At 55.0% G+C, this 283,392-nt stretch overlaps 3 protein-coding genes and 2 non-coding genes across 12 annotated transcripts in view; 3 read left to right on the top strand and 2 right to left on the bottom strand.

The window, feature by feature from the left end:
* Positions 1–15,156: 15,156 nt before the first annotated feature.
* On the bottom strand, positions 15,157–74,856 carry NR5A2 (nuclear receptor subfamily 5 group A member 2). 4 transcript variants are annotated; one of them, XM_036355161.1, is made up of 8 exons: positions 74,662–74,856; positions 66,510–66,649; positions 62,875–62,993; positions 61,109–61,250; positions 57,411–58,063; positions 35,645–35,764; positions 31,750–31,897; positions 15,157–16,847 (listed from the first exon to the last, which is right to left on the bottom strand). In XM_036355161.1, exons 1-8 carry the CDS (start codon positions 74,721–74,723, stop codon positions 16,600–16,602), a joined length of 1,632 nt encoding a protein of 543 aa, XP_036211054.1. In that variant the 5' UTR covers positions 74,724–74,856; the 3' UTR covers positions 15,157–16,599. The 4 variants fall into 4 exon arrangements, with proteins under 4 accessions (XP_036211054.1, XP_036211051.1, XP_036211050.1 ...); XM_036355158.1 differs by lacking the exon at positions 66,510–66,649 and having other exon boundaries at positions 74,660–74,856; XM_036355157.1 differs by lacking the exon at positions 74,662–74,856 and having other exon boundaries at positions 66,510–67,243.
* On the top strand, positions 21,537–21,672 carry LOC118678994. Its single transcript, XR_004975088.1, has one exon. It is a non-coding gene; the product is annotated as a small nucleolar RNA SNORA2/SNORA34 family (small nucleolar RNA).
* Positions 36,129–36,207, top strand: TRNAH-GUG. The gene has a single exon. It is a non-coding gene; the product is annotated as a tRNA-His (tRNA).
* A 10,834-nt stretch (positions 74,857–85,690) lies between the features above and the next one.
* LOC118678950 lies at positions 85,691–237,695 on the top strand. The gene is made up of 5 exons (XM_036355192.1): positions 85,691–85,797; positions 128,228–128,406; positions 208,075–208,274; positions 233,300–233,448; positions 237,394–237,695. Exons 1-5 carry the CDS (start codon positions 85,691–85,693, stop codon positions 237,434–237,436), a joined length of 678 nt encoding a protein of 225 aa, XP_036211085.1. The 3' UTR covers positions 237,437–237,695.
* A 20,625-nt stretch (positions 237,696–258,320) lies between these two features.
* Positions 258,321–283,392, bottom strand: part of PTPRC (protein tyrosine phosphatase receptor type C) — a 77,230-nt gene continuing 52,158 nt past the window's right edge. For all 5 annotated transcript variants that reach the window (XM_036354690.1, XM_036354692.1, XM_036354691.1 and 2 more), the window contains 26 exons: positions 282,720–282,746; positions 281,405–281,626; positions 279,754–279,885; positions 278,218–278,355; positions 276,511–276,633; positions 275,797–275,958; positions 274,326–274,537; positions 273,327–273,387; positions 272,319–272,427; positions 271,631–271,665; positions 271,085–271,194; positions 270,880–270,970; positions 270,471–270,547; positions 270,091–270,127; positions 269,900–269,997; positions 268,982–269,107; positions 268,265–268,422; positions 267,952–268,087; positions 267,427–267,576; positions 266,493–266,583; positions 265,032–265,165; positions 263,734–263,868; positions 262,439–262,561; positions 261,801–261,979; positions 260,625–260,760; positions 258,321–259,904 (listed from right to left, as the gene is read on the bottom strand). In XM_036354690.1, coding sequence (XP_036210583.1) covers positions 259,629–259,904; positions 260,625–260,760; positions 261,801–261,979; positions 262,439–262,561; positions 263,734–263,868; positions 265,032–265,165; positions 266,493–266,583; positions 267,427–267,576; positions 267,952–268,087; positions 268,265–268,422; positions 268,982–269,107; positions 269,900–269,997; positions 270,091–270,127; positions 270,471–270,547; positions 270,880–270,970; positions 271,085–271,194; positions 271,631–271,665; positions 272,319–272,427; positions 273,327–273,387; positions 274,326–274,537; positions 275,797–275,958; positions 276,511–276,633; positions 278,218–278,355; positions 279,754–279,885; positions 281,405–281,626; positions 282,720–282,746 — 3,278 coding nt within the window. In that variant the 3' untranslated portion in view covers positions 258,321–259,628. The remainder of the gene's footprint in view (positions 259,905–260,624; positions 260,761–261,800; positions 261,980–262,438; positions 262,562–263,733; positions 263,869–265,031; positions 265,166–266,492; positions 266,584–267,426; positions 267,577–267,951; positions 268,088–268,264; positions 268,423–268,981; positions 269,108–269,899; positions 269,998–270,090; positions 270,128–270,470; positions 270,548–270,879; positions 270,971–271,084; positions 271,195–271,630; positions 271,666–272,318; positions 272,428–273,326; positions 273,388–274,325; positions 274,538–275,796; positions 275,959–276,510; positions 276,634–278,217; positions 278,356–279,753; positions 279,886–281,404; positions 281,627–282,719; positions 282,747–283,392) is intronic.

Raw genomic sequence — 283,392 nt, forward strand, 5'->3', positions numbered from 1 at the left:
ACAGCACAGGGAGGAAAGGAAAGGAAAGCAGCTCTAGGCTCAGCGTCTGAGCGTCTGAGCCTTTTACTCTGGGGTGGGGGGTGGGGCGTGGGGGGCTCTTGTATCCAAACGACCATTTTCTAATTTCAAATTCCCCCCAGGACGGAACCCAGGGTTCAGAGAGGAGAGTTGCCTTCGGTTTCTGGTTTGCTCTTTTTTTTTTAAAAAAAAAAATCTATTTTCATGGCTTTCAGAGAGGAAGGGGGAGGGAGAGAGAGAGGAACATCAGAGATGAGAGAGAATGCTTTGCCGGGGGGGAGGTGTGGGGGGGTCCCTGGCTCGGGCCTCAGCCCCAGGTAGAGGGAGCGGGTGCTTCATTTGCAGCCACTGAGCCCGTTTTTATAAACAGCTTATCTTGGTCACAAAGGCGCTGCAGCGTCCGGAAGGAAGGTGGGGGGGGGGGGCGCGCTGGGGAGTGTGGCAGCCCCACCACGCTTTCTTCCGCCCGGGGCAGGAGTGTTTGGCCTCAGACAAGGGTCACGTGACTCCGTGGCACCCCCCCCCCGCCCCATGCCCAGGGTTCGGGAGGACGGAGCCGGTGCGTTTAGAAAGGGGACAAAGGTAGTAAGTAGCGAGTCCCGTGTGCGTGAACCGAAAACGCGACCTCCTGGCCGGACGGGAGGTGATCTCTGTGCGGCTCTTGGTGGGCATCTGAGTCAGCAGAGACGGGGCGGGCGGGCGGCGAGCCCGGGGACCCGTCCACGTAAAGAAACAACCGCCATTCAAACCTGTAAAGCGTTTCTGTGGGTTGATTTGAGCCAAACCGTCATCGCCAGGACAGTGCTCCGGAGAACGGTGGTTGTTCACCTCGCTTTATACTTTACGACCAGAGGAGGGGAGCCCCGGCCAGGGTGGCCCCGTGGATAGAGCACCGGGCTGCGGACTAAAGGGTCCCGGGTTCGATTCCCGTCAAGGGCACGTACCCGGGTTGCAGGCTCCGGCCCTGGTCGGGGGGGGGGGGGGGCACACGCGGAGGCAGCCCATCGATGTGCCTCTCTCACATCGGTGCCTCTCTCCCTCTCCCTCTCCCTCTCCCTGCCACTCTCTCTAAAAACCAGTGGAAACAATATAACCTTGGATGAGGATTAAAGAAAAAAAAGACGAAAGGGGAGACGTCAGGGGGTCCCAGGAAAGGCACTGGTGATAGAGGAGGGAGGCGGGAGGAAGCACAGCGGGAAACTCTGGGATTGGATGAAAAGTCAGGTGACGGACACCTGCTTCTGCTCAGGCGGGCGCGGGACAGTTAACCGTCAGCAACGAACCGATAGCCGTCACCGGGGGGGCACTGTGGTCTCTGCCCTGGTCCCGCGGCTGCAGCCTGAGGGTCCGGGAAAAGGGAAGTCCCCGTGACCCTGACACTTTGCAGGCGCGCTATCTGAGATGCCAACAGGCCGCGGGCTCAGTGAGGGTCGAAGTTGGTCTTTGTCGGGGAAGGTACCGGCCCCGGACGGGACGAGCCCCCGGACCCCGCTCCTTAACGAGGGCCTCCCCCGAGCCGGCCAGGTGAGCGCGTGGCCCCTTCCCGTCCACGGGGCCCACCGGCCGGCGGCCTCGCTCGACGGGCGGCCTGTCCTCTGAGAACAGGCGGCCGCTTTGCGTGGACTTGCTGGCCCGTCGTCCTGCCGCTGCCTCACGGGCACGTTCTGTGCGTTTAGAGAGGGCTGCTCTGCCCGGAGCGCGCCTTTCCTTACCGACGGGGCTGCGGGGCTGTCGGGGGTCTCGGGGCTGTCGGGGGTCTCGGGGCTGTCGGGGGTCTCGGGGCTCTCGGGGCTCTCGGGGCGCTCGGGGCGCTCGGGGCTCTCGGGGCTCTCGGGGGTCTCGGGGCGCTCGGGGCGCTCGGGGCTCTCGGGGCTGTCGGGGCGCTCGGGGCTCTCGGGGCTCTCGGGGCTGTCGGGGGTCTCGGGGCTGTCGGGGCTCTCGGGGCTCCCGGGGGTCTCGGGGCTGTCGGGGCTCTCGGGGCTCTCGGGGGTCTCGGGGCTGTCGGGGCGCTCGGGGCTCTCGGGGCTCTCGGGGCTCTCGGGGGTCTCGGGGCTCTCGGGGCGCTCGGGGCTGTCGGGGCGCTCGGGGCTCTCGGGGCTCTCGGGGCTCTCGGGGCTCTCGGGGCTCTCGGGGCGCTCGGGGCTGTCGGGGCGCTCGGGGCTGTCGGGGCGCTCGGGGCTCTCGGGGCTCTCGGGGCTGTCGGGGGTCTCGGGGCTCTTGGGGGTCTCGGGGCTCTCGGGGCTGTCGGGGCGCTCGGGGCTCTCGGGGGTCTCGGGGCGCTCGGGGCTCTCGGGGGTCTCGGGGCGCTCGGGGCTCTCGGGGCTCTCGGGGGTCTCGGGGCTCTCGGGGCTGTCGGGGCGCTCGGGGCTCTCGGGGGTCTCGGGGCGCTCGGGGCTCTCGGGGGTCTCGGGGCTCTCGGGGCGCTCGGGGCTCTCGGGGCTGTCGGGGCGCTCGGGGCTCTCGGGGCTCTCGGGGGTCTCGGGGCTCTCGGGGCTGTCGGGGCGCTCGGGGCTCTCGGGGGTCTCGGGGCGCTCGGGGCTCTCGGGGCTCTCGGGGCGCTCGGGGCTCTCGGGGGTCTCGGGGCGCTCGGGGCTCTCGGGGGTCTCGGGGCTCTCGGGGCTCTCGGGGGTCTCGGGGCTCTCGGGGCTGTCGGGGCTCTCGGGGCTCTCGGGGCTGTCGGGGCGCTCGGGGCTCTCGGGGCTCTCGGGGGTCTCGGGGCTCTCGGGGCTGTCGGGGTTCTCGGGGCTCTCGGGGGTCTCGGGGCGCTCGGGGCTCTCGGGGCTCTCGGGGCGCTCGGGGCTCTCGGGGGTCTCGGGGGTCTCGGGGGTCTCGGGGGTCTCGGGGCTCTCGGGGGTCTCGGGGGGCTCGGGGCTCTCGGGGGTCTCGGGGGTCTCGGGGGTCTCGGGGGTCTCGGGGCTCTCGGGGCTCTCGGGGGTCTCGGGGGTCTCGGGGGTCTCGGGGCTCTCGGGGCTCTCGGGGCGCTCGGGGGTCTCGGGGGTCTCGGGGGTCTCGGGGGTCTCGGGGCGCTCGGGGCTCTCGGGGGTCTCGGGGGTCTCGGGGGGCTCGGGGCGCTCGGACGGGCTGCGGGGAAGGCGGCGGGGGTCCCGCTCGGGTGGGTGCGTGCGAGCGGCTGTTTGTTTGAAGTCCGTCGCGGGCGTGTGTTCAAAAGGACCAGACTCCGCAGGAAACGGCGCGATGGCGGCTGCTTCCTCGTGCGGATTCTGATAAAGCCGCCCGTTTCCAATTTTCTCGGACGAATCCGGGCAAAAAGGCCTTCACACACGTGGCGTCTCAGAGTCTTCTCTGCGGCCAGAACCAAGCAAACAGGAACCGCCCGGAGAGGCAGGTGTCGCTACGCGTCCACCGTGTCTTCGGGCCGCTGGCCTCCTGCAGGAATGATTCTGCGCCAGCTCGACGTGAGACTCTAGAAGGAGCCGGCCGGCGGGGCTCAGGGGCTGAGCGTCGACCTGAGAACCAGGAGGTCAGGGTTCGGTTCCCGGTCGGGGCACAGGCCCGGGTTGAGGGCTCCATCCCCAGTGCGGGGCGTGCAGGAGGCGGCCGATCCGTGTTCTCTCTCATCATGGATGTTTCTCTCTCTCTCTTTCCCTTCCTCTCTGACATCAATTACAAAGCACACACACACACAGACACGAACACACACAGACACACACAGACACACACAGACATGCACACACACACACACGCACACACAGACACACACACACAGACACACACAGACACACACAGACACACACAGACAGACAGACACACACAGACACACACACAGACACATACAGACACACACAGACACACACACACAGACACACACAGACACACACAGACACACACAGACACACACAGACACGCACAGACACGCACACGCACACACACGCACACACAGACACACACAGACACACACAGACACACACAGACAGACAGACACACACAGACACACACACAGACACACACAGACACACACAGACACACACAGACAGACAGACACACACAGACACACACACAGACACATACAGACACACACAGACACACACACACACAGACAGACACACACAGACACACACACACACACAGACACACACAGACAGACAGACACACACAGACACACACACACACAGACACACACAGACACACACAGACACACACAGACAGACAGACACACACAGACACACACACAGACACATACAGACACACACAGACACACACACACACACAGACAGACAGACACACACAGACACACACACACAGACACACACAGACAGACACACAGAGACACACACAGACACACACACAGACACATACAGACACACACAGACACACACACACACAGACAGACACACAGAGACACACACAGACACACACACAGACACACACACACAGACACACAGACACACACACACACAGACACACACACACAGACACACACAGACACACAGACAGACAGACACACACAGACACACACACAGACACATACAGACACACACAGACACACACAGACAGACACACAGACACACACAGACACACACACACACAGACACACACAGACAGACACACAGACACACACACAGACACACACACAGACACACACAGACACACACAGACACACACAGACAGACACACAGAGACACACACAGACACACACACACAGACACACACAGACACACACAGACACAAACACACGCACACACGGCTGGATCCAATGGGCTGAGGTGGTCAGAAGGTCAGGGTCTTTTTATACGAAGGCCTGGTTGGGGGTCAGCTCCTTGGATGTAGTGCCGTGGTCCCTGTGTGTGTGCATGTGCGTGTGTGTGCGTGTGTGTGCGTGTGCGTGTGTGTGCGTGTGCGTGTGCATGTGTGTGTGTGTGCATGTGCATGCACGCGCAGCCCATTCCCAAGTGTGGGAACCCTCGTGAGACAGATGGGATTCTCCATGAGGATCTGGACTAGAGGTCATTATTGATACAGTTATTGCTGCCACTGGTACAGTCATACCTCCCTCCCTCTCGCCCCCTCTTTTTCTTTCTCCCCCCCCCCCTTTTTTTTTTTTTCGGATTCTCCTTGTTCTGCAAATAGCAGAGAGTTGAGAGTTGGATTTAAATCCCTCTGACGTATTGGGGGAACCTTCATCTTGCGCACACGCATGTACACACATGCACACATGTACACACGCACACGCACACTCATGTGGCCGCAGGGCAGGGCAGGGCTGCAGGCGGCCCAGGCGTCAGGCACCTGAAGCCGACGCACCCGTCCGTCTCCTGAAGGCCTTTCTGCCCGGATCCGGCCGGGCCCCGCGGGAAGTTGTGTAGAAAGCGCCGGAAGCAGCGCTGGCAGAACAGCGGCCTCGCTCGGCCCCGGGCACCCCGCAGGATCCCGCGTTCAGCACGAGGCCGCGTCCCCTGCGGCTCAGGGTTCGGGTGAGTTACCTGAGGACGCACCTCGGGGCGGGGCACCCGGGCGCCGTGGGAAGGCCCTCCCGCCCCCCATGGAACCGCCTGGCTGCCCCGGGGACTGCGCCCCGCCTTCCCCGCGCACACACGCTCACTGTGGAGACTCCCCGCACCGCACGGGCCCAGGTGCGTCTCACAAACACAGGACTGATCTTGATCGTTGTGGCTGTGGCGACGGTTGGGGGCCATCCGTCACGGGGGCCCTGGCACCCTGACGACGGATGGGGGTCGTCGATCATCCCCGGGCTGCAGCCCCGGTGATATATGGACGTCCCCCGTCGGCCCGGCGCCGGCGGCCTCCTGATGGATTCCCCCAGCACTGCCGATCGGTGGGACCCACACACAGGGACCTGTGTGTCCGGGATGGGCAGCGGCCGCGGTCTCGGCCCCCAAACACAGCTGAGCTCCTCAGAGCTGGTCACCCACAGACGCAGTGCTGGGCGCGGGGCGGTTTCAACAGCTCCGCACACCGGCCCGTGGAATCGCAGGCGACAGGCGTCGCCCATGTCCGTGCCCGTGGCCACATGTGCCCGCGGGGGTCCCCCAGCACCAGGCCGTGCCCGCCACTGCAGGGACCCCCTTGGGAGAGGGAGAAAAGGAGAAGCGTTTGGCCGCCCCCGAATTCAGGGCTAATGCGGGAACGGAGGGCACCCACGGTGGCCGGGCCCCTTCCCTGGGCTGCGTGTTGGGGCCGCCGTGGTCACCCAGATTGGGAACCATCTCTGTCCTTGCAGAGCGGGACGTGTAAGTTATCCCCTAAAGGAAGGGCCAGAAGCGGGGGGTTGGAGGCTGACGGAGGGGGCTCGGCCGGCAGGACCAGCCCGTGCAGGGCTGTGGGCTCTGCCCACCTCGGCCGCCGAGCCAGGCACAGGGGTGGCCTTTCTGTTGTTGTTGCTGCTCATCCTCACGCGAGGGTATCTTTCTGTTGATTTTCAGAGAGAGAAGGGCCCGAGCCAGTTTGGCTCAGTGGTTAGAGCGCCGACTCGTAGACTGAAGGGTCCCGGGTTCGATTCCGGTCAAGGGCACGTGCCTCGGTTGCAGGCTGGATCCCTGGCCCTGGTCTGGGCGGGGGGCGGTCTCTCTCTGTTTAGAAAATCGACAGAGAAAATATCAACTGGTGAGGATTAGAGCGGGTGGAAGGGAGGGGGAGAGACAGAGAGAGACATCGATGCGAGGGAGACGGAGCCTGCACCCCAGCTCCTGGCCACCAAGCCGGGCACACGGTGTGACCCTGTTGGGAGACTCCGGGATGGAGCCTGCACCCCAGGCACGTGCCCGTGGCTGGAGTCGAACCCGGGACCCTTCAGCCCTGGGCTGAGCTCTCTCTCCACGGCCCAGCCCAGCAGTGTTTTCCTTCCGGGTTCCCGTGTCCCTCGCCTGGCACCTGCCTCCGAGGTGACTGAGACCAGAAGGTCCGACTGTGACGCACACGGCCTGGGCCCCGAGTCCCCGGGGGTCCCCGGTCCTGACAGGCAGACGTGTCGGGAGCCTGGGCCCCGAGTCCCTGGGGGTCCCCGGTCCTGACAGGCAGACGCGTCGGGAGCCGCTCCCGGAGCTGCCGCGGGTCACGGCCGGCCTGTCCCTCTGCGGGTGACGTGACGGGCGTGCTCGAGCTGACAGGTGCCTCCCAGTGGCTGCCTCTGACCCCGCCCCCCCCCCCCCCAGGGCCTCGCTGCCTGGGCTGTCACTCCCTTTGGCAGGCCTGGCCACGGGTCTGTGGGGGTGTGGCCAGGGACCCTGGCGTCTCCGCCCCTGGAATCTCCCCAGATCCGCGAGGGGTTGTAGGAGCCGGGCAGGCGGTGAGAGAGGGAGGGGGCCGCCCGTCCTGGCCATGCGGTGTGAGCCTGTCGGGAGAGACATGTGGGCATCTTCCCGAGGCCAGCGGTGTTTCCTTCCGCCAGCGTCTGGAAGGAATGGTTTCCTCTTCACCCCCTCCCCGCGAGTCCGGAGCCCCCAGAGGGACCCAAATGGCAGAGTTCTGGACAGCGTCTCTCTAGACCAGGGTTCTCAACCTTCTGGCCCTTTAAATACAGCTCCTCACGCTGTGACCCAACCATCACATTATTTCCGTGGCGACGTCATCACTGTCGTGTGGCTACTGTGATGAGTCGTCATGTAAATATCTGATCTGCAGGATGGCCTCAGGCGACCCCTGTGAAAGGGCCGTTCGACCGCCAAAGGGGTCGCGACCCACGGGTTGAGAACCGACGGTCTCTACAGATGCTTTCCAACCTACGATGGTTCAATTTAGGATTTTTTTTTTGACTCTATGAGCATCTGTATACAAATATCTATGTATCTATGTATCTACCTATGTATCCATCTATGTACCCACCTATGTATCTACCTATTTATCCATCTATGTATCCATCTATGTATGTATCCATCTATGTCTCTATCTATGTATGTATCTATGTATCCATCTATCTATGTATCCATCTATGTATGTATCCATCTATGTATCTATCTATATATCCATCACCTTCCTTTTTTTAAAATATGTTTTTATTAATTTCAGAGAGGAAGGTAGAGAGAAAGAGAAACATCAATGATGAGAATCATCGATCGGCTGCCTCCTGCACACCCCCCACTGGGGGTCGAGCCCGCAACCCGGGCATGTGCCCTGACTGGGCGTCGAACGTGACCTCCTGGTTCATGGGTCAATGCTCAACCACTGAGCCATGCCAGCCAGGGCTCACCTTTTCTTTTTTTAATTTATTTTTTCACAAGTTCTACCGTATTATGCATATGGCTCTGGGCGCTGAGGAATAAGACTTCTTCATCCTTGTCATTTAGAGACATCTGGGTCTTCTTGTCTTCAACTCTGTGTTTACAAAACCCTGAAAGCCATGATAACCTATCAGCTATAAAATTACCAATACCGTCCCTGACCAGGTGGCTGAGTTGGTTAGAGCATCGTCCTGATCGATGTACCACAGGTGTGGGTTCGATCCCTGGTCGGGGCGCATGCAAGAAGCAGCCAATGAATGCACGAATGAGTGGAACAACAACGTGCTGTGTCTCCTTCTCAAATCGATCAATGAAATTTTTTTTAAAGATTATCGATATGATTTTCTGATTAATGAAAAGACAAGGCTTTGAAAAAACCGATCGAACAAAACAAAAATAAATGGCAATTTCATATGTAAGCTACATGCTTTCAGGCCATCCACGTGAGGGAGCAAAAAAAAAATAAAATAAAAATAAAGGAAGCTTCAAATACAGAAGAGAGAGGTGGGGGCGTGTGTTTTAAATGCCGTGATGAGTAGAAACGCCGGCCGCCGTGGCCTCCGACTGCTCCCTCTGCAGCCAAATGTTCGGTTCGGCTGGGGCCCCGGGGGCGACCCGGGGGCGGGCCCTGAGCCGCTGGTTCTGTTTTCCGAGAGCCGTTTCATTTCATTTCCCCTCCCTTTTCAATTCCAGGTTCCGTTCGGTTGGTTATTGGAACGCGGAACACTGTGTCCTGATACTTGGAAGTTCTTGACTTCTGAGTGGGCGGAGGGACGCGGAGGATCCGGGGAAACCCTCCCGCTTTAGGGCCCTTTTTGTCCAAGTTCAGTGAGAAGAGACCGCGTCTCCGTCGGCCGGACTGTACCCTCGGTTTCTGCGAAAGGCCGCTTGGAAGTCGCTGATTTGATTAAATGCTAATGGAAATGCTCTTGCTTTCCGAAGTTGACTTTTTTGTGTGAAAAATAATGGCAAATTGGGATCTTTTATTTTAGTTTTTTAAAAAATGTATTTTTATTGATGTCAGAGAGGAAGGGAGAAGGAGAGAGAAAAATCCACCACGAGAGAGAATCATGGATGGGCTGCCTCCTGCACGCCCCCCACTGGGGATCGAGCCCGCAACCCGGGCCTGTGCCCTGATGGGGAATCGAACCCTGACCTCCGGGTTCCTAGGTTGATGCCCAACCACCGGGCCACGCCGGCCGGGCTGATGCCCATTTCTTGTCCCTGGGCCTCAGTTTCCTTCTCTGTAAAATGGGTAGAGACGAGCCCGGCTGGCGTCGTGGCTCAGGAGTTGAGCTGGGAAGAAGGTGCGCATTTCAGGCCCCGAATCAGCGAGAGGGCGCGCCCCGTCCGGCCTTCCCCTCACCCCACGGCCCGGGACTAGAGGGAACTCTGCCACAGCCGAGCCGGCCTCGCCCACACCCTCCCTCACTCGTCCCGGCTGCCGCCCACCTCCGCCCCCCTCTCCCCCTCCCTGCAGGCACTTGGCTTCCAGTCACCCCGAACAGTTGGCCATTACGAGGGATTTATGGGCGATCGGGGCTGTCTGTGCCCCGCACGGCTCTCCCCTGGGACGTCTCTCCCTCCGTGACCTCTTCCTTAAGTGGATTTTAAGTGGAAACTCACATGTCACCCCCCCACAGCCCTCCCCCCCCCCCCGCCCCCGGGCCCCCTGAGAGCCTGTATGTGCAACTGTATCAAATGGAGACGATACATTATATTCTTCAGTATAAATGGCTTCTTCACCATGCAGACTAGAGTGTTAGTAAAAGCTTTTTTAAACATTTTTTATCTTTTGCTGCAAAAAGCTTTATTGTTTCATTTGGTCCAATGCATGGGAGAGGGCTTCGGGGTGGTTACAAGAATGGCCAGGGGCCCTGGCCGGTGTGGCTCAGTGGATAGAGCGTCGGCCTGCGGACTGAAAGGCCCCGGGTTCGATTCCCCATCAGGGCACCTGCCTGGGTTGTGGGCTCGATCCCCAGTGGGGGGCGTGCAGGAGGCAGCTGATCCATGGTTCTCTCTCATCATGGATGTTTCTCTCTCTCTCTCTCTCTCTCTCCCTGTCCCTTCCTCTCTGAAATCAATAAAAACATGTTTTGTTTTTTTAAAAAGAATGGCTAGTAATTTTGGGGAAGAAGCTCACGTAAACGCCAGACACCAGGCAGAGGCAACCCCCCCCCCCCCCCGCCCCCGGCAAAGGCCTCTGGGCCCCACAGGCTCCTGGTTGTGCCGAGGGGGAGCCTTTCGAAGAGACGCTCGCCCAGCCCAGCCTGGGGCCCCCTGCGGAGGTGAGGCAGGTGTGGCCCATCCTCCCGATGAGCTTCACCTGCAGGAGGTCACGGGGAGGCGGGTCTGTGTGGGCGGAACCTGGGGCTGCAGCTACCAAAGGGCCTGGGTCAGGCTCCTCTCCAAGGTCAAGGCCAGGGCGACTTCCCTGGCCCCGAGTTTCGCCCGCTCATCCCGGGAGGCCTCAGGGCGCTGGTTCGCGTCTCTAAGATGCCCAGGCCCTCGGGCTTCTTCTCCGCCCACTCGAGGGAGAGGTGGCCACCCCCGCCCTCCACAGCCGCACGGTCAAGGTCGAAACAGAAGCCCAGCGAGAGGTAGGTGGGCGGCCGGCGGGGCGGGTGGCCGGGCGGGGGACGGGGCCTCCACCTCCTGACGAACTGGGGAGAGCGTGGCTGTTCGCACTGAGTGAGGGCAGAGAGGAAGCCGGGGTGCTGGCCGTTCTCGGAGGTGGAGGCCAGGTGAGACGCCGGAGGGCGGCCGGAGGCGGGGGCAGGGCCATCCCTGGGTCTGTCCCGTCCAAACGCTGTCGGAGCAGGAGACCCACCGGGAGGCCCAGGGCCCTGCCGGAAACACGTTTTAAAACTGCTACAGACGAGCTAGCGATTCTGAAAGGAGCGAAACGCCGTCGCTCTGCCAACTGGAGGCATGTCCGTCACCTGGGGGTCTTGGTAAAACGCAGGTCCTGCCTGGCCGGCGTGGCTCAGTGGATAGCACGGCGGCCCGAGGACTGAAGGGTCCCGGGTTCGATTCCGGTCAAGGGCATGCACCTGGGTGGAGGGCTTGGTCCCCCATTAGGGGTGCATGCGGGCGGCCGCCGGTCGATGTCTCGCTCATGTCGATGTTTCTCTCTGTCTCTTCCCATCCCTTCCACTCTCTCTCTTTCAAAATAAAATAAAATAAAGTCACACGGCCGGTGTGGCTCAGTGGTTGAGCATCGACCTGCGAACCAGGAGGTCAGGGTTCGATTCCCGGTCAGGACACAGGCCCTGCTTTGGGGCTTGATCCCCAGTGTGGGGTGTGCAGGAGGCGGCCGGTCCACGATTCTCTCTCATCATGGATGTTTCTCTCTCTCTCCCTTCCTCTCTGAAATCAATACAAATATTTAAAAAAAAGCCAATGGGAAAATGCCCTCTGGTGAGGATTAACCACCACAAAGTGGGCCTTCAGTTTGCCTGTTGCCCCGCAATGACACTGGATTGTGTGCGAACATGTACCCCACGCGGGTCCCAGGTCCGCGCTGGCTGCCTGTGCCGGGCCCTCCCGGGTCCCTTGCGGCCGCTGGAGGCGTCGCTGAGCGCCGGGCTGTAGTGGGGCCGCTTCCTGCCACTGGGAAAACAGGACGTGGGCATCCCCGGGCCGTAAATCAGCGCTGGTGGAAAGCCCCTGATTCCGCCCCCCCGCCGGCCCCCCCCCGCCCTCCGGGCCATCGGAGCGGTCCCCACGCCGAGAGAAAGGCAGGAAGCTCCGAGGATGCGTACTTCGGGAGCTGAAACCCCTGTGCGCACAGATAACCCCCGCCACCCCCCGCCCCCAACACCCAGGCCTTATTTGGCCACAGTTTTGCACAGAATGAGGGAGTCTGGTGCCGCCTTCATGTTAGGGGGGAGTGCCCTTCTGGTGTGACCTGGTCTTACAGATCTTTTCTGTTTCTGTGTAACAACGCCCCCCCTTCCCACCGCCCCCTTCCCACCGTCCCCTTCTCACCACCCCCCTTCCCACCACCCCCCTTCTCCCCCTTTTTAAAAAATCCTTCCCTGTTTGGGGCTGCTGCCCCGGGGCCTTGTCTCCTGGCGTCTCCCCTCCCTGATCGTCTCCCCCTCGAGGGGCCCCTGTCCAGCCTCCTAGGCCTCCGTAAGCAGCATCCCCACCTATTTATATATTAATTTTTTGTTTTGGAAACGTGTTATTTTTATAGGCAATTAATTTTAAACGTTAGGAGAGGACCGCCAGGCCACCATCTAAACTGGCTAATGCCGGCTCAGTCGGCGCGGCTCAGGGGCTGAGCGTCGACCTACGAACCAGGAGGTCAGGGTTCGATTCCCCGTCAGGGCACAGGCCCGGGTGGCGGGCTCGATCCCCAGCGTGGGGCGTGCAGGAGGCGGCCGGTCCATGATTCTCTCTCATCCTTGATGGCTCCCTCTCCCTCTCCCTCTCCCTCTCCCTCTCCCTCTCCTCCCTCTCCCTCTCCCTCTCCCTCTCCCTCTCCTCTCCTCTCCCTCTCCCTTCCTCTCTGGAATCACTGAAATCAGATTAAATAAAGAAACAAACAGGCGAGGTCTCCTATTGGTTCTCAGCCTGTCTGCACACAAACCCATCCTCACAGCCCGATACCAGCCCCTGCGTGACGGACCCTCAGCTCAGCACAGAGCCGGTGCCCATGGGGGAGAAGGGCCCACAGGAAAGAAGGGCCGGGCATTTATTTCAAGGGGGGCTGGGCTGTGCAGCTCCTGCCGGACGCTGGGGAGCACCGGCCTTTGTTATTCCAGGGGGGTGTCGGGCCCACTCGGCCGCACAGCCTGTGACCCGTGTCGGGCTGGGGAGGGGGGCCCCTCTCCCCGGTTTTCACACAAACACACGTCAGTGACGGCTTCGGAGAGAACGTCAAACTCAGTTAGAGGGACGGACGGCGGCACCGTGGCTGCGAGGAGCGGATGTAACGATCAGGCCCCTGAGCTGAGCTGGGTCCCGTCTGGCGGCCTCGCGCTGACGGCTAAGCGACCGGGGGCATGTTGTTCCAGGCGACGGCGGCGGGCAGGCCCCCTCATCACAGGGACCTCGCTGGCTGCCGGCCGGGCTTCCAGGAGCTCCCTCTCCACCAGGATTTTAACAATGGCCGGCCGGTGTGGCTCAGGGGCTGAGCGTCGACCTAGGAACCAGGAGGTCAGGGTTCGATTCCCGGTCAGGGCACAGGCCCGGGTGGCGGGCTCGATCCCCAGTGGGGGGCGTGCAGGTGGCGGCCGATCCATGATTCTCTCTCATCGTTGATGTTTCTGTCTCTCTCTCTCGCTCTCCCTTCTTCTCTGACATCAATAAAAACATACTTTAAGAGAAAAAAACCCATCTATTTTTTTCAATGTTCAAGACCCTCCAAATAACTAACTCCCCCGCCCCCACCCCCAATCTCCTAATCTCCCGTTGGTCTCCTGGTTCTGGGACGGAACCCTTTCATTCACTGTGGACACCATGGCTCTGCACGGGGCTTCTGGCCGACTTGGCCTTTAATTTTTTTAAATCGATTTCAGGGAGGAAGGGGGAGAGAGAGAGAGAAACACCAATGATGAGAGAGAATCACGGATCGGCTGCCTCCTGCACGCCCCCTTCTGGGGATCCAGCCCGCGACCTGGGCATGTGCCCTTGACTGGGAATCAAACCTGGGACCCTTCAGGGCACAGACCGATGCTCTATCCACTGAGCTAGCTGGCTTGGCTTTGACCCGAGAGCCATGCTGCTGTCGGCCTAGCTTGCACTCTGGATGGGGGCTCGGGCCAGCTCCCCCCTGAGCCAGGAAGGGAACACAGGTGGCCGAGACCCCGCTCGGAGCCGTGGACACGCAGCTTAGCCACCGAGCACCCCTCACGTGGACGAAAGTGCGAGGAGACTCACATCAATCTACACTAATAAAAGAGAAGGATGCAAATTGACCGTACCTTCGTGACACCCACCAGCCAATCAGGAGCAAGTATGCAAATGAACCCAATAAAGCTGGCGGGTTAATTGCATATGCAGGTGCCGAGCAGCCAGGGGCAGGGTGGGACGCTTGTGTTGTTGCCATGGCGACGACGCAGGCGTTCCGCACCGCCCCAGCCACTCTGGGCAGCCTGGGAAGGCGGAAAGGCGGCTCCGGCAGGAGCCAAGGCGGTGCCGGCAGCCAGGGGAAGGAAGGCCCATTCCTGCACGAATCTTCGTGCGTCGGGCCTCTGGTAATAAGATAACCGTCTTCGCGCCCACGCACACCGCCACGCGTGTCTCTGGTCTGCGGCTCACAATGCCGGGAGAGCGCAGGCAGGCCGGGGCCCCCTCCTGTTCCGTCCGCTCGCACACGCAGGGGAGGTCCAGGCCTCGAAAGAAACCACAGAAATCCCGGTGGAGATTTACAGACATTTAATCAAGTGAATGGTTCTCAGTCCGTCACGACCCTTCTGCGTCCCGGAGGCCCGTGCCTCTAACTTGACATGCGACAGTACAGACGTATGTATTTGGTTTCTCCCCATCTGGGCTCTAGCGTATACAGAGGGGAAACGAAGGAACAATAAATTAGCATCATCATCGTCTACAGTCGAGAAACGAGGATATACAATATAAATAAACCTATTCCAAAGCCAGACACATTTATGGGGGGCGGGGAGAAGGGAGGGGGGAGAAATTAAGGGACTAGGGGATACTTTTTATTTTATTATCATCTTCTCTTTACAGTTTCTACAAGTGATTGTGCCGCCGATCATCTCAAAAAAAATAAAATTAAGCAACGTCTCAGCGCGATCCCCGATCTCTGATTTTAGTGTCTCACGACATCTCCAGTAATTGAGGGAGGTTGTTCAGGGGAATGACCGATCAGAAAACAATGACATCGAGGGAAGTCCTGCTTGAGCTACACGGTCTTTATCACGGTTCCCGGCCCCGCCCGCCCCGCCCCGCCCCGCCCCCCCAACACAGGACCTAAAGAATGTAAACACTGTACGTTCTTGGACTTTTCACGTAGTAATAATACTTTATTGTAAAGGTGATTCGCATCCGCACGGCGAACCTCTCAGAGTTGCGAGATAAGGCAAGACGATGGGACCCATGGCAATTGCGTGCTGGTAACACTGATGGCGATGTCGGGGGCGATCGCTTGGCACGTCCCCGCCCCCCGTCTTCCCCCCCCCCCAATATTTGTTCTGCAAACTTTGGCCCGTGACTCGGATGGTCAGCCACCCCTCTCTTCGTCTCCCTTTTGGGGAAGATCTCAATCCCTCGAATAGATTTCCAGCCACATGTAAAAAAAAAGAAAAAAAAAAAATCACGTCTCCATTCGGGGTTCGGTCCATTTATGGGCTTGTCCAGCCTTTCCCGTGTGCGTAGCTTTCGCTGCCCCCGTCTGCCTTCAACGTCTCCCGGCCACGACGAGGAGGCGCCCCGGGCGGGATGGTGGCGAGTTTAATTTTTAAATGGGCCGCAAGCGTGGAAGCTCACGCAGACGGACGTGTGCGGACGGGCCTTCGGGCCAGAATTTTTTTTTTTTTTTTTACATGAAACCGGACCGTTGCCGACGCCGCAGCGCAGTACCAGTACCGCCATGGGGTCCAGGCGACCTCGGCTTTGACACTTTGTAGCCACTTCCCTTCCTGGCCATTCGTGCGCCGATCGGCGCGGGAGAGAGAGCGGATACTGCCAGCTCTTTCTTTCTTTTCTCCTTTTTTGTAACATTGTGAGCACAAGACCAGACCAGCCAGAATGCGCGGGGCATGGCCGGCCGACCGGTTCACAGACGGTTCTCACGCGCTGCGGGCAGGTCTCAGACACGGAGGTCTGAGCGTTGTCAGGGTTCGGGGAGCGGCCAGTGGGCGTGGCTGGGGCCTTAGCATAGATTCCTCGATGGACGGGTGGATGGATGGATGGATGGATCGCAGGACAGAAGGTGCTGGGTTCTTGCCGGGGAGAGGAGGGACCGTCCAGGTGCAGCCGATAGGCTTTGGGGAGCTGTCTCAGGTGGGCGGGGCCGGCCGGGATGCTGTAGCCTCCGACCCCCGCCCAGCGCGCCCAGTGCCCGCCGCCGGGCAGTCCCTCCACCGCGGAGATCGGTGTGAAATACGAGAATCGTTCGGTCCGAGGTCGCTCTGCCGTGGGGCCCGCGTCCGAAGGGGAGTCCCGCCCGCGTCTCTCAGGCCGCGGAGCTCCGGGTTCACAGTTTCCAACACAAGGACCCCGATGCAGCCTTCAGCTGCCGTCCGGCCCGGGACGAGGGTGCCCTCTCCCAGACGCGGTCCCTTCCCCCCACGGCTCTCCTGGGGGGGGGGCGTGGAGCAGCTCTCCCTCCTCGTTCCCGTCCGCTCTCCCCTCCCCACACCCGCCTCGCTCCGTCCGGAAAGCGGGGGCCCCCGGCCGCGCCCCCCGGCCGCGCTCAGGCCCGCTTGGCGTGCAGCATCTCGATGAGCAGGTTGTTGTAGGGCACGTCGCCGTTGAGGTGCTTGTAGTACAGGTACTCCTCGGCCTGCAGGCTGAGCGCCCGGATCTCCGGCAGCCGCAGCAGCAGCTGGCCGAACTTCTCCGCCTGCTGCGGGTAGTTGCACACCGTGTAGTCCAGCAGCGCCGCGTGCACCTGCTCCTGCACCCCCTCCACCAGCTGCAAGTTCTCCAGGCTTTTCACATCTGGAGGGAGAGAGGGAGGGAGAGAGCGAGGAATATCGATGTGAGAGAAAGACATGAATGGGCTGCCTCCTGCGCGCGCCCCGGCTGGGGCGGGGGATCCAACCTGCAGCCTAGGTACGTGCCCTTGACTGGGAATCGAACCCGTGACCCTTCGATGCGCCGGCCCACGCTCTAACCACTGAGCACACCGGCCAGGGCTCAGCGCCCAGCGGCGTTCCCCTCCTCAGGGTGTGCCCCCCCTCTCCGCGGCCCGTGTCCCAGGAGCCCTGCGCAGCCAGCTTCCTGGGCGGGGGATGGGAAAGGGCGCGGGGAGAACGTCTTGTCAAAATCCCGCCCACATCGCCGCCCGTTAGACACTGCTGGCCCCGGAGCAAGGTCACCTCTGTCCCCATCGGACACCAGGACGAGGGGGGGGTCATTATACCGCCGGCAAGTGGGTCCCCAGTGGTGGGGCCGCTCCGAACCCCGCGACCCGCCCGAGCCTGAATCGCGGCATGAATTCCCGGCCCCAGGTAAGGTCGGCGGCCGGGTCTGATGGAGATCATTCCAATCAGAAGTGACAGGGCCCTTGTCCGGGTGACATTTTCTAAATGACTCTGAAGGCCCCACCTGCCTGCCCGTCCGCGATAATGGACCATCTGGCAACTCCAGCGGCTGCCAGGAGCCCAGAACCCGGGGCTCTGTGGCAAACGATCACCATCAGATAGAGGCCGGCCGGGGCCCTTCCGCCTGACGGTGGGGCCTGAGGTCCGAGACTTGTCTTGGCGTTTCGTCCTGGGTCCCTCAGAGAGAGAGGCGGGGACGCTGGCCGCCCGCTTGGCCTCCCTCCTGGGGGCCCCCCTGTTTTCTTTCTTTCTTGTTTGTGATTCATGATTTTCAATCTTTATTGTGGAAAGCGTTACCTAGGCCCTCCGTTTGCCCCGTTTAACCTCTCCCAGCCCGTTCCCGCCCCCCTCACCCCCCAGGCCCTCACCACCCCATTGTCTGTGTCCAGGGGTGATGCCCAAATGCACACAAGTTCATTGGTTCATCTCTGCCTCCCCCTCCCCTCCCTCCCTCCTTCCCTCCCTCCCCTCCCTCCCCTCTGAGGTGCCACAGCCTGTTCTGCTTCCTTGTCTCTCCTCCGTCCGCTGTTCCAAGACAGGAGTGGGGAACCTTTGTGTCTCTCTGCCCCAGGCCATTGGGATCTTGATGACATCATTTGCCAGCCACCCACAATCACCCGCTTAAACAGGACCCTGCTCTGTTGGGTCAGGCGTTTCACGAACGCGCCCCGGATGCCGTGGCAGGGCCAGGCCAGATGGTGTCATGGGCCTTATCCCATTCGGCCCGCGGGCCAGAGGTTCCCCACCCGCCAGGCACCTGCGGCCAGAGGGGCCTTTATAAATATTGATTGACGGGGAGACAGAGTCAAGAAAAAGACGGGCGGGCCCTCGCTGGTGTGGCTCAGCAGATAGAGCGTCGGCCCGCAGACGGAAGGGTCCCGGGTTCGATTCCGGTCAAGGGCACACGCCCGGGTTGCGGGCTCCCTCCGCCCCCAGTGGGGGGCGTGCTCCCCTGAAGTGCGGGTGACGCTTACACGGCGACAGACCTTACACACACGCGCTCACCAGCCCGTCGCTACCCATTCGGGGCCGCGGTCTGCACGCAGGCGTCCTCCTCCACGCCCTCTCCCTGCGGCCTTTCCATTTTGATGACTGGCCAAGCCTCCAAGTAGCCGCCTCTCATCTGTTCTCCCGGATGCACTCGGGGACTAATTACCGGCTCTTCCTCGAAGCCGCCTCGCGCTGAGCTCGCAGGGGGTGCGCGGGGGCCCTCCACCCTCCTCGCCAGGCCCCCCCTCAGGTCTCCCCGCATACATTACGGCCCCGCTCCCGGGCGCAGGGGGCGTCGGGCTGGGTCTGAGGATGCAGACAGATGCTGGTTGCCGCCGCCCCGGCACCTGCCACGCGGTGCGGCCGGCGAACCCTCCCGCTCAGCAGGCCTTTCGGTGGCGGGTCCTTTGCTGAGCAAGGGGTGGGGGCAGGGGTGGGGGCGGGGGCGGGGAGGCCCCGTGGGGTGCCCTGCTTCTGCTGAGAAGATGGTTATCTTTGTTAATTTTCTACACGTGCAGGGAGGGGGGTAAGGGGGGAGGGAGGAGAGGGGCAGGGAGGGGAATAAAATCTCATCTGGCCCTTTAAAAGATCTGAACGTGCCCTGGCTGGTGTGGCTCAGTGGATAGAGCGTCGGCCTGCAGACTGAAGGGTCCCGGGTTCGATTCCGGTCAAGGGCACAGGCCCGGGTTGTGGGCTCGATCCCCAGTGGGGAGCGTGCAGGAGGCAGACGATGCAATTTTCTCTCATCACTGATATTTTTATCTCCCTCTCCCTTCCTCTCTGAAATCAATAAAAATATATTAAAAAATAAAAGACGGAAAAGCGGGGACCCCCTCTCCCGGAGGTCTCTGGGGGGACGGCCACCGCGCGTGGGCACAGCGTGTCCTTAGGGACCCGGGGGCTGTGAGGAGCCGGAAACGGCCTCAGGAAATGAACGTTCGGTAAGGAATCCATTTCCACGATTATTTCGAAAGGGCGCCACTGAAATCGTTTGTCCAAATGACTGTGTAACAACGGTTGGAGATGGACTCGCTGACGAGGGCGAGGGGGTTGCTGGGGGGCTGGAGACGGGAGGGCGGCGGGTCTGCGATTTGCTATTTCCAGCAAAACGTGCAACTCGCGGTTTTTAAGTTCATCGCCGTTAAGTCCTTTATGCGCGTGCAGTGCACCTGCTTGCTAACCCGGGAGCCGCGCGTGGCCACCGGAACGTACACAGCGGTGGCTCAGAGGCAAGTTGCTAACAAGGAAACAGCGCTGGCCGGGAGCTGTGTGTAAGCGTGTGCGTGTAGCATGTGTTACTTACGGACACAGAAACAAATAGAAACGCGTGTCAGGTGCTTTGTAAGCGACAAACCACCCGTTGGGCGCAGGTCTGTGACTGCCACGCACATAAAGACCACGCACGCTCTAGGTCCACGTTTCCCACACAGCTCCCGCCCAACAGTTACCTTCTCATGATTTCATGCCTTCATGCAGAGGTAATAACTGTATCAACCCATTCACTCACTCAGGCATGCATTTACTCACTCACGCATTCATTCATTCACTCATCCATTCATGTGTTCATTCATTCGCTCATCCATTCATGCGTTTAGTCACTCATCACTCATCCATTCATGCGTTTATTCACACATCCATTCATGAGTTCACTCACGCATCCATTCATGCGTTCATTCATCCATTCATACGTTCATTCATTCTCTCATCCATTATGCGTTCATTCTCTCATCCATTCATTCACTCATCCATTCCTGAGTTCATTCATTCACCCATTCATGTGCTCACTCGTTCACTCACTCATGCATTCATTCATGTGTTCACTCACTCATTCATTCACTCATCCAGTCCTGCGTTCATTCATTCACCCATTCATGTGCTCACTCATGCATTCATTCAGAAAGTCCTGGGCCAGGTGTTGCAGGTACAAGAGCAGAAGGAGGAGCATCGGCCACGGGTCTCGGTGGAGTCCAGGTTGAGCTTAAGGAGCACGTGGTGCATCTGAGACCTGCAAGGAAACGGCTGGAAACCCAGGTCCAGACATCAGCAGCTGCCCAGCCGGGGCGGCCGCTCAGACCCGGTCCCGGGCCACACGCAGACGGTGGTGGGAACTCCATGGAGTGGCGGGGACCCCAGGGAATGGCCGGACGGTGGGGACATGCGGGGAGAAGAGGAGGTACAGCTACCCCGCTTGGGGACGGTCCGAGCCAGCTCCCCTGTGCAGGCGCTCCGGGGGCACGCATGTTTTACCAGCCTCTACCCACCAGAGGACAGAGAAACCGCCCGGAAATGCACCAAGATCCCAGGCTGGGGACCGGTGGAGCCTTTTAAGCCGGAAAACAGACAGTAAAGGGGCCCGGGAGCAGGCGCTTCCCTGGTTCCCCCCTAACCGTCCACGGCAGCGGCGGGTGGAGGAGGCCTCGCGCGGTGTCTGCTGAGGCAGGCGGCATTCGCGTGCCCGGGGGACGCCGAATCGCGGCCGCCCGGCCGGCTGGACATGGGGGTCTCAGCCCCGATGTCACGATAAAAGCCACCCGTCCCCAGGACACACACGTCCCCCCGGCACCAGGCGGCCCGCCCTCGGAGGAAGGGGTGTCCGCCGTCCCCGTGGTCACATCCACGCGGGTCCCAGTCCTGCGTGGGCATCGATCGCCACGTGGACCCTCGCGTGGCCTGGTCTTCGCCAAGTTTGCGTCTTCTCTGGCCGGAGCGAGGAGGGTCAGCCCGTGCAGGCGGCGCCCGGACCGGACCGTGAATGAAGCCACGTTAGCATATGAAAGAGAATTAAACAGGCCGATCCCCGTGGGGATACATTAAGCCAAATGTTCAGGCCGGCTGCCGGGGCGGCCGGCGCGAGAGGCCGGCTTTGCCTCGGGATAAATCGGCTGCCCGGCCAGTGGAAAGGCGAAAACCGCCGCAGGTGTGATGAAATTTACAAGAGAGGCCGCCGGCCGGACGGCTCTGGTTAAAAATATTAGCTCAAAGGCATTCTTAGCATCTTTGGCAGGAGCCTGTGTTTGCATTTAATTACTGGGTTTCCAACTTGTATGAGCCTGGATCAGATGTTGGCCCGGCCGATTAGAATATCACGGTGCGACTGGCCCCGAATGAAGGCCAGCGTTTGCCGGAGCTGCTGCTTTCAAGCAGGAGCCCAAAGAACTGTCTTTCTGCGGCCTGTTGGCCATCTCAGAACTTAGGAAATGTAATGGTCGGTTCATTAGAAAGAAACATCTAAAAAAAAAGAAGAATATTACAGTGTGAGTGTGTGTGTGTGTGAGTGTGTGTGTGTGAGAGAATGTATGTGTGTGTGCGTGTGTGTGCATGTGAGTGTATATATGTGTGTGAGTGTGTGTGACTGTGTGTATGTGTGTGCATGTGTGAGTGTATATATGTGTGTGAGAATGTGAGTCTGTATATGTGTGTGAGAATGTATGTGTGTGTGAGAATGTATGTGTGTGTGAGTGTATGTGTGTGTGAGTGTATATATGTGTGTGAGAGTGTGTGTGACTGTGTGTGTGTGTGTTTGTGTGTGCATGTGTGAGTGTATATATGTGTGTGAGAATGTGAGTCTGTATATGTGTGTGAGAGTGTGTGTGAGTGTGTGTGTGTGAGTGTGCGTGTGTGAGAATGTATGTGAGTCTGTCTATGTGTGTGTGCATGTGAGTGTATATATGTGTGTGAGTGTGTGTGACTGTGTGTATGTGTGTGCATGTGTGAGTGTATATATGTGTGTGAGAATGTGAGTCTGTATATGTGTGTGAGAGTGTGTGTGTGTGTGTGTGTGTGAGAATGTATGTGTGTGTGCGTGTATGTGTGTGTGAGTGTATATATGTGTGTGAGAGTGTGTGTGACTGTGTGTATGTGTGTATGTGTGTGCATGTGTGAGTGTATATATGTGTGTGAGAATGTGAGTCTGTATATGTGTGTGAGAGTGTGTGTGAATGTGTGTGTGTGAGTGTGCGTGTGTGAGAATGTATGTGAGTCTGTCTATGTGTGTGTGACTGTGTGTGTGTGAGTGCGGAGTGTGTGTGTGTGTGTGTGAGTGTGCGTGTATGTGTGTGAGAATGTATGTGAGTCTGTCTATGTGTGTGTGACTGTGTGTGTGTGAGTGTGAGTGTGAGTGGCGGAGCACCCAGGACTGCGTGCGGGGGCCACGGGCCTGCAACCTTCCTACTGCCTTTCTCTAAGAACAGAAAGGTGACGTTTGAGAGCATCCAGGCGCGTTTAGCAGACGAGGTCCGAGATTCGCACGGTTGAGCTGAAGCAGGTCTCGGCGTTACCCGGTTTGCCCGGGAGAGGGGCGCCCCAGGCCCCGGCACCCGCATGATCGACGCTGCCTCGTCTTTGAGCATCCGGGAGAAACCCCGTCCTCTAACCGTCCCGGGCGTCCGGGGCCACCCTGCAGGTGCAGCGCCCGGAGCAGCTGCCTGTCGGCTTCGACCCCACGGACGGCTGCCTTCATCTCGTTTTTCGAACCCGGACCTCCTGGCTCACAGGTCGACGCCCAACCACTGAGCCACCCTGGCCGGGCTCCCAACCCCTTTTAATTGTGCCTCCCTGTGCCCGCCACATGGCTTTAGGGAAAGCGTGGGGCTGAGGTCACTGAGATTGCATTTCTTTACGCCCACGTGGGTTCGGCTTTCGGTTGCCCGGCGGGCTGGGTCCCAATTAGCCAGGTGTGTTGTCCGTCACACGTTCTGCTCCCACCTGTGCTCAGAAGCACCATCACAGCCGGTAAGATTCCTGCCGCTGTGGCCGCTGCCACGTGCCCAGTCGGTTCCACAGAGCCCGGCCGGTGTGGTTCAGTGGTTGCACATCGACCCATGAACCGAAACGTCGCCTGTTCGATTCCCGGTCAGGGCACAGGCCGGGGTTGTGGGCTCGATCCCCAGTAGGGGGCGTGCGGGAGGCAGCCGATCGGTGATTCTGTCTCATCATGGATGTTTCTCTCTCACCCCCTCTCCCTGCCTCTCTCTCTAAAAATCAATAAATATATGTAAAGATGATAAGTCACGTATTTTTTCAGAAAAGAGTGACATTTGCCTGTACTTCTTATTCCATCGTTTCCCTTAGCTCAGTGGTTCTCAACCTGGGCTGCACGTTAGAATCCCCTGGGAACCTTTTTAAAATCCTGATTTCTGGGGGCCTCGTCCTCCGGAAATTCTGTCTCTTTGTGATGGGGTGGGGCCACCACATTAGTCACAGAGAAACGGAATTTCTGGAGGACGAGGCCCAGGAATCAGGATTTTAAAAAGATTCCCAGGTGATTCTAACGTGCAGCCCAGGTTGAGAACCGCTGCCTTCGCGTCTCACGGTTCTGCTCCGTAAGCTCAGAGGTTGGAAGGAAGGGGGAACTCTCGGAGCTGACTGATGCTGACTCTGAGCTGTTGGGATTGTGAAAAGGGAAAGGTCTTTGGAGTCAAGAAACTCGGGGAAGGAATCCGATCGCCGGACAAGATCATTACAGCCAGACGCGGACCGGCGGCGTTTGCATAACTGAAATTAATAATTCATCCCACAGCCCAGGGATAGGCTTTTTATGCGAAAGACAGAAAATCCATAGTCCCAATTTGTTTGGCATTTTTTTTTTTTTTTTTTTAACCACGTGGCAGAGAAAACGAACAGGTCAGGTTTGTTGAGAAGAAACATGTTGCAAAGGAAGCTGTCCCTTCACGGGGACCTTTCAGCGGGGGTCCCGGTGGTGCCGGAACACCTCCCGTCGGGCCGTAACTGCTTCACAAAACGCGACGCTCTGTTCCAAGCCCCCGTGGGACGGGGCCTGAGGATGGGGGGGGGGACCCCTACCGTCCACGCCCACGTGTGAATTCCGCGCGGGGCCAGGCCTCTGCTGTGGCAGACGGCACCGTGGCCAGCGCCCGGTTATTCGGGGACGTAGGGGTCTGAGCGTTCGCACAGCTGGGAAACGAGGCGGGTGATTTTAGACCTGTGGACCCAGGAGGAAGCTGGTCTCACTTCCAGTGCCCCCCCCCCCTTTTTTTTAAATACATTTTTATTGATTTGGGGGGAAGGGAGAGGGGGAGAGAGAGAGAGAGAGAGAGAGAGAGAGAGACAGACAGACAGACAGACATCAATGATGAGCGAGAACCATGGATTGGCTGCCGCCTGCACGTCCCCTACCCGGGCGTGTGCCCTGACCGGGAATCCAACCGTGACCTCCTGGTTCATAGGTCAGGGCTCAACCACTGAGCCACACCAGCCAGGCTGTGTTGGATTTTCTACGATCTCTCCCTCCCTCTCTCTTCACTCCCTCCCTCCCTCTCCTTTGTCTGCTCATTCTCCCGCGTTCTCAGCTCCGGCATAACACCCGTTCTTTCGCGGAACCTATTTTTAAAGCGCACGGAGCCCCTCCCTCAGGTGCGGATGCCTGACCGGTGGCCTCCCTGGCGGGGAGCCAGGTGGTGCTGGTGGCAAGTTCGCTGTCGTCTGGATTTCCCCGTCACATTCACGGGATGGGCGTGGAAAGCCCCTCCCAGGCGTAATATCCTGCCCCCGGGCTGGGCGGCCGGAGCTCGGGGCTGGGCGGCGGGGACACGGGGACACGGTGACACGGTGACACGCGGCTCAAACGCTCTCCTGCTGCTGGGGGTGAGGGTTCCTCTCTCACGGGAAGGATTCTTTTTAACCAGCGAGGGACCGTGGGTGGCAAGGCTGCACCCTGGCTGCCAGACGGCGGGCTTATTATAAAGGGCAGAGCGTGACCCAGCGGGAAGGGTCAGCGTCCATCACAGAGGTTCTGTTAGCCGCACCCACATGCTAATTGCCTGGACATCCCGTGACCCTCAGACCCCCACGTCCAGTGGGACAGCCCCATCTGAAGGAGGTTAAAAAGTAAAAAAAATAAAATAAATAGAATGAAAAGCCCTGGCCGGTGTGGCTCAGTGGGTAGAGTGTCGGCCTGCAGACCAAAGGGTCCTGGGTTCAATTCCGGTCAAGGGCACAGACCTCGGTTACAGGCTCCTCCCCGGCCTGGGCCCTGGTCGGGGCGCGTGCAGGAGGCAACCCATCTATGTCTCTCTCTGTCTCTACCTCTCTCTTCCACACTCCCTAAAAATCAACGGGAAAAATATCCTTGGGTGAGGATGAACAAAAAAATACATAAACACAATAAATAAATAAAACAAAAAAATTAAAACAAATACTGTGCGTCAATAATCAGCAAAATGGCAACCAGGAAACTAGCAAAAAAAAAAAAAAAAAAAAATCAGTGGAAGTTAAGATCACAATTAGCGATTGGATTACAGGAATTATTATGATGATTTTAAATATATTTTTACTGATTTCAGAGAGGAAGGGAGGGGGAGAGAGAGAAACATCAGTGACGAGAGAGAATCATGGACCGGCTGCCTCCTGCACGCCCCCCACTGGGGATCGAGCCCGCAACCCGGGCGGGTGCCCTTGACTGGAATCGAACCCGGGACTCTTCAGTCCTAGGCTCTAAGCACTGAGCCATCCGGCCAGGGACCCCTCTCAGCATTTTTAAATGGTGTTTGGGGAGGCGGGTCTGCTGAAGGTTCCTGTGGGTTTGCTGTTGGTTGATTGTTGCTCCAAAAAAGTATTTGAGGCTCTCCGGTGAATGCCAAAGGGCTCGCCCGGGGTCAGGCCTCCATGCCTTGCCAAACGCATCATCTCTACAGATAATTCCTACGCGGGCGCTTGGAGTCGGACCCTAATCATGAAATGGGACAACCCTTGGGGCAGATCATGCCTGTGGGCGAGGGGCGCTTGGCCGCGTCTCCCCGCACGTGGGCGCAGCGTGGGGCGCAGCAGGGTCTCCTGGGGAAATCGCTTCCGGGCACAGAGATGGGGGCTGGGGTGGTGCAGACCTAGGGAGGCCCCACCAGCCCCTCGGGCACCCATTCCACACGGCACCTGGCCCCGCATTCTCGTTTCCATGACAATTGGTGGCTAAGATGCCTCCCCCACCCCCCAGGCCAGGCCAGGCACTTGTTGCTTTAAAACCCGCCTCTGTCTTCTGTACTTGGAAAGGGAATTAGACTTCGCGCCTCCGTATGTCCCGGCGCCGAACCCCAAGGTTGAGACGTTGGCACCCGGAGACCCTTCTCGGGGTTCCCGGGGCCTTGGCTCGGCTGCGTGCTGCGCCCTCGGCCATGGCGCCGTTCGCTTTCAGGCGGTGGCCTCCTGCGCGTCGCCACCCCGAGTGAACATGAACGGGCACCACGCCCCGCCCGGTGGCCTTGAGGGGCCAGGTGCAGAAGCGAACGCGTCCGCCTGGCCACGGCTGCTTTCCTCCTGCAAGGGGATGGCGCCCCCCGTCCGAGGAGGCCCCAGGCTCTCCCTTCCCCCGTTTCCAATAGAGCCGCGTGTTTTACCTTCCCCACGGCCGATGGCGTCGATGCCACCGTTTCTGGTCTCGTCCTGAGAAACCCGGCCCCCGTGCCCCGCATCGCCGGCGCGCATCTCACCGCGCGCGCGTGTGCGTAATGCTCCGGCCTTGCGCGCGCGGGGCTTCCCACGGGCGGGCGGGCGTCTCAGGGAAGAAAGCGCGCTATTGATTTTCCTGTAGCTGCTTGTAACCATTAGAGTTGCTACATCAATGGACAAGGCAAGCACAATGTTTCACGGAGGCAGGAAATCGGAGGCTCTTGACGCCGGGCGGTAAATTACGGCGCCATCGGAGGCACGGAGGGGGTGGGGGTTCCCCTCAGAGCCGGTCCTGGCTTCGGCCGATGCATCCTAACAGAAGGGCGCACGGGTGGCGAGAAAACGTGTCACCCTCTGAAGGGGGTGGGGTGCCATCAGCAGTTCCCTCCCCCTCCTTTCTTTTCCTTTTTTTAAAAAAATATATTTTTTATTGATTTCAGAGAGGAAGGGAGAGGGAGAGGGAGAGAGAGGGATAGAAACCTCCATGATGAGAGAGAATCATGGATCGGCTGCCTCCTGCACGCCCCCCCCCTGGGGATGGAGCCCGCAACCCGGGCCTGTGCCCTTGACCCGGCAGGAATCGAACCCGGGACCCTTCAGTCCTGAGCCCAACCAGCGAGGGCGCCTCGTTGATGTTTCCATCTCTCTCTCCCTTGCTCTCTGGGATCAATAGAAATATACTTTTTAAAAAAACCCACAAAAAGAACGTTCCCTTCGCATTTTTTATTACGGCCGGTGAACGGTGGGCCCGTTAAATAATCAAAGGCGATGGGGTCAGCGGACTCGGCGACCCGGCCGCTGGGTGCGTGGAGATGTTTTGCATCCCGGCGGCCTGGCTTCGGGGAGATAAGAACCTGCCTTCGCAGCTACTTCTTGGGAAGAGGAAGTGCCTTGAAGTTATAATTAGAAGCGATACTGTTACAGTATCCAGGCCCCGGCCCCGTGGATGGATGTGGGTCGGGCTGGACGAGGGCCAGCGCGTGTGGTGAGGCCATTTGTCCCGTAGCCCCCGGGAGGGCCGGTGAGCACAACAATACCCTTTTGTAAAAAAAAAAAAAAAAAAAAGTTTCTTTTTTTTCTGGAAAGAAACTGCTAATCACTTGAACTCTATCCTGACTTTGAGTATCAGGGCTACACTGACGATTTTAGGACGAAACTTGGTCTTTCGGTGTCCGGAAAAGTACTTGAAAACGCACAGGAATTCGTCGTTTAAGCTCCATTTCCTACCGTCGTGCTCAACTCAGTCCAGTCCCTGTAGTTTGTAGCCATTTGGGGAGGGGAGAATCTGCTAATGTTATTATTATATACATGGTCCCCCCCCCCTCCCTGCAAAAAAAAGCAGATACAGAGAAGAAGGGAGAGGGAGAGAGAGAGACATCAATGATGAGAGAGAAGCATGGACCGGCTGCCTCCTGCACGCCCCCCACTGGGGATGGAGCCCGCAACCCGGGCCTGTGCCCTGACCGGGAATCGAACCCCGACCTCCTGGTTCATCGGCCGAGGCTCCACCACTGAGCCACACCGGCCGGGTGGGTCACAGTAGTTTTAAAGACTTGCAATGTGATGCTAACGGAAAAGAAATCTGGGTCTTACCAGGAAGTCTCCCATAAATGGCAGTAAGACGAACAGAAGAAGTGTGTTCTCTTAGGACCAACAAGCAGAGAGAAAGGCCTAGTTCAGAGAGGCTGTGCCCGGGACATGGCGCGGGTGGCGCGCACGCAGGGCACCGTCCTTCCCCCCCAGACGAGGCCCAGTCGGCCGATCGATGGGAGGTCAGCTTGTCACTCAGGTCACCCCGACCTGCACGGAGCTCGCTGTGCCCCGGGGAAGCCGGCGAGCCCAGGTATGCGAGACCGTGTGTGGCCGCGGGCGACAGGCCTCCCGCCACCACGGGGACAGTTTCGGATTCCGTTCGAGAGGACGGCCGAGCAGCAGCTGGGACTCATTTTGCAAATGACGCAGCGACGCGGGGAACCTGCATCCGGCTGCTTTCCTCTGGGGGGACCCCAAACGCTTCGGCTCGGACCCCGACTCTGCAGCCCCCTCGCTGTTCGTCTCATCCAGACACGACAGGGGGTTGGACTTGGGGACACGGCGGGTCCCTGTCTCAGGGACAAGCCTGGGATTCGCCGTGTTTTCAGGGCTGAGGCCAGAGTGTCTGGGAAAACCCAGGGAGCTCAGGGGTTGGGGGGACTGGGGACAGGGCCCCCCATGGAGGCTCCCAGAGGTGACCCCACGCCCAGCTCCCCAATTCCTGCCCCCCACTATTTTTTCCCCGGTGCGGTATTTAGCGAAATGACAACATGAAGAGCAACACCCGAAAAACAACAACCAGCGCTATTTCTCAGGCGGGAGCTACCCCGAAACGGCCCGAAAAGCCGCGATCCCGGCTCTGAGCCTCCTGCCGGCGGCGAACCAACGGCCGTGCCTGCTCCCGCGGCCGTAAATCACGTATTGATTAAGTCCAGGCTCAGAACCCCGCGTGAGTGATCGCTGGGCCTCGCTAAACTGCTTCGCTCACCGAAAGCAGCAGCAGAAAAAAACCCCGCACAACACCCATTACCGCGCGTTTAATTAAGACGCGCACCCGCTTTATGTGCCATTATCCGCGGCTGCGCTCTCCGCGCTGTAAATATCGAGCGGCCGCGTGGCCCGCATGCTAATCAGCGCTCCCGCCGCAGGGCCCAGGCCTCGCCTCGCCTCGGAGGGGAGGTACCTGCCGGCCGGGCGCCCTGTGAAGGCGTGAGGGGCCCGCTGACAAGCGGCCAGCGAGGGGCTTCCCTGAATTAGAATGTCACGCGTGCGGAGGCGACGACAGAGGGGGGTGGGAATTATAAGAAGAACGGGGTGGGGGGGGGGGACCTCCGTTACTTATGTGACTTCATGGGGAGCTGGGAACCAACACGCCTGGGGAAAGGGGCGGGCGGACATCTACCCAGGAGACTTCATGGGCCAGTGGTGTGTGTGCGTGTGCAAGTGCGTGTGTGTATGTGTGTGCATGTGATGTGTGTGCATGTGATCTAGTGTGTGCGTGTGATGTGTGCATGTGCATGTGATCTGGTGTGTGTGCACGTGATCTGGTGTGTGCGTGTGATGTGTGCGTGATCTGGTGTGTGCACATGTGTGTCCATGTGAGTGTGCGCGCGCGCGTGCACGCGAGCATGTGTGAGCCCACAACCCAGGCACGTGCCCTTGACCGGAATCGAACCCAGGACCCTTTGGTCTGCAGGCCGACGCTCTATCCACTGAGCCACACCGGCCAGGGCCATCTCTACTTCTTCCAACGTCAGGCCCTGAGTCAACGTGTCCTTCTTGCCACTGGAGCGAGAGAGCTCTACCACCCAGATGCCGGAAGGCCCCTCACCCACCCACCCCCGCATGTTGCGTTTCATCACCATGAGACGCGCGAGTCCCCAGGTGACCCTGGGAGGTGCCAGCAAGTGGGCCTACACTCACCGGGGTCCCCTCGCCTCCCCAAGGCTGTTCCGGGGCGAGAGACGGGGGCTTGCGTGCCTGGGACGTTCCTATGGATGGCGGTTAGTCCCGAAAGCGGCGGGGATCGGGCCCCGGCTCGGCCCAGCCTGGGAGCGCGGCCTCCCTGGAGTCCCGCTGTCGCCCTGCACTTTCGGCCCCGTTCCTTCCCGCGATATTGATCCCCGTTCTCCGCACGAGGGAAAAAACAACAACACACAGGCGTTCCCTCCCCGGGAAGCGCCGGCTCCATGTGAACGACTCCTGGCTCCATTGCTTCAGACGCCCGCTTGATGAGCACCAGTTGTGCGGGGACGTCGGGAGGCATTTGCAAACCCAGGGCCGGCACATCTGGCTCGCGCTCCGCGCTGTTATTTCATTTCTTAGGATGCGAGTGCGCGGCCGGCCTGCATAGAGCGGGAGACTAAAGGCAAAACATATGTTGGTCGATCTGATTCCTGCACTTTTTTTTTTTTTTCCTTCTCATCGGAGGAACGTGGCCTCGCTCGGCCGCCGCCTGCCAATACGTAATAAGTGGACTCGGCGAGAAGTTTATTTAAGTTTGTTTTATGAGGCCAACCCAATGCAGAAACCAAGGGCAGGACAGGCAGAAAAACCCGCTGCTTTGAAGTCAATAAAAATCCATCTCCTTAATCCCCTTTTTATTGCAAACCGTGCTGACTGCTCTGGGCGGGCTCTCGGGGAACCTTGGTTTCGCTAATCTGTCTTGTTAGTTATCTTTCTTCTGCAAAGCTCCCCGGACGCAGCCTCTTCCCCCCGGACAGTCAGCATCTTCTCCCCTGGGTACCGGCACCTCCTGGGGAACCCCAGGGAGACTTAAGACACACCTTGCCGGGCGGGTGTGGCTCAGCAGGTGAGCATCCACCCAGGGACCAGGAGGTCAGGGTTCGATTTCCGCTCAGGGCACAGGCCCGGGTTGCGGGCTCCATCCCCAGGGGGGGGCGTGCAGGAGGCAGCCGATCCGTGATTCTCTCGCATCGTGGATGTTTCTCCCTCTCCCTCTCCCTTCCTCTCTGACATCAATAGAAATATATATTTTCAAAAAGAAACAGGCTGTTAATTATTATGATTCATGTTTCGCAAGAATAAACACAGCCCAGGTAGCGAGCGGAAAGAAAAGACTCGCAGAAACGATCCACGGCAGAGAGACGGCTAAACCCTGACACCCTCCGTCCGGCCTAAATGATCTCCACTGAACGTCATGGGATGCTACCGCCTCATCATGGACACGAAGGAAGAAAACTCAGGATTTCAGACTCACACCGCCTCTTCCGCACCCAGCCTGTCCCAGAACCATGCGGACACACAGACACGTTCACGTGGGGGGAGGGGCGTGGCCTCGGCGAACGGAAACCACGCGTGGACGGGAGGACCCACCGAGCCGGGCACCGCGCGCAGGGGAGGCGAGCCCTTACCTAAACTGAAGAGAACCAGGAACTTCAGACACACGAACTCCCGCTGGTCGAACTGCAGGGAGCGCAGCTTGGCCACGAGGTCCTGGGCGTGGCCCATGAGGCTGCCCAGCGTGGCCCCGGCCTGCGCCGCGATGATGGAGTAGTCCACCTGCAACACAGAAGCCCGGGGTGGCGGTCAGGCCCGGCCACGCGCCCGCCGCCCGCGACCGTCACGCCCGGGGGGAGAACCAGGCGGCCGGCCCGGGGCAGTGGCCGCAGACGCCTGCCGGGATGACAGAACGGACCGTGATGGTTCTGATACATCGAAGTGCGTCGATGGCTTTGTAGGGAACGGGTTTTGACGGAATGTTAGATAGTTACTGTACACTTTCTAGATAAGGCGTCCCCCCAAAATGTAGACACACTTTAACCGCTGATAACGCACTTAATTTTGAAAATGAACAGTATGTCAAGCAACACTAATTTTATAATCGTTCAAAGTGTGTGTGTGTGTATATATGTATATATGTATATATATATATATGTATATATATATGTATATATATATATATATATACCTTTTTTCTATTGTGAAATTGCATTGTCACCTAAGATGAAGATTTTTTTTAAAAAAATACATGTTTTTAATTGATTTCAGAGAGAGAGAAACATCAATGATGAGAGAGAATCACTGGTCGGCTGCCTCCTGCACGCCCCCGCAAGCCCACAAGCCGGGCATGTGCCCTTGACTAGAATCGAACCCGGGACCCTTCTGTCCACAGGCTGACGCTCTAACCACTGAGCCAAACCAGCCAGGGCTCTGATTTGATTTATAAGAATAATAGTTTCTCGATTGAGGAAACAAAACAGAAGAAGGCCGATTTCCTTTTCCATTAAAAAAAAAAAAAATGGTGCGGCGATGCCCCAATCCTGGATTTATCGCGGGGACATGGGAAGTTCCATGAGAATAATGAGATGTCGGTGGCTGAGGGGGACCCGTTGCACCCCGATGGGGAGGCCCGGTGCGGCCCTGGCGCCCCGTCCTGTTTGACGGGCGGCCCTGGGCACACGGGTTCCCGCAGGCGCGTTAATATTGCAGCAGCAGCAGCCCTGCCTGGGAGGCCACGCGCTCTGCCCGTCGCCAGGCCGCGTGTATGAAATTTTTATATTTATCGACATTTCATTACCATAATTGACTGCGCTTGCTTCTGCGGGAGACAGACACGGGGCTGCCTCCCGGGCAGGGGAGCGGGTCCCTGGAGTGGAATTTGCAATTGAAAACAAGGCAGGATGGATTTTTTTTTATTGTGTAAATATGATGAGTTGGATTTTCAGCTTCCGCCGGAGAACGGCCGGGTGTCCGGGCACCTCCTTTGAGAGCGAGAAAAAGGGACGCGTCCGTGGGACCACGACCCCCCAAAGGTGTCAATCAGGTGGCGGGGAGTGGGGGGCGTGTCCCGCAGGACGGCCGTGGAGGCGGGGAGCTGGCCGCTGTCCCCTACGTCTGCCCATCAGGGGTCCTAAGAGTGGCCTTGGTTTCTGCCTCTGATGAACCAGGACACGGGCAACCGGCGCCGGAAGCGGACACACACCGCGGGGCCCGAAGCGACTGCCTGCCCAGCACACTGTCGGCCACGTGGCTCAGTGGTTGAGCCTCGACCTAGGAACCAGGAGGTCACGGTTCGATTCCCGGTCGGGGCACAGGCCCGGGTCGCGGGCTCCATCCCCAGTGTGGGGCGTGCAGGAGGCAGCCGATCAGTGATTCTCTCTCATCCTGGATGTTTCTATCTCTCTCCCTCTCCTCTCTTTAAGGATCAACGGAAAAAAGAATATTTCTAAGATGGGGCTCCTTCCATTCTGATCTGTGTGTCGTTCTAACAGGTGTGCAGTGAGTTCCAACACTAGACGGTCACCCTGGCCGGTGTGGCTCAGTGGATAGAGTGTCAGCCTGCGGACTGAAGGGTCCTGGGTTCGATTCCCGGTCAAGGGCACAGGCCTGGGTTGTGGGCCCCATCCCCAGTGGGGGCCGTGCAGGAGGCAGCCGATCCGTGATTCTCTCTCATCATGGATGTTTCTGCCTCTCTCTCCCTCTCCCTTCCTCTTTGAAATCAATAATAAAAATATATATACATATATATTTTTAAAAATGGGGGAAAGAAAGAGCTAGAAGCATCGGGCTGGGGGCCAGGTGTGGGGAAGCCACCCGCCCCCCCTCAGGGGGTCCCCTCCTTCCGCCTGTGATGCTGAAACGCCGGGCAGCCCGGCCCGATCCCCAGGCCCAGAGCGGCCACCACCTGCCCCTCGATGCTTCTCCCGGGCCCTGAGCATCCGCGAGACAAGATGCGCGGAGTGGCCGCTGCTCTTTAGCTGGTAATTACGTCTGCCCAGGGCAGCACTTAAGGGAAAATGAAATGTGAAGGAAGGACCGTTACCAAGGGGCCGGCCGGGGAGCGCCCGGAGGAAGCCGGGCACACACCGTTTCATTTCTGAGCCTCCGAAGGAAATGAAATCACATTAGTTTGTGGGCCGAGTCTTGCTCTTCTAATGCAGCTCCCGGCGGCCGGCAGGGAAGGGGGGAGGGAGGGGGGAGGGCGGGAGGCCAAGCCAGGGACTGGGCTCTGGAAATGGGTCCGTTCGCTGCAAAGACAGGGGTCCCGGGGTGGACACGCTAAACGAAGAATGTGAGCGTCCGGGAAGTCGGACCCACGGAGACGCGATTCCCTCAGGGGAGGGAGGCCGGGGACGCGGGGACGGGGAGCTGCTCGAAATGCGTCCGATTCGCACGAACTCTGAAAGGGGGCCGGCCTCTGGTTTGATGGGGGGGCGGGAGGGGGAATGCTGTTTATTTAAGGACACAGGCAGCGGGCTGGGAGGCGGCCTTTCACGGCAGGTCTGAGCTGCTGTGATTTCACATGAACATTTACGCCTGCAGAAGAAAATATTTCTAAGATGGGGCTCCTTCCATTCTGATCGGCGTGTCGTTCTGACAGGTGTGTCGTTCTAACAAGTGTGTCGTTCTGACAGGTGTGTAGTGAGTTCCAGCACTAGGAGGTCACCCTGGCCGGTGTGGCTCAGTGGGTGGAGCGTAGGCCTGAGGACTACAAGGTTCAGGGTTCGATTCAGGTCAAGGGCACCCAGCTGGGTTGCAAGGCCGATCCCAGGCCCTGGTTCAGGCAACCAATCGATGCTTCTCTCTCTGTGTCTCTCCCCCTCCCTTCCACGCTCTCTGAAAATCAACGGAAAAATATCCTCGGGTGAGGATTAGCAAAACAAACCAACACACACACAAACAAAACGCCATTTACGGCTGGACGCTGAGGGTCCTGGGTGCTGGCAGGGCCTGGCTGAGGCAGAGCTGTCCACCGACGGGGGTGATGCCCGAGTAGGAACAGTGCCGTCCACTCACCAGAACACGGAGTCCCGGCCTTTATTTCTTTTTATTTTTTTTAAAAAATATATTTTTTTTATTGATTTCAGAGAGGAAGGGAGAGGGAGGTAGAAACATCCATGATGAGAGAGAATCATGGATCGGCTGCCTCCTGCACGCCCCGCACTGGGGACGGAGCCCGCAACCCGGGCCTGTGCCCTGACCGGGAATCGAACCCTGATCTCCTGGTTCCTAGGTGGACGCTCAACCCCTGAGCCACACCCGCCAGACCGATGGCAAATTCTGACTCAGTGGTTGTTTGGACCCCTCCGAGCCCAGCAGGCCGGCCTCGGCCGGTGCCTGTGATCCCTGCCCGCAAGGACGGACAGGTCCCCGGTAACATCAGCCGGGGACACGGTGCGGCTGCGAGATTTCCTCCGTCTCCCGCCGCCGTCCGCCCTTTCCGAGCACGAGAGGGCTCCCGGCCCCGCGACGGCCCTGCCATGGGGAACGTGCTTCGTGCAAAGACGCCGCTGGGCGCCGCCTCACCTGCTGCCCGGTGACCAGGGCGATGCAGCCGTCCTTGCCGTGGACCACCTGCCGGAAGAGGTGGTCCAGGATGAGCAGCTCACTCCAGCAGTTCTGCAGCAGCTTCATCTGGTCGTCCACCTGCGGAGACAGGAGGCCGCCCCGTGAGTCAGTGCGCGCGGGTTCCTGCGTCGTCATCACAAAAAAGAATTTTTTTTTAAAAAAAAAAATGATTGATGCCAGAGGGGGAGCGAGGCCCTCGCCGGTTTGGCTCAGTGGGTAGGGCCGCGGACCGCGGAGTGAAGGGCCCCCCGGGTTCGATTCGGGCCGAGGGCGTGCACCTCGGTTGCAGGATCGACCCCTGGGCCTGATCGGGGCTCAAGTGCGAGGCAGCTAATCGATGTGTCTCTCTCTCCCCCTCTCCCTTCCACTCTCTCTCTCTCTCTCAAAAAAAAAGAGTTCATGGAAAAATATCCTTGGGTGAGGATTAACAAAACAACAACAAGCCCGGGCCGGTGTGGCTCAGTGGGTAGAGCGTTGGCCTGTGGACCAAAGGGTCCCGGGTTCGATTCCCGGTCAGGGCACAGGCCCGGGTTGCGGGCTCGATCCCCAGTCCGGGGCGTGCAGGAGGCAGCCGATCCATGATTCCCTCTCATCATGGATGTTTCTCTTTCTCTCTTCCTCCCCCTTCCTCTCTGAAATCAATTAAAAATCATATTTTAAAAAAACCAGACAGAGTTCTAATAGAAACAAAGAAACAACCACCACCACAAAAACAGGAAGAGACAGAGAAACATCCACGATGAGAGAGAATCAGGGACCGGCTGCCTCCTGCACGCCCCGCACTGGGGAGGGAGCCTGGTACTCGGGCCTGTGCCCCGACCGGGGATCGAACCGTGACCTCCTGGTTCGGCTGGTTCTGTGTCGTTTTTGCACAGAAGGCCACTCACTGCAGGCAGGCGGTCTAGGTCCACGGCGGCCAGAGCGGGACGTGCTCCCCTGACAGGCGTTCTTTTCATCTGGACAAATGCTCCTTCGTCCACAGAGAAGTCCTCGGGCTCGGGATTTACGATCAATGAGCTGCTAGGTCAGGAGGGGGCCCTCCATTAGCCCGTCTCCCCAGCGCTCATCGAGCTCTGAGAGTGGGCCTGTGGGGCCGGCGGGCGCCTGGGCCTGTCCTCCGTGGGCCCCGTCGGAATGACCCCAAATAGCCCGCGGGTCTTACGCATCTCGACCGACGCCAACTCATCGAACCCAGGCACCGCTGAGCTGCCTGGCTGGAGGGTTTAGAGCAGCGGTTCTCAACCTTCTGGCCCTTTCGATACAGCTCCTCACGCTGTGACCCAGCCATACAATTATTTCCGTGGCGACTGCATCACTGTCATGTGGCTACTGTGATGAATCGTCATGGAAACATCTGATAGGCAGGATGGTCTGAGGTGACCCCCGTGAGAGGGTCGTTCGACCGCCAAAGGGGCCGCGACCCACAGGTGAGAACCCCTGGTTTATAGGAAAGACAGTTCCCGTGACAGTCCAGAGACTTTCGGCGATGGGGGCGCCGCCATGGTTTGCTGTCGGTTTAAGAATATGTTTTTGTTGGTTTTTGTTTTAGAGAGAGAAAGAGAGGACGGGAACCACTGAGCCACATGGGCTGGGGCTGAAGATGGTTTTTCTTTGGGTAGAGGGGCAGGAGGAGAAAACCCACCTGGACTTTGGAGTGAATTTCCCGGGTGTTGGTGCCGTCCACCCGTGTTCAGGGGGGGCCACCGGGGAAGGGGGGGCCCATGGTGTGGAACTGCTCCGTCTCCCCAACCCTCTCCCCAGAACTAGCCCTCCCACCCCCGCAACCCCGTGTTATCAGCGGCAGTAAAAGCGAGGGCTGATCTCAGCAGCCGCGTCGTCCCCGGGAAACTATTTATCCCGACGGCGTGGACGGCGGACGCGCCAGCAAAGGAACACAGCCTGGCATTGTGTGTGGGCCCAGGACGGGGTTGGGGGTGGAGGTGGGAGGGGGGAGACGAATGTGTGGGTCTGTCTTGAGCCCACAGTCACCCCCTCGCTGTTCCTTTCCGCCATCCAGCCGCCCATCTGGGGTTCGCTCCTGCCGGGGGGCATTGAAAGTGGCCATGGAGCCCGGCCGGCGTGGCTCAGTGGTTGAGCGTCGACCTAGGAACCAGGAGGTCAGGGTTCGATTCACGGTCAGGGCACAGGCCCGGGTTGGGGGCTCGATCCCCAGTGCGGGGCGTGCAGGAGGCAGCCGGTCCGTGATTCTCATCATCCATGTTCCTCTCTCCTCCTCCCTCTCCCTTCCTCTCTGAAACCAATAAAAATACATATTTTTTTAAAAATCAGTGGCTTTGAGTTTGGTGGTGGTGGAATATTGCCAGGGTGGGGCCAACGTTGGTTGACGGCAGTTCGCCTGGGAAATAACTAATAAATAACTAATAAATAACTAATAAAGAACACGGCAGGAATCCCAGGTACAACTGTAAGCCTACGTCTGCCCCCCCGCCCCCCCCCATTAGCTAAACCATGGCCGCTCATGTCTTTACACTTTAAATGATGAGAAATGTGGCGGAAGCATCAAATGGGGATTGCTGAGAGGCGTATTTGAATTACAAATGAGAGTGTGCGTCACTTCAGAGGAGGCAGCTTTGGCATGCACCCCTCAGGACGAAATTCACGGCTTTACGGCTTTACGTTTCCGAAATGCAGTAAGTCGACTGCCGCCAAGGCCCAGCCCTCCCTCTCGGTAAACCTATAGGTAAACCCATGAAAGTTGCTTATGTGGCGACGAAAATACCATTTCATGTTGTCGACGGCCGATACCAAGGGACCACTAGAAGCCTGAGTTCTAAAAAAAATAAACAAAAAAAAACCTGGTAGAAAAATGGTGACTTTTCCCCCTTGAAATGAAAAAAAAAAAAATCAAAAAAAAAAATCAATGTTATTTAAAAAACAAAACGAAACAGAATCTCACAATCTCAAACCTTCTAGACTGCAAAGCTCAGAGGCACGTGTACGGCCTGAGTTTCGTTTCTTGGGTCAGAGCGGGCCTCCTAATTTCAGGAAAAAAACCCCAAAAAACCCCAGCGCGCGTTTCAGGCAGCTTGCATACCTTTTAGCACCCGATTAACGAACAGACAAGCTTTGTAGGCGCACAGCCCGTGCTCTGGCGGCTTCCGTCCGAAGGCTGACCGTGAATCGCTCACGCGGTCGCCACGGGCGCCGCCTGGACGCGCCGGCGCGGGAACTCTCTCTCCCTCACTCGATGCGCCGCCGTCGCGGGTCTGAGAGGCTCTGATGTGAAATCAGATGCTCTCAGCACAGTATTAAAACTCCTTCCGCAGCACGGACTGACTTTTCTGTGTATACGAGACACAACAAGGGCCTGTGTGGGTTTTTTTTTTTTTTTTTTTTTTCAGCTGAATTCCTATTTTTGCAGGTCATGGCTATTTTTTATTTTTATTATTATTTTTTAAATATATATGTATATGTGTGTGTGTGTGTATATATATATATTGATTTCAGAGGAAGAGATAGAAACACTAATGGTAAGAGAGAATCATGGACCAGCTGCCTCCTGCACGCCCCCCACTGGGGATCGAGCCCACAACCCGGGCCTGTGCCCTTGATTGGAGTCGAACCCGGGACCCTTCACTCCGCAGGCCGACGCTCTATCCACTGAGCCACACCGGCCAGGGCGTCACTTGCTATTTTTGTTTTGTTTTTTTATGGGAAACACATCACTAACTGATACAAAGTTTCCTGGTGGGAAGCATCTCGTCACAACAACAGAAAACAATCACTGTTTCGTTCTCAGGGGGCCTTGCCTGCACGGTAAACCCGGCCCTCGAGTCTCGAACGCACACACGTCCGTCCTTTACAAAGTGCGTCTCCCGCACACGCGCCTGCTCTCAGCCTCGGCCCCCGTAGCCAGAGCTTTTCCAAGACCAACGATGACAGACGTCCTCCCACAGACGGGCTTTGGGGAGGGGGGGGACTGGGGGAGCCGTCGCCTGTCACCCCGGTGCCGTCCCTTCCCCCGGGGGGCCCTCTCCGCTCTCTCTGGCATTTAGGCCGAAAGAAAGCTCTGGGACAGAGTCCGTCCACCGAGAAACCAGAAATCAATGCCACCCGCCACCTGCCGGGAACCAGGGGCCACTCCCTCGGCCCCCCGTCCCCTCCCGCCCCCCCCCCCCCCCGCCCGTGACCTCCAGCTCGTCAAGATTTAATTAAGGGCATAATTAAGTCAGCGGCACGGAACGCTAATGAGCGTGTTTCTGTAATGCGGGTAATTACACGCTCACATACATGAGCCCTGAGCAGGCTGGCCGGGGGTGACAGCGCCGGGAGCGTGCCTGGCGGGCGGGGGCCTGGGGCCGGAGAGTTTATGGGGCCTCATGCTGCCTGCATTTGTTATTCTAATTCTGCAACAATAAGCGGACCCCGTAGGATGGAGGCCCTGTTGCTCCCGGGGCTTTGAAGCGTCCCTGCCTCCGGACGGCCTTCTGTCCGGCTGCCGAGGAGCCAGCCCAGCCCAGCCTTGGGCTGCAGGGGCCCCGCCCCGTGGAGGTGGCCCTCGGAGCCGGCCGGGGCCTGGACAGATGTGCAGGCGGCTCCTCCGCGCTCACAATGAGCCTCTCTGCCGCCAGCAGAGCCTTTGATGGGGGCCCGGCTGTGTGAGGCGGGGACACAGCCCGCACCCCGGGGGAGGGTCAGCCCGCACCCCCGGGGGAGGGTCCGGATGACGGACGCGAAGTTGGTACCGTTTCCAACAGGAAAGCGAGGCATCTGGGCTCCAGGCAGCCAGAGGACGCCAACAGCCACAGGGATTCATTCCGCGATCGGGACCCAGCTGTGCGGGGTGGGGCCCGCCCTGTGCTGGGTGTGTGTGTGTGTGTGGGGGGGGTTGTGTGAGCTCTGGTCCCCCCCACGGGGAGCTGGGTGGGTGGGCAGCCTTTGTATCCATCTGTCGCTGCGGTCCCTCAGCGCTCCGAACGATGAGCGAGTCTGAGGCTTTAAGAAAGGTGTGGCTCAGTGGTGAGCGTCGACCTAGGAACCAGGAGGTCACGGGCCGATACCCGGGCGGGGCACCTGCCCAGGTTGCAGGCTCGATCCCCAGTGGGGGGCGTGCAGGAGGCAGCCGGTCCGTGATCCTCTCTCGTCACGGATGTTTCTCTCTCCCTCCCTCTTCAAGACCGATATATTTTTTTAAAGTTTAAGACAAACAAAAATTCAGTGCCTGTTGGCGGCCACGCAGGTTGAGGCTGGACTTCTCAGGGACACCCGCGCGTCTGCGCCCAGCCTGGGGCGTGTGTCCGTGGGGAGCATCCGCCGTGGACCGAGCCGCTCGGAATCACAACGCCCGCAGACGGGATTCCGACATTTCACGTGGCAGCCTGAGTGGCCGCCAGACCCCAGGGCATGGGGACGCGGAGGAAATGGAGAGAAAGGTCACCTTTTCTCAGATGGAGTCCAGAGTGACCGTTTTCTTCCTTCCGGTTTTACCATAAACTTTACAAACCAGCCCTGCCTCTCGGGAATGAGCGGGTCACGGTTTCGTGGCCGCAGGCCCCCACCGAGTTCCTGGTTAATGTCAGGCGCCTACGGCCGGGCCGTCCTAGAGGTGCCAGGGTTTGAGCGGGTTCTACCAGCTCCGTGGGCCTCGCAGGCAGGGGCCCGGCGACCCTGCGGCCTCGATGGCACGCGGCGAGGCAGAGGCCGCACGGGGTTAATTCCAGGGGCCGGAGCCGTTAATCCAGCGACCGGTGGGATTCACGTGTAACGTCCGAGCCATCGGGCGGAGCCTGTGGGAGCATCGCCCGGGGATGCCGGCAAATCCCTCTTCGGTTTCTCTGCAAACGCGTCTTTTCCCAACGGCCTCTCCTCTCCCCTCCCCCTCCCGGTGCCCACCCCACCCCAAAGCCATTCGTTAAACACTCAGGGGGGACGAGCCAAGCAGGAGGCCAGCACTATCTGGCCATGCCTGCCTTCCACGTCTGCAACGTGTGCGCGTTTTGTTGATGAAACTACATTTTTGTTGATTTCAGGGAGGAAGGGAGAGGGAGAGAGAGAGAGAGAAACATCAACGATGAGAGAGAATCATGGACCGGCCGCCGCCTGCACGCCCCGCGCTGGGGATCAAGCCCACAACCTGGACAAGTACCCTTGACCCTGAATTGAACCCTGACCTCCTGGTTCTTAGGTCGACGCTCAACCCCTGAGCCACGCCGGCCGGGCCACGTAAGCAACGTTTGAAACCCAAGGCCACTGCCACCCTGAGCCCCCCCCACCACTCCCTTCACGCCCTTCTTTGGGGCGAGGCTGTCCTTCTCTAGTGCCTCTAACCCCCCTTGGCTCCGGGTTCAAGAGGAACGGCTGAAATAGCAGCGGCCGCCCCAGCCGGTGTGGCTCATTGGCTAGCGCGCCTGCCTGCGGACCAGACGGTCCCGGGTTCGATTCCGGTCCAGGGCACATCCCTCGGTTGCAGGCTCCTTCCCGGCCCGGGCCCTGGACGAGGCCCGTGCAGGAGGCAACACAACCCATCGCTGTGCTTCTCACACATCGATGCTTCTCTCTGTCTCCCCCTCTCTCTGAAAGATCTCTGGAAAAGTACCCTCGAGGGAGGGTTAAAAAGATAATAATAATACAACAGCCGCCGCCAAGCCCGCCTCCACCCCCCTCCCCGCAGGCAGCCGGGCAGCCCGTCCATTCCTCGCGGCCGGTCAGCCAGCCAGGCAGCCAGCCGGCCGGCCGGCGGGAAAAGACCAGAGCTCAGCACAATTTTTATGTCCAGGAGCCAGGCCCGCGGCCCCGCCGCCCGCCCGCAGCCATTGTGGACGGAGGGTCATCGATCAGCGGGCGGACGCGGGAGCTGGGGAGCGTCGCTCCTCAAATGAAATAATATATCTTTGAAAGCCAATGCCCGTTTCGGGCCCGTGGCCCATACATCACGCCCGCGCGGCTGGCGGAATGGCTCCAGGGCCATTAACCTTCCACCTGTTCCCCTCGTCCTTCAGGATGGGGCCCTGCCCTTGGTTCCCAGCCCCGTCCCCCTGTTCATCTCCCGCCGCGTGGAAATGTAAAGCAGGCGGCCCCGGACATAACTCAGAGGCAATGGACCAGGGGCGGCTGACAAATGCCTGCCCCTGGCACGGTGACTTATGCCGGCAGTTTGTCACCCGGCAGCCAGGTGACCTCGGTGACACGGCGGAGAAAAGCAGCGCCGGGGATCAAAGGCGGATTTGGAGGGCTCCGGGCGGCCGGCCCCCCGGGATGGACAGCGACTAGGACAGGGCCAGGCCGGGGCCTCCTCGTTGAAACCCCCGCTGACCGGCTCTGAGGGCCGCCCCGCTGTGGCTCCGGGGCCGTGGGTCCGAATTTCCGCCTCCTCGGGCTGCGGATGCCGGGACCGGCGACCCCCGTGGGCGCTAACGGGGGACCGAGGCACGGGCAGGATCGGAACGACGCGAGAGGGAGCCCAGGATGGGCCGGACCGAGGACCGACACTGACAGGGAGGAAGGGAAAGAGGAAGTGGTACTCCAGCGTGTTTATCCATGTGCCGGGGGCGGGGGGCGGGGGAAGCGGGTGGTTAGGGTTTCTGGGGACTTGGCACCATTCAGGGAGACGCACGGCCGGGGTGAGCTATGTGTTATGCGCAAAAGGAAAAAAAAAAAGTGACAGTCCCGCAGGGGATCGAATTGAGATCGTGCGCGTGGGGTGCACAGCCCAGAGCGTCCTTTCCGAGGAGGCGAGAACTTAGGAGCAGGCGGGCTCACCTGTGCGTGGCTTCAACACACACACACACACACACACACACACACACCCCGCCAAACACACGGGTGGGTGCTGGCAGACACGACCAGCCTGCGTGTCCGGGTGTGTGACCGGACATGAGCGAGGAAGGCGCGTCCGGAACAGCGGCCCCGGGCCCCTTTGCTCTCGGATGAGGGGCGTTTAATTTTGGGGTCCTTCCCAAATTAGACACAACCGCCGCCGCCAGCCGTGGTTCACGGAGGGACAGGTGCAAGCGCACCTTAGCCGACTCACTTCCTGTCCCAAGCGGGGGGTGGGGGGGTGAGGGGAAGACCCCCTCTCTGGCTGGGATGTCGGCACCCCTGTCCCCCTGTTGTGCACACACAGTGTCTCTTTCCAGTGCACACCAGCCTTCATCCGCCCAGTAAAGTCTACTTTCTAACACGTGGAGATGTCAGGAAACTTAAAAAAAATATCGTGAGTCCGGTCGGCGTGGCTCAGGGGTTGAGCATCGACCTAGGAACCAGGAGGTCACGGTTCGATTCCTGGTCAGGGCACAGGCCCGGGTTGCGGGCTCCATCCTCAGTGGAGGGTGTGCAGGAGGCCGCCGGTCCATGATTCTCTCTCATCACGGATGCTTCTATCTCTCTCTCTCCTTTCCTCTCTGAAATGAATAAAAATATTTTAAAAAAACCCCCAAAACGCCTATGTGTTTAAAAGAACGTGTGTTCGAACGATGGTGTCAGGCATCTGTGGTTATGAATCAACATTCAAACACGGGACTAACACGGGTTTTTATAAAATGGGCACGAGGCTGAGGGCCAGGACGCCTGGAACCCGTGTCAGGTGAACTTCCTGGAAAAGATGGTCTATACACGGGCGTCCGGGGACGGGGCGGGTGGGAGGTTTGGGCAGCTCGGCTGTCCCCGGCCCGGCTCGTAGCGCGCGCCTCTCCAGCTTCCCCAGAGACGAGCGTGTCATGGGCCCAGGAGCCCGCGGCCTCGCACGGGAAGTGTCAGTGAGCGGTCACCCCTTTCCTGGAGTCACGGAAATGTCAAAGCCGGCCGCCCCGTGCCTCCCGCGACCAACACATCGCCCACTCACACGACCCACAAAATAAAATGAAAAAGATAACTGGGCTCTTAACAAAACCGCCAAGCGAGGCACCTCACCCTTCGCCTTGGCTGCTCCGCTACCACGAAGACATTCCGTGTTTCCAGCCGACCACGGGAAGACTCCCTCCTTGAAGAAGCAGATGCTGGGCCCCCGTCCCCCCCAAATGGCAAAGACAAGTCTCCTCTGAGCACGCTCCCCTAACGTCCTCTGATGGAAAACAAATAAAAGGTGGGCAGCCTGCAGCCAAAAAAAAAAAAAAAAAAAAAGCAAAAAGAGGCGAAGCAGCAGCATTCCTGGGCATGAATCATCGCCCGCATTCCTCTCCATCCGCAAACAATTTCGTTGGGGGAAGTTGCCACACGATATCGACAGTGACAACAAATGGCTTTGTCCGGGGACATCTGTTTCCGACTCCCACACTGATAGCGGCGGGCGCTTCGGGGAGCGGCCGGCCGGCGCTCACAGGGCCGCAGCGGCGAGCGGGCGGCGGGCCGGGAAGTCACCGGCCGGTTTATGATGGGAACCGGGGGAACCTGGCCGCCCTGCCGGGAAGCCGGTCCCGGGTCTTTGGAGATGTCGGGACCGGGGTTGTGTGGGCACATTCAGCCTCATGGAAGGCGACTGCGGAAGAAAAGGCAGCGGCAAAAAAAATAAAAAAAAAAAATAGAAAAAATAAAGGTGTTTCGTCTCTTCTGCCCTGGGGAGGAGGACGCCGCTGGCCCGCCCTCCGCTGAGAACGGCTTTGTTTTCCAGCTGGGACGGCCTGGCGTTATCGGTTCCCATCAACAGGACCGAGACATTCGACACCAGCAGAGCCTTTACATCCACGCATGTCAATTTCTTTCTAAATTCAAACTCCCAGCCTCCCCTCTTCCACAGCCCCAGCCGCTCATAGACTCCCAGATCCCCGGCCCCAGGGTCCCCCCTCGGCCTGGAGAGATGCTGGCAGGAAAGCCGGGGGCAGGCGGGCGGGGAGGGGGGCTGCCCCAGGACAGGGCCCTGCTGGGCCGCTCGCCTCAGCCCTTGACCCTGGGCTGTCAATCAGGAGCAGGTCAAGGTCACGGGGCAGCCTGCTGCCCCCGTGGGCACCTTTCCCGTGTGGGCGACGGTGGAAGCGAGAGGTACTCAGGATGCACAGCCTACGCCGAGGCCCCCGCCCCCCCATCACCCGCCCACGCTACGCGGATCTGCGTGTTGCTGGCGCCAAGAGGCGTCTTCTCTGATTTTGTGGCTAAAAATGCCATCACGTATATGAATGGAAATGCCGGGTATGGGGGGGGTGGGGTGACGCAGTCACCATTGACTTGCCTGTATATATTTTTTTGTTTTAAGGGAGATGACATGTGGGGGGGGGAAAGCAAGTCAGGCATTGGATTACAGGGTTGTTAAGATTAGGTGCTTTCTTGTTTTTAAAAAAACATTTTTATTGATTTCTAAGAGGAAGGGAGAAGGAGAGAGAGAGATAGAGACATCAACGATGAGAGAGAATCATGGATCGGCCGCCTCCTGCACGCTCCCCACTGGGGATCGAGCCCGAAACCCGGGCATATGCCCTGACGAGGAATCGAACCTGGGATCCTTCAGTCCGCAGGCCGATGTTCTTTCCACTGAGCCACGCCGGCCAGAGCTGTTTTGTTTTGTTTTGTTAACCCTCACCCTCCCCAACCAGGCACGTACTCCAACCAGGGCCCGGGATCAAGCCTGCAACCGAGGTCCATGCCCTCCCTTGCCCGGAATCGAACCCGGGGCCCTTGGGTCCGCGGGCTGACGCTCTATCCACTGAGCCAGACCGGCTGGGGCTGTATTTTTTTTTTTTTTTAAATGTTTCTAAAGGACCCGGGGACCCGGCGTCTAACGTATTGTTCGCCTTGTCTGACACTGCGCGCGGGAGGCACTCGGAAACGCCGTGAATAAATCACGAAATGAAATAATCACAGAGCTGTCGGCCCAAACAGGGGAGAGAATAAAATTCTAGCGGGGAGAGATCAGTCCAGCCCGGACGGGGCCCGGAGCGTGACCTCTTTCACCAGAATTCACAGGTGGTGGGCGAAGAAAAGTCCTGGGTGTTTTTAAAAAGGTGATCTTCCCACTAAACGTCACAGCTTCCCAGCCTCCTATCCTGAAAAGTCACCCCCCCCCCCCAGACATGACTGTTTTTTAAAATAACGACCACCTTTCCTACTCATGGGAAAATAGACCCGGATTTGGGGGAGCTATTATTTTCCCCCCTCCACTGGATTCTGCTCCACGCTGGTTAAAAACGCAACCACGCAAAAGCACCTGAGATTATGTTCCTCTGGCTTTATGCCTGCGGGTTGACAACCCCTCCTCACACGATCGCACTCCCAATTGTTATGAAGAAGAAAAGAAAAAAGAATGAGAACAGGGACCGTCGGAAATCAGAGGCCGTGTGACGGTCACGCAGCCGGAACCTTTTGCTGTAAAACTGAGAGCGAACAGAAGTGTGTCCCGTGTCCCGTAGGACCGCAGCGCAGACAGGGTCCCCCACGGAGGTGCACCCACGTTGCGTGGTTACAAAACCAGCGGTTACTAACACGCAGTTCCTTTTCGAGGTTAAGTGACCCATCAGCTGTTCAAGTGTGTCTACCGCAGCGGTTCTCAACCTGTGGGTCGCGCCCCCTTTGGCGGTTGCACGACCCTTTCACGGGGGTCGCCTAAGACCATCCTGCATGTCAGCTATTTCCACGACGATTCATCACAGTAGCCACATGACAGTGATGAAGTCTCCACGAAAATAATTTTGTGGTTGGTCACCACATGAGGAACGGTATTTAAAGGGCCAGAGGGTTGAGAACCGCTGGTCTACAGTTTTGGGGGACCCCTTCTGTTGCCCATCAGCTGTGCCGTCGACTCACTTTTACTAGGTCACTGGCTCCTCGTGCGATGAGCGAGTACTGGCATCGCCGCCCCTTGTTTAATCTGAGGCCTCTTTCAAGACTGAGTTGACTCCAGCCCTGGCTGGTGTGGCTCAGTGGATAGAGCGTCGACCCGGGGACTGAAGGGTCTCTAGTTCGATTCCCCGTCCGGGCACATGATGGGGTTGCGGGCTCGATCCCCAGTGTGGGACGTGCAGGAGGCCGCCGATCCATCATTCTCTCTCATCACTGATGTTTCTCTCTCTCTCCCTATCTCTTCCTCTCTGAGATCAATAACAAAATATATTAAGAAAAGAAAAGAAGGACGGAGTTGATTCCAATGGCATAGATCTCCCTGGTCCCGTACCCCCGCCTTGGACCGAGGAGCTCTGCCCTGGGGTTCTTATGTGGGTGTCGTCTCTACGATACATTCTCCGTACATTGTAACGATGCGTGCTGCCCCCCAACAGGAATTTTTATTTACTTCGTGTCCCTTCCGCTTAGCAGTGTGCGGGGTGGGGGGGGGGGGAAGACGGGGGCTCCCCGTTCCTGGCACACCGCATCCCTCCGTCAGCAAAGCGGGTGCAGGCATCTGTCCGAGGCTCTGCCCCGTGTCGTGAGCTCCCTGGCAGCCCAGGGGAAAAGGGGGCCCGGCTGGTGGCGGTCCGGGGGCCGTGCACTCGGCACCACACCCCCTTCTGCCTCCGGCCGCCTTCGCTGATCCTTTGCCAGTGCAACCTGCTCACAACCAAATAAGCTCACAGAAGCGCCAGCAATCAGGGCCGCCTTCCGGGAGGAAGTGCAGATAAAATCCCTCCTCACACCTCCCGCCCCCGCCCCCCGCCCGCCGGGGGGAAGCAGGGCCTGCCCGTGTGACAAACATGCCAGGAAAGGCATTTCCTCGGCAAAGACCCAGCACATGGCCGCGTCCTGGCCAAGGCCCATTAACCCCCGAAGCCCAGAGCTTGCGGGAAACTGTTTCCTACCCAGCCAGCGGCGTGCGCGGCTCCGGGGGGCGCTTCCCCTTCTATTTCTGGATCCTTCTTTTGTTCCCTGAGCTAAGAATAGCCCCGGGCCTGGGGGGGGGGGTTATTTATAGACGACCCTCCCCCCCCCCCCCCCCCCGCCATGACTCTGCCAACACGTTAGTCATTTAGAGTTCCTGTGTGTTTTTTTGTCGCCTTACCTTTTTGGTAGCGAGAAAGCGTTCCCCTCAGAATTTATTTAGTAACAAATTGCCCGTAAATAGCATTTCTTTTAATATATGAAGAAAAGCCTATATTTAGACCCCATAACATATCTGATTCCCTTTTCCCATGAACTAAGAACAGATTTCAATGGGCGGGGGGCGGGTAGGGGCGGAGGGGGGTATATAACTGGGTGTGTGTTTTTGTTCTGTTTTGTATTTTTTTCCTCCAAATATTATGTGAGACACTATCTGACCTTTAGCCGTTCTGCTGAAAAAGAGCCTCATTTCTGGGGCAGACCATGGTATTCTCCAGCCGTTCAGATTTATTTTGTCTTTTGATCCGGAAGCAAAATCGCCAGTAGAGCCAACCCAGGGGGAACGAATCAACGGACTCCCAGTTAAAAAGACACCGGATTGCTATAGGATATGGTCAGAAAACGTAACATTTAAGCACGACTCCTCGCCCTGGCTGGTGTGGCTCCACGGATAGAGCGTCGGCCTGCGGACTGCAGGGTCCCGGGTTCGATTCCCGGTCAGAGCACAGGCCCGGGTTGCGGGCTCCATCCCCGGTTGGGGACGTGCAGGAGGCAGCCGGTCTGTGATTCTCTCTCATCATGGATGTTTCTCTCTCTCTCCCTCTCCCTTCCTCTCTGACATCAATAAAAAAAACAAACATATGTATATTAGGGTGTCCCAAAATTCACGCAAGAATTGCAAATCTCGCATGAATTTTGGGACACCCTATATATTTAAAAAGTATCCATGTTTTAGCCCTTCAGGACGATGTGCTACGTGGTAGCACCGGCTGGGCCTGGGGACCGAGGTGCTGAGTGACACAGGTGGCCCCGGCCCCCGGGCCCCACCGGCCGCCAGCCCTGCTCCTCCTCACGGCCGCCACTTCCGCTAGAACGGAGATCATTAGGTTCCTTTCATCTGAACGTCTATGGAGATAAATCGCCATGAATGAGCGCTTCCATCTCAACGCCCTCTTGTCGCAGACGGGCATTTGCCTCTTCTGCTGGAACCCTATCAAACCGGGAGCCGGGAGCCGGGGACGTGGGAGCCACGATGGAGACATTACTCTCCGGCCTGGCCCGGCCCTCGTCGGGGACGCTCCCCCGGCTCCTGGCCGCCCGCTCCGAGCCCACGGGACGATGCGTTCTGCGTCCTCGCCGCGCGTTTCTCCCCACGGTTTTGTTTTCATACCGTCCACGCTGAACACAGGCTCCTCGCCTCAGAACCGACCGGAACACATTTCATCTGTGCGGCCGACTGCCCTCAGCTGTGGGCCGCCTGCTGAGATATTGGGGTACCCCCCCCCGCCTCCCGCTGGGCCGTGGGGTACGGCTCTGGGCCGTGGAAAAGCCGCAACTGGGAAAGCGGGGAAGCCCTGGTTTCTGGGGGTGTTTCCTCTCCGAGAGCTCCCGTTTGTGTAAAATGGGCAAAAGGAAAACGCACGTCTTTGCACCCCCTCTTGCCCGGCGCTGCCTGCAGGGGATACGCCTCGAGGCCCAGCTTCTGCCGTCAGGGACCAGGGACTCGGGGCGACAAGGGGACTGGCAAGGAGGGCTTTTGACGAGATAAGAGCCAAGAGCCGCCGTCCCCTCAGTGTCTGGGTCGGTTTTGTTTGGTTGCAGCGCCTGGAGGCAGGTGGGAGCGTGGGAGGCGAGGCCCCGGGGGAGGGGGAGGTTTACGCATCATCGCAGATAAAACACTCATTATTAGCAGAATCATCGATTCGGGTCCGCGTGACATGTGCGCGCTCAGCTATGAGTTTGTAGATAAATCCCCGGATTTGTCTTCTAATCCGAACGCCGCCCACGGCCCTGCGTCGATCGCAGGGAGAGAAACGCCGGAGAAAGCACAGCCCGGACTCCCCAAGGCCCCCTCGGGGACCGAGTGGGAACCGTTCTTAAAGGGGCAACAGGATGGCTGAGGGGTTGGGGACGGAGGGGAGAGGACGTGTTTAAAATAGGTAGCAATTTTTTAAAGTGTGTTTGTTTTGAGAGAGAGGAAGGGAGAGGGAGGGAGAGAGAGAGAGAGAGAGAGGACCATCCATGATGAGAGAGAATCAGGGACCGGCTGCCTCCTGCACGCCCCACACTGGGGATGGAGCCCGCAACCCAGACATGTGTCCTGACTGGGAATCGAACCCGGGACCCTTCGGTCCGCAGGCCGACGCTCTATCCACTGAGCCACACCGGCCGGGCTGGCTGTGTTGTCTTGAATAAAACCAGGCGTCAGGATGAGTCCGTGGTTCCCTCAGGGGCATCTCAGGACGAGCGCTGGCACCTGGGCCCGTCTGTCCGGGGGGCTCTGTGGGGACTCGCCGGCCGGACTAAGGGGATTCGGGGTCCCCTTCCCAGCACAAGGCTCTCGGGGGCTCACGCCAAACCCAGTCTTGCCTGTGCCATCTCTATGTCTCTGCCATTTTTCTTTAAAGCAAATCCCATTGGGTCTCTATGCACATCCATCCCGCTGCCTCCACGGCCACGCCCTGGTCTCAGCCACGGAGCCCCATGAACCACGAGGTTGCTGGTTGATTCCTGGTCAGGGCACATGCCCGGGTCGCGGGCTCGATCCCCAGTGCGGGGCGTGCAGGGGGCAGCCGACCAGAGTGTCTCTCTCTTATCATCTAATTCTCTCTCCCTCTCCCTTCCTCTCTGCAATCAATACAAATAGATTTAGAAATAAGAATATGCTTAGAAACGCGAACGAGAGCCTGTACCGATGGAGACGGGGAGGCAGAAGTGGCGGGGAGCGGAGAAAGCAAAGAAAAGGAGACAGAGGGTCAGAGTGTCTCCAGGCCCCTGGCCTCCCCAGAGCCGCTGTGGCTCTGCGAGCACGGAGGAGCCTCGGGAATTAGGTTGGAAGCGTCAGGCGGCGAAGACAGCCAGCCCGGCAGCTCCCGAGCCCGCGGGTGCCCTGCGTGTGCCGCTCTGAGTGTGGGCGGCGGCCTCGGGTCAGAGACGAACGTCTGTAACGCCAAGAGCGGCTGAGGCGCCTGGTTTCGGGGCCGCCATCCTGCAAATGGATGTGAGCCCCCCGAGACCTGCAAGATCGACTTCGCGAGAAGGAGGGCAAGTCGGGGCCGAGCCATCCGTCTCGCCCCCTGGGACCGAGAAGCCCCGCTTGACAAGTCCCGAGTCAGAGGGCAAAATCCTCCCCAAATGTGGTGAGCGAGGGGTCACGGTGAGTCATGTTTCTGGGTGGTTGGTTTTTTTTACCCGTGACTTGACGCTGCCTGACAGGGGCAGACTTTCCATATGATCTGGGGCCAATCTGCGGGCCCTGGTTCTTCTCACATCCAGGCAGCCACTGCTTGTAGTGACAGCTGAGGGACCCATTCATGGCTGGGCAGCAGGAGATGGGGCGGGGCCTGGGGCGATGGGGCGGGGCCTGGGGAGATGGGGAGGGGGCGGCTCGCCATGTGTTCCTCATTCTGTGCCCCTCCAATTACAGCCTAAGGCTGACAGGCCCTGGGACAGCCTCTCCCCATGGGGGTGGGGGTGGGGGTGGGGGGAGCACAGGGCTGACCCCCTTCAAGTGGGAACTGAGCTGTCCTGTGTGGTCCCCACAATGTCCTCCTCTGATTAAGAAAGGACTCCACATTTCCTGGGGCCAATTTAAAATAAACCGCTCTCACCCTTCCCGCCAGGCTCAGTGGCTGAGCATCGACCTAGGAACCAGGAGGTCTTGGGTTCGATTCCCGGTCAGGGCACAGGCCCGGGGCTGCGGGCTGGATCCCCAGTGGGAGGCGTGCAGGAGGCCGCCGGTCCATGGTTCTCTCTCCCCCTCTCCCTCTCCCTTCCTCTCTGAAATCAACACGCATATATTTTTAAAAAATACAGTGGAACCTCGTGTCTCGAACAATTCACTTCTCAACCTGATGGATCATCGCGTGTCTCTCAGGTGACGAAGGAGAGAAGGCGCGAATCTGAGCCAGTTACACAGTTAAAGTCGCAGGGACTGTGCTGGGAAGATTTTCCTGTGGGTTTTTTTTTTTTTTTTTGCGACTGCTTATAATTATTGTAAAATTTTCGGGTTTTTTTTTTTTTTTACTGTGCACCGCCTTTCCTTTTCTTACATTTTCCTTGACATTTCATCTCTTTGTTTTTAAAGTGTTTACTTCCAGATTAGACAGTAGGACAGACGGGCACCGTAGGGAAGAAAGGTTAAAACGGGGGATCAGGTGGGGGGTCTGGCCCTTCGATGGACATGATTTCTGATGGGGAAAAAAACGATTCGGTTTTCGAACAGCCTTCCGGGACGAATTCAGTTCGAGAAGCGAGGTCCCCCTGTATAGGAAACTCTGCTCGGAAAGCTTCTCTAAAGGACCAGGGAAAAGGGGGTTTCCTTGCCCCCCCCGCCCCCCATTCTTCCCCCCCCCCTCCCGACTTAGCGAGCCGGGCTGGGAGCCTGGCTGAATTCCTCGGGCACCACCTCCGCGCCTCAGACCTGCTTTCTACAGAAACGCGGGCCCGGCGTCTCAGACAGGATTAATCTCCTGGTTTTTATTTTGATTCCTCCACGTACCAGAACCGCTCACCCAGGGGAAGTTCTCCTCGCTCGGTTCCCAGAACCCTCCCAGGACCCCCGGACTCATTAGGAGATCAAACGGAAGCAGCAGGTTCATTAGTGGGGGGGTGGGGAGGGGTGTCTTGGAGGCCTGGCCAGGAGGAGGCGGCGGCCTCTTACAGGAGCTGGACTAGGGTGCGGGGGGGGGGGGGGGGGGCGGGGGGGGGGGATTCGTCAAATCAATTTAGTGGGTCAGAACCAGACATTTTTTTTAAAAAATGTGAAATAAATCAGACTCTAGCACAGTGGTTCTCAACCTTCCTCATGCCGAGGCCCTTTCATACGGTTCCTCATGTTGTGGGGACCCCCAACCATAACATTATTTTCGTGGCTACTTCATCACTGTCATGTTGCTACTGTTATGCATCATCATGTCAATACCTGATAGGCAGGATGTATTTTCATTGTGACAAATGGAACATCATGAAAGCATCGTGATTCATCACAAAAACAATATGTAATTATAGACGTGCTTTCCGATGGTCTTAGGCGACCCCTGTGAAAGGGTCGTTCGGCCCCCGAAGGGGTCGCGACCCACAGGTTGAGAACCGCTGCTCTAGCAGAATGTAATAGCAAGTGTCCAAGCGCATAACAGGGAGGAGAAGGTCATGTACCAGGAAACTGGCTGAGAGAGAGAGAGAGAGAGAGAGAGCCGTCCTGGTTCCCCAAGTTCTGGTGCAAAATCCTGTCCCCCCGGCAGGTCCCAGTAAAACCGCCCCCAAAGGCCCGGCCGCGGAGAAGGACCCCAGCCCCGAAGGCCCCGCTCTGCTTTCTGACAAAGTCACTTTATAAACAAAAGGAAAAGGAATTCCTCGGAGCCGGAAAGCCACCCCCTCGCTCTATATTTAACTCTAAGCTGTTCCGAATTCTCCGTTTCCTCCTCTGAAAAAAGGCCCCCGTGGAGTCCCTTCTTTCAAGGAGAGCCCACGGGACCAAGGTCAAGGTCACCTTCCTTGCCTGCCCGCCCTTACCCCCCCCCCCCCCCATAGGAGCCACCAATGGCTTGGCTTTACCTTGGCCTGTTATTTATTTATTACTCATTTATTTTAATTTTATGTCTTTATTGCTTTCAGAGAGGAAGGGAGAGGGAGAGGGGGAGAGAGAAACACCCACGATGAGAGAGAACCATGGATCGGCTGCCCCCCGCACGCCCCCCCCCCCCCCCCAAGTGAGGATGGAGCCCGCCACCCGGGCCTGTGCCCTTGACCGGAATCGAACCTGGCAGCCTTAGCGTTTCAAACCCCACGGAAGACAGGTCCAGGCACCACACAAGGGCACCGGTGATGAATGAGGCTTGACTACGTCCTTCCCAAAGGTGTTTACGTTTTAGCCAAAGATTAACCCGCGTGCCCTATAAACGCATCTCGGAGGCTCCAGCCACGGGGAGGCAGAGAACGCTGGAGAGAAAGAGCCGGCTCCCAGCTTTCCCACGGCACCCCCCCCCCCCCCGTGGCTCCGTGTGCACGCCCCTCCCCACAGCCCCGTTTTAAACAGAAAACCCAGATGCACGCTTTCTAACCCCGAGGATTTGTGAAATACAGTTTCAGCACCTGTATCTCTTTTTTTTAAAAAAATACATATATAGTTATTTATGAAACTGTCTTCTCAGACCATCCGTGAGAGGAAATACTTCGTCTTACTCAACTCCGCATTCATCTGACGCCCCTCTCCCCGCCGGGCAGCCCCTCTCCCTGCCGGGGAGCCCCTCTCCCTGCCTGGCAGCCCCTCTCCCTGCCGGGCAGCCCCTCTCCCTGCCTGGCAGCCCCTCTCCCTGCCTGGGAGCCCCTCTTCCTGCCTGGCAGCCCCTCTCCCTGCCGGGCAGCCCCTCTCCCTGCCTGGCAGCCCCTCTCCCTGCCTGGCAGCCCCACTCCCTGCCGGGCAGCCCCTCTCCCTGCCTGGCAGCCCCTCTCCCTGCCTGGGAGCCCCTCTCCCTGCCGGGCAGCCCTTCTCCATGCCTGGGAGCCCCTCTTCCTGCCGGGGAGCCCCTCTCCCTGCCTGGCAGCCCCTCTTCCTGCCTGGGAGCCCCTCTCCCCGCCTGGGAGCCCCTCTCCCTGCCTGGCAGCCCCTCTCCCTGCCTGGGAGCCCCTCTTCCTGGGGAGCCCCTCTCCCTGCCGGGCAGCCCTTCTCCCCGCCTGGGAGCCCCTCTCCCTGCCGGGCAGCCCTTCTCCATGCCTGGGAGCCCCTCTCCCTGCCGGGCAGCCCTTCTCCATGCCTGGGAGCCCCTCTCCCTGCCGGGCAGCCCTTCTCCCTGCCTGGGAGCCCCTCTCCCTGCCGGGGAGCCCCTCTCCCTGCCTGGCAGCCCCTCTCCATGCCTGGGAGCCCCTCTTCCTGCCGGGGAGCCCCTCTCCCTGCCTGGCAGCCCCTCTCCATGCCTGGGAGCCCCTCTTCCTGGGGAGCCCCTCTCCCTGCTGGGCAGCCCTTCTCCCCGCCTGGGAGCCCCTCTCCCTGCCGGGCTGTGCTCGGGAGCAGGGGTAGCGAGTGTTTGTTACATAGTCACACTCCCCAAAGCACGTGCAACATTGTTTCTCAGCGCCCAGCTGGGGACAGGGGCCTCGGGCATGGCTTTTCCTGGAGGCGAGCGTATTTCTGTGGCTCGGCTGGCGTGGCTCAGTGGCTGAGCGTCGACCGAGGCACCAGGAGGTCAGGGTTTGATCCTGGGTCCACACTCGCGATTCTACAGATGGAAAAAACCGCACCTTCCAGAGAGACGGACGCCCCCGCCCAGGCCCACGGGCATCGGGCATCGATCGGCGAAGATGCAATTCAAACCCAGGCCCATTCCCTGGCCTTTCTCTGCATCTGAAAGTGTCATTTCCCCTTTCACCGTCAGAGGCCTCGCCCGTCCTCCTAAAGGCGGAGGTGTAACCGTGAGGACACCAGGCGGGTGCCGTTGGCAAGGAAAACACCCCGTGAGGCCATGTTCCACTGATTTGTAGAGAGAGTGGAAGGGACGGGGAGAGACAGAGAGAGAGAGAGAGAGACATCTGTGTGAGAGAGACACGTCGATGGGTTGCCCCCCCCCGCCCCCCGCACGCACCCCACACCCAGGGCCAGGCATCGAGCCTGCACCGGAGGTCCCTGCCCTTGACCGGAATCGAACCCGGGACCCCTCAGTCCGTGGGCCGACGCTCTAACCACTGAGCAACACCGGCCAGGGCCAGACAACGCCTGTTTCCACGCACAAAGTCCAGAGGGGCGTGGGGCCGACGTGGAAACACTGTTTCCCACCGTGGGGTCCTCAGGGCCCCTCGTCCTTCTCCACGGACCATTTCTAACAGAAGAAACCCTTTCTCGGGAAGTCTGCTTTCTGCGGTCCCCTCGTGGGTGTGAAAATCCCCCCCCAACCCCCCCACGTCCCAGGTGACCTGCCACCCCCCCCCAGCAGGCGCGCCCCCGCCCAGGCCGGCGAAAGGAAGGCGATGTTGGTGTCACAGGCACACTCGGCCATCACAGCCAGGACCCGCTTTTGTGTTGCAAAACCCCAGAAGGAAGCCGGGTGGGGCTGGGTGGCCGTGGCCCACAGAACGCTCCCCTGTGAGCCCCGGCTTCAGCCGCAGGAAATAAAATAATTACGTCGTTACACAGAGATCCTTAGGCAAACAGGCCCCGTGTTTATAATGTAGCAATCCATTAGCCTCAGCGCAGACATAGGCTGGGAGGCCCGGGGGCCCCAGCCAAGTAGACGGGCCCTCGCGGCTGCCCCCCCCAACCCCCCTCCCCCCTGCAAACACAGCGAACCTCCCCGTGGGGTTTGCTCCAAAAGCAAAGTCCTCACCAGCCCCAAGTCCAGGTAAACAGGCCATAAATACCGACTGGGTCCTCCAGCCCCTGTGGCATCTGCATTCTTTAGGGTGTAAACAGCACGGGATGTTGGCTCCCCGCCCCCTCCCCTCCCCTCCCCCAATGTGGAGCTGGTCCTATTGTAAGAGCGCTCGACTTGGCAATTCTCTTTTGAAAAGTTGACCATGGCACCGTTTGAGTTGACCGCACGCGTCCAGCCACAAAACCTCTGAGTTAGAGAGGATCCCGAATAAAGACGAACCCCCGTTTCCTATGCGTGGCCTTAAACGCCATCCCCACCAACGAGGAGCCCCACAAAGTCACAGAAGCCCCCCGGCGGCTCCGTGCCCCGCGCAGAGCAGGCGGCGATAAGACAGAACCGGAACAGAGCAACCCCGCGTGCCAGGGCGGCAGGGCTGCGCCCATGCGGGGAGGGCCGGGGCTCCGGGAAGGAGCGGTCAGCCCGGACGGACGGACGGACGGACGTACCTTAAGCTCCCGGAAGAAGACGCTGCTCCGGGCCCACTCGACGATGGAGAAGAGCGTCTGGTCTGCCATCTTGCACATGAGCCCGAAGGTGCTCAGCTTTTCATGCTTGCCCCGGCTGGCCTGCTCCTGCTGCAGGTACGCCATGATCTTGGCCTGGACCTGCGGCTCGTCGGGCTCGCACTTGAGCAGTTCCAGGATCAGGTGCGGGACGCTGGCCGGGGAGCTGGTCTGGTAGCCGTCCATGTAGGGGTAGCCCATGAGGGACTCGGGCGAGCTGGTGTAGGGGTCGGGGTACTCAGATTTGATGGCCCGGCTGGGGAAGGGGCCGTAGGGCTGGTAGCCTGGCAGGCTGCTGCCGTGGGGCGGGGGCATGGCCATGCTGATGGGGGAGGTGACGAAGGGGCTCCGGTCGTAGTCCGTGGGCGGCAGGGCGGCGTGGCTCAGGGGGAGGCCCTTGGAGGCCGAGTGCATGTTCTGGATGGCGGAGGTGATGCTCAGCTCAGGGGGCATCGCCTGGATCACCTGGGACATGGCCTCCAGCTTCAGTCCGTTCGCGCGGATGAGGGCCTTCTTCTGCTGCTTCAGGGCGCGGTCCCGCTTGTACATGGGCCCGAATTTATTCCTCCCTCCGCGCATCCGGTCGGCCCTGACCGCTGGGGGAGAGGAAGTCGGGGTGTGAGTTAAGACGGAAGTGATCAGGCCCCCGGCATCGTCCCAACAGGTCAAGGCTGTGGGCTCGTCACCTCGCAGGCTGCTGCTGCCTTGCGGGGCACAGACAAGAATCAACCCGTGAGCCCCGGCCGGTGTGGCTCAGTGGGCAGAGCGTCGGCCTGCGGACTGAAGGGTCCCGGGTTCGATTCCGGTCAAGGGCACGTGCCCGGGTTGCAGGCTTGATCCCTGGTGTGGGGCCCGCAGGAGGCAGCCGATCCATGGTTCTCGTTCATCACTGATGCCTCTCTCTCCCCCTCTCCTCCTTCCTCTCTGAAATCAATGAAAATATATTTACAAAAGAAAAAAGAATCCACCAAACAATGCGTAAATAAGTGGAACTACAAATCAATGTCTCTCTCTCTTTCTCTCCCTCTCCCTCTCTCTCAAAACCCATAAATAAAAGAATTAAAAAAAAAATAAAGATGTAAGCTATTAGCACTCCCTAGATTGACAACTATTTAGAAATACGGGCAATGGACCAGAAGTAGTATGTGCGTTTCTGTTCTTACATTAGTCCTCAACTATTTCCCCAAAAAGCCCTGTCCTCATTATTCATGAATTGTTTCCTCCCCGTGTGTTTTTCATCAGAAAAATAAATAAATAAAAAAAATAAAAATCTCTCCCTTCGGTGGACGGGGGAGGTTTCCTAATTGTGGCCACACACACAGGACACTGTATCCCTCCAAGGAGCGTCCGTGTTTCTACTAAGAGGATCGGCGTCTCTCGTGCCGGTTACATTGTTGCTCTTTACAGAATCCCAAGCTGCCGATGGCAACAAAGTATCCGACGACCCACTTCTACATTAACCTGTGACTGTTTGCTTTTAGAGCATCGTCCTGCTCCTAAGCCACGCTGGCCCAAGTTGCTGCAAAAATGGTTGGGGACGTCCTTTCCTTAGGGAAAAAAAAAAAAAAAAAAAAATGATTTCCACCCGGACTCGATGAACGCACATCAGATCGCCACGGGCCATTGTTTCTTAGTTTTAGCAAAACTGGGCCGAATGGAAGCCGATTCGTTTCAGACGCTGTCCAGACAGCCTCCCTCCCCCCCAGTCCCGGCGCTGGGTGGAGTCTGGGGCCAGGTCGTCGTCGTCGAATAAGTGAGCCGTTCTCCCCAGGCCCCCGGCAGAAGCCAGCCACCCTGACAGCCTGGGACATGTGGCCGTGGCCGGAGGTTACGTTTTTTGAGCTTTTCATCCTAGGATTAGTCCAGCATTAAAAATGTATGGCGAACGCTGGGTGTCCGGACCACAACACGAGACAATAGAGGTTTTCATGGGGGTGAGAGTTGGCTCAATATTCAGCGGTTCCGTCGCCCTGGTAGGAAGGGACGGTGGGCGGCCGAGTGACTTACAGTGAAGAAAACAAACGCTTCCAGGGAAAGAAATGCAACCTGTTTCTTTTGTTAAGAAAAACAGCCAGCCGGCGTGGCTCAGGGGTTGAGTGCCGACCTCTGAACCAGGAGGTCACGGTTCGATTCCCGGTCGGGGCACAGGCCCAGGTTGCGGGGTCCGTCCCCAGTGGGGGGGCATGCAGGAGGCAGCCGGTGGATGCATGTTTCATTCTCACATGGATGCTTCTCTCTCTCTCTCCTTCTCCCTCTAAAAATCTATTTAAAAAAACCCATTTTCTTTTAAAAAAAAGCACAAAAACACTAGTGCTTGGCAGATGCCGGGGATACGGACGGCTCGTTGCTGCTTCACCTGAGAACGTCAGCAGGCGACCGTCTGAAGACCAGCGACAGGTCACCGCGTCCGTGAATTACACGTCATGAGTCGCGGCCTCAGGTTAACCCTGCCGCCTGCCAATGTGCGCACAGTCAGCCCGTCTCCGCTCTCTCTCGACGTAAAGTTTAACGTGGCTTTTAAGAAAGCAGGCTCCTGTCTCCTGTCTGTGAGCTCGTTCTTTTTCACGTTTCCTGCTTCTCAACTTCAAAAAAAAATTTCATCTTGCAGGCTCCTCATTCTCTTAATTTAAAAAAAATATATATTTTATTGATTTTTTACAGAGAGGAAGGGAGAGGGATAGTTAGAAACATCGATGAGAGAGAAGCATCGATCAGCTGCCTCCCTGCACACCCCCTACATGGGGATGTGCCCGCAACCAAGGTACATGCCCTTGACCGGAATCGAACCTGGGACCCTTGAGTCCGCAGGCCAAGGCTCCATCCACTGAGCCACACCGGCCAGGGCCATTCTCTTAATTTTAAAAAGTGCTTTCCCACACTATCCCAAACGACACCCTCCCGGAGAAAGCTCTTTTGACAAGTAAAGGGTTTAATCCCTGCTTGGGAATCATGTAATCAATTGTTACACTTATGACAAGCAAGACTATTAAAAAAAAAAATTCCATTCTGGCCGCCGTGGCTCAGTGGTTGAGAGCTGACCTATGAACCAGGAGGTCACGGCTGGCTTCCCGGTCAGGGCACATGCCCAGGTTGCGGGCTTGGTCCCCAGTGGGGGGCGTGCAGGACGCAGCTGATCCATGATTCTCTCTCATCATGGATGTTTCTCTCTCTCCTTCTCCCTTCCTCTCCGAAATCAATAAAAACATATTTAGAAAAAAAAATCCAATCAAACTTTGACTGGGGCATTCTGATTTGAAAACTTTAAAAAAAGGATTTTTTGTCCCACCTTATTTTTATTTGTTCTCAGTTGAATGGCTTGAGTCTCGCTTTCATCTACCCTGTTTTTATTTTGAGGGTCCAATGCAGCTACCCCCCAAACTGACAACAACAACAACAAAATGGCGAGGAGGGGCGAGGCCCACAACTCTGATATGAACATTTTTTCCCTTGGGGGACTTGACAAGGGCTGTAACGGAACACAGGCTGTCCGTAAAGCGGACGAAACGTAAAGTCGGACACCCCCGTCCGCGGCGCTAAAAGACCAGGAGAATCACGTTCCTCTGGTAGAAGCACAAGGTTGCGTTACACGCGAGGCCCCGCGGGCGTTCACGGGCAGCGGCGTGCGTGGCGAGGGGCCTTACCTTCCAGCTTCATCCCCACGCTAAGGCATTTCTGGAACCGACAGTAGGGACAGCGCTTCCTCTGGGTTTTGTCAATCTGACAGCTCTGGTTCTCGATACACGTGTACCTCTTGTTGTTCTGGACCGTCCGCTTAAAAAACCCCTGGAAGACAGAGGACACAGGGAGACACGTTATACACCCGCCGCCCACCCGTCTCTCCCGTGGCTTCTCGGGCAGGGACTCCACAGCCCATCCTCTCACTGTGCCACGAGAGCCCTTCTGAGGGGCTGTGGTTTTTCTTTGCCAGTTTCACGAGGCCCGTCCTCCCCACCAGGCCCAGGAGACCCCGCCGGCCCCACGGTCCTATTCCTGAAGCATGACAGCCAGTCTTGGGGGAGATTCGGCTCCATACACACCATTGCACCTCAACGTTTCAGAGAAAAACACCTCCTATAGAGACCTGTGCTTCTCTCCTCCCCCACACCCCACACCCCACACCCTTCAAGTCCAGAGAGAGGGTCTTCGGGCGTCTGATACAATTTCAGGGACAAACTACTGCAAAAAAAAAAAAAAAAAAAAAAAAGCCAGTGGAAAACCTGACTAGCAGAAGGTCTCAGATCTCCTGCGAATGTCAACATGAGGTCGTTAAAAGCAAAAGGATTTGAAGAGTAAAAATGGGGAAACGTTCCTAATTCCCCTGGAATGCGTTCCAGTATGAGAACTCTGTTAAAAAAAAAGAAAAGAAAAGAAAGAAAGAAAGGAAAAAAGTGAAACTAATGGGAAAGCGCACAGAGCAGAGACCCAAGGTTCCACACAAGAGTATGTGTTTCCCTGGGGTTTCACTCAAAAAGTTAATCGAACGGCCAAGTGCGGTGGCTCGATAACATAGCAACCGTGCGACCAGGTGGCTTTGGTCTCTCTGTTTATCCTCCCGGCCATAAAGTGAAACAATTTTTACTTTGTGACAGAGAAGCAAGGGTTTTTGTTTTTTTTTTTACTGGCAGGGGCTGAAGTCATTGTACCCAGCTTTCTGCTTTAAAAAAAAAAAAAAATAAAGAAAAGTTGGAAAACAGCGCCTACCATCACATTGACTGGGAACATAGAGAAAAGGTCTGCGACAAGCCCTCCCCTCTCACTGATATTAGCAACAACGTGATGCATGGGGCCTGCGCCTTCCTCCCATTTGAATGGGGCCCTATATTTATGAAAACAACTCTATCGGGAACGAGAAGACCTGGCCTGTGTTGTTCCTCGCGATATAAATTCCCAGGAATCCCCACAATTATTTCGGGAGTAAATCAGGCTGGGGATGTAGACTTTTATGTCGGTGGGTAATGAATGCCTGGCCCTGCAGGGCGGTGGGGGGGGACTCGAAAGTGGCAAGGTATTTGGGAGCCTCTTTGTCACGGCTCCTCCGGAGAACAGCGATGCCTTAAATATAGATAAGTCACGCGGAATCAATATTTGGGGGCTGTTAGAGATAGAAGGCTTCCTACCGCGACGTCATAAACTATCTGAAAGCCATGAGACTGGCAAAGTTTTCTAAACACCATCCATTTCTTTGCCCTTTGAATTAAAGGAGACACATATTTCTAAGAATCCTCTCCCTAGGACGGTCTCTCTCTCTCTCTTGTTTTTTTTTTTTTTAAATTGAGTCTTAAAATAAACATAAAAATATAAAAAAAGGCAGCCTGGCTCCAGGTCGCCTGAAGAAGTCACCCCGGGGCTGGTTTGGGCTCAGAAGGTCCCCGTTTCTCATCTCAGGTGACCGCCCCCGCGAACTCACCTTGCAGCTCTCACAGGTGAGCAGCCCGTAGTGGTAGCCGGACACTTTGTCTCCGCAGACGGGGCACAGCTCCTCCAGGTCCTCGTCGTAGGAGTAATTCACCATCTTAAACTGAGACACTGGGAAAGAAGAGGCAGAAAGAGACACACAGGCCCCCGGTGAGTTTCCCAGGCCGCCGCCTTCCATCCCCGCAGGGAAAGGCTCCGCGGGTGGGCAAAGTCCACCAGGAAAGAGAAAAAGTAAAAAATACTTGGGTTGTGCTCAGGAGTTCTTTAGAGCACTACCGCGAGAAAGCCAGGCATCTTTTTAAAAATATATGCATATATATATATTTTTTTTAAAATTTAAAAAATAGCTCCCAAGTCTTCTGTGAAACACACATGCACTGGCCCCCGGTGCACACAAGCCCGCAAAGCCACCGATCCCAGTGGGAGCGGGCGCCGCCAGCAGAAACCACGTCGGATTTCTTTGAAACTCCTTTCAAAGTCCCAAACAGGCCACCTTTGCCCGGGGGCCAGAGGCAAGCACACCCCACACACCCCCGCCTCTCGCTCTTGGAGGAAGTTTGCAGCCAGCACCTCGCGGGGTGGGGCGGCCACCGGGACCAGGCCCTTGGCCCAGACACTCCAGCCCCATCCCCGGGCTCCCCAGGGCTCCCCAAGGCTCCCCAGGCTCCAGGCTGGGCGAGGAAGCGAAAGAGATCTCTCTGTCTCTCTCGATCCGGATACTTGGTTTCATCTCCGCACTTTTGCAAACCCGCCCGCCTGTGAAAGTGAAAAAGGAAAAAAAAAAAAGGGAAGACGCCCGGGAGGAAACAATGTCACAAAAGAGGAAAAGAGACCCAGGACACGTTGGCGGCGTCGCCAAGTCCTGTAAGAACTTCGCAGGTTTTCCCATCATCGCCCCGAGATCGCCCCGGTTGAAGTTCAACCCCAATCGGGCCGCCCGGCGGAGATGGGGGCCCGCCTTCCCGGGACGCGGCCCCCGCCGAGCGAGCGAGCGTCCCGCGTGGAGCGAGGTCCGTGTGCGGAAGGGCAATGGCCCGAGGGGTCCCAGATGGTACCTGGTCCGGTCCCTTCCCGGGACTCCACGTCCACGCGGCCGGGGGACACGGACGGGTCGCGCAGCCCGGCCACTGCGCGCGCGCTCGGGCAGCGGCCTGTGAACCCCCGGGGCGCACTCGCCTTTCCTTTCGCCGGTTGCTCAACCTCCGCCGCCACCGGCACGCAAACACCCGCTCCGTTTGTTTTAAGTTAATCAGTGGCGTTTGCGGGGGGCGGGGAGGAGGGGGGATGGGGAGCCGGGGAGCGAGCAGAAGTTCCCTGATTTGTTTACCAAAAAGGAAGGAGGAGTAGGCGCCCCGCGTCCCAGAGAACTGGCCGCTCTGTCACCAGTGGCTTCCCGGCCGGGGACTTGCTCTTGGTGTGTGTTTTTTTCTCTCTCCCTTTTAAGTAAAGTTCTTTTCAAAATTCCTGTAAGGAGTCTGCGGGCTCAGGAAAGGGCCTCGGGGAGGGGGTGTCCCTGCGGCGCTGGTGGCGGGGCGCCCGGCACTGGGGCCAAACCCCGAGGCAGGCAGAGTTTGGGAGCGGATTGGGGGGAAGGGGTTCCCTCAGGGCCCCGCCTCGGTTTTGAGGGCCTGGGGGTTTGGGGAGGCTGGAGGCCTGTGGCCCCGTCTCTCCTGCAGCTCGTGCCCAGCTCGAGGCGTGTTTTGGGGACGGGAGGAGACGGTGCTGTCCCCAGTCTGTCCTTTCTAGCTCCCCAACCGCCAACAAAGTGAACTCCGACTTCGCGCCTCCGGGGTGCAGGGAGGCCGCGGGGTCCCGGGGACCCGGGGATCCTGCACCGAGGAGGCCGGGGCGGGGGCGGGGACCTCCTTAGGAAACGCAAACGTGGAGGCCGCACGGATGGAGCCGCCGCTGTGCCCGCGACGCGGGGCCGCCCGTGGGCGTCTCGGGTGCGGCCCCCGCCGGTTACTCGGGGAAGGGAGTCCGTCGGGGCCCCGGAGTCCCCATCGTGAACGAGCGGAGGCCACGGCGGGGCCTCGGACGCCCGTGGAGAAGGTCCCCGAGTTGAGCGCGAGCGCGGCGCTGGCTGGGGACCCGGCAGCCGGCTCTCCCCGCGGGTCGGGCTGTGGCGCATTCCCGGCCGAGACCAGAGATCGAACGTGGGGCTGGGGCTCCCCGTCCCCAAAGCTTCTCTCGGACGGAGCGGCGCGTCCCCGGCTGCTTCGGAGGAGCCCGGGGCTGAGCGCGCGCCCGGCGGCGCTTCCGGAGTCCCGGGCGCCGGGCAGCGAACTTTCTACCGAGGGCGCCCCTCTCGTTTCCCTCCGGTCTCTCCGCAGCCCCTTCCCCGCCTCCCGGGCCGCGGGCTCCGGCGTCTCCGCGGGTCCCCCGGGGACGCACCAGGCCGGGACCCGGAGCAGGAACTTCCCTTTGGGCCCCGAGAATGGCGCGGGCCCCGCGGGCGCCCAGAGGGTCCCCAGGTCGCCTTCGCCGCGCCCCTACTTCCCCACCCAGCGGGGACCCCAGAAACCAGCAGGAGAGGCCTCTTTGGGCCAAACGCGTCCCCCTGCAGCCCACCCATCAGCCGGTCTCAGAGTCCTCGCCCCGGGGAGCCCGCAGCGCTCCCTGGAGGGTCGGAGACACCCGGGTCGCGGGGCGTCCTCATCCCCAGGCCCGCCGCCCGCCTCGCCGCCACCCCGTCCCCCCCGCGCGGCCGGGCACCGTCAGGCCCCGAGGCCGAGCGCAGCGCCAACCCGCGCTGAACTCCGCTCCGGGTCCCGCCCGGCCCTTCCCGCCCGCTCAGCCCGGGCGGCAGGAAGCGCGCTGGGTCGCCGGCCCGCACATCCGCGCGCGGGAAGGGGCGAGGATGGAGGGGCGCCGCGGCTCTTCCTCGCATTGTTCCCTCCGCGCCCGGGGCCGCGGCAACTTCTCCCGGGCTCTGCGCGCCGGAGCGGCCTGGCGACTTGGGAGTCGGCCCGCGGGAGGCACTGTTTCTGTTGGCGCCCGGAGCCGGGGAGCCCCCGCAGGACCCCCTGTGCCCCGCTCCGGGCTGCGGCGAGGGGCGAAGCTATGCGGTCTCCCTCCCCCCGACCCCAATCCCAACCCCCCCCCCCACCAGCCCCCGTCCCGGGGCAGGACCCGCGCAGAGCATGGGGCTGCGGCTGCGTTGGCTCCCGCAGCTCTGCCCGCTCTTCTCCACGTGCCCAGTTCCCGGGGCGCGCACCTGGGCCTGGGGGCGCCCATCTGCATTCTACCCCCTAAGACAAGCCTCGCGGGGTCCCCTGCTCCTTCCGCGGGGCCTTTCCTGCGCACAGTGTTCTCCACCTGAGCGCGCGGGTTCCTCCCCACGGTCCCGGGGACTGGGAACCGGCTCGGCTTCCGATGGGACCCTCCTCCCCCCGCCGCCGCCGTCAGCCCGCAGCCGCCGCTCGTTGGCCGGAGAGCGCGAAGCTTCTCTCTTCTCCAGGAGAACCGAGCGGCCCGGGGGGCACAGCTTGGCCAGCGGCCGCCTCGCCTGGGTCCAGAGCCATAAACTTTGGCGGCTGGGGAGGCGGCCTGACGCCCGCGCGCGCCCGGGACCGGTCACCCCAGGCGCGGGGAGCCGGGGCGCCGTGGCCGCAGGAGCCCGCTTACCTTGCATGGCGTCCGGCATCTGCCCCTGGTCCCCATGCGACCGCGCCAGTCCCAGCGCCTCCGTCTCCACTTTGGGCAGCATGACCGGGCGGCCGCGCGCGGGGCTCGGCGCTGGGCGAGGGTCTGGCAGCCCCGCACCCGGGCGCCGCCGCGCAGGGCCGGGGCCGGCGGGCAGCGGGCGGGGGCGTCCGGAGGGGTCCGCTCGCCTCCGCCGCCTCCGGGGCTGCGAGTCCGGACCCCGGCGCCCCGGCTCCCCGCCGCCCGCAGCCGCCCCCGAGCCGCGAGGAGGAGGCAGAGGCGGGAGAGGCGGGGAGACGGCGGCCGGGCGCGCGCGGGCTCGGCTCCGCGAGGGCGGAGGCGGCGGCGGCGGCGAGGGCGCAGCGACCGGGGCGCGGATCCCGACCAGCCGAGCTCGGGGCGCCGGCGGCCGGGCACAGGAGCCTCCGCGGCGGCGGGGCGGCGGTCGCAGCGGCGGGACGGCTGGGCGACTCCCGCCTCCGTGCGCCGCGGGCTCCGGCTCGGCGGGGACTCCGGCGCTCGCCTCTCCGCTCCCCTCCGCCCCTCTCCGCCCTGCCCCTCCGGCTCCCGGGCGCGAGCGGTCACAAGTGAGGAGCGTGAAGTTGCAGCCCCGCTCGCCCGCCTCCTGCCCGCCTCCGGCGGGTCCCGGGGCCGCCCCGAGGCGGACGGTGCCGCAGGGGAGAGGGACCAGCGGACACGCGAGGTGAGTGGGGCCAGGGCCGGGCCGGCTGGGCTGAGGGCTGATGACAGCGACCAGGGACGCGGGTTCCGGACTCCGATCGGACCCCAGGCGCCAGCCAATGAGGAGGCGGCGCACACGCCCCGGTCCCCGCGCCCGCCCCCACCTCTGCCCCCCGCGCCTCGCCCCCTCCCGTCCCCCCGCGCCCTGGCCTGGGGCGGGGGACGCGGAGGCTTCCGGGTCTTACGCGGGCGAGCGGCGACCTCTGCCTGAGCGCGGCGGCGGCTGGAGCTGGGGCGGCGGCGTCCGCGAGCCCAGGGCAGGCGGCCGGGGAGAGGGGGTGGGAGGGGTGGGTGGGGGGGTGGCGGGTGCGCCCAGGCGTGTGCAGCCGGCGAGGGGCTGAGCCGGGCGGAGCCTACACGCCCATTGCCAGCACCTGGTGGAAGGGGTGGAAGTCAGTTACCCGCCCTTTTGGAAGCGGGGTCTGGCGGCTCCGCTCCCCGAGCCCCAGGCGCGCCCAGGCCCGGGGACGGCCTCCTCGCCGAGAGTTCACTCACTTGCGGGGAATTGGAGGAGCAGCTGCGCGCCTCTCCTCTCCTTCCAGTCCCTCCGTCGCTTAAAGACGCCCCTCTCCCCTCCCCAACCCCAGACGATCGTGGCGACGGGCGTCCTAAGTTTCGGGGAACTGGGTGCGTTCCAGGCGGAGCGCACTCCTCGGTCTGGACTTGACTTTTTCTTTAATTTTCTGAAAGTATTTTTTTTAAAAATTGATTTCAGAGAGGAAGGGAGAGAGAGAGATGGAAGCATCCATGATGAGAGAGGATTGTGGATCGGCTGCCTCCTGCGCGCCCCACGCTGGGGATGGAGCCTGCAACCCGGGCCTGTGCCCTGACCGGGAATCGAACCCTGACCTCTTGGTTCATGGGTGGACGCTGGACACTCAACCCCTGAGCCTCGCGGGCCAGGAGGGACTTTCCTTGTTCGTTCTGGTGTCTCTGGTGGGACCAGCGCACTAGGCCAGGAGGCCCCCCACTTGCTACAAAGTTGCAAAGACCCACCCCCCTAGGCCGTCTCCCTGGCCACGGGCCCAGCCGCTCCTTACAAGTTATCAAATCTCACCCCAAGGAGATGAAAGGCATTTTCCTCCTGTTTCCGACTCCGGGTGAGATGCCTCAATGGTGTCTGCACGGAGGCGAGGCCAGGTCGTCACCAGAGTCCAGGCAACAGGGGGCGGATTTGAGTTTCAAAAGACCTGAATGGATTCTAAACGAATGGCCATAGAGACCACCCATTCAAAGGGCTCCCCACCTGCCTGGGGGGGGGGGGGGCAGAAGGGGAGCTGAGGTCTACGCCACTCACTGCTCTGCACCATCTACTTTGATAGGAACAGGGTGCTCACCCCTACCCCACCCGGCCACCCAGATGCGTGGCTCTCTGCACTGACTTGTCCCTAAGCCATTGAAGTCTCAGGTTTCATAGAAACATGTAATCTGGGTGGTGGTGGAGGGGGGGGTGGTGGAGGGGGCCTGGCCACTAGTTTGCAAGGGGAATGGGCTGGAGTTGCCAAAATTCGGGACCATGAAGACGCTCAGATGTTCCTGGTGGTCTCAGGCGACCCTAGCAGCCCACTGTCAGCAGCAGTAGTGAGTGAAGAACGTGCCTAACCCCGCCAGGTGTGGCTCAGGGGTTGAACTTTGACCTAGGAACCTGAAGGTCACAGGGTGGTGGGCCGGGTCCCCAGTAGGGGGCGTGCAGGAGGAGGCAGCCGATCAAGGATTCTTTCTCATCGGGGTTGTTTCTCTCTCTCCCTCCCTCTCCCTTCCTCTCCGAAATCAATAGAAATATGTTAAAAAGACAAAGACTCCGGGGCAAGAAGGCGCAGGAGGGGCGCGGGGAGAAACTTGCTGTTCTGAGAACCACAGACTCCATCCCCTGCAGCCCCCCTCCCCCCAGGACCCCCAAATGGTGCGTCTCCCACTGGGTTGCTTCGCAGAGAAGAGGCGAGGGCGCACTCACCTTCTCCCAGTCCCGGGGCGCAAGCGGAGGAGGGCGCCCCCAGGAGTCCCTCTGCCCACCCCCCGTCCTGACTGCTCACGCCTGTCCCTCGACCCTGCAAAGCCGCTGCCTCCCCACCCTGCCTCCCCCGCCCCCGCCCCCGCCTGGCCTGGGAGGCGTCCGGCGTCTCCAGGACCCCCTCTCCAGGACAGCCGGTCACCTGCGGGGGCGGGGGTCCCCGGGGCGAAGGCCACAGTGGAACGGGGAGGCCGCCGAACCGAGAACCGGGCCCGTGCGGTCTGCGTGCCGAGGCTGGCGCGTTTGGGACTGACCCGCAGACGCACCGACTCCTTTGGAAAGACCAATGCCGGGGCGGGCAGAACCCCACCCCCCGCCGGGCCCCCGCCCACCGGCTCCGGGAACTGTCACCGCTTCTGCGTCTCCTCCCTGCGCTACCCCGGGCCTGGGGCGAACTCCCCTCCCTGCCCTCCCTGCCTCCCCATCCCCGCGCCCCCCGCATCTTTCCCGACGTGACGGGCCTCCGGGGCGCATCCTTGCGGGTCCCGCTGCCTGCGAGCGCTGATTGACGGTTGCAATTACAAAGGCTGATGGCTCGGGGAGGCCCCGCAGCCTTGAGGAGCGGGGAGGCGCGGTCCTGGCAGGCTTCCTCCCGCGCAGCTCAGCGCTGCGGGCCGCGTGCCCCGTGCACCCGCGCGCGCGGGCTGCAGCCCAGGGGTCAGGCACCCTCCTCACCTCCGCCGGGACCACCCCTGGCCTCCTCCCGCCCGCAGCGCCCCAAGCAACCTGCCCTTGACCCCAGCTCCACGCGGCCGGCTGCACAGGGACCCCACGCCAGGGCCCTCGGACTTAGTTCACGGTTCCTGGGTCTGACCAGCGCAGGTCCCGGAGGCCGGAGTGGGGGACGCACTGCCCGCCTCCCGCGCGCCTGGGGGCTCGGGGGTGGGGAGCCTGGCAAGGTCCCCCCTCCCCCCTCCACACTCGCAAATCTGCATCCTTGGAAACCATGTCTCAGGCCTCCTGCAGCCTGCGTTTTGGTGTTTTGAAGAAACCAGAAGAAGGAATTCCTTTCCTCCCGGCGCGGGCCTACTTCTCAGCCCCAGAGGGAACTTTCTTCTTCAGAAAAAATCTCTAGAAAGAGGCTCCAGAAGAGGTCGCCTACCAGCCCCATGGCCACGGGCCACCGTGACCCCGCCCCGTCCACTGGAAAAGCCCAGCAGAGGCGCTGGGCCTCGCTTGGAAAGTGAAGTTCAGCCCGAACCCGAGCCCGCCCCCCGCCCCCAGCCGCGCGCCCAGGCTCCGCGCCCCGAATCCTGAATCCCGGGCACTGGGTTTTAAGTAAAGACTTGGAAACATTGTATCAGCTGAGGCTTTGAAGGGATGAAGGTGGGTGGTGAGAACGGCCTTGTTTAGAAACAATGTATCTCTTTCTGCTCTTAGGGCACCAGGGGCTGTGGTGGTACCTGGGGGAGGGGGGGCTGGGGTGGGGCGGAACGCGAGGTGACCCCACCACCCAGGCTCCAGGAACCCCTCCCCCAGGCCACCTCCCACTCCTGCCCGGAGGGAAGGGTGAGGTTTGGGAGTTTGGCCCAAGCTGCGGCCTTCTGCAGCTCTCTTTCTCTCTCTCTTTCAAGGTTCACTGTCGCCCTGGCCGGTTTAGCTCAGTGGATAGAGTGTCGGCCTGCAGACTGCAGACTGAAGGGTCCCGGGTTCTAGTCAGGTCAGGGTCACAAGCCGGGCTTGCTGGCTCACTCCCCAGTGAGGGGCCTGCAGGAGGCAGCTGATCCTTGATTTTCCCTCATTGATGTTTCTCTCTCTCGCCCTCTCCCTCCTCCTCTCTGAAATCAATGAAAACATATAAAGGATAACTTCATCCAGACTCCATCCCCCCGGCCCCACCCTGGAGCCCGCCTGAGGTCTACCCAGATCTAAGTCTCACTTCCCATCGTCCCTAATCCCCAAATGCCGTTCTGAAGAAAGGCTGAAGCCACCCACTGGTTTACAGCCTCACTCCTTCATATCAGCCAGGGCGAGGAGTCCCTCCCTCCCTCCCCCCGGGATCCAGCGTGGGTTTCTGGGTTCGGAACCACGGTCCTGGCTTCGGTGTCCAGTTCACTCCCCCGACAAGCTGAGGGGCCGCGGGTAAGCCGCTGGGCCTCGCGGGCGCTATTTTCACCAGCAAAAGGGGGTTGACAAGTCAACTGTAGCGATGGGCCAGACGGAGCCAGGAAGGCAGCTCTGGGTACAGGCCAGCTCTCCTTTGCTTCTCTCCACCTCCCCCCTCATTGTCCCCCAAACTCATCTCTCTGTAAGGAAATCAGTCACCAAAGATGCCAAGGTCCCTGCTGAGGTGAGTGTTCCCACGCAGTCCTCACGGACCAATGGCGTCACCCGTAGCTGGGACTGTGGACCAATGACGTCAGCCGCAGCTGGAACTGTGGACCAATTACGTCAGCCGCAGCTGGAACTGTGGACCAATGACGTCAGCCGCAGCTGGAACTGTGGACCAATGACGTCAGCCGCAGCTGAAACTGTGGACCAATGACGTCAGCCGCAGCTGAAACTGTGGACCAATGACATCAGCCGCAGCTGAAACTGTGGACCAATGACATCAGCCGCAGCGGAAACTGTGGACCAATGACGTCAGCCGCAGCGGAAACTGGACCAATGACGTCACCCGCAGCTGAAAAGGTGGACCAATGACATCAGACGCAGCTGAAACTGCTCCTCAAACTGCTCTGTATCCAGATTATTTAAAGATGAAAAGTTCAGTGTTTCTTCTTATCAATCACACAAAAACACACCTAACAGCTTCCCGAAAGTCTAAGAAAGACGCAGCCTCCAGGAATGTGTCCGGTGACCTTCACCTTCATTCAGTGCGAAGGCCCTCCCAGGCTTACTCACGCTCCCCCAGCGCATTTCACCTCCTGGGAGGGGGGGCTCCCCAACCACAGTGCCCGCCCCCCAAACTCCTGAAGCTCCCTGAAGCTAACTGGATTTGTCGGAGAGGTTTTCTGTTGTCGTTAATCCTCACCGGAGGGTACTTTTCCCATTGAATTTTAGAGAGCGTGGAAGGGAGGGGGCGAGACCAAGAGAAACATGGATGTGAGAGAGACACTCCGCTCGCGACCCGACCAGGACCAGGGATCGAGCCTGCAACCTGGGCATGTGCTCTTGACCAGATTTGAACCCAGGACCCTGCAGCCCGCAGGCGCATGCTCTATCCACTGAGCCAAACGAGCCAGGGCTCAGAGAGACTTTTGTTCCAAGAAGGTGAAGGGTGAGGACGTGCAACCCAAAGAAGTGGCTTCATCCTGAGGTTGGCTCTGAGTTGGGGGAGCATCCCCGGCCCTGTTGGCAGGGGGGGGGGGGGGGGGGGGGGAGGGCTCGGCCTCCAGGTTGGAGCCTTCCCAGGCCCTTCTCCGGCTCAGCTCAAGTTCAACGCGGAACCCAAGGTTACCCTAGACTTGGAGTCTGGGCGGAGGGGGCAAGAGAGAAAGCATCGCCAAGCCTGTTCCACCTTCCTGCACAAACCTCTCCCGGCTTCTCAGGAGCAGGGACAGAAAAGTGACTGGTCCCAACTGTGGGTGGAGCCTTGGGGATGGGGTCAGCCCCTGGGACTCAGCTGTTCTGTCTGATGGCTCCACCCGGTTCCATCTTCCTCTCAGGCTGCCCTTTGGGTAAGATGCCGCCTTCAGGGGCGTGTCACGGCCAACCGTGGGGCTGTGACACCAGGGATGGGGGGGTGGGGGGGGGGGCTGGGCCGGATGGGCTGGTGGCTGTGCACAAGATCAGAAAGAGGTCTCCTTGACCCCAAAACTGCCTGGAATTTTGTCCCCACCCCGGGCCCCGGGTTCCGGCGCAGGGAGGCGCCTGGGCAGGTGGAAGGTTACGGAGGCTCAGTCCCAAGCCGTCCCTCCCGGTAGGCAGACATCCGGCAGGGTCCCAGCCCACGGGCAAGGGTTGCAGGCGCTCCGGACCGACCCCCACAGCCCCGCGCGGCCCGCGGGAGCAGAGGGCAATGCACGCGCGCCTGCTCCCACTCCTGGCCCTGTCTAATCCACGCGAGCTCCGAGCGCCGCGCGGGGCGATCGGCGGGTGCGGTGCCAGGTCCCACCCCGAGCGCGCGCGCGTCCCCGTGCGCCCTGGCCCGTGCGCGCGTCCCCGTGCGTCCCCCGCTGAGCGCGCCCCCGACGCCCAGTCCGCGCTGCGCCCCTGGCGGCTGCCGCCTCGAGGGACGTGTCGCCGGCAAAAAAAAAAAAAACCCCAAAACACAAACCCACAAAAACCGCTTCGGAATCATTTCGCGCCCCCGTCCTCCTGGCTCCGCAGGGCCGTCCACCCCCGTGCGCCCCGCGTGCCAGTCCCGGTGCCCTTTCTCGCCGGGGCAGGGCGCCTTGTGCTCGGGAACCATTTCCTCAATTGCCCCGCTTTAGGGTGTAGTGAGCCCATAAAAGAAGCAATCACTGCAGGCAGCGGGGTCAGCTGGTCACCTCGCCAGCCGGGGGCAGAGCCCAGCCGAGGCCCAGCCTTGAGGTTCCTCCTCGCCCCACGGGATCTGGGACTCCGCGCTCAGGACGGGCCTTGGCGTCCGCGGGGACACCCCCATCCCCCGCCCCCCCGACCCCGAAAGCCCAGCAAAGGGCTGCGGGAACGGCTCGGGCCTCACCATCTCGGGACAGGAAGGCAGACAGACTCCCAAGAAATCAGTCATGACAGACTCCGGACCCACCTCCCCCGGGCCCTTTTTCCCCCTTTTCTTTCAGGATTAATTGGCTGCATTCTTGCTGTGACATCAAGTTTGTGACTCTCTCTCTTTAAGTGAAAATGAGCTTTCTGCACTGACTCCTCGTTAGAAAAACAAGACAGCCCCCTTTCCCTTCTAATCCGTAACTAAGGATAATAGGATTTTTTTTTTTTTTTTGCATGAGTTTTATTTGCCAGAAAAACATTTTTTCTTTTTACAGTGTGGGCAATGAATGAGCGGCCCCACTGTGCTGTGGCTTGAAACCGCACAGGCGTTTGAAAGCTCTCGGGTCAGGTGCGGTGTGATCGCGGACGGATCACGCCATATGGTTACTTTGTTTCGAGTTGTTCCCATTTCACCTTGTTATTTCGGATGAAAAAAATGAAATGATCAGAAACGGTTAGGGGTGACATGGATACATTTCCTCCCCGGCTGGTTTGAGGCTAATAGAATGATCTCCAAAAAAAAACAGTGGATATAAAAATAAAATAATATTTGAAATATCCACTTGGTTTTTTTTGCACTTCGGGGAAGATAAATGGGTGGTAGATACACGGGCTGATGTGCCCTGGATGAAGACAACAGGAAAAAGCAGTGACTTATCACACCAACTACATCCGTGAGAGTAAGTGACGTGCGTTCCTCTAAGAGCGGAACCCTACACGGGTGACAGACAGAGCGAGGCCTACTCACCCACAGGCACACGTCCATGCTTCAGGGAGTCTTGCGAGTCCCCAGGGTCCGAGCTGGAAGACATCCTCAGGGAAATGACAGGCCGCCCTTTGGCTTAAAGCAGAAACCATTGAGCAGCAGAAAAGACACGCGTGTCCCACGGTGTAGCCTTGGGGGGAGAACACGGCGGGCCACGGCGACCCGGAGTGAAAGTGATGAAAAAGGCAAAAAAAAAAAAAAAAAATCAAATTAAAAAAAAAAAAATCCCAGAATTCAGAACATCCGGAGCCAGCCTTCCCCTGGACTCTGTACTTTTTCCATCATTCGTGACCTGCTGTAAACCAGGGAGCCAGTTTCAGGACGGGGTCTAATCAGAAGCAGGGGGACTTCTCATTGGCTCCGAGCGGCCACCTGACTCCGTGCCGGCTGATAAGAGGACCCTGTTATAAAGTGACAGGGAAAGAGATAAGAACTCCTGGTAGATAATGGCCGGGAAATGATTAACCCGGGAGAGGAGCGGTGCTATGCGGGACCCCGAGGGGAGGCTCAGGAGACCCCCGCGGGTAAAACTCCCCACCGGCTTCAACCCGCTCACTCAGCGGGGCTTCTGATGCTGGCCCTGGATGGCATCACCTCTGTGCGTGGGGGGCGTGGGGGTGGCGGGGTGGGTAGCTCTCTGACCCCGGCAGATGCATTGCGGACGATAACGCCGGCAGATATGCATGCCTGCAGTGAGACCTGGAGATATGATTGACACTTGGGCCCTGGGAGGCGTCCCGGGGCTGCAGGTGTCAGTCCTGAGTGTAGTGCACGGACTGACAGGCCCACTTAGCCCAGGGGTGAACCTGAACTTGTTCCTCTCCTGCTCGGGGGAGGGAAAGGCCCGCCTAGCGCTTTGCCCCCGGTCGAGGGACCCTTCTCCTCTGAGGTTCATGCTGGACGAGTGACTCAGGTTCCGTAATAGCCAAGCGAGGCCGGGCTTCCGTCCACCGGGCTCCTGTTCCGAGGTGAGCTGCATGCCTAGCATGGGAGCTGCCGGCTATTCGGTGGCTCGTATGGCTTTTCATCCCGTGACACAAATGTCAAGGTTGTTTAAAAATGGGCCTCCCTGGCCCGGCCGGCGTGGCTCAGTGGCTGAGCGTGGACCTAGGAACCAGGAAGTCATGGTTTGATTCCCGGTCAGGGCACAGGCCCAGGTTGGGGACTCCATCCCCAGTCGGGGGCGTGCAGGAGGCAGCCGATCCATGAGTCTCGCTCATCATGGATGTTTCTCTCTCTCTCCCTCTCTCCTCCTCTCTGAAATCAATAAAATATATACATTTTACGATAAAGTGTGAAATCTGAAACCAGAAAGTTATCGGCTCCTGTCCAGGCTCGGCCCCCACTCAGGGCAAAATCATGCTTGGCTTCTTTACGCCTTAACTTCTTTGTAATAAAAATGACAAAAATTATGGATTCCAATAGTGCTTTTTTAAAATAATATATTTTATTGATTTTTTTACAGAGAGGAAGGGAGAGGGATAGAGAGTTAGAAACATCAACGAGAGAGAAACATCGATCAGCTGCCTCCTGCGCATCTCCTACTGGGGATGTGCCCGCAACCAAGGCACATGCCCTTGACCGGAATCGAACCCGGGACCCTTCAGTCCGCAGGCCGGCGCTCTATCCACTGAGCCAAACCAGTTAGGGCCAGTGTTTTTTTGTTTTTGTTTTCTAATTTTTAGAAAGAAATGAGAAGATAGAGAGAGTGTGCCTCATGTTCTGACCGGAAGTGTTTACTACGCACATAGACGCCACTGAAAGCCCGCGTGGCCGTGCGCCGTGGGTCTGAGGGACACCCGCCCCCCCCCCCCCCGTGGGATTTTGAGTCTCCTTTTCTATATTTTGTCTCCGTCACCGACACTGCCTGGCTCCCCACGGCAGGTCTCGGATGAGAGAGCGGTTCGCACCGACCCTCTTCCTCTTCGTAGATGAGTGAAAAACGACCGCATGTCATGCTTTCTTCTGATGACGCGGGGTTATGGTACAGAACGTGCCAAAGCCACCCAGGGCTGACGGGGAGCATCACGGGGTGCTGATCACCCCCCACTCCCAGCCCCCTGCCGGAACCTGTGAGGCGCTTGAGCGGCTGCAGGTCCCTCGCTCGCTGGCCCATTAATGAGTGACTCCGGCCTTTTGAAGCTTATCTGCCCGGCTCCTGGAAGCAGATACCCGGCGCTTGTGAGAAATGAACATATTTTTGTGAAAGGGGCTGAGGGACCGTCCACGTGACACAGGGAACAGGTGCTCAGAACCCAGCGGGCGGCGGGCGGCTGGCAGTAAGGAATGCGCGTTCCCTCTCAGCTGGGGAGAGACACAAAACACAACAGCCCAGACTCCCCTTCGAGTCATCGTTTTTCTCCATCAAGACAGTCTGACCACTGCCAAGGGGCGAAGGTGGGCCACTTCCAGGCCCCCCGCCTTCTGTTTTAAACACCACCATGAAAAAAAGGACACATGTACATGCATGCACACATATACACGCATGCACACGTGCACACACGCACGCAGACACAACAAGACCCAGAGCAGTAGTTATCGACCCTGGGGGCAAACTAGAATCACCTGGGGAAATCTGAAACGACACGCACACTTCATCATCCTGCACTTTGCTTTATCGTGAGAAATAAACCCATAGAATAAAAGCCTAAATGACCATTAAGGTGGAACCAGCAGAATGACCAGTCGCTATGACAAGCACTGACCACCGGGGGGCAGACGCTCAACACAGGAGCTGCCCCCTGGCAGTCAGTGCGCTCCCACAGGGCGCAGGCCAGGCTGAGGGACTCCCCTCCCCCAGTGCTCGAATTTCATGCACCAGGCCTCTAGTACCGTGGTCGGCAAACCACGGCTCGAGAGCCACATGCGGCTCTTTGGCCCCTTGAGTGTGGCTCTTCCACAAAATACCACGTGCGGGCGCCCACGTACAGTGCGAAGTTGAATTAACACTTTAAGTAAAGTTTATTAAGTTAATTTTAGGGAACGTTGTGGAGTGAAAGAAGATGTAGTGTTGAGATTGAGAAAGGTATGTTGAGATGGTTTGGACGTACAGAGAGGATGAACGGAAGGAGACGGACGAAACAAGTCTACAAGGCGAGTGTGGATGGGAGAGTTGGAAGGGGTCGACCTCAGTGAACGTACCTCCATCAGATTGAGGACGCTTTTAGCAAAGGCCAGCTTAGGAGCACCCTCATTAAGTTCATAACAATGTACCTACCTATACAGTTTCAGTTAAAAAAATGTGGCTCTCAAAAGAGATTTCAATCGTTGTCCTGTTGGTATCTGGCTCTGTGGACTGATGAGTTTGCCGACCACTGCCCTTGGTGCAGCTGCTGCCACCGCAGAGCGCGCCTACGGCGACCCACGCCTACGGGGACCCGTGTGGGCACGGCGGCGGCAGTCTTCGCTAGCTGGCTTCAGAAAGGACTCGTCAATGATTGACAGGTTAGCCAGTGACTCCAAGTCATCCCTGCCAACCCCCCGAAAGGCCTTTGGCAGCGTCGCCTGAGCCCGCGGGGTGCGAGGATATCCGCTAAAGGTCGGTTAATGAGTTACAGTCGCTGTCCACTTCCTGAAGACGCGCGTCCAAGCCACTGTGGCGGTCTGGTGACCCTGGGTTTCTCTGGTGGGCACAGCACCGGGGCGTGCACCAGAGCGGCCCCCCGAGTAGGCACAGCATTGGGGTGGATGAAGAACAGGCGCCCGATGACTCACCGTGAAGCGGGCTGATCGCACCAGGTCCTGGGCAGTTTGCAGAAAACGTATAAAGACGGAGCCAATCGCTTCCTGCCAACCCATTGCCTCACGGCGCGTTCTCGCTTGGACCCTCACCTAACGGGCGTTGGTCAGTGAGTGTACGCAGGACCCGGGCTCGTTGGCACTTTAATCAAAGCAAAATCAGCTCTGGCCGGTGTGGCTCGATGGGTAGAGCGTCAGCCTGCGGACTGAAGGGTCTTGGGTTCGATTCCTGGTTAAGGACACCTGCCGGGGTTGCGGGCTCGATCCCCAGTGGGGGGCGTGCAGGAGGCAGCCGATCTATGATTCTCTCTCATCATTGATGTTTCTCCCTCTCTCTCTATCTCTCTCTCCCTTCCTCTCTGAAATCAATAAAAATATATTTTAAAAAAACCACCACAAAATAAAATCAGTTTCCTCAACATCCGCCCAACCCCCAAAGTACGGAAGGTGTTGGAATGGCGTGCTCGGGCGAGGAGTAACGAGCCAAGCTTCCTCTCTTTCTCTGGAATCCCTGTGAGAACGGGGCCACCTGGCCGGGGAGATAAGTCGCTCTGACACCGGACTGGCCAGGTAGCGGTGACTCACCGTTTGCCGCTCTAATCATTAAACAGCCTCGGTCGATGTTCCGGTGATGCCAATGGCCAGGTCCCGGCTCCTCCACCTTCCACCTGCGTAGGGTCATTTTATTTTCATTGAAGGCCTTATTTTTTGTTTGTTTTGTACATCCTCACCCAAGGATATGTTTTTCCATTGGTTTTTAGAGAGCGTGGAAGGGAGGGGGCGAGGAGAGAGAGAGAGAGAGAGAGAGAGGCATCGATGTGAGAGAGACACATCGCCTGGTTGCCCTCCGCAGCTGAGGGTGCGAGAGCGAAGATGGGTCTCCCGGATGTGACCACAGTGATTGCCCCAGAGGGAGCCGGTCCTGGGGCGTTGAGACTGGGAATCTGTGCTTCATTGTCTCCACTTTTTTATTTATTTTTAAAATATATTTTTTATAGATTTCAGAGAGGAAGGGAGAGAGAGAACCATCAGTGATGAGAGAGAATCATGGACCGGCCGCCTCCTGCACGCCCCCCGCTGGGAATCGAGCCCGCAACCCCGGGCATGTGCCCTTGACTGGAATCGAACCCGGGACCCTTCCGTCCGCAGGCGGATGCTCTATCCGCTGAGCCACACCGGCCAGGGCTCGGCGTCTCCAGCTTTAACTCGGGGCAGGGTTTGGGGCTCATGGCCCCGCGAGCGCTGTCTGCCAGCTTTCCTTTTTCTTTCCTTTTTCTTTTAAAATCAATCAGACGCGTTGTTTGCTCCTCCGGGCCTGACAGACGTGTTGTAATACGGCCCCGAGCGGCGCCCGCTCCTCTATGTACCTTCTGTCTAAAGGCCCATTCGAGCTGTGACCCGCATTCATGGGACCACAAACACCGGGTTTAACCATTAACTCTGGCGCCGCCTTGAAACGGATGCTTTCATAAGGTGAGGGTGACAGGGGCTCCCACTGGGTGCTGGGAGGGGGCAGAGAGAGAAGGCTTCGGGCGGACGGAGGTTGTGAAGGGGCCGAGAGTTGGTGGCCGGGATGCCCCGGGCTGGACCCAGCAGAGAACGTGCCTTGACCCCTGCCACATCAGAGAACAGTTTCGCTGACATCCCACTGTCCCTGCAGAAGATGGGCTCCGTAAAGCGGGCCTGGCTGCGAATAACTTTAAATTGTGGCGATGTCTTGTGTCCATTGGATCACAATTGGATACAATGTCTTGTGTCCATTGGATCACAATTGGATACAATGTCTTGTGTCCATTGGATCACAATTGTATACAATGTCTTGTGTCCATTGAATCACAATTGGATACAATGTCTTGTGTCCATTGGATCATAATTGGATACAATGTATCGTGTCCATTGGGTCACAATTGGATACAATGTATCATGTCCATTGGATCACAATTGGATACAATGTCTTGTGTCCATTGGATCACAATTGGATACAATGTATCGTGTCCATTGGATCACAATTGGATACAATGTATCGTGTCCATTGGATACAATGTATCGTGCCCATTGGATCACAATTGGATACAATGTCTTGTGTCCATTGGACGTGTCCATTGGATCACAATTGGATACAATGTCTCGTGTCCATTGGATCGCAATTGGATACAATGTATCGTGTCCATTGGATCACAATTGGATACAATGTCTTGTGTCCATTGAATCACAATTGGATACAATGTCTTGTATCCAATCTGTGCTAATACTTAGGGCCCATTAAGGTGTCATTTGATGTTAGGTAGCTATTTTCACCGTCGCCTTCCTGGTGGGCCTTGGGGAAGTTACAGACTGAAACAAGACACATTGTGCTTTTTTTTAAAAAAAAAAAATAGATATTTTTATTGATGTCAGAGAGGAAGGGAGAGGGAGAGAGAGATAGAAACATCCATGATGAGCGAGAATCATGGACCGGCTGCCTCCTGCACGCCCCCTACTGGGGATGGGGCCTGCAACCCAGGCCAGTGCCCTGACCGGGAATTGAACCCTGACCTCCTGTTTGATAGACCGACGCTCAACCACTGAGCCACGCGGGCTGGGTAGCCCCTGCTTTTCGACGAAGTGTCTTACCTCCCCTTTCCCGTCCGGTTATCTAGTTATCCCACCAGCCTTTAAAAAACAGATTTCCCTTTTCCTTAGGTTAACTTGTTTTTCGCATACCACCTTCCGAGACTGTTCTAATCAACAATGAGCTGTGATCGGGCCGTTTCGCGAGGTCACGGGGGGCGAGTGGCGGCCAGGAATTGCCCCATCTCCGGAGAGCCCCGCATTTACAAGGAAACCTGGCTCAGTGTCGCAGCCAATCGAGGCGGGGGGTGGGGTGGGGGTGGGGGGGTGGGGAGGGGGGCGGGGGGGGGGGCACACAGAGCCCGTCCTTACTGGGAAGCTGTAAATCTTATCTTAGTAAATAACATAAAACTGGCTAATGATCACCGGCCATATTTTCTTTGCTTCTAAGGGATGGGCTTAAAAAGAGAAACAAGAAAAAGAGGGTGTGTGCGGGGCGGCGATTTCTTACAACAACATAAAACAGCTTTTAGGCAGAAAGTAGTCAGAGGTCCCCCAAGGCGGACTATGTCCGGGACACAGACACGCCTTGGGGGGGTGGGGGCAGGGGGCAGGCCTGCAGTATTATCACTGTTTCCACGCGCAGAGAACTCCGTGAGGATCTTGCTGAGAACATGTGTGTTTGTACAGAAATATCTTTTTTAAAAAACATATTTTTATTGCTTTCACAGAGGAAGGAAGAGAGAGAGAGATAGAAACATCCATGATGAGAGAGGATCATGGACCGGCTGCCTCCTGCACGCCCCGCACTGGGGATCCAGCCCACAACCCGGGCCTGTGCCCCGTTCGGGAATCGCACCGTGACCTCCTGGTTCCTAGGTCGACGCTCCACCCACTGAGCCGCACCGGCCGGGCTTTTCTGTATGTAGTTTTGCTCCATCTCCGCCCTCTCCCTGTTTGAGCCAAACGGGGGCCTCCATTTGGGGGGAGTTCAGAGATCTGGAAGGAAACCCAGGAGGTGGCAGAGGACTGACCCTGTTTATTTTGTCTCTCCGTTCGGCATCCCCCAATTCTCCCCTCTCGTATTTCTTATAAACATTTGGACGTCCTGGTGCGTTTCCCCCAAATGTCTTCCATCTGGAGACGGCGCGAACTTGCCAGCCATCTCGTCCACCTTCCAAATCCCGGCCTGAGAAAAAGCAGCCTCTCCTTGCCGAGGAGGGTCCCACCGGCTATTCCGAACGCACCTCCAACACACAGACGACCAGCGTGGAAACGGATGCGCAGGAAAGACAGGGAGGGGCGAGTATTTCTGTCGTCGGCTTATCTTTGTGGTTGACAAAGTCTCCGTCTTGCAGAGAGCGGGCTGATCGTCATGGGTTAAACGCCAGGGGAATGCCGCCTGCCGTTAGCCCCACCTTGTCATTCAGAACACGGGGGACCACGAGAGGCAGCGCGGAGGGGACCGGACGGCGGGGAAGCCGCTGAGTGGAGTCTGGAACCGCATTCTCGGCCCGACTCTTTCCTAGGGAGCCCATGGAGAACGGCATGGGCACCCCCGGTTCTCTGGCGCTGCGTTCATTCGGAACGCCCTCCCTGTGGGGAGAGCAGAGGCCCAGCACCCACTGTCAGCAGACAGGAGGGTGTTTGTCGCCAGATGTTCACACGGACGTCAAGTCCAGACCGAAGGAGCGAGGACGAGTCACGGTCTCTTGAAATGGGTATTTGAAGTCAATGTGGATTTTCTTTCTTTTTTTTACTGAGTTCAGGGAGGAAGGGAGAGGGAGAGAGAGAGAAACATCCATGGTGAGAGAGAGTCATGGATCAGCTGCCTCCTGCACGCCCCCCACTGGGGATGGAGCCCACAACCCGGGCATGGGCCCTGACGGGGAATCGAACGGTGACCTCCTGGTTCATGGGTCGATGCTCAACCACTGAGCCACGCCGGCTGGAGCTACTATTTTTTGCATCTGAATTCTCCAGATAATTGTCGCAACCCTTGCGTTTGACCTGCTTAAGGGGGTTTAACCCATGGAAATGGAGCGACGGTACAAATGATGCTCAGACTGGAGGCGCTGGGACGCCCCCCTCCCTCCCTCCGGGGTCAAACCTTGGCCCGGCAGAGTCTATGTTTCTCGTGAGCCCCGTCCTGGGCCCTGGCCCTGCTGTGGGGAACCGGACAGGCCGGGAGCTGCTGCAGGTGGGAGAGGATGGTGTCAGGGCGGCTGTGCGGCTGCCTCAGGGGGGAGGGGGTGGAGGCGTGGAGGGGGGGGGGGGAGGGGGTGGAGGGCGGTGGAACCGTGTCACCAGTGGAGGTGAGAGCTTCCCGGCTCCGGTGAGAAGCAGGCAGCTAAGTAAACACGGGGCTGGGGTGGGGGCCGGGGTGCAGGCAGCGGGAACACCAGGTCCTGAGCCCAAGGGGTTGGCTGTGGAAGCTGCCGGTTTCCTCCGGCTCATGACCCTCCCGTGTGTTCACGGGGCAGGTGGGCCGGGGACGGTGGAGTGTCTGCCGGGGCCCTTGTCAGTGAACAAGGCCTTCGCCTCCCCTGCCACCACCTGCCCCTCTGTCATTCTCGTCAGAGATGCTGGGCGGGGGTGGGGGGCTCTCAGGGGCCGGGCAGCCCCAAAGGTCGCCTCCCGGTCTCCCCGAGGGTGGGAATGTCAGTGTAGGCGCCGCCCCTCTGGCATTTCCTCCCTGAGGGCGGCCTCCTCGGCCCAGCCCTGGGCAGTGGCCACAGCCGCCTGTGAGCTCTCCGTGGGTGACACGTCCGGGGCCGCCTCCTTGGTAGCGTCTGATGGCCTCACGGAGCAGACGGACACGGTGACTGAAGCAGGGACGGCATCTGTCCCCCGATGACGAGTGGGCCCCGCGGTTTGGACGGGGCCTCGGAAAATTCCGCCGATTCGGGGGGGCGGGTACTGACGGCCTGTTATTACGGATCATCTACACGACACACATGGAAAAACTGGGAGGAGGGGGGTCGCCGTGGGCCCCGCCGCGTCCCCAGGATGTCAGAGAGGAAGGGAGAGGGAGAGAGAAACAGCAGTGATGAGAATGAGAGAGGATCATGGATCCGCTGCCTCCTGCACGCCCCCCACTGGGGACCGAGCCCGCAACCCGGGCCTGTGCCCCGACCAGGAATCGAACCGTGGTCTGTGACCTCCTGGTTCCCAGGTCGATGCGCAACCCCTGAGCCTCGCCGGCCGGCCCATGGCTCCTCGCTGAGAGAGACACTCCTTCGTGGCAGACGTCCCGGTGCCCAGGGAGGGGCACCATTTCGGGGCAGGTCTCCCCTCCGTCCGTTGGAAGCAGAGCCGTGGGGTCCCCTTTGCTGCTGGCCCGGGGTGGCCGCTCTGCTCTGCCTTGCGGGGACACACACCTGCTCGCTCTCGGACCAGAGGAAGGGAGGTTTGGGGGAGGCGTGTGGCTTCGAGGACGTTGGGAGAGAGTCCGCCCGTGGTAACGGAGGAGCCACTGGTTTTCCCAGCGTGCACCTCTGCCAGGGACTTGCACCGACCTGACCCAGGAGCCCAGGCCTGGGGAACCAGTAAGTGGCTCGGTTAACCACAGGCCAGTGGGGAGATGTTTCTGTGTTAGCCTCCTCCTCCTCCTCCCCCTCCCCCTCCTCCCCCCTCCCCCCTTCCTCCCCCTCTCCCTCCTCCCCCTCCCTCTCCTCCCCCTCCCCCTCCTCCTCCCTCTCCTCCCCCTCCTCCTCCTCTTCCCCCTCCCCCTCCCTCTCCCCTTCCCCCTCCTCTCCTTCCCCCTCCTCCTTCTCCTCCTCAGAGCCGTCCTGAGTCATCTTTTTATTTTATTTTTTCCCCTAAAACCACAGACCCATAACACCAACACGTTTTCACATCCAACCTCCATTGCACTTGGCTGGTGTCCTTTGGCGTTCAGAGTCCAAATGCTTTTTGTATCGTTCTCCGTGCTCAGCGTGCTCAGCGCCGGCATCTGCCGTGTCAAGGTCAGGGACGATGCTGCCCAAGTTTAGACACATCGTTGCAGAGGCTCCGTGTGTGGGGGGGGGATGGGGGTGGGGGGTGGGGGGGATGGGGGGGTGGGGGGTGGGGGGTTGTTACTTAGAAGTCCTGGCACAGACCGGCATCAGCGCGGCCTCCATGGAAGGCGGGAGGAGGAACCAGCCTGTCTGGGCAACCTCTGTATTATTATCTTTTAAAATCTATTGTTTATTGATGTCAGAGAGGACGGGAGAGGGAGAGGGACAGAAACATCCACGATGAGAGAGAATCACGGACTGGCCGCCTCCTGCATGCCCCCTATTGGGGATCGAGCCCACAGCCCGGGCCTGTGCCCTTGGCCAGAATCGAACCTGGGACCCTTCCATCTGCAGGCCGACGCTCTATCCACTGAACTGAACTGGCTAGGGCTGCTTTTAAAACTATACATATTTTTAAATTGATTTTAGAGAGGGAGAGAGAGAGATAGAAACATCCGCGATGAGAGAGAATCACGGACCGGCCGCCTCCTGCACGCCCCCTATTGGGGATTGAGCCTGCAACCCGGGCCTGTGCCCCGACCGGGAATGGAACTGGGGACCTCCTGGTTCAGGGGTCGCTGCTCAACCACCGAGCCACGCCTGGGGGCGCGCCATTCTAGTGACTTTTAAAACCCTGCGTTCCTGGAGGATACAGCCGCAGGAACTGTGCTCCCTGCTAGAAAGACACCAAAGGGCTGGAGGCGGAGGCGGGAGCTAACGTAGGATGGCGGGCGAGGCGGAGGGCGGGATGGAGTTCCTCACGGGAGTCAGGGAGGGCTTCTCGGAGGAGGTGGCTTTTCAAATGGGTTTTGGCGAAACAGAAACAGACTCGTAGGTACAGGGCTCAGGCTGATGGTGGCCAGAGGGGAGGGGGTTTGTGGGGGGGCGCCGGGTGAAGAAGGGGACGGGGTTAAGGAGTACCAACGGGCGGTTACAGAGCAGTCACGGGGATGGAAAGCACAGCACAGGGAATGCAGTCAAGATATTGTCATGATGACGATGCATGGTGCCCGTGAACTGGAAATATCCTGGGCACACTTTGCAAAGGACATGACAGTCGCCTGGCCGGCGTGGCTCAGCGGTAGAGCATCGACCTAGGAACCAGGAGGTCAGGGTTCGATTCCCGATCAGGGCACAGGCCCGGGTTGCGGGCTCCATCCCCAGTGTGGGGCGTGCAGGAGGCAGCCGATCCATGATCCACTCTCATCATGGATGCTTCCCTCTCTCTCTCTCCCTCTCCCTTCCTCTCTGAAATCAATACAAATATATTTAAAAAGAAAGGATAGGATTGTCTACCCACGAACACAAAATAATATTGAACGCGGACTGTAATAAAAAAATTTTAAAAAGAAAAAAAAGAAGCTCCGATTTGGTGAAACAAGAACGGGAAGTGGGTTTTGACCGATGAGACGAGAAAAGGCACGAATGAGGAGCCGGACGAAGGGATCTAGAGGGAGGACTGTACAGGCCAGAACATTTAAAAATAGCCCCTCGTTGACGGACTTCTACAAAGCAGCGATAAAGCGATTGATTCCGTGAAAGATTGATATGATACATATGAGCTGGGAACACTCAATAGATCCATTTTTAAATTATGTGGTTTTTTTTGGCTTTTACTGAAGGTCGACGTCACAGCGAGACTTGGACGTCGATGCCGGGAGCTCCCCGGGGGCACCCTGCCCGCCTCCCTCGTTACTACTGCCCAGCAGCCGCTTCCACTCCGCACCTTGACTGTGTCCGAGATGAGGCGTGAAACACTCTAAACCACTAATGCATTGGCTTTTTAAAAATAATACATTTTTATTGATTTCGGAGAGGAAGGGAAAGAGAGAGAGAGACAGAAACATCCGTGATGAGAGAGAATCATGGACCGGGCTGCCTCCTGCAGGCCCCACATGGGGGACAGCGCCCTTGACCGGAATCGAACCCAGGACCCTGCAGTCCGCAGGCCGGACGCTCTCCCCACTGAGCCACACCAGCCAGGGCAGGCCGGGCACTTTTTTAAATCTTTTCATCCTTCCTGGGACCTAACCAACATTCTCACTGTCCATTCCCAGCGAGTCCCAGCAGGCATATGGCAACTTCCAAGAGTTAAACACAGAGAGAGAGAGTTAAGCAGGAAAGATGGCTTTTTATTTTTACCCCGAGAGTCAAATCACTCTGCCCCGCCCCCCCAATCATCCACCCCGCCCCCGAAATAGGCCAAATAGGCCCGGAGTTTACATTCCTGGGAGCCGCCTGGTCCCACAAGTGCCGCTTCTGTACCCCCCGGTGACGTAGGCGAGATACCCCGAATCCCAAATATTGTGAGTTTTCCCCCCGGAGGCTGGTCTTATCGCCAATACACGACCTCCCTTCGGCCCCATGAGCTGGCCAGGCCTGAGCCCCGTGTCCTGCCCAGATGCAAACAATGACGGGCCAGCTTCTCTAAACAGCCCCGTTTCGGGGGGAAAAGTAAATAAATCGGCGCCGCGATAAATTGCGAACGAGACCCACGGCCTTCAGCTTGCCAGCGAGGCCCCTGCACCTCAGCCACCCCCCCTCCCCCCCCCCCCCCCCCCGCGTGCTGCTAGGAGGACATGCCTCCTCCCAGCCACGCCCAAGGATCGGTGGGGAGAGCATCGTCCCCCCCAAATCTTTTCCTAAACACCGAGCAGGTCTAAGGGGAAGGTGACCTCCTCCAACTGGGTTTGTGCTTCTGGGATTCTAGAACCATCTGTGTCAGCCGAGGTGGGGTTTCATCTGAATCCGAGACCCTGCCAATCGCGGGGTCTCACGCCACCCCGAAAGCTGCCCTCTGCGTGGGCGGCGGGGGAGGCGCCGGTGGTGATGGGGGGCAGGGCTATTTTACGTTTTATTTTATTTTAAAAATAATTCTTTATTGTTGAAAGCATTACATATGGCCCCAGCCAGTGTGGCTCAGTGGATAGAGCGTCGGCCTGCGGACTGAAGGGTCCCGGGTTCGATGCCGGTCAAGGGCACAGGCCTGGGCTGCGGGCTCGGTCCCCAGTAAGGGGTGTGCAGGAGGCAGCCGATCCATGATTCTGTCTCATCGTTGAGGTTTCTATCTCTCTCTCCCTCTCCCTTCCTCTCTGACATCAATAAAAATATATATATAAAAAATAAAGTATGACATATGTCCGTCCCCCCCACTGACCCCCTCCAGCCTGCCTCCCCTCCCCCCGGCCCCACCCCCCACCCCAGGCCTTCGCCACCCTGTTGTCTGTGTCCTCGGGTTACGCACATCTGCACACAAGGTCCTTGGTTGATTACCTCCCCTCCCCCGCCACCCCTCCCACCCTCTGTTCCATGCGTCCACGTCTCTAGATCCACTCTGTTCATCAGTTTATTTTGCTACTTAGATCCCACCTATGAGTGAGATCACGGGATATTGTCTTTCTCTGACTGGCTTATATATGTATATATATATATTTTAAATATATTGTTATTGATGTCAGAGAGGAAGGGAGAGGGGGAGAGAGACAGAAACATCCACGATGAGAGAGAATCATGGATCGGCTGCCTCCTGCACGCCCCCCACTGGGGATCAGCCCGCAACCCGGGCCTGTGCCCTTGACCGGGAATCGAACCTGGGACCCTTCAGTCTGCAGGCCGATGCTCTATCCACTGAGCCACACTGGCCGGGGCTGAATGTCTTTGCCAGCGCTGCCCCGTCAGGGTCATCTGCCCCGAAGTGCAGGCAGCGTTGGGGTTTCGGAATCTTCTCGCCCCTGCAATCGCTAAGCTTATCTAATGAAAATAGGATGCCTTCTGCCAAGAACAGACTAAGCTGCTATCTCCTCGTTGGAGGACGGACTGCATGGGGCGGGGGGGACGGGGAGGGCGTTGTGGGGGTTCAGTCACCCTTGGGCTGATCTCCACGGTGTCTGTGGCTTCTCCTCCGAGGTGCTCTCCCAGAACCGGGGTCCCTCGCCTTGGCGGCCTGCACCTCGTTAGGAGTATGTGTGTCTGTGTTGTTGGGTCTGAAACAGATGAAACAAGAATGGTTTTCTTCTTGCCCGGCCGGTGTGGCTCAGTGGTTGAGCGTCGACCTATGAACCAGGAGGTCAGGGTTCGATTCCCGGTCGGGGCACAGGCCCGGGTTGTGGGCTCGATCCCCAGGGTGGGGCGTGCAGGAGGCAGCCGATCCGTGATTCTCTCCCATCATGGATGTTCCCCTCTCTCCCCCTCTCCCTTCCTCTCTGAAATCAATAAAAATATATTTAAAAAAAGGAATGATTCTTACTGTCTTTCACAGGCGTAGAATACTTTGGGAAACACATCACACAAAATCACCCGTGCACAAAAGGGGTACCTTTAGGGCAGGGATGTCTTACAGAACGAAGCTTTGCTTTGCTGAATTACTTACCTAGATTTTTTTCCCTTCTTTTACACAGGGAAGTCTCCCAGTGGCCCCTCTACTCAGATAACTACTTGCTTGAAAGCCTGGCCAGAAGGGAGTGTTTGGGTTTTTTTTTTTTTTTTTTTTTTTAACCGACAGGGTTGTCAGGTGGTAAAATGCAGACTGTCCGGTTACACTGACATTTCACATCAGCCACACATACTTTTCCCGTGTCGTGTGTCCCAAAGGTTGCCCGGGCACACGGATACTGACCCCTGTGTGGGTGACTCGCCCGACGTCTCACACGTAAGCGGGTGTCCTGTATTTTTGTCACTGGCTCCATCTGGCCGCTGGACCAGGGTAGGCGAACATCTTCAAGTCTTTACTCAACGTTTTATGACTCGATGCCCACGGTCCCTGGCGTAACATTCCTCTTGGTGGCGGCCAAGGTGACTCATGTCAGAGGACACGGGGGAAAGTCCCTGGTGGGAGGAAGCTCCGACCGACCCGGCCACCTGGTTGGGGCAAAATCACCACTTTTTTTTTCTTTTTTTTTTATGACAGTAAAACTGGATCAAGGAAAGGAAAGTTGGAGTCGAAAACACATGGCTCGAGTGCCACCTCTCAGAACTGGACGCTTACGCCAGGTGGACCGGTTACTAATGCGGATTTTTTTTTCACGAGACGGAGTCACGCGTGTGTTGATATGGAGGCGACTTGATGTGGGTGCTATTGGGCTGGATCGACGACAAGCTTCAAAACTTCCTGCGTCACATTTGCTGAGGGTGTTCACGTCATAGATATTTTTACGCTTAAACGCGTCGAATTTCGTGCCAAAAAAAAAAAAAAAAGAGAGAGAGCATTTTCGGGAAGTTTTAATTCATTATTTTGAAGAGAAGTGCTAGCGACGGACGTGACTTTGAATAAAGCGCTTTTGATGTTTCTCTTGAAATTACCGTGTTTTCGCCGTAGCCGGTTTGGCTCGGTGGATAGAGCGTCGGCCTGCGGACTGAAGGGTCCCAGGTTCGATTCCGGTCAAGGGCATGTACCTGGGTTGTGGGCACATCCCCAGTGGGGTTTGTGCAGGAGGCAGCTGATCGATGTTTCTCTCTCATCAATGTTTCTAGCTCTCTATCCCTCTCCCTTCCTCTCTGTAAAAAATCAATAAAATATATATATATAAAAGAAATTATCGTGTTTTCTTCAATGACGAAATCCACATTACTAACTGGTTAGCAATGAATCCGCATTACTAACCGGTTAATAGTTTAATCCACATCATTAACCGGTGACGGGTTAGTAACGTGGATTTGTTGTTGACCGGCTGAAATAATTCCTAGTAAAACTCATTCCATCTTCCAAAAAAACACCCTTGATGTTTCAGTTTAACCTGTTGTGATGGGTGGAATAATTCCCCCCCCGCCCCCTTCCCCCAATATACTTATATCCAAACGCCAGGAAACCGGAATATGTTGTGAGGACAAGGGCCAATGAGGGTAACGGGTGGAGTTAAAGTGCTTGAAGCTGGATAGGGAGATAAGGAGACTCACCTGGGTCGACCAGATGGACCCAATGCAACCTGCAGACGTCTGAGTGTGGAGGGCAGACGCCGAGGGTCAGGGCAATCGCAATGCGTGGTGAGGACCGGGGCAGGGCCTAGAGGCTGAAAAAAAGGCAAGAAAACCCATGTTTTCCCCCTAGAACCTGTAGGACAGAAGGCAGCGGGCCTGCCGCGTCCTGGAAAGATCAGAAAACTTTTATTCTTCTCTCGTGGAATCTCCGCCAGAGAACGCGGACCTGCTGCCCGGCAGATAAGGTAGGAAAACGGGATTTCCCCCGGACCCCAGCGAGACCCCTTGGGACCTCCAGAACCGTAAGTCACCAAGTTTATATTTATTGCCACTTGCTGGTGTGCGTGCGTTTCCGTGTTTCCACGAGGAAAATGTTACAAACGTTGGTTATGTTTAAATTCAGGGGTTAGATTTTTTTTGGGGGGGGTCTGGGGGGTCCTTCATACTTTTCACCGGTAAACAAACCCTTTAACGTCTTGGGCGTCTGCCCATTTCCCCTGTAGTCACTGGTGCGGCTTCTGCTGGCTTTGCTATTTTCACTCCTCACGGCCTTGGCTTCTCTCTGTGGTTTTGCTACCGACAAGCACCTCTCTAGGCACCAGGTGTTTGTGTTGCTGCCTTTTTGAGTTTGATCTCGGCGGAAATAACGATACCTCGCCGCTGGGTCTGGCTTTGCCGAATACGACGATCGTTGGCCGGGTTTACCCGCGTTGGGGGTACCTTTACGGGTAACTGCGGTCCGTCTCGTCCCTTTCGTGGCCGGGGCGTGGCCAGAGTCCACAGCGGGTCTCGCTCCCGTGGTGGGTGGGCATTTTGGGATCTTTCCATGTTTTCCTGCCGGTCAGCTTCCAAATTCTGTTTCTTTCTCTTTCTCCTGTTGCCCGTTCTTCATTCTCTTTCATTGTCTATCTTGAATGAACCCCCCCCCTCCTTTTCCCCCCTTTTTAATATATATTTTTTAACTTCATTTTCATGGGCGGGACTTAGGGGAGGGGTTAGGAGGGACACTTAACATTTCAGTGAAGCCAGAATCGTCCTATGAAGATGTTACCTGGTCCAGTCGCCACAGAGGCGGACCACCCCAAGCTAACACTCAGAAACGCAAAACCGCGTTCTCACGATCCCGTAGCCCGGCCTCCTTCACCCCCGGCATCTCCTGCTCCCACCCCAGCTTCCTCTCGCAGGCAAACCCGGGATCATCCAGAAGGCCCCTCCCACCACCTTTTTTTTTAAAAAAATATTTTTAAAAATTGATTTCAGAGAGAGAGAGAGAGAGAAATAGAAACATCCATGATGAGAGAGACTCATGGATCGGCTGCCTCCTGCACGCCCCCCACTGGGGACGGAGCCCGCACCCCGGGCATGTGCCCTGACCGGGAATCGAACCCTGACCTTCTGGTTCCTAGGTCGATGCCCAACCACCGAGCCACACTGGCCAGGCCCTTCTGGCCCAACTTTTGCGGCAGGTGCTGGAACCGGAGCGAGGCGGGGAGTGCCAGCCGGGGTAGTGGTACGGGCACCCGTGTCCTGTATTAAAATCAACCCCTCGAAAGAGCATCTCAATAGCAAGGGACAGGGTTGCTGCCAAGGGTGGTTCCAAAGGGGCCGCGGAGCCCCCCGCGAGGGGTGCAAACTCATTTTGTTCGCCTACCTCTCCTTTCCTTTGTTGTCAGCGGCCCCTTCTCCGGGGGCCTGGCTCAGGCAGATGGCCTCAGCCCGCATCGTGGCTTCGGTCTCTGTTGCTAAGCAACCGAAAGCATCCTGGCCGCATCCTTTCTCCCTCAACTCGAGAAATCGCGGGGCGGCCTGCTTCAACAGGCAGCTTCCTCCTTGCCGCCGCGTTGAATATCCATCAAGTGCCTGCCCGGCCCGCGTCTCTTCCTGTTACAAGTGGGTTTTCCTCCTGGCTTCCTGCTCGCATCAGCCACTCAGGGCGGGAGGGGGCGAGGCGGGCGCAGCCGGTCTGCAGCTGCGGGCCCCCGGGAGGAGGAGGAAGCCGGGCGGGCCATTGTGTGGGGCTGGGAGCCGAGGGTTCTGGATGGGGGGCAGGTGTGCGGGGCCGCCGCTCCCAGCGGAGAGGAAAGCGCAGGTGCAGCCCACGGCCACCCACACACACAAGCCTCCTCTCCTCCCTGGGCCTGAGGAAGAGGGTGACACGCGTAGTGAGGCTGACAGTTCTTGCCCAATAAGCAGCCAGCGGAGGCCGTGGGCACGCTCCTGTGCGAGTTGAAGACAGGAGGTTTGGAATTTAAGGAGGGGAAAAACACACACCCCAATTCAAAAGATGGGAGATGGGTCACGTGGATAAGCTATGGTCATAGGTGTATATACGTCAGTACGTGTGTTTAGATGTATATACGTGTGTATGTGCATATAGATGTATGCATGTGTATATACATATATGCACGTGTATCTGTGTATGTGTATATATGTGCGTATGTGCATATAGATGTATGCATGTGTATATACATATATGCACATGTATCTGTGTATGTGTATATGTGTGTGTGCATATAGATGTATGCATGTGTATATACATACATGCACGTGTATCTGTGTATCTGTGTATATATGTATGCATGTGTGTGCACATATATGCACGTGTATCTGTGTGTGTGTGTGTGTGTGTGTGTATCCTAGTATATTTACGGGGGAAGTGGATATTAAAAGTGATTAAAACCCCTCAAAACCATGCTAGCTCATGCCCTCCACAGGTGTGTCAAATGCTACCTTACATTTCATTTTCGCTTTATGCGTGATTGTCAATAAAGTAGGTAAAATGACTCTTTTTTACGAGGTGTTTACATTTAGCGTAAAAGGGTCGTGACACTATACGTATCACCAGATCCCGGGATTTAAAAAGGAAATCTTGTCGCCGATCGCGTCTCCCCTGACTCATGCTCTTCTCAGGAAGCACAAACGGTAGATTCACGCGACAGGGAACAGGTTCTGCGCGGAGGGCTCAGGGACACTCCGCCCCCCGGCGTCACCCCTAGAAAGGGTTTCGTTGCGTTCAGACCACGAGTCCTGCCACTGGGAGGCCCCGGGGCAGCCTCACCTCCCGCCGCTGCGGGGAGCGGCCAGGAGCCGGCACCATGGACTGGGGGGCAGCAGCCTCGGGGGCTGGACCTTTCAGCACAGGTGACCTGACATTCATATCAGAGAGCCCCCCCCCCCCCATTTAAATACTGAGTTCTGCTCTTTCTCTTCATCCCAGACGAGTGGGGAGAGCAGCTCACGTAGACATTAGAGAAACATCCTGAGGGTCCCCCCCAGGTGTGTCGGGGTGTTTCCTTCCCCTCGGTTCCCCTTTTCTGGATTCGGACCGTCCTGCCCACGGTCCCCAGCTCTCTGTTCCCCACTAATGAGTGATTTCCACGTGCTCAGTATTTTAAATTCTTTTTTTTTTAAATATATTTTTTTATTGATCTCAGAGAAGAAGGGAGAGAGGGAGAGAGAGAGAAACATGCAATGATGAGAGAGGATCATGGATCGGCTGCCCCCTGCACGCCCCCCACTGGGGATCGAGCCCACAACCTGGGCATGTGCCCTGACTGGAACTGAACCGGGGCCCTTCAGTCCACAGGCCGGTGCTCTATTCACTGAGCCACACCAGCCCGGGCTGGGTTAGGACATTCTGAGAACACTCAGTCGCTGCTGAGATACCGTATCTCGGAGTCCTTGTGCTGTCAGCATCTCTAATTAGCGCGGCCTTCTCTTCGGCAGAGCCACAGCCAGCAACACAGATAAGCCAGCTTATCAGACCCCTCCCCCGAGTGGAGGGTGAGTGAGGCTCTCGTCAGCAACGGGCACAGGAGCCGGCCCTGTGGTCACCACCGTCCCTCTCTGAGAAGTATTCTTCGTCTCCTTTTCCTTCCCGAACTCCTATTCACCCTGCAAGACCCCATTCAAATATCCTTCCCCACGCATACTGCTGCCCCGAGCCGGCTTCCTACCCCTCTTACTGAGCAGGCCCCTGTCCCAGATGCCTGCTCGCTTCTTTGCAAAAACCCTGCCTGTGTGTCGGCCACTGGGAGGGACACACATCAAAAACCCACGCCCCCAACCCACGGCTGTCTGAGGGGAGACCACAAGGGAGCTCTCTTGTCCCAACCTTGAGGCGAGCGGACCTGTTGGCTGGGGCCAGTTATCGTCTCAGGAGAGAGGCCGTGTGCCCACGTGCAGAGTCCCGGCGGCCACTTGCCGGCCTGGGGGCGTCGGAGGAGGAACCCGTCCACATCCCCGGCTGGGAAGGAAGGAAGGAAGGAAGGAGGCAGGCCCCCCATTGTTAGGATCCTCGTTATCTCCGCCACAGGACGCTTCCCGCCTCGCACGCCTGTGCCGGGCCCTGACTTGGCGTTTCTGGGCTTCACATTCACCGCAGCGGAATGTCTTCCTTGGGGACACGTGTGCGCGCGCATGCGTGTGAGTGCGCATATGTGTGCGCATATGTGTATATGTATATGTTTGCGAGGGTATATGTGTGTGTATGTGCATGTATGCGCACATGTGTGAGTGTGTATGTGTATATGCGTGGACACATATGTGTATGTGTGTGCATGTGTGTGTGTGTGTGCGTGTGTGTGTGGGTGTGGGTGTGGGGGGACGGGGACCGTCACTGGCTCCTGCGCTTTGTGCTGACGGGGCCTTCACTGTGGGGAGCCCCAGTCCTCAGCTAGAAACCCCAGCGTTCCACTGGGGCAGGAAGTCAAACCCAGAGCCCGTAGCTCATTCCTGGAAAATCTGTGATAGGCAGGAAGTTGCCTGAGGGTTTAAAAAATATATATATATATTATTGATTTCTGAGAAGGGAGAGGGGAAGAGAGAGAGAGAGAGAAACATCCATGATGAGAGAGAATCATGGACCGGCCGCCTCCTCCATGCCTCCACTGGGGATCGAGCCCCCAACCCGGGCCTGGGCCCTGACGGGGAATCGAACTGGTGACCTCCCGGTTCCTGGGTCCACGCTCAACCCCTGAGCCACGCGGGCCGGGCTGGCTCTCTCATTTGACTACTGATCCACATCCGCTAGGATCCATCGCTGGTGACCGGAGGGGCTGCTGCCTCCGTACAATGTCAATACCCACAGGGCTGCCCCCGATGGACCCTCCAGGAGAACCGACATCTGGTTTTCCGTCGGGAGCATGGACTTCCTGGCCCCTCCTGTGGGTGTGTGTGATGGAAACAATCAGGAAGGACTAAAGAACGAGCCACCTGGTCCCTGACAACGCACAGGGCCAGGGAGTCCCCCCCCCCCCCCCCGACACGCCCGCGCTCTGGGCGAGCGGGTGATGAAGGCCGGACGACGCGTTTCCCGGTGGATGAAAGGGGCTGAGAGCCGTTCCTCTCGCCTCGAGGGCGCTGTTGACAGACACGCCTGACGGGTGCTTGTTCTGCGGAGAATGAAGGGGTCCAGAGCGTGTGTGCGCGGAGGTGGAGGGGGACCACGGGGGGCGAAGGGCGGGCAGCGGGCAGCGGGCTGAGCGAGACCCGCTCTCTGCACCCTCGTTCCCGGGCTCATCTGGTTGTGGGGAAGGAAGAGACCAGAAGATGTCCCGGGACTGTGCCCCGGGCCCCACACACTCAGCGTTCTAGCGACGAGGATGTCGGCCTGTCTGAGGAAGGGAGGATGCTTCACACCAAAGCTGCAGCCCGGCCGGCGTGGCTCAGGGGTTGAACGTCAACCTATGAACCAGGAGATCAGGGTTCGATTCCCGGTCGGGGCACAGGCCCGGGTTGCAGCCTCCATCCCCAGGGTGGGGCGCGCAGGAGGCAGCCGATCCATGATTCTCTCTCATCCCTGATATTTCTCTCTCTCTCTCCCTCTCTGAAATCCATAAAAATATATATTTTTGAAAAGTTAAGCAAGAACAGCCTTTTTTAATAGCCTGGTGATCCACATCTATTTTATTTAATATTTTCCATCGCCATCTATCTCCTCTATGCCCTCTTCTGCCTCCCTCCAGCCCTCCCCCAACCATCACCCTCTGTGCCCACCTCCATGAGTTCCTCTCTCTCTCTCTCTCTCTCTCTCTCTCTCTCTCTCTCTCTCTCTCTCTCTCTCTTTTGTCTCTATTTTGCTGGGTCGTTCCGTTTGCTCCTTCAACAAGAATAGCCTTTTGTAAACGTGTCCCATGCGGCACAATGTACCTGACTCACCGTGTTGCAGAACGGCGCCCACGTGTCTGCGAGTGGCCTTGCGCATCGCTGGTGTTGGGCGAGCGTTTGTCGAATGAATAAATACACACGCGGGCGGGGGCGGGGGCGGGGGCGGGGGGCCCTCAATGCCACCCGATTATAATGACAAACCTTCGGCGATGCGCGCGGGCTACGCGGAGACAAAACACATTTCCCTGTAATGAGCCGCCCGCGTTAAATGGGAAGGCAGTCGGCAAAACTATTGTGCAATTTCTTTGCGTTCGGAGGCCTGGGTCTTGTGAAGATGTTTGTTTGTTTTTTTTTTTAATCGAAATCTTAATAGCAGGAAGAATTGCGCGCATTTTGTATTTTTTTTCTCTCCTCTCTCTCTCCGTGAACAAAATTCTGTAGTTCATTCTTATTCAAGAGTAATGAACCGCTGCACATCAATACTACGGTCAGTTCTCCAATCGATAGCCCGGATGTTTTTTTTTTGGGGAAAAAAAATCTAATTAGTCTCAGGGCAGGGTCCCCTGGGGGTGCAGGGGGAGCCCCGGTGGCCCAGGTATCGACGGGGAGGGAGCCCTTTGGGGGCGGGGGGGCCTCCTCTGAGCTGGTGTGTGTGCGGGGGAAGATCGTGGGAACCGTCAGCCCCACCTCGTTTCCACCTGGTGAGCGACTCGGGTCACGTGGGGAGCTGGTTTCCTACACGTGGGACGTTGTGGCCCAAATGGACAAGAACGATCAAGGAGCGCCCTGGCCGGTGTGGCTCCGTGGGTAGAGCATCGGCCTGTGGACCGAAGGGTCCCGGGTTCGATTCCGGTCAAGGGCACGTACCTGGGTTGCAGGCTCCTCCCCGGCCCGGGCCCTGATCGGGACGCGTGCAGGAGGCAACCCATCGAGGTGTCTCTCACACGTCGATGCCTCTCTCTGTCTCTCCCTCTCTCTTTTCCACTCTCTCTCTAAAAACCAATGGGAAGATTACCCTCCGGGGAGGATTAAAACAGATAGATCAATAAAAAGATATTGAAGTGCCATGGGCTGCTGAGTTGTGTTGTGGCTCCGGGACGTCCACGCCCCCCCCTCCCCCGCCCCCCTCATCCATGGGAGCCGCGCTGGTCCTGGCCGTTCGGGGTCCTGCCCCTGGGTGCTGTGGGGTGACCCACCTCCAGCCGCCAAGCCCAGTCCTGTTGCGAGGCCCTGACGGGGAGCCCCCGCCCCAGGCCTCACACGCTCGGCTCAGGGCCCCACCTTGCTGGGCCCCTTATTTTTACGAAGCCAACTTGAGTCGAGTTTTGCTTTTTTTTTTAAACGAATCTAAAAAACTAGAATTGATTTTTAAAAAAATAATATTTTTATTGATCTCAGAGAGGAAGGAAGAGAGAGAGAGAAACATCCATGATGAGAGAGGATCACGGATCGGCTGCCTCCTGCACGCCCCACACCGGGGACTGAGCCCGCAACCCGGGCACGTGCCCTGACTGGGAATCGAACCCCCACCTCCTGGTTCCTGGGTCGACGCTCACCACTGAGCCACGCCGGCCGGGCTGGTTAGAGATTTATTAACTAGAATAACCCAGTGAGCTGAGGAGGGTCCCGCCGCGCACAGCTCCTGAGTCGGGGCTCAGGGGTGACTCCGTGGCCCCTCTGGGAGCTCAGTGAGGCCGGGGCTGTGGGCTCTCTGCCGGCACCTCCTGCCCCTGCCGCGCAGTCGATGCTAAACAACAACAACGATGACGACGACGACGACAAAAGAAACATCCCGGCTGATGGGGTGAATGAGTGATCCGATCGGACGCGGCCCATAGAAACCCAAGTACACTTTAAAAACAGAAGCGAGCTCCGTCCGGAACCGGTCAAGATTGTGTTTCCAAACTGTTGGCCGCCCGTTAAAAGCAGGCAAATCCCAGCAGATCTGGGGCCGCATCAAAGCCTCCCATTATTCCCTCCGCGGGGCCCGGAGCGGGCGGCCTGTTGTTTTGTCTACGCGGGGACGATCGCTACGGATTCTCTTCTGGGTCTCCCTGAAGTGACCGGCCCCTCCCCGGTAAACGTCCGATCGCTTCAATATATTGATTGGGGAAAAACTGGCTGCTTTATATCGCTTTTATCTTCTCGCTGCTGCGCGTTGTCCGAACGGTTATATTTATACGGAGGACGTATTTGTGAACGTTTTGAGTAGCGCTGTTCTGGTGGGTGGGGGTGGGAGAGGAATTTCTTAGCCCTCCAGGAATCGATTCAAAAGAAACTCAACGCCAGCACCACGGGTAATTGAATAATAATACTGGGTATGGATCGATGTCTTGACCCTGGGGGGGGGGTGGTGGGGGGGGCTGGGGGAGAAATCTTTATATTGCAAGTTGAAAATATTCTAAGCATGAAACTATTGGGGGGGGGGGGAGGAAAAAAATCTCAAAAGGGTATACATTCAGAAATCCACATAGATGGTTCTCCCGGCCTGGTCTTCCTTTACTAAGATAGTAAATTTTTTTGAATAAAAACCGGGCAATGATTAAGCTTTCGCAAGAAGATTATGTCCCGTAAGCTCAAGGAGAACAGCCCAATTTGGGGTTGGAAAGCGTGGCTTTACGCTGAGACACTTCTAGTCATTTTTTAAAAAAGTGAAATTCCTTGAGATAGATTTCAAAGGACATTCTCACGCAAAGAGGAACGATACGTTACCTAAAGCAGCAGAAATTCAATGCCGGTGTGAGGTTCACCCACCGGCGTGAAGACCCACGTCCTCTAGACGCGCTGGAGTTTTCGTCGAGTCGACAGTAGCATGGAATGGCTGCCTTCCAGAAGTTGAACACACACACACACACACACACACACACACACACGAGATAAAGAAATAAAAGTGAGTAGCTGGTCCACCCTGCCCCAAGCAAACAGGAGAATCTGCCGTGCGGTGTGGTGGTTTGACTAGCGTCATCCTTTATTTTTATTTTTTTAAAATATATTTTATTGATTTTTTACAGAGAGGAAGGGAGAGGGATAGAGAGTTAGAAACATCGGTGAGAGAGAAACATCGATCAGCTGCCTCCTGCACACCCCCTACTGGGGATGTGCCCGCAACCCAGGTACATGCCCTTGACCGGAATCGAACCCGGGACCCTTCAGTCCGCAGGCTGACGCTCTATCCACTGAGCCACACCGGTCAGGGCTAGTGTCTTCCTCTAAATAGCGTGTCGGACAGTGAGGCTGTGGGGTCCGTGAACGCGGCTCCTGCTGCCCAGACTGGTGTCCGGGAAAACCCAGCAGGTGTCCTGGGGTGCGGCCGGCCAGGCGGGGTCCCCGGCCGGGTGGGGGGCAGAGGCCACGGGCCCAGCGCTGAGGGATGGGTCTCAGCTCACCGCCGCCGGGGCCGGAAACTTCGGGGTGGCCTCTTTGATGGAGTCCCGGGGGTGGAGGGGGCGGGGGACCCCTCCCTTGGCCCAGGTGGTGTTGCTGGGGCAACGAGGCTGCGGTGAAATCCAATCCAAGTTTAAGGGAACCTCTGAGTCCTTTTAGATGTGACGGGGGGCCACCTGATGCTCGGGGAGACGAATGCGGGTCAGCCCGGCCTCCTCCGTAACGTGGCTTCTGGCCCGTCCGCACCCGCCTCACGGCCCACCCACCGCTCTGTTCTGGGTGCTGACCGGGAAGAGGGGAGGAGAATGTATAATTGTTTTTTTTTTTTAAAAAAATGTGTTTATTGCTTTTTTTTAGAGGGAGAAGAAGGGGGGGGGGGGAGAGAGAGGGAGAGAGAGAGGGAGAGAGAGAAACATGCATGATGAGAGAGAATCGTGGACCGGCCGCCTCCTGCAGGCCCCCTATTGGGGATGGAGCCCGCTACCCCAGGCCTGTGCCCTGATTGGGAATCGAACCGTGACCTCCTGGTTCCTAGGTCGACGCTCACCACTGAGCCAGGCCGGCCGGGCCCTGCCACTTGCTGTAGACTTTGGAGAAGTGAGTTCGTCGCCAGCGACTCGGTATCTTATCTGCAGGGGGCAGGCGGGCGCGTGGGAATGTCTCTTGTCAAGGGGAAAGGAATCCATCCAGCCCTGGCCAGTGTGGCTCGGTGGGTAGAGTGTCGACCTGTGGACCAAAGGGGTCCCGGGTTCGATTCCAGTCAAGGGCACGGACCTCGGGTTGCGGGCTCCCCCCTGGCCCGGGGGGGGGGGGGGAGGTGGTCCTAATCCAGGCACGTGCAGGAGGCGACCCATCGATGCGTTTCTCTCACATGGATCCTTCTCTCTGTCTCCCACTCTCTCTAAAAATCAATGGGAAAATATCCTCAGGGGAGAATTAAACACAAGAAAACAAAAGAAATCCACCCACATGATATTATGTCTGAGGAAGTGGGTCAATGTCAACCCCAGGCCCGAGCTGTACTAACCTGAGGGCGACAATGTGTGAGGTCAAGGTCGGGCCAAGGTCAGAGCCCCCCCCCTCGCCCCCACCCCCCCCCAGCGAAGTGAAGTCTGAAGCTGCCAGGTTTTCAGCTCAGAGTCTCCAGCGATGAATTCCTGGCGCTGGAAAACAATTTCATACAAGCCCACCTTCTTGCTTCTTTCTTTTATTTTTTTTTTAAATGGGAGCAGGGAGCCGATTATAATATAATCGGTCTTCCTAGAACATTGCCTTGTAAAGACTTCCCGCGAATGTCCTCGGGCTGTTTGAATAAAACCCGCAATCGGCAGGTAATTAAAGCCTGTTCTGTGAGGTGCAATAAACCTCCATTGTCCGTCCGCAGAGCAGAGCTTCGGGTTGCAATTGTGAAGATTCCCTTTGGGGGGGGGGGGCCCTCCAGCTGTGAGCTGTTGTGCAACATCGCGGAGGCCGCAAGTCTGAGGGGAAAAGACAAGGACAAGATAATGACGGGACACAGTGCCTGCTGCTGCCCCCCCGGACGGTACGCACTGTGACCGCGAGCCTGGGGTGGGCGGGGGGACGCTGGGCAGCGGTTAGAGCGCAGAAGTGAATGCATGATCTTTAAGAAAGAAAAAGAAAATAAATGAAATGCTTAGATGAAGCGGATTCAATGCCGGGCGGTGGGGGGCGGGGCGGGGGGGAGGAGAGGAGACCCCACAGCTGAGGAAGTAAAAATCTCACAGGAGGATACATTGTTGCAAAGAAAGGGGAAATGAGTTACACGTGGGTGGGAACTAGGGAGAGGGATGAATGTGTGCCATGTGTCTGGAAGGCGAGGCTGCAGTTAGGTGAGAACAGGGCGGGGGTGTGACCTGGGGGCGGGGGTGTGACCTGGGGGGGACGGTGCAGTGACAGGGCACACACTCTGGGCTCCAAGGCCTCGGCCGCCACGCCCAGGCTGCACCTGGCGAGGGGCCTGGGAGAGGCCGTGGCTGTCCACCCTGAAGGGCAGCCTGTCCCTGGCGGCAGCAACTCATGGGCATCGGGCCGATTCCGAGAGGAAGGGAGAGGGAGAGGGAGAGAGAAACATCCACGATGAGAGAGAATCATGGATGGGCTGCCCCCTGCACGCCCGTCACTGGGGATCGAGCCCGCCACCCGGGCCTGTGCCCTGACCGGGAACCGAACCCTGACGCCCTGGTTCCTAGGTCGATGCTCAGCCACGGAGCCACGCCGGCCGGGCCCCACACACTCCTCATGGCTCTGAGTTTCCTTGCTCGCTCGGCCGGCCGTGCCTGACCTGCAAGCACACGTTCAGTTGAAAGGACTCTATTATGTTATTGTGAGGTGGTGGGTGAGCTATTGGCTTGCTGGCTTATTCGCTTTCCCCCGCGGGAAATGCCGTCGGTATTGGTGGCATTTCGGGCGTCAATTTGCGATACGTGGTTGTGGGTGGGGGCGCTGAGGCTGGGCTGTGGGTTCGGGTCTGTAGTGAAGCTGCTACAAATGTTCTAGCACACGTCCTCCTGGGGACGAGTTTTCTGCCCCTGGCCCCCCCCCCCCCCCCCCCCCCCCCGTGGCGTGGATGCCCCGTGGTGTGGAGTCGGCCACGTGTGGGAAGTGCTCTCCCGGCTCCTTCTTGCTTTGCTATTATTATTATTATTATTAATTTTTATTATTATTATTATTATTTTAATCCTCACCCGAGGATATTTTTTCCACTGGTTTCTAGAGAGAGTGGAAGAGAGAGAGGGGAAGGCAGAGAGAAATATCGATGTGAGAGAAACACATCGGTGGGTTGCCTCCTGCAACCGAGGTCCGTGCCCTTGACTGGAATCGAACCCGGGACCCTTGGGTCCGCAGGCCGAGGCTCTATCCACTGAGCCACGCCGGCCAGGGCTTGCTTTGCTCTGAGCGCGCACAAGGGTCTGGGACCAGCCCGAGTCACTCAGGACCCCTGACGCTCGCTGAAAACGCCAAGTCTTCACTCCACTGTGGCTGTGGGATGCCCGTGGGTCCCGTCTCAGAGCCGAACGGCAGCGCGAGCACGGCCGTCACTGACCCACTTCCCGTCCACGGGGCCTGTACCAAGCGGACGCTGTAGGCGGGGCCCTGGGGATAAAGGGGTGAATTCAGGGAGCTCGGCCTGGCTTCAGGGAGCTCAGGGCTGTGGGGAGACAGACAAGACCCACGTGGCCATGTCAGCGTAACCTGGCAACTGTTTTGGGCGCGGTGAGCCCGGGGGTTGTGGGAGGACCTTGGAAATGCCCTTGACCCAGAGGGGAGAAGAGGGGGCGATGGAGGAGGAGTGTCCAGAGGCTGGGAAGACCCAGGTGTGTTCCCATGGGCCCAGGCAGCAGCTGGCAGCGGGCAGCGGGGAGCTCGCGGTTGGAGGGTGAGGGGGCAGGAAAGGGAAGCAGCTTTGCAAGAAGCCCAACAGCAGCCCTGGCCGATGGGGCCCAGCTGATTGAGCATCGCCTGCCGCGAGCAGAAAGGTCAGGGTTCGATTCCCGGTCGGGGCACAGGCCCGGGGTGCGGCTCCATCCCCAGTGGGGGGCGTGCAGGAGGCAGCCGATCCGTGATCCTCTCTCCTCATGGATGTTTCTCTCTCTCTCTCCCCCTCTCCCTTCCTTTCTGAAATCAATAAAAAAAAAATTTTTTTTTTAAAAAGAGAATAAAAAAGCAAACGCGACGGGGCACCAGGGAAACGGCAGAGCCCCCACGCGAGGCGCCTAACTGCTGACCCCGCACCCGAGAGGATCCGTGCGCTCAGGAAATGCATGATTTATAAGTGCTGGCTTCGCCCCCCGCCCCCCCTTCTTGGGGAAAAAAGGTCTTAATAATTCAAAGAACTTTCTAATGATTTTGAAAGTGCACGGGAAGCACTTGACGGATCGGATCAATCGGCTTTTGTGGTGCGGGGCGCGCCCTCCTCTCCACACGGAGGTTCCGCAGATGTGCGGGCGGGCGCGGGGCCGGGGGGCGTCCTCAGCCCTTTCCCCGGCCGCCTCCTTCCGGACGAGAGACCAGCCAGCTGCTCCCCAAACCTGCCTGGACCCCAGGTGCCCGGGAGGCTGGTGGTGAACTCCCAGATGTTTGCGTCACCCGGCACCCGCGCCCCTCCAGCTGGTGCAGATGGGCGAGGCCCTGGGAGAAGGAGGGAGTGGGCGTCAGGACAGCCTTGCGATGGGTGCTGTGGCGTCGGCTGCGGCTCTGGCGGTGGTGAGCACAGCCCCTGGGTGGGTCTCATTCATGGAGAGAATGGAGGCAACAGAGTGAGTGGACAGCAGCGTCAACCGCCAGTGCACCTGCCGGAGGGATTCGTGCCCCTTCATGAGTGTAAATGGTGCTGCGGCCCTGGCCGGTGTGGTTCAGTGGATAGAGCCTCGGCCTGGGGACTGAAGGGTCCCGGGTTCGATTTCCGGTCAAGGGCACGTACGTGCCCGGGTTGTGGGCTCCTCCCCAGTAGGGGGCGTGCAGGAGGCAGCTGATCGATGTTTTTCTCTCTCATTGATGTTTCTATCTCTCTCTCCCCCCTCTCCCTTCCTGAAACCCCCCCCCCACATATATATAAAAGGAAAGATGCCCTCGCTGGTGTGGCTCAGTAGAGAGAGCATTGGTCTGCGGACTGAAGGGTCCTGGGTTCGATTCCCGGTCAGGGCACAGGCCTGGGTTGCGGGCTCCATCCCCAGTGCGGGGCGTGCAGGAGGCAGCTGATCCATGCTTCTCTCTCATCATGGATGTTTTTCTCTCTCTCCCTCTCCCTTCCTCTCTGAAATCAATAAAAGAAATATGTTTGGAAGAAAGAAAGGAAGAAAGAGAGAGAGAGGCCACGCAGCCCTGAGCCCGTCACAGGACCACCCTGCCTGGGGAGGTAGAGGTTCCCTCCCCGGAGCTCACCGGGACGCCTTTCGCCGAGACGGTCTGTTTCCCGTCCGACCCTCGCCCCCCGCCTCCCCCCCATCGAGTGGCTCAGAGCTCAGCTCGGCTCTGTCAGCGGAGACCCCGGTCCCCAGCGCCACGGCTGGCCCGCTCGCGTGGAGAGCGTGATGTTCTGGTCGCGCCCTTGGGTGGTTCCTGCCCCCCCCCCCCCCCCCGGTCTTTGGGGTCCGAGAAGGGTGAACCCCCCTTGCTTCTCACCCAGCGCCGCCTGCACCTCACGGCTTCCCGGGACGGGGTGACACCGGGCCCGCCCACGTGGTGTTGGACTCCACAGCGAACCGGGCAGAGAAGAAAGCCAGCATCAGAGATGTCTCAGCCGCGACCGGCAGAGGAGGCGTCCGGGGCTCACGGAGCAGAAACATCCCACTGACTGAGCGCCGGGCACCCAGGCCCCGTGAACCCTGACACCCAGCGAGCGCCGCCGCCGATAAGAGGCGCTTTATGGCGAGTGTAAAAGTTAATATTCCCCCGGGCCCGGCCCCAAGGCCGAGGTGCAGCCACGCCACCGACTTCTTCACCCACAGACATGCCATCGGCCCGCAGTGACTGGGGACAGAGGGAGCGACGGCACACACGGAGCCGCACGGATCCATGCAGGGACCTGGGGGGGGGGGGGGCTAGTTCCCAGGCATCCTCATCTCCTGGTATTAGAGCCTCTCTCTCTCTCTCTCTCTCTCTCTCTCTCTCTCTCTCTCTCTCTCTCTCTCGGCGTTTGCAGGCTCCTGCTCTCTTGGGCCTTGTTTTCACTTTTGCTCGGCGTTTGACCTTGCCGAAGCCGAGGCTGCAGCCGCTCCTTATCTGGTGGCGAGAGCCCCATGAACCCAGCCGCGCACCCAGCCTCCGGGGTGGCCCCCGACTGACCTCGGGCCGCGCTTCAGGGGGACCCGCAGGCCGCGGGAGGCGGTGGGCGTCCCTCTGGCTTTCCCCAGCATCCGTGACCCGGGGCGGCCAGCAGACCCCCGGCCGGGGAGCCAGGCAGGGGGCAGCCATAGGCTGAGTCATGGAGGGTATAGACCAGCCGTGGGCAAACTGCTGCCCGCGGGCCAGATCCGGCCCGTTTGAATGAATAAAACTATTGAAAAAAAGACCGTACCCTTTTATGTCATGATGTTTACTTTGAATTTATATTCGTTCACACAAACACTCCATCCATGCTTTTGTTCCGGCCTCCGGTCCAGTTTAAGAACCCATGGTGGCCCTCGAGTCACAAAGTTTGCCCACCCCTGGCATAGACGGAGAGTGAAAGGAAAAAGGACTCCTTTTCAAAAAAAAAAAAGATCCATTTTTTTTTGCTTTTTTTTAAAAAATTTTTTTTTATTGATTTCAGAGAGGAAGGGAGAGGGAGAGAGAGAGAAACATCCATGATGAGAGAGAGTCATGGACCAGCTGCCTCCTGCACGCCCCACACTGGGGATGGAGCCCACAACCCTGTGCCCTGACCGGGGATCGAACCCTGACCTCCTGGTTCCTAGGCCGATGCTCAGCCCCTGAGCCACGCTGGCCGGACTCGACTTTGCTTTGAATGAAATGTGTCCCCCTGTTTGCCGGCTCCCTGCCTGGTTTGGAACGAAGAGCGAGTTCTAACCCCCAGAACGGTAAACGCTGCCTCCGCAGAGGTGGGCTTGCCGGTGAAATGGAGTTCACTGCTGCTCCCTGAGTCACTTCTCTCTGGATTTGAAGCATCATATAGTTTTAGAATTTTTATTCAAAGCTTGTATTAGCCCGGCCCGTGTGGCTCAGCGGTTGAGCGTCCACCTAGGAACCAGGAGGTCACGGTTCGATTCCCGGTCAGGGCACAGGCCCGGGTTGCGGGCTCGATCCCCAGTGGGGGGCGTGCAGGAGGCAGACGATCCATGAGTCTCTCTCATCATGGATGTTTCTCTCTCTCTCTCTCTCCCTCTCTCTCTCCCTTCCTCTCTGAGAGCAATAAAAACATCTTTCTAAACAATAAAATAAAAGCAAATATACATGGAATGTATCCCCATTAAAAAAAACACCAGTCCTTATCAAAAACAAATATTCAGATAGAATGATCTGAAGACGTATTCAAACAGGATTGAATAACCGTCTGCATCCCTTCCACCCACATTATCTCATGTATTCCTCTCGCCGGCCCTGAGTCAGGGAGAGGGGGAGGGGGCGTCCGGCCCTACAGACGCACGGATCGCGGGCTCAGAGGAATTCGTGCTTGTCCTTGGCCCCAAGGACTTGGGTCCAGACAACGTACCCACTGTCTGTTCTTTCCCCTGAATACGCGGGGTGCGCTAGCTGAGGACGTCACGCCCTGGCTGGTGTTGCCTAGCGGTTAGAGTGTCAGCCTGCAGACTGCAGGGTCCCGGGTTCTGTCCCGGTCAAGGGCACATGGCCAGGTTTTGGGCTCCATCCCCGGCCCCTCCCTGTCAGGGTGCGTGCGGGAGGCAGCCCGTCGACGTGTCTCTCTCACATCGATGTTTCTCTCTTTCTCTGTCTCTCTCCCAACCTTCCACTCTCTTTCAAAGTCAATGGGGAAAAAAATACAGAAGTCACTTGGTTTTTTAAAAAGGGTCACTGCTCGCTGGTTCTTTCGGCATCTTCAGCACACCCTGACTTCGGCCTGGCGTGGCCTTCCCCTGGCGTGGCCTTCCCCTGGCGTGACCTTTCCCCCTGGCGTGGCCTTTCCCCCTTGCGTGACCTTTCCCCCTGGCGTGGCCTTCCCCTGGCGTGACCTTCCCCCCCTGGCGTGACCTTTCCCCTGGCGTGGCCTTCCCCCCTTGCGTGACCTTTCCCCCTGGCGTGGCCTTCCCCTGGCGTGACCTTCCCTTCCCCCTGGCGTGACCTTCCCCCCTGGCGTGACCTTCCCCCCCTGGCGTGGCCTTCCCCCCCTGGCGTGACCTTTCCCCCTGGCGTGGCCTTCCCCCCTTGCGTGACCTTTCCCCCTGGCGTGGCCTTCCCTGGCGTGACCTTCCCCCCTGGCGTGACCTTCCCCCCCTGGCGTGGCCTTCCCCCCCTGGCGTGACCTTTCCTCCTGGCGTGGCCTTCCTCCCCTCCTCTCCTCGCCTCCGGGGGGAGAAAGCTTCGACGCCTGTCAGTGGTTTAACGTGAACGGCCCGCTCATATTTTATTCAGTAAATATTAATGGCGGGGCCTGGCGGAGGACGCAGGCTGTTTTAGACCTTTCCTGGAAAGGGGGTGGCCGTCATCCCCCCAAACCTGATCCCCCGAGAGCCGACCTGTCAATATTCATTAGGCCTCTGGTGGGTTCTCGTCCCGCTGCCCACCTCGCCCTCGGGGCGCCCGCCCGGCTCAGCGGCTTCAGCTCAGTGGGTCCCGAGCATGGACGTCCCCTACCCCCCGCCCCGTCCTCCACAGAGGGGGGTCCCCGCCCCTGAGACGTCACTCTGTGGGATCTCTCTCTCTCTCTCTCTCTCTCTCTCTCTCTCCACAAGACACGCGCGAACTCCTCCGTCAGGAACTCTCCTCCTCGGACACCATTGGGCCCGGCAGCTTCTTCCCGTCGAGGTTGGATGGGTGAGCGTTGATTCTCTGGAATGAAGACGGGGTTGGGGAACCTTGGGGTGCCCGGGGGGTGGGGACCAGGGGCCCCGTCTGCTCCCCACTTCTCAGCCTCCTTCCTCCGCCTCTGGGGCCATCAAAAACCACCATTGACGAGAAATGAAACAAACAAAAGATAAATAAAATAACCACCACAACAAAAATCAGTAAATGCCCTGGCCCGCGTGGCCCAGTGGATAGAGCGTCGGCCTGTGGACTGGAGGGTCCCAGGTTCGAGTTCAGCCAAGGGCACCAACCCAGGTTGCGGGCTTGATCACCCCCCAGCAGGGGGCATGCAGGAGGCGGCCGATCCATGATTCTCTCTCATCACTGATGTTTCTCTCCCTCTCCCTTCCTCTCTGACATCAATAAAAACATTTAAAAAAGAGGGATTTGTGCAATTCCATGCGGCTTCGTTCCCTGCCGCCCGTTCTGGGAACGGAGACCCCTGACCGCGTTCCAGGAGAGCAAAGAACCCCACCTGCTCCGGCCTCTCCCGCCCTCACCTGCCGCCCCCTGTCCGGCCGCCTAATGTCAGGCCCAGGCAGGGAGGTCCGTCCATCGGAGGAGAGCAATGAAAAAGCAGGGCCCACTACGTTCTAAAGGACTCAATTTTCTCTTTTCTTTAAGATAAGGACGCGAGAGGCAGACTCCATTAGGGTCCCCACGGCAGCTCCGCTATTAGTCGCTATAGAAACGCGGGAAGCAGGTAGCGAGGGGGGGACGCAGAGGGACCGAGCATGCGACAGGCTGAGCAGGAGGGGAGAGGCCCACACACCCGGGGCCGGGGAGCCGGCGAGGAGGCTGGCCGCCGTCGGTGCCCGTCTGTCTGTCTGTCCTTCTGTCTGTCCGGATGCTGCCTCTTTGCCGCCTGGCTTCTCGGGGCTTCGGGCATCGATCGAATGGGGTGTCCAGACAGAATGAACTCACCGCCTGGAGGAAGGCAGAGGCGATGCAGAGTGGGGGCGCGGACACCCACCTCGGACACGCGGGACGCACCGGGGAGCCTCAGGTTCCCGGGAAAGAAGCCCTGTCCCCCCTGGGGGCTCGAGGATGGAGGGTGGACCCCAAGCACCTTCAGTTCCCCTGACGGTGTGGTCAGCACCGTCGTGTAACCCTGACCCCTCCCCTGCCCGCAGCGCAAGTGTCTGAGGTGGGGGCTTGGCGGGACACGCGGACACCACGCGGGACAGAGCGTGTTCCCTGGGCTCCGGCCTGCGGGGTGGGCAGTGGCCGTGCCTCTCAGCCCATGTAAAGGTCCCAGGAATAGCCCGGCCGGTGCGGCTCAGTGGTTAAGTGTCGACCTAGGAACCAGGAGGTCAGGGTTCGAGTCCCCGGTCAGGGCACAGGCCCGGGGTGCAGGCTCGATCCCCAGTGTGGGGCGTGCAGGAGGCAGCCGGTCCATGATTCTCTCTCATCATTAATGTCCCCCCCCTTCCTTCCTCTCTTTGAAATCAATAAAAACATATTTTTTTAAAAAAATGATCCATCTGTAGCTAAAGGGTGTCCCAAAATTCACGCAAGAAGTAATTTTGATAGAAAACACAGGTTTATAATTAAAAATTCTACATTTTTTACTGATTCATAAAGTACACAGTCTAGGGTTATGTATGGAATAGCACGTCGGGTCAATGGCCTCCACGGCTTTGCTGGCACAGACGCAAAGCCGCGGTCTTCGTTGGTCTTCCTTGTCCCTGCTCCTGGGCCATCATTGGTCCTTGGTCATGCTGATCCAATGGAAGGGATTGACATCAAAGGGCCACAGATATGAGAATCTGATGCAATAAACCCGGTAAAATTAGGCTTTTATTTTTGTTGTTGTCGTTGTCGTTAATGCTCACGCAAAATTCAAATCTTGCGTGAATTTTGGGGCACCCTTTATATTTAAAAAATAAAAGAATAATACAGTGTCCCCTGGGCCGAGGCGTTCTTGGCTGGCGGGAGGGCCGGCGGGAGACTCGCGCCTGGACAGGCAGCCTCAGGTGGCCGCCGGCCGCCAGGCTGGGCCCCGACGAGGAAAAGGGCGGGCGGCAGAGTCGTGCCCTGTGGACAATGGCTGGCGAATACATCTTGACCCAGAACTTATTAAAACCCCCGCGGCCTGTTTAATTCGAGTTCGCCGTGCCCTTTGGGATTTCAATCTCCGCGTTTCTTGCTGGGAGAACAGCGGGCTTTATGCGGAACATGGGGGGGGTGGGGTGGGGGGGGGGGGAGTCTCTCGCAGGGACAAGGCCCTGACATGCGGGTTCCTCGTGTATTGATGACAAATTCGTGTTCTGACTCTTCCACATGCGGGGGGGGGGGGGTTTGGGGGGAGGGGAGGGAGGGCCCCCCATCTGCTCCGAACGAGGAGATCTGAGCACCACGGGGCCTTCCCGGCCTGAGCCTTGGGGTGGTGCTCAGATGCTGGGGACGGGCTGCTCACCTCTGCCCAGCCGGGCGGGGCTGCACCCCAAAGAGGCCCCCCGAGCCCGTCCCGGGACACACCTGCACACACTCGGCGAGGACGGACTTTTTTGCGCGCGACCTCGGGAAGCATTGGTCTCGTAGTTGCCGACGGCCCTCTGTGTTCTGTGTCGCCTGTGAAACAGCCCCCCAAAGAGATAGAAGTCCCCCCTCCTTCCTTCATGGTGGATGCGTGGAGAGAGGGGGGGTCTGGGGAACAAAGCGATACCTTTTCTGGAGGTGGGAACCCCCATCAAACACCTCCCCAGGTCAAGGTCCCCTGGCTGTCATCCCGCCTCCTGCTCTCTGCGTGGAGGGCCCGTGGGGGCCCGGGGAGGGGCGCTGGGGTGGGGCGCGCACTCGGGCACGGCTGCTTCCAGGTGGAAGGGTTCATGGAAGCTGCGAACGACAGACGGACACGTAGGTTTTCCTCTGTGAAAGGGCAGGATGGATATAACGACGGAGAAAGGAAGGCGCCTGTTTGTGCTGGTTTAGCATCACAGCAGCCCAGCCAGGCCGGCGAGGCTCAGGGGCTGAGCATCAACCCAGGAACCAGGACGTCCAAGGTTCGATTCCCGGTCGGGGCACATGCCTGGGTTGTGGGCTCGATCCCCAGTGTGGGGCGTGCGGGAGGCAGCTGATCGATGACTCTCTCTCATCACTGATGTTTCTATCTCTCCCTCTCCCTCTCCCTTCCTCTCTGAAATCGATAAAAATATATTAAAAAAATAAAGATTACAGTAGCCCCAAAAGTCTGCGACCAATCGCAGGAATTCTGCTCAGGGGGTTGGGGTGGAAGGCCCGTCTGGGGCCTCGGCGGGATCGCCTCATGGCCGTTTCCATGCGCACCAGGAGCCCGTTCGCCAGCCGCGTGGACGTGAGTTGTTCGAGGGACTCCCCCTGCGCATCTCTGCGTCCTGCCCGCCCCATTAATTCTGTGCAGAATGTCAAAGGCGGCTCAGCTACCCCTTCCAATTAGTAACCGATGGTTTTCTCCGGTGTTGGCGCTGAATGCTATTACCACGGCCCCCCGATGGCCGCATGCGATTCTAAAACGGGGTCCCGATCAGAGAGAGACTGGCTGCGGTCTGAGGGTCTCCGTGGGCCCCCGACGCAGTTAGCATTCTGCGCCTCGGCCTTCCTCGGACCTCTGGGTCCCCGCGTCCGCGTTCTGTTCTCACGGCTCAGACTCAGGCCTTGGGCAAACGCCGGCTCCCTTGTCTCTGATTCGTGCAGAACCAGCAGTCGTCTGTCTGGCTAACTGTGTGAACGTTCTCCTCCCCGCCCCCAAGTGGCGTCCAGGGTAACGTTGGGGGGTCGGGGGCGCTGTAGTTTGGAATGGCCCTCACCCCAGCAGGACGTGCTCCGAGGGCTCCGTGCCCAGCAGGGTCTGCACGCACGCAGAGCCACAGGCCCGAGCGATCCATCACGGGCAGAGGAAACCAACGAGGGAATAAATCTTGGCAGGAAGGACGAGGAGGAGGAAGAGGGAGAAGGGGAGGAGAGGGTCCCATCCGGAGGGTCATGGATGGGATGCTTCTCTCTCTCTCTCTCTCTCTCTCTCTCTCTCTCTCTCTCTCTCTCTCTCTCTCATCAATAATTTTTTTCAAAGCCCTCTCAAGCCAAATGATCCTGAATAAGCACTTAGCATTTTAATTCCACGATCTATTGCAGTGGTTCTCAACCTTCCTCATGCCGCGACCCTTTCATATGGTTCCTCATGTTGTGGGGACCCCCAACCATACAATTATTTCCGTGGCTACTCCATCACTGTCATGTTGCTGCTGTTACGAATCGTCACGTAAATATCTGATAGGCAGGATGTATTTTCATTGAACATCATGAAAGCATAGCGATGAATCCCCAAATCAATATGTTATTATAGATGTGTTTTCCCATGGTCTTAGGCGACCCCCGCGAAAGGGTCGTTCGGCCCCCAAAGGGGTCGCGACCCACAGGTTGAGAACCGCTGCCCTAAAGGGAGATGTTTTCTCAGGGAGTTGGGGCTGCTTGGGGCTTCCAGGGGATCAGGGCCCTTCTGGGATTTTGTTTTTCCACGAACTCCACACACACACACACACACACAGACACACACACGAAAAATGACGCGTCCCAAAGAGACAAACGAATGAGTCACTCCTCAGCCCAGGGCTTTGGTCTCGGGGCGGCGGCGGCGGCCTCCGCCTGTCCCGGGCAGCCCGGGCCCCTCTTATTTATTTGTCTCGATGTTCCGAGATGACAGAGTTGGTCGTTCCTCTGTCTCTATTATTTCCCGTGGCCTGTGTCCTGGAGCCCCTCGATCATCTGTCGCGGCAGGTGGAAGGCGGAAGGGGAGCCCTGTCGGTGACACCCGGTTTTCTAAAAAAGCCGGAGGGGAAAGGCTCTCCCCCAAGAATCAAATCACTTTCAAGGAGCCGGCGGCCGGCCGAGGAGACGCCAAACTCCTGTGCTGGTTTTCTTTTCTTTTCTTATTTTTTGTTGGCAGCGGCATTCTGGCCATTATGCCCGGAGGACAGACGATGTGCTTGTATTTGCCTCGGGAACAGGAAGTTCAGGTTGCGCAGGAAATGTGACACAGGAGAGATGAATGAGGCAGCCGGCCCGGCGTGCGCTGTGAGCCCAAAGCCCGGGGCACGTTCGCCGGGTCGCTACCGAGACCTCTGGTGAGTTTCAAGCCCATCGTTTCCTGGTGGAGGGTAGGACACATCCATCAATCCAAATTTTTTTGTTGTTGCACATCCCGCCCCTCCCCCCAGCTCCTTATGAATACGTTACAACTTCTAAACGGGACGCATTTCCAAAGTGCAGCTCTAGCCGTGTTCTGGGCGACGGTTTAGGCTCGGTGGGTGCAAAGGCATGTACACACACACACACACACACACATGCGCACATACACATACACACATACACACACATACACACACATGCGCACATACACATACACACACACACACACACACACACACACACACACGTATTTTTAAACTTGTTACAGTGCGATCATCGGACAGGCCTAGGCCAGTGGTCGGCAAACTGCGGCTCGCGAGCCACATGCGGCTCTTTGGCCCCTTGGGTGTGGCCATGAAGTTTCAATCGCACTGTACGTGGGTGCCCGCATGTGGTATTTTGTGGGAGAGCCGCACTCAACGGGCCGCAGTTTGCCGACCACTGGCCCAGGGCATCCCCGGTTGATGCTGTAAAGGTAACATCTGGTTAATGTCTAAACCTCCGGTGTTAGCTTACGTGGGAAAATCCATTGCACTGCGGGATGCGAAGCTAACGAATATTGGCAAGTCGACTGGACTCTTTTTTTTTATTCAAAAAGAGGACTTTCATCTACGTAGGCAAAGTGGACGGGCACATTCGACCCATTTTGGAAAAGAGTTGAGCCCGGCTGGCGTGGCTCAGAGGTTGAGCGTCGACCTATGAACCAGGAGGTCACGGTTCGATTCCCCGTCGGGGCACAGGCCAGGGCTGTGGGCTCCATCCCCAGTGGGGGGCGTGCAGGAGGCAGCCGATCCATGATTCCCTCTCATCATTGATCTCTCTCTTTCCCTCCCCCTTCCTCTCTGAAATCAATAAAAATATGTTTTTTAAAAAAGAGTGCCTTTTCTCCGCTCCCTGGAGTGGGACCTGAGGGGCCGTATTTCATGGCTGGGGAGGGAGGCGGGGAAATGCAGGCCCCGTGATGTAAACCGGGCCCGTGCCTTTCAGATCCGCAAGGACTCAGCTGCAGATTCACACCCAAACCTCCCGTTCTCCAAGCATCTCCTCATTCTGCGCGTGAGGAGAAGAACCAGCTAAACCCACTCGTCGGGCGATGGTGCGCCAGCCGGCGCTGGCCCTGGCCCTGGCCCATCAAAGGCCGCTTAGCGCTGCCAGGCGAAGGGAGGTCACTTCAAAACACGAGGAAACCAAGACGGTGGGCGAGCATGAAAGAGCCTGGGCCTGGAGCCCTGGGCGGAAGGGTCCGGATGCTAACGAGCTGGAGGGCCTGTGGGCAGCCGGGGTGAAGCCGCCTCCCCTTTGATCACGCAGAGTGGGGAGCTGTGACCTCTCACCCCTGGATTTCCCAAGGCGGCCGCTGGACTGCCACGTCGGAGCAATGCTCTCACCGACCCTGTCCCACCCCAACCCGGTGTCGCCCCGGATACACAGGAAGCTTGATGCTTCTAGTCTAAACATCGCCGGGGCCTTAGCTGGGGTGGATCAGTGGCTAGAGCGAGGGCCTGAGGACTGAAGGGTCCCGGGATCCGATGCCGGTCAAGGGCATGTAGGTACCTCGGCGGCAGGCTCGATCCCCGGCCCCGGTTGGGGTGCATGCGGGAGGCAACCGATCGATGCGTCTCTCTCACATCCATGTTTCTCTCTCTCTCTCTGTCTCTCCCCCTCCCTTCCACTCTCTTAAAATCAGTGGGAGCCCTAACCGGTTTGGCTCAGTGGATACAGCGTCAGCCTGCGGACTCAAGAGTCCTGGGTTCGATTCCGGTCAAGGGCATGTACCTTGGTTGCGGGCACATCCCCAGTAGGGGGTGTGCAGGAGGCAGCTGATCGATGCTTCTCTCTCATCGATGTTTCTCTCTATCCCTCTCCCTTCCTCTCTGTAAAAAATCAATAAAATATATTATAAAAAAAAATAAAATCAGTGGGAAGAAATACCCTCGGGCGAGGATTAACAGCCACAGTATTTCGCCAGGGTTCCCAGAGTCACTGTATCGTCTCATCCTGGACATAGGGCCCCGCACCCAGAAGGAGTTTGATCCACGAACAGCCCACGTCTACCTGTGGCTGCGAAGGTGCCCGTGTGCCCGACAGGCTGTTGGGAGGCCCCGGACGCTCAGGTGTCGCTGCCGTCTGCCACCTTCATGCTGAGTTTCGGAGGCGTCCAGGTCTCCTTAGGGAGGGACAGTTACCCAGCCACCCCCCACACGACAGCAGAGGGGCGGGGCCGGGTCTCCCGTCAAAGTGACAACCTTCAACGTGTTACAACTGACGATTAAAAAATATGTTTATCAATCTCAGAGAGGAAGAGAGAGAGAGAGAGAGAGAGAGAGAGAAACATCCATGATGAGAGAGAATCACCGATCGGCTGCCTCCTGCACGCCCCACACTGGGGATCGAGCCCACAACCCAGGCATGTGCCCTGACCGGGAATCGAACCGTGACCTCCTGGGTCATAGGTCGATGCTCAACCACGGAGCCACACCGGCCGGGCCCGATGCCCTCATTCAACTATTTGATCAGAAACCAACCTTCTCCTCTCCGTCCTAGAGGACGTGGAGGAACTTGCGCCCCATTCGCTGCCTGTCCCTTGGGAGGTGTGATCCTCCTGACCTCCATATGACCTTCCTGACCTTCATATGACCTTCCCAACCTTCCCTTTATGGATCCGTGCGTCTCAGGGAGTATTATTCACCAGGGAGGCTCCTGAGAGACAGGGCGATGCGCATGTGAAAACTCCAATTCCTTTTCTGTTTAATTGCATGTTTATCGATCTCTTTTTTCCCCTTCTACGTGCTTTCTAAAGCCAGGAATTGGCTGCATCCATGACCTTTGCACGCTCACTGTAATCCCAGTCGGTGAACCGATGCGTTGTGAAAAGCAAACTCCTGTTGGGGTCAAAGCGTTCTCCCAATGCACCCCACGTCCCACCACCGATAAGAGCCAACACGGCCAGGCCACTGTGGCTCAGGGGCTGAGCATCGACCGTGAACCAGGAGGTCACGGCTCGATTCCCCATCAGGGCACGTGCCCAGGAGGGGGCGGCGTGCGGGAGGCAGCTGGTCCGTGCTTCTCTCTCATCGTTGATGCTTCTCTCCCTGGCTCCCTCCCCCTTCCTCTCTGAAATCAGTAAATACACCTACGTATGGATTCACACATCCATTCTCAGCACCTCGTCCATCACGGTGTTTCGAAAGCGATCGCGAAGTTAGAAAGAGAGCAGCCGGGAGAGAGAACATTCACGTAGACGAGCCGGACCTGCTTCCGTTTCCCGATGATTCTATTCAAGGTGGAACGCCCGGGAAGGTGGCCGTGAAATACACAGCTCCCGCTCCGATCAGAAACGCGATCTGAGGCGGAGAGTGATGCGAGGACGGGGTACCCTTGGGGGGACGGCTCTAGCGATGTGAGAAAGATTCATGGACTCTATCTCTCGCCGGAGGCGACGTCAGGTGGGAGATTTACGCCTCCGGGGGCTGGGACGTGCGTGATCCCTGCCATCTATTTGCCGGGGGGCCGACTCTCTCATCATTCCTACGGTTGGGCCGCGCTGCCCGCTGACCTCCCCTCTCCTCGCCGCACATCCCTCACGACGGACAGACGGATGGACACCGATGGGTGCGCTGATGTATGGCCCGGAGCCCAGGTGGGCCCGGGGCCACGGGAGAGGAGCCAGCCCCCGGCCCCGCAGTGATTCATTCTAATGACGTCCACGTCGGACTCATGGAGAAGTCAGGGTGGCCGGGGCCCGGAGAGGGCCGTGGCTCTCCTGGCTGCCTCTCCCTTTCCCCAGACACTGACCCCCCTGAACGGTGGGCACCCAGGAGCCATAATCAATAGCGTGGAAAGCGGTGAGGTCAGCACTGTCAGGTACAGATCTTCTGCCTTCACGTGGAGCGGAGACGAGACAGGTGCGTGAGCCATGGAGGTGAGCCTGACCTTCGCTGAAGGACTGATGGAAGGCCCAGGGCGGAGGAGGAGAGAGAAGAAAAAAATTCAGGAAAGATGGGGCTGGAGCTGGAGCCTCAGCAACAACCCTGGTTGGTGCTCTGGGGGCTCGCCTGGGGGGCTGTTCTGCTGTTACGTTAAACGTAGAAAAATCCCAGCTCCCGGGAAGCAGTCAATGGCTCAGGGAGACTCAGAAATAAACAACCTCGATGCACAAGGAGACGTGTAATTCTAGGGCGCGGACGCAGCTCTCCACCGTCCCTGCACATTTCAGTTAATTCCATCGATTCACGCACAGTTCACCCGAAATTACTGTTTTTAAAACAAATATATTAGAGAGGAAGGGAGAGGGAGAGAGAAACATCAGCGATGAGAGAGAATCGTGGATTGGCTGCCTCCTGCACGCCCCACACTGGGGATCGAGCCCCCCTGCCCGCAGCTCCGGCCCCAGGTCCCTCCCCTCGGGCCCGGCTGTGGCTTATTGGGGTTGATATGTCTTTGCCCACGCTCTCCGGTTACGATTTGGGGGTGCTCGGGATGGTCACACGACAGTGTGAGGCGGCAGGGCGTTCGTTCCCTGGACGAGGGGCCGTGCTGGACACTGGATGGACATTCCCCCCCCCCCCCCGGGGTGCTCCCTGCAGCCCTAGGCAGGGGGCTGTCTCCCACTACTTCACAGGCGGGACTCTGAAGCTCAGAGAGGCCAAGCAACTGGCCTGAGCTCACACAGCCCCGGAGGCAGAGCGGAGACGGCCACCCCGCCCCGTTTGACGGGGAACCTGATGAAGACGCACAACCCAGGCCGGCTGTTCCACGGGCAGCCGCTCAGGATTGCAAGGACCAGGGGCTTGCAGTGTTTGGGGGGGACTGAACAGGGGAGTTTAGGGGCGTGGGAACTAGAGGTCCCGAAGGACAGCCTTCAGGCCCTGGGTGGGGGAGGGGGAGGGTAGCGCCAAGTTTCAAATGTTGAGGAAGCGAAGAATTCAACGAGAGAGGCCGAGCCCTTCTGCATCGGCCGAGGCTGCAAAGGAGGAAACATGGAACCTTTGCAAGCGGTGGCCGCTCCCGGAAGAGGGAAAGAATACACTGCATACCTCGGAGAGATGAATTTCCCCCGGAAAAAATAGAAAACAAAGGAAGGGCCCCTGATTACATTGAAATGCTTCCTTGCCAGCGCTGGGGGGGAAGAGGGGGGATTCTGGCATCCTCTGCCCAGGGAAGCTCTCGCGTCCGCATGGGGGGGGGGGGGTGGGGGGGAGGAGGGGGGAAAGGTGGCTGGGATGGGGGGGTGGCAGGGGGAGGGAGGGGACCATCAGGGCCCAGGTGCAGCCGTTTGAGGGAGGGACGACCTTCCCGGCGACCCCCGAGAAGATGAATTGAATGACAGCGACCGTGTGCGTGGGTTTTATTTCTGCCGTGGAGTCTAAATGGGTTGTGGGGGCGGGCGGGCGGGGGGGGGGGGCTCCCCGGCAAGGGGAGCGGGGGCAGAATATTAAGGAAGTGGGAAAGAGGATACAGGTGGACAGGTTTCCGGATGGGAACAGCATCCTTGAGGCTGCGTGCCTCTGGGTTGACCATTTCTGGGGCCCCAGTGGCCTCCAGGAGACCCTCCTTTGTCTAAAGACAGTGGTTCTCAATCTTCCTCACGCCGCGACCCTTTCATACAGTTCCTCCTGTTGTGGTGACCCCCAATTTCATGGTTACACATGGAGCATCATTAAAGCATAGCGATCAATCCCCAAAACAATATGTCGTGATAGATGTGTTTTCCGATGGTCTTAGGCGGCCCCTGTGAAAGGGTCTTCCGACCCCCCAAAGGGGTCGCGGCCCACAGGTTGAGAACCGCTGCTCTGAGAGACAGCGACTTCTTTTTCGCGCCCAGGGGGGACCGGAAGGCAGGGGACGGGTCCGTTGGGAAAAAGCCATAAAATATTTGCGCGATGACAGACAGCGTGTCTCACTTTGGAGGAGAATAAACAGGGTGACGCCCCCCCCCCCCCATTTGGCGACGGACCCATCATCTAAGTGTGAAGAGAAATGGCTACCCGACATCGTTGACGGCAACAGACGCTGCGGACGGCATTTGCTCCGCGAAAAGATGTTTTTCTCACGTGCACGTTGTAATTTTTTTGGACGGTTCCCCGTGTGGCTTCGCGTTTTCTCGGCGTGTGAGTCAAAGCAGCTTGCCGGGGCGGGCGCGTCGGTCCCCAACTCTTCGCTTCGTCCCCTCAAAGCGTTCGTGTATTTACAGGTAATTAACGTGGAGATGACGCGGGGCCCATCTTTTATTTAGGCGTCTGCACCTCGACCTATTTAATTCCGCTCAGGGGGCCCCTCCCGCCCACGTCTCCTCCGCGGCCCTTTGAATAAAGCATGTTAATATTTTCCCCAGAGTTCCCCGGCATAACTTGGCAGGAAGCAAGCTCATATTTCTCAAGGTCTCGCAAACACGGTTCTAATTATGAAAATGTGTCTTCAGTCTCCTGAAAAAAAAAAAAAAAAAGCAAAGAAAAGAAAGCAGAGGTACTGTGGAAAAATGCGCACACACACACACACACACACACACACACCCCAAACATAATAGAGTGGGCAGCAACATCGTTTTAAAAAAATAGTGAACTTAAAAACACACGCAGCCCTCGCCGGTGTGGCTCAGTGGATAGAGCGCCGGCCTGCGGACTAAAGGATCCCGGGTTCGATTCTGGCCAAGGGCACACGCCCAGGTTGCGGGCTTGATCCCCAGAGGGGGGCGTGCAGGAGGCAGCTGATCCATGATCCTCTCTCATCACTGATGTTTCTATTTCTCTCTCTCCCTCTCCCCTCCTCTCTGAAACCAATAAAAATATATTAAACAAAGAAACACACGCAGCCCTCGCCGGTGTGGCTCAGTGGATAGAGCGTCGGCCTGCGGACTAAAGGATCCCGGGTTCGATTCCGGTCAAGGGCACACGCCCGGGGTTTCTCGATCGAGCCCGCCATCTGGCTCAGTGGTTGAGCCTTGACCCGTGAACCAGGAGGTCAGGGTTCGATTCCCCGGTCAGGGCACAGGCCCGGGTGGCGGGCTCCATCCCCAGGGTGGGGCGTGCAGGAGGCAGCCGATCCATGATTCTCTCCCATCATGGATGTTTCTATCTTTCCCTCCCTCTCCCTTCCTCTCTAAAAATTCAATAAAAACCTAAAAAGAAGAAGAAGAAGAATCCTTAAGGACCCAGGTGTGGAAGAAACAGCTGATTTGAAAAGATTTCTCTGGGCGGCAGCAGCCCAAGATGTCTTGTCTCGAGTCAATGTCCCCAGGAATATTCTATTTCTAATAAAATCAGCGTTTCGGGAGACGGGGGGAGGCTGTGCTTGGAAATACTCTGCCTGTGGCATCCATGAGACCTGCCCCCGCTTCTGCCTGCCTGTTCGCCCACGTGGCCCGCCGCTCACCAGCGCCCCCGCCTGGCCCAGACTCGCAATGACACTCAGAAACGCTTGCATCTCCCGGGACCAGAGGCCTCGCTGGAGCCAAAGGGCGGTTCTCCCGGCACCGGCACCGGCACCGGCACCGGCACCGGCACCGGCACCGGCACCCACCGGGCTGCAGCCCGCCCTGCGACACGCGCCAGGTGCATCCTCCTCGTGGTGACCCGGGGGCAGGTGAGCGCAGTTGCGTCCTGTCGCTCAGGTGACCGCCGGGAGCTGGTGGGAACTGCAACACTGACCCCTAGTGGCCGGACGCCGGAGCCGCGGCCTCAGCCCGGTCCCCTGCCTGGGCCAGCGACCGCCTGGGGGGAAAATTCATGAATTAAACGCAGCCAGGGCAGGAGGTGGCACACGGGGACCTTCTGCGAAGGGAAAATGCTCCCTTCGTGGCGTTTGAAAGGATGCGCAGTAGCACAGAGCGAAGGCAAGACCTCGTCCGCGTGCAGGTTTGTTTAGCGCCTTGGAGAGCATTGCAATTGATTATTATTATTTTTGAAAAAAAAATATATTTTATTGATTTTTTTACGAAGAGGAAGGGAGAGGGATAGAGAGTTAGAAACATCGATGAGAGAGGAACATCGATCAGCTGCCTCCTGCACGCCCCCCACTGGGGATGTGCCCGCAACCCAGGTACGTGCCCTTGACCGGAATCGAACCTGGGACCCTTCAGTCCGCAGGCCGACGCTCTATCCACTGAGCCACACCGGCCAGGGGCGTATTACTTTCTCTCTCTCTCTCTCTCTCTCTCTTTTTTTTGGCCTGAAGTAATTCCTACCACATTTCCTCCCCTCTTTGATGCTAACTCCCTTCTTACTGCAAATTAAAAACTTCAGTGTAAGCCCAACGAGCAGGGGAATTGACTGTTTAAGCCCAAAGACGTTTTGTGCGGCCGCGGAATCCGCCTGCCGACCGAAGGGATGAGGGTAAGTGAAATCCGAGTCAGCATGGAGGGGAGAGAGCTGTGCGTGCAGTTCTGTCTTTGAGGAAAGGGATCGTCCCAGGGTTCGTAAAGCCACGCTTGGCAGGGGGCGGAAGGGAGAGAACACCACCCCACGCCCCCCCAAAAAACCCACACAGATTTATACCGAGGGCAGCCCTTTAAAAAAACGCTTTGGGTATCGATGGTGCTTAATCTCAGGCCCCGAGTGGCCGGGCGCTCCCTGAGGGCGGCAGCCGCCGTGAGAAGCCCTTGACCATCTTTCCCATCTCGGGGGATTCGGCCGCAAAGTCCATTAGAGGCCGGAGACACGGGGGTCAAGTCAATTGTCCGCGCTGTCCAGAGGGCGGCCATCACTTATGGCCACTCAGCCGTCAGGGCGGAGGGAGGGGAGGGGAAGAGCTGGGCTGCTGGGAGCCCATCTCATCCGTCTTTCAGGAGGTCAGCGGTGCCCACACGCTGGTCGAGGGGCAGGGTGCACCCCGAGATGCCCAGTTCAGGCGGATTTTAGGGCCGTCCCTGCAGGTCACAGGATTCTGCTCATGCGGGTTTTTTTGGGGGGTGGGGGGTGGGGTGAGAGCCTTCTTGCACGTGGCCATGAGGCGGCCCCGTGCTCCTGGACCCATCTGAGTGACTTCCTGGGTTCGATGAGACGTGAGCGAGGTGCCCGGGGTGCTTCCTAGTGGGGTCTCGGCCTCCAAGTGGCCTGAGTGACTGATCTCCCTGCCGCCCCCCCTTCCTCCTCCGCCGCCCCCTCCCCAGATGCTGCTCACGTTCAGCTACGTGGAGAGGAGAAGAGATTTGCACGTTTGTCGCCAGCCCCTGAGGCATCACGTTCGCGCCTGTCCCGGGAGAAAGAGGCCGAAAAGGGGGGGGTCCTTGCGGAAAACGCTGGTGCCGTCTGTGTTTAAGCCCAACGTCTCTGGGCTCCAGTAGTCAATTCCTCACTTGCTGGGTTTACACTGAAGGCAAAACGCTCCCATGTGGAGGGTGATGGGATTAACATGTGTCCGACGGCATCTGGAGGTGGGCGCCCGCCGGGGACACGTGTATTTCTGAGGCTTCGTGCGTGAGGAGGGCGACTTGACTCCACGGCACAGCCCAGCCCCGCCCTCCTGTGGCATTGCTGCTTCTTCCTCTTCTTCTTTTAAAAAATGTATTTTTATTGATGTCAGAGAGGAAGGGAGAGAGAGAGAGAGAGAGAGAGAGAGAGAGAGAGAGAAACATCCATGAAGACAGAGAATCATGGATCGGCTGCCTCCTGCACGCCCCACACTGGGGATCGAGCCCGCAACCCGGGCCTGTGCCCCGATTGGGGATAGAACCCATGACCCTTCAGTCCCCGGGCCGATGCTCTATCCACTGAGCCACACCGGCCAGGGCCAATGATGAATTTTTAAAAAAAAATATTTTGTTTTATTGCTTAAGAAAAAAATTTTTTTTAAACAAAATTATCTGCCTCGATCGCCCCATTCGCAAATTCACTGGTAAATATCAAATTAGTAGAATTAGCGTGGAGGGTGGGGCGGGGGGGGGACGTGTAAATTCATCTCAGCGCTCATTCCCGGAAAGTTGCATCTGGTCTGAGGCGCTGAGAGCCAGGCTCCTGCCCGAAGCAATTTGCGGCGGAGACACCCGCCCGGCCGGACAGCACGGCTTGGAACAGAGACCGCGGCGGCGGCGGCGGAAGGGGGCTTTGCTGGGCGACTTGCTGTGCGAGGCGTGCACGTCGGACGCGTGTTTCAGGAAACCCCGAATAAAGCTTGCCGAGGGCCAACGTGTCTGTTACGAGTTAGGCCCCGGCTTACACAGGATCAGGAGGAGGGTTGAGTCTCTTCTGGGGAATTTTAAACAAACAATTAGACATCTTTCTCAGATGGGTTCAGAAGAGCGAGAGCATGGAATGCGTGTGCGTGTGCGTGTGTGTGTGTGTGTGTGTGTGTGTGTGTGTGTAACTTCTCACAAGCTCCGTATGTTCATTCTTGGGGCGTTTCCAACGCGACGCTTTGAGGAAACTGCAGCGAGAAAGGCAGACGGCTGCTCCTAAACTCAGATGCCCCGCGATCGCCCAGTGATCGGGACTCGGGGGCGAGAGGCGCTGCTGGGTGGTGGCTGTAGCTCAGGCACCGCGGGGGACATCCTGAACATCGGCTTGGTTTCCCGGGTGAAGGTGAAACGATTTCTAAGGAGTCAGGGCTCAGTGACGAGGAGAGGGGGCCGGGCCGGTGTGGCTCAGTGGCTGAGCGTCGATCTAGGAATCGGGAGGTGACAGTTCGATTCCCGGGTTGCGGGTTCGATCCCCAGTGTGGGGGGTGCAGGAGGCAGCCGGTCCATGATTCCCTCTCATCACTGATGTTTCTTTTTCTCTCCCTCTCCCTTCCTCTCTGAAATCAATACAAAAATATATTAATACTATAAATAAACACAAGAGCCCGCCCCCCTCTTCACGCTGTTAATTAGCCCCTAGATCATCGCCAGGGTTGTAGTGTTAATATTGGGGTTGTCCTTCCTCAATGCATAGCTCGGCCATTTCGCTGTTACCTCCTGGAGAATGTCTGTGTTCACTTGCTGATCTCTGCCTGCTCCGTGCGAATTTCAACTCAGTTCAAGTTCACAGCCATTCAGGTGACAAAAGAAAAGCAAGTACTACTCTCCCCCCCGCCCCCCATTGAGTCTTAGAGAGAGAGAGAGAGGAAGGAGGGAGAGAGAGAGAGAGAGAGAGAGAAATATCGATGTGAGAGAGACACATCGCTGGGTTGCTTCCTGCACGCGTCCGGCCGGGGATGGAGCCCACAACCCAGGTATGTGCCCTTGACCGGAATTGAACCCGGGACCCTTCAGTCCGCAGGCGGACACTCTATCCACGGAGCTGATCTGGCCAGGGCGAGCACGTGTTATTTTTGAAGCGTGCCTCCGCGTCCATAAGGTGTGTGTGGACAGCTGGGCAGACGCGGCCTGGCCCGTCCGTGTTCTGAAGCGTGAAACGATCCATCGGGGGTTGTGGTCGGCGTCGTTTAAGCACGCCATGGAGGTTAACTCATCTGACTCTCCCACAAGGCGGGTCCGTTCCCCCGCCCCGGGAAGGGCTGTGCTGGCTTTGAGAGGTGCATTCCTGTGTGTGTGTGGGGGGGTGAGGATGGGGGAACATGAGACCGTAAGGCCCTGGATAACTCCCTCCTGCACCCACGGGACCGACACGCTGTGGGTGCACGGACCTCCGCCCTAGAGCTTCATGGTAATGGAGATGACGTCAGCCTCGTCCGAAGGAGCGTGGTGTCTCCGGGGCCTGAGGCCGGCACTCAGCAGCCAGCCGCAGGAATGCATTATCTGCCCGCAGCTGTCACTCAGGGGCCGTGCAAGCAGGTCACTTCCCAGCAAATGGCCGATGACCTCAGCGCCCCCAGAAGACGCCCCGGTGGGCCGACGCGTCAGAACCGACGTCGGGCGCAGACCAATTTGCGGAAATGGGGCTCGGCCCGCAGGGGAATGAGGCCGGCGTCCTGCGTGTCCATCGCGTCTTATTCATTATTTAGGCGGGATGCGGGCTTGTCGCTAGAAGCAGATGTTGACAGACCAGGAAGCGCACGTGTTTGAATTCCCTTTGCCCCGCGGGCTGTGGTGTCCCCTTAGGAGCGAGGAAGAAAAGGCCAGGCCTGACCGTCCAAGAGGCTTCCGTGTTCTCGTCACGTCCATTGTCCCTGGCTCCTCTGGTCAAACACAACGCTACGGGTTCCAGACACGCCAACCCCACCGGACTAGTGTTTTTATTGCTTTCAGAGAGGAAGGGAGAGGGAGAGAGAGAGAGAGGGAGAGAGAAACATGGATCAGCTGCCTCCTGCACACCCCCTACTGGGGATGTGCCCGCAACCAAGGTGCATGCCCTTGACCGGAATCGAACCTGGGACCCTTCAGTCCGCAGGGCGACGCTCTATTCACTGAGCCACACCGGTGAGGGTGAGGATTTATTTTTTTTTAAGCACATAAAGTTGTATTGTGGAGGGAATGGTTTAGACTCTTGTAAAACCCTCTCACAAGCGAAGCCGTGTCTTAAGCAAAAACAAAACAAATTCAAGCATTTTCATAAAATACGTAAGTGTAATTGGTTTGCAAGCCCTGCAGTAAATTACATGCTTCCCCGTGATTTTAGTTTGCATATTCAATACATAGCAAACGCGGTCTCCGGAAGATGCGTATCCGTGGTATTTTTTTTTTTTTTAAATCACACTTAACATTTTTGATTCTTTTCGAGAAATTGAAGGAGGAAGGTTTGTCATTAATGTGTGATGGTTTTGTTTCCACAATCATTGCCAAATGCAAAACCAGACCAAACGCATGTATTTGACGTGGCCGTTTGTAATCTTAAGTAATATTTTATTTTATGTAATACTAGAGGCCGGGTGCATGGATTCGTGCACCGGGGGGTCCCTGGCCCTGGCCTGCGGGGATTGGGCCGAAACTTGCTGTCCGACATCCCCCAGGGGGGTCCCGGAGTGCGAGAGGGCGCTCTGCAAAGTTGCTGTCACTCAGCAGCTCCTGCGTTGAGCGTCTGCCCCCTGGTGGTCAGTGCACGTCATAGCTACCGGCCGGTTGCTTAGGCTTTTATATATACAGTTAAGGGCATAGGAGAAGGAACACTGGGATTCGGAGTCTTGTTTGTCTTAATACATTTGCTATAAAGAGACGATTCTTTTGTCCTGACTGGGTAGCTCAGCTGGTCAGAGCTTCGTCCTGATATGCCAAGGGGGCTGGTTTGACCCCAGGCCAGGGCACATACGAGAAACAACCAAATGAATACACCCATCAATGGAACAACAAATTGATCTCTCCCTCTCTCTCAAGTCAATGTAAAAAAAAAAATCTATTCTTGCCCGGCTGGCGTGGCTCCGTGGCTGAGCATCCACCTATGAACCAGGAGGTCGCGGTTCGATTCCTGGTCAGGGCACCTGCCCGGGTTGCAGGCTTGATCCCCAATAGGGGGCATGCAGGAGGCAGCCGACCCATGATTCTCTCTCATCATTGATGTTTCTATCTCTCTCCCTCTCCCTTCCTCTCTGACATCAATACACACACACACACACACACACACACACAAAACGTCTATTCTTCTTCTATGGGCTCTATTTCTCCCAATTGTGAGGCCCAAGGCAGGAGGCTGGGGAGATGCTAAGGTGTGTTGTGCGGACCAGCTGCCTAGAGTCGCCTGGAGTTTGTTAGAAATGCAGAATCTCTGCTCTGGTTCTGGGCCCACAGAACCAGAACCGGCATTTGACTATCTCCGCCCCCAGGTAATTCCTACGCTCAAAGAGTTTCCTTTTTTTTTTCTTCCAATCCTCACCGGAGAATATTTTCCCGTTGATTTTTAGGGAGAATGGGAGAGAGAGGGAAAGACAGAGGGAAACATCGGGGTGAGAGAAACACATCGATGGGTTGCCTCCTGCACGCGCCCCGTCCAGGGCCCGGGCCGGGGAGGAGCCTGCAATTGTGCTACGCGCCCTTGACTGGAATCAAACCCGGGACCCTACGGTCCCACAGGCCGACGCTCTATCCACTGAGCCACACCGGCCAGGGCTGAAAGAGTTCCTTAACCTTCTGCGAGGTCATGGATACCAGGGTTTCCACGTCCTGTCGGATGTTGGGCGCAGCCTTGCCTCCTGCCCCCCGGGCTCACGGAGGAAACCCCACAGAGAGCGGGGGCCGGGGGGGGTGGGCCGCGAGGAGGAGGAGGTGGCACGTCCAGGCGGACGACTCGCTTCCTCGCCGACGGTCTTCGCTACGGAAAACCGTGAGTGCGGCGCCGGGCCCTCTCCGAAGCGGGGACGCGCAGGTCTCTTCTGCACGGCTCTGCTTCTCATTACCGCCTGACAGGAGGAGTGACCCCATCGCCTGGCTGATGTGCCAGAACCTTCGCGGGCCCCACCTGGCGCGCCCACGGCCCCCCTCCGGCCCTGACATCCGCAGAGCTCGGATTGACGGAGCTGGCCCGCGCGCCGGCGGCCAAGCCAACACAAGCATCGTCCGGCAGCCTCTGCGCTCGGAACGAGACAGTGCGCTCTGTGAAGGCTTAGCGAAGCCACGTCTAATTAGGCACCAGCCGGCTCTCCTAACAAAGAGAGGGAATGAGAAAACAACAGCACGGTTTTGGGGTGAAAAGGCCATCGTTTGCATGGCCGCACGGGAACGGCCATGAGCTCCAGCAACACAGAATCCCCCTGGCCCCCGCGCCCCCTCCTCCCAGCGGCTGATGGATATGGAAGGTGACAAGGGAGGGGGGCCGGGGCTTGCTTCCATGGACGGGTGGGGTCCATCGAGGAACCCCGGTCGCGTGAGGAGACAGCGCGATGCATCGGCTGCCGTGGCTGGAAGCACAGAAGGCCCTGAGGAGCCACGGGCCTGGGGGCCGCTGTCGAGTGTCTGGCGGGCGTGTGGTGGGCGGAAGGTGGCTGCCTCGGGCCCTGGACACGCGTGGACTGGCGGGAAGTGGGTGCGGAGGGGCGCGGTCCCTAGAGGGGTGGGGTCGGTGGAGACGGGACGGCCCGGGCCGCTGGGACGACGGACGCGAGCAGAACCACAACGGGACGCGTCGGAAAGTCTTTCTTTTTAATTGTTTTGTTTGTTGTTGTTAATCCTCACGCCGATCCATGTTCCCATTGGTGTTTTTTTTTTAATAATATATTTTATTGATTTTTTACAGAGAAGAAGGGAGAGGGACAGAGAGTTAGAAACATCGATGAGAGAGAAACATCGATCAGCTGCCTCCTGCATGCCTCCTACTGGGGATGTGCCCGCAACCCAGGTACATCCCCTTGACTGGAATCGAACCCAGGACCCTTCAGTCCATAGGCTGGCGCTCTATCCACTGAGCCACACCAGTCAGGGCATTTCCGTTGGTTTGTAGAGAGCGTGGAAGGGAGAGGGGGCGACGCAGAGATGCATCGAGGTGAGAGAGACACATGGGTGGGCTGCCTCCCACACGAGCCCCAGCCAGGGATGGAGCCTGCAACCAACGGACGTGCTCTTGACCGGAATCGAACCCGGGACCCTTCGGCCCGCGGGCTGATGCTCTATCCACGGAGCCCAAGAAAACTATATTTTTTAAAAAATGGACTTTATTCTTATGGACAAAGTCCTGCGGGCACAACAGGAAGTCGGGACCCATCAGGCCAGCCCACGGTCTTCTCCTGCTCAGACACCCGCGGCTCATCCCAGCGCGGGTTAACTTCCCGCCAGAGAACGTGAGGGCGCAGGGACCAGCCCGGATCCCGCATGGCTGGCTATCGTGCCCGTGTCTACCCCATTTCACGGTTTGCCACGTAAAAGTCACAGTAACATTCGACATATTTTTTTAATAGAAAGAAACGGGCCATTCTGAGCAGCCCTATTTTTTCCTTGGTCTGTCAAGAATCGCCACATGGCGTCCCCACCGATACTTTTACTTAAAAAAAATAAAATCCCCTTGGCACTGCGGGGAGCTCGGCGAGGAGGGATCGTGGGGGACAGGCATCGTGCGCAGGGTGCGAGCGTGTTTCCAATTTGAAGCTGGCCCCCAAGCGGCAGGGCGGACGCGGCCAGGGGCCTCCACTCTGCTGTCAGCTGCAGGCAGAGAGCGCGACGTCTCACGGAGTCCCCTACGCCCGCCAAGAAACACACGCGGAGAACAATGAATAGAATTGCAAATCCAAGGCAATTGGCTAATTTTGCTGTCCAGGCACATTTCTCAACGTCCTCAATAGGGGAAAATTATATATATATATATTTTAAAGAAACCGGCACGGGCTCACGCGACGATGAGAACGTAGGTGAAAAAGCAGTTGCTGGGAAAATATTTGTCGCCAGATCAGCTTCCTCCTTTGGGATATGATCGCGGAGATTTATTAATGTTAACACTTAGGCCCGTGGTCGGCAAACTGCGGCTCGCGAGCCACATGCGGCTCTTTGGCCCCTTGAGTGCGGCTCTTCCTAAGCCTTAGGAGGACCCTAATTAAGTGAATAGCAATGTACCTACCTGTATAGTTTAAGTTCAAAAAACTTGGCTCTCAAAGGAAATTTCAATCGTTGTACTGTGGATATTTGGCTCTGTTGACTAATGAGTTTGCCGACCACTGGCTTAGGCCGTGGCAGAAACATCAGAAAGATCTCAACGCACTCCTATTCGGACTCAAATCTCAGGAAAGACAACCATATCTATAATAATAAAAGGGTAATATGCTGATTAGACCGGGTGTCATTCTGGATGTCCTTTCAGACGAAGCTGGGGTCGGGGAGGGAAGCCAGTGCTGGCAGCCAGGGGAAGGAAGGCCTACTCTTGCACGCATTTCATGCATCGGGCCTCTAGTATATATATATATATAAACTTTATCTCGCCCTGGCTGGTGTGGCTAAGTGGATAGAGCGTGGGCCTGTGGACTGAAGGGTCCCGGGTTCGATTCCGGTCAAGGCCACAGGCCCGGGTTGCGGGCTCGATCCCCAGTGGGGCGCGTGCAGGAGGCAGCTGATCAGTGATTCTCTGTCAACCACTGAGCCACGTGGCCGGGCTTTAGGTACAGTGTTTATTGACATGCATTTGGGAATGAGGAGCCACGCAGAGCAGAGTGCACGGGCGTAACCCCACGTGTAAGTCAAGTGGAGAGAGACGGCTCTCTCCTCGGGGAGGGGCCCTTCTCCCGTCGGTGACGTCACTTAGCGTCTGTCCCCTGGCGCTGCTCGTTCCGCCAGGTGAGGGAGGGCAAAGGGGGGATAGCACACCCGCCCGAGCCCCCAGAACCCTGCCCCTGCCCCTGACCCACGGCCGCCACCACTCCTGGCCCCGGGGGCGTCTCACGTCCTAGATTCCCCGTCCGTCCGTCATCTGTGATCCCTGGTCTCCGAGGCTCTGGCTGATGTTGGGAACTGACTGTGTCACCATTTTCCTACCTGACCTGGAGCTGGGCCCCCCAAGGTGAAAGCCTCCAGTCCCCGGGCCATGTCGGGGCTCCCTGCTTCTGTACCCCACACCCTGCCCCGACGACAGCCCCTTCTGTTAGGGAACCGCCTGGCTGTGCCCCTACAGGGAAGCTTTGCCCCAGGGGACCCCCTCCGTTTCTGCTCCAAGGGGGAGGGGGGTTGCCTGTGACGAGGGAGAGAGAGAGAGAGAGAGAGAGAGAGAGAGAGACCCAGTTGCTCTCGGGGCTCCGTGGGCTTACGCTGCCAGAAGCAATTTGCTGTATTTACGCAGTGACTTTCCGTACCTGTCAGCCCCTAAAGCCGCCTGCCCTTGCCTGCTCCGTCCAACAATAACACTGACATCTGTTTCGTACTTGAGAGCGGATGCCAGCCCCTCGCGTGCGAGGTCTCATTTCATGTCAGCCGGGCTGGACGGCCCCGGGAACACGTCTAAACAATGAGAACGTTTCGGGATTAGAGGGGGGGGGGAGTCCGCTCTCCCCGGGTCTCCCCGGCTCGATCACAAACATCTGGACGAGGCCTCGCCCCTGGAGGAGTGAGGAGGGGGCCGGGTGCCCCCCAGCTTGCTCAGCGTTCTCCCCCTGACCCGGCCCTGGTCGCCCTTCTCCCGCCGCCGCTGGGGCCGGGTGGGCCTGTCCAGGGACCCCCTTCCCCTCGTCATCAAGTCACTCGGGCCGTGTGTTTTCGATCCGCAAGCTCTTCTGGGCGCGGGGCTGAGGGCCGCGAGCTCGCTCAGTATTTGCATCTCGGACGGACGGGAAATCCCCGAGGTCATGTCTGAACCTGGGGGCGAGGCCAGGCACCGAGGATGTCAGATGCAGCGACAGGTGCGATTTCGAAACAGAGTCCTCCCTCCATCCCAGCAGGCAGATGTCGTCAGTGCTGCCCACGTGAGGCAGGCTCTCCCAGAATCGATAAAATGCTGATAAAATATCAATATGGATAAAATACTGATAAAATATCAATATGGATAAAATACAAAATACCATTATTGATAAAGTATTGACAAAATACCAATATTGATAAAGTATTGATAAAATACCAATATGGGGTTAGGCTCACACAAAGGCGCATTTTCTTTATTTTTATTGATTTCAGAGAGGAAGGGAAAGGGAGAGATAGAAACATCAATGATGTGAGAGAGGCATGGATCGCCTGCCCCCTGCTGGGGATCGAGCCCACACCCCGGGCATGTGCCCTGACCTGAATCGAACCGGCGACCTTCTGGTTCCTGGTCGATGCTGAACCTCTCGGCCACGCCGGCCGGGATGGACTTCTTCCTGGGCAGGGAGAGCTCAGGATGTGCCATATGCTCCCTCCTCCCCACCCCCCTTCCCGGGGGAGTCTCCTGGGAGCTGGGGCTGAGACACCCGGGCCCCCAGATCCTGCCTTAAAATTGGTCTCTCTGCTTCTGAAAAAGGTGCTTAGAATCATTCATACCTCCCTCCCCTGAACAACTTCCGCTCTAAAGGAAGTGGCCGCTCTGGCCGGTGCGGCCCAGTGGATAGAGCGTCGGCCTGCGGATCGAAGGGTCCCGGGTTTGATTCCGGTCAAGGGCACGGACCTCGGTGGCAGGCTCCTCCCTGGCCAGGGTCCTGGTCGGGGTGCGTGCAGGAGGCCACCCATCGATGTGTCTCTCTCTCATCGATGTGTCTGTCTTTCCCCCTCCCTTCCACTCTCTCTAAAAATCAACGGGAAAATATCCTCGGGGGAGGATTAAAAAGAAAAGAGGCGGGCGGGGGGCGGAAAGTAAAGACAGAAAACGCCAGCGGGGCAGAGAAGACGCAGGAGTGGGACTCAGCGTGTGACTCCCCCGGGGCCGGTGCGCTCGGCGTTCCGCGTGGCTCCCTGGGCGGCCGCCCGGGCTGCGTGCGCTGTGGATCGCCGGGGGAGCAGGCCTGCAGGAGAATGGAGGCTGATGACGGTCCCCTCCTCCTTTGCCACACGAACAATCACCAATCAGGGAGAATGGGCCCTCAACGTGCCCCGTCAGCACCCTCGCCTCCTCCCGCCGGAGCGGCCGTGTGCATGATGATAACTGCGCTGCCTTCTGGCTCTTCTCTCTGCGTCGCGTCTCGTTCGGTGCCGCCCGCGTTTTCCGTGGCGTCATCACATTCCACGCCCGGGACCCGGGATCATCGCCTGAGCTGCTCCTTTGTGAGCGCCGGGCCCTTCAGCCGCGAGCACGCCTTCGCCCTGGAAGGGACGCTGTCGGTTGTCCACAGGGCACCCATCTCTCTCCCTTTCTTTCTTTTACTATTATTATTTTTAAAAAAATATATTTTTATTGATTTCAGAGAGGAAGGGAGAGAGGGAGAGAAAGAAACAACATCAATGATGACAATCACCGATCGGCTGCCTCCTGCACGCCCCACATTGGGGGTTGAGCCCACAACCCGGGCCTGTGCCCTGACCGGGAATCGAACTCGTGACCTTCTGGTTCCTAGGTCAACACTCAACCCCTGAGCCACGCCGGCCGGGCTTTCTGTTCTGTTCTTTCTTTTTTTAAATTTGTGTTGATTTCAGAGAGGAAGGAAAGGAGAGGGAGAGATAGAAACATCAATGATGAGAGAGAATCATGGATCGGCCGCCTCCTGCACGCCCCCCACTGGGGATCGAGCCCGCAACCCGGGCCTGTGCCCTGACCGGGAATCGAACCCTGACCTCCTGGTTCCGGGGTGGATGCTTGACCACTGAGCCACGCCGGCCGGGCGGCATGAATAGTTTCTTAAAGACAACAAGCCAGCAAACGCATCGACATCAGCAGGTTTCTTTCTTTCTTTCTTTCTATTTGGTCAGCAGAGTGTGTCTCCCAGTATTCGAAGGACTGATTTTTGCCCCTTTCTCCTTTTTCTCCTTTTAAAACTTCAGGCCGGAGACCAGCAGAGGGCGCCGCAACCCGGCACATGCCAGAAGCCCAAATGGAAAGACACAGGGAACAGGGAGTGAGGTTTGGAGACAGGGAAGCTACAGACATGCAGTTTGGGGGGGTTTTTTGTTGGTTATTTTTGGAAGTCAAAACTGTTTATCGTTCAAATGGCTGGAGCCCTCCCCATCTCCCCGATGTGAACAAACACCCAAGCTTCCCCAATCAGTCATCGCAGTGGCGTGAAAACCGTGATTTAACAACATTTTCTTTCCTCGTGGTGCATTATTCTTATCTGACCCAAAATGTGCCCGCATGGAAGTCCTCCGGGGTGGGGAGAGCTGGTTAGGAAGTCGAAGTGGGCGTGGCGGAGGGAGGACTCGCGTTTTGACTTGAATTCTTTTTGTTTGTTTGTTTGTTTTGGTATATTTTTATTATTGATTTTTTACAGAGAGGAAGGGACAGGGATAGAGCGTTAGAAACATCGATGAGAGAGAAACATCGATCAGCTGCCTCCTGCACACCTCCTACTGGGGATGTGCCCGCAACCCAGGTACATGCCCTTGACCGGAATCGAACCCGGGACCCTTCAGTCCGCAGGCCGACGCTCTATCCACTGAGCCAAACAGGCTAGGGCTTGACTTGACTTCTTGTCCCGATCATGCGTGTGTGCGTGTGTGCGTGTGTGCGTGTGTTCAAAATTTTAAAAAGCATCCAAGCAGGTGCTCGCCATCCCTGCCGTAGGCGTGTGAGGTGTTTGTGAACGGCAGCTATCGTTCGACTTCTTCCCGACATTAGAAACACACGGCGCGATACAGGTTTTGAACGTGGGTTTCTCGCAAGATGGAAACCGGCAGAAACACTCCAGAACGGGGGTCGGTGTATTCACTGCCCGACAGAGGGGGTTTGGCCTGGGGAACAGCGGTCGAAGCTGACCCTGACGTGGTCCGACAGGATGTGCAGGGTCCTTAGGTGTCGGTCCCCGGAGAGACCCCCCCACCCCAACGCAATACCAGCACTTTTCCTTTTTAAAAAATAATATTTTTTAATTAGGTATTTTTATTGATTTCAGAGAGGAAGGGAAAGAGAGAGAGAGTTAGAAACATCAATGATGAGAGAGCATCACGGATCGGCTGCCTCCTGCACGCCCCCCACTGGGGATCGAGCCCCAACCCGGGCCTGTGCCCTGAGCGGGAATCGAACCCTGACCTCCTGGTTCACAGGTCGACGCTCAGCCACGGAGCCACGCCGGCCGGGCCAGCACTTCTCAGCTGGGCGAAGTCTTTCGGGATTTCACTCACCAATCCCACTAACATCATGGACTGGACACATCCCACGTCATTTGGGGAGCCCGCATCCTAGGGGGGACAGCTGGCGTCTTAATAGATTTTTCGCAGCCGGAAAATTCTACGTCTGACCTCTGCGAGGCGTCCAGGGCCGCCCTGCTCGGCCACCAGGGACATTCATGTCCGTGTCTCCCCCAAGGCCTCCTAGGGCCCCCGCTCCAGACAAAACGTCTTTTCAAAGACGCGTCCAAGGGCTCAAGGTCAAGCTGTTGGACACTTTCGCCCTCGGGGGTGTCTGCGGGGCGGTCAGTCGTCCGCCACAGACGGCCGCTCCCTCCTCCACGGGGACGGGCTTCGCGGCTCTCGATCCCGGGCCTCCGTTTCCCGTCCCCTGAGGATTTCATGAGCAAAACTGCAACCAGGGCCCCATTTTTCTTGGCTTTTGTGCTTTCTAGTAAAAGTGTCACCGGAGGCGGCAGCTCACGCCCTTCGCCTCTGGGTGGCAGTAGCGCTCCCCGGCCGGGCTCTGTCCAGTCTCGGTTTCCGACTCAAAGCAAAGGCCAGTTCTGCTCCGTCCGCCCCCGCCTATCGCCATCTGTCTCCGCACGTGCACGCATGCACGGCCTTAACATGTACGGATGTCAGTATGGACATCTAGGACAGAAGGGCAAGCAAGGCGTCTGCTTAATGGTAAAAGCCGATGGCACAGCCCCGCCGGCCGGCCGGTGTGGCTCAGTGGTGGAGCCTCGACCTAGGAACCAGGAGGTCACGGTTCGATTCCCGGTCAAGGGCACAGGCCTGGGTGGCGGGCTCCGTCCCCAGGGCGGGCGTGCAGGAGGCAGCCAGTCCATGATTCGCTCTTACCACCGACCTCTCTCTCTCTCTCACTCCCTCTCCCTTCCTCTCGAAATCAATTGAAAAAACAACAACAACATGTAACAGGACTCAGTGGCTGATTAAAAATGGATGGAAAAAAATATAAAAAGAATAATAAAAGGTATAAAAAATACAAATAAAAGCATCGCTTCCCTGCAGAGCCCTTCATCGTTTCTGTGTGAACGGAGGACAACACACAATCTTGGACGCACCCTCCAGGCCCCGCCCGCCACCCGCCGTGACCTCAGTGACCTTGGTTTGCTCCGACCGACCGACCGCAGTGGCTCAGCTTCAGGCCTGTGACGGTGCCTGGTCCCTCCCCCCACCCCCCACCCCCGCCCCCTCGTCCCACACGCTGTTTTCTCGGCCTGAAATACCCTTTTCTCTCATCTCCCCCCCCCCCCCCCCCAGTCTGTCTTACCCAGTGGCGAGTGGGGCTATTTCGGTCGGCCTTCCTGCTGTTTCCATCAGAAACGGTCTCCCCCCCACCCGAGAGAGAGAGAGGGGCTGGCGGAGGATTATTATTATTCTTGCGGTTCATTAAATTCCCCGCCTCCATAAGCAACAAAGAGCTTCTTAGAGTCCTGGAGAACAGGCCGCGTGAAAAATAGCACGTCTCATATGTAACCTACGGGCTAGATGGCAGGGGGGAGTTTTAAATACGTACACATACTTATATGTTTATGGTATATGTAAAAATGTATAGAGCCCGGCCGGCGTGGCTCAGGGGCTGAGCGTCAACCCAGGAACCAGGAGGTCAGGGTTCGATGCCCGGTCAGGGCACAGGCCCGGGTTGCGGGCTCCATCCCCAGTGGGGGGCGTGCAGGAGGCAGCCGATCCATGATTCTGTCTCCTCATGGATGTTTCTCTCCTCTCTCCCTCTCCCTTCCTCTCTGAAACCCATAAAAATATATTGTAAAAAATTAGCAAACTTCGTGTCGCCTATGGGCTAGATGGCAAGGAGGGATTTTGAATGTCTAGACCTGCGATGGCGGACCTTTTGAGCTCGGCGTGTCAGCATTTTGAAAAGCCCTAACTTCACTCTGGTGCCGTGTCACACAGAGGAATTTTTTGATATTCGCAACCACAGTAAAACAAAGACGTATATTTTTGATATTTATTTTATACATTTAAATGCCATTTAACAAAGAAAAATCAACCAAAAAAAAAAAATGAGTTCGCGTGTCACCTCCGACCCGCGTGCCGTAGGCTCGCCATCGCTGGCCTACACCTATTTCTCCGTTTCTATTCTATTTAGACACACGTGTGTATCGTTCTCCGCGAGGTCAGGGGAGTGCAACTGGCCTTTTTCGACACACGGCTCACGCGTGTCTCATCCGGCAGTTTTCTTGGCAAAGAGCCGGACGCCGTGATATTAATTCATCAGCACCACCCGGCCCGTCGGAGCGGGTTTCTGGAACGGCCTCGCTCTCTCTCGCTCTCTGCGACCCACGCAGAGATTCTCCCCGTGAGGAGCTCACAGCGTCTCCCCTTTGCATGCACCCGCCTTCGGAGGAACGATTTTCCTCATCCCTGTCCCTGTCCCTGTCCCGGAACCGGAACCGGAACCGGCGAGGATTCCTTTGTTGTCCCCCCCCCAACTCTCCCCCCCACCCCATGGATGTGCTCAGATCTGAGGGGCTGTTCAGAGGGGACTCATCCTGGCACGTGTCATGGACACTGTCAATCAGGGCAGCAGCTGTCAATCAGGGAGGCATCTGTCAATCAGGGTGGCAGCCAGGCAGCTGGCATGGCCCTGGGCTGGGCTGTTGGCTGAGGCTGGTGCACAGGGGGGACGCCAGGGGGGCATCCTTCTGACTCACGGGGGGTGGGGTGGGTGGGGGTTGGGGAGAGCGTGTGCAATGGGAAGCGCGCGTGCAATGGGAAGCGCGCATTGTGCTGTTTGACGGAGGAAGGAAGGAATCCGGACAAAACAAGGGAAGGAAGGATTTGTTATTTCTCTCCACCGGCCGCCTCCCCGGCCCCTGGGGCCAAGGATGTAACGTTATAAGACCCAGGCCTATGAGTTTTGTGGGGTTTTTTTTTTCTGTTTTGTTGTGCTTCATTCTCTCACCTTTGTCACCCAGTCCCCTCCGTCCCCACCCACCTGCCTCCTCTGACAGCGGCCAGTCTGTCCTCTGCGCCTATGAGTGTGTTTCTACTGTGGTTGCTGGGTAACCAGAGGGGAGGGGAGGGGTGGGGGCAGGTAGGAGAGGGTGAAGGCGCCACTGAATGGTGACCGGAGGAATCCGATGTATTTGGGGCTGAAGGAGGTTTTACCAGAGGGCACCCTGGTTGGGGACCACTCTGTCGTATCCTGTCTCTCCAAACAGGCTTTGCTTCCAACAATGGCCCGTCCCCTGACAATAACAGACATTTTAAATATATATATATATTTATTGATTTCAGAGAGGAAGGGCGAGGTAGAGAGAGATAGAAACATCCATGATGAGAGAGAATCACGGACCGGCTGCCTCCTGCACGCCCCCCACTGGGGACCGAGCCCACAACCCGGGCATGTGCCCCGACCGGGAATCGAACCGTGACCCCCTGGTCCCTAGGTCGGCACTCAGCCACGGAGCCACGCCGGCCGGGCTCAGGTGCTGTCCTCTGGCACGATGAGTAAGGACGGTGTCGAAAACAAGCAGAGGTAACGGGCGGGGTGGGGGGAGGAACGCATAATCTACCGTCAGTCACCTCAGCGCGACCGTTTGCCATGATGCCTAAGGAGCTTCGTTCCACAATTACCCGGCCACAGCCTTGCAAGTGAGTCACCAAGAACTGAATATTTATAAGCGTGCTGACCTCAAAAGGAAAAAAAAAACATTTTTTTCCCAACGTCTCCAGTAGTAAGGTCACTTAAGGAGACCATGGACAGCGTCCAGGCAACGTCTTGGCAGCGGGTGTCGGCTCTTATTTCCACCGGCTCCGCACCAAGTGCCTGCCATCTGGCCGCCGGGATTAACTGCTTGTGGGAGAGGCCGTCCGGCCATTTAGTCCTAAACGGTTGCACCTGGGGAGGCGGGAGGCGGAGGGCAAGCGGGTCTGACCACCGGCGACTGGAGGGCACGAGGCTGCTGGTTCCTCCCCATCTCAGACCCGGTCTGCTCCCTCCAGCGGTTCCCCCACGACTGCCCCGAAGATGCCCTTGTGCACCAGCACCTGGGGTTGTGGCTGGAACGTTCCCAACGGTGCCAGCTGATCTCGGCCGGCGACGGCCCCTCTCCGTTCCTGGGAGGCATGTCTGACTGTTTCAAACAGAACATGGGGTGGGGGGTACCTGTGATATCGATTTTAACCCCGTCCCAGAGGTCAATTTCAAGAAAGAAGGCTTTATGCAGCCCTATGTTTTGTTTTGTTTTTTAATCCTCCCCTGAGGATATTTTTCTATTGATTTTTAGAGAGAGGGAGAGGCAGAGAGAAACATTGATGTGAGAGAAACACATCGATGGGTTGCCTCCTGCACGCGTCCCGACCGGGGCCCAGGCCAAGGAGGAGCCTGCAACCGAGAGGTCTGTGCCCTTGACCGGAATCGAACCCGGGACCCTGCCGTCCGCAGGCCGACGCTCTGTCCACGGAGCCACACCGTGTGGCCAGGGGCCATAATATTGCATCTTTGAGGTCCACGTCTTATCGTCGTATCGAAGATTGTGTTTTGAAAGCGCGGGTGCTCCCTGGGCTGGAATGAATGGATTCGCACGGTTGATGTGTTGACGAGTGGAATGTCTGTGTCATGGATTCATGTGGTTTTTAGACAGTTTGTGGAACAGGTCAATACTGAGGCGGCGTTTTATAACGGGAGCCGGGCTTTTGATTTCTGGCCCATGCAGTGCGGTAGCTACTGGGAACATTGCTTCAACGATTGGTGGTTTCTTGCACGGGTCGCTTAAGGTCAGGGAGCCACGGTGACAATGGCTCCAGGCAAGAATAACATTGTCCATGGCTTTGTAGACTCATGTGCTTTTCTTTAAAAAAATATTTGTTTTTATTGATTTCGGAGAGGAAGGGAGAGGGAGAGAGAGAGAGAAACATCAACGATGAGAGAGGATCATTGATTGATCGGCTGCCTCCTGCACGCCCCCTCCTGGGGATCCAGCCTGCAACCCCGGGCCTGTGCCCTGACTGGGAATCGAACCCTGACCTCCTGGGTCCTAGGTCGACGCTCAACCACTGAGCCACGCCGGCTAAATCCCTGCTTAGACTTCAGGTCTGTCCTGATCAGGGGGGTACCACGGGCGTAAAGGGGTCCTCTCTTTGGCATCACAGACCTTGGCTATTTTAAGGTCTTTGATATTTTATTCCTTGTGGGTTTGTTGGACACGGAAGATACTTTCCACCGCGAAGAAGGCATTTTTATTGAGGAAGTTGTCGCCAAAAATAAGAGCTCATGTTCCAGTTAGTAAGCGTTGACCAAAGCTATAAATACACAAGGCCCAATTATGCGAGGAAAAGGACTTACCCAGTGTTATAAACTGCGGATTCGCTTCTCATCTTGAATTTATTTATTTATTTATTTTTTGGTCTTTATGCTGTGTTTTGTCTTAAAAAACACAATCATTTTGAGATGATGAAATACATTTTAAACATCTTATTTCCGTCACCAAGGTCATTGAATTTTAACACACGTTAAATATCTACAGATTCAATGCATCTGAAATAAGTAAAAAAAAAATAAATTAATTAAAAATCAGTATTTAAGGCGGCTTCCATTCCTTAGCTTTCCACGTCAAGTGCCCAAGTCTCTAATTCTGCCCAGCATAGAAATGCGTTTCCAGTTCCTCCCTTTGCCCTTCACAGGAACGTCGTTCCACGTTCTCATCTGAGGGTTCCGGCCCGGGCCCCGGGCAGAGAGACTAGTGACAGAGACAAAGGGAAGGGAAGAAGAGAGCGTTGAGCTTTCCCTGCTCACACCCGGAGGACTCCCAGCTCACGCCACCGCCTCCTGAGATCTCTTCGTGAAGTTTCCTCTCCCTGAAGCCACCCCCAGCCGCGTACTCCCCTAAACTGTGGTCCCAGGACCAGATTTCATGCCGAGAGCACAGCGGCGAAACGCCGGCAGCCCACTCTGAGGCGTCCGGCCGTCGGTCTCTCAAGACATTCCCACCAGCGTGTTCTTGGTATTGTCACTTGCTGGGTCTCCGCATCCCCTGTGGACTCAGATGAGGCTGCCCTGCAGCTCAAGGCCCTCTCCAGATCTTATTTATGTATTTAAATGTCTTTCGATTGAGGTCAGAGAGGAAGGGAGAGGGAGGGGGGGGGGAGAGAGAGAGAGAAACATCCATGATGAGATGGAATCGTCGATGGGCTGCCTCCTGCACGGCCCCTACTGGGGATTGACCATGTGCCCTGACCGGGAATCGAACCGTGACCTCTTGGCTCATAGGTCGACGCTTGACCGCGGAGCCACGCCGGCCGGACTGGGTGCTGTGTCTTTCTAAGTAAACACAGTATCTGGTCAAACTCATCATCTTTGACGAGAGTTTGGCTTGTCAAGGCCGAGTCCCCAGCGCCCCCTCCCACAATGCAACAGGACGGTTGCTCTTTGCCTCTTTGCCCTGAGCCTGTCATGGCTCCATGTTCGTAATGACCTCGCCTGGTGATGAAACGGCCTATCCACGGACGGCGTCTCCCCTCGCCCCGGCCTGTACAGCTGTGTCTTTTTTTTTTCCTGTCCACGAGGGAAAGTTGTTATATTTATTGCTATCAGATTACATTATATTAGGTTCGACTCGCCCATCCATCTACCCCTGGTGACCGCAAATCTGCCTGGTGTCTAACGCATCCTGTTCCATCGATAATGGGTTTTTGGAGATTTAAAAGAGAGAGACCCAAAGCACAGTTTATTACCCTCTCACCGGCCTCAGACGGACATTCATTTTTACCAAAGTCTGCTCATCCTTTTTTTGGGGAGGAAAAATGATTTTATCTGACAGCGAAGTTAGAAGCCAAAGATGAAGAAACCCAGTCATTATTCCCTGTGTCATCTCTTATCAGCGACAAACAGTAGGTAGGACTTTTTTTTTTTTTTTTTTAAATCAGCATACTTTTTATTTATTTATTATTTTTTTTTTCAGCATACTTTTAAAAAAATTTTTTTTCAGAGAAGTTTATCAATAACTACAGTCTTTTCCTGTTTACTTGTTTATTTTGGTCGCCGTTATTCCCAGCTGAAATGTGATTCACGAGGGCTCAGATGTTCAGAGGGACAAGAGTTTCGAAATGTCCTCATTCCCTCCCCCCCAAAAAGAGTCATCCTGCTATTTCCGAATCTCCACAACGTAACATGTGTTTATCAGATTTGTGTACTGCACCCAGAAAACAGCCTTCACTTTCTACGTTCTCGTTGTGCGGTTGATAATGAAGTTATCTTAGTCCTGTTCGTCCTTCTTTGGTTTTGTTTTTGTCCAATCTCATAAATGTCAGGCGAAACGCATCCCCCTTAGGCCCCTGGGTTTCAACTGCAGGCTCGTCATTTCTTTAATTGGGCCTTTAGCACATCTCACCTCGAACCGATGATGCCCGGTCAGGGCACAGGCCTGGGGGTGCGGGCTCGGTCCCCAGTGTGGGGTGTGCAGGAGGCAGCCGGTCCATGGTTCTCTTCATCGTTGATGTTTCTCTCTCTCTCCCCTTCTCCCTTCCTCTCCAAAATCAATACAAATGTATTTTAAATAATACTCTAACACGAGGTTGTGGCGATGGCTGCAAAAGCTCTGGGAATGCACAACGGCCCATCGAATGGCAGGCTTTCCGTGGGTGCGTTGTATCCTATTTGAATTCTAGCTGGACAAGGCTGTTAGAGACGCGAAACACTAATTCGATTTGGAGGGGTTTCCAGTAAATAACTCGGCCGACCGACACGGAATGCTGACGAGTCACGGCTGCCCGGGGAGCGCCGCGATGGCGAGTTCAGGTTCGGTGCGTGGCCCCGAGAAGGGAATCGTGCTTTCAGATTTATGTCAGGCTCACATCTGCCGGAGCCTGTAAATGTCAACGAGGGGCTGTGCTCCCTTTTCAAATAAAATCTACTCACTGGTCTTACTCCAGAAGTGCCTCGCCCGTCAGTGGAAAACACACACACACACACACACACACACACACACACACACACAAGCCCCCCCCCCCAAACCTAAAATACACCCTGTGCTCAGTCCCAGCATGCTTTGTGCTGACCCCGGGGTGCATGTGCTTTGTGCTGACCCCGGGGTGCACGTGCAGAGAGAGGACGGAGGACCGTGGCCGAGCGCCCGGGGTGACGGCCGTGGAGGCGTCTGGCTCGCGTTCCTCCCACAGCGGATCCTGGGATCCCGTGGGGTTACACACCAGGGCACTGCTTCCTCAAGTTGCCTGTTGAGCCATGTCATCATTCCAGCTGCATTTGTTTATTTCTAAGGAGAGAGAGAAGCATCCGTGATGAGAGAGAATCATGGATCGGCGGCCTCCTGCACGCCCCCCACTGGGGATCGAGCCCCCAACCCCAGGCCTGGCCCTGGACGGGGAATCGAACCCTGACCTCCTGATTCATGGGTCGACGCTGAGCTACCACTGAGCCACGCCGGCCGGGCTGTGGCTGTATTTATTTAATACTCACTCGGTGCCAGGGTTTGTACGTTATGTGCAGGAGGGCACCACCAAGCAGGTGGCTTCGTTTTATAGGCGAGAGAATTGAGTCTCGGAGAGTTTGAGTTCCTTTTTCAAAGTCATATATTTAAGAAGTGATGGCACCAGCCCGGCCGGTGTGGCCCAGTGGTGGAACGTCAACCTATGAACCAGGAGGTCAGGGTTCGATTCCCGGTCCGGGCACAGGCCCGGGTTGCGGGCTCCATCCCCAGTGGCGGGGGGCGTGCAGGAGGCGGCCGATCCTTGATTCTCTCTCATCATGGATGTTTCTCTCTCTCCCTCCCTCTCCCTTTCTCTCTCTGAAATCAATAAAAGTATATTTTTTTTTTTAAGAAAGGGAAAAAAATAACACACAAAAAAATGTCTCCACGGCCGGGTCCCCGCCACGTCCCCCCAGCCGGCGACGGTGTGTCAGCAACCCCAGCGCCCCGCCTTCCCCAGCGGAGGAAAAAAATAGCCCGGAACGAGGCCGGGAGGGCACACGAGGACAGAGAGGCTTTTTCCGGCTTATTTTTCTTGGATCCGCGTGGAGTTTTGTAAACCGAGCTCCGGTTAGATTTTGAGGGGAAAGGAAAAAAAAAAATTCTAACTGACATAATTCACTGAGTCAACCGCCCACAAAAGGGGCCGGAGCGTCAAGGCCCCACGGAGCGGCTGCCCGGCCTCGCGTCCCGGTGGAGCCGCTGAACCGCGGCTAAGTAGGCGACTTTAAAAATACCCCGGGGACGAGAAAACAGACTCTCATCTGTCCTTTACTGCTGACACCAACACAACAGCGAAAGCTCCTCTTCTCGCGGACGCCGCGTCTAAAAATATCAAACATGCGATGATGTTTGCTTTGCTTTTCTCTTTCTCTCCCTCTCTCTAGCGAACGTACCCTGATTTAAAAGGCGAGGTGGCCCGTGAAGCATTCTATAAAATAAAATTTCAGGCCACAACTCCGTTTCCTGGATCCACACGGCTGCGGTATCATCTCTCCCTCTTGTTAACATTTAAATATATTTTTATTGATTCCAGAGAGGAAGGGAGAGGGGGGGGAGAGAGAGAGAGAGAGAAACATCCCTGATGAGAGAGAATCATGGACCGGCTGCCTCCTGCACGCCCCGCACTGGGGATGGAGCCCACAACCCGGCCACGTGCCCCGACCGGGAATCGAACCCTGACCTCCTGGTTCCTAGGCCGACCCTCCACCACTGAGCCACACCGGCTGAGCAAGAACAATTTTTCTAGGAGGGAGGACTTGGCAGATGCGGACAGGAAGAGGTTGCAAATCCTAAGGGGGACTTCAGAAGAGGGGGGACTGTTTGGAATATAACAGTTCAGGATGTGGCTCTAAAAATAAAGGCCCAAACTGGGGAGATAAAAGCCAGGGGAATCACAAGGTCAAAAATAAACAGCCCCACAGGGAGCCTGTCTCCCCTCTTCCCCCGCTCCCCGCCCCTCACCCGGGGGCTGGGGGGTGGCGGGGAGGGAGGTGAGAAAGCCTAGCAACTCTATCGAGGGTTCCTGGCCTCCGTGAAGTGTATAAACTCATTTTTTTTCCCTCCTACATTTTAAAAATTGCTCCAGGTTCTTAACCTTTCCTATCTGGTTGCTGTTATTTATGTTCACCCATCTCAGGGCGGCGCCAATTAATCACCGAGAGACTCGAAGCCAGGGGAGGGGAGAGGGGGGCAGCGATGGGGGTCCAGGGGCCGCGGCGTGAAATACTGCGCTGAGCGGTGCTGGCTGACCCCGGCCCGGTGCACGCAGCGGGACGCCAAGGAGCTGATGCTGATCGCCGTTATAATCAAACACAGAGCGTTTTCCCAAGGCTCCCCGGGGTGCCCGTGACCCCCACGGGGTTCAGGTCGGGCCGGGAACAGGTGACGTTTGGGTGTTACTCCCCGAGTGAGATTCCCCGAGCCCGCATCACCAGAAGGCACGGCAGCTTGCAAACGTGGAAAATGTGCGCTGACACGACAGATCCAAGGATCAATGACCTCATCTTCTTTCTTCTTTCTTTCTTCCTCCTTTCTTTCTTTCTTTCTTTCTTCTTTCTTTCTTTCTTTCTTTCTTTCTTTCTTTCTTTCTTTCTTCCTTCTTCTTCTCTTTCTTCTTTCTTCCTCCTCCTCCTCCTCCTCCTCCTCCTCCTCCTCCTCCTCCTCCTCCTCCTCCTCCTCCTCCTTCTTCTTCTTCTTCTTCTTCTTCTTCTTCTTCTTCTTCTTCTTCTTCTTTCCCTCTCTCTCTCTCTCTCTCTCTCTCTCTCTCTCTCTCTCTCTCTCCTCTAACACTAACCGCTGTAGACAAACACAACGTGACGGACAGGTGATCTGCCGTGGAGTTATACACGTAGGACCTCAGTGGCTTTATCAACCAAAGTCACCCCCATAAATTCAACGTAAAAAACAACAACACCGAAGTAAGAAGTCACTGTGAAGAATTTAAGGAGAGGAAACAGTCTATTATTTTATTAACTGATTCATTTTATGGCCCCGTATTGACGAAGGCCAAGAAAATTCCTTTATAAAAGTTAACTCTTGCCCGGCCCGTGTGGCTCAGGGGTTGAGCGTCGACCAGGAGGTCAGGGTTCGATTCCTGGTCAAGGGCACACGCCCCGGGTTCTGGGTTGGATCCCCAGTGGGGGGCGTGCAGGAGGCCGCCGATCCATGATTCTCTCTCATCATGGATGTTTCTATCCCTCTCTCCCTCTCCCTTCCTCTCTGAAATCAATAAAATATATTAAAAGACCTGCCTCGTTGCATCCAAGTTCTCGTGTTCGGCGCTCCCGGGCCCGCACCCCGTCTCTGTCTCTCTTCCTCTGTTACCTTGAACGTGAGAATGGGACCTCTGAGGCTGCCCTGTCCTCGAGGCCTAACCTGGGGCAAGTTCTTTCAGCGCCTCTGCACCCACAGCTGTGACACGGGTCTGTGGATCTGCCCGCGTCACCCTGCCCTGGGGGGAAGGTCGCGGGTGTGAGTTGCCGGCCACGTGGTGAGAACTTCATGAACGTTCGCTGCCATGTCTGGAGGGATTTTCGAACGCGTCCTTCTTACCACGTAAAAGAGGGCCTGCGTGCGGCGGGAGGCAGCCCGGCTCGGAGTTCCGAAGAGGGGCTCGCACGCCTGGGGAAGTACTTTTGCTGATTTTCCACCTGCTTTTAGCTTGTTACCATTTTAAAAAATATATATATTTTATTGATTTTTTACAGAGAGGAAGGGAGAGGGATAGAGAGTTAGAAACATCGATGAGAGAGAAACATCGATCAGCTGCCTCCTGCACGCCCCCCTACTGGGGATGTGCCCGCAACCCAGGTACATGCCCTTGACCGGAATCGAACCCGGGACCCTTCAGTCCGCAGGCCGACGCTCTATCCACTGAGCCAAACTGGTTAGGGCTTGTTACCATTTTTTTTTAAAATATATTTTTATTGATTTCAGAGAGGAGAGAGGGAGAGAGAGAGAAACATCAGTGACGAGAGGGGATCATGGATTGGCTGCCTCCTGCACGCCCGCACTGGCTGGGAGTTTTTGCTTATTCCCATACCGTTACTTACACACAGAAGCTCGGCTGGTGATGGGACAGCAGGGGCGGGGGGTAGGGGGCAGCCACTGTCTCCCCGTCCACGGAAGGAGCGCGTCTCTCTTCATCCAGGTCGTCGGGCGCTCACTCCTTGGGGGTTTGGAAAGACTCCAAACCACGCGATCGCATTTTTCTTTTTAAGCAACGCGCCCGCACCTTTGACGTTTGCGTTTGGAGTCGGCGGCGGACAGCGCATCTCCGGCAACGCTCGGGGCACCTCTCAGAGATGCCCACTGGGTGCTGAGCGCGTCTTTCTTGCAAGGGTAGGCAGCGGCTCCAAATGAGGCCGCTGTTGATGCTCAGTGCTGGGGGGGCGGGGGACCCGTTCAGAGACAAGCTATAAGCTTGGGGGGCGGGTGGAGAGGGGGAGAGAGGGAACAGGGCCTGCTTGAGAGTCCCCTAAATACACAGTATTACCCCAAACGGAGAACGCCTCGGCAATTACCACCCCGGCTCCAGAGAGAGGCATGTAATTCCTCTACGGCTAAGTATAGCCCCGCGCAAGTCAGATTACAGCAGCAGCGCGTTCTGCAAACGTGCAATTTTCCGGCCGCATCCGTGCGCTTAGGGTCCCCCTTTTAAAGCCTCTCTCTCTCTCTCTCTCTCTCTCTCTCTCTCTCTCTCTCTCTCTCTCGTTTCTTCTCCCATTAAACATTTGACATCAAAAGGGTAGACTCCAAATTAATGATTAGGAAGGAGGAGAAAATTGCATCGAGCCAAGACGAGGGAAACGTAAGGGGTTTTACATTCTGTGTAGCCCGGGCAGAGCCCGCGTCCTGGTTGAAGTTAAACACACACACACACACACACACACGCACACGCACACGCACACGCACACGCACGCGCACGCACACGCACACACACAGGCGGACGGCTCCTTGGTTGTCAACGGGCTTTTTTTACCAAACAACATCTTGACGAATTAAGAGTCAATGAATGAGAACCATATGGGTAAATTCCCTTTGAAATTACACCCCGGATTAAAAAGTTTAAGAAAAATAGCTCTTGGCAGAGGCAGTTTTGTTGTTTTTTTTTGGTTTTTTGTTTTTGCTGGAATGAACACGTTTGGGAAAAAATCGTCTGCAGGGTTTGCTTGAGCCCAAATCTCCAAGCCCCAAAGTGTCCCACCCCTGGGGCCGCGAGGGGAGTGAGGCGGGACCCTCAGAAAGGTGCAGGCGAAGGCCTCCTGCTTCCAGGAAGTCAGAGAGAGCGTCTCCTTGACCATTTGGGGGGGATGCTGTTTGCATCGGGGTTCATCTCGGGGTTCAGGCCGCCCTCCCCCTACCGGCCTGTTTCTCTGCAACCCTGACCTCGTCTCTCCACCGGTTTCTCATGATTTATCTCCGAAGGATCCTTCGGGCATTTTTTTCCAGCCCCTCCCATGAAACCCTACGATGACACCCTTACCGTACATCTTATGTGTTGCATATGCATTTGCTTCATAATGAAACAGTGGGATTTTTTTGCACCCCCTCCCCTCAACCAAATTTTGCCCCCTTGGGGGCAATAGTTACCCCCCTTTGAGGATTCCTATCCAGATCCGAGGCTAGGAGTGCAGCTAAACATTGTAGGGTGGACGAACAGAACAGCCTCCCCCACCCGATCTGGCCGCAAACGTTCATCCAGCCAGGGTTGCTAAAGCCCCGTAAGGGCCAGATTGTTTGAACCCGAATCTTAGACGCGTCTCTCGCTCCCCGGGTAACGTACAATTTGAACATATATATATATATATATATATATATATATATATATTATTGATTTCAGAGAAGAAGGGGAAGGGAGACAGAGAGAGAGAAACATCCACGATGAGAGAGAGTCATGGATCGGCTGCCTCCTGCACGCCCCACCTACTGGGGATGGAGCCCACAACCCGGGCCTGTGCGCTGGCGGGGAATCGAAACAGTGACCTCTTGGTTCCTAGGTCGACACTCAACCCCTGAGCCACGCCAGCCGGGCGAACCTGGGGCCCACTTTAGGGCAATAGCTCTTCGAAGCCCCGCACGGGTTTGATAGGGTGTGAGCGACCCCAGGGAGCAGCATGGGACCCTAGTCCATGTGCACTAGAGACCTAACCGTCTAGAACAGCAGTTCTCAACCTTCCTCATGCGGTGACCCTTTGATACAGTTCCTCATGTTGTGGTGACCCCCAATGTCATTGTGACAAATGGAACATCATGAAAGCATAGTGATGAATCACAAGAACAATATGTCATTATAGATGTGTTTTCCGATGGTCTTAGGCGACCCCTGTAAAAGGGTCGTTCGACCTCCAAAGGGGCCGTGACCCACAGGCTGAGAACCGCTGGTCTAGACGGTGTGAGGGGGAAGCCCCTTTGTGGTTCTATCTAAAGTTCACCTCCCAGAAGCAGGGGAAACGGGTAAATGACATATTGCTTAAGATCACGACCGCTGCCAGTTTATTTATTCATTTTTAATTTACCTTTATTCTTCAACGTATGACGGATGTCCCCATTTCCCCCCATCGAACCTCTCCACCCCACTCCCTCCCCCCCCCCCCCCCCCCCCCCCCCGTCCCCAGGCCTTCCCCACATGACTGCCTGCCCAGGGGCTAGAGGTCATGTGATCCTTGTTGCTTCTTTCGCTCAGTGTAATGCCCTCCACGCAGCCTTGAGAGGAAATGGAAGGAGATACCGCCGTCTCGGAGGATGTCTAATGCGTCAGTTTCACGATTCGCCGGCTTTCCACGAAAGCTCTCACGTGGGCCGATCCCGCTCATCTAAGGGGAGGCTGACCGTTGCTTTGCTGCTGACACACAGCTGTCTTATCCTTAGGCTAAACGTGAGGGAGATGACATTCCATGCGAGGAAAACTTGAGCGGGGAGGCAGGGAGGGGGTCTGCCCAGCCAGGAATGCTACACGGGCTACCTTCCCCTTGTCCCACAGACGGCGGGATGCGCAGTGAGATTTCAGACACGTCAGACAAGTCGCCCGCTTAGCTTTGCAAGACCCAGAATCGACGGCGGAGTCTGACAGCGTGGGGTCTGCTCAGACACGCGTGTGCAACGGCCCAGTTCCCGTTGGCGTGGGCGGCGGAGAACTCTATCTACCCGTGTGTGGAATGTAGGCGGAAGGTCAACGGTGCAAGAGGCCGCGCCTTCTAACGCGTATGTGTCCACAAATCTGCTCGGAATACATATCGCGTGCCGGGCATGGCGCCAGCAGGGAAGATTCTTAAAAAACTTTAATATGTGGTGCCCGGCCGGCGTGGCTCAGCCGTTGAGCGTTGACCAGGAGGTATGAACCAGGAGGTCATGGTTTGGTTCCCGGTCAGGGCATGTGCCCAGGTTGTGGGCTCCATCCCAGTGGGGGTTGTGCAAGAGACAGCAGATCAATCATTCTCACATCATGGATGTCTCTCTCTCTCTCTCCCCCCTCTCTTCCATTCTGGAATCAATAAAAATCATATATATATATATAAAAGGCTAATATGCGAAGTGTCCCCTCGGGCGTTTGACCAGGAGAATGGGAGTTCGATCTCTTGCTATGACATGCCTGGCCACAAGGGGGCGGTGTGGAACATGGCGGGCGACCAGGGGCGGCTGCAGGGCGCTGAGGGAGCGAGGGAAGGAGGAGGCTGGGAGGCGGGGAGACAGGGAGACGGGGAACCTGATAGTCCCTGATCGCTGGCCAGGCCTCGGGACCCTACCCGTGCACGGATTTCGTGCACCGGGCCTCTAGTATATTTTATAGATAAAAAGAAGACCGCACTCGAACTTTCCCGTTTCCAAGGTGCTCAGAGTTTGCCTCGAGAGAGAGGTCAGATTGCCTTCACAGAAAATCCCAAGCATGTCCACGTGCATTAGGCCGTTGATGCTAACAGTGAGCAGGCTTGGGCGTTCTTGCCAGAAACGACAGGGCCGTTCAGGGCCGAGCTGACGGGCGGGGGCCAGGCATCGCTCTGGAGAACGTCGCTTGTCAGAGGTAACACCTTTGGACACCCTGGCCGGCCCCAGCTGGAAGTTGCGTGCGGATCGCAAATTGGGAGTCTCGCCGTGGCTACTACAGCCGCTCAGCCCGCTCCCATCTGAGCTGAACTGGGAACGAAAGTGGCAGCGAATTGGCGCCCGCGATCCGTTCCTTTTCCTGAGAAGATTTCCGACTGTTTGATGACAAAGCTGGGTGCTGGGGCACGTGACTGGGGTGCCTGGAACCGGAATGCAGAGCCTTGAAGTTGAAAGACACCCAAGGTGCCCAGCTAGTGTGGCTCAGTGGGTTGAGCGTCGACCTAGGAACCAGGAGGTCAGGGTTCGATTCCCGGTCAAGGGCACATGCCCAGGTTGTGGGCTCCATCCCCAGTGTGGGGCGTGCGGGAGGCAGCCGATCCATGATTCTCTCTCAGCACTGATGTTTCTCTCTCTCTCCCTCTCTCTTTCTCGCCCTCTAAAAAAAAATCAATAAAAATAATTTTTTATTGATTTCAGAGGGGAAGGGAGAGAGAGAGCAACATCAATGATGAGAGAGAATCATGGATCGGCTGCCTCTTGCAAGTGCCCTACTGGGGATCGAGCCCGCAACCCAGGCATGTGCCCCGATTGCGAGTTGAACCAGTGACCTTTGGTATCCAACCACTGAGCCACACCGGCCGAACTCAAAGTTTGTTTTAGGAACTGCAGGGGATGTGATGATCACCCCTGTTTTTCAGATGAGGAAGCTGAGGTTCAGAGCTGAGAATGCCCCCCCAATCCCTTCCCCACTCCCTCCCCCTACGGCTTCGGCTCACCCCCTTCCCCCCTATGACTTCGGCTCCTCCCCTCCCTGCTGACACCCCACCACCCTGCTCCCCCTCAGGACCATGTTTTACAGCCGAGGCTCATAACCACGACCAGATGGTGCTGGCAAGGCCCCGCCAGGCCCGCCGCCCCACCGCCCCCCATCCCGAGGGTGAGTGACGGCTAATGGGCTGTCAGCATCGGCCGAGACGGGCTTCGGGTTCCCGTGAGCCCTGGTAAACCAGGGTGTCCATCACGTCCGATTAGCGCTGCGCGAGGACACGTCTGCATCTCGCATCTGCACGGCCGTCTCGCATGCCATCATGAAGCACAGACAGGCGTGCGCCCTTGGAAATCTACAGGTTAGAGACGGGACTAAAATTTCCTAATGTTTAATCTTTTTTTTACACAGGGTGTGGGTGATGGACACGTCTCCCCTTTGTTCCTCTGCGGCTGTGCATTTTCCCTGAGAAAAATAGGTTTATTTGATGGATTAAGGCACTGGCGTTCCCTGGGCAGGTTGGATCTGGTTGCCGCGGCAGATACGTGTGTGTGCAAACTGGTATACAGAGCGCCTTTCCCTCAGGCATGCGACGGAGCCTCGAGTTCTCCCGGGAGCCTTCTGCCGGCACCCGTGGCCGAGAACGTGCCGGTAGCCAGCAGAAGGGAGGGGGTGTGGCTGAGACGGGAGAGCTCGGGGGTGCCCCCGAGGGTGGGAGGTCTGGTTTGGATCCTGTGCGCTCATCACTCCCAGGAGTTGTCAGAGACGATGCTTAATGGCTTCACTTACTTCTCTTGGGTCCCACCCCCTCGTCCGCCATGTTTGTTTTGTTCATTAATTTTCATCCAGACGCACATGACCCGACGAAGCGATGATCAGGGCACAGGCCCGGGTTGCGGGCTCGGTCCCCAGTGGGGGGGCGTGCAGGAGGCAGCTGATTCATGATTCTCTTTCATCATTGATGTCTCTCTCTCTCTCTCTCTCTCTCTCTCTCTCTCTCTCCCTTCCTCTCTGTAATCAATAAAAATATATTTTATGTTGTTGTTCTTAATTCTCACCCAAGGATTTTTTTCCATTGATTATTAGGGAGCGTGGAAGGGAGAAGAAAAGACAGAGAGAAATATCGATGTGAGAGAAATACATTGGTTGGTTGCCTCCTGCACGAGCCCTGACCAGGGCCCGGGCCGGGGAGGAGCCTGCAACCGAGGTCCATGCCCTTGACCGGAACCGAACCTGGGACCCTTTGGTCCGCAGGCCGACGCTCTACCCACTGAGCCAAACCGGCCAGGGCAATAAAAATACATTTAAAATAAATAAATAATAATAATAATACAAGAATAAACCCTATTGCACGCACTCACGACCATAAGCCTACTTTCGCCCAGCCCCGAATTAAAAGGGGGGGAGGGTGGGGAGATGCCGATGGGGACCCAAGGAGGTCATTGCTTTCAAGACTGTCCTCCTGGGAACAGCGGGGGGAAACGGAGGCCCAGAGGGAACATCGAAAGGCCGCCTTCGCCAGGGGGGCACCCCCACCTGTCGGACACCTGCAGCGAAGCTCAGAACCGGCCGTTCAGGAAACAAACTTCCTTTCACCATAAGCAGGAGTCGCTGCGGCGGTAACAAAGGCACGGCCAGCGCGACGACCGCTGCCAGCCCCGCCCGAGGGGGGTGCCCAGTGTTCACGACCTGCCCATCCCGAGGGACTTTGCGTTTGTTGCAGGATCGCCTCGCACAGAGGTAGACGTCCGGGCGGCGGGCCCGGGGAGCGAGGTTGGTTCCCAGCTGCGTCACACAAGCCCCGTGTCCCTCCCTCAGGAACAAAATAATTTCTAGCAGGAAAGAAAACAACACACAAAAAACACGCCCCAGCGAGGCGGACGGTTAATAAGTAAGAAGAAGCCGTCGACAGAGGAATTCGGTAAGAATGATCGGGAAAACATTTCAGCACAACAATTAGCTGGAGCCGTGGCAAGATGTTAAAGGTCTGGAAGGCATTGGGCGTTGTGTGTGTGTGTGTGTGTGTGTGTGGTGTGTGTGTGTGTGTGTGTGTGTGTGTGTGCATGTGTGTGCGTGTGTGCATGTGCGCGTGTGTGTGCGCGTGTGTGTTGCCATGTGGGAGTTATTAATGGATCCGTCTCACATCTGACAGCCGGCTGAACGAGCCTGGGACCGGCTTCAAAGTCGGAGTTTTCAGAAACCTGCGTTGATTTTAGAATACCGGCAGGCGAAGGGGGGAAGGTGGCATGTCTCCGCAAAAATGCGTGCGGATATCGACACAAGGGCAATTCGTAACCCGCGGGATAAAGCTTAACCGGTTTTTCTTTCTTTTTTTGGTCTCATGATTCCCATGTTCATTTGTAAAAGGTAGATGAGAAGAGCACGCTTGCGTTGGTGGGCGGGGCCGGTGCCGTCAAATTACCCTTATAAGGCAACCAGGCGTTTAGCTTTCCACTCGTATTCAGCTGCAGCAGAGACGGGGTTAGGCTCCATAACATTTTTCCTGACGAAATGGCACACAGGAGCACACTTCACCGTCTCAAAGAAACCGTTAAAACGCAAACGCAACACTCCTTGTATACTCATCATGGTTTATTATTACACCCTGTGCTTGTAGGAAAAAATGGCATTTAAAAAAAGGGGGGGTATGTTTAGCCCGGCCGGCATGGCTCAGTGGTTGAGCGTCAACCTATGAACCAGGAGGTCACAGGTTCGATTCCCGGTCGAGGGCACATGCCCGGGTTGGGGGCGTGCAGGGGGCGGCCGATCCATGATTCTCTCTCATCATTGATGTTTCTCTCTCTCTCTCTCTCTCTCTCTCTCTCTCTCTCTCTCTCTCCCTGAAATCCATAAAACTATATATTTTTTTAAAAAACACACAATAAATTTGATAGATGGGGCAGAGCAGAAGTGTTGAAAGAACGGTTTGGCTGTTTGGGACATGGGCCCAGACCTTGTGTGTTTTTAACTCCTTTTCCCAATTTTTTTAAAATTTGAGGAACAGCCTATCCTGAGGCGTAGACGAGGTCATTTGAGGCGGTTTCTGGGGGGAGAAGCGCGAGATGAGACCAGCGCAGTGAGCAAGGCCAGAGGGCGTTTCGGGAAGCTTCGGGGTGTGGGCGCGGACGGGGCGCGGGCGGGGCCCGGGGGGCAGTCTTCTGCGTCCGCGATTTTATGGGACGTGGAACGCGTTCCTTCCTTCGCCTCCCCTGCCTCATTTTTTTTCCATTCATAAAAATGACTATAATTACATTCGCCATCTGTGGACCTCAAAGGCGCGAGGGAGGACCCGGGACGTGTCTGTGGAGGGCTTTGAACTTTCCAGAAGAGAGCTTTTACGGCTCCATAAAGCACAAAGGGGTGCGTGGCCCCAGCTTGTATTTCTTCTGGCATCTGCCTCCATCTCCCGGGGTCTGGGCGCCCCAGCGGCTACTGTAGCCCCGAACAGCCCCCGGGCCCCTGGTCAGGGTCAGGTCTGAGACGCCTTGGGCGGCTGCTGTTTTTCCCTGAGATTTTTTTTTTAAAAAATGTTTTTTAATTGATTTCAGAGAGAGAAAAGGAGAGGGAGAGAGAGAGGGAGAGAAACATCCATGATGAGAGAGAATCACCCATCGGCTGCCTCCTGCACGCCCCCTACTGGGGATGGAGCCCATAACCCCGGGCACGTGCCCTGACCGGGAATCGAACCGGGACCTCCTGGTTCATTGGTCGACGCTCAACCACTGAGCCACCCTGGCTGGGCTCCTCATATTTCTTACGCCCATTTAAGACCTGGATCTAAGGAAGCGCCCTGTTCTGGGTCTTGATTTCACGGATTAACTTGCAATCGCAGTTGTTTCAATGCGTGGAGCAGACAGGGAAGCGAATCCAAATTTAGCCACTCGGAGTGGGTAGCGAAAGATTTAGGGGAAAAAAAAAACAACAACCCCAAAACACCCCAAAACCACAAGCCTGGCCAATCTCCTTGATGGATGCGAATCTTAAGGGCTTGTGCTGTGGCGACACGGATCCCCGGAGAGCTAATATTTGGGCACCTGCAGATTAATGCTCGGTAAACTCGCGGCCTTCAGAGATCGGCCCGGGTTGGACGGACGATTTCCCCGTCGAGGACACGCACCGCGGCCACCGTTGCAAAGACAAACAAACCGCAGACATCGGAGGAGGGGACGGAGCAGGCACACAGGGCGGGGACTTGTGCTGACGGATGGCCAGGGTCACAGCTTTCCCTTTGCTCCCCCTGGACGTTCTCCAAGCCCTGAAACTGCTGAACCGAAGTGACCGTGACGTGCGGGAGACGTGGGGGGCCCCCCCGAGGAGGCAGAACCCGTCCAGCAGGGCGCCCCTGGCTGGCTGCTGCTTCACAGGGCGTTTCTGGGCACCGGGACCCTGGCCACACGCGTGGGTCCGTCCGTGGCAGCCAGCTAAACGTTTTCCCAGCTTCCTGGCGCAGGCGGAGAAAAAATAAAGAATTTCTCTGGCGAGATGGAGTTTGCAGAGGAGACTGGCCGGCGAGGGTTCGCCCCCCGGCTTTGGAGAAGGTGACATTGCAGAACTGTGTCCTTGCTCGGGGCACGATGTCTTTGTGGCAGGAGGAGCTCGCCAGTGGTTTGGGGGTTCTTTTAGGAAGTTCTGGTGCCCCTACAGTGCGGGGTTCCCGCCTCTGGGAGCTTGATCGCACAGAGCCTTTCCTGTTTATGCCTACGCCCTCCTCATCTCAGGCCCGGCCCAGGCCTTTCCGTACTCTCGGTGCCCGGGCTGCGACTGCTGGCGGGGTTCCCCTGACAGTCAGTGACGGAGCTGTAGACTTCCTCCTTTTCTGCCTTGATAAGAATTTGTAATTCTTGCCCGGCCAGGGTGGCTCAGTGGTTGAGTGTCGGCCTCTGAACTGGGAGGTCACGGTGGTTCGATTCCCCGTTAGGGACACGCCCCTGTGGCTGGGTTGTGGGCTGGATCCCCCGTGTGGGGCATGCAGGAGGCGGTTGATGTTCTCTCCTCATGGATGTTCTCTCCTCATGGATGTTTTTTTTCTCTCTCTCTCTCCCGCCCCCTTCTTCTCTGAAATCAGTAAAAATATATTAAAACAGCAAAACGAACAGCAACAGGGCAGTGAATGAGTGAGACAACCGGTTGAATTCCTAACTGGACTCACTGCCGACGCCCGCGTGCCGCAGGCCGAGGAGTGAGGCTCCCTGTTTTGAGAAGGAAATGCAATAATTAAACCTTTTTTATCAAGAAGCACATGGTGAGGGCGTTTGGGTGGAAGCGACGTCTTCTGCTTCTCCAAATAGCTCGGCCGAGGCGTGGCGCGGTCGGCCGCCGTTCTCCCCGTAACGTGCCTGCCAGCAAGTCAGGACTCGGACGGGCACTAGACTAAACACCGAACGAGCGAGGGCACACGGATATTTGCAGTCTGACCTCGGAGGAACCGGAGACTCGGTGACTGGAAAAGACCGCGGTGCCACCACCGGTCCCAGTGGAATGTGAGCCCAGGCCTGGGGGTCTGGCAGGGGTACCCCAACCGACGACCAAGCGGCAACGTCGCCAACAGATGTTTAAATATGACGTCGACGAAGTTGAACGTGGTGTGTCTGACCAGGAGAGCGGGGGGGGCTGTAGTTCAAATTATTTGTCAAAAACAATAAAAATAAATCTCTCATCATGATCATAAAATTGCTCGACTAAAAAAAATCTCTTATAATATTAGCCTCTTCGTAGCAGGAGGATAATAATGGCTTTTGCTACCCGTCAGTCCTGCGATATTTGCTGTAATGCGTTTGGGTTCCTGGTGATGACGGGTGAGAAAAACATGGACAGGAAAGGTGTAAAACAAGAACAGAGCTAAGAAGGGAAATGGAAATGTTTCTAGTTTTTTTTTATTTCTTATTTTATTTTAAAAAATATGTTTATTGATTTTAGAGAGGAAGAGGGAGAGAGAGAGAGAAACATCGATGATGAGAGAGAATCATGGGTCGGCCGCCTCCTGCACGCCCCCCACTGGGGATTGAGCCCGCAACCCGGGCCTGTGCCCTGAGCATCATTGTGCCGTTTCTAACTTGAGCTCTTGTGTGTCTCTCTTTTCTTTCCCCATAAAGACGGCTCCTTCCTTCAACCGCGTGTCTATTTATTTGTTATTATTTCTCTTTGATGTCGGGGTAGCTCCCTCCCCTCATTGTCCCGTCAGCGTGCACGGACTAGTCCCAGACCCAGGTTGACGGGTATTTATTTGATGAACAGACATGCCTTCTCTTTGGCTTCGGTTTTTGCGTATTTCCTCGTGGACAGGCTCCCGTCTGGAGCCCGTTGTCATCCCCCGTCAGTGGCGATGGTATTTGGGTCCCAACGTCCATCTTTTTAATTCTCATCGGAAACCCCTCCGTCTTTCCTTCACCCGACGACGCGCCTGCAGTTCTTTCTCTCGTCCCCATTTGCATCTTTTTACCTGGTTACTGGCGAGCTGCACACCTCCATCCGGCTTCAATGCCTCTCCCTCAAGCTCGCACATGATGGGTGCGTCAGCTCCAGCCCGCAGGCTTCCTGAGACGCGGGCCTGCGCCCTTTTGCCAACAGGCTCTGCTTACGGCGTCTCAGGGCGTGTGGAGGAAATCGTGTCTCCCCGCCGGCGTGGCTCAGTGGCTGGGTGTGTCGGCCGATAAACCGGAAACATGGACGGGCTGCCTCCTGCACCCCCCACGCTGGGGATCCAGCCCGAATCGCGGGCTTGCGCCCAGACCCGGCCAGCATGGCTCAGTGGTGGTTGAACATTGACCCATAAGCCAGGAGGTCATGCCCGGGTTGGGGGCTCGATACCCAGTGTGGGGCGTGCGGGAGGCAGCCGATCCATGATTCTCTCTCATCATGGATGTGTCTCTCTCTCTCTCTCCCCCTCCCTCTCCCTTCCTCGCTGAGATCAAGACAAATATATTTAAAATAAAATGAAAACCCACCCTCTCCAAGTGTTCATACCTCCCCTAACACGCCGTGCACACACGTGGCTGCTCGCAGGAGCCAGGGATCCGATGAGTCCACGGACCCGGATGTAATAACTTGTGCTCCCCACGTGGGGATGGGCGACGTCGGCTTCCCAGGCCCTTCCCGCAAGGCGACCCCACACAATGGACTCATACTGTTTTGTTGTGACGGTTCTTCTCCTTGGATACTGTCCGCCGGAAACACGAAGAACAAAGGCCCGGACAGCGGATACTCCGTGTGGGAACTTTGCTTGGGGGTTGCGGGGGAGGCGGGGGCAAGTGGAATCTCCTGGGGGTCGGCCGGGCGGGGGAGCGGGGGGAGGGGGGGGGGTCAGACATTCCGGTCAACAAGCTGGGTTTGTTGTGAAACAGCCAAACCTGCTCTCATCTTTCTGGTGAGAAAGACACGTTTCATTGGGAGCCGAGTGAAAAACACACACACACACACACACACAAAACAAATACAGAAACATCCAGTAACGGGGTTTGTTGTCCCTTATTGGAAAGACTTTTTAATTTCGGGGTCGTGGAGGGCTGTGAAGGGTGAGAGGAAGCCGCAGGAAAGGAGCAGGGGTGACGGGCAGCGGGGCCCCACGGGGCCGGGAGCACCCCGCCCGCACCCCTACGTGGTCCTCGCCGGTGGGTTGGTGGCCGGCAGGGCGTGCCGCACCCCCAGGCCGGTCCAGAGCCAGGTGCCGGCTCCTGCAAACAGCCCTGATTACAGGGCTCCGAGAATCTGTCTCGTGGCCTTTTCCGGACGAAGGTTTTAATTAAATATATTCAGGGAATGTAGAGGGAGCTGCAGCCAGAAGCCGGAGTCAGCGAATGTGTCTATTTTTTTCCCTGTGACTTTGAGAGAATTAGTTCTGGGAGACGGTTTAGGGGGAAGAGACCTTTTTTTGTATTTTTTTATTTAAGGGAATGGTTTGCTCTATATAAAGAATGACCACGAAACCCAAATGAAAGGCTTGTTTGTGATGGGCCCGGGTCCTGATTCTCTCTCAGACCAAAGGAGGCAGACGCCCAGGTCTTTTGATCCACCCCCCCAAGCAAGCTGTTATTTTTTTGGGGGGGTGTAATGGTTTCAGTCAATAATCGGGCATCTTGCCTGCAAATTGGACTTGGATGGAGTTGGGTTCTTCAAGGTCGTTCCCAGGCCCCATCAAGGTGATCAGCACCGGCTACCAGCACGGGGAGAGGGACACGGAGGGGTGTGTGGTGTGGCGTCCAGCTCGTTGCCTGGCGAATCGCTTCACCACTGAGCAGCGTTATTCCCACAGAGACTTCTAAGCTCTAGGGTGTCGCTGAGACTCTAGGACAGCGGTCCTCAACCTGTGGGTCGCAACCCCTTCAAATACATCCTGCCTATCAGATACGTACATGACGATGCATAACAGTAGCAACATGACAGTGATGACGTAGCCACGAAAATCATTGTATGGTTGGGGGTCCCCACAGCATGAGGAACCGTATGAAAGGGCCATGGCATGAGGAAGGTTGAGAACCACTGCTCGAGGAGGTGACACATTTGTGTCCTGGCCTCCTCCGCATTGAACTTCCTTTCATCTGGCCGCACGAGTTTCCCACCCACGTCCCAGCTGCTCCGGGAGCTCCTGGGCGGGGAAGCACCTGGAGGGGCAGAGTGCCCTCGGGGCCACTGACGCGGTCACACAGCTCCACGGAGACGGAAGGGCTTTTCCACATTTCCATTGTTTGGATTTAACCCTGGGCTGGCTCTCGGTCAAATTCTCTCTAAAAAATACTTTTTAGCCCAACAGGCGTGGCTCAGGGGTTGAGCACCGAACTCTGAACCAGGAGGTTGTGGTTTGATTCCAGGTCAGGGCACATGTCCTGGTTGCGGGCTTGATCCCCAGTAGGGGGCATGCAGGAGGCAGCCGATCCATGATTCTCTCTCATCGTGGATATTTCTCTATCTCTCTAACCTCCCTCTCCCTTCCTCTCTGAAATTAATTTTAAAAATCCTATATAATAAAAGGCTAATATGCAAATCGACCAAATGGTGGAACGACCGGTCACTGTGACGCGCACTGACCACTAGGGGGCAGACACTCAATGTGTGAGCTGCCTCCTGGTGGTCAGTGTGCTCCCACAGGCCTAAGCTGTCAGTCGGACATCCCCCGAGGGCTCCCCAACTGCGAGAGGGCGCAGGCTGGGCTGAGGGACCACCCCAAGTGCATGAATTTTGTGTGCTGAGCCTCTAGTATATATATATACATATATATTTATTTATATTTATATTTATATATATGTATATATATGAAAAAAACATGCCATTAGTATTTTAAAAAACACACAAAAACTTCCATGTGAGGTTAAATCTGACAGGGGCTCTTTCCTGGCTCAGTGGAAAGTACTAAACCACAGAGCTTCCTTCACCCCCAACGCCCCTCCACCCCCCCATCTTCTCCTCCTGCCCTAACTCTTCATCACTATGCATGTTCCTCCCCCAATCCCAACACACACACACACACACACACACACACACACACACACACACACACCATTCCGTGTGCCAGTGTAGGCAACTTCAAAGAGACCCAAAAGGACAACATGATGCTGAACATAAAACCCGCCGTATTCTCAGCGCGCCCTGTGTGTCCGGCAGCGGGTCAGCTGCCGTCGCCGATGGAAACCAAACCGACGCGTCATTTCCTGGGACGGTGCCTCCACCTCGAGGAATGGTCCGTTCCAACGATGGCCACGGCCGAGGGCTTGACCCACCAGGTCTACACGGAGCCCTGGCCCAGCAAATTCGGATGAATTCATTGTCTGCCAGAGGAATTTCTTTTATTCAGTAGATTTATGTCACACTGCAATTCTCCCCGCCCCGCCCCCGGCCATGTTAGGGGAACGAGGTTGTGTCTTTGCTTTGCTAGGAAACGACTTGATGAATTCCCTCTCTTGCTGAATTCTCTCTCTCAAAATAGGCTACCTGTCTTCCCAGGGCCCCCTTTTCAAAACCACTACAGCCCCTCTCGCTGTAGCTTTCATTTTGAAATAATTTACAAAGCGTCTAGAGCCGTAACCCAGAAAGGAATTTGTCTTCCTTTTATAAAAGCCTGCCCGAGCCCCTTGCAAGCCTAATGAGAAAATCAAGTCCCGCGTCAGAGTGGTTTTAAGAGAGCTTAAAGGCGTTTTTTTGGCACAGGTTCAAGGTTCTCTTGGACCGTTTCGCCATAAAGTCTCCTGCCTGCTTCTCGTTGTGGGGGCGGAAAGGGCACTTTGGGGGGAAATACGTATTTTCATTTAAAATAAAAAATGGGCACGCGGCGCACACTTTTTTTGTCCCCAAGAAGCTTGAATTACAAGCTCCCGGCTCAAGCTCCCTTTGAAGTTTGCATTCCTTTTCCTACAAAGAGCGGGGCAGCGAGCTCCATAAACATCCGAGATGCCAAGACGTGGCTGGTTCAAGCATCAGTGGCTTGACTGTGGGCCCCTTGAGGAAACTACCGGCAACACCTGAATAGATCCTGTTCTTTGTACTGAGACCAGCTCTGTATAGTTGTCACTGTAATCCTCTTTAAGTTTTTTTTCTTTATTTTCTTTCTGCATGATTATTATTAACTAGAGGCCCGGTGCACGAATTTGTGCACAAGTGGGGTCGGCCTGGCCTGCGGGATCGGGCTGAAACCGGCTCTCTGACATCCCCTGAGTGTCCCGGATAGCGAGAGGGTGCAGGCCAGGCCGGGGACCCCACCGGTGCACGATCGGGACTGAGAAGGGATGCGGGAGGTTGGCCAGCTGGGGAGGGGCCGAGGGAGGGCTCCAGGGCATGTCCGGCCGGTCTCGCTCAGTCCCGATCAGCTGGACCCCAGCAGCAAGCTGACCTACCAGTTGGAGCATCTTCCCCCTGGTGGTCAGTGCACGTCATAGCAACTGGTTGACCAGTCAACTGTCTGCCCCCTGGTGGTCAGTGTACATCAGAGCGAGTGGTTGAGCGGCCTTAGCATATCATTAGCATATTACACTTTGATTGGTTGAACGGCTGACCGGTCGACCGGACACTTTGCATATTAGCCTTTTCTTATATAGGATGCCCACCTCCCCTCACAATCTCTTCTACCTCCACCTTCTTCCCTCCCTGCCCCTCAATGGTCTTTATAGTCTTTAAACTTTTTAAATGTAAACTGAAAATAAAATGCACCAAAAGAAAGCAATAAAGGTGGCACATTCTAAATTATTTTGGGGGCTCATTGCTCAGTTTCAGAAATATTTGGACGCCATTAGTTTACTCACTCCCCTGATTCTTGTCTTGCTTCTTAACGTGGCCCTATAAAAAAGGGAATGTATTGAATGGACCTAAATGTAAGCTTATTGTTATTATTATTATTTTTTTTTACTAGTGTGTAAGTCTGAGAAGGAGCTTGGTAGCAAGGAGACGGGAAATAGTTCTGCTCCGTGGTGTCACCTGCAGATGTGAAGTAATTCGTGTTCTCCTCCTCCTCACCTTCGATACGGGAAGGCGGCTTACATGGATCCAAGGAGGCAAACACTAGCCCGTGTGTTCTATGGAATCCGACTTACTTCCTGCGACCGGAGGAAGGCCTGACCCAGCATGGGTGGGAGAATGCGCCCACACATTCCAACGACACTTGGTTCCCCAACAAACGTAGGCGTTGAGCGGCGATCACAGAGAAGACCTTTCCAGAAACGAGAAAACCCGAACTCCGCCTGGACCCGGAGTCCTTTTCCTCACCTTCCTCGCTAAAGCGTCCGTCGGTGCCGTCCGATTCTATTCCTCCCGTTTCACCCAAGGTCACGGAAAGTTCAGTGATGACCCGCCCGTGTGGATCGCTGGGAATTTTATACATTCGTGGTAGACCCGTCGTCACATTGGAGTCTCAACAACTCTAGCTTGTAGAGTAGAATGTCCCCATGTTGATGGATGAATTAATAAGAAAACAAACAAAAACTCACAGACACAGGCAACAGTGTGGTGGTTGCCAGAGGGAAGGGGGTGAGGGTGGGGCACGGAAAGGGTAGAGAAGGTCAAACATAGAGTGACGGTGACGGAAGACGATCTGGCTTTGGGTGGTGGGCTCAGGGCACCTGCTAACCCAGTGTGACCTCATCGTCATCTGGGTCCATCTGCAGAGCTCATGACCACGCGAGGCCAGATGGGCAGGATCCAGCTGGACCCAAATTTTGGGGGGAATGCGATTGGACCCCAAACCTCTCTCTGATGTGTCTTTGTGTGTGTGTGTGTGTGTGTGTGGCTTGGACTGAAGTTTCAGACCCCAGAAATAGGACAGGTGCAGGAAGGCAGCGAACCAAGAAGGGCCAGGCGCGAAGACCTCTTGCGACGGCTCCGTGGTATGGAAATCGCTTCGGAAGTGACCGCCGTCTTCTGCGGTGTCAGGGGAACCAGGCTGTGTCTCTGCTTTTGCTGGGAAACGACTTGAACACATTTTCGGCTTCTGTTCCCGGCGCCGGCTTCCACCGCGAATGCTTTAAGTGTGTCTGACTTCACACCCTCTCTGAGCAGAGCTATAGTGAGTTTCTGCCGATGCTACAGACATGACCTACTTTAGCTGATCAGACCTGGGGAGGGGTGGGGGGCGGCGCTGAGAGGAAAAAAAACCAAACACCAGGCACACGAAAATCAATCTTGTAAGTGGAAGGAGGAAGTCGGCTGAGAGGGGATTACAGAAAGCTGTTAGTTCCTCTCTCGTGCTGACAGCCTGTGTGGGAGGATCCAACGGGCCATCTGTTTGCAGTGTCTCCAGACGTGTTTCAGCAGCCATGCATGTGGGCAGCCGCAGTGCTCGCCACGGAAAAAAGATTCTATCGCAGAGCAGCCCTGGGGAGGTACGCACGGGGGCTGAGGCCACAGAAGCACAACCAGAAGTTTAAAAAAAAAAAAAAAGAGGAGGAAAGGTTTGCATAATCATGTCTGAAGTCGTCTGCCGCGAGATGTTTACACATTTGTCGTGAGCGTGATATATTTTAAAACATATATTGTTGAGGGTATTACAGATGTGCCCCCACTTCCCCCCTCCACCCAATCCCCAACACGCCCCAGGCCTTCAACCCCCTACTGTCTGTGTCCGTAGGTGAAGACCTTTGGTTCACCTCTTCCCGCCTCCTCCCCGGCTGCCCTCTGAGATTCCTCAGTCTGTTCCCTGCCTCCCTGCCTCTGACTCCATTTTATTCACCAGCTTATTTTGTTCATTCGATTTCTTGCTTGTTTGTTTTGAGGTTCAGCTGTTGATAGATATGCCTTTGTGGCCATTTTGTTGTTCATATTTTTTTTTATCTTTTCTCCTTCTTCTTCTCCTCTTCCGACCTCCTCTTCCTCTTCCTCCTCTTCTTAAAGAAGACCCTTCAGCATTTCATATAATCCTGGTTCGGTGGTGACGAACTCCTTTAGCTTTTTCTTGTCTGGGAAGCTCTTCGTCTGACCTTCCGTTCCAAAGGAGAGCTTTGCTGGGTAGAGCGTTCTTGGTTGTAGGGCCTCGCGATTCATCACTTTGGATATTTCTCGCCGCCCCCTTCTGGCCTGATGCTTGGCTGCAGCTCTGAGGCATCACCACGGCCCCATCTTCTCCACCGACTGTCACGATTGGCTCAAGCCCGGGTTCCACTCATTTCCATATTCTCTTCGAGCTTGTCTTGGTCACGACAGATGAAATGATAGTGAAGCAGAAGGGACCTCAAACACCCCCATAGCATCAAAAACAAAACTTTTATTCTTCCTGGTGCAACGTTGCATCGTGGTGAGGGTCTTAGTGCCGTGGTCGGCAAACCGCGGCTCTTTGCCCCTTGAGTGTGGCTCTTCCACAAAATACCACGTGCCGGCGCGCACGTATAGTGTGATTGAAACTTCCTGGCCCATGCGCAGAAGTCGGTATTTTGTGGAAGAGCCACACTCAAGGGGCCAAAGGGCCGCATGTGGCTCGCGAGCTGTGGTTTGCTGAGCCACAGCTTGCTGACCACTCTTAGTGCCTTGGGGCTGCCCTACAAAATACCGTAACCCAGTGGCTTATCAAGAGCTGAAATTTCTTTCTCACAGTTCTAGAGGCCAGGCCTCCAAGGTCCTGGTGCTGGCAGATCTGGTGTCTGTGAGGAGCCAACTTCCTCGCCCAACCGGCGTGGCTCAGTGGTTGAGCATCGACCTACCAACCAGGAGGTCACGGTTGGATTCCGGGTCAGGGCACAGGCCCAAGTTGTGGGCTTGGTCCCCAGTGGGGGGCGTGCAAGAGGCAGCCGATCCGTGATTGTCTCTCATCACTGATGTTCCTATCTCTCCCTCTCCCTTCATCTCTTTTGTCAGTCACACTGTGGTCGGTCTGTCCCTCCTGTTCACATCTGAGCCGATGATCTTGAGAGAGTGAGGAGCTGATCGGTCGTTTTCCTACTCAGTCTTCTGCTCAGGTCGGAAAGAAAGGGCTCTGCTTGCTGGGGTGTTCATCACAGGCGTCAGCACAACTGTTTTCGTTACCCCGAGTTTTATGGGGACCTCTGCTGCGTAGGGGGTTTAGCATTTTACAGCCGCAACGTCTTGCTAATGGGAACGGCAGGCTTTGTGCACGCAGCTTCCCTTCCATCGTTCACTTAATTTTCATAATTTCTGGCCGCGTTCTGGGAAAGCAGTCGAGCCCGTCGTAAAATCTGAGCTCCCGGGCCCCGGTGGACGCCCTGGGAAGCTCATACACTCTGAGTGAACCCTCAGCTCCAGCTCTAGGAAATGGAAACATGGTCACAGCAGCAATGAATAACTCAGGGACGCCAACAACAGCACCTCCCGCGACCTACGACCTTCACTTAAGAAAATGAATCTAGTGCGGACACGAAGCAAGCAGGGTCTGGACGCAGTCTCTCTCTCTCTCTCTCTCTCTCTCTCTCTCTCTCTCTCTCTCTCTCTTCTCTCTCTCTCTTTCTCTCTCGATCCCTAGAAGCCTGTGGCTGGGGCATCTTCAGCCGAACACGGACCCTTCTCCGCCCGTCAAGGGTTCATAAAAGCAAGGGAACGTAGCCAAGCAGAAAAGGGACAGATGCATAATTCATGAAGCCGCCCGCCCTCTCTGACATACCCTCCTGTTTGCTGGCTCCTAAAAATAGGTCGGTTGAAGAGCAGTGAGCAGTAATTTCCTGCAGGAAAAGGGGTGGGGACAGGGTTTACTTGAAAAGTGTCCTAGGTTTCTGCAGGCTAAGCAACCGAGGCACCGTCTGCCTATTTTAGGGGACGACGCGGGTGGTCCCTACGCAGAATATATTTGAAATAATCCCGCCTCCCCCCCCCCCCGCACCCCCCTCTTCCAATGGCCTGATTAGCATCTTGCTGGAAGGCATTGCTAGCTGCTGGCTTCCCCTGTTCTATGCAAATGACCAGGGCAGAGAGTCCTTCAGGAATAGATTTTAAGTGCACTTCAGAGGGACGCCTTTATCTCTTCTTACTTATGTTTTGCACACAGTGTATTTGACATGGGGTCTTCCACGGGAGGGGGGGTGGGGTGGGGCAGAGACAATCACCATCCGTGTGATGAAACCCAGGGAGTGTAGGGCCTCCTCATGGAACGTAAGAAGCCACTTCAGGGTAACACACCACCCTGAGCACTTGACCTGACTAAGCAAACCCATTAGCACCCTCCGCTCAGCGGCCCGCCTGCTCATCCATTTTTAATCTGTGAGGTTTGTCGCCTATAATGCTACAGAAGTATTCGATCGACGTATAATGAACTTTAAAAAACAAAATAAAGCCCTATCTGGTATGGCTCAGTGGATAGAGCGTCGGCGTGCGGACTGAAAAGTCCTGGGTTCGATTCCAGTCAATGGCATGTACCTTGGTTGCGGGCACATCCCCAGTAGGGGGTGTGCAGGAGACAGCTGATCCATGTTTCTCTCTCATGGATGCTTCTAACTCTCTACCCCTCTCCCTTCCTCTCTGTAAAAAATCAATAAAATATGTTTAAAAAAATAAAATAAAAACAGAATATCATTTGCACGAGCGCAGATCTATTTTCTTGACATCCTTGGGGACACGCTTATGGTAGGAACCTAAACGTACCATGTCGTGTTGGGAATGCGACCATTGTTTTGGGGCTAAAGCCTCCGGCCTAGGTGTCTCGTGCCGGCGATGCGCGTCTGCCGAGAATGGCATTCCCGTCACTGAGTTCTGGAAGGTTCCTGACTTTGAGAAACCCAGAGTGAGTGTGCAGTTAGGATGATGGCCTTGTCCCTCACTGGTTGGTCTCCGCGAGCATTTTCGTGTATGCCGTACGTGAGCACCGTCGTCCTGATTTCCATCCATCTCCCAAGAAATGTCATCTTTACAGAAACGGTCAAACCCCGAACCCGCAGCCCCTGGGCGTCCGGCCGTCCTCCTGTCAGATCTGATTACTCCCGGGACCCGGTGACTTCACTGACCCACTTTCCCCACGACGGCGGACCTTTCCGGGCAGAAGCCGAAGGTTTATTTTTGTCTTGATGGTGGATGTGTTTCTTGCCGGGGATGATTAATAATTTAGTTAACAAATTTATGAAGCTCACTTTTGCTTTCTCGGATTTTTTCTTTTTCTTTTTACATATTCATAGTAAAAGGAGTTGCTTCTATTTCTGTATTGTTGAGGCACACGGTTCCTGTTTAATGTGTATTTCAAAAGTTATTTACATTTCTTCCGAAAAGAGGGAAAAGTAAGACTAAATGGGTAAGTCGAAACGTCTTCAACGTATAAAAAAAAATCCTTCACTAATTCGAGGTATCGTTGGCACTGTCTCAGGAAAGATAAGATTATAATTGGGCCCTAACTGGTGTGGCTCAGTGGATAGAGCGTCGGCCTGCGGACTGAAGGGTCCCAGGTTCGATTCTGGTCAAGGGCATGTACCTGGGTTGCGGGCACACCCCCAGTGGCGGGTGTGCAGGAGGCAGCTGATCGATGTTTCTCTCTCATGCATGTTTCTAACTCTCTATCCCTCTCCCTTCCTCTCTGTAAAAAATCAATAAAATATATTTAAAACATTATAATTGGTTCCTATCGATGTAGTTTTAGATGTTGAGGATGATGGGGTTTGCTGTATGATTCTTTTTATTTTTTTCCGTGTCACCTGAGGGCTTTGCTGAGCGAAGAATGTTTAATCCGTTTGGACACACGCACACAACTGTTTGCAAGTATCCTACCTAAAACGGCAAAGATGTGACATTGGGGGTTGAGGTGCTTCCCTTACCATATCCCTCATGTGGCTAGAATGGAACCTGCTGGTGGCAAGTGACTCCTGGAACGTTGCTCCAACATGCTGTCGATATTTTGGGAGTGCTATTCAGTTAACCACTGAGAAAAAAACCACAACCAGAAGGAAAAACATCCCTCGTTTTATATCAACAGCACAGGTGCGTCGTATGAAGAGCCTTCCTCACGTATGCAGGGCACACGCCCAAATGCTCACCAGGCCGTCAGAGCCACCGTGGCCCCGTTGAAACGCTGGTGGCTTAATTCAGACCTTCAGTCTCACGTCTGTGTTCTTCTAAAAAAGAATATGTTCTGGTTGATTTTTAGAGAGAGAGGAAGGGAGAGGAATAGAGAGAGATAGAAACATCCACGAGAGAGAAACATCATCCGTTGGCTGCCTCCTGCACGCCCCCTCCTGGGGGATGAAGCCTGCAACCTGGGCATGTGCCCCGACGGGGGATCCAGCTGGGGACCTGTTGGCTCATAGGTTGATGCTCAACCACTGAGCCACACTGGCTGGGCCCATCTCCGTGTTCCTATGCTTGCCTCCGGTTGAGAGCTGAATTCTCTGCGTCCTTCACGCCCACCCATCCCGCTCGGTGTGGGGAGGGGGGAGGCTGTCACTGCCAATCGGTCAGCGGGAGCCCGGTTCAGAGTGCAGCGCGTCCCGCTCCGTGGGCCCTCGTCCCTCCTGCCGTCCTGATGTGTGCGTGGCAGGTCGAACGCGGCCGCTGGGAAGGGCGATGCTCAAATCCGATATGAAGTTGTGGGGCCAGCGTGACAGGGCGCTTAACGAGAAGGGATGGAACGGGACCGGCCGACCCCAATGTGTCTGTTGCAATGAAGGTCAAAGGAAAGAGCTAATCTGAGCCGCGGGCGGGGACGCGGATGACACGGACATCCGAGAGGAGAGAGGCGAGGGGCCTCGCCAAGTGATCGCAGCTTGAAACTAGAGAGAGAAATGGAATTCCTAACGGAGAGAAATGGATGTCCAGCTTCACTGTGAAAAATTTAAAATTTAAAAACAATTGAACTCTCCTAGTATGTGCCTTTTGGGGTCCCTCGTGTATAAATGAAGCCCCCAAAGTCTTCTGTAAACAGCTCAGAGACTCGGAAACAGAAAATGGAAGACCCGCCCTAACCGGTTTGGCTCAGTGGATAGAGCGTTGGCCTGGGGAATCAAGGGTCCCAGATTCGATTCTGGCCAAGGGCATGTACCTTGGTTGCGGGCACATCCCCAGTAGGGAGTGTGCAGGAGGCAGCTGATCGATGTTTCTCTCTCATCGATGTTTCTAACTCTCTATGCCTCTCCTCGGCAGTGCCTGGACCAGAACGGTCATCAATTTGAAAGCAGGCATTGACATATATATATATATATATATATATATATATATATATATATAATCATTCATGTCTGTAGATTCTTTTAAATTTTGAAAATGAGCTGTATGTTCACTGACTTTGTCATCATTCAAGGAGTGTGTACATTTAAAAAAAAATTTTATTGATTTCAGAGAGGAAGGGAGAGGGAGAGAGAGAGAGTAACATCAATGATGAGAGAGGATCATGGATTGGCCGCCTCCTGCACGCCCCACTCTGGGGATCGAGCCTGAAACCTGGGCTTGTGCCCTGACCAGGAATCGAACCTTGGGCTCTTCAGTCTGCAGGCTGATGCTCTATCCGCTGAGCCAAACCCGCTAGGGTTGGTGTATCCATTTTTGGGGACACGCTATCTGTATTTTAACAATCTCTGCAGGGCCCCGTACAGTGTCTCAGACAGGAAAGGTTACGAAAAGAAACCGTTCCCTTTCGAGCTGAATTATTCAGTGGACATTGATTTGCCGATCAAAGTGTGTCAACCACCAGCATTCATATTCCAACTCCCGAGGAGAAGGGACCGAAATGAAGACAGTCACCCCCCGACCACCCGCCACAGTAAACGATCCTCCTTCTCCCACTTCCACCCATCAAGGGCGAACGAATATGAGCTCACTGGGCAAGGGGCCAAATGCCCACTCAGCGGGGTCTCGCGCTGGCTTCTGGGAATCCGTTCAATATTTAAGCGGACACACAAACGACTCCGCGTGTGATCATGATAATCATGCTTTTATTGGGAAACTACCAAATCATCGCCTTGGGTATATTCATGAGAAAACTCGTGCCGGGCATCTTATATCTCTGTCGTTGTGATTGTGTTGATGAAAGTCGCCCAGGAAACATGGACAGTTCATAAAGACCAACGGCGTTTAGCTTGACTGGACGACGCACTCCTGGTTTCCTTTGGCCATGCTGATTACTCCCTGATTATTTGGAATGAAGGGTTAAAGCATTTAAAAAAAAAAAGTTTCTTTTTTATTGATTTGGGGGGGGGGGAGGAGGGAGAGAGAGGAACATCCATTTTTTGTTGTTGCAATTATTTACGCAGTCCTTGGTTGATTCTTGTACGTGCCCTGAACCAGGTTCGAACCCACAGCCTAGAGGTGTCAGGACAAGGCTCTAACCAATGGAGCTACTTGGCCAGGGCCTGAAGGGTTAAAATTGACTTAGTTAGAATGGCATCATACATGGTGAAGCGTTCGGCACAGATTCCTGTGGTTTCTCACCTCAGTGAGGCGTGATATTAAGATGTAGGCTGAAGGGAAAAATCGTGTGGCCCTTACTTTCCGGGGAACACGCGAGGAAGCACCTGCTTGACCTTTCCCTGACCTCTCTGGTCGCTTTGTGCGACTCGGCGCTTATTTTCAGGACGGACACGGTGTCGGTCTCCGTTCCAAGTGCCCGGGAAAGGGGGCCGTGTGCATTCCGTAGCTATTAATAATGAATGAGTAAATGACTTAATCCGTGAATACATAAGTGAGTCACACAGACGGCGGGGGGGGGGGGGGGGAAATCCATGGGAAATATCAATACTTGAAAGAGAAACATAGTTCTCCGATCGACCGCAGGAAACATAAAGAATCGTTTCCAGCATCAGAGTGGCTCCAGGAGGCAGTGATGAAGGAGAAGCTGGAGGTGGAGAGAAGTAGGCTGCCGCATGGCTTTCATCACTGAGATATATCAGTGGACCCCCGTATAATTCTCCACTGAATCTCCCCCTACTCATCGCGACGGTCGTGGGCAACCTCTCGCCAGACTGCTTGCATCCGTCATCATGCAATCCCCTAGCTCGCCTTCACATCGGTCCACGGCGGCCCCACCTCAGAGGACATTTGCCTTTGCCTTTGGTGTCTCTTTGCTGTTCGTGTGACCCACATAGATGCTGGGTTCTCGATCTGCTACACCAGTAGTCGGCAAACCGTGGCTCGCGAGCTGCCTGCGGCTCTTTGGCCCCGTGAGTGTGGCTCTTCCACAAAATACCACGTGCGGGCACGCACGTACAGTGCGATTGAAACTTCGTGGCCCGTGCGCAGACGTCGGTTTTCGGCCTGGGCGAGTCTATTTTGGAGAAGTGCTGTTGATATTTGGCTCTGTTGACTAATGAGTTTGCCGACCACTGTGCTATGCCATCCACTTACAACCACTCAGCTGGTGTGCGTGTGTGTGTGTGTGTGTGTGTGTGTGTGTGTGTACACAGGGCGGAGGTCCTTGTAAGGGAAGCGAAGTTCATAGCCAACGATGAGGTTGCTTCTACTCAAAACCGGAACCCCCCGGAGGACCTGATCCTGATGGTTTCACATCGCTGGCCCGAGTTCCTACATTCCCCGGGATCCTAACGGAAGCAGTGAGTCCCGGCCACGTGCCCGCGTGTCGTCAGGCAGCAAGAAGAGCTAAAATTATGGTGTGAGTTGACTAGTAAACGTTCTTGGCTCACAAGCGAAGACGAGGGTTGTCCAGCGATCTGACGCGTGTTGGAAGGGGGACTGAGTTCGATGCCACCCGCTGTTAATGCGAAGGGTGAGACATGTCCGCAGATGAAGGGTTCATCTCCTTGCTTTCCCGGCCTCTGCTGAGACGGAGAAAATGCCCGCATTTAGTATTTCCCCAGGCTTTCCTAAGGAATAGGACAAGCTCTGTGGGATAAAGTGATTGAAAACATTGTTTACCAGTGAAATATCAAATGGGACTGGATAGCGTACCTGTTCTCAGCACGCGTCGCCTCCGGGAATGCCTTGCGATTTTGGATGCGCACGTTGACGAGGGATTTGTCATCTGCGACCTGGTTCCCATGGTCACTTTCCAACCACAACCGTATCACAGACGACAGACAAACCACTGGAAGTAATGATTCAGAGGGGTCCTGTGTGCATTTACATTGCCCGGTGCATGAGAAAGGCCGACGAGAGCATATAAATAGAACGAAGGAACTAGCAATGTGTAACTGGGCCAGCACTTGGTTGGATCCATACTCTGCATCTTCATCCGATCATCATAAAATGCCCAGACTCTCTCTACCAGAAAATTCTTTAATATATATATATATATATATGTGTGTGTGTGTGTGTGTGTGTGTGTGTGTTTTTATTGATTTCAGAGAGGAAGGGAGAGGGAGAGAGAGAGAGAAACATCAATGATGAGAGAGAACCATTTGTTGTTCAGCTGCCTCCTGCACACCCTTTACTGGGGATGGAGCCCACAGCCCGGGCGTGTGCCCTGACCAGGAATTGAATGGTGACCTCCTGGTTCCTAGGTCGTTGTTCAACCACTGAGCCACGCTGGCCGGACTCTACCAGGAAATTCTTAATCTCCATCATTAAGAATGAAAAAGGGGCCCATTATATTGTCATGCTAATATAAATGAAATTTTAGGTTAATTAGTTACATGGAAGTATAGAATTGTCCTGCTTATTTCATGATCAGTTACAGTCAAATGTACTTAACACTTAATTTTAAAAAGTGAGTACATGATTTTTAATTAAACATCCAAACTTCTGCTACAATCTAAAGATAGGGATGGCCCGGCCGGCGTGGCTCAGTGGCTGACTGTCGACCTATGAACCAGGAGGTCACGGTTTGATTCCCGGTCAGGGCATGCGTCAGGGTTTCAAGCTCGATCCCCAATAAGGGGCGTGCAGGAGGCAGCTGGTCAATGATTCTCTCTCATCATTGATATTTCTCTCTCTCTCCCTCTCCCTCCCTCTCTGAAATCAATAAAAATATGCAAGAAAATAGAGATAGGGATGGACATGTAGATTTTTCCAGTGTTGGGAGTAACTTTGAATTTCCTTGTTAAACCCGAACCATGTGAATTTGTGTCCCTGGGGTTTCAATGAAAATCCCTTTTATAAGCAATTAAAGGAAAAACAACAGCGACAAAACTCTTCCACTTGTCCTTTCCACCTTAACAGTCAAGCGACTGGTCTAAAACGTTAATTCTTTTTAGTTATTCACGTGGCCCAAGTCTACGCTGGTGCCCTGTGAGTCCCAGGCATCGCTGACCAGAGCTACATCTGAATTCCATGCTAAAGAACCTGAGACTGGGTTCACGTGGTTTCCTGGTGATGTCATTTACACAGGTCAATAATTAAAGCAATTGATTACCACCTTATCAATGGCCAAATTGAATTGGTCAAACAGACATTGTAGTCATTAAGACAAAACTGCCCGATTAACTATTCAACTCTGTATTGATGACTAAGTCCTTAGCAGGGATCTTGTTCAAAATCGCTGCTCTGGTGACGCACTGATCAAATCTAGGTAACAAATGGCCGTTGCCCAGAGCGAAGTCTATTGGTAAACGGAGATCAATGCAGACTAATCGAGCTGTTGTAGTGAGTGGCTGGAAATAACCACCAGCGTAAGGACAAATCCAAATATGTCAGTGGTTCTCAACCTCCTGGCCCTTTCAATACAGCTCCTCATGTGGTGACCCAACCAAAATTATTTCCGTGGCGACTTCATCACGGTCATGTTGCTCCTGTGATGAATCGTCATGTAAATATCTGATCTGCAGGATGGTCTTAGGCGACCCCTGTGAGAGGGTCGTTCGACCGCCCAAGGGGTCGCGACCCACAGGTTGAGAACCGCGGAAATATGTCATAGTAAATACTTTCTGATGATCAATGGAGACGTCGTCGTTATGCATACATGTGAGCCCAGGATCATACATTCATTTTCGTTTTTTAAATAAGTTATTTCGGTGTGCCTTGTGCGTTTTGATTATTTTTCTTCGGGGTGGGGGAGGGGGGGGGGAAGGTGCAGTTACTTGGCCACGTGGCGTCCTGCTGGATTCGGCATAAACGGCTCGGACGTGATTTCTCACGCACGTTTTTCTTATTTCACGCTTGCACAATTCAATTGTGATAGAGCATGAGACGGCATGTCTTCTCTATTATTGTATAGATTCAATTATGTCCCCAAATCCAAGAAATCCGTGAGAAAAGTCGAGGAGAGCGAGTCGTAACTTAATTTTAAAGGCTCTTTGTGTTCATCCGGAGCGGGAGGCCCCCTTTTTCCCAGGAAGAATGGGGGGAAGAGAGAGGGAGCAGATGGGGCAGAGCATGAACCTCGAGGCTCCCTCTGTCTTCACGAACCGCCCGCCCCACCCCCCACCTCGGTCATCTGTTTCCATTTACGAGATTTCGGGTTCCCAAGTGCACGCCGTCACCATGACCAAATAGGTTTACGAGGGGCAGGTTAAAAGACATATAAATAATGTGGAGTGTTCCTCGCTATACTATTTCATTTAAATTCGTTATTGGGAATAGGCTGGATGCTTGAGGGCCCTGAGTATCTTAGAGATGTTCAAGTTATGCAGTAGAGTTTTATTTTTTTAAATACATTTTATTGATTTTTTTACAGAGAGGAAGGGAGAGGGACAGAGAGTTAGAAACATCGATGAGAGAGAAATATTGATCAGCCGCCTCCTGCACACCCCCTACAGGGGATGTGCCCGCCACCAAGGTACATGCCCTTGACCGGAATCGAACCTGGGACCCCCCCGGTCCGCAGGCCGACGCTCTATCCACTGAGCCACACTGGCCAGGGCTGCAGTAGAGTTTTAAACTCTTTAGTTTCTGTAAGATTACTTTTGCGATAATGCCTCTGAAACCAGGTTGCGCGAGGCAGCGATGCTTGTCAACACCAACGGGGGTGCATTCTCTGGTAAATACTAACGAAGAAGCTGCTGAAATCGAGCTGTGCTTTGGGAGAACCATTTTCATCCCCAGCGTTGGTTTATTGTATTGGTCACGACATCGAACCCATTCTCAAACGGTGGGTTCCATGAGCAGAGCTAAATGCCCAATTCTTTATATACGTAGATATAGATCGTTGATGTCAGAGAGGAAGGGAGAGGGAGAGAGAGAGAGAAGCATCAACGATGAGAGAGAATCATGGATCGGCCGCCTCCTGCACGCCCCACACTGGGGATGGAGCCTGCAACCTGGGCCTATGCCCTGACCGGGAACCGAACCCTGACCTCCTGGTTCCTAGGTCAACGCTCACCACTGAGCCACGCCGGCCGGGCTCTGAGACCTCCTTATTCCTACTCTTCCTTGTGTTTTCTCCCCGTGACCGGCTGTCAGTTCCCTGGCATCGTCCTCCCTGCCCAGCAGCCTCTTACTCATCCACCGCTGACCACGCCTTCCTTGCAAAACCAGCTTTTGGGGGGAGCCCGCATGTCAGAGTTTTCCCACGAATTCTTTCTCCCCTCCTTACGCAGCAGTGACCAGCGGTTCCTCTCCACTGAATTCCCACCGTGTCGGGTTACAGCCTCCCCAGCATCTCCCTGAGCTTCACCCACGCGGCTTTCCCACCGGCCCCCCCCTCCTCCTCCTCTGACCCCCCGCCCTTGCCTCTCCCTGCCCCCTAAACACACCCCCCCCACCCCCTCCCTCAATTTATGGCTTCTCCGTCCTCTGTGTCCTCATCACATTTTCTCAGATCAGCTCTACGCGCGTCCCCTGGTCTGCGCCCCTACACATCTCCGCTGCTTCTGCAGTCACCCCTTCACCATGGCGTTCTTGAGAAAATTCCCTGAGTGTCTACGCACAACAAACCATTTTTTACAGATGAATCCAGGCACAGGCCCTGCCCCCCAAAAGGCCAGAGGGGAGACCGAGGGCAAAGCCATCTCGGTGGCAAGGGGGTGAGTTCTGCCCGGCCTGGGTGGCTCAGTGGATGAGCGTCCACCTATGAACCAGGAGGTCACAGTTCGATTCCCGGTCAGGGCACATGCCCAGGGTGCGGGCTCCATCCCCAATGTGGGGCGTGCAGGAGGCAGCCGGTCCATGATTTTCTCTCATCATGAATGTTTCTCTCTCTCTCTCTCTCCCCCTCTCCCTTCTTCTCTGAAATCAGTAAAAATATATTTTAAAAAATGAAAATACATAAATACACGGGTCCCCTGGAATTCCTGGGAGCCAAACAAACAAGGCCATAGGCATGAGAAGAAACATGAGACATGTAAAGCAGGCACTCTGAGTGTAACGCGGTCGGTCTAAGTCTGTTTTACCCCAAGGAGACATGTACCTGTAAATCATGTATTATAAAAGGGACTATCCCTGGAGGGAAAAAAAGACGTAAAAGAAAGGGAGAGAAGCAGGTACTAAGAAAAGACCATTAGCCTTGCAAGATACATACCCCGTTTTCTGCTTCGCGCCTTCTAACACATTATCCCCTTTCACCCCCTCCTCTCCATCAAACCTCGCCCCTTAGATACGATTAAGTACATTTTTTTTTTTTAAAGCAAATGGAGGGGGGAAAACCCTCAAAAAGGTTCAGTCACTTCCCCTAAGTTGCAGACACATGGGGTAGAGATGACAAATCTAAAACAGGAGCCTTGGGTGGAAGAAATGGAGGGTTATATTTTAGAAGGAGCCGTGGGAGAATGATTATGAAAGTTGTCAGAGGCGCCCCGCCCCCAACACGCAGAGAGCGAGGCAGAGAATGTACGGAGGGGCTTCGAATTCACAACCGGGAAACGGTGGGCAGGATGTTGGGGAAACCATGAAGATCCCAGGTACGACATCTTCGGCCACACACACCAGGGGCTCTTGGGAAATGTGGCTGCCTGGGTCCCCTACAGACTGTCCTCTCCTCCCCCCCCACATGTTCCAGACGTGTCCCCTCCATGCGAGAGGCCCCCCAAAGGTGGTACTGACCTCCCAGGGGGTTTCTCCAGCGTGTTCCCTGGAGAATTCATCTAGATTCTTACACGTTTCACAACATTTCTGTTATGATCCGTCAGTGCCTTTTTTTAAAAATAAATTGCTCAGTGGATAGCGCATGAGCCAGCTGACTGAAAGGTCCCAGGTTCGATTCTGGCCAAGGGCATGTACCTGGGTTGCGGGCACATCCCCAGTGAGGGGTGTGCAGGAGGCAGCTGATGGATGTGTCTCTCTCATCGATGTTTCTAACTCTCCATCCCTCTCCCTGCCCCTCTGTAAAAATCAATAAAATATATTTAAAAATAAAAAATAAATAAATGGAAGTTGGGACGTGTAGGCCCGAGTGGCGTGGAGCAGAGTGTGGTCAGCAGTCGGAGCCTCGTTACTTGTAAACATTTTAAAAATAGCGTGGGGAGGGCTGGGAAATTGTTAGGTTGCCGCGCCGGCCGGCTTCTGGTTAGTCCTCCTACTAATTTGGGGCCTCACACTGGCCTGGCCGTCTATTCCGGCAACGTGGCGGGCGAAGCGACTCTGGTCGGTCTCCCGGGTGGTGGGCAGGCGTGGCCGGGCCCAACCGGTGCCGAAGGAGTCCTCGTGCTCATGTGGCCGTGCCTCTGCTGGAGTGAAGCCATTTCTCCCGACTGGCACGCAACACAGGGACCATTTTCTTCCTTTTCCATTGAGGTTTTTTAAAAAATATATATATTTTATTGATTTTTTACAGAGAAGAAGGGAGAGGGATAGAGAGCTAGAAACATCGACGAGAGAGAAACATCCATCAGCTGCCTCCTGCACACCCCCCACTGGGGATGTGCCCACAACCCAGGTACATGCCCTTGACCGGAATCGAACCTGGGACCCTTCAGTCCGCAGGCCGACGCTCTATCCACTGAGCCACACCGGTTAGGGCTATGGTGTGTGTGTGTGTGTGTTGTTGTTGTTAATCCTCACTTGAGGATATTTTTTTCCATAGATTTTTAGAGAGAGAGGAAGGGAGGGGGAGAGACAGAGAGAAACATCGATTGGTTGCCTCCTACACGCGCCCCGACCAGGGCCAGGGATCGAGCCTGCAACCCAGGTACGTGGCCTTGACCAGGAATTGAACCCGGGGCCCTTCAGTCTGCAGGCTGATGCTCTACCCACTGAGCCAAACCTGCTAGGACTTCATTGTTGTTGTTTTAGGAGCTTAAAAACATTTTTACTGATTTCAGGGACGGAGCCCGCAACCCGGGCGTGTGCCCGGACCAGGAGTGGAACTGTGACCTCCTGGTTCATAGGTCGGCGCTCAGCCCCTGTGGTTTTGCAAGAAGAACAGTCTGCAGTCCTGAGTCCTGTTGCTCTCCAGGGATTGGAGAGGTTGGCGAAACGACGGGTGAGGGGAGAACGGGGGCAGCCCACGCCGGCCTCTGCTCCGGCCTCGCCTCTGGGTTGGCAGGTCCCCGCACTCCAACGCCCTTTATTTTTCCATCAGTGAGACTTTGGGAGAGAGCCGGGCGACAGGTCGTGTCTAAACCACCCCGCGGGCCTCAGGTGGGTGTTCCAGGTGCACGTTGAGCCCCCAGAACCGGTATCAGAAGACGGGCCGAGGGGAAGGTCAAACACTTCATCAGATGTTAGAACCAAGTGCTGTGCAAACCATGAGGTTGACGGGTGGGGGAATGTCGGTCAGAAAAGGCCTGTGGAACAAAGACAGCCCCCGCTACCTCCCCTCCCAGGAGCCCTGGGGAGCAGAGAGGGGGTCAGACCTGCTATTTTCCAGGGACCTGGAAGCGATGGGAACTATAAAGAAAGCCCCTCGCGGGCGTGAGGACAGGACCTCGGATGCGTGGAGGCATTGTGGTCTGGCTTTAAACATTGAAGACGCTGTTTCAGTAGCAGCTGCTCGGGGAGTCGCCTTTGATAGAAAACGCGCATCCAGTGATGTAAAGGGGGGTGGGAAATGGGGTAGAAAAAGGAGCTTTAAGTCACGTGGACGCCCGTGTCCGCCGTCCACACTGTCAACATGTTCCCTCGAGCCAGTGACCTGGGGGAGAGATGTTTGCTGTGACATCAGACAACGTGAGCGTCTCGCCGTGCTGGGTGGGATTCAAGTTTTTTTGGATCATTTAAAAAAATATATAGATATAGATATAGATATAGATATAGATATAGATATAGATATAGATATATTTTAATTGATTTCCGAGGGAGAGGGAGAGGGAGAGGGAGATAGAGGTAGCATTTTGAGTGGCTTTAAATGTCCTTTTTTTTTTTGGTGTCTAAGCGATAAACGCAAACTTAAAAAATAATGATGTGAGATCTACCTAGAAACAGTTGAGAGCTTTGGAAACCCAGTGAGCCAGGCCATCCCGTGTGGGTGGGACGCCCCCGTGTCCCCGAGTGAGACCGGGAAGGGGGCAGCTGGGAGGGGGCAGCTGGGAGGCGGGCCGCCCACCGCACACCGGTCACACACGCTGACGACAGCTTTCCTGTTTGTGACAACAATGCCACACGCCAGCGGCCGGCCAGCCGTAGAATTTCCTGTTTTTCTTTCAAGCTGTTGATTGTTCCACACACAGCTGGAACGTCCTGCCTATTCCTCCATTCACACTCTGTCCGTTGAACCGAACCCCTTAAAATCTCCCGGTCACGAACAGAGTGGGGAACACCCTATCATTTTATTTCAAAAGTGATTGGGGGGTGGCGGCCTAGATTCCACGGCTGGGGAGTGGGACCGTGGGAGCCTTGGTGAGGTGTGGGATCAAGAGGGGGGACAGCCAACACCTATCCCCTGCCCCCCCCAACTCCCCCCCCTCCCCCCCCCAGTTCGGGGCTGGGTTGCCAGAGTTTCCGGAATGTTGTGTTTTCATTTCCCATCGTGTCTACAAAACGTCCATCCGTGTCTTTTCCTTCTAGTGGGAAGCAGAGCAGGCATTTATTGACACCTGAGCTGAAACTCAAGAGCAATTGTCCAACGGTAGCTGGTTCGGTGCCTTGAGCCCGTGTAAGGCCGGCTAAGCTCAGCTGTGATGTGTGGGAGGCTAAGTGTATTAAATGCAGTCTTGACTTTGCTATTTTACAAAAATATATATTTTTTATTGATGTCAGAGAGGAAGGGAGAGGGAGAGAGAGAGAGAAACGTCCATGATGAGAGAGCATCATGGATCGGCTGCCTCCTGCACGCCCCACACTGGGGAATTGAGCCCGCAACCCGGGCCTGTGCCCTGACGGGGAATCAAACCGTGACCTCCTGCATCATAGGTCAATGCTCAACCACACCGGCTGGGCGACTTGGCTGTTTTTAACTTACCATGTGTGTATCAGGACGTCACCCCAGTGTGAGACCAGGGCACCTGTGGTGTCTGTGTACTCTGGTTTGGATAGCTGTGCTTTCTCAGGAAAAAACAGTCGGTGTTGCCTTTGGGTGTGTCTTTCGCAAGATTGTTTGCCGGGTCTGTGGCTTGTCCTCTCCTCCTGGACCGTGTCTTTTGCAGAGCTGCTGTTTTTTTTTAAAAAATATATATTTTATTGATTTTTTACAGAGAGAAAGGGAGAGGGATAGAAAGTTAGAAACATCGATGAGAGAGAAACATCAATCAGCTGCCTCCTGCACACCTCCTACTGGGGATGTGCCCGCAACCAAGGTGCATGCCCTTGACTGGAATTGAACCTGGGACCCTTTAGTCTGCAGGCCGATGCTCTATCCACTGAGCCAAACCGGCTAGGGCATGGTGTTTTTAATTTTAATGAAATCCAGTATGAATTCTTCCTTTCATGAGTCATGTCTCCGTGTGGTTATCTACAAAGTCATTGCCACACCCAAGGTCATCCAGGTATTCTCTTAAGTTGTTTTCCAGGTGTATGGTTTTACGTTAGGTTACAAGGCATTTTGAGTTCATTTTTGGGTACATTTTGTGTCCATTTTGAGTACATTTAGATTTGGTTTTTTGCATGTGGCTGCTCAGTGGTTTCACCACCATTTGTGGCTGGCGTGGCTCAGTGGTTGAGCTTTGACCTATGAACCAGGTCACGGTTCAGGACACATGCCCGGGGTTGCAGGCTCAATCCCCAGTAGGGGGCGTGCAGGAGGCAGCCGATCCATCATTCTCTCTCATCATTGATGTTTCTATCTCTCCCTCTCCCTTCCTCTCTGAAATCAATAAAATATATATATATATATATTTAAAAAAGAAAGAAAAGACCACAGGGTGGGGGCAAATGTAGGCTCACAGCAGTTTGTATGGAAACTAATACAATAATCAATAACCGCGAGAATCAGCTCTGTGGTTCTTGGACTCACGCTGTAAGCTACGTGGGCCCTGCCCTGTGCATGTATATTTGATCGGCTTCCTGCTGATGCGAACGCGGACGATTCAGACATCTGGAGTCCATTTCACAACCTTCTGAACTCCACACAAATAGCCATTATCGGACTTAATGATTTTAAGGGCCTGGGATGCCCGGATTGCCCGCGGTCCTGGCGTAGGAAATGCGGATTGCGAAGATTACTTCCCCGCGGGCCCCTTCTCCGGGGAGAGCGGTTAGAATGAAACAGGAAAATACCTGGTTGGACTCATTATCCAAACAGGATGACGGTAATGGCAGCGTCTGGGAAATCGAAGGAGAATTGAATTCATTTCCCTAATGAAGGGGCCGCGGTTATTATTTAAAAGGAGGTCTTGTCCGTGAGCCTCGTCTCAAGGCAAACTTCTCAGGATGGGATTGTAAGTGGTTCCTTGCTTTTCTTTTTTAAAATATATTTTATGGATTTCAGAGAGGAAGGGAGAGGGAGAAAGATAGAAACATCAATGATGAGAGAGCATCATGGATCGGCTGCCTCCTGCAGTCCCCCTACTAGGGGTCGAACTCACAACCCGGGCCTGTGCCCTTGACTGGAACTGAACCCGCGACCCTTCAGTCCGCAGGCCGACGCTCTATCCACTGAGCCAACCTGGCGAGGGTGTGGCCCCTTTCTTTGAAAACATATTCTGCTTGTCATGGCTGCCTCCCCAAGTGCCTTGGACATTAAAAGCAATGAGAAGGTGCAAGCAAGGAAAGAGACGGTGGTTACGGCAAACTTTAACGTAATAAAAATAGGACTTTGAGGCCTAAAAAAATAATGTATAGTACTTTGTCCAAACAGTTCAGGAAGAAATATTGCCCCTCTCGCTATTTCAGAAGAATGGCAAGCGGCCTTGACAATTCCGTTCCGGGGCAATGAAATGTCACGGCATCTCTCTGTTTTCTAAAGACCGCCGGGACGCAGAAAGGTGGTGATAAAACAAGCGAGCCGGACTCTCAGGTGGAATTCTGGTTTTAAATAATGAGTAATCCCAGCCGGCGTGGCTCAGTGGTTGAACGTCGACCTCTGAACCAGGAGGTCCGGGCACAGGCCCGGGTTGCGGGCTGGATCCCCAGTGAGGGTCGCATAGGAGGCAGCCGACCCATGATGCTCTCTCATCGTGGATGTTTCTTTCTCTCTCTCTCCCTCTTCCTCCCTCCCTGAAATCAATAAAACTATATTTAAAAAAAGAGAAAATCATACAGTTACACAAGCATACTTCACACTCCAAGGGCACACAGTGCTTCTCGTACGCGCGGCTGTAAACCTACGTGAGCCCCTCCCTGGATGACCATCTGCAGTCTCGGCTGGAAAGATCAGTACAGCCCAAGCAGCTTTTATAGTTTTCGGAGGCGCTGTGAGCGGTCTGGGTTATAGGCCGCTCTGGAATATTCTCCGTGTTAACAAAGTAAGGTCTTCCCGGGGCCCTGCTGGCTTTTATTTCGGCGAGAAATTCCCGAGTTTCTCAGGCAGCGGAGTCTTGGGCACGTCTGTCGTGTGCGCGGTGCGTCCTTTAACAGACTCAGGAGTGAATCTGTCTGAGTCTGAGGGCAGCCACCTTCTCAGACCCTTCTTAGGCTGCACGTACCATTATGCTCCTCCTCAGTGTGTGCATCTGGGGGGAGGAGGAAGTACGAGCCATATCGGTTTTGAATCATCAACTATTTTTTTTAAATATTTTTTTTATTGATCTCAGAGAGGAAGGGAAGGGGAGAGAGAGATAGAAGCATCCATGATGAGAGAGAATCATTGATCGGCTGCCTCCTGCATGCCCCCCACTGGGGATCGAGCCCACAACCCGGGCATGTGCCCTTGACCGGGAATCAAACCCGGGACCCTTCAGTCCGCAGGCCGACGCTCTATCCACTGAGCCAAACCGGCTAGGGCTCAAAGTTTGCATTTGAAAAAGTAGCAGGTAAAATAATGACAGAGCCCAAGGACTGTTTAAAATGCTCCTTATAAGGAATTATTAAAATTAAAATATCCTTAAGGAGCACAGAGGCCTAATGGTAGTCATCTGTTTATTCAGTTAGTAATTTCGTTTTTAGGTGACCATTTGGGGGGCATGTCCACAGGCCTTGCTTTTCTAAAATAAAGGCACCAGAATTCTCTCTTATGGAAAATGTCAGTCTAGACCAGCGGTTCTCAACCTGTGGGTCGCGACCCCTTTGGCGGTCGAACGACCCTTTCACAGGGGTCGCCTAAGACCATCCTGCCTATCAGATATTTACATGACGATTCATCACAGTAGCCACATGACAGTGATGAAGTAGCCACGGAAATAATGTTATGGTTGGGTCACACCATGAGGAGCTGTATTGAAAGGGCCAGAAGGTTGAGAACCACTGGCTACGCCTTCACGTGCGTCCACCTGCTTCTACCCGAAGGTCTACAGTTGCTACGTAAAAAGAATGCGTTCATCCCCAAAAGGCGTGATTTTTAGAACCTAGTGATACTGAACTTCGATTCGGGTTCGCCAAGAGATCAGTCGCCAAAAGGTTCACTTTTTATTTAAAAAAGAGAAATGTGAGGAGTTCTGTTTCCCAGACCGGGCCTCGGAGAGCGGAGAGAGTTTGTTTTCGTCTTGGACATCATCTGCTCACGGTTGACAGTTGCACCCCCCCTCCGCCCCCCAATGAGAGATGAACATCAAAGTGGACGTCCCGAGAGATGCTATCAGATCGGGGTGAGCCTCCTTCGGGGCGCGGTGCCCCGGAGGAGGTGGAAGTGGTGAGGGGGCCGTTGAACCAGTGGTTAGGCAGGTAGGTCTCTGCGGTGCTGATGGGAAACGGTCGTTAGGGCCAAGCTGCCTCGCCACACAGGAAGCGCAGGCACCCCCTCCCCCCCGCCCCCCCGAGAGCCCATGGCCAGCTGCAGCTGAGGAGTTTACACAGAGCCCCTCCCCAGCCCCAGAGTGTGCACGGCTCAGCTGGTGAGCGAGACACGGTGGGGACAGGGAGAGGGGCAGGGAGGTTCTCAAGGGACAAGGGCCCCCAGCGTGCATTCTGCAAGTCACAGAACCACAGACACTGCCCGGAAAGGTGTTGAGAGTCAACACCACCCTCCCCAGCCCTTCATCCTATGGAAGAACTAGATGAGTTTCGGGGGAAGTTAAAAAAAGAAAGTTTAGCCACAGCCGGTTTGGCTCAGTGGATAGAGCATCAGCCTGCAGACTGGAGGGTCCCGGGTTCGATTCCGGTCAGGGGCGTGTATCTGGGTTGCGGGCACATCCCCAGTAGGAGATGTGCAGGAGGCGGCTGATCGATGTTTCTCTCTCATTGATGTTTCTGGCTCTCTATCTCTCTCCCTTCCTCTCTGTGAAAAATCAATAAAATATATTAAAAAAAAAAAAAAAGAAAGTTTAGCCACGGCCGGTTTGGCTCAGTGGATAGAGCGTCAGCCTGTGGGCTGAAGGGTTCTGGGTTCGATTCCAGTCAAGGGCACATGCCTGGGTTGCAGGCTCCTCCCTGGCCAGGGTCCTGGTTGGGGCGCGTGCAGGAGGCAACCCATCGATGTGTTTCTCTCGCATCAATGTTTCTCTTTGTCTGTCCCTCTCTCTCCCACTCTCCCTAAAAATCAACGGGAAAATGTCCTCGGGTGAGGATGGACAACAACAGCCAAAAGAAAGTTTACACCAGGGAAACTCAAAGACTCAGGCGACACTTGAGCACCGAACGCCTTGAAATGGAAATATTTATGTGGTACATAATAAAAATGCTATTTTATGCCTATGTTATGTGGTGGATGTTTATGTAATACATACTAAAAATTGAATACATACAAATATTTAGAGTAAGTATCATAGTTGCCGTTGTGTGTGTGTTTGTGTGTGTTGTTCACTTGCTAAGCACTGCTTTGCTTTCGCGGATTAATTCTGAAAAATTCTGTGAGCTTCGCCCAACTGTCCGGATGGCCTAGTGGTTCTCAACCTTCTGGCCCTTTCAATACAGTTCCTCGTGTTGTGACCCAACCATACGATTATTTTCGTTGCTACTTCATCACTGTCATGTTGCTACTGTGATAAATCGTCATGTAAACATCTGATAGGCAGGATGGTCTTAGGCGACCCCTGTGAAAGCGTCGTTCGACCGCCAAAGGGGTCGCGACCCACAGGTTGAGAACCGCTGACCTCGACCAAACGGACCAGGAGCGGCCGAGGCTCTTGACCAATATCTGTGGCGGGTTTCAATACACTGGGAATTTGTTCACGCGATTCAGGGACCGTGACTGGGGGACTAGTCTCAGAGGCAAACACCCTGACCTGGAACCTCGAACTTGAGGCCATATGCACCTACAAAGAGTCCTTGTGCACATGCTTTCCATCTTCTTGCTATTTCATGGGTTCCCTTTTTACAAAAAATGTTTTTATTGATGAGAGAGAGAGAGAGAGAGAGAGAGAGAGAGAGAGAGAGACCTCTAGCCTGCAACCCGGGCATGTGCCCTTGACTGGAATCGAACACGGGACCCTTCAGTCCACAGACCCACACTCTATCCACGGAGCCAAACTGGCCAGGGCAGCCACTTTCCATGTCTCTGCATTTGAGGAACTTCATGACTGTCACGGAGCATCTGTCTCTCCAGCTTTGAAAGATTCGGGCCAGTTGAATAAGGTTCTATATGCAAGTCACCTACCAATTCTACAGGACAAAGGAGCCATCGCTTCTATAAGTAAGAACGTATCCATGTGTTTCTTTGTGCTCACTTGTCTTGACATCACTAAAATTTATTACGTTTTTTTAAAATTTTTATTTCAAGATATTATATTCTGAACATCTTAAGTCTATCTCCCTTGTATGTTTAGTGAGGGTATGCATGCGATTTCATGGACGGGGTTGCACTTCAAATACTGCTCAGTGCTCACATGGTTTTAGCGTATCCACGACACACACTTGGACTATTTGTAGCAGGGTATTTTCTGATAAAAATATTATTTTCAAAAATGTGATTTTCATTTCGGAATTTGGACTGCTGTTGGCTCATAATGTTCCCAGTGGCTATGAATAAACACGTGGTTCTCACTGAGCTATGAATGAATCTTCAACTCCTGGTAGAGACAGGAGGTGTGAGTGCGCTTAGGGAGGAAATATACCTTGCGGTTTGAGATTATAGTAGCTGATTTGAGTCTATCACACCCCAGAATACACAAATGAGTACACCGTGACCAGACCTCTACCAGAAAATCACCAGAGCCCGGCTGGTGTGGCTCAGTGGTTGAGCGGCGACCGATGAACCGGGAGGTCATGGTTGGATCCCCGGTTGAGGGCACAGGCTCGGGTTGCAGGCCCGATCCTCAGTAGGGGACGTGCAGGAGGCAGCCGATCCATGATTCTCTCTCATCATTAACGTTTCTCTCTTTCTCTCATCCTCTCTGAAATCAATCCACATATATTTCAAAAAGGAAAATGAAATCGATGATCGCCACGTGGTTGACGTGGACATGAATGGGAGGTCAAGTGGGTCGGCTGAGAACGTGGGAATTGGCCACGGAGGACAGAGGCCCCGGAACAGTGCCGATGAGCCGAATCCCACCAGTATGTCTTGGTTTGGATGGTGCGATGCATGGTTTCTGGAGAGAGAGAGAAAGGTCGGTGCGGGGAGAGAGAACTCAAAATAGATCCTTTTCTCATCGCCAAAGTCATGAGAGATGAATTACCCAAAGACGGGGACCCGCTTCCCAGAATGCGACATCCTGGCGTAAGGAGTGTTTCCTGGCGGCTCCGCTCAGCCCTTAAGAATAACACGGGGGAGGTTTCCATCGCCTCTGGGCTGAGAGCCGGAGGCACGCGGGGAACCTGTGAGTGACGCCACGCTCCGGCTCGTCACCGGCCACCTGCTGAGCCACCAGCTGTCGCTCCGGCCGGGCAGGTGCAGGCTGGGCCACGTGCCTGGCGTCGGCACAAGGGACGCAGAGGAAGAGGCGGCGAAGGGAAGGACGCCCAGCCTCTCCCCACGGCACTCGTGACGGGACCCGTGTGGACTTTCGGGACAGTCGAGACCGACACCGTTCGGGCAGCTCACAGACAGGCCGCCGTTCGTCCCGTCTAAGGGCGTTGTACTCGGTGCGCCGTCAGGAGCGCGGCGTGAGGGGAGACGGGACTCAGTGTGCTTAGATTACTCAGCTCCGTGTCGGGCGAACCGTCCATCGTGTCGGCTGGTTTTCCCACGGAGCTGCCCCCCCGGAAGCCCACTCCTGTCCAAGAGGCTCTTGGAAGTTACTCTGACTTTCCGCCGTGGACGCGATACGTTAGCCCATCAGAGACGATCTACAGGTAAAGACCAAGAGGCACTCTTAAAGGCACAGGAGTGCATCCAGGCAGTAACTACAAGGACTGGGAGCATTTGCGGCTCAGGGGTTGAGCGTTGACTGATGAACCAGGAGGTCACGGTTGGATTCCCGGTCAGGGCACACGCCCGGGAGGCGGGCTCGATCCCCAGCGTGGGGCGTGCAGGAGGCAGCGGGTCCATGATCCTCCCTCATCCTTGATGTTTCTCTCTCTCTCCCTCTCCCTTCCTCTCTGAAATCGATAAAAATATATTTAATTTTTTTAAAAAAGGAAAAAGGAATCCAGGTCACCACCATCGCCATCTTGATTATAAACCTTCGAGCTATCATTGTAGGAAAACAAAGACACGGTAAATGTCCACCAAAGGCTTACAGTGTCGGCCGTTGTCATTACAAGGAGGGGCCAAGCGGTGGAAAGGCCCGGGGACCCTTCTGAGGGGCAGGAAATGTGGGCTCCGCTCTCCTCCCGCCGCCAACTCGCCAGTGGCCTTGGGTGAGCAAACGCATTCGAGCGAGCCTCAGTTCCTTCAACTGCGAAATGATGGGGTTGGGCTGGGGAAAAACGAGGGTTCTCTTTCGTCCGACAGTAATTATGGTGGCGGGGCCAGAGCTAAGTAGAGACAGCGTACGTACAGCCTTTAATTACCGCCGTGTGGCCATATGGAACCTCTTTCGCCGTCTCAGATCCGTAATAGGACCAACCACAGCCCCGTCCTTTCAAAAAACCCTCCCAAGCCTGTCTCTCTCTCATCCTCGCTCTTCGAATCCGTCCCCCGAATGGACCCGAAGGCCGTTCCCATCATTTTATTACTGATGTGCAATACAGGTCCTCCTTGAATATTCCTTCTAGAAACCGATTGCCTCTGAATATTTGATCATTTGATATTTTAACATAGCACGGTGGAAGGCAGGTTTGAGCCTTCAGAGTTGTTTCTGTATTTAAATATATGTTTACTAGAGGCCCAGTGCACAAATGTGTACGTAGGTGGGGTCCTGAGGGCTCGCCCCGATGGGGGCCGATCGGGGCTGGGATGATGGGGGGGGGGTTGAGGGGACGTGGGATGTTGGCTGTCTGGCCCCGCCCCCAATTGGCATGGGGGGGGGGTGATCGGGGGCGGAGCTGGCCTGGGGGAGGGGCCGCAGGCGGTTAGGGGTGCCAGTTGGGCCAGTTGGCTGCCACGGTGGGCATGATAGCGACCGGACGTTCCCGTCGTTGTGGTCATTCCGGTCGTTTCGTCGTTCTGGTCGTTTGGCTTTTATATATATATGGATTGCTTTCAGAGAGGAAGGGAGAGGGAGAGAGAGAAGCATTCATGATGAGAGAGAATCATGGATCGGCTGCCTCCTGCATACCCCGTACTGGGGATGGAGCCTGCCACCCGGGCCTGTGCCCTTGACCGGGAATCGAACCGTCACCTCCTGGTTCATAGGTCGATGCTCAGCCACTGAGCCACGCCGGCCGGGCTGAGTCTGAAGAGCTGTGTGTTTTCTAGCTCAGTTTGGCTACGTTCGTTTCCTTCCCGGCCTTTTGAAAGATCTCGCTGTATCCCAAACGCCACGAACCGAATCGAGAAGAAACAGAGTTCTTAGAGATGATTAGCAGAATTCTAACACGTCCGCTCTGTTCTGCATTTTGGTCGTCTCCTCCTGACAGCCTCCCGTGTTGCCTTTGGCCGGAGGGGAGCGAAGGAGGCCAAAGCCAGGCGGCTGCCGGTCAGACCAGCCTTGTACTTTTTCTAAAACAACAAACGTCACTCTCCCCGCCTGGCCCACGGGAGTCAGCTCACCGGTATCCCCGGTATCCGTCTCGCTGTTCCTAGCTGTCGCTCTGCACTTTGACTGAAGAAAGCCGTAGATGCGAGATTAAAAGGGTGATGACTTTGCTTTTTGTGAAAGTAGCCCGAAACCCCACTCATCTCCTCCTAAAAGTTTCAGGTTGCACGTGGCTGGCTGGGGTAGGGGCTGGGGGCGGGGGATTGGGGAGTGGGGAGGGCGGTGGGAGACTCGCCGAATCTACTGAGTCAACATTTTCACAGGGACCCACACAGCTCCGAACAGCCTGTACCCTGCTGAGGCAACGTGTCATTTCCTGCCTGTGAATCTTGTAAATTCATTCCTGCTTGTCCATTTTCTGTCCTCGACAACCCCTGAGGTTGACATAAAAGCCCCTGGTTTGGTCGCTTTTGCAACTTAAAAAAAAAAAAAAAAAAATCAACATTGGAAATGAAGATCCAAAGAGAATAGGTTTCCAATAATTTTGCCAAACAGAAGGCCCCTGTAGAACCGTAGCAAATTCTAAATTTGAGATAATTAACTTTTCTGGAGGAAATGAAAATGAGATATGTTATAAAAATATAAATTCACACCGAGATGCACTTCAAAACATTGAAAAGATAATATTTTTCTTCTGTCAAATAGCATTTATTGTCTGCCCACCAGTACATTAACTTGAAAAAGCATGTTCCTTTTGCCCGGCCGGTGTGGCTCAGTGGTTGAGCATCGACCTATGAACCAGGAGGTCACCGTTCGATTCCCAATCAGGGCACATGCCTGGGTTGTGGGCTCCATTCCCAGTAGGGGACGCGTGCAGGAGGCAGCCGATCCATGATTCTCTGTCATGATTGATGTCTCTCTCTCTCTCTCCCTCTCCCTTCCTCTCTGAAATCAATTTAAAAATATTCTAAACATGAAATAAAAAAACAAATAAAAATGAGGAAGTGATACGGACTTCTAGATGCCATTCCTGAGGGATCTTGACCGCCCTGCAGAGTATGAATCGCCTGGGATAACGCTTTCAGCAGCACTGGATTGCGAACTATTTGAGGCGCGAAAGCATCTGCACCCCAGAAATGAAGGATGGAGTCGCCGGTGGACGATAGCAGTAGAAATTCCGTGTCTGTCGTCATTTTAAATAGCGCTGCCAACCTCTTGCCTGCTCTGCAAACACCCAGGCTGCCTACCATCTGCCGACTTATTTTAATTCCCAGAAAGACGCCCCGTAAGTCACCGTATAAGTGGCAGCATCGGAACAAAAGGGAGAGGGCCGGAGACGACGACGCGGAATAAATTCCAAATATGACTTCTGAAGGCAGACACTGCGAAAGCTGTAATTTGAGTGCGCGCCAAGACTCCTTAAACACAGTAATTACGGGACATCTGCTGGGAACGCGGCGTTGCCATTGGGCGCCGTTCATCGGCCTGCAATAGCTCCTGACACTCCCCGAAATGTGCCCCGTCCTGAGAGAGCCACTCACAGCTCGGCCCCCGGGAGCAGGGACTAATTCCAACAACCCAGCGAAAGATGATGGGGGGGTGACCTTGAACCATCACCCGCCCGGCGAACAGAATTTACTTTGTGCTTTTTTGCAAAGATGTCAGCGCATTCCCAGGACCGGGACCACCCCCTCCTCCCCCACCCCGCCCCCCAAAACCAAGTGCATGCAAACAAGGGGGGGAATTTGCGGCATAGACCGGAGGTCCCGTCTCGGCCGTCTTAGAATATTGAGAAAACCCATCCAGAGGTTACGCTTTCTGTAAGATAGACCGAAAACATGTCTCTTTATTATGAACCATTCCGCCATGGGCAGTCATGCAAACATTTAAACACTTCTCTCTCTCTTTTTTTTTTTTTTCCCCCTCTCTCCTTTTTTCCCCTTTGACCTGTGAGATCATTTAAGAATCACGTCCGTCTCCAGCCAGAAAAAGCATCCACTTCTCACAGCAAAAATGGTGGGAGTTTAATGGACGGCTCCTCAGGGGGCCCCTTTCGCGAAATATTTTAAACACGGTTAGCTGCCAAGCTGGCCCTCCCTCCTCCTCGCCACCTCCCTGCTTCTCAGGAAATCTGAAATTTGTAGGGAACGGTTGTCCTCTTGGCCTTCGGTAATGTGGAATGCATTAAGCGAGAACCATAAATAAACGCTTACACGTTCTCACGAGAAAGAGCGCAGACACCTCACGCTGACCTTGGCCGCCGAGGGGCGAGGCCGGGAGGGAGGCGGCAGAAGGAGCCATCGATGGCGATGGCATGGCCGCCGATGGCTCGCTGTTCTTCTTGGAAGTGGGGGAGCTCGCTCTGTTTGGGGTGGCCCCGGTTCAGATGTGGGAAGGAGGGACGAAGAAAAATGCATCAGGCAAGACCCACGCCTGGGGAGGGAAGAGGGATAGTGTTTCCCTGGTCGGCCAACCCCCAGCAAAGGGAGTGAAAGTGGACATTGATTTCATACAAAATCCCCCAAAGAACAGAATTCAAAAGAAATTTTGAATTCTCTGGGCAATGTGAGGGCCGAGAAAATGATCGCCCCGATGTATGGAAACGAGGAAAAGACTCACCCACCAAAACTAACGTTCATATATCCAAGTCTCTGATTCTCCAGTCTCCTCCTCTTCCTCCTCCTCCTCCTCCTCCTCCTCCTTCCTTCTTCTTCTTCTTCTTCTTCTTCTTCTTCTTCTTCTTCTTCTTCTTCTTCTTCTTCTTCTTCTTCTCCTTCTTCTTCTTCTCCTTCTTCTTCTTCTCCTTCTCCTTGTCCTTCTTCTCCTCCTCCTCCCCTTCTTCTTCTTCTAAATTGTTATTCTTCATAGGAATTCTGTTATCGTGAAAATGGGGACTATGATTGTGGTAGCCAGTGTGTAGAGAAAAAGTCTTAGAGACAATTATGTTTCATTGTATGGTCATGTTCTTCCATTGGCCCAGGGTACGTCCAACACATTTCAAATGTTTTTCTATCGTGTTATTTTGTTTTCCATTTAGGAAACAACAAAAAATTGTGAATGCTGGAAGCAATTCCTTGTATACCTCCAGTTCAAGTTTTTAATTTTAACCATTTGAGCTTCATCCAAAATAACACAGAATTCATCTGGAGTTCACATCACCGTCTATTTTTTTTCTGCCAATTCTCACGGCTTTCAGGGATATGCTGCACAGAACTAGGGAAGGTTCTGTCAGAACATGTGTCCTATCATAAAACCTCGGAGATTGCAAAAGTAAAAGAAAGAAACCCTGTCTAAACGACAAACAGCCGGCGTGGCTCAGTGGTCGAGTGTCGACCTATGAACCAGGAGGTCACGGTTCGATTCCCGGTCAGGGAAGGCCCCCCCCCTGGAGGCGCTCCTTTGATTCAGACCGATGGGGTGTCCCCCTTTTCCTGGGGGTCTGCGTGGGCCCCGCCCTCAGGGATTGTCCAGAGGGACGCATTGAGGTCGGAATGCATGGCCACTGGATGGTATCTGAGTACCTCTGGAACCTACCAAACCTCATCCCGAACCCACATGCTCTTTGCTATTTGATTTCCAGTTGCTCTTGGCAAAATCTGCATTTCCCCGTGTAAAGAAAAGGACTCGCAGTAGATAACTGGACAGCCACGATCCGACTCTTGCGAAATAGCATTCTCATGAGAGGAAGGTAAAGTAATCAGACGTGTGGTGATCAAATCTCTTTGAAAATGCACCCTCCCCCCCTTCCCCCCCAAAAATAAACAAGCCTGGGAAAAATGAACAAGGGCCGTAGAAACCCATTTTCAGTCAAATCCCAAGCGCCACGCCACACGCTCAGGAAAGAACCCTGGGCCTGTTTCGACGGGTGCCGTGTTGAGCTACCCCATTCGTCAGCACGTCAGAGGCATCGAGACACATGACGATGTCATTTGCTTTGGCCGGATTTTTACTACAAGAAGAAGCCCTACGCGGGTTCATTTTCATATCCCCTTCAAGGCCGATCCTGGGTGCGCATCGGCCTGTTTTCGGTGCTATCCCCAACGTGTTTTTCTGAGAAAGAAGGAAGTTTCTTGAGTTAGTCTGAACGCGGTCCTTGTTTGGAAACGACCTGAGAGTTCGTTGTAGAGATTTTGGGGGAAGTTGCTATTTTAGGAAGTAAATGAATGTCTTGGCCTCCAGCCCACATTCCATTTCACCTGGGAAATTACATGCCACGGGCCAGGAGGCACATTTTCGCTTAATAAATCGTTGCGCAACGTCGCGGTGTTAACGGCGAAGACAATAAAAGCCAGGGGACCGCCCTCTTTCTCCCGGGAGGAGGGGACGCTCTGGAAAGGCCTTCATCATCTTTTCCATTCTCCCTTCCTTATTTTTTTTTGATCACGACACCGAAACTACTAAGATTACATGGCATCTGCTTACTTGCACTTTTGATATTTCCTTTGGAGAAGCCCATGTTTCCCAGCTCAAGTTCAGGCTCCAGTCTAATGGGCATCCTCCTGGTTTTCCCACATGTTCCTTCGGAGGTTGAGCCAGAGCTCGAATCAGAGTCATGTTTTCCGTCCCTTTTTAAAAGATCCCACAGAGTCGACATGGTTATGGATTGTGTCTGTTTAGAAGAGGTTTGGTGAGACCGAAAAGATAGCCCGGTACAACGTAGCCTTGTAATTTAGCCTGCGAAGTTCTCTTTACATCATTTCCATTCAAAAAAAAAAAAAAAAAGCAAAGTGAAAAGAATACAAAGCAAGGCTAGTATCAGATACGTGAGCCTATTTAAGTATGGGAGGGCTGTAAAACACACACACACACACACACACACACACACACACACACACACACAACCCAACATAACTTCCAGCAAAATAACCATCCTGCACCGCAGGCCCCATTATCGCCGGATAGTCAACGTCTGACCAGCCTCGAGTAGCACCTCATGCAAAAAAATAAAGGCTTGTGAGACCGTTTCATAAAATACTGATTTAGGAAATGCAAGCACAGTTCCATCTGTTAATTACATTATTCCAGGAAATCATTGGGAATTATTCAAATCTTATTATTCTCTTATCCAACGGGAGTCGTTCTTTGCCTCCCCCTTTTCCCTCCCCGCCCCCCCCCCCTTGTATTTTGAACTACGCCCCCGGGAATTCCACATGCGTTTGAGGATCACAGTCTCTCAAGGCTCCTTCTCAAAGCAGGACCTGCCTGAGGCTTAGAGACACCCGATGTCTGTTTCTCCTCATGAACCCAACGTGGCCAGATACCAGGGAGGAGGCTCAGGCAGTACCCATGAGGGAGCTTGTTGCCAACGATGTGGACAATGGTGAACAGATCCCACGGGTCTGGTGAGAGAACACTCAGTGGAAGGCATGACCTAGTCCAGATCCAAGTCCCCGAATTCCTTCCTGTACCCCTAGTACGGGGCATTGGGGATCACGGTCGCGTTAAGTCCGAGTCTTAGAGTAAGATTTGCTGGGAGACTCTACAGCCAACATCCATCGGTAGATATTTGCACAGGAGACAACAAGACTGATTGAGGCCGCCTGGGTCTCGAGCTGGAGTGGGGAGCTCTCTGCTCTGGATGCCACAGAGATGGTGAGAGGTGAGTACGGTGATCCTGACCGGACCACACAGTCGAAACAATGAGCTTGAGGACAGGGAAGGAGAACATAGCCCAGCTTGTCTTGCACTGGGACCCAGCCAAGCCGTGATGAAATCTCCGAAGAAGACAGACGGACCTAAGGACCTTTGTGAAGAAAGGCTCTAAAAGCCATCAGTAGTCACAGCTTCTAAAACAGGGGTCGCCTGAGACCATCTTGCCTATCAGATATTTACATGACGACTCATCACAGTAGCCACATGACAGCTAGGAAGTAGCAGCGAAAATAATTTTACGGTTGGGTCACAACATGAGGAGCTGTATTGAAAGGGCCAGAGGGTTGAGAACCGCTGTATCTAAAACAATGTGAGAATCATTCCCCGATTAGAGAACACGGGCAGGGACATATCGTCCACGCTGCCGTCGAAGCAGACATCTCAAAAGCACTGAAGGTGGTCATGGGGCCAATTTGTTCCCTGGGCTTGAGGGCAAGAGAGACTCACCCCAGGACGCTCAAGTTTGCAGAGAGAGTAACGCACAATGGGTGTGCGTGTGCCTTCATGTTATTTCTCTGAAGCCATTTGCGGTTGTGTCGGTGTTTGGCGTACTTCCGTCTATCTGTGTCTGCCGTGGTACATATCTGTTCGGTAGATGCTCTATGCCAGGAGCTGTGTTCAGCATCATGGATGAAAACACATTAGTGGCTGCTGTTGAGCAGTTTCCAATATGGGGAGCAGAGACGGATCCTAAACACACATACATCTACTCTCTCCGGTGCCGACGTCGCTAAGAGATTTACAGACAACGCACTGTAGGGAGGGACCCACATGAGGGAATCATCCTGAGTGGGCAAGACGGGGGAGGCATGTAGAAGGACGCAGGGACGATCTTGGACGTGGGCACGCAGCACGACCCACGCCGCCTAGAAGATACCGCTGATGAAAAGATTCGAGCAGTTATTTCGTTCCCTGGCCGCGTTTTCAAGATGAAGACCAGGAGACTTGGAGCTGTGGTAAGAGATGTGTTGAGCCCGGCCGGTGTGGCTCGGAGGTTGAGCGTCGACCTAGGAACCAGGAGGTCACGATTCCATTCCCGGTCAGGGCACGTGCCCGGGTTGTGAGCTGGATCCCCAGGAGAGGTCGTGCAGGAGGCAGCCGATCCATGATCCTCGCTCATCATGGATGTTTCTCTCTCCCTCTCCCTCTCCCTTCCTCTCCCATTCTCCTGCTTCCGGGTGGTTCTCTGTACGGCGAGTCCTACTCATTTTCCAACCTAGAGAGCATTGCATCCGGAGTGTTTGTGGAGCTCCGTGTACCCCGAGCATATGCTTGCATTTGGACGTGCCTCGCTCCCCAGGCAGGCAGGCAGGCAGGCAGGCAGCACCCTTGGCGCGCACGTGTGGAAGGCAGCCACGCTCTGCACGTGGGTAGAAAGAACGGAGCATTTATGCCATTTAGGTTTCCTATTTCCCCCCCAGAACAGGTAGATAGCACCTCGAGCTTGAGTCGGAAGTCGGAGAGCCCGTTGACTGCGTTATTGATTGAGGTCTGAGCCGACGAACGAAACGGAGGGAGAAATGGCTCTTCACACGGTCTTGGCCCCTTGAAATAATGCAATTAGTTTGGCCATATGGTGATCAAGCGGCGGTTGCTGGCTGCTCATTAATTAGCGGTTCTGGTAGCATAAACATGACCATATATGGTGACGCTGAGAGTCCACGCTCCACTATTGTGTCAGCTACGTGGGCTTCCTCAGGTCGCCAGTCATTACGCTCCCTAATAGAACTAATTTCCTTCTCACTTTTAATGTAACTAATGGGAACAGATTTAGTCTATTAATTAAATGCTCGTCTAGTTATTAGTATCAGTGGATACATTTTCATGAATGCTAATCACATCACAAATACTGCTGTGATTTTAATGCATGCTAACATGTACATCTGCACTACAAAAATGGTCAGACTCTACAAATCATTCTTTTGGTTGCCGTTAACGTGTAGCTTTTAAATAGATTTTATTAATTTCAGAGAGGGAGGGGGAGGGAGAGAGAGAGAGAAACATCCATGATGAGAGAGAATCACAGATCGGCTGCCTCCTGCACGCCCCACACTGGGGATGGAGCCTGCAACCCGGGCACGTGCCCCGACCGGGAATCGAACCGTGACCTCCTGGTTCATAGGTCGAGGCTCAACTGCTGAGCCACGCCGGCCGGGCTGGGGTTATTTTTCCACACGAGATGAATCCATTCCTGGCATCTCAGTGGATAGAGTGTCGGCCCGTGGAGTGGAAGGTCCTGGGTTCGATTCCTGGTCAGGGGCACGGGCCTCGGTTGCTGGCACCTCCCCATACCAGGCCCCTGGTTGGGACGCGTGCAGGAGGCAACCCATCCATGTGGCTCTCTCACATCAATGTTTCTCTCTGTATCTCCCTCTCTCTCCCACTCTCCCTAAAAATCAATGGAAAGATACCCTCAGGTGAGGATTAAAACAAGAAGAGTGCCCTGACCGGTGTGGCTCAGTGGATAGAGCGTCGGCCTGCGGACTGAAGGGTCCCAGGTTCGATTCCGGTCAAGGGCATGTACCTGGGTTGTGGGCACATCCCCAGTAGGAGGTGTGGGGAGGCAGCTGATCGATGTTTCTCTCTCATCGATGTTTCTAACTCTCTATCCTTCTCCCTTCCTCTCTGTAAAAAATCATTAAAATATATTTAAAAAAACAAACCCAAAAACCAAGACGTCACGTGCCGTCCTCGCCTTAACCCTCCAGGCCGAGGGCGACCAAGGCCCCCCCCCCCCCCCCCGCCTTTGCCAGTCTTGCTGCTTCAACACATCGCGTTGGTTCGCTTCACGCCGTCCACGCCCCTCGCGAGGGTCCCTCGGACCAGCCGAGCGGTGTCTGTGTCCGGCCCGGGCCCGAATGGTCATGATGGCTTCGCTCCGCCGGCTAAGCTGAGGCCCCGCTCAGGCGGATAAAGGCAGTAGGCGCCGCTGCCCGCCCTTGATCAACACTAAGGCGCATTATTAATTTATCTCTTTGCTCCGAAAATGGGAACACGTCTCGGTGCGATTAATGTATTCATGAGCTGAGGAGACAGGGTGATGGTTTCTAACTCGTCCCCCCAAATCACGACATCTTTCTCGGGAGAGGCGAACATGTGGGTGACTCTGTTTTTTCTCCCCCCCAAAAATAATACATCACAACGTTTGCCTGTGTCTTTCAAAGCTTAAAGAATGCGCCCCAAATTATTTTTATTTCAGAGTCGAAGACCATTTATTTTCTGATGTCACTGCTTTCGTCAATATCGCTAATCACAATATTGCACACACTACATGCCGGGGGTGCAACGAGTGAAAACGCCGTCATTCTTATTTATTTATTGACTTTGTATATATTTTTTATTGATTTCAGAGGGGAAGGGAGAGGGAGAGATGGCTAGAAACATCAATGATGGGAGAGAGTCGTGGATCCGACGTCGTAATTCTTGCCCGTCGTGGCCTAATGGACAGGCAGACATTTAGCAAGTAAACGCGGCGGAGTAACCGCACAGTCACTAAATTATGGCGTTTGATTCCCGTGTTTCTTACATGTTCACACGTAGAGAAGCGATAACGTTGAGTATTTCCAACGCTTATGTTTGCACGAAGCCACGTGAATCTGAATGGGAATAGCCAATGACCGAAACAAACAAGCAAACAAAAACAAAATTATTATTATTTTTTTAATTATCTGGAGGCTTCATTTGTAAAATGACATAAAAATCCAGTCCTCATCTGGACTTCATACATTTAAAATCTCGCCATCAAAACAAAACTGCTGTACATAAAAGAACAGGAAAACAGAAGTATTCTTTGGAGATCAAAGACACTGACATGAGTTTAAAGGAGAATAATGTTGGGAATTTTCTCCCTCATTTGACACAGGACAGGAAATTTTTTGGGGCGAGTGGGGTGTGGGTGGAGGCATTTTTGTTATTTTAAAACACGACGGGTAATTATTAACCTCCGCTTCACCCCAAGTGACGATTGGGCAGCCTTTGTCCTCCAAACACCGTCTTCAACCTTCTTTTCCATCATTTTTCATGTGATTTCTTTTTTAAAAATGTTTTTATTGAGAGAGAGAGAGAGAGAGAGAGAGAGAGAGAGAAACATCAAACGTGGATGTGAGAGAGAAACATCGATGGGTTGCCGCCCCGACAAACCCCGACGCGGCCGGGGACTGAACCTGACACTTGGGTCTGTGCCCTGACCGGGAACCGAACCAGCGGCCTTTGAGGGCATGGGACCATGATGCTCAACCAACTGAGCCACGCCGGCCAGCACGTCCATGTGATTCTTTATCGCCCTGGTCCACGTTTCCTGGGCGTCCATTCTCGCCTGCGATCGGGAGTTCCCACCAAATCTGCAAGCCTGTAGGTCACAGAACCGGCTCCTGCTTCACCTTCATAAAAACCCACAGGATGGCCCTGGCCGGTGTGGCTCAGTGGATAGAGTGTCGGCCTGTGGACTGAAGGGTCCCGGGTTCGATTCCGGTCGGGGGCATGTACCTTGGTTGTGGGCACATCCCCAGTAGGGAGTGTGCAGGAGGCAGCTGGTCGATGTTTCTCTCTTATCGATGTTTCTAACTCTCTATCCCTCTCCCTTCCTCTCTGTAAAAAAAAATCAATGGAATATATTTAAAAAAGAAAACCCACAGGATCACGTGTCTCAATGTGGATGGAGACGTTTCCACTTTCTCTACTCTCCCTCCTTCCCCCCGGAAAGTTATCGCAATGCCCTCCTGTGCAATCCTTTTGATCCTCAGACTTTGAACTCGTTTGAGTCAAGAAGCGATTCCTGATCATTGTGACAATGCAGCGAGTGTCCAGCTCCCCTTTCCTGAGTCTCGCCAGCCCTTCCCACGTCGACGAGACCCCTAGATGGACCAGCGTGGGAGCGCCCGCCGAAGCAATGACAGACCGACCCCCCCCAGAGCTTCCCTCCGTGTCTCCGTCACCGAGCCGCCCGCCCGGCCGGCGTCTGAACGACCCCGACCATCTCTCTGGGGCCCATGTGTCCGGCATGAGGCTGTAAGGAGGGTGCCGGTCCTCCCAGGACGAGGGGTCCCGTCCCCTTTCGTCGCTTCCTCTCCATCCCTGTTCATCGCTTCTCTCTCATCCGACACAAAACCGGATGCTAAGTGGCTCAGATGAATCCGTGTTTGCTTGGCCTCCTCTGCAGACGGTGACAGGGCACAGGAAGGACCATGAAATACAGATTAAACTGCAGTTTACGGCCCTTTCCCAGCCTCCGTGGAATGAAAACCCGAGATTTATTGTCTGATGTGGGTGCAGGAGGGAGGGAGGGAGGGGCCTTGGGAGGGGTGGGGGGGGGCGCAGGCTCAGCCGAAGGTTTCTCGTGGCCGGTGAGGGATGCTACGGATTCCACGGAGCCATCTCCTCTTCGTGGTACAGTTACTACTAGAGAGCATTTCACCATCTTTTTTCCTTTCTTTTTTTCTTTCCCCCCTGCTCATTACGGAGCAGATATTATAAGGGCTAAAAGGGGTCAGGCATGAACTGGATGAGATCCAATTATGGGGAAACCAGACCAATCCTCCTGGGCAGACAACCCACCGTGTGCCCAGCGGGGCACGTGACCACCCGGCGAGAAGCGTGGGAAAGCGCGTGTATGTCAGGACGCAGGCGGGGAGGGCCCACTCGCTCAGCGACGGAGGCCAAGGGAGGAGAATCCTCAGACAAAAAACAAAAAAAACAAAAAGACTCATGCCGTGAAAAAACAGTCATTTCACAATCGGTGCCTGCTACAGCGAGGGACTCGGGGGAAGGATATAATACTTGGAAGATAATCAAAAGATGCTTTCATGCTTGGCCGCTCTATTTAAATTACCTGTCGGGTCAAGTTCCCGTCACAAGGAAAATGTATATAAAGAGCTCGATGGCCGAAACCGGTTTGGCTCAGTGGATAGAGCGTTGGCCTGCGGACTGAGAGGTCCCAGGTTCGATTCCGGTCAAGGGCATGTACCTGGGTTGCGGGCATATCCCCCAGTGGGAGATGTGCAGGAGGCAGCTGATCGATGTTCCTCTCTCATCGATGTTTCTAACTCTCTATCTCTCTCCCTTCCTCTCTGTGAAAAATCAATAAAATATATTTAAAAAAAAAAAAAAAAAAAAAGAGCTCGATGGCCCTGACCAGTGTGGCTCAGTGGATAGAGCCTCGGCCCTTGGGCTGAAGGGTCCCAGGTTCGATTCCGATACTATGAAAGTATCGCACGCGACAACTCCTTTTTCTAACTGATGCTTTCACGGCTTATTCTAAAAAAAAACTTGAAAGAAAAACACACACACACACACACACACACACACACACACACACACCAAAAAACCCGGAGCTTTTCTCGCAAAAATTTCCACGTAAATTATTCGTTTCGTTGAAATCTTCCATCCGTCCTGAGAGGGCGATGGCGTGCGCGTCACCAGGTTTCAGATCTGGGAGGAGTTCTACTTCCGGTCCGAGCTAACGTGCAACCCTGGGGTATTGGCTTTCCTCTAAGCAAAGCATGAAATCGTGCCTTTCGCCCAGGACGAAATGTGGAGGGCAGATGCGTTTCAAAGGGTTCAATTAATTATCTCCATCTCAGACCACCCAGGCGCGGGAAGTGGCGTTGGGGCTGGGTGTGTAACTACAGCTCCGAAGGAATGCGATGTCTGGTAGGCCCGACAATTTTCATAATTGAAGACCTCGACAGACAGCCTGGTGTGTGTGTGTGTGTGTGTCTGTGGCAGCCACCTACCTACCTACCTGGGCTGAGAGGCTGGAGAAGTGCTGGGGTGCCCCGTTCAGGCCTGTGTCCGTCTCGATTTTATTTTCTAGGGCCAGAAAAGTTAATTTCTTAACGTGAATCGCCTGTAAGATACTTGCCTTGGTGAGATAAAGGGCCAAGTCAGTCATGTGCATGGCCTGAAGGATATTTTGGAAGATAAGTAAGAAATAACAGAAACTGGCCCTGACTGGTGTGGCTCAGTGGATAGAGCGCCGGCCTGCGGACGGAAGGGTCCCAGGTTCGATTCCGGTCAAGGGCATGTACCTGGGTTGCGGGCACATCCCCAGTAGGGGGTGTGCAGGAGGCAGCTGATCGATGTTTCTCTCTCATCGATGCTTCTAACTCTCTATCTCTCTCCCTTCCTCTCTGTAAAAAATCAATAAAATATATTTAAAAAAAAAAAAAAAGAAATAACAGAAACTGGCCTGGCCCGGTTTGGCTCAGTGGTTCGGGCATTGGCCTGCAGACTGAAGGGTCTCGAGTTCGATTCCGGTCAAGGGCACGTTGCACCTTGGTCGTGGGTTCGATCCCCAGCCCTGGGGGCGGGAGGGTGCGTGTGGGGAGGCAACCCATCGGTGTGTCTCTCTCACATCCATGTTTCTCTCTCTCTCCCCCTCCTTCCACTCTGTGTGAAAATCAATAGAAAAAAATATCCTCAGGTGAGGATTAACAAAAAAAAGAAAGAAAGAAAAGAAAGAAAGAACAGAAATAACAGAAATAATGAGGAAGACCCAGGAAGTCTAACAGAATATCCAGCAGAAGTTTCCATAAATATTTACAATTCTCCAAATACTGTTGAAAAGCACCTCAACCTCCACGTGTCCAGACGTTGCAACGGCCCGAATACTCCATTTATACCGAGGGAGCCGGAGCTGCTCAGGTTCATCACAGGTGTTACTGAGGATCCCGAAATAATCTTACCTTTGATCCAAATGTTTCTCTCCACGCAGTCACTGCCTAAACCAGTGGTTCTCAACCTGTGGGTCCCGACCCCTTTGGGGGTCGAACGACCCTTTCACAGGGGTCGCCTAAGACCATCGGAAAACACGTCTATCATTACATATTGTTTTTGTGATTCATCACTATGCTTTCATGATGTTCAATCTGTAACCATGAAAATGCATCCTGCATATCAGATATTTACATGATGATTCCTAACAGTAGCCACATGACAGTGATGAAGTCGCCACGAAAATCATTGTATGGTTGGGGGTCCCCACAACATGAGGAACCGTATGAAAGGGTCTCGGTGTTAGGAAGGTTGAGAACCACTGGGCCCTAAACCTTTCCGCCGCCGGCTCGCCAAATGAATCAACGCCTGAACGCATTACCGGTCGTCACGCAGGCGCTGTCCCGCAGCACAATGCTATTAGAACGCGCTCCTTTTAGCAGAACCAGCCCGGCAGAATGCCGAGCAAACATTTCAGGAGAAACAGGGGGTTATTTCCACACTCATCTTGGCACCAAAAGAAAGCAACAATTAGTTATGTTTTTGAGCCAAAAAGAAAAGAAAGGAAGAAATTCCAAGAGCTCGGGGAAGCCTACCAGCGTGAGCGCTGTCGATGGAAGAGAAGGAATGGAGCAGCTGGGAGGGGCGCGTAAGGTGGCGGGACTTGGATTCGGGGCTGTGGAGGGGTTCACCTGCCTTCTTATAGATTCTGTTTTGCTGGAGTGTGGCTGAGGGTCAGATAAGGATGGCCGTGACCTGGGAATCAGGCCTCTGCATGAGCTAGCACTTGCCGTCCAGTGATAGCAAGATATGTCAGAACTTGGCCCTGGCTGGTGTGGCTCAGTGGACAGAGCGTTGGCGGACTGAAGGGTCCCGGGTTCGATTCCGGTCAAGGGCTCATGCCCGGGTTGTGGGCTCGATCCCCAGTAGGGGGCGTGCAGGAGGCAGCCGGTCGATGATTCTCTCTCATCATTGATGTATCTATCTCTCTCTCTGCCTCCCCCTTCCTCTCTGAAATTAATAAAAAAAATTATTAAAACAAAAAACCCACACCAAACTCTAATAAGATAATCCAACACAAATCTGTATAATTGCGTTCTTTCCATCTGAGACTAACTGATAACGACACTTCGTTTGGTGAATTTAATTCTAAGAAGTTCAAGTCTCTGTTCATAGACTCGTGCTGTCTGCATCATCATTTTCCTGTGATCGGAAGGAAACAGATCTTGCATTTTGCCTCCCATCAACGACAGCATTGGCAATGGGGGGGATTTAAGGCCATAGTAGCTCACCCTACTTTTCCCCACTTTCCACGTGAAAAATTAAAACCAAAATAGTGAGTTGTGTTTTTTTTATTTTTTTTCTTCTTTCTCCTACATAAATCATAGGCATCTTTGGGAAATCCTTCGTGCCCCAATGTTTAGCCTTTACTGACTTGTAGGAAATATGGCCGACACACTCACGGCAAGATAACACACCAAGGAAAATCCACAGCCTCTCCAGCATAAAAATCTAACTTCGTCAAAAGGCTCGTCTCTCGCAGAGTTCAAAGGAGCAAAGAAGGAGGGGACCGTCTGCCTCTTCGGCTCGCATGGCCCGACTTCCTAAGATCTGACCCCCCCCCCCCCGCCCCCTCCCCCCACACACACACATGTGCTCCTTATAAATTCGGAACAGTGGAGGCACTTCCTGGGCGGACACCCCTCCTTCCCCTCTGATCCCCATTTTCCCACCCAAAGCTCAGACCACCCATGGCCAACACAACATGACTACCAACTGCTAATTTTCTAATGAAAACAGTTTGTATGTAAATGTGCGAAAGGCAGACCTCTGCATGCAGCCTTCCCCTTCAAGCACAAGGTTGAGGCCGAGTCAGGAGTCTTAGCGGTGTCCGAGGAATCGCTTGCGTGCCCAGGATACAGACTCAGTGTGGTCCCTGTCATCGCAGTTGTACTAAATGTTGGGAGTGAGAGACATCGTTTAAAAAATGTTTTTATTGATCTTTAGAGAGAGAGGAAGGGAGAGGGAGAGAGAGAGAGAAACATCCATGATGAGAGAGAACCATGGACCGGCTGCCTCCTGCACGCTCCCTACTGGGGATGGAGCCCACAACCCGGGCAGGTGCCCTGACCTCCTGGTTCACGGGTCGACGCTCGACCACTGGGCCACACCGGCCGGGCGAGCATTATTATTTTGGAAGGTGGCGTTCCGCGTGGACGACGTGGACAGGGAATCCCTGTCCTATGGACTGAAGTTTGGCAAGGCAGTCGCAGAACAGCGGCCGGGCCTGGGTTCTGCCACCAAGAAATGAGAGCAATGAAACGGACCCCGCGGGTTTTTGCAACGATTCACTGAACTCCTAGCAGGGGTGCGGGAGAGCTCTAACCACTGCTCTGCTGATGTCCCCCCGGCTCCTGCGGGGTAACTGTGGGCGGGCGCAGTGAGTGGGGGGTATTCCTCGCCTCTAACCTGGGAATGAGGGACTGATGCTCTCTAACCCACGGCTCCAAATCCGACGAATGCACCAGAGGGGCTTACGACGCAAGCGAATCCAATCATCTATATATGTGTGTGTGTATGTGTATATATGTATATATCTGGGTGTATATGTATATATTTGTGTGTATATGTATATATATGTGTGTTTATGTATATATATGTGTGTTTATGTATATATATGTGTGTTTATATGTATATATATTTGTGTGTACAGTGGGGCCTTGACTTACGAGTTTACTTCGTTCCGGGACGGAGCTCGTAACTCAAATTACTCGTATGTCAAATCGTTAAAGTGAACGAGTGAGACGTGTGATGCTGGGCTGATGTGGCGTTCACTGTGATGTTCGCTGCGCCAGCTAGCGGTGGGGTATCTGAAGCTGGCTCGTAACCCGGATTTTAGCTCGCAACTCAAAGCAAAAAATCGGCCGAGAGACAGCTCGTATATCAAAACACTCGTTAGTCGGGACACTCGTAAGTCAAGGCCCCACTGTATATGTTTATATGTGTATATACTGTATATGTATATGTGTGTGTATATATGTGTATGTATATATGTGTATATAGGTGTGTATATATGTATATAGGTGTGTATATATAGGTGTGTATGTATGTATATCTGTGTGTATATATGTGCATGTGTGTGTGTGTGTGTGTATAGAGAGAGAATGACTTTTGGAAAATTATATTTCCTCTTGATCCGTGCTTCTCGAAGCCCCCGATTTGACTCCTCGGTTACTGTTGCCTTTTAACATTTTCCCGTTAGACCCCCCCCCAGCCCAGCCCCCCACCCCGGCTTCTGCAACATGTAATCTTGCCTGGAAAAAAAAAGTTAAATTCAGTCTCTCGTGTCACGCACGGACCATTGGGTCTGCGAGTTTAGAACTGAAATCAAGCTTCTTCCGACATGAGCATTAAGGGCTGGACATTATTCATCCTTGAAAGAAAAAGAAGGGGAAAAAAAAGCGCTGACTGTGAGCTTCCATACGGGACCGAGTTCCGCGGGGGCACGAGCCCATCACTGACTGTGTGTCACCTACAGAGCTCACTGGGGGGAGAAAAAACACCCCACCCTCCCCCCCAAACCCCCAAACACGCTTCTCAGAGGATCAAACGGGGGGATCCCGGTCGGAGCAGCAGGGCCGGGGGGCGCCAGCGCGGGGAGCGCAGCCGCGCCAAAGCCGGGCTCCCCACGCCTCTCCGGGGCGCCGGTCGCCCTGAAACCCCCGGTCCTCCTCGCACCCGGAGAACAAATACACCCGAGGGGGCGGGCCCCGGCGCTTTCAGTTTCCACTCCCCGCCAATCGGCGAGCAGGCAGCCGGCGGGGCTGGGGCCGGCCGGCCAATGGGGAGGCCGCGTGCCCCCCCACGTGACCGGCCGCCCCTGTCGCTCCCGGGCGCTGCTGCGATTTAGTTCCATTGAGAACTGCGGGGAGTGAGGTCCGGCCCTCGCCGGAGCCGGGGCGCCCGGGCGCGCGCGCGGGGCCGAGTTCCAGGGACTTCGGGGAGCCCCCACCCCGCCCCCGCCCCCGCCACCGCCTCTCTGCAGCCCGGCCCGGGTCCTGCACCTGCCCCTGCCCCTGCGGCGGGGCCCGGCCCGAAGCCCCAGCCGTCGGGGGACCAGGCACCGGGGCACCGATCAGGACCGTGTTGCAACCGTGAGTGCGCGTTCCTGTCCGTCCGTCCGATGCCGAGAGTCGGGTGCCAGCAGCTGGGAACCCGTGCGGGGTCGGAGGGCGCGCTTTTTCCACGCGTGGCGGGTGGGGTTGGGGGGGAGGGGGGAGGTGTTAGGGGGCCGACAGGGGCCTCTTCCAGGCGCGATCGTTGCGGGTTGGATGGTGCGAGGGAGGGAGGATGGACAATGAGAGCGGTCGCGGGAGACGGTGCCCGGACGCCCCTCCCGGGCGCGGCTTTGTTCGGGAGGAAACGCGGAGGCAGGCGCGCGTGTCCCCGGCGCACCCCTTTGCGCCCTTTATGTCTGAGCCGATCGGACCCGCTCTCCCTTCCCCCCACGGCCCCCCCAAACACACACACACACACAGACACGAGAAAATCAAAAGGCAAACTTTGCTGACTCCACGGACGGCGGCCCCGCCGGCTCCCCCGACATCTGACAGTTATTATGATGAGCGGCTCGGGGCAAAGAGTTCTTCCATTCCTCCGAACAATGGCTCCGAGTCACGGCGCTCTTTTCCTTTCTTTTCTTTTAAAAAAAAAAAAATTAAAAACCACCACTTTGCACTTCGCCAGAACGAGGGGTGGGGGGAGGGGGCTGGACGGGCGTGTGGCTTTTGTGCGCAAAATGTGGACTCAGGTCCCCGGCAGGAGTGCAGGGCAGGGCGGGGTGGCCAGGGTGCAGACGGAGGGGAAAGACTAGCGTTTGGCCTTCCGCGGATAAAAAAAAAACCACAACACACATTTATTTTTTTGTGTGGAAATTCCTAAAAGGGTGGGGTGAGGCGGTGGGGGGTGGGGAGGGGGCACAGGCAGCTTCTTTAGGGAAGAATGCGGGCAGAATGAAATAATTCCGGACCCCATCTTTGCAGCAGGCAGGATGCTTAGGTGAGCATCGGAGGTGCCGGCATGCTAAGATATGTTATTATTATTTATTTATTTATTTTTTGCTGAGGTTTCAAACAGAAGCGACCGACAGAGAAAGCAGGTTTTATGTGTCCTTTTTTTAAAAAAAAAAAATTGGAAACAAATATTTTAGACATGACTGCTTCCTTTGGAGGTCCGGCCAGCCTCATCGAGCCATGCATGCACGCATGCACGGTGCCTTTCCTTCGGGAATCGCCCCAAACCTGCAAAAGTTACCCGCTCAAGTCCCCGAAAAGGAATGAAAAGGCAAACCAGCTCGCGTGTGATTTTGACGGATGACGCGGTGGAGCCACAAAAGCGCCAGCCGGCCCTGAGCGAGCGAGTTGGGAAGGCAGCCTTTTCCGGGGGGCGGGGGGGGGGGGAGTGGTATGTGAACTTCCCCTCAAATATCCAAAGGGATTACCAGGCTCCAGACATCCCTCACGAGGGCTGCCCAGGTCTGCCCCGGGCAGGGCTTGGGGTCCCATGATAAACGGCCCAGACGCGGGGACCCTTTTTTGGAAAGAGGATCCGGACACCCATGTTCACCGAATCTCTGTGAAACACACCATTTTTTTTTCTTTGTCTGCTTCTCCCGGCATCTCCCCTCCCCCTTCCCTCCCCCCCCACCCCCCCGCCGCCGCCGTCCCCCCCCACCATCGTCCCCCCCCCCCTCCTCCCTGGGGTCTGGAGACACCTGAAGGCTTGGCCCTAACGATGCCCAGAGCCCCCGCCCGTCTGGCCTCCAGCCAGGCCCCCACCCCGCCAGCCAGCCCAGCCCCAGCCCCAGCCCCAGCCCGGCGCTTGCACGCGAGGCTGGCCCGGCCCACTCCCCTGCCTGCTCCCCGCCGGGGACGGGAGGCGAGTCCCGCTCCGACCGCGGAAAGATTAAAGAAAACAATATCGCCTTTCTCCTGCCCCAGACAGCCCCGGGTTAACCCCTTCGTGGCCTTGGAAACCGAGACCCCTGCTGCGCCCCAGGCAGGTCTGGGGGCGGGGAGCGGGGACCCGGGGGCCGGGGGAGGGAGGGGGGGCTGCACCCGCGGTCGGTGCCCACGCCTCGCCTCCCTGGGCAGAGGGTCTCAGCTCCACGGACCCCACCCACCCGGGACATGGGAGGACACGCCGTGGGCCCGGGGAGGGAGAGCGAACGTGCTTGCGGGGAAGTGCACGGCTGGTGAACTTGAGCTGGATACAATGTAGCAAAGTCGCGGGGCTGTGGCAACATTGTTGCAAACCTTGCAGGAGGCGGAGGGCCCTGCCGTTGCAGCGGGCGCTGTTTTCTTAAGCCTCTCTCTCTCTCTCTCTCTCTCTCTCTCTCTCTCTCTCTCTCTCTCGCTTTCTCTCTCTAGCTCTCTCTCTCTCTCACACACACACACAGAGGCAAGAAGATCATTGTGTCCCCGAGAAGCCCGGGCAGGAGGGTGAGGTCATTCATCTCCGATAAAATTTCGCCTTTGTGGGCACCGCATGCAGGCACCTCCCCGCGCCCCGTGTCTGCCGGGGGTGCGCCCCGAGGAAGTTGGCGTGTCCGTGGGGCGCCCCGGACCCCACGGCGAAATGCCGCTTGATGGGTCGCTCCCTCTGTGTTTCTGGGAGATGTGTTTGCGGGGTGGGCGGTAGGGGCCTAGGGGGGCCCGGGGTGTGGGGGGAGCCTGGCGGAGTTGGCGGGTTCCAGGGAGACTGGTGAATGAATATGTAGGTGGGGCCTTGTCCCGGTGGCCCAGTCTCAAAGCCATGAATAGGATGGGGTGACTTGGGGGGCTCTGGTTTGCCATTTTTTAATGCGTGTCACCATGAAATAATTTTATTTTATTTTTGCTGTCAATTGAAGGAGGGGTTCTGTACAAATGATTTCAAAGCAATGCTGGTCTGGTGGGCCCTGGGTTCCATGGCCGATGGCTGGGCTAACATTTATGCGCTTGGGGCGGCGCTGGGATGTATTTCAAGTCTATTCTGTGGGTCTTCCACCGACCGGCTCTCTACACCCATGTTTAGATTTCTCGTACTTCGTAGCTTTAAGGCCGTCGGGTTCTTCTACGAAACTCAAGTAGAACACAGTGCAATAATTTTACCCAAACGCATTGCTGTACCTGAGATATGCATGTAACTAAAGACACAGGACACCCGTGTCTGCAGAGCGTCCCTTCGTGACCAGTTTTGAATTTGTAACTCGAACGATTCCTCCTGAATCAGAAAGGGCTGAGTACACGGACCAGTTCCCAGGTGCCAAGTGTCTGGTACAGCATTTTCTTCGCGTCGCAGTCTGCTCTCAAGGCTCCCTTTCTTGCAAAAGGATTAATTTTGCGAGGATTTTCGGGGCCTCGGTGCATGAGGGGCACCATTTTCACTTCCACACACACGTGGGAGTGAGACGGGGTTTGCCGACGGAGCGTGCAGCGGCTGTAAAACACGTGAAAAGTGTTTTGTTCCTCTTCGCTGTCAGGTTCCTATTGTTGAGAACTTAAAGAATGGGCCCGTTTTGTAGTTAGAGAGAAAAAAAAAAAAAACCCACCAGGCTACACAAGTTAGGTGGCATTCTTCGGGGCAGCAGGACAACGGGAAGGAATCAGGAACTCGGAGAAATTCTTGGGCCTGAGGCAATCCTTTCGACAGAAACCGCCCGCCCTCCCCGACGTACAGTGGGGCCCTCGGCCCTCGGATGAATTATGTAATTGTTTTATCAAAGCTCAAACGTGAACGAATCCTGGGTCTTAAATTTCACCTGCTTTCCCAAATCAAAACAAGACGTTGCCCATTGGGGGTGGGGGTGGGGGGGCGGGGAGGGTGTGGGGGGGTACGTTACTAAAAAGCCGTCTTTCAAAGAAAAGTGGATAAGGCGCTCGATTGAAGCCGTTGAACGCCGTCAGGCCGATTCCGGAACAAACGGCCTCTCAGAGCCTCGCGAGGAGGAACAGTTTGCTCCAGTCCCCTGGCTCCTCCTGACACAATGGCGGGGGTTTTATTCAAAACGGCAGCACAAACACAGTCAATGTCCAAAAACAACCAGGGAGAGCGTCTGCCAGGGCTCTGTCCGATGCTCACGGGGCACGGACTAGAATGTTCTTAATTCGGTGATTGATTTCTCTGAAGGCTTTAGTGCAAACGGCACCCTTGCTTAGCATATGCTGATAAAATCATATATTCTTGTGCATGCGTGTAGTACATATAGTATATATATGTAATGTATATATATGTAATGTGTGTATATATATGTATATATATGTATATATATGTGTATCTATATATATATATATATATATGTATTTCTGAATATCGTCTTATGGCCCAAAGTAATTGTTGGTATTGTATTATAACCAGAGGTTGTTTTTTTTGTTTTTTGGGGTGTTTTTTTTTATGGGCTTGAGTTAGAATATTAACGTATTTTAATGCAATGAGATCTGGGGGGTGGTGCCAGCTAGCCATGTCTACGGTGTGCCAGCTAGCCATGTCTACGGTACGCCAGCCAGGGCCAGGCTCAGGGATTGTGGCGAAATGAATGCGTGAAGGATGTAATTCCTGCAAACGCCTCCCGTGCACAACACGGAATCCTGTCGAAAGCCGGGAGTCTCATTTGGCAACGAGGAGAACAAAATATGCTTTCGACAGGAACCTCTCTTTCTGACCAGCTCGAGGCTGGTTTCTCAAAGTCAGCGTGCACCCCTGTTTTCTCGTTATGGGAGGGGAGGTCAGGGTGTTGTGTGTGTGTGTGTGTGTGTGTGTGTGTGTGTGTGTGTTTTCCAAACTCCGCCCGGAGGCGTGCGGCCTGAAGTCATTTTGCATCGATGCCCCCACCGGGGCAGGGACTGCAGGAACCTCCCGTCTCTGTGAGAGGAGAAGGAGGCCCGCTTGGTGGCCTGGCACCTCCCATCGTCCCCTTCCAAACCCACACCCGGCATTCACGTCGCTGACACTATCAACGCTATTTTCCCAATTTTTCCCAGAGACCCCGGGGTTCTGGAGGAAGAGGGTTCTGGGCATGGTTGAAGGTTGCACTGCCTCACACTCAGCCCGCTCAGCCAGGCTCACTGACCACAGAGAGGGAATGGACTGTGATCCTGCCGGTGTGGCTCAGTGGGTAGAGCGTCCGCCTGCAGACCAAAGGGTCCTGGGTTCGATTCCGGTCAAGGGCACAAACCTCGGTTGCAGGCTCCTCCCCGGCCCGGGCCCTGGTCGGGGCACGTGCAGGAGGCAGCCCATCGTTGTGTTTCTCTCACATCGATGTTTCTCTCTGTCTCTCCCTCTCTCTTCTACTCTCCCTAAAAATCCATGGGAAAATATCCTCGCGTGAGGCTTCACACACACACACACACACACACACACACACACACACACACACGGGGGATGGACTGTGGATTGCACATGGGGAGGTTTCCTGCGAGGGTTTGGGGACCTGCCCCCATACACGGATTTGGGGGTGACCTGGGGCACGTCTTAGAAACCCCAAGCCTGCATGCAGTTCCCCGGAGATAACTCCCAGCCCAGCTCCCACCACGCGGACACGTGTTCCTTTCTTATTTAGATGAGACGGGGCCTTTCAATCACAGCTTTCTTCCCGGCCTGCTTACACATTCCGGCGAATGAAATCAGCACAGGCTTTTTGATTCTAATTGGCCATGTGCAGAGGAGGGGCGGGGGGCGGAGGGGGGGTGTAGGGGAGTGTGTGTGGGGGAGAAATCAGTGAGAGCTTTGTCAGGCTGGCTGCCTCAGTTGTGTCTTTGTGTTCGTCTCCTGCCTGGCCACCCTCAAGGCGTGGAAAACGCTCAGTGTAGATTCATATGCGTGGGGCGGCCGGAGTGAGCCTCCACGCAGATGGTGCGAGTTGGCTGTTCTCCCGTCTCTAGTCTCAAGGAATCATCGTCATAAAAAGTTACGCCCTCCCACAGCCTCTCACCCAGGTAGGAAGCTGTGCCTCGGTTAAAAAAATCCGTGAACCTGTCGGCCTCGTGCTTGAATGAAGACGAGAGCAGGATGAGCCTAAATTTGTTTTCCTTGTCGCTTGACCCGATAAGTCGTCATGATTGGAAGATGCATGTAGTTTTATTTTCAACAATATATATTTTAATTGATTTCAGAGAGGAAGGAATAGGGAGAGAGAGACAGAAACATCCACGATGAGAGAGAATCATGGATCGGCTGCCTCCTGCATGCTTCACCCTGGGGATCGAGCCTGCAACCTGGGCCTGTGCCCTTGACCGGGAATCGAACCTGGGACCCTTCAGTCCACAGGCCGACGCTCTATCCACTGAGCCAAACCAGCTAGGGCTGCATGTAGTTTTAGATACACCGTGAAAATAAAAAAAACCCAACACACCACTACCTAAAATTCTCGGTGCGCCATTTGTGTAGTCATAATACAAACAGAAATGTTTTCCTTGGGTACTTTCTTTGGGCTTAGATTCGTAAAATAAAATCAAGAGTTTCAGGCGATCGACACAGTGCAGCTGAGCAGGTTGTGTCTGCACGAACAGTGGGCACGGGGGGTTTTGTTCTCTGTCTCTTTCCGACAAATTCTGGATTCAGATAACTTCCTCCATAGCGTGTCGCTGCAAAGAGTCAGAGTCGTTCTCTTTTTACACATTTAATTTTAGGGCAGTAAGAGTGTGAGAGGCAAACAGGTGAGCCTTCTGACACGACGCCATTTTGATGCATAGAGATAGGAACGCGCACCAAAGCTGCCTATTTTAAAAATTACAGAGCGGAGGCAAGAAAAAACTGCAGATAGCGTATGGGTGTCATCGAAAAACCATTGGCCTCTGATTGGCCATCCTTTGCTCCTCCTTCAAAAATAGGGTCTCCCATCAGGAGCCCCCCTAGGGCAGATGTTTGAAAAAAATGCAGCTTATGACTGAGATCAAGTAGAATTGCTTTGCATCAAAACTATGCAAAAATTGCCCGGCTGGTATGGCTCAGTGGTTGAGTGTCGCAACCCATGAACCAGGAGGTCACGGTTACCCATCAGGGCACTTGCCCGGGTTCCCCAGTAGCGGGCGTGCAGGAGGCAGCCGATCCATGATTCTCTCTCGCCATTGATGTTTCTCTCCCTCTCTCTCTCCCTCTCCTTTCTGCTCTGAAATCAATAAATATATATTTTAAGAAACTGATGGATCTTCCCCCCCATAGTTTGTTTTTAAAAACACTACACAAAAAGTAAAATGTGATTGCTCATGGCATTCCTAACTGTTCTTACGTCACCACCATGTGAAGTCAGTTCTTCATAGACGTTGAAATCTCAAAGTTTAAATCTCACATTTAAACCTCAAAATTTAAATTTCTGAGCTTGTCTGATAGACAGGGCGTCCCCCAACATGTATACACACTTTAGCAGCGGATCGCTCCATTTTGAAAATGAAATGTATTTTCATAAACACTGCCTTTATCATTATTCGAAGTGTGTGTATACATTCTTGGGGGGGGGGGGAGACGCCCCCTCTATCTGTGAGTCCATTTGTGTTACCAAAAAATGTGAGCGCTCTCGTCCTGCCATTATGTTAGGCGCGTTGATGTGCACATCTCGTTTCTGATGATTTTCCCCACCGGTTTGTGAGTGATAACAATCCACCGGGAAGACAGACGGGGGCCACTAATTCAGTCCGTTCTTGTTCTGCTGCCCCCGAATGAATAAATCCGATCGAGAAACCAAAGAAATCAAAGTATAAACAGAAAAACCTCAGCCTGGCACCGAGTCTAAGGTATTTTACGACACACGCTTTTGGCTGAGGCTTGCTTTGGTCACGAGAGATGCTAATGAGCCCTGAGTCTCGCTCTGAAGGTAGGAGGCGGCGACGGATCTTGGGAAAACGGTAAAAATGGTCTCGGCGTTTCCCTTTCAGAGGGTGGCAGCTACGGGGTTCCAAGCACACGGGTACCGACCGACCGGGGAGAGAGCGCGGAGCCCCTCCCACCCTCCTCTCCTGCGTGGGGTCTCGATCCAGCGGGACCAGGGATCATCACACGTCCTCCACGAGTCTGGATATTTCTCTCCACGTGGGTCCAACCCGCTGGAGGTTGGCCACGCCTTCCTGTGTATCCTGATTCCTGGTGTGACCGGCATGCGTGGGGGTGGGGGTGGGGGTGGGGGTGGGGGTGCAGCTGTGGGCAGTGTCTGTCCTCAGGGGCCCCCTTTCCTGTCCCCGGAGACACCAGGCCCCCTTCAGCTCTCCCGGCTCAACCTGTCTGTTCTCTGCTCCTTCTGCAGCCCCCCCTGCCCCCCTCCTTCCCCCGACAGCACACGTCTGCTCACATCTGCTCATGGCCACCCCGTTTCTGCTTAGGTAAGACTTGGCCTCCCCCTTAATTATGCAGCGATGGTTCGCAGTCACGACTGTGTGTGTGTGTGTGTGTGCGTGTGTGTGTGTAATTGTGTATTTTTAAACGGCGAAGGAAGTGGTGCTAACGGGGCAGACGTCACAGCAGCGGCATGAGTGCAGGGGCAGATGGCGCCCCGAACTCTGCCATGTGGCCCAGGGGATGACGCGTCTCTAGCTCGCACTGAACTTGACCGGACGGACGGAGCCGCCTGGGGTGGGGCCCTCTCGCAGTCACGCCTCCCATTTCCTGCAGGGAAGTTGCTGTTTTAACGTGAAGGGCCTCGCCTTCCCGCCTCGGCTGCGGCTGGACTGGAGGAAGAAACAAAGCTTCCAGATCAAAAGAGACCCTGTCCAGCCCTGGCTGGTGTGGCTCAGTGGGTAGAGCATCGGCCCTCGGACTGAAGGGTCCCGGGTTCGATTCCCCCTCAACGGCAGGTACCTTGGTTGGGGTGCGTGCAGGAGGCAACCCTTTGATGTGTCTCCCGCACGTCGATGTTTCTCTCACTCCCCGTCTCCCTCCCTCCCCTCCCCTCTCTCTAAAAAAATCAGAAATATCCTCGGATGAGGATTAACAAAGAAAAAGGGGGGAAGAGAGAGAGAGATCGTGTCCATAGTAATAAGAGTGTGAGCCGTGTCAGACCCCCCCGAGGATATGTTCCCATGGATTTTTAGAGAGAGCAGAAGAGAGAGGGAGAGACGGAGAGGAACATCGAGGTGAGAGAGACACATGGATGGGTTGCCTCCTGCCTGCGCCCCAACCAGGGCCCGGGCTGGGGAGGAGCCTGCCACCGTGGTCCGTGCCCTTGACCGGAATCGGACCCGGGACCCTGCGGTCCTCAGGCCGACGCTCTGTCCACTGAGCCACACCGGCCAGGGCTGGAGTCAGATTTCTTTTTAAAAAAAGGAGCAAATCCAGGCCTGGATTGAGACCGAGATCCTTACGGGAACCGGGTCCCTGCCCGTTGGCATCAACCCCGCGGTCGCGGGCGGCCACAGAGCCCTCGTGGTCCCAGGGGCACCTCTAGGGAATCGGCCCGGGCACCTCGCGGTCACGGTGACGGTCAGTGTCCTCTCAGACCCACTCCTCGGGGAGCAAGCTGCAGAGCCACAGAAAGGTGCCACTGACGGTGCCTTTCCCTGTCCGTCCCGCGCTCATGACCTGGGCGGCAGCAGCCAAAGCGATGCGGACAGGCCGTGTAAGACCAAGTCCACTGCCCGGCCGGCGGGGCTCAGGGGTTGAGCCTCGACCTAGGAACCAGCACGTCAGGGTTCGATTCCCGGTCGGGGCACAGGCCCCCGGGTTGCAGACTCCATCCCCAGTGTGGGGCGTGCAGAAGGCAGCCGGTCCATGATTCTCTCTCATCATGGATGTTTCTCTCTCTCCCTCCCTCTCCCTTCCTCTCTGAGATCAATAAAAATATATTTAAAAAATAAATAAAGAAAGAAAGAAAAAGGGGCGCTGAGCTCATTGTGACTGGTTTTTCCGGATGAGCCAGCGAGGTCGGGAAACACGGCCGCCCCTCTGTCAAGAGCCTCTGAGACCTGGGGGTTCTGTGCCAACCCGGTCGCCACCTGCAGGGGAGAGACGGGGTGTGGGACGGCCCTGAACCGCCACTTCTGCCGTCATGTGACGCGGCGGTGGGGGTTTCCCCGACGCCGACTTAGACGTTAAGGCGAAGAGTTTTACGGAACAGGCGGCCTGCAGCCCAGAGCGGCGTCGCCGTGTCTCGAGTTGGCCCGGCCTCTCTTTCTGTTGCCGGGAAGTTGATCGCTGGGAGGCTGTGGGGGACCCTTAGGAATATTTTTTTCACCCGGGATCGGAGCGACGCAAACCCACGCAGACGTCTTGCTTGCGAACCACCCAGAGAAGTCGCAGGTTCTCTGGCTCACCCAGGCGGGGCTGTGGGTTGGGGCTGGCTTATGACGGCCGTGTCTGTGTGCTGAGCAGCCGCAGGGGGTGACGGTAGGAATGCCACGTACAGTTTTTCCAAATGTCAGGAGCAGGGGTGATGTTTTAAAAAAAAATCCCGGGATCGCGAGGAACGGGAGTCCGGGGAGGAGGAAGATGTCGCGGCGAGTGAGTTAAAGAACAAATGTAAAGCGGATTACAAACATTTGGGTGACCTCTGAAGATTTCTCTTTTTCCTACAAAAGTCTGCACAGACGATTGGACGTGTTCTCTGGAGAGACTGTAATCAACCGCTATTCAGATCATGCGGTAGAGAAGACAATTAGGAACTAATTTCTTTTAAAAATATATTTTTATTGATTTCAGAGAGGAAGGGAGAGGGAGAGAGGGAGAAACATCAATGAGGAGAGAGAATCATGGATCGGCTGCCCCCTGCACGCCCCACACTGACCAGGAATCAAACTGTGACCTCCTGGTTCATAGGTTGATGCTCAACCACTGAGCCACACCAGCTGGGCTGGAAACTAATTTCTTAAACCTTTTTGTCCACCCGTATTATCTCTGCCTCTAGAATCTATAGATAGAAAATCCTAAGCCAGTGATGGCGAACCTATGACACGCGAACTCATTTTTTTGGTTGATTTTTCTTTGTTAAATGGCATTTAAATATATAAAATAAATATCAAAAATATAAGTCTTTGTTTGACTATGGTTGCAGAGATCAAAAAATTTCTATAGGTGACACGGCACCAGAGTGAAGTTAGGGCTTTTCAAAATGCTGACAGGCCGAGCTCAAAGGGTTCGCCATCACTGGCCTACGCGAACGTTACGACCGGCCAACCGGCTGGTCGCTATGACACGCACTGACCACCAGAGGGCAGACACTCAACGTTGCAGCTGCCCCTGGTGGTCAGTGCGCTCCCATAGCCAACGTTCCACGGCCCGCCAACCTCCTGCGATCCCTCCCCCACCCCCGGCCAGCCAACCCCCATCAGCCCCGATCCCCGGCCAGCCCCAGGGACCCCACCCGTGTACGAACTCGTGCACCGGGCCTCCGGTATCGTATAAACACAGAGTAGGTCCACATTAAACTGCTTGTGTCGATGTCCGCAGCACACAAAAACCCAGTGTCCTCAAAATGCCCGGCACGTGACATTGAAGAAATGCCCTCGGCCTCCCTGGCCCTTCTTAGAAAAAGCTGCCATTTTTCTCCAACGGTCCCATAAGCCCGTGCATCAGGAGGAAATCGGAGGCGGAGCAGCAGCTCCTATAAAACCCAGGAAGCAGCTTCTTAACTGGGAGGCGGGAAGGGACCTAATGCAAATCATGGGGGCGTTCAGAAAGACTCCCTGAGATCCGACCTGGGCGCGGTCTGTCCCCCCGTGAATCCGGGACGCGTTATCCCACAGGCGCACGGGACGTCGGTCAGGTACACTTGGCCTTGGAGTCCCTGGGTCGTGTTCCGTGGAGTCCCTGCATCTGCATTTTCTTTTTGGAAATGGGGTGATACACGAAGGAAGAGGGAGGAAGCAGCAGGGCCTCCATGCTAGGCACAGCACGGACAATCAGAATGCAAACCCCTGCCCGTTTCCTTGGAGGTATTTCCCGATGAGAGTCAAACCTCAGAGCGGCGGCGTTCGGGGATGTAGGGCATGAAATCACATCATTTTCAACCAGGAAGCGGCCTCCCGGGTTATACCCGGAGGCAGAGACGCCGAGGCCGGAGCAGGGAGGCCAGCAGTGTGCCGGTCACAGGGCCAGTGATCTAGAATGACACCCCAGGCCTCGTTCGGCTGCTCTTTAGAGACAGCCGGGCACAGACAGACACCCGGAGATGAAAGCGTCATGGCGCCTCCCTTAACCACATCCCCTCCGATAAAAGTCCTGCCGAGACGGAACAGAACCCACTTGTCTCAACAAGAGACGTCAAACCGGCCTGGACGCACTCAGCCCTCTGTGCTCGGCGTCCTGGTGGGCACACCCTCCCCATGTGGCCGGGACATCGCGGAACGGGGGGAGGTGTAGGACGCGCTCACCCCCGGCCCATCCCAGCCCTGGGTGCCCGCGTTGCAGCTAATCTGCAGATATTAGTAACATTCCTGTGACCTCAGTCCCATTTTTTTTAAAAAAATATATTTTTGTTGATTTTAGAAAGGAAGGAAGAGGGAGAGAGATAGAAACATCCATGAGGAGAGAGAATCATGGATCAGCTGCCTCCTGCACGCCCCTCATTGGGGGTGGAGCCTGCAACCCGGGCCTGTGCCCTGACAGGGAATCGAACCCTGACCTCCTGGTTCCTAGGTCGACGCTCAACCACTGAGCTACTTATGATCCCTGGTTTTTGGGAATGAGGAGACCTAGGAAGAGGGGGCTAAGGAATAAATTCCAGAAGCCACATTGCCGATGGGCGGGGCCAGCATTCGAACCCAGGGCCTTCTCCGGTGCATCACATGGCTTTTCCGCCCGCATCGCGCTGAGCTATGGAGTCGAGTGGGTGGGGGGAGGCATCAATGTAATGAAGCGTTTGATGAGTGTAAGAGGGTATTGATCTTAGAAAGCAGGCCGCCGTATCGCGCATTATCACGGGTGATGAGTTCCCAAAGGTGCAGCTCAACTCTCGCTAATGAGTTCCATTATTTTTTTTTTTTAATGTATTTTTATTGATGTCAGAGAGGAAGGGAGAAGGAGAGAGAGATAGAAACACCCATGATGAGAGAGAATCACGGATCGTCCGCCTCCCGCACGCCCCCTACTGGGGACCGAGCCCGCAACCCGGGCACGTGCCCTTGACCGGGAATCGAACCCAGGACCCTTCCGTCCGCAGGCCGACGCTCTATCCACTGAGCTACACCGGCCCGGGGCGTGAGTTCCGTTATGATGAAGATCGAGGTGCAGCCCACATGAATAAGCACCGTGGGAAAGCCCTTTATTTTGCTTCTTTATGGGAAATTTCTGTCCAGCGCCGGACTTTGCTGGAGCTGGGGACTGGGCTGTGCTCCTAAGACGTTCTCGCGATTCTTCAGACCTGAGCCAACTGGCGATTTCTAGATGGGAAAGTCTTGACTCAACTCGACTGCTCTCTCTCGCTCTCTCTCTCTCAGGAGAAATGTAATCGCTGCCCCAAAAATGTTCATGTTGGCTTTCAGTTGGCTAAAAAAATAAAAAATAAAAATTGTTCTTTATTTTATGTCAGGGAGTGAAACCCCTTATTCCACAAACAGCAGTGGAGTGACTTCTTGTAACATGAATGTGCTACACCTGAACGCACGCCTCCCGTACGTATGTTCCATGCACTTAAAAATATCTTTGGAGGTATCCACTGAAGACATGTGTCTAGTGTGTCTAGATACCTTCTCAGTCTACCGTGGTGTCAGATTTTCCTGGAAGGTCGAGGGTGACATCATAGCAAGTGAGCGAAGCCGGCGTGGCAGTTTCCTGCCTGCAGAATTGCTCTAAAACCTAAGAAATGAGCCCGGCCCCTGTGGCTCAGTGGGTAGAGCGTCGGCCTGCAGACTGAAGGGTCCCGGGTTCGATTCCGGTCAAGGGCATGTACCTTGGTTGCGGGCACATCCCCAGTAGGGGACGTGCAGGAGGCAGCTGATCGATGTTTCTCTCTCATCGATGTTTCTAACTCTCTATCCCTCTCCCTTCCTCACTGTAAAAAAAAAAAAAAATCAATAAAATATATTTTAAAAAAAATAAAAATAAAATCTAAGAAGTGAGCCCGGCCGGCGTGGCTCAGGGATTGAGCGTCGACCTAGGAACCAGGAGGTCAGGGTTCCATTCCCCGTCCGGGCACATGCCCGGGTTGTGGGTTCGATCCCCAGTGTGGGGCGTGCAGGAGGCAGCCGATCCATGAGTCTCTCTCCTCATGGATGTTTCTCTCTCCCTCTCCCTTCCTCTCTCTCTGAAATGAATAGAAACATTGAAAAACAACAACCGTGTTACAATTCTAGAGCGGCCCACAGGTTTCCGTGGCCGGAAAGTTAATGGGAGGGGAGCGCTGTATTGGGCTCTTGACTTTCATGGGTTTTATCCCAGGAAGAAAGACCAGCCCCGAGTTCCGGGGAGCGCTGGGGGAGAAGGGAAGACATCGTCACGCAGGGCCGGGCCGTCACCAGCCTTGCCCGCCGCCCCTCGTGCGTCCACGAGGAGTCAGAGGCTCGTAATGACCGCGCCCGTCGGGTCTGCAACGCGGCACGACCTGCGGGAAAAGGGAAAAGGGAGCTTGTGAAGCCGTTTGCGGTGTCCGTGGTCGGATTCCTCTCCCAGCGGAGCCCGGGAAGGTGTCCTCACAGGTGTCTCCCGTCAGAGGGCCTCATCTGCATTCATTGGATTCATTACCCTAATTTAGGGAGAGATGATCATTTCCCCTCCGAGAAAATGAAGTGTCGGCACCACCGAACGGAGACATTGATTCAGGTGTTGGAAAGAGAGAGAGAGAAAAAAATTAGAATGTGTCCTAATGGGCCCTACTCTACACATAGTTCTGAGGCCTGCAGGAGGCAGCCGGCCAATGAGTCTCTCTCCTCATTGATGTTTCTCTCTCTCTCCCTTCCTCTCTGAAATCAATAAAAATATATTAAACAACAACAACAACAACATCAAAACAACCACCCTTGCCCTGACCGGTGTGGCTCAGTGGATAGAGTGTCGGCCTGCGGACTGAAGGGTCCCGGGTTCAATTCCGGTCAAGGGCACGTACCTTGGTTGCTGGCACATCCCCAGTGGCGGGTGTGCAGGAGGCAGCTGATGGCTGTTTCTCTCTCGTCGATGTTTCTAACTCTCTATCCCTCTCCCTTCCTCTGTAAAAAAATCAATAAAAAATCAATAAAAAACAACCACCCCCAGGATTCTACCAGATGTAGATGAAAGACAAGTCCCCTGTCTGAGGGGCCTCCGTGGCCTCCATTTATTGTGGCAAATACCCTCACGCTCGCTCTTGGGCAGGGGGGCTCATCTGGGGGACAGGTCCCAGACCCCGGGCCCCAGAGGTCCACCCGTCATGTCCTTGGTCTGCATTTTCCTTCTGCAAACCCAGGGGGCGTTTTGATCAGAGAGGCAACATCTTTTTGAGCATCGGGGAGAATTCCGGGCGGGGACTGGACGGTCGGTCAGCTTCATAGCAAAGTCACTCGCGTTGTCCGTGCAGGAGACGAGAGCGGTGGTAGTTAGTAATTCTTTGGATTTTTTTTTGAGCCCGGAACAATAACGCAAGAATTCACAGCTGAGCAGTTTTACGAGGCGCACTCGGGGGCGGGGGGGGGGGGGGGAGGCTCACGCAGGGTTCGTGCGGTGGTCCGCGTGGCCTCCTGTGCAAATATGTGTGTTTAACCCGGTGGTTCTCAACCTTGGCTGCACGTTAGAATCCCCTGGGAATCTCTTTAAAATCCTGATTTCTGGGCCTCATCCTCCGGGAATTCTGTTTCTCTGTTACTCATGTTGCGGCCCCACCCCATCACAAAGAGACAGAGTTTCCGGAGGATGAGGCCCAGAAATCAGAATTTTAAAGAGATTCCCAGGGGATTCTAACGTGCAGCCAAGGTTGAGAACCACTGATTTACCGGTTAATATGCGGATTTTGTCATCAGAGAAAACATGATAATTTCAAGAGAAACATCAAAAGCACTTTATTCAAAGTAACGTCCGTCGCTAGCTACACATTTCCCCCATCTTTCAGGTCATTTGTGGAGACCGTCCCAATAGAACTTTTCTTGTTTTGAGGCAGACCATTCAGAGACCCAATTGTCCACTTCTTCGTCCGTGTTGAAGTGCCGCTCAGAAAGTGCGGGTGCCGTCGATCAGAACGAGTGGTCATCTGAGGGAGCGAGGGCTGGTGAACACGGCGGGTGGGTTCATGCTTCCCAGGCAAGATCTTTCCACGTGTCTTTAGCTGGCTTTGAAGTGTGTGATGGTGCGTCATCATGAAGCAACATTACGTTGCCGTGTCCTCTGGCCCATTCTGGTGGATTTATGATTAAAGCGTGGTTCAAATTGATTATTAGCTGTCGGTAGCGATCAGGATTAACGGTTTCACCTGGTTTGAGAAGCTCATAATACACCACACCTTCCTGATCCCACCAAATGCAGAGCAGTGTCTTCCTTCCGAAGCGATTTGGCCTTGCAGTCGATGTCGATGGTTGACCTGGATCAATCCATGGTTATGTGCTTTTGGGATTCTCAGAATAAATCCACTTCTCATCGCCAGTCACAATTCGATGCAAAAAAAGGCTTTCTTTCGTGCCGTTGAAGCCACATTTTACTGATGACTTTTCGGTTTTTCCATTTGTCTTTCGTTCAGTTGATGGGGCACCCACTTTCCTTCCTTTAAAATCCTTCCCATTGCTTGTAAACGACCGGAAACTGTTTGCTGAGCAACGTTTCATCTTTCTGCAAGTTGTTTTTGAGTTTGACACGCATCTTCACCCAATAATGCTTGTCATCGTTGGTCTTCAAACGTTTTCACTTGACCTGGACGTTCTTTGTCTTTCACATCGAAATCCTCACTTTTAAAGCGTTTCAACCAGCGCCCACAAGTGTCTTGAGATGGAGCAGGTTCACCATAAGCTTCCCGAAGGATGCGATCACTGTCAGCAGCACTTTTCTTCAAAATACAATAATGAATTATAACTTCCCGCGATTGCTCTTTTTTTTGGCACGGAATTCGACATTCTTTTAAGCATAAAAGTATCTATGATGTTAACACCTTCAGCAAATGTGACATAGGAAGCTTTGAAGCTTGCTGTCCATACAACACAATAGCACACACATCAAATCGCATCTATATCAACATCTGTGCGACTCCGTCTATTGAAAAAAAATCCGCGTTAGTAACCGGTCCACCTGGTACTTCGAATGCCAGAGCCTGAGGCCAGTGTCCATAGTTCAATCGTCGACGTCCATGTTTTCTCCCCAAGAATCTTCTCGGCCTCTTTCTCTTAGACCCACAGGAAGGCTCAGCCTCTTGACTCTCGTGTCCATTTCTTTCTCTTCTCCACCCTCTCCTTCTGGAAACGGAACCAGAATTTAACGCACATCGATGGCTGGTCCCTGCGACACTCGACATTCTGGCCAAGACAAGACGTAGGGAGGGTCCCAGAGAACTGGCCAGGGCGCCTGCTTCCTCCAGACCCGACTCCCAAAGAATCGCTGAAGTTCAGTGACGGAGTTCGAGGAAATGGCTATTTGGTAGTTCAGCCAGGTTCTGGGGTCCGAAGTGTCCTGATCCCCTCACCGAAAAGGAAACACATTGCCCCCAAAGACCACGAATATCTCCCACGTTTAAGTGTCTGAAACTCATCATGGGTCGTAGAAATGTTTTCTCATAGACGACAATCAAATAATTCCGCTTGAAATTACACATGAAAATGGAGTGACACGACAGCCCAAGATACACGGCTTCTCTCTGTATCGTGTTTTGACAATGAACTTTAGAATCTGCTGAGGAAGAGGTAATTATTGGAAGCAGAGTTTTGCTGCACTGCGTGTAATTAAAATCGTGCGTCACGGGGCGGGGAAGGGAAACGGTGCCTGGTTTTGCTGACTAACCGTTGTCAAAGGAGGACTTTATTCTTGTCTGAAATTATAATGTCAACTCCTGGGGCGAGTTGGCTCGATCACTGTTTATTGCCATAGAATTTACAAGAAAAACTGCAACACATACCCACACGGGGAGGAAAGCTGTGGTGTTGCTATTCGAGGAATCTTCTCCCCCAGATATATTAATGGCAGGTAACGATGAAATGTGGGAGCCAATGAAGACACGGGATCCTATAAATAAAAATCGTAGCCCGGCCAGTGTTGCTCCGTGGTTGAGCATCGACCTATGAACCAGGAGGTCACGGTTCGATTCCTGGTCAGGGCGCATGCCCGGGTTGCAGGCTCGATCCCCAGTGTCGGGTGTGCAGGAGGCAGCCGATCCATGATTCTCTCTCATCACTGATGTTTCTCTCTCTCTCTCCCTCTCCCTTCCTCTCTGAAATCACTAAAAAAAAAAGAAAAAAGAAAAAAATTTAAAATCTTGTTAAAAGGGTGTGTTCATATAAAGAGGGCTCACAAAAGTAAATTAAATTAAAAGGCTCACACCCTATTTGCATGAGCAAAAGCTACTCATTTTGGAGCCGAAGACACAATGGAAAGAGGCGGGCTGACTTGTGCTTCGGTAGAAGGCGCGGAACACTCCCGGGATGGGCATCGCGTGCAGAATAAAAACGCGGGATTGGCCGGCAGCGGCTCCCAAGAGTTGCCCGCACCTTGTTCTGCTTTTCTCTCGTGGAGAATGCACGCCCCGTGGTTTTAAAGTCCCAATAGACCTTATGTTTTATCTGGAAGCGAGTAACATCCGACAAAATCCGTGATGCGTTCTTAGCTTCTCCACGCCGCCTGTCCGTCCACCCGGGGAGGGCCTCGGCCGGTTGGGGCCTCTCTCGAGCAGCATCACTGAAATGTCTCCTTTAAATGGAAAATGCACCCTGTGCTAAAAAGCGACTTTATTCTTCGCTATGGACAGGCTTTCTAAAGCAGCGCTGGACCCGTTTCTGAATGTATCCTGGATGAAAGGGGCCTGTTAGGCCACCCACAAAAGCAAACTTCGTGTTTTACTTTCTAACATTAAAATGCGTAACCCTAACATCCCCTCCTAGCAAAGCCAATTCGATATCTTTGGAAGGAGGGACCCATGTCCTGGGTAAGAAAGGAGGAAGAATATGAATTGGGTGGCAGTAATAGTTCACTATTTTGCTCTTACTGAAGGCAAAAAAAATTTTTTTTAAGGATGATTTTAAAAAATATACGTTATTTTTTTTAAAAAAATTGATTTCAGAGAGGAAGGGAGAGGCAGAGAGAGAGAGAAACATCCATGATGAGAGAGAATCATGGATCGGCTGCCTCCTGCACGCTTCACCCTGGGGATCGAGCCCGCAACCCGGGCATGTGCCCTTGACCGGAATCGAACCCGGGACCCTTCAGTCCACAGGCCGACGCTCTATCCACCGAGCCAAGCCAGCTAGGGCTAAAAGGATGATTTTTCTATCTTGGGCGTCTATAAATATTAGCATTGCAGGTTCCTGAAAAGCAAACAGGAACCGGAAAAGAGTAGGACAGGAAAGCCATCCAGCCTCCATTCATGCGGCGGCTGAAATCACACCTCGCACAGATGCCGCTAGAGCCAACACACGTGACGGTCGCAACGTTTACGCAGGCCTGACTTGCAACTTCGCTTTGTAAGTTTTAACTCTTTGATCAAAATATCGCTCCAAGCCTGGCCGGTGTGGCACAGCGGTTGGGCGTCGTCGACCTATGAGCCAGGAGGTCATAGTTGGATGCCCAGTCAGGGCACCTGCCCAGTAGGGGGCGTGCAGGAGGCAGCCCGACAAGGATTCTCTCTCATCATGGATGTTTCTCTCTCTCCTTCTCCCTTCCCCTCCGAAATCAGTAAAAATATATTAAAATATCCTATATCATAAAAGGCTAATATGCAAATCGGCCCAACGGCAGAACGACTGGTCGCTATGACGCACACTGACCACCGGGGGGCAGACGCTCAATGCAGGAGCTGCTCCCTGGTGGTCAGTGCGCTCCCACAGGGGGAGGGCCACTCAGCCAGAAGCCGGGCTCACTGCGGGCCTAAGCTGGCAGTCGGACATCCCCCGAGGGCTCCCCGACTGCGAGAGGGTGCAGGCCGGGCTGAGGGACCCCCCACTGAGCGCACGAATTTTGTGCACTGGGCCTCTAATATATATATATATATATATATATATATATATATATATATATATATATATATATATATAGTTCCAAGCCCCATAATTATACTGAGATTCACCTGTATATGTTTTTGCTGCCAGATCTCGTTTTTAAGACATGAATTTTACTTAGTACTTTTCCACTCAGCGTAACTTAGCTGAGCAATAAACCCAGCCAGATCTGGGTGTCCCTGGGGTCATTTCTCTGGACAACGTCACTCATAGAATCTGCACAATCTTGATGGCAAACCGTCTAGAGACCAACTTCAAACATCACGGCAAACCTGCCTGTGGAAATGATTATTTTTAAATGTGTCGATCTTCATGGTTTCCACAAGAACTGAGGTTTAATACTTAAAAAGGGGTCGTTGGTACTTGCCCGTCTTCCAAGAATCCCTGCCTAATATTTTTAGAAAAAGGCTTTACGTTTCCCACAGCATTACTTTGTAAACGGTATAATTATAGGACTCAATCTGCTGGGATTGATTTTTCTATCCGTAAGGATCTAACCAAAGAGAGCGGTTGCGACATTTTTATTTATTTTTTTGTAATTTAGGATTCATCACCATGTCTTTCTTTTTCACAAAAAAAAAACAAAAACACGACTCTGAATGATCGCTATAATCCCAGTCATCAACATCTGTCGTCCATCCTCTCTAGTCAGCAGCAATCCGCATCGGGACGCGTGAAATCTCATCCCGTGAGGCCTTGGCAGACCTTCCTGACTCCTCGGTGGACTCACTAAAATTCTACACCTCAGATGACGTCTTACCTGCACCTGTAATGGACAAGCCTCGCTTGGGCCACTGTTCCCCTGGAACGGTTTTCGTAAATTCACTTGGTGGGTTCCGACGTCCCCAACAAATACCGGATCCCGGAGCTGGGGCGCTTCCTGTGTGCGTGCCCTCATCTGTGTATGCGTGTATCCCATAGGAAGCAACGTAGCGTTTGTGATGGAACCTAATCAGCTCTGAGTATATATGACTCCTCTGCCTTCCACGTGTGTCTCCTGCAGATTTAGCTAAAGAGAGATGGGGGGGGGGGGGGGGGGAGAGAGAGAGAGAGACTTGGCTTTCATTAAGTGGGTCAGCGATGTGGACGTGTACACTGCCCTTCTCCTTGGTTCAGCATTTAGGTGTGACTGCGTGGCGCCGTGGGAGGCCACGCAGGTGTCTTTTTATCGCACCCAACTCCTCCGATCTCATCCCTTAATTTAGTGCATCATAAAACCAACATCTCCTTACTTCTGCCCTCCTTCCTTACGCGCCCATTCATCCTACAAAACCCAGAAATAAACGCTCGACACCTCTTCGTTTTACGTTTCCCAGTTCCTGGCAAGTCACCTTTAAAATAGACATAAAGAACTTTTTTTCGCTCTGAGGCTCAAGCCATTCATCCCTAAAAAGGAACTGCCAGTTAAGCAGCTCGCTCTGTGAAAAGAGAAACGCACGCAGAGGGCTCCCGATCCAGACGGAGCTCGACGGAGCTCGAAGGAGAGGGACCCCGGATCCCATCAGCTGGTTGCTCTCAAGGTCAGACCCAAGGTCGGACGGTCCCCTGTCCGTGATGCAACGGGAGGCTCCAGACGCGTTCCTTTCCGCTCCGTCTGGGGCGTTGTGCACAAGTGGGCCCAGGGGCCCAGGGGCCCTCTGCATCCGTCTCATGAAGGACTTGCACCATGTGCCTATGATCTCATGAATATACTCCCCCCACCCCCCACCCCCCAAAAACAGCAAAACACACACACACACACACACACACACACACACACACACACACACACATGCACGCACACGTCACCCTCTGCTATTCTCACTTCCGGAAGTGTGTGTGCAGCAAGGGTGGCCTTCGACAAAGATCTCACCCTCATTTTTTAATAAAGAAAAGATTGTCCTTTTTTCCGTGTTTCCTGGATCGTCGGGGAAATTGATATTCCAGGAGGTAAGGACTGTCTGCCAATGCACAGCCCCAGGTCACATTCATGGGGGGGTGGGGGTCCCATCCCGCAGGCCTGTGGAGGCTCCGCTGGTCAGAAGCCGCCCAGACCCGGGGCCTGGAGGCTCCCGTTCCCCGAGGTTTCCCAAGGTTCCCCGAGGTTTGTGGGGACCTTGCAAGGAGGCCTGGGCCGGCGCCGGGCCTGGGACCCCCACACAAGGCGCCTTTGTTCCCTGCTCGCCGCCGAGGGGATGTGACCCTTTCACTTTCATTTGTCAGCGGCCGTCTGTTGGCCCCGCTTCCTGTCGTGAATGATGGGAAACAGGTTTTTCTTGAAATAAATCGGAGACTTTTTCCACTCTCTCGTGCGGACCCTCGCGTCCTTCCTGGGCGCAGTGGCGGCAGCCGGGGAAAACGCGTGGCTGCCTCACCCCGCCGCCAGCTTCTGATCTCTCCCAGAACAAGAAAAAGAAAAAAAGACAGAAATGAAACAAAAAATAAAAAAAATCCAGCAGGTCCTGCTCGCATTCCTCGGCTCGGACAGAACAGAACTGGAGATGTTTGTCCGTCGGACACAACAGTGAACGAACAGATCCCCGTATAAAGGTTGGACTCTGGAAGACCCCCCAGGAATGTTTCCAGAAGCCGCTCAAACAGTAGCTAACATAACACACAGTAATGAGCCCGGCCGGCGGGGCTCAGTGGTTGAGCCTCGACCTGTGAACCAGGAGGTCAGGGTTCGATTCCCGGTCAGGGGCACAGGCCCGGGTTGGGGGCTCGCTCCCCAATGGGGGGAATGCAGGAGTCAGCCGATCCATGATTCTCCCACTCCCTCTCTGAAATCAATATATATATATATTTTAAAAAGACGATACTAAGATCTATATAAAAAAGAGCTAATATGCTAATTAGACCAAACAGCAGAACGACCGTCTGGATGACCCTCCGGAAGATCTTCCGGACGAAAGCCGGGGCTGCGAGGGCCAAGCCCCTTGCATGGATTTTGTGCATCAGGCCTCTAGTTCTAATAGAAAGCCTTTCCCATAGAAACATGTGGTCCGCCGTCTACCTCTCTCTCTCCCCGCCTTTGAAACGGCAGCCAGGGCACTGGCTCGAATGCGTTCGAATCACAAAGGAGCCAGCACATCTGGAAGTTTGAGAAGCAAAGTGAAATAGTGAGAGGGGGCGGGCGGGCTGGGGCGGGGAAGGGGGGGGCGGGGGGAGAGTCCGGATTCAAAAATGCAGATGTTGAACGCTGCTGCCAGCCGGGCCCCAGGAACCAGAAGCCACGGGCGGAAAATTAAAATTGTCGCCTGGGCCCCGGCCAGGCTGAGCGCGACAGGACCGTAACCTAATCCGGAGCGGGGTGCCCGCCCCCCCAGATCTGAAAAAAAAAAAAAAAAGCAGTACCCCGTGCCCTTGTGCAAATGAGCCGTTTCCAGGAAATCTTTGTCCTTCGAGAGCAGCAATGGGGCCTGGACGCTGCCCTCTCTCTGGTCACCAACAAGGGCCAGTCCTCAGAGTGTGGCACTCCTCAGTGACAACCCCCCCATCCAGGCCCCCTCTCTAGGGCCCCCCCATACTGCCGAGGGGCACCGCAAAGCTGTGGGGCGGCTGCCAGGGCCCTCCCTCCCCCTCCCCCTGGTGCCCTGACAGCCCAGGTCCTGCCAGCACATGCCTGGGAGACAAAGACACCAGGGCCCCCCGTTTTTTTTTTTTTCATGAAAAATGGGTTTCGTGCACAGAAGGCCAGGAGGAGAATGGGGAGCTCAGGGGCCGGGGACAGAGGCGGGCCTGCACCCCAGCGCCTCCAATCCCAGTAGACGTTGCAACTAAAAGCCTTTCCCGGGCTGCGAAAGGACCCCCAGCGCCAGCGACTGTCTTTCTCTTTGAGCTCATGGCTAAGGCGCAGGGAGGATGTGAGCTGAGGGGAGAAGCGAGTGCTGCCTCTGCTCGCGTCTCAGGGTCCCCCCAGCCCCCCCAATAAAGGGGGGAGGTAAACACAGAACACACAACCCTATTGTAGCAAAGGCGTCCGCAGGAATCCCGCGGGAAACCCCAATGAGTGTGCTTCCTATAAAAAGACTCCCCTACAGCAGCCCAGGGCGTCGTCACGGGCGGGGCAGCGGCGAGTGGTTTATGGGGATGCACACCCCGCACCTCAGCCTCATGTGGGCTGCGCTGGGGAGCTCACAGCCAGGGCTGACTGCTTGGCCACCACCCCACGCCCGGCCCGCAGAGAGGGTGCAAAGGCAGGGATGCAGACAAAGAGAGAGTGGTCCCCGCTAGGGACGGGCATGCCTGTTCCAGGGCGACTTTCAGAGAGGAATAGAAGTGGATTCCCAAAGATGGAAGACTTTCTATCGAACCCGAGAGGGTCAACGGACATAAATCTAAACAGTGTCTCTTACAGAATTGCTTTCACAAAACACCAGGATTCTCGAACTCATTCGGGAACAGCAAAGGCGCCTGTGGGCCTGCCCTCACTGAGCCTCATCGAAAGGGAGACAGGCCCGCTATCTTGGACTCGAGGAATGACACGGGGAGAGCAGCGTCTAATTCAGAGAGATTCGTGAGTCTCTTTAGTGAAATTAAATGATAAGAAGCCAGGCAAACGCACTTCATAGGCTTGGGGACAGAATCCAGATGACTCTCACCAAGGCACCGCTAGGCTTTCGTCATTTCAAACCTTCTGCACAAGGCAAACGCCTCCGAGTGGAAACGAATTCTCATCATTAATTAGCATCGTGGGAGCCACCCAGCCTGTGCCTGTCATCCTTTCGTGGGTCCTGATGAGGGTGGGCCCCGAACCGTGTTTTCTGGGGCCCAGTGGGTAACCCTGGAAAAGGGAACCCGTAGGGTCCCAGCAGACCCTTGTGGATGGTCCGGTTGGAAAACATTACCATTAGAGCAGCGGTTCTCAACCTGTGGGCCGCGACCCCTTTGGCGGTCGAACGACCCTTTCATAGGGGTCGCCTAAGACCATCCTGCAGATCAGATATTTACATGACGACTCATCACAGTAGCAACATGACGGTGATGAAGTCGCAACAAAAATAATTGTATGGCTGGGTCACAGCATGAGGAACTGTATTGAAAGGGCCAGAAGGTTGAGAACCGCTGCCTTAGAGGCTAGAACTCCGTCTGAGCTCATTGGCCGAGCACGGCCTGGGATTCACGTCTTCTCTCTCCTTCGTTTCGGGCAGGGATTTGGCAAAATGACCGGCAGATCCGCCCAGGAACCCGGAGGCGTTTGGATCTCCATCTTCGATGGCGTCCCTCCGACGTTGAAGGGAGATGCTTTGACCCCAGAGAGGAGGGTCTCCATTGGGTCTGAAACCTGGATGTGGCTCAGGTAGGTCCTTCCTCGTGGTTCCATGGAAATTCTTCGTTCTCTCCACCACAGATCACTGTTCCCCTCCCCCTGCCCCCCTGTCTCTCTTCCTTTCCTTTGTCACTGACAGATGTCCTTTATATTTTTTAAATATATTGTTATTGATCTCAGAGAGGAAGAGAGAGGGAGAGGGGGAGAGAGAGGGAGGGAGGGAGAGAGAAACATCAGTGATGAGAGAGAATCATGGATCGACTGCCTCCTGCACACCCCACACTGGGGATCGAGCCTGCAACCCAGGCAGGTGCCCCTGACCTGGAATCGAACCCAGGACCCCCCCCCCCCCCCAGTCCGCAGGCTGATGCTCTATCCACTGAGCCAAACCAGCCAGGGCTGTGTGTCATGCGTTATATTCCAGATGATTAGCCATAGAGGTTCCTTCCTACCAGACGTCAAACGTGTGTGTGTGTGTGTGTGTGTGTGTGTGTGTGTGTCCTGCCGAGTCTTATACACAAACTACGACCCTCTTCTTCAAGAAGAAAAATGAATCCAAGAGAAAACCACCGTGTTCTTCCCGTCGAAGCCACAAATGCCACGAAGCTGCCCAGAGGGGGGCGTTGGAAGCTGACGTCTCACCCCTTTAGACCCAGATGTGTGTGTGTGTGTGTGTGTGTGTATCTCGGGCACAGGCTTGGAGCAGGACGTCAGCACAGAGCCGCCTAAAATTGGGGGGGCGGGGGTGAGAGCCCGCGGTGCTGATAGAACACTCCCTGCTCTTCATGTGGCGGTCACCACGCCCTCAGATGGGAAACGGAGCCTTGCTAGCTTCAGACGGGAGCGCAGAGCCACTCCCCTTCGGGGCAGCAGCCTCCCCACCCCCCCCCACGGGCTGGATCAAAGGGGCCATTTCATCTGCCCGCGGCCGCCAACCCAGACATCTCCACAGGGTTCCTGTCTCCACGCCGGAGCTCACGTGTCTTCGATGGCATGTAAATTACAGCCTTCCGTGGCCGCCCCGTCAGAACACGTGTCACCTGATGGGGCCCCGTGTTGTAACCTGTCAGGACGTCCCAGCTAAAAGCGCCTGCTACCCTGCTGGCCCTTGCGTCTCTCTGTCGCTAGAAAAATGGAGCCGGTGATCTTTTAACCCTGGTTTGCGGGGTAAGCTGATCGCGCTGGTTTCTATTCACTGAATCATTTAAACCAGGCTGTGAATTTGAGTCTTTTCTTCTGCCAGATCCCCTCCACGTGTTTGCTTGTGTGTTGTTGTTGTTGTTAATATATTTTTATTGATTAAATAGATAATCAAGGGAGAGGGAGAGAGAGGAACATCCATGATGAGAGAGGATCATGGGTCGGCTGCCTCCTGCACGCCATCCACTGGGGATCGAGCCCACAACCCGGGCCTGTGCCCTGACCGGGAATCGAACCCTGACCTCCTGGTTCATAGGTGGACGCTCAACCACTGAGCCACGCCGGCCGGGCAAGAATAGGAATGTCTGAGTCTTGAGGTTTGTGGATGGAGTAAGGGCAGTTAGGTTAGTTAGAGGCACGAATAAGCGACCATAAAGAATACAGCGGGGCCTTCACTTAAGAGTTTAACTTGTTCCGTGAGGGAGCTCGTTAAGGAGCTCGTTAACTCAAATTACTCTGTCAACTCAAAGCAAAAAAAATCGCCGAGAGACGGCTCGTACCTCGGAAAAACTCGTTAGTCGGGACACTCGTAAGTCAAGGCCCCACTGCATTGGGCTGTATAAGGCGCTTTTTTTCCCAAAGACCCGAAGGTTTTCACGCTGCGTTCAGAGACGCACCGTTCGTGCCGAGGTGTTCGTCGCTGTCCGGGCCGGCCTATAAAATGCGTCTCCCTAAATCAGTCAGGCGTTCCACACACTTAGAGTAGATTTATATTTCAAGGATCCGTGTCTCGATGTGTTGGAGTCTACAGATTGGGTAGAAGGCAAGAGGGGAAGCCATCAAGGGCTAAATGCAAACGAGTGGAATAGTTAACTGACCTGCCTGTCCGAATTAGCAATCGGTGCTGGCAAGTCCCGCTCCCCACGTGTTGCCAGTTAAGTCTCCCGTGGACCTGCTAGCCTTGGGCTCTTGTACACGGTTAGGCTAGCAATCCCACCAGGCCAGTGGTCGGCACGCTCATTCGTCAACAGAGCCAAATACCAACAGGACAGCGACTGAAATTTCTTCTGAGAGCCAAATGTTTTAAACTTAAACTATATCGGTAGGTACATTGTTATTCACTTAATTAGGGTCCTGCTAAGGCTTAGGAAGAGCCACACTCAAGGGGCCAAAGAGCCGCCTGTGGCTCGCGAGCCGCAGTTTGCCGACCACGGCACTAGGACCGTGGCTCTCAACCGTGGCTGCACATTAGAATCACCTGGGAATCTTTTTTAAAAATCCTGATTTCTGGGCCTCCTCCTCCGGAAATTGTCTCTTCGTTACTAATGTTGCGGCCCCACCCCATCACAAAGAAACAGAATTTCCGGAGGATGAGGCCCAGAAATCGGGATTTTAAAAAGATTCCCAGGGGATTCTCATGGGCAGCCAAGGTTGAGAACCACTGCTCTAGGGAAGGATCTGCTGAGAAAATATAGTTCTCGGTCGGCCGTACGTTTCCACAGGGAATATTTCCTTCTGTTTCCAGGTTCTGATCTATTCTTCTTCATCGCAGATATTGGAAAGTGACTGAGCTGCTTTTGGAAAGAAAGGAGGGGGAGGATGAGGAGGGGATGGAGGAGGTGGAGGGGATGGAGGAGGAGGAGGAGGAGGAGGAGGAGGAGGAGGAGGAGGAGGAGGAGGAGGATGTACCCAGAGGTTTAAGAACGAGATAAAAAGTTTTATTTGTTACAAAATAAAAAGCATTCAACTCGTCTGGGGCAGAAGAACAAAGGGAAAAGCCATTAAGCCTCCGGGCTCTTCAAAGGGACCAGGATGGAGGGTTATGTGTTGTGACAGATTGAGATCAAATGAATTTGCGGGGCGGGGGCGGGGGGGGGGGGCTTTGGGGACCTGGGAGGAGAGGTCTGGCTGGAGAGACCACATGGCACCAGTGGTGACGCTGAGCTGGGGGGACTGCCGAGTTCTCGGTTCTTAAATGCATTTTACAAACAAACAAACAAACAGAAAAAGAGATTTAAAAAAATTAGAACAGGGGCCTGGCCGGCGTGGCTCAGTGGTGGAGCATCAACGTATGAACCAGGAGGTCAGGGTTCGATTCCCGGTCAGGGCACAGGCCCGGGTTGAGGGCTCCATCCCCAGTGCGGGGCGTGCAGGAGGCGGCCGGTCCGTGATTCTCTCTCATCATGGATGTTTCTCTCTCTCTCTCCCTCTCCCTTCCTCTCTGAAGTCAATACAAATACATATATTTTAAAAAGACTCGTTTTATGGGGTTTCAAGGGTAGAACATGGAATAAAATGTGTTCTCCCTCTGCCAGCTCCACCCGCCCACGGACACACACACACACTCACACACACACACACACACACACTGTCCTAAATAAGAAATGTCACGTTATGGAAAAATATACTATTTACAAGTATATAAATACCCTGCATTTTGGGAGACATCTGTTTTGTATTTCTCAGAATGCCGTGTATACGTTTTCCCATTATTTCTCTTAAAGTTACTCCAGACCCACGGCCATGGATGCACATCTAGTCTGAAACGTTTACCGTCCATTCCTGTAAGAAATCTTTAGCAACCGTAGAGCTTTACAAAAATTGTACCCCCAGCCCGGCCGGCGTGGCTCAGGGGTTGAGCGTCGACCTAGGAACCAGGAGGTCAGGGTTCGAGTCCCGGTCAGGGCACAGGCCCGGGTTGTGGGCTCGATCCCCAGTGGGGGGCGTGCAGGAGGCAGCCGGTCCACGATTCTCTCTCATCATGGATGTTTCTACCTCTCTCTCCTTCTCCCTTCCTCTCTGACATCAGTAAAAATATATATATTTTTAAAAAAGGGAAGAAACGCAGTTTGAGGCCCAATCTCCGGAGCTCAGGTGACCGCAGTGTCTCCCGCCAGCTGCACCGAGAGGCAAACCGGGAGCGAGAACAGGCCAGCGAAGCCGCCAGCTCTGTAGACGCGGATGCACCTGAAGTTAATGACAGCCAAGAGGTGTCGGCGAGAGGAGCCTGGAGAATACATTCACTTAGGGTATTTCTAAAGGTCGTTCTCACGGTATGTTTTTTTGGGGGGAATATCCTCTCGAAAATGATTTTAGTAAAACAAACAAACAAAAACAAACGAGGCATCCAAGTAGTTGGGCGTGCAGGAGGCAGCCGGCCGATCCCTGATATTTGTCTCGCATTGATGTTTCTATCTCTCTCTCCCTCTCCCTCTAAAATCAATAAAGATTTATTCTTTTTAAATATTTTTTTTTTAAAAAATTCTTACAAAGGAGGTTTTGCCGGAGGGAACCAACATCTGTGTCATGAGTGTCGGGACTCAATATCGAACATGTGTGTAAACTTTCCATATCCCCCGACGACGGTACTTTGTGTAAAATTAAAGCCCCGAGGAGGACGCGTTCAGGCAAGAGCTGCCGCTCTAGTTAACGTTCTCCAGCTCTGCTAACCTCGTTAACGTTAGAACGGCCGCGTAGCCTCAAACCCTAGGCAGTTACCGTAACTACTTTTCACATCCTGAATTCTTTTTTTAAAAATTCCTACAGATGGTATTTTGTGACACATTTTAAAAAACATATATATTTTATTGATTTTTTACAGAGAGGAAGGGAGAGGGAGGGTTAGAAACATGGATCAGCTGCCTCCTGCACGCCCCCCACCGGGGATGTGCCCGCAACCAAGGTCCATGCCCTTGACCGGAAGCGAAGCTGGGACCCTTCAGTCCGCAGGTCGGTGTGCTATCCACTGAGCCACACCGGTTAGGGCTGTGATACATTTTTTTTAAACCTACTGTTTCTCACCCTTCTTCTGCCATCCTCATCGTGCAGACATTCATTTTACTATAGAGTCGGGGTTTCCTAAAAGCTCGTGTCACACACATCGTTCCGCACGGGCTGCGTGAGAAGCCACACGGCCTCCTGATGTCGGAGAGCAGCCGCCGGTGGGACCGATGAAGCCGGGAACGCGTGCGCAAGACCTTCCAGGAATAGCCAGGTTTGCAGATCACCCCGTCCGCGGAGAAGGAGGTGGAGGAGCTGGAGGGCGTTGGGGGGGACTCTGGGTGGTCGGCTGCGTTCTGAACGGAGCCTGGAACATGGGACGGATGCCGTCGGTATTCTCAAAAAACGACAGGAACCCTCGGCCCGTAATGGCGCGGGCTAGAGCCCCGAAGTCACCTCTGATTGTTTCCCAGGAAAAAGCCATAAAACCCCGGCGGGTGTGTTTCGGATTAGGCGTATCCGGGCTCCTCCACGGAGACACTTTTTTAAACAGTCGGATACGTTTTTCCTGGAAAAATGCTTATTGTCTGTGATGCGCGTGTTCCTCTGAATTTGCCCAGATGGAGGCACACGATTTTAAAAATCCCCGCGGAACGAGGCAAGGGGTGCTCCTGCCGTGGCCCTGTGAACTGGGGGTTCATGTTGAAGTTATTTTTTGAAATGTGTTTTTATTGATTTCAGAGAGGAAGGGAGAGGGAGAGGGGGAGAGAAACATCCAAGTGAGAGGGACGACACATGGATTGGTTGCCTCCCGCACGTGGGGACCCTGCGAACGGAGGTACATGCTCTTGACCTGGAATCGAACCCATGACCCCTGGGTTCCCGGGCAGACGCTCTAACCATTGAGCCACGCGGCCACTCTTCCTCCCGGAGTAGCCGGAGCCCCATCGTCACAGCGTTTCCTGAGATCCCGCATCCGGGATGGAGGGGAAGCCCTCCAGGGAGGTGGCCATGGACGTCCGACAGGGGTCACGGGAGGGTCACATTCATCCCGGGATTCAGGGAGGGAGGTATTTCCTTCCATGGTGGGGGGTGAGGAGGGACAGCAAGGGCATTGTTCCCAGGGCTGCCTTTCTCACGATTCGTTTGCATGAACAGGAAATGAACCGGCCCTGGCCCCTGTGGCTCAGTGGTAGGAGCGACGGCCCGCCCACCAAAGGGCCGCAGGTTCGGTTCCCGGTCAAGGGCACGTACCTGAGTTGCAGGTTCAATCCCCAGCCTGCGGAGGCACAAGTGGGAGGCAACCAATTGATGTGTCTCTCTCACATCAATGTTTCTCACTCTCTCCCTTCTTCCTCCCTTACACCCTTTCTTTAAAAAAAATAAATAAATAAAAGATCAATGGAAAAATATCCTTGGGTGAAGATTAAAAAAAAAAAATGAAAGAAAATGAAACAGGTTAGCCCAGCCTTGGTGGCTCAGTGGTTGAGTGTCAACCTAGGAACCAGGAGGTCAGGGTTCGAGTCCCAGTCAGGGCACAGGCCCGGGTTGTGGGCTCGATCCCCAGTGGGGGGCGTGCAGGAGGCAGCCGGTCCACGATTCTCTCTCATCATGGATGTTTCTCTCTCTCTCTTCCTCTCCCTTCCTCTCTGAAATCCATAAAAATATATCTTTTAAAAAAAGAAAATGAAACGGGTTAAACTATGAATCTTTCCACAGCTACGCTCTGTCCCGAAACTGTTCAAACGGATGAGAACGAAGAATGAACGCCGCCTCCTTCCCCCGCCCGTGTCCGCATCAGCGCCCGCGCGCTCCATGTAGGTCACGGTGGCCCCGGGGGAACGGGCCGGGGCCGGGGGGACGGGAGATGCTCTAGTTCACACGCGTGCCCTCCGGACGGCCCGGCGGAGGCAGCCACTTAGATTACACACGGCCCGTCACACGGGAGGGAGAATCCAGGCCTGAGACGGACAAGTTCAGCGGCCGAGTCCCTGCGGGCCTCCCAGAGGCACAGCCCACCACTTCCTCACGCCCCCCTGTCAGCTCGCGTCAGGCTGGCCGTGTGGAAAAAGTGCTATTTCGTGTATTCCGTGACCCTCTGGCTCAAGGCACAGAAATTGCTTTGGTTTATTTATGATCCACTAACCTTTAGCAGCACCGAAATGCCGGATGGTCTCCCAGGCCCGTGGAGGAGAGAGCAGAACTAAAATAAACCTCACAGGGATGCACAATGGTCTTTTTAAAAAATCCTATATAATAAAAGCCTAATATGCAAATCGACTGAACTGCAGAACAACTAGCGGAACAATCAGTTGCTATGACATGCACTGGCCACCAGGGGGCAGACGCTCAATGCAGGAGCTGCCCCCAACCCACAGGCCCCAGGCCAGCCAAGGCGGGTGCCAGTGGGGGCCCCCCCCAATTACCCCACAGGTCACCCTATGGCTGGCCAGGCCTAGGGACCCTACCTGTGCATGAATTTCATGCACCAGACTTATAGTATATATATGTATTTATTTATTGATCTCAGAGAAGAAGGGAGAGGGAGAGAGAGATAGAAATGTCAATGATGAGAGAGAATCATAAATCGGCTGCCTCCTGCATGCCCCCCACTGGGGATGGAGCCCGCAACCCGGGCCTGTGCCCTGACTGGGAATCGAATCCTGACCTCCTGGTTCATAAGTTGACGCTCAACCACTGAGCCACACCGGCCGGGCTGTTCTTATTCCCTTTGGAAGTAGCTTGAAGCTACTCTGCTATTTGTCCCCACCCCCCTCCCCTCCCGACACCTGCAGAGACGGGACATCAGCCGGATCCTGAGTTTGAGGTTTGCTTCAGTGAACATTCAACGCTGTCGGTGAGTTTGGAATTAGAGTCAAAACCATCGACCGTTGATTGTACCCTATGGCTAACCATCACCTGCCAACCTACCTACCTACCTACCTACCTACCTGCACGACGGCTTCCAAATCCGCCGGCCGCAGGACACCCAAGCCGGGCCCCGCCGGGGCGCCCCCTCCCCCGGGCAGAGACGAGGCGGTCAAAGGTCACAATCAACATTCATTGCTGTCGGTGGGTTGAGCGGTGCGGACGAGCTCACTGAACAATGAATGCAACTGTGGCCCCGTTTTCTCCGGCTCAGAAGACGCGTCGCCCGGAGGGAGAGTGTCAGGAAGAGGGTGGCCCTGTGGTCCCCCGGGTTTATTTCCTCGTTTTCTATCGCGTGTGCGGGATTTGAGGAAAAAGGCCCACGTTTAGACAAAGAGGAATGATAATTCTCTGCATTTCTGTGTGTTAGAGAGAGAGAGAGAGAGAGAGAGAGAGAGAGAGAGAGAGAGAGAGGGAACTTTGGGAGAAAAGGTTGACGTTTTGTGGCGGATCCACCGCATAACCATCTAAGTTAGCGACCTCGGGGCTGTCGCAGGGGTTGAAGGAGGAGGCAGACGGGCATCTGAGAGTTTGTGACACAGAGGGTTTATTCTCAGAGCACACTCAATGAGTTGATTCTCTCTCTCTTTTTAAATAATTTTTATTGATTTCAGAGAGGAAGAGGGAGAGAGAAACATCAGTGATGAGAGAGGATCATGGATCGGCTGCCTCCTGCACGCCCCCTTCTGGGGATGGAGCCCATAACCCGGGCCTGTGCCCTGACGGGGAATCAAACCGTGACCTCCTGGGTCATAGCTGGACGCTCAACCACGGAGCTAAGCCGGCCAGGCCGATATGTTGACTCTTTATGAGAAACAACAGGTACAATGAACCCCGCAAAGGTAATGCAAGTCGGGGGCGGGGGGGGGGGGGGAGGGGGGATGGAAAGGTTTGGGGAATGGTTCTAATTCTTTTCCCCGCCATGGACCAGAAATGAAACGCGTGCTTTGAACTTTACAAGAGTTTAAAGGATTTTCTAGGGTTATTTTTGGCTGTGAATGATTCTTCTCTTCGATGCTGACTTTAAAACCCAGCGTTGCCCTGGACCTTAAGGTAAGAAAAATTCCTTGTTGGAAACAGATTTTTCTTTTATTTTCGTAAGATTATAAATTATAGCCAGCCAGCAAGAACAGCGGCCATTTACTGAGCGGTCAAATTGGTATTTTTCACTAATCCTTTCTTTTACTTCCACAATGCCGTGACCATCATATAAAATATATATTAATGTATTTTTATTGATTTCAGAGAGGAAGGGAGAGGGAGAGAGAGATAGAAACATCAACGATGAGAGGGAATCGTGGATCGGCTGCCTCCTGCACGCCCCACACTGGGGATCGAGGGCAACCTGGGCCTGTGCCCTGCCCGGGAATCGAACCCTGACCTCCTGATTCATAGGTCGACATTTGACCACTGAGCCACACTGGCTGGGCCTCACTGGTTACGATAGAATCCCAGTTAAATAATTTTTCACGCACGCAGGCCTTAAACCGTCTGGGAGAACTGATGACACGTATTGTTTTTAAATCTTACAAACCGCCAACTAGCGACAAGTCACAGAGCACAGAACTCATCAGGGGTTTTACAAGCTGCCCTCGGGCTGGCTCGGTGACGCGGCCGCCTGCCCCAGCCCGGGACTGCTGTCCGAATGGCCAGCTCCAAGCCGGGCCGGAGCTCCCGGGACCCACACCGCCTGTGCATTGATCCCGGAACCGACCGGCATCGCCTCCGGGAGGTGCCCCGTCTCCCCGAGCGACTCCTCGCTGCACCTTTGCCGTCAGGAAACGGAGCGGTCGGGCTCGCCTGACCTCATCGGCTCCATCTCAGGGCATCTGAGCTGCTCAGAAGTTCGTGGTCTTCGTGTAAAAGCGAAGGAGAGCTTGGCAGAGCGGAGCTGGGATGGGAGACACGTGTCGGGAATCGCCGGGCTTTCCGGGTGAGCGTGAACGTGCGGCTGGAACACGCGGCGACGGATGCGGCCGGTGAGTTACGACGTGCCGACAGCGCCGACCTCGGCGGGATCACGTCTTCCGGGGCTTGAGCGTCGGGGAGATGCATTTTCCAGAGAAATTTGGTCGTCAGGAGAGGCAGGAAGCCGCCCGGGAACCCAGAGAGTGAGCGTGTGCAAGTGTGGATGGCCCCTGTGCCTGAAAGTGTCTTTTTAAAAATATATATATTTTTATTGATTTCAGAGAGAGGAGGGGAGAGGGAGAGAGAGAGACACATCCCTAATGATGACCCCAAAGACCAGAGTGCCGAGCGCACAGACCAGGGTGCCCAGTGCAAAGACCAGGGTGTCGAGCGCACAGACCAGGGTGCCGAGTGCAAAGACCAGGGTGCCCAGTGCAAAGACTAGGGTGCCGAGTGCACAGACCAGGGTGCCGAGTGCAAAGACCAGGGTGCCGAGTGCAAAGACCAGGGTGCCGAGTGCAAAGACCAGGGTGCCGAGTGCAAAGACCAGGATGCCGAGTGCACAGACCAGGGTGCCGAGTGCACACACCAGGGTGCCAAGTGCAAAGACCAGGGTGCCGAGTGCACAGACTAGGGTGCCGAGTGCACAGACCAGGGTGCCCAGTGCAAAGACTAGGGTGCCGAGTGCAAAGACTAGGGTGCCGAGTGCACAGACCAGGGTGCCCAGTGCAAAGACCAGGGTGCCCAGTGCCAAACCAAGATGGCAGAGGGGCTTCTTGGGCAGAAAAGGGCCGTGAGCAGAAGTGCTGAGGCAGCAGAAGAAAACTAAGCACCTGGAGGGACTTAGTCCCCCCGTGGCCGAGTAGCTCAGTTGGTGAGGGCGTCGTTCTGATGCCCCAGGGCCGGGGGTTCAGTCTTCGCGCGGGGCACACGCAAGAACCAGCCAACCGTGCCTAAGGAAGTGGATCCACAAACGGACGCATCTCTCGTTCTCTCTCAAATCAATAAAAAAATATATATTTATTTTTAAATCTTAGTCGCCATGGCCACAGCCCATAAATACGGGAGGCTCCTCCCAGCCGGGGAGACGGCGGGTGTGAGACTTGCCTCTCAACCCCTTGCTCCAAGAATGACGCTTTTGCTCCGAATGTAGTCTCGTTCTATTGGCGCGAACGTACATTTGAAAACAAACACACACACAAAATGTGCAGAGCTTTTGTTAGGCGTGTGGAGACTTTTTAAAAACACGCTTTCCGGTGCACGCACTGTCCCGCTGGGGGCCTGGCCGGCCAGCCTGTCTTCTCTGGCTCCCCGGCCTGTGGGAGCCCTTGGGCCGCTCAGGGCCAGCACTTACCAGGAAGCGTTCACTTCCGAGAACCCAGGGCCCTGCGGTTTTTACTAAAATCGTTTCTGCTCCACCATAAAAGGAAGGAAGACGAGAGACGGGAATAAGGCAGTGGTTCCCAACCCTGGCTGCACATTAGAATCACCTGGGAATCTTTGTAAAATCTTGATTTCTGGGCCCATCCTCCGGAAATTCTGTGTCTTTGTGATGGGGTGGGGCCACACATTAGTAACGAAGAAACAGAATTTCCGGAGGACGAGGCCCAGGAATCCGGATTTTAAAAAGATTCCCAGGTGATTCGAATGTGCAGCCAGGGTTGAGAACCACTGGAAGAAGGAAACAGGTAGAACGGGGCGGGGGGGTGGGGGGGGATGGAGAGAACGCCGTTCAGAAACACTCAGGGGCCAGAGCGAGAGCTGGAGGCTCCGGCGTGAACACCCAGCACCTGGCTCTGCGAACAGGCGCAGCCCCCGATGGCGCAGCTGCTGCGAGGCTCCGAGGGCAGAGAGGAGGCCGCTGGCTGGGCAGACGGACGGAAAGTGATCGCTCCCCATGCACCAGCTCAGGGCTGGCCACCCCCCCAAACCCCAAGACCCAGCCCTGTACCCGGCGCAGCAGCGGACGCTTCCTGGTAAGTGCTGGCCCTGAACGGCCCAAGGGCTCCCACAGGTCGGGGAGCCTGAGAAGAGCAGGCCGCCGGCCAGGCCCCCCAGCGGGACAGTGCGTGCGCTGGGAAGCGTGATTTTAAAGTCTCCACACGCCTGACAGAAGCTTTGCACGTTTTGTGTGTGTGTTTGTTTTCAAATGTACTTTCATTGATGTCAGAGAGGAAGGGAGAGGGAGAGAGAGAGAAACATCAGTGATGAGAGAGAATCACAGATCGGCTGCCTCCTGCACGCCCCACCCTGGGGATGGAGCCCGCACCCCGGGCCTGTGCCCTGACCGGGAATGGAACCGTGACCTCCTGGTTCCTAGGTGGACGCTCAACCCCTGAGCCGCGCCGACGGGCAAAGCTTCGTACGTCTTAATCTCTGAGCAGAATGGGGGCCCGGGATTGGGGTTCGTGTAGCAGCCAGGCTCGCGATTGGGAATTAACAGCCCCGCGGGCGCGGGAGTGAACACATCAGGGCGATTTGGCAAATATCCGGGGGAGGGTTATGCCTGTTTCGAGTTAAAGGTGAGCTTTTCTTGCAGACGGCTGGCCAGAGCGGTGCCATTTGCCTCCGCGCCCTGAGGCCGGGCAGCTTGTTGCAAATCTAAGGGGGGAAACAGGCCTCCTTCCAGCCCAGGGCGTGTCTGCCCGCACCAGCCATCTGCTGCCTGCGCTGGTCAGCGAGGAGTCGCGGGCGTCCAGCAGGACGGGAGAGGCCTTGAGTGTGTGTGGGACTCTCTCCCGCAAAATCATTCCACCGGTTCCCCCCCGGGGGAGGTGGACAAGGGGCTCTTTCCCTGCAGGTCCTGCTCACGGGGCCCTGGTGGTGGTGATGATTCCCGTGTGACGTTACAATGCATGGCAACCGAATGCCCCACGACAGTGGTTCTCAACCTTCTGGCCCTTTCAATACGGTTCCTCATGCTGTGACCCAACCATACAATTATTTCTGTGGCGACTTCATCACTGTCATGTGGCTCCTGTGATGAATCATCGTGTAAATATCTGATCTGCAGGATGGTCTTAGGCGACCCCTGTGAAAGGGTCGTTCGACCGCCCAAGGGGTCGCGGCCCACAGGTTGAGAACCGCTGCCCTACGAAGACACATTTCTGGCCAGAAAGGTGTTCCTTTATTTTAAAATATATTTGTATGGATTTCAGAGAGGAAGGGAGAGGGAGAGAGAGATAGAAACATCCATGATGAGAGAGAATCATGGGGCAGCTGCCTCCTGCACGCCCCCTGCTGAGGATCGAGCCCACAACCCAGGCATGTCAGGAATCGAACCCTGACCAGGACCCTGGTTCATAGGTCGATGCTCAACCACTGAGCCACACCGGCCGGGCAAAAGACGCCCCTTTAAATGACCAAAACAACAAGTTCATCTTTCCTTTTACTTACCCTCCGTAAAAAGACACAGCGTCATCACAGACGTGAGTATTGCCTTATTTTTTTCTGAGCCTCAGAAGGGCTTTGCAGAACCGGGTAGAGTTTAAGCACGGACCTGGGAAGGACCCCCCGGGAGCCCATCTCGTCTCCTCGTTGCTGAGTTTGCCGCCATTCGCGTGTTTTCTGCGTCGTTTCAGGCTCGCGTTCCTAAATAATACCAGCGCCGAGGAGCGGAGGGAAGCATCTCGGTTTCCCGGCTCCCGGCTTATAGAACCCGCTGATGGCCAGGAATAGACATCAAAGCCGTTTCTTTCCTGATGTGAAAGTACAGGGCCCGAGTTGCAAAAGGACAAGTTTCCCCTTTGAATCCGGGCAGCCCTCCATCCTGAGGGCTGTAAAGTGGGGGGGAAAAAAAAAAAAAGGCAGGTCTCCGAGGGGACGCGGGGCATTTCGGGCTCATGAATGCAACTCTGTGTGTTCGCGTGAAATCCAGGAGCGGTTCAGGCCCGTGGGCGGCTTGCAGGGCCGCTGCTTTCTCCAGCAAAGGCCGAGCCCCGCGAACGTGAACTTGGGGAGCTGAGAGTGAAGAGCGCTGGGCTGGCAGGCGCCTGGGCGGTTGGCTCGGCGCAGGGCAACGGAGCTTCAGCATAATTTCGTGCTCATTTGTTCGCAGGAAGCACAAGTTCTGTTTGCTTTTGCCACGCAACCTGTTGGTGCTTTTAATCTGGGGGGAAATTGGGGGAACCCCAGTCCGCCCAGACGCCAGCGGCTCCCAGGCCTCACGTAGACACGGTGGGAGTCACCCCCCACCCCTCCCCAGGCCACCTCGGGGCGGCTGGCTCTGCCCAGACCTCAGCTGAACCCAGGTGCCAGCCAGGCCAGGGCTGCGGCGGGAGCCACGCTGGGGGCGCTGGCCCAGGTGTAGAAAGCTCTTGCTGGGATGGAACTGGAAGATCCGGGTCCTTCCCTTGAGTTTTTTTTACTTAATTTTTTTTATTTTGATTTTTATTGCTTTCAGAGAGGAAGGGAGAGGGAAGAGAGAGAGAGAGGAATATCCATGGTGAGAGAGCATCATGGATCGGCTGCCTCCTGCACGGCCCCTACTGGGGATGCAGCCCGCAACCCGGGCATGTGCCCTTGACGGGAATCGAACCCAGGACCCTTCAGCCCGCAGGCCCTCGCTCTATCCACGGGGCCGAATCGGTTAGGGCCCCTGAGTTTTGCAGGTTAGAAGATTAAAGCCACGGGGTTCGGCCTGGCCATCGCCAGCCCCGATCCCTGCCATCTCCGCCCCAGCCGGGTCCCAGGTCAAAGGCCCTCTGCCCTGCGCGAGGCTCTGGGCGGCCCTTCGGACGGCCTGGCCCCGTGAGGACAGCAGGAAGCGAGAGGCCGCCTGAGCCCCGATCTAGAACAAGCGAGACCCCTGCTTCACGCCGTCACCATTCTGCGTGCGTGCCCTTGGGTTACATTTGGGGGCTCACCGCGGCCAGGAGGGGCAGGGTGGGTATTCCAGGGGGTACCAACCAGGTGCCCATCACTCTGGTTAAGAGCGGGCCCCGCCTGGTTCGGTGAACCTCAGGGTGGGAATGAGTGAATCCGAAGGGAGAGGCTGCAGAGGAGGGTGGGGAGGAGGAGGTCCTGGCCAGCATGGGGGGGGCAGGGGGGCTCCCCCTCCTCTGAGGCCCCTGGGAGGGAGGTTCCTCGAGAACCGGACCGGCTCTGTGGCTGGGCTCTCGGCTCTCGGCTCTCGGCTCTCAATGCTCCGTCTCAGGAAGTGACTCGGCACCCAGCCTTGAGGGACGGGGGGAGCCAAGTCTGGGCTGACTTCCTCCCTCAGGCCCCAAGGGGTCTGGGAACCAGGAGTGTGAGGCTGAATGTTGGGGTGATTCAGGGATCCGGGGCCCTGAGCGGGGTGGGTGAGAGAAGGGGTACGGAGGAGGCGGGGCCTGCTGGGTTGAGCTACGGGTTAGTAGCCAGTGGACCCACGGGTGACTCCCAGGCCCATGACGCAGCAGCTGCGACCCGCACCCATTTCTATGTCTTGAAAGTGGGGGTACCAGCCACCATTTAAAAATACATATATATTTTTTTATTGATCTCAGAGAGGAAGGGAGAGGGAGAGAGAGAGAGAGAGAGAGAGAGAGAGAGAGAGAGAGAGAGAGAGAGAGAGAAGTATCCATGATGGGAGAGAATCAGGGATCGGCTGCCTCCTGCACGCCCCGCACTGGGGATGGAGCCTGCAACCCGGGCGTGTGCCCTGACCGGGAATCGAACCGTGACCTCCTGGTTCATAGGTTGACGCTCAACCCCTGAGCCACACCGGCCGGGCCCAGCGACCTTTTGAGGGCGTCAGCCACACCTGTAAACACGTCACCTCAGGGAACTGTCTCAGCCACCCCGGGAGGTCAGGGCTCTCCTGGTTTCCTGTTTACAGATGAGAGACCTGGGCTGGGGGGTTGGGGGTGTTGGGGTCAGAAGACCGTGCCAACGACAAAACCCAAAGCGCTGACCTCGGGGCTTGGGGCAGCGCCTGGGGGACATGGTCATTGGCCAATTTTTATCCCAGTTTTCAAGGTGCAAAAGGGAAAGTAAACACAGCTAAGGGGCTCCTCCCAGATCGCATGACCAAGTTGGTGGAACGAGACGCACCCTCCCATCCCGGCCGGCGTGGCTCAGGTTGAGCGTCAACCTGTGAACCAGGAGGTCAGGGTTCGATTCCCGGTCAAGGGCACAGGCCCGGGTTGTGGGCTCCATCCCCAGTGTGGGGCGTGCGGGAGGCAGCCGATCCATGATGCTCTCTCATCATGGATGTTTCTCTCTCCCTCTCCTTCTCCCTCTCCCTTCCTCTCTGACATCAAATAACCTCCCAGCTCCCAAGACCTCCCCTCGCCCTGATCTCGCTTTCAGGCCACGGCGGGAGGAAGAGCCCCCTGGCCAGGGCTGGAGTGGCCTGTCCGTCAGCTCCCAGAGCTCAAGCAGAGGTCAAGCAGAGGTCAAGGGCTCCTCCAGGCCTGACCTTGTCCTTCTCCGAGAGGATGCTTTTGTTGTTCGGTGCATCTTCCCCAGGGCAGCCAAGTGCCTCCCGGTCCCAGCGCCTGCCCACCCTCCCGGGCACCGACCCCAGCCGCCTGAGAGCCCCAGGCACGTGGCCTCTGCCCACCTCTGTTTCTGGAGTTTCTGGGCCAAGAGGAAAACCAGGGGGTGTCGGATTGCTCGTCGAACGCCTCCCAGACGCTGCCTCTTCCAACACGCTCCTGCCCGGGAGCCTTAAGTAAACCCGGTGTGTTCCGCGGGGGCCACGGGTGAGCCCAGAGATGCCGGGGTCATGGGGGGACCTGGCTGGCCTCTAACCGCAGATGAGACACGAGGCCTTGCCCTCCTGAGTCTCTTTGTGGGTTTTTGTTGTGTGTGTGTTTTGTCTTTTTAACAGGGGGTGGGGGTTGTCAATACCCTACTTAGGAAAATAGAGAAAAATCTATGTCAAGAGGTAAGTGACTATTTATTTACTAGAGGCCTGGTGCATGAATTCATGCACACGGGGGGTTGGGGGGAGACCATGGGAGATTGGCTGTGGGAGCGCACTGACCACCAGGGGGCAGCTCTTGCATTGAGCGTCTGCCCCCTGGTGGTCAGCGCGTGTCATAGCAACCAGTTGTAACAGTCACTTAGGCTTTTATATAGATAGACTAGCGGCCCGGTGCACGAAATTTGTGCATGGGGGGGGAGGGTCCCTCAGCCCAGCCTGCACTCTCTCCAGTCAAGGACCCTTGGGGGATGTCCGACTGCCGCTTTAGGCCCGATCCCTCTCGCAATCCAGGACTGCTGGCTCCTAACCACATGCCTGCTTGCCTGCCTGGTCGCCCCCCAACTGCCCTGCCGCTGGCCTGGGCACCCCCCAACTGCCCCGTCACTGGCCTGGTCACCCCCTAACTGTCCCCCTGCCGGCCTGGTTTCCTGCCAGCTTCCTCCCTTCCAACCTGCCTGGCTGCCCCCCAGCTGTCCCCCTGCCAACCTGGCCGCCCCCTAACTGTCCAGAAGGAAGTCGGACGTCCTGGAGATGTCCCATCACCCGGTCTAATTAGCACATTACCCTTTTATAGATAGAGAGGTGCTTCCAGGCCGAGGTGGGAGGTGAAGCCGTTTCTCCGAGGATCCATGGACGGGCACAGCCGTCAGCAGAGAGGAAAGGAGGTGGGCACAGGAGCGGGCACGGCCAGCGCAGGGGAGACCAACTAAACGCTTCCCACACTTGGCCTCTGTGTGTTTGTTCTTTCTTTCGGTCTATTGTGTCTGTGTCACACATGCTGAAGGAAACGGGACGTCCCCCCTCTTTTCAAAATAACTATGGCCCTGGCCGGTGTGGCTCAGTGGATAGAGCGCCGGCCTGCAGACAGAAGGGTCCCGGGTTCGATTCTGGTCAAGGGCATGTACCCTGGTTGCAGGCTCCTCCCCGGCCCGGGCCCTGGTCACGGCTCGTGCAGTCGGCAACCCATCGAGGTGTCTCTCTCACATCGACGTTTCTCTTCTGTCTTTCCCCCTCTCTTCCACTCGCTCTCTACAAAGCAATGGGAAAGCATCCTCGGGGGAGGATTGAAACATAAAAATAAATAAAAGTGTCCAACCTGGTGGGATCCCGTCTTAATTTCCTGACTGAACGGCTCCCGTCCCACCTGCCTGACTTCCCCACCACACGGTGCATTAAACTAAAGGCCTCTGACCAGGGGGAGCTGGGGGTAGGCCCTCCTGGGCTCCCCGCTCACCACCCCCCCTCTGCTTACCCCCCCCCCCCCCGAGAGAGAGAGGCTCAGGGGCGTGGGCACATCCTGCTTGCTCACGGAAATGGGGGAGATTCGGCCGGAGCAGAACAGGGCTGGGCATTTACCTTTGAGCCGATGTTATCGTCTCATCACAAAATCCACATGGACTTACATGCTCCGGGACCTATGGACCCGGAGGTCAGGGTTCGATTCCCGGTCAGGGCACAGGCCCGGGTTGTGGGCTCGATCCCCAGTGTGGGGAGTGCAGGAGGCAGCAGATCCATGATTCTCATCACTGATGTTTCTGTCTCTCCCTCTCCCTTCCTCTCTGAAATCAATAAAAATATATGATAAGAGCCCAGCACGTATGAACAGCCCCTATAGCTGATCCACATGACAGACACAGGCCCAGCTGGGTAAATCCATCCCTGAGGTCCGAGGGCCACCTGGTGGCCATTCCACATTCCACGCTCAGTTCTCATGCGCCTGCCTCCACGCAAACATACACCCGTGTCCAGGATAGGACCTGATTACTGCTACGAATCCAGTCTTACCATTGTGGCATACGATATTTCATATTTGAGTGTTTGATAGGACACAGTAAATTTGTGTATAATTTAAGACGGACACTCTATTTGCTTCCGAAGATACATAAAACCCATAATTATCAGAATAATAAAGTGACATAAGAGGCCAGTTAATATATTAAAAAAACACATCGGTGTTAACACCACTGTCCCAGAGAAAACAGAGGTCAACCCCGGGAAAGTTAACGATTTGTGTTGCTTCATAATAATAAAATGTAAGCGCACACCGGTAAAATAAAACCCATGTTTTCTCACCTTTGTGTTGAGCCGGCATTCATTCAGGAAGGAAATATATAATTTTTTTGGATGAAAAAGGGGTCCTGGGCTGAAGTCTAGTCCCCTGAGACTTGTTTGTTTTCCTTTGTGCTCAGAGAGTTTGTCGCTTCCACAGCATTCGCTTTAAAAAATGTTTTAAAAGTTAACAACTTGGTCTCCGTCGAAGAAAGAAGAAGTTGGAGCTTAAGTTAATGATCACCTGTTTCTAGAAAGAGAAACTGCAAATGCATATGAAGACACCGTCCTGAGGTCACCCTGCATAGGTACCTTTTGTTTCACGACTCAGTGCCCATTTCATATCGCGGAATAAACAAGCAAAAAATTAACTGGAGAGCGTTTTGGTCTGGTTCTGTCACCCTCGCATCCAAACCCCAAGGAATTCATTTGGATCATATAGAAAGGTTATACGCTTATGAAATCTTACAAAAGTTATTTGTAAACATTTTTAAACACACATGCACACACACGCACACACACACACATTGTAGAGCGAGGGACACAACAGCTCCTCCGGTTGGGCGAGGGGTCAGGCTGCCGGCTTGGGGAAGATTCATTTCCCTGGAGCTTTCAGGGGACTCACTTCCTCCGACATTTTAGATGATAGATTATTGGGGTCAGAACTCTGTTAACTCTGAGAATTTGGACGCTTCTCCCGAGATTTCTTGAATAGTTTGTGAAGAAAATGTTCAACCGGCGCGTGTAAAGCAAGGCCAACGTTTCCATATGGCATTCAGTCACCACGAGAGGCTGGCTGTCGGCCGCAATGGAACCAGACCCTCCAGCTCAGGGCTATGGGCCCCAATAGAATGAGACTCTGCCCAGTGCTGTTGCCCCCAATAGAATGAGATCCTCATGCCCAGGACTGTTGCCCGCAATAGGAGATTGTAATGCCCAGGGCTGTTGGCCCCAATAGAATGAGACTCGCCTGCCCCCTGCTGTTGCCCGCAATAGGAGCTTGTGATGCCCAGGGCTGTTGGCCCCAATAGAATGAGAGCCTCCTGCCCCCTGCTGTTGCCCGCAATAGGAGCTTGTGATGCCCAGGGCTGTTGGCCCCAATAGAATGAGACTCACCTGCCCCCTGCTGTTGCCCGCAATAGGAGCTTGTAATGCCCAGGGCTGTTGGCCCCAATAGAATGAGACTCGCCTGCCCCCTGCTGTTGCCCGCAATAGGAGCTTGTGATGCCCAGGGCTGTTGGCCCCAATAGAATGAGACTCGCCTGCCCCCTGCTGTTGCCCGCAATAGGAGCTTGTAATGCCCAGGGCTGTTGGCCCCAATAGAATGAGACTCGCCTGCCCCCTGCTGTTGCCCGCAATAGGAGCTTGTGATGCCCAGGGCTGTTGGCCCCAATAGAATGAGACTCGCCTGCCCCCTGCTGTTGCCCGCAATAGGAGCTTGTAATGCCCAGGGCTGTTGGCCCCAATAGAATGAGAGCCTCCTGCCCCATGCTGTTGCCCGCAATAGGTGCTTGCAATGCCCAGGGCTGTTGGCCCCAATAGAATGAGAGCCTCCTGCCCCCTGCTGTTGCCCGCAATAGGAGCTTGTGATGCCCAGGGCTGTTGGCCCCAATAGAATGAGAGCCTCCTGCCCCCTGCTGTTGCCCGCAATAGGAGCTTGTAATGCCCAGGGCTGTTGGCCCCAATAGAATGAGACTCACCCTCCCCCTGCTGTTGCCCGCAATAGGAGCTTGTAATGCCCAGGGCTGTTGGCCCCAATAGAATGAGACTCACTGCCCCCTGCTGTTGCCCGCAATAGGAGCTTGTAATGCCCAGGGCTGTTGGCCCCAATAGAATGAGACTCACCTGCCCCATGCTGTTGCCCGCAATAGAATGAGATTCACCTGCCCAGTGCTGTTGCCTGCAATAGAATGAGATTCACCTGCCCAGGGCTGTTGCCCGCAATAGAATGAGATCCTAATACCCAGGGCTATTGGCCCCAATAGAATTAGAGCCTTCTGCCCACACATTTCGTACCTCTCAGGAGTTTTCTCGTGTTTCGCGCGCCATCTGTTAAGGACCGCTCACGAGTGTTCTCGTTTTTTCACGCCCATGGAAAAAGGAACGAATCTAGATACTTGTGTAAATTTTGTTTGGTCCCTCTTCATAGAGGAAAATGTTTTACGCAGCACCATACGTTTAAAAAGTACTAGGAACTTTAATTGTTTGTTTTTGTAAATAAAAATGTTATAATTATTGAAAAACAACACCTAAAGTGCATCATGATGATTTAAATAACGTGCAGTTTGCCCAAAAACGTGCGGTCCCTGGCATTTGTCTTAGAGGTTTCTATGCGGTACACAATGTGCAGGGCTACTGGCCCCAATAGAATGACACTCACCTGCCTAATGCTGTTGCCAGCAATAGAATGAGACCCTCTGCCCAGTGCTGTTGCCCACAATAGAATGAGACCTTCCAGACCAGGCCTATTGGCCCCAATAGAATGAAAGCCTCCTGCCCAGGTCTGTTGCCCGCAATAGAATGAGACTCTCTGCCCAGTGCTATTGCCCGCAATAGAATGAGATCCTAGTGCCGGGCTGTTGGCCCCAATAGAATGAGAGCCTCCTGCCCCAATGCTGTTGCCCGCAATATAATGAGACCCTCCTGCCCAGGGCTGTACCTACAATAAAATGAGAGCCTCCTGCCAGGGCTGTTGCCCACATTAGAATGAGACTCATTTGCTCCGTGCTGTTGCCCTCAATACAATGAGACCCTCCAGTCCAGGGTCATTGGCCCCAATAGAATGAGACCCTCTGCCCAGTGCTATTGACGCTCCATAGAAATCCCAAAACACCAGTGTCTGGTAATATTCCCGAAAAGATATCTTCTGTGGAAATCTCCACGGGATCACATGAAATCATGAATAGCCGACCACGTGTGCTGTCTTGCCGTGCTAGACAGAGTTAATCTCTTCCTTTAAATTGCATAAATATCAGGTTCCTTTTATTTCGGACATTCGCATATCCTCTGAGCGACGGGAAGCATCGAACTGAAAACACTCTCAACATCTGTGGAGAGAAACTCCGTGAGCTCTCGCCATGTTGACGACACTTGTCGATGGGGCTGATTTTGACCCTTTTGAACTTCCTGCATTTACATTGTGAACAAATATTTGGCGACCTCTTGAACGGACCACGCTAGCTTCCCACAGACTCCATCAAAGAGAAATCTGACGTCCGGCGATTTAATGCTACTTTCAACAAAGAGAAAGCTGCCAGGGCAGGTTTTATTTACAAAAATCATTTGTTTCCTTTGAGAAGTCATCTTTCTCAAACGAAAACCGAGTGGGAGGCCCAAGGAGAAAGCTTAGTCTGTCTCAGGGGGGAAACCCACACCCCTGCACACACTCGGGGAGATTCAGGCCACAGGTGACTGCGTTGTATGGAGGGTCTCATTCTATTGTGGGCAACAGCCCTGGGCATTAGGATTCCTTCTATTGCAGGCAACAGCCCTGGGCAGGAAGCTCTCATTCTATTGGGGCCAACAGCCCTGGGCATTACAAGCTCCTGTTGCGGGCAACAGCAGGGGGCAGTGAGTCTCATTCTATTGGGGCCAACAGCTGGGCATTACAAGCTCCTGTTGCGGGCAACAGCAGGGGGCAGTGAGTCTCATTCTATTGGGGCCAACAGCCCTGGGCATTACAAGCTCCTATTGCGGGCAACAGCAGGGGGCAGGTGAGTCTCATTCTATTGGGGCCAACAGCCCTGGGCATTACAAGCTCCTATTGCGGGCAACAGCAGGGGGCAGGTGAGTCTCATTCTATTGGGGCCAACAGCCCTGGGCATTACAAGCTCCTGTTGCGGGCAACAGCAGGGGGCAGGCGAATCTCATTCTATTGGGGCCAACAGACCTGGGCATTACAAGCTCCTATTGCGGGCAACAGCAGGGGGCAGGCGAGTCTCATTCTATTGGGGCCAACAGCCCTGGGCATTACAAGCTCCTGTTGCGGGCAACAGCAGGGGGCAGTGAGTCTCATTCTATTGGGGCCAACAGCCCTGGGCATTACAAGCTCCTATTGCGGGCAACAGCAGGGGGCAGGTGAGTCTCATTCTATTGGGGCCAACAGCCCTGGGCATTACAAGCTCCTATTGCGGGCAACAGCAGGGGGCAGGTGAGTCTCATTCTATTGGGGCCAACAGCCCTGGGCATTACAAGCTCCTGTTGCGGGCAACAGCAGGGGGCAGGCGAATCTCATTCTATTGGGGCCAACAGACCTGGGCATTACAAGCTCCTATTGCGGGCAACAGCAGGGGGCAGGAGAGTCTCATTCTATTGGGGCCAACAGACCTGGGCATTACAAGCTCCTATTGCGGGCAACAGCAGGGGGCAGGCGAGTCTCATTCTATTGGGGCCAACAGCCCTGGGCATTACAAGCTCCTGTTGCGGGCAACAGCAGGGGGCAGTGAGTCTCATTCTATTGGGGCCAACAGCCCTGGGCATTACAAGCTCCTATTGCGGGCAACAGCAGGGGGCGGGTGAGTCTCATTCTATTGGGGCCAACAGCCCTGGGCATTACAAGCTCCTATTGCGGGCAACAGCAGGGGGCAGGAGAGTCTCATTCTATTGGGGCCAACAGCCCTGGGCATTACAAGCTCCTGTTGCGGGCAACAGCAGGGGGCAGGCGAATCTCATTCTATTGGGGCCAACAGACCTGGGCATTACAAGCTCCTATTGCGGGCAACAGCAGGGGGCAGGTGAGTCTCATTCTATTGGGGCCAACAGACCTGGGCATTACAAGCTCCTATTGCGGGCAACAGCAGGGGGCAGGCGAGTCTCACTCTATTGGGGCCAACAGCCCTGAGCATTACAATCTCCTATTGCGGGCAACAGTCCTGGGCATGAGGCTCTCATTCTATTGGTGGCAACAGCCCTGGGCAGGTGAGTCTCACTCTGTTGGGGCCAATGACCCTGGGCTGGAGGGTCTGGTTCTATTGGGGCCAACAGAACTGGGCAGGAGGGTTTCATTCTAATCCAGGCAAAGCCTTGGGCAGGAGGATCATTCTACGGGGGCCAACAGCCCTGGGCATTAGGATCTCGTTCTATTGCGGGCAACAGCCCTGGACAGGTGAGTCTCTCCCTCTCCCTTCCTCTCTGAAATCAATAAAAAAATATAAAAAATAAAATAAAATGATCATTGCAGACATTCAGCTAGTCACATCACACATTTTATCTGCAAGGAAATATTAGAACGTATACCTCTTTTCTGCAAATATTTATTTGTAAATGATGTTTTTTGTAAAAATAAATATTTGTAAAAAAAAACTAAGCCATTTCTTATCGTGCATTATATGAGAAAAAAGGAATGGCTTGGGGGCTGAATTTTAAGAACTTTGAGAATTTTCTATCTTTTAGTCCCAATGAATTCTGGTACCAAAAGTAAAACAAGCTTTAAAAGGGTGTGTGATTCCCGTGTCATTTTCTTTTTTAAGATAAAAGTCAAAGACATAGATAGTCCCACGATCGCGTGCAGGGGGGGGGGCCGCCCTGGTTGATCCTGGCCGATTCGGATTCATATATATTTGCACAGAGTTCATGGGCCTCCTGCCCTTGAACGCAGCGTCTCTTACGCAGAAGAAAAAAAGAAATTTTCCCCAGCTTGCTCCTGCGTTAAAATAAATCAAACGTAACATAAAATGGACATAAAGCAGGCACTGTTGCTCCACTCCAAAATCTATCTAGTAACACCTGCCTAGACCAGTGGTCGGCATGTGGTATTTTGTGGAAGAGCCGCACTCAAGGGGCCAGTTTGCCGACCACTGACCGAGACCAGTGGTCGGCAAACTCATTCGTCCACAGAGCCAAATATCAACAGCACAACGATTGACATTTCTTTCGAGAGCCAAATTTTTTAAACTTAAACTACATAGGTAGGTACACTGTTATGAACTTCATTAGGGTCCTCCTAAGGCTTAGGAAGAGCCACACTCAAGGGGCCAAAGAGCCGCATGTGGCTCGCGAGCCGCAGTCTGCCGACCACGGGCCTAGACAATCACGTCAGGATCCATTGCGAACGTTGTGGGTCTGATAAAAGAAAAAAATTAGAAAGGGGAACTTGAGAAGAATGTACGGCAAAGGGAAGAGACAGGCCGCTAGAATACTGTATGTCCACTACACGTTCGTGGAAATGTTTTTTTTTAAATAAAAATAATGAACTCAGTTAGGAGAGAGAAGATACAGAGAACCAAGCCAACCCAAACACAGGGCGGGATTTAGCCAAAGGAGTTTTCTTTATTATTATTATTTTTTTTGAAACATATCATTACAGCTGACATTTTTTTTCCTAGGACCTACGTAATGATTAAACTATAGATCTTAAAAAGAAACACCACCACAAACCTTTCCACCGGGCACATGGAGCTATAAATGTTAACAGCATCACCTATGTTTTATGGATATGTTTATATAATTCATTCATGAACGTGGAGCACTATGTGAAGGACAGGAAAAGACCGGGTTTCCATTTTATTATGTCTGATACCGCTGCCTGACCACAGCGCCAGCCTTTGAGAAATCCAGACACCCTTTAACACGGGAACTGCGCCCGGGCCACAGTATTATTGCTCGTATCAAAGTTTCAGTCCACAGATACGGCCATGGGAGGTTTCACCTGTAAAGAGTTAGCACGAGTACATTCGCACGATTTCCATTTCTAGTAGCCTATGGGTTGAAGATACCCTGCATCTGTGTAAAGATGTTTATATATTTTTTTTAAGCTCCATTCCAACACACGTATCATCGGGGGGGTGGAAAGAAACGAGCGATGGAAGTCCCACCTTAGACAGAGAACACGCCCTCTTGCCAAAATGCAAACAACCCTGTGAAGATAGGAAGGAAGGTTTTGCTGGAAATTCTTAAATTGGCTGAGATGAGCCGGCCAAAGAGACCGCGCTGACTGCTAAACTGCTAACATATGGGATGTAAGGTTTCCGGATGTCAATCGCGTTAACTTTTCTGTGGGAGATAAACACACTTTTTTACTTTTATGCCTATTCCTGGAAGAGAAACAGCAAACTGTTAAGATCTATGTGGATAGAACAGCGAGGACACCTTCAGGTCATTGTAGGAACACACATGTTCTTCTTGCAGCCCGCACACATTCTAGGATGTAAGAAAATAGATGCTCTAAGCTAATACTTTGGGTAAAAATATTGTTTGTTTCTTTAAAAAAAAACACAGACATACATCCAGGTTTCCCACCAGCCCGTAGATGCACTTGAAATCCCCTTACCTCTCTCTCTGCCTCAAGAAACACCCCACATACCCACAAGCACACACGCCAAGAACCATGAAGTTATTTTTGCTGAAAGACAGAACTTTAAAATAAGCAGGAGACTGTACAAAACTGCCTTAAATATTGCCTGCGGTAGCACAACAGAAGCTCCCCACCAACACTGGTCCAAGGCACCCCCCCCACCCTCCCCACGAATCCACTGGACACCTGCTTTGTCCTCATACTTGTAGAAAAATAGAAATCGCCTCGGAAGTGAGGTTTGGCGCCGCCGGGTCCGCGCCCCTCCTACGCGCTCTGGGTCAGCGCTGGGCTCTCGGGGCCGTTGGCCGCGTGGTCTGTCCCCGCGGGGCTGTTGCTGGGCTTGGGGTCGTCCTGCTCTCTGCCTTCTGCCTGGACCTTCTCTTGGGCGCTGACCGGACTCACGCAATTAGCCTCCGGTTTGGGTCTGTCCACTTCGTTACTGAATTGGATTTTGTCTTCTCGGTTGGGGTTCTTCTTTACTTGTCCGTTCTGGGCCGGGTAGGTGCTGGCGATGACGTCATACAGGAACTGGTACTGCTCCTGGTCAAGGGAAAAGGAAAGAAATTCGGTAAAGAATGCTCCTAGCCCGGCCGGCGTGGCTCAGTGGTTGAGGGTCGACCTAGGAACCAGGAGGTCCCAGGTTCGGTTCCCGGTCAGGGCACAGGCCCAGGTTGTGGGCTCGATCCCCAGTGTGGGGCGTGCAGGAGGCGGCCAATGGATGATTCTCTCTCATCCTGGATGTTTCTCTCTCTCTCCCTCTCCCTTCCAAGAGATATCCTTTCTGCAGAGCCACCACAAATTGCTGGCAAATTCTACTCAGGTATCTCATATAATAAAAGGCTAATATGCAAATTATCCCCTCCGGAGTTTAACCGGGAGACTGGGGTTTGATTGCTTGCTATGATGTGCACTGACCATCAGGGGGCGGCGCAGAACATGGCGTACAACCAGCAGCGGTGGCAGAGCACAGGCAGTGAGGGAAGGAGGAGGCGGGGAGGCCGGATGCGGGGAACCTGAGATTGGCCCTGATCTCTGGCCAGGCCTAGGGCCCATACCCGTGCACGAATCTTGCTCACCGGGCCTCTAGTCTTGTTATATTGCCAATAATTCACTGTGAACTATCATGTAAAAATGGAAGATGAAATAGAGGAATAGCAAAGTGAATAAGAAGAAAAAGGGGAGGAGAAGAGGCTAGGGGAAGACACGGTGAACATAAAAAGTGCAAAACACGTCAAAAGCCAAGGTGAGCGAGGTACTTACAAATGTAGGGACCATTCCTGGCCTGGCCTTGCGCAGAGATTTCACTACTTGGAAAACGTCGATCACGTCTTCTGTCTCGGCGCTTTCCAGGAGGTTAAACAGAGCACAGAACAGTCCTGTTTGTTGCGACCCATCTCTACAGGAAGGAGAAAGAATTTAAAAAAATAACACTACCTTTTATGGGAAAAACTGATGACAGAATAAACATTAAAAAGAGCATCCCCCATAAATTTCACCTCTGCAAACCCGAAGAAATGCTGAGAACGGCTCAATTCTAGAATATGCGATTCTAATCGTCACGGTGAGGCTTTCTGAGGAATTCTTAATGCATTTCAGTGGATTTCCACGTCTCCCTTATTGTAACATTTTTATGCAAACATTTGACCGTAGGCCTCCTTCGACCGATAGCGCTCTTTAAGGTGGAGATGAGGCATCTGTCACAGATGGGCCCACCTGTATGCACCAGGACCACCCACCTGCATGAACCAGGACCACCCACCTGCATGAACCAGGACCACCCACCTGCAGTGCACCAGGATCACCCACCTGCATGAACCAGGACCACCCACCTGCATGAGCCAGGACCACCCACCTGCATGAACCAGGACCACCCACCTGCATGAACCAGGACCACCCACCTGCAGTGCACCAGGACCACCCACCTGCATGAACCAGGACCTCCCACCTGCATGAACCAGGACCACCCACCTGCAGTGCACCAGGACCACCCACCTGCATGAACCAGGACCTCCCACCTGCATGAACCAAGACCACCCACCTGCATGAACCAGGACCACCCACCTGCAGTGCACCAGGACCACCCACCTGCATGAACCAGGACCACCCACCTGCATGAGCCAGGACCACCCACCTGCATGAACCAGGAACACCCACCTGCAGTGCACCAGGACCACCCACCTGCATGAACCAGGACCACCCACCTGCATGAACTAGGACCACCCACCTGCATGAACCAGGACCACCCACCTGCAGTGCACCAGGACCACCCACCTGCAGTGCACCAGGACCACCCACCTGCAGTGCACCAGGACCACCCACCTGCATGAACCAGGACCACCCACCTGCAGTGCACCAGGACCTCCCACCTGCATGAACCAGGACCACCCACCTGCAGTGCACCAGGACCACCCACCTGCATGAACCAGGACCACCCACCTGCAGTGCACCAGGACCGGCACGTTCTTGTGGTGCTTACTCCCGTCCGCGGACTTCCTCCTGGGCAGGTGTTGCTTGAGGTCCCGGATCATGGAGACTAATTCTTTGGGCGCCGAGGGGAGCTCGTCTGCGCCCCAGCTGCTGTACTGATACTGGTACACGGTGCGGGGTTCTTTCCTCTAAAACCGGAAGCGGGGGGCACGTGAGCTCGAGGGCGGGGTGGGGGGCAGCCCCTGGAGTAATTGCACAGTCACGCCCTCCACACCATGTCCTCTCCGGACACCGTGTCAACCTTTCGTTCTGAACTCGGGACCTTGACGGGCGCTCTGCCCTCATGGAGTCATTGGTGTCCATTTGGACACCAGGTTGTTTACATCAAAGATTTACACCCCGGCCGGCGTGGCTCAGAGGCTGAGCATCAACCCATGAACCAGGAGGTCACGGTTGGATTCCTGGTCAGGGCACAGGCCCGGGATGTGGACTCTAACCCCAGTGTGGGGCGTGCAGGAGGCCGCCGATCCACGATTCTCTCTCATCACTGATACTTCTCTCTCTCTCTCTCCCTCTCCTTTCATCTCTCTCAAATGAATAAAGACATTTTTTAAAAAAGGCATGCACCCCACGAATAGTTCATCTACCTTGGAATGTCTCAGCTCGAACACACGGAGGGTGTAGGCTGAAGACGCAGTGGTGTCTTTCGCGTGAACTTCTACGTCTCCGAATGTTTGCTTTCCTTCTCCCCAGTACTGAGCGCAGGCCTCCTGGGTGAGAAAGAACATGGTTCTGCAACAACGTCTACTCCAGCGTCCTCTGTCTCCCTCCGTCTCCCTCCGTCTCCCTCTCTCTCCTCTCGTTCCCTCCCCCCTGTTCCATTCAATGGAAAGGACTAATTGCGTTCTGACCCTGAAGGCCGAAAACTCGTAAAACTCTAACACCTGTGTTAAGGATGGTGGGCACCCATTCAACCCAGGCGTGGTTTTTCCCTGCGTGGGCCACTGGCACCTGGGAAAACCCGGGGGAACCAGGACACCACGGCACAGCCCTGCCGTCTCCGCTGTCAGACCTTCCTTCCTCCCGTCCACGCACTTGTCATCGGCTCTTCCCAATGTGTGGCCTGAGCTGCTGTGGGTCATGACCTTGCCATAAGGCAGGTCTCCCTGCCCCTCCCGGGGCCCCCGGAGGAGACACTCCACGTCTTTGGAGCTTCGTCTCTGCATCTGATGAGCAGCTCCCTTGGCAGCTCAACAGACGCTGACTGGACATCTATCTACAGGGTCGGACTGAAGAGGTGGGTCCTCTCTACAGATGGTTCTCCACCAACTACCTTCCCCCAGTGATGGACACAATGGGCAGCTCTGCCTGCACGCCCGGGCCACTGACCAGCTGAAACAATTTAGACGAAGGAAGAGGTTGCTGCAAATGTAAACATATATCTCTTTTTAAAAATCCCACAGCCTGACCGGCGTGGCTCAGTGGTTGAGCATTGACCTATGAACCAGGAGGTCATGGTTCAATTCCCGGTCAGGGCACAGGCCGGGGTTTCGGGCTTGATCCCCAGTGTGGGGTGTACCAGTGATTCTGATCATTGATGTTTCTCTCTCTTTCTCCCTTCTTCTCTCTCTTTAAAATAAATAAAAACGTATTTAAAAAAATAAAATCATATCCTATATAATAAAAGGGTAATATGTAAATTGTCCCCTCGACCGGGAGTTCGACCAGGGTGCAGGGCTGGCTGGCCAACTGCCTGAGGCCCCGCCCCCTGGCCAGCTCTGCCCCCGATTGGCCCCCCACCCCCCTATCAGGGGCGGGGCTGCCGGCCAACCTCATATGTGCGCCCCCTACCCCACCCCACCCCCGGCCAGCCCTCCTGATTGGTCCCCACCCGTGCATGAATTCGTGCACCGGGCCTCTAGTGAAAGATAAGCGTGCAAACCTGTTCTCCGTTCTTCAGTTCTGTCAGCATGACGATGACTTTGACTTTCCTCTGGAAGACCATCTGCCAGAAGTCCCCGATGGTGTCCTTCAGGGGCCCTTGAGCCGCAATCATCACTTCAGGTTTCCAGTAACTCTAAAAAAAAAAAAAAAGTGGGGGCTCCATTACTAACTGACAAGAGCCGTGGGTTCTGAAAACAACCCTTTGGAAACACAGCCGCTTGCTATGTATATCAGTGCTGCTACGTAAAAATAGTGAGACTCGGGCCCATGAAATAACGTGGTATCTATACGCAAAAGACCTATTAGCCAAAGGCGTTACTGAGCTGAGCATGGACAGTCAGGTTCGGAACACCCCTCACAAAACTAACCAGCTATCCTCCCCAAAATGCCTTGTGTTTTTTTTCTCTAAAAAGGTTAATGCGATTGTAAAAGGAAATCTCTTAAGCGTTTCACAGGGTCTTCGTTATGTCTCTACTGTATTGGTGTCTACACAGTCTTCAGGCGGCTCGCCATTAAGTTAACAGTCTACCCACGGGCCTTAGGGAAATTTGGGAAGGAAGGAAGTCCGACTTGGTAGATATTCCAAAAGCTTTTACTGAATAACTAAAGGTTTCTTGTTCGAATTTTCAGTTTATTGAAAAGGCATGTGACACGGACGCACCCAATAATTCGGAGGATCTGGTGAAAAGTGTTTAACGGTGCCAATATGCGGATTTGGATTGGCTTACAACGTGGGAATCCGAGTAAATACAACCATTTTCAAACCCTTGCACTTGCTCGCATTTTATTTTGCAAATGAATACCATTAGAGTTGTGTTTGTCGTAAACGGCAAGTAATAATAGCATTGTCTTATGTAGTAAGACAACTTGCAAGGTTTCAATATCTTTAGGCCTTTCAATAAGTTAAAAATATAGTATTAAAAATGGAAAGTTTCGTGCCAATCAACATCGTTGTTGTGGCTAAGCTCATCATTCTTTTATAAAATCCCTTAAGGCCCTGCCAGCGTGGCTCAGTGCTTGAGCGTCAACCTATGAACCAGGAGGTCACGGTTCGATTCTGGTCAAGGGCACAGGCCCGGGTTGCGGGCTCCACCCCCAGTGTGGGGCGTGCAGGAGGCAGCCGACCAATATTCTATTATTGATTTTTCCATCTTTCTCTCCCTTTCCTTTCCTCTCTGAAATGAATAAAAATCTATTTAAAACATAAATAAATAAAATCACTTGAGAATGGCCATAATAACGTCGATTGAATGTTTAAAGGGCCAGATTCTGGGCTCTGGAGACGGGGGCACCTACCATTACGAACGAGGCGTTGATGTATCTGCCCGCGTCCTCGGTGTCGCTGTCATCGTCCGAGGACTCGTCCGACTCGTGCTCGCTCTCCTTGCTCACGTCCAGCTCGTGCCTGAGCTGCACTCTGTTGAAGTCATCTGCGCACGAGAAATTAGGGGCAAGCCTCCCTTTAAACTGTCGCCTCTCTGCTTGGTGGCCACGTGGAATCGGAAAGCAATTGAGAAGCGACAGGCCGCCTGATGTAAATGTGTTGATCGACATGGATTGAGATCTGACATAAAACTCGGTTCTTATCGATCAGCATATCACAAAACAGAAATCCTAGAAAGCGAAGGCCCCAAACAGGTTCCAGGCAACATACCTGGGACATAGTTCAAGGTTAAACCACACACAGAGGTCATAACTTCCCACGTGATCACTCAGTCTTAACACCTACACCTGAGTTTACCATGGAACACTAGCATTCCGCTTGATATACATTAAAAAATACAAAAATACGATAATAAAACACATGGCTTAGGGAAAAACCTATTTTTTTCCACTGTATTCTATTAACAAATAATTAACATGTCAATGGAATCAGTATCTCCAATAAATTACTATTTAATAAAAAAAATTTAGTTCTAACTCCTCAGTTTCCCAATTTTAAACCATTTAATAACCCGGTCAAATGATCTGATGACCGACATCCCCGTCCATTTCATATTTTCCACGGCATTCATAAAGAATTTTCCAGAAATGAACTAGGCCAACCCTGCACTGATCCGACGTATTTGGTCGTATACACGTTCCTTGGCTTATTATTTTAGTATATTCAACTGAATAAAATTATAGCCCTCCCAGATGTGGTTCTAGCACTACGCTTGCAGGGCGGAATTCAAGTCTTGAAAACTGTGCGTAGTTTGATCTGCGAAACTGAAGGATTGGCAGTTGGCAGGGCGCTACCCACCCCCAGCGATAAGGAGGGAGAAAAAGCAAGTCATCCTCGCTCTTGGCCAGTTACCCTCGGGGAAATAGCGGAGATGAACGGAAGGTGAGACAGACCTGGTGGAGAATGTGGCCCCCGTTCCCCTCGAGCGTGAGAGGTGACACCTCCCCGACACCCCACTTCTGAGACAATCGGTGGGAAGAAACCAGCGGGCACAGTTGACCCCCCAAAGTCCATCACGAACGTCTGGGGTTCAGAGTCATTGCTAGACCTTCGCTTTAAGTATCCTGTTGACCAGAGTCTACTGCCAACCCCGTGTTCAAGACTTGCTTTAAGGTCACATGTGTGAGTGTGTGCTTGTGTGAGCGCATGTGCACATGTGTGCGTGTGTGTGCACATGTGTGTGCGTGTGTATGTGTGTGTGCATGTGTGCATGTGTGCGCGTTTGTGTGCGTGCGCGTGTGTCATCCACGAATCAAATCCCAAAGAGCTTACGAGTCTCTGACACAAAGAAGACAACGACATGAGCCACCTACACGGGATGACGGAGGACGCCCTGTTTTTGCTTTTGTTCTCCTCCCGGTTCCCAGCGTGCTGTGTCCTCCAGCTCCTGTATGACGGGAGTCTCTGTGGGGAACCAAACAGAAGCGGTGGGCGCCGCGGCCTCGGTCCCGGGGGCACCACGAACCAGAGCCCGACGCCTGTTTCAAGGCGAGATGCTCATGGCCTTGGCAGCCAAAGTTGTGCTTCTCACTGTTACTTTTTAAAAATATATATTTTTTTATTGATTCTAGAGAGGAAGGGAGAGGCAGAGAGAGAGGGAAACATCCATGATGAGAGAGAATCATGGATCGGCTGCCTCCTGCACGCCCCCTACTGGGGGATCGAGCCCACAACCCGGGCATGTGCCCTTGACTGGAATCGAACCCGGGACCCTTCAGTCCACAGGCCGATGCTCTATCCACTGAGCCACAGAAGCTAAGGCTCTATTGTTACTTTTAGCCTTCGCTGTAGACCAGCTGAGTGAGGAATGGTGGACAGCGCTGGCTGTAGAATCAGATTTCTACGTTTGAGCGAGTCTACCCAGGTGCTGGGTGGTTCCCACAGCACGGGAAGCAGCACCCCATGGAGGTCATCTGTACGCATCATCATCATCATCATCACCACCATTATCACTGTCATCATCATCATCACCATCACTGTTATCACTGTCATCATCATCATCACCATCATCATCACCATTACCGTTATCACTGTTATCATCATCATCACCGTTATCACTGTCATCATCACCATCACCATCATCACCATCACCGTTATCACTGTCATCATCACCATCACCATCATCACCATCACCGTTATCACTGTCATCATCACCATCACCGCTATCACTGTCATCATCACCATCACCGTCATCACCATCACCGTTATCACTGTCATCATCACCATCACCGCTATCACTGTCCATACCTGGAACTCAGCCTCCAGTGGGGAAGGCTCGCTGGGCGGGTCCCTCTTCTTCATGTTCAACAGGTAGGGGTGGAACTCGGACAGGCTCACTTCCGTCTCTCCAAACTGGTTGTACTCGACCAAGGCCTGGTGGATCAGGATGTACTGTGCCTACGGTTTCACGGACAAACACAGGTCACGAGTGAATCTACGGTCTTATCCATCCCATTGAAATAGTTACACTTTCCTCTAATTTGGCTCACGGGGGGAGGTGGGCGGTGCACGGAAAAGAAAACGTTATCTCCAACATTTAAATATTCTAGAAGTTGTTCTCATGGTTCTTTGGGATATGAGCACATTTCATCTCAGACATGTGCCCTGACCGGGTATTGAACCTTGACCTCCTGGCTCCTAGGCTGATGCTCAACCCCTGAGCCACGCCGGCCGGGCCCAGTATTTGGATCTCTTTAATGATCACCGATCCCACCACCAAAGATGGAGGTCAGGCAGCAAAGGAGAGAACAGAGAGGGAAGGGGAGGCCGTACCTCCACCTGGACCATCAGGCACCTCTGCCTCCGCAGCTTGACCACGTAACCGTACACGTCCACCCTGTTCTCCGCCTCCAGGCCCTCCAGCATGGCGTCGATGCCGATGTAGGTGCCCGTGCGCCCCACGCCAGCGCTGGCGACAGAGACACAGCAGGGGAGGCGTGGTCCCGGCAGGGCAAGGGGTGCCAAGGCGACGGGGGTGAAGCAGAGGGAGGAGTGTGAGTGGATGCACCCAGGTGGTCCCCGGCGTGGCCGTGGCCAGAGGGTAGATGCCCGCCCAGCCCTGGGGGGTCCCCGGGAGGCCCCTCACCTGCAGTGCACCAGGATGGGGCCGCTGAAGAAGTTGCTGAAGGCGTTGACCCTCCTGCGCAGCTTGAGGAGCAGGTGAGGGTCCTCGGGCACCCCGTGGTCTGGCCAGCTGGTGAACTGGATGTGTGTCACCTCCCGCCCGGCTATCTTCTCTTTTTTCTAGTCGGGAGAGAAGATGTTCTTTGAGCTGATTTTATTTTTCCAAAGCAAAATAAATAAATGGAAGGGGAAGGGGGGATCCGTACACTAACTCCCCCTCTCCCCCTATGCACGCTTCTTTTGGCCATGGTTGCATTGTCTTTCTTTTATTTTCTTTTTAAAAAATGTATTTTATTGATTTCAGAGAAAAAGGGAGAGGGAGAGAGAGATAGAAGCATCCATGATGAGAGAGAATCATGGATCGGCTGCCTCCTGCACGCCCCACACTGGGGATCGAGCCTGCAACCCAGGTATGTGCCCTGACCGGGAATCGAACTGTGACCTCCTGGTTCCTAGGTCGATGCTCAGCCACTGAGCCACGCCGGCCGGGCTAAAGTCAGTTTTTAAAAACCTATTGATCTTCAAAGAATCAAACTTCCCAACATCAACTAAAAGGACAGGTTTTTTTTTTCCTAGCTTTGCAAGTGGGCTTTAGGGATAAGTCGATTCTCAATCTTCCAGGATTGTATTTTTGGACGAATAGTACGAAGACAAAAGTGACGTAGTGAAAGGAACTCACGTTGGTGATGGTGAACTTCTGGATGATGTAATCTGGGCAGGTTTTGTACTCCGTGACCTTCACAAGGACATCTCCGTACTCCCGGGCGCTCTCCTCCATCGATGGCCAGTACTCTGCACACTTGTTCTGCAGGTTAAAATAATCACAAACAATTCTGGTTTTCAAAACCGCAAGCATTCCTGATTTTTGAAACATTCTTATATATACACTAGAGGCCCAGTGCACAAATTCATGCATGATGGGGGCCGGCCGGCCATGGGAGGTTGGCTCCTGCATTGAGCGTCTGCCCCTTGGTGGTCAGTGTGCATCATAGTGACCGGTCGTTTGGTTGGTTGGTTGCTTAGGCATATATATATATATCTTTTTAAAATTGATTTCAGAGAGGAATGGAGAGGGAAAGAGAGGTAGAAACATCAATGATGAGAGAGAATCACTGATTGGCTGCCTCCTGCACGCCCTACTGGGGATCGAGCCCAAAACCCGGGCATGTGCCCTTGACTGGAATGGAACCAGGGACCCTTCAGTCCACAGGCTGGCGCTCTATCCACTGAGCCAAACTGGCCAGGGCCTAAGCTCCGTTATGTTTCAAGTGTTTACAGGGATTTGTGAAATGGGCTCATAGAACTTATAACAATACTTACAACAGGAAATAGGAATCACATTTAAGTCCAGCAGTTAAGCAATGACACTGCATTCCTATTTACATATAGGTGCATGTGGACATCTAGGTACACACGTACAAATCTGATTTTTTTTTTTATACGTAGATGAAACGTTTCGATCCAGTGATCCTCTGATTAAAATAGGGAACCATCTCTCATCACCAAGCAGGTGACTGTGGCCTTTGGAAATGGGACCCGTCATTCTCTCTTCCCAGCCGCCCACCCCTTCTCCCCTCCAGAGTCATCAGATCCTCACTCTGTTCCCTTCTTCGCATCGAGTGACCATGACAATGACCGTGGCCTTCTGTTCCCAGATCATCCTCCAGAAATCATCCACGGTCTCCTCCCTGGGACCTAGGAGGGGGACACATTCAACCTAAGACACCCCTTCTTTGGCGCGCCCCAAAACGGTGCCTCACAGAGAATCTGGGATGGTCGGTGGGTTACCTTGTGCAGCGATGTACTTCCTGGGCTCCTTGTAACCCTGTGCAACAGACACAAACAAAGGCACATTGTCAACTGAATGCCCAGTCATTCCTTAATGTGCAAAATTGGGGGGCGGGGGAAGGACGGTATTTTGCCACTGTTTCTCGGTTGTAAATTTCGCTGGGCATTTCCAATCAGTGAGGATTTTAATAACTCATCCAGGCATTGGACTGGGCTAACCATGTCAGGTGGCATTTACAAACAACAGACATGACTGGCGTGTGTCTGTGCTCTGCACCCAAAAATGTTGCCGTGGCCTAGAAGGAACGGAAGGCAAAGGGCCGAGAACAGAATGGGGAAGACAGATGTCCCCTAACCCTGGCCATGGGCGTTGTACTCACATCGATGTAGCTGGCGTTGATGTAGTTGGACCCTGCATCTCCGTTGATCTCCGACAGCTCCACACGGTTGTAGTCATCTGCCCGGGGAACAGAAACAGGAGTCAGTGATGAAGAACCAAGTCAACGCTGAAGAACCATTTTGGCTCAGCGCATCGAGCACCGGCCTGTGGACTGAAGGGTCCCTGGTTGGATTCCCATCAGGGCACATGCCCAGGGTTCCTGCTCCATCCCCAGTAGGGAGCGTGCAGGAGGCAGCCGATCCATGATTCTCTCTCATCATTGATGCTTCTCTCTCTCTCTCTCTCCCGCTGCCTTCCTCTCTGAAATCAATAAAAATATATTTTTTAAAAAATACTGAAGAACCCGGGAGCCCACCCGTCTAGAAACCCCGCTCTCGGCGCCCACGTACAGGGCAGGATGTCCACGTAGCGGTTCTTGTTCTGGTTGAAGGACTTCCGAGCCTCCTTGATGGGGAACTTGCTGAAGACCCGGGGGATGCTCTGAAAGAGGCCAGGATCCGGCGGTCACGGCAGATTCCACCAGAGCGGTCTCCCCCTCGCCAGCGACCGCCGCTGTGGCAGCGGGGCGGCCTGGGCCACGCGTCCTTTTCTCACCTGAAATTCGGCCAGGAAGAGCCTCCCTTCGTCCGCGATCTTCCTCTTGTACGTTTCCAGCAAAACGTCCGCGTGGATCGGCTCCACGTTCATCAGCTGCTTCTCGTCATCTTGAAGCAGATGGAAGAGTCAGGACCAGCCAGGGGCGTGGCTCCCTCTCAGAGGGTCACACGCATCCTTACGTCTACATCTTAGGACTTTAACCCTTGCTGGTTAAGTCAGTAAATGCAAGCGTTGTCATCGTCTCTACTGAGGAGGTCCGGGTTAGATTAAAAAAATGTTGTTTTCTTATTGAAAATGAATGGATTCCAGCGTGGCTCAGTGGTTGAGCATCCACCTAGGAACCAGGAGGTCATGGTTCGATCCCCGGTCAAGGGCACATGCCTGGGTTACGGGCTCCATCCCCAGTGTGGGGCGTGCAGGAGGCAGCCGGTCCATGATTCTCTCTCCTCATTGATGCTTCTCTCTCTCTCCCTCTCCCTTCCTCTCTGAATGGGTTCAAATGTGTGGGGAGCGTAATTCATCCGTTAAAAAAGGCAAACTTACCCCTTACAACCAGTTCCTGTTCTTCATCCAAATTGCTGGGGAAAGAGGAAAGGTACATTTCTATTCTGCAACGTAGCATCCGATTGGCTCGCAACTCATGTTTAATTAATGTGTCACAGGAAGGAGGGAATGGAGGCAGAAAAGATAAAAAGGGGAGAGAAAGGGGTGCGGGGAAGTGGCCCAGGGAGAGAAGGAAGAAGAATGGGGGGAGGGGGGGGGGAGATGAAGGAGGAGGAGGGCAAAGGAAAGATGAGGAAGGAAAACATACCAACGAAGGGCTGCCTGCTCCCCTCAGAGAAGAGACGGGTTTATTTGAGTGTAAAACACTTGTTTTTCATAAAATGTAGCTGCCCCTGGCCAGGGGCATGCATATGCCTTCCCAGGGCCCACCTTTCTTTGGTCCTGGCCATGCCTACGTCCCTCTGGCCCACTTGGCACGGAGATGAATATACTTTTCATTGGTCGTCATGGAACGGGATCCATGCCGTCATCAGCGAACGTAGAAAATGTTGGTATTTGATATAAACCAATGGGACCAGGCTCAGCAGTGAGCTGGGCGTCATGCGGCCTTGTCACTTGTCCCTTCCCTGGTCCCCAACTGGCCTCCCCGGTGGGCGCCTTCCCCATTCTGACTATTTTAGTATTTCTTTCTTTCTTTTTTTTTTCTCACTTAGACATCAACTCTTACCTGGACCTACTCTTGTGCAGGTCGTAGATTTTATAGAGAACGACCATCAGGGCGATGGATGTCACAATGATCAGAAATACCAGGAATGCGATCAGGGCTTTGGAATTATCTAGAAGCGAATTAGAACACGCGGTTACTGAGAGCACAGAGTTCGCCGGATTCTTTGAATCGTCACCTTCAGAGTGCGACACTTTCATCACGTTCTCACTTCGTTTGAGGTTTTCAATAATAATAATAATGATGATAATAATAATAATAATAACAACAACAACAACATATTCAGAATGAGACCAAGCACAGGACATGCCCAGTGTTGTGAATTTTGCTGATATTATTCAGAACCGATACAGACATTTTAGGAATATTTGCAAAACATATTTCCAACAAAAGACTTTATCTAGAATATTAAAGAAGTCTGACAATTCAATAATAATAAGACAGGCAGTTCAATTTAAAAACAGGCAAAAAGGCCCGGCCCACACAGCTCAGTGGTTGAGCATCGACCTATGAACCAGGAGGTCACGGTTCAATTCCCGGTCAGGGCACGTGCCCAGGTTGTGGACTCGGTCCCCAGTGTGGGGCGTGGAGTAGGCAGCCGATCCATGATTCTCTCTCATCATTGATGTTTCTCTCTCTCTCTCCCTCTCCCTTCCTCTCTGAAATCAATAAAAACATGTTTAAAATACACAAAACAAACACACTTTGTTGCTAACAGGAACAAGGATCTGACATATAATCATCACTGAATAGTCTATGCAGGTTAATCCGTTTATGAATTATTTTCTGAAATCAACAACCCTTTCATCATTGAATTTCTTAATTTGCATTTAAGAGATTGTGTTTTAATATGACGCTCATCTTTTGGGGCAACTTAAAATACGATGTTGATGAAAAATGTAATTTAAATGTTTCATAGTTAGGCATGATATGAATGTAAACTATTTAAGCATGGTAAGTTTTAATATATTTTAAAATATCAATATAATAAATAGCCAAGTGATGACTTACAAGATGTTGATTTAGAAGCACTTCTTGGTGGTCCACCATGATTCCCATTGTGGTAGTAAACCTGAATATCCACGATAAAAGAGAAAATAGTTTTCTCATGTAAATTGTATATATCATAATGTAACATATACATTATTTCTTATACGACAATTTTTTAAGTTTTTATTAAGAGTATACTGGTTATCTTGAATTTAAAGTCGAAACTTTAAGGTTATGTCAATATCTTGTGAAATATTGTTAAAAAAGAATATATTTAACAGTGAACAAGATATAAAGAAATCTGAGCCCATTTAAGCCATAATGCAAGTTATAATTGACAAGAGTAAAGAAACCGAAGGAATAAAACCTAGCAAGCACATCAACACATTCACAATTTAGAGTCAGATTCCCTAATAAGAGGCTAATGTCTTGGCGTTTTACTTAAGATGGAAATATCGTCCATGTTGTGTTAACAAGAGCTATGCATAAGAAGCACACAATTCCCTGGCTGCTTTGGCTCAGTGGATAGAGCGTCGGCCTGCGGACTGAAGGGTCCCGGGTTCGATTCCAGTCAACAGCACATGCCTGGGTTGTGGGCTTGATCTCCAGTAGGAGGCAGCCAATTAATGATTCTCTCTCATCATTGATGTTTCTATCTCTCCCTCTCCATTCCTCTCTGAAATCAATATGTGTGTGTGTGTGTGTGTGTGTATAAACTAAACTAAAAAAATAAAAAGCACATAATGATGATCTAGAATAGATCAGTCAGATAAAGGGAATATATTGATATCCTATTGAAGCTCAAAAATATTCTGACAAAATTCTGGCTTGAAACCGCTGTTGTTAGCACCAGGGGTGAAAAGTTTGGGGTCAAACTTTCAAGACTTTTGGGGTGTGATGGGGTCAGACCCCAGGGCTTCCCGAGGCCCTGTGAGCGCTGGCCTCGGTAATGGGAGTTCTACAGAGCCATCGTGACGACGGGGATCAGAGCTCCAGGGGGAGCAGAAATGGCCGTCTCACCTCAAAGGTGTACTCTGTTGAGTAGTGAAGCTCCGTCACGTAGAATTTGCACTTTCTCTTAGAGTCACTTGTAACCAGGGTGCCCCCTGTTTTGACATCCAATTTGTAGTCACCGTTGGCGGGGCCATTGAATTGTACCGGCGGGACACAGGTTACCTCCATGCTGTTGTCGGACAAGGCCTTCACCATGATGTTCTGGACCTCGCTGGGCGCTGTCGAAAGGAGGAAAGATGGGTTCCTCGAGGGGTCCATGCCTGTCTACGTTACTTGACACTCGACGCGCGTGTACAACAGAAGCCATTCTACGTGTCCGTGTGGGGGTGGGGGTGAGAAAGTGACCACAGCCCTTCCGTGAAAACAACAGTAACAACACGTGTGAAATAGATCACCGCTTCATTCGGGGAACAGGAGCGCACGGGTGGTACTGGAAGCCTTGGGCGTTCATGGCTTCCCGTAGGGACAGAGTGGAGAAGAAGAAAGGAGAGGAGAGAAGAGGGGAGGGGAGGGGAGGGGAGGGGAGGGGAGGGGAGGGGAGGGGAGGGGAGGGGAGGGGAGGGGAGGGAGGGAGGGGAGGGGAGGGGAGGGGAGGGGAGGATGCTGGGAAACCGAAGGCCTGCGTCCAATCCACATCCTCCTTCCTGGATGAGCTGCCATTGTCCTGGGGGCTCCCACCAGGCGGGACCCTTCAGGAGCAGCTGCTACTGGTTTCTGTTTCCTGCGACATCACAGAAATGCAGGACCCGGACACATACATGAAGCTCTAGGCCCCGGACTCTTGCAACCACCAGCTCAGGGACGCTGAGAACATCACAGCCACCCCAGCCCAGGACAGACCTCCTTCCCGAGCCCGGCGCCAGGGAGGGCCTCTGGGGCTGCAGATGCCGCCTGGAGCGCCGTGTCTCGGGTGCCAGGGCCCAGTGGAGCTACCGTTCCCCTCGGGGTGGGTCTAGCTCTGGCCCCAGGGACCATGGAGACAGCGGACAGGTGGCGAGAGCCAGAGGCCATTGAAAGGAAACCCCGAATGGACGATAAGACGCGGACAAAATACTTCTGAGGAACTGCTCAGCCAGATGATGCTTTGCGAGGGAGACACTACCATGTGCCGATGGCGCTTACTCCTCTGGGTGACAAAGAAAGCCACAGACAATGGGTATTTAATCTAAGCTGGCGAGGCACCTTACGGCCCGAAATCTTACACGTTGTCCCGGTGACAAGCCCTCACTCACACTTCGTGGTGTTTTTTGTCTTTGTTTTATCATTCTTATGATTCTATCTGAAGAACACAGAGAACCCAGGGAACGTTTTTAAATTATTGTGCTTTCAACGATTATACCCCCGAGATGTAAGGAAATGGGCCGGTCATTGTCCTTGCCAAACGAAGCGTGAAGACAGCTCTACCGTGTATTAAAACGCACATGCTTTGCTCTGTGCCTTTCATAGAAAAAAGAAAGCATTAAAACATAGAACGTACCTGCTGATTCTGTTTCAAATGTACATGTCTGAGCAGGTCCATTACGTTGTACTTTTCCAATGACATAGGCGTATATTGATACTTGATAAGTTGTATAAGCGTTCAAATTGTCCCAATTATATTCTTCCTTATTTTTATTCAGTTTGAAGCAATTTAGGGGACCTCAAGGGGGAAAAAAATGGAAAGTTTTAAGTCATTACAAGTCAAGATCACCACGTATTTCATCTGGTGTCTACACGCAGCGATTTCTAGCCAACTACAGACGGAGGGACTGAGAAATCAATACATCCTCGCTGTTCAGAAGTGCATACAATGACCAGCAATTGGACTGAACAGATTCCATCGTCCTAGACAAACTCAAGCGTTCACCCCTCACGGCTTCAGAGGTTAAATTTGGCACGTACACTATTTAAGAAGTTCACGGCGAAGAGGGCCTTTCTTCTGGGCCTATCATGAACGCCATGAGCTGTGAGGTTTCAGAAGGACGGTATTTCTAAGCCAGCCTTTTCTCCTAACGCTTGGACCCCTGATATCAGCTCCTGTGTGGATTTTAGGTGCCAATCCACCCGGTCACCAATAACCAGGTCTACTTGACAGTGAGCAGACGCGGGTCTAGAACACGGCCCCAGGGGTCCACTCCCTCCACCCACTCCTAGCACTTTCCAAGTCCTGATTTCCTTTTCCCGACACGGAATTAAATTCTATGCAAATTACCTGAATTTGTGAGATTGTAACAAAGATGATAATTATGAAAAAAACGTTGAGGAGATTTCCAGGTAGCCCTTCCATGTGTTGCATTGACAGATTCACAGGTAACATTTGAAGGCAGGTCTGGAGCTGTGGAAAGAATGAGAATCCTATATAATAAAAGGCTAATATGCAAATTAACTGAACAGTGGAACGACTGGTCACTATGATGCGCACTGACCACCAGGGGGCAGACACTCAACACAGGAGCTGCCCCGTGGTGGTCAGTGCACTCCCACAGGGGGAGCGCCACTCAGCCAGAAGCCAGGCTCACAGCTGGCGAGCACAGTGGCCGTGGTGGGAGCCTCTCCCATCTCAGTGGCAGCACTAAGGATGTCGGACTGATGGCTTAGGCCCGCTCCCCATGGACATCCCCCATCAGTTGGACATTCCCCTAGGGTTCCCGGGCTGCAAGAGGGCGCAGGCCGGGTGGGGGACCCCTCCACCCCCAAGTGCACGAATTTCGTGCACCGGGCTTCTAGTAAAATATAAACCTGAAGCCACATGGGAAAGACTCTTCGTATTGTGAGCATGCAGTCTGAATCACCATGTTTTAATTAATCCTGAATTAATAATGACACTTTTATTATTTTAAATATATATTTGTATTGATTTCAGAGAGAAGGGAGAGGGATAGAGGGATAGAAACATCCATGATGACAGATAATCATGGATGGGCTGCCTCCTGCACGCCCCACAGTGGAGACCAAGCCCGCAACCCGGGCATCTGCCCTTGACCAGAATCGAACCCTGACCTCCTGGTTCATAGATCGATGCTCCACCACTGAGCCACGCCGGCCAGGCAATCATGACATTTTTAAAAAGACAGCTGGTCATATTAAATCTGCTTTAGAGCTCACTCAACGGAATCACATGTCCCATGGCCCAACATTCCACTTGAACACATTAGTGGCAGCCGTGTCTGAGGGTCGCTGGGTGTACACAGGATATCTATCATCTTTGACAGGCTGCCCAGAGTCACTGGGTGGATCCATCGAGCACGGATCTCATCAAATATATGATCAGGTGTGAGCTACAGCCCACGGTCACCACCGACCGTATCGTGGCGAGTTTCACTGCCTAATTATTAGCCGGGTCCTAGCCGGTGTGGCTCAGTGGATAGATCGTCGACATGCGGACCAAAGGGTCCTGGGTTCGATTCCGGTCAAGGGCACATGCCTGGGTTGCAGGCTCCTCCCTGGCCCGGGACCTGGTCGGGGTGCATACAGGAGGCACCCCATCCATGTGTCTCTCTCACATCGATGTTTCTCTCTGTCTTTCCCTCTCCCTTCCACTCTCCCTAAAATTCATGGGGAAATATCCTTGGGTGAGGATTGACCTAAAAAAAAAAGGAGGGGGTGTTGTTCAGGGGGCAAGGGAATGAACTGGGCAATGAGTGAACAAGCATCTCACTAGCTCACGCTCTGTTCCCGCCACAAGCACACAACCGCCTAGAGTTTGCAACAACAGCAGTGGCGGCGGCAGCAAAAGGCTTGACAGGGTTGGGGCGCCCTGCCAGTTACTTCTAAATTCTACTTCAAATGTTGATACAAGAGACAAGGACGTCTTCTGAAACCCTTTCGCCGAATCTATCCCGTCCGTTTCTGCGGCCCTCAAAGAATCATGGGAACATAAAAAGAAAAGAAATATTACAGGTACATGTAATATACTCACGTCCAAAATCTGTTTCAATAGTCTGGATTTTTTCAACAACGAGATGGTTTCCATAGAACACTTTTGAAGAACAAGTGTAATTATGGTGGGGATCAAAGGGTCCATTTTCAAACTTCTTATTAGTCAAAGTAAACTTTCCTGAAAGAAGTAAGTATTGCCTATGAATATCTGAAGACAATGCATTGCATTTAACTTTCTTCGGGGATCTCGTATTTGTAACTAACACCCATTAGATTGAAAACCCACGCGAGTCGTCAAAATGATACATAAAAGATCCTGAGAACGACTAAGACGGCGCCTCCCTTTGCCACGCCCGATCTTAAGGAAAAGAGGAGGAAGCAGAATGGATTTCGGGAGCGTCCCTGACGGAGCCGATGGAGTTAGTTCGCGGTTGGTTCTCAGTTCAGAACGGAGGCCGCCCCGGTCAGCCGTCACCTAACGGGTATTTTAGGTCATTGTTTTCTCACCCATTGGCTTTCCTTTGGCTGCGTGTGCCACCCCACAGCCGGCCCCATCCCTGTGACAGGACGAGGGCCACCAGTGGCACCCCCATCCTCTGTGTGTGTCTGTCTCCCCAACTGTGGCCCACCAGATGGCTTGATGCAAAGGGAGGGAGATGCCAACTCAATGGATTCCCGTAAACAGGACTAAGAAGGCGCCCCATCATTACTCATCACAGAGCAACAGCATCTCCATCGTTGCTCCTCCCCCTGCCCCCCAACAGGAACCCAAATCCATGTCCCTAGAAACACCGTCTCTGCTTTCTTCATGCTTCTTTGCTTGTGAATGTCGGTGGGGGAGGAGGGGGCTGGCCCAGGGAGCGCGTGAGTCCTGGGACCTTATGATCCTTTCCCTTCTCCTTCTCGCAGCATCTGCGTCGTCATCATTTTTCTTATAACCCCCTTCTCTGCGCCTTGTGTTTAACAGTTGCCAAGAAAATGGCTGTGACGTACCGGACGTCTACTATTTCAGAAGTTATTTTTCAGGGAGAGTGGTTGTCTATTTTGTAAATTGGGGTGGTGTAGAGAGTACAATGATTTGACTCCAAGCGATGAGAGAGAGAGAGAGAGAGAGAGAGAGAGAGAGAGAGAGAGAGAGAGAGGGAGATGAAGGAGATGAAGGAGAAGAAGAGGAAGAAGAAGAAGAAAGTGGAGGAGGAGGAAGAGAAAAAAGAAACAGAGAAAAAGAAGAAAGGAAGGAAGGAAGGAAGGAAGGAAGGAAGGAAGGAAGGAAGGAAGGAAGGAAGGAAGGAAGGAAGGAAGGAAATAATTTCCTAATGGCCCGGCCAGTGTGGTTCAGGGTTAAGCATTTACCCAGGAACCAGTTGGGGGAGGAGGGAGTGGTCACAGTTTGATTCCCGGTCAAGGCACGTGCCCAGGTTTCGGGTTCGATCCCCAGTGTGGGGCGCGCAGGGGGCAGCTGATCCATGATTCTCTCTCATCATGGATGTTTCTCTCTCTCCCTCTCCCCTTCCTCTCGGAAATCAATAGAAACATATTTCTTAAAAACATTCTCTGATCCATGCTGTATTCTTACCACACTGATGGCTGTATGTAATATTATCTGTTAAACAACCCTTCATTCCTCCAGTTATGGTCCACTCTAAACAAATAGAAGTGTCAGCGTTTTCCGGGTCTACACATTCATCTAACTTGAAATTTCCAGGGCCTGTCGAGAGAAGATAGAAACAGGTGATTAGTATTTCGTCACTGACCCCATCCTCACGACATGGACTTTCCCAAGCACTGAGGTCACTTGGGGAAAAGTCTACACGTGGGGTGTTTTTTTGTTTGTTTGTTTCTTGATTATTGTTTGTCTTTTTTTTTTTTTAACATCACACATCTTGGTAGCTTTTTATTTAGAATTTGTGCTCCTGGCGAAAAACAGAACGCAAGCAATCGCCCAGAAAAAAACTGCATTTTTGCACATTTTTTAAAGAATGCCCGGCCCATTTTGTTTTCGTATTTATATCTTCAGTGTTGTTTTTTTTTTACCCTTTGATTTATTATTATTATTATTATTATTATTATTATTATTAATATTATTGAATGATGATCACCCAGAGCTATGCGGGCTTCCCCTTGGGGAGTGTCTTTTTTTTTTTTTTTTTTAATTGCTGTTTTCTGTTTTAAGGAATCATGTACTTCAGTACTATGTAGAGAAAATACCTTTAAAAACTTTTTTTTCAGAAAACATCAGACTGAACTCCTTAAATAAATGTCCATGAACTGACGGATCATATTGAATTACCAAGTGGTTAAACCCCTAGTGCACCCCCGTTTCGTTAAGATGCGCTTCGTTGGAGCGGAGCCCTGAAGCTCAGAGGGAAGGCGGGGAGGGAGGGTGGGAGGGATCAACCACATGTAGGCATAGATGCATCGCCCATGGACACCGACAGTAGGTGCTGAAGGCCTGGGGCAGGCTGGGGGGGCCAATGGGGAGGGGGGACATAGGTTAATACTTTCAACAATAAAAATTTTATAAAAAAGGTGTGCTTTAGGGCATTGGGTGGGGCGGGGGGCGGACCTCAGGCGCCTCTCTGGGCATCAGCTCAGCAGCACCACCTGCTCCACGGCCCTCACGTGACGATAACCCTCTCTCCTTGTGTGAAAGCAGTTCTGTTCTTGCCACAAACATCCAACCCTTGCCGTTGTCACTCCCTTCACCTTGCTCCAGACACACGTGTGTTTGAAACGATAAACATGGAGCACCCTGGCCCGGCGGCTCAGGTGGTTGGAGCACCGTCCACCCACCCAAAGGCTGTGAGTTCGATTCCCAGTCGGGGCCCATACGGGAGGCAACCGATCAATGTCTCTCTCTCTCTCTCTCTCTTTCTCTCTCTCTCTCTCTCTCATCAATAAAAACAAGCATATCCTCTGGTGAGGATTGAATATTTTTTTAAAAAAAAAAGGATAAATATGCACATGTATGTATTAATGACTCGCATGAAGTGGAGGGATCATAGCTCAGCGGGGTGAGTCCGATCCAATCCGCCCGAACCACTCAGGAGAAGAAGGGCGGGGAGGGGCAGGGGGAGCGGGGAAGGCGTGAACGGGTCCCTACTGTTCACTCGGTTAGGGGAGCGTCCGGCCAGCGTCCTCCCCTCTGCCCTGTGCTCCCGGAAGGCTCCACACAGGAAAACGAACTCTTTTCACCAATAGATGAGGAGTGATCGATGGGTATTTACCTGGTGGTACATGTAATTCTAAAGTTTTAGGTGGATCCGCACATGAGTCATCAGATATTTTAACATTGATCGTTTGGCATTCCGGTAGGCCATCGACCCTTTTGTTGCCACATGTCTGATTTGGTTGACATTCCAATTTACCATCAACATCTACTTTTGCATGAAATGTTTCAGTATTATTGTCATACTCGTAGATCACATTGACATTCGCAAATTTTTCACCTGAAAGAACATGACACAGCGAGATTATTTTATTTTTCAGAGCAAATACACCTACGTTAAATGCAAACTCCTTAGCTATCCAATCACTGGCAAAATCCCCTCCGCCCCCTCCCCCCCGCCGCCCTGTCCCCCCGAACATGGAGCCAGAGGAACCCCCAGCTCCCCCATGGCTTTCTTTCCTCTCCTTTACAGCTTTGCTAAGGACCCCGGCTGGGAAGTTCCCACGTTGGGGGGGTGGGGTGTTATTAGGTTAATGTCTGTCCTGCTCTCTGGGCTGTGCATGTCATGAGAGCAAAAGCCAGTCCGTTGGGATCATCGCCAAAAACCCAGGTCCTCCCCTAAAGCCTGTCACGAGTTGGGGGGCTCGACAATGACTGGTTGAACTGATGACCCAGTGGGTGATGGTTCTGACAACTTTCTGTTTTCTCGTTTTACAATTTCCTTTGCCTTCGAACACGGCCTTCTCGATGTTCTGTGTCTCCAGACGTGTGGGACATTCATTCTTTGGGGACCTTAGGCCTCATGCTTCCCTGACTTATGTACCTGACTTCATTTTAGTTATTTGTTTATATCACATTTACTGGGGGTGGCATTGGCTAATAAGATTATATAGTTTCGCCTGGCCGGCGCGGCTCAGTGGTTGAGCATCGACCTATGAACCAGGAGATCAGGGTTTGATTCCCGGTCAAGGGCACACGCCTGGTTGCAGGCTTGATCCTCAGTGTGGGGCGTGCAGGAGGCAGCCGGTCCATGAGTCTCTCTCATCATGGATGTTTCTCTCTCTCTCCCTTCCTCTCTGAAATCAATAAAAATATATATTTTAAAAAATTATATAGTTTCAAGTGTCCAATGCTACAATACCCTCATGCACTACTGGTAGGTATGTAAACGGATACAGCCGCTGTGGGAAACAGTATGGAGGCTCCTCCAAAAATTAAGACGTCCAAGTCTCCGGCCCCTTTCCCCCCAAGGATGCTGGCTCTTAAGATTTGGAGAGAATCACCCCTGGGGTTCTTGCAAGCGTGGCCCAAAGAAGAAAACCATTAAAGTGCTTTTCGGAAGTGGCACAGCTCTCCCCGGGGAACGCACTTACCACATGGTTGCTTTGTTGTCGTAGGAGCTGTAATAGAGGAAGAAAAAAACACACATTCATGTTAGAATTTCTCCACTACAGTCACTCGGGGGCCGGGATGGGGGTCCTGCAGAATCTACCGAGTTAGGGCTCACGGATCCCACCAGATTCGAAGCACGTAGGACCGTGATTGAGCTCAAAATGTTCAGATGCGATCAACGAAAAAGAGCGGGTTCCCTAACACGCTTCCGTGCATCCACCCAATTATCACCACCACTGCGATCACATTACTATTAAAACGTTCTCGGGCACACGTGTCACTGTGACATGGCGACACACAGCCCAAACATACTCAAGGGCCTCATCCCTTGACTTATCGCCAAGTAGAGTTACATCATCACTAGGGGCCTGGTGCACGAAATTCATGCACAGGTAGGGTCCCTAGGCCTGGCCAGCAATCAGGGTTGATCGGGGCCTTCCTTCATTCTGTGCCACCCCCTGGTGGTCAGCGCACGTCATAGCGAGGGAGCGAGCAAACTCCCGGTCTCCCGGTCAAACTCCCGCAGGGACACTTTGCATATTAGCCTTTTATATAGAGAGATAGCCTCTGGACACGTTTGTTGTGGGGGGGAGGGGGAGTCAGAAACTAGGCAAGGGTGGCTTCATTCTCCAGCTCGGCCGTGGCAAGCTCTTT

The sequence above is a fragment of the Myotis myotis genome, unplaced genomic scaffold (assembly GCF_014108235.1).
Source record: "Myotis myotis isolate mMyoMyo1 unplaced genomic scaffold, mMyoMyo1.p scaffold_m19_p_21, whole genome shotgun sequence".
NCBI lineage: Eukaryota > Metazoa > Chordata > Mammalia > Chiroptera > Vespertilionidae > Myotis > Myotis myotis.

What these genes read in the sequence shown, in the direction of transcription:
- NR5A2 (XM_036355161.1), bottom strand. Translation starts at nt 74,723, where the DNA reads ATGTCTTCCAGCTCGGACCCTGGGGACTCGCAAGACTCCCTGAAGCAT. An exon ending in CCCTGGTCACCGGGCAGCAG is followed by an intron (nt 31,898 to 35,644) that starts GTGAGGCGGCGC and finishes TCTGTGTTGCAG; the next exon opens with GTGGACTACTCCATCATCGC. An exon ending in CCTGGTTCTCTTCAGTTTAG is followed by an intron (nt 16,848 to 31,749) that starts GTAAGGGCTCGC and finishes CTCTCCCTCCAG; the next exon opens with ATGTGAAAAGCCTGGAGAAC.
- LOC118678950 (XM_036355192.1), top strand. Translation starts at nt 85,691, where the DNA reads ATGGCGGGCGAGGCGGAGGGCGGGATGGAGTTCCTCACGGGAGTCAGG. An exon ending in ATCAGGACCGTGTTGCAACC is followed by an intron (nt 208,275 to 233,299) that starts GTGAGTGCGCGT and finishes CGTTTCGGGCAG; the next exon opens with GGATTTGGCAAAATGACCGG. An exon ending in GAAACCTGGATGTGGCTCAG is followed by an intron (nt 233,449 to 237,393) that starts GTAGGTCCTTCC and finishes TTTTTAAAAAAG; the next exon opens with GGAAGAAACGCAGTTTGAGG.